At 36.2% G+C, this 211,088-nt stretch overlaps 7 protein-coding genes and 1 long non-coding RNA gene across 16 annotated transcripts; 4 read left to right on the plus strand and 4 right to left on the minus strand.

Annotated features, from left to right (window-relative positions):
- Window positions 1-603: 603 nt before the first annotated feature.
- Window positions 604-27,244, plus strand: LOC120625232. Of its 3 annotated transcripts, none has more exons than XM_039892232.1 (15): window positions 604-1,135; window positions 1,724-2,501; window positions 3,604-3,768; window positions 5,823-5,971; window positions 9,506-9,601; window positions 11,184-11,313; window positions 13,319-13,383; window positions 14,023-14,159; window positions 15,049-15,143; window positions 16,091-16,163; window positions 17,685-17,820; window positions 20,580-20,703; window positions 22,118-22,231; window positions 25,077-25,247; window positions 26,991-27,244. In XM_039892232.1, exons 1-15 carry the CDS (start codon window positions 689-691, stop codon window positions 27,158-27,160), a joined length of 2,850 nt encoding a protein of 949 aa, XP_039748166.1. In that variant the 5' UTR covers window positions 604-688; the 3' UTR covers window positions 27,161-27,244. The 3 variants fall into 3 exon arrangements, with proteins under 3 accessions (XP_039748166.1, XP_039748165.1, XP_039748167.1); XM_039892231.1 differs by having other exon boundaries at window positions 605-1,135; window positions 5,823-6,004; XM_039892233.1 differs by lacking the exon at window positions 22,118-22,231 and having other exon boundaries at window positions 605-1,135; window positions 5,823-6,004.
- A 3,821-nt stretch (window positions 27,245-31,065) lies between these two features.
- Window positions 31,066-130,234, minus strand: LOC120625135. The gene is made up of 70 exons (XM_039892080.1): window positions 130,178-130,234; window positions 83,994-84,087; window positions 83,097-83,187; window positions 82,335-82,464; window positions 82,079-82,221; window positions 81,600-81,727; window positions 81,349-81,528; window positions 81,011-81,177; window positions 80,473-80,763; window positions 80,127-80,379; window positions 79,847-80,029; window positions 79,439-79,671; window positions 78,948-79,158; window positions 78,661-78,837; window positions 78,154-78,386; window positions 77,775-77,920; window positions 77,370-77,500; window positions 76,866-77,054; window positions 75,935-76,146; window positions 75,581-75,813; window positions 73,994-74,124; window positions 73,464-73,652; window positions 72,292-73,016; window positions 71,368-71,617; window positions 70,615-70,797; window positions 69,692-69,948; window positions 69,261-69,429; window positions 68,764-68,930; window positions 68,432-68,684; window positions 68,047-68,184; window positions 67,340-67,551; window positions 65,282-65,415; window positions 64,451-64,581; window positions 63,975-64,193; window positions 63,011-63,215; window positions 62,478-62,618; window positions 61,302-61,441; window positions 60,665-60,892; window positions 59,588-59,723; window positions 57,821-57,932; window positions 57,155-57,367; window positions 56,942-57,062; window positions 56,364-56,554; window positions 55,553-55,691; window positions 54,704-54,905; window positions 54,226-54,424; window positions 53,608-53,805; window positions 52,733-52,894; window positions 52,053-52,164; window positions 51,488-51,750; window positions 50,878-51,020; window positions 50,010-50,172; window positions 49,365-49,508; window positions 49,092-49,191; window positions 48,284-48,435; window positions 47,574-47,777; window positions 45,304-45,484; window positions 43,763-43,875; window positions 43,270-43,417; window positions 41,052-41,159; window positions 39,196-39,347; window positions 38,397-38,536; window positions 37,880-38,031; window positions 37,427-37,568; window positions 36,847-36,944; window positions 36,510-36,658; window positions 34,970-35,152; window positions 33,751-33,899; window positions 32,399-32,511; window positions 31,066-31,607 (listed from the first exon to the last, which is right to left on the minus strand). The coding sequence occupies exons 2-70, from the start codon at window positions 84,057-84,059 to the stop codon at window positions 31,491-31,493; spliced, it is 12,168 nt and encodes a 4,055-aa protein (XP_039748014.1). The 5' UTR covers window positions 84,060-84,087; window positions 130,178-130,234; the 3' UTR covers window positions 31,066-31,490.
- LOC120625133 (protein ALP1-like) lies at window positions 100,776-104,085 on the plus strand. Of its 4 annotated transcripts, none has more exons than XM_039892076.1 (3): window positions 100,776-101,298; window positions 102,584-102,837; window positions 103,757-104,085. In XM_039892076.1, the coding sequence occupies exons 1-3, from the start codon at window positions 101,006-101,008 to the stop codon at window positions 103,801-103,803; spliced, it is 594 nt and encodes a 197-aa protein (XP_039748010.1). In that variant the 5' UTR covers window positions 100,776-101,005; the 3' UTR covers window positions 103,804-104,085. The 4 variants fall into 4 exon arrangements, with proteins under 4 accessions (XP_039748010.1, XP_039748009.1, XP_039748012.1 ...); XM_039892075.1 differs by lacking the exon at window positions 103,757-104,085 and adding an exon at window positions 102,925-103,596; XM_039892078.1 differs by lacking the exon at window positions 103,757-104,085 and adding an exon at window positions 103,154-103,596.
- On the minus strand, window positions 101,496-103,748 carry LOC120625134. The gene is made up of 2 exons (XM_039892079.1): window positions 103,595-103,748; window positions 101,496-102,452 (listed from the first exon to the last, which is right to left on the minus strand). The coding sequence occupies exons 1-2, from the start codon at window positions 103,725-103,727 to the stop codon at window positions 101,722-101,724; spliced, it is 864 nt and encodes a 287-aa protein (XP_039748013.1). The 5' UTR covers window positions 103,728-103,748; the 3' UTR covers window positions 101,496-101,721.
- A 1,183-nt stretch (window positions 130,235-131,417) lies between the features above and the next one.
- Window positions 131,418-147,613, plus strand: LOC120625333 (TNF receptor-associated factor 1). The gene is made up of 11 exons (XM_039892369.1): window positions 131,418-131,450; window positions 135,163-135,369; window positions 138,795-138,908; window positions 139,318-139,457; window positions 140,579-140,792; window positions 141,483-141,624; window positions 142,126-142,295; window positions 142,714-142,909; window positions 144,523-144,638; window positions 144,970-145,125; window positions 145,826-147,613. Exons 2-11 carry the CDS (start codon window positions 135,271-135,273, stop codon window positions 146,045-146,047), a joined length of 1,569 nt encoding a protein of 522 aa, XP_039748303.1. The 5' UTR covers window positions 131,418-131,450; window positions 135,163-135,270; the 3' UTR covers window positions 146,048-147,613.
- On the minus strand, window positions 132,093-134,647 carry LOC120625334. Of its 2 annotated transcripts, none has more exons than XR_005658796.1 (3): window positions 134,554-134,647; window positions 133,439-133,754; window positions 132,093-132,289 (listed from the first exon to the last, which is right to left on the minus strand). It is a non-coding gene; the product is annotated as an uncharacterized LOC120625334 (long non-coding RNA). The 2 variants fall into 2 exon arrangements; XR_005658795.1 differs by having other exon boundaries at window positions 133,435-133,754.
- Window positions 147,614-148,244: 631 nt separating the features above from the next.
- On the minus strand, window positions 148,245-164,221 carry LOC120624976 (NEDD8 ultimate buster 1-like). 2 transcript variants are annotated; one of them, XM_039891836.1, is made up of 13 exons: window positions 163,988-164,221; window positions 162,490-162,749; window positions 161,761-161,861; window positions 160,449-160,570; window positions 159,425-159,582; window positions 158,314-158,510; window positions 156,558-156,682; window positions 155,554-155,717; window positions 154,974-155,142; window positions 154,422-154,502; window positions 153,507-153,615; window positions 152,545-152,611; window positions 148,245-151,571 (listed from the first exon to the last, which is right to left on the minus strand). In XM_039891836.1, exons 1-13 carry the CDS (start codon window positions 164,111-164,113, stop codon window positions 151,445-151,447), a joined length of 1,806 nt encoding a protein of 601 aa, XP_039747770.1. In that variant the 5' UTR covers window positions 164,114-164,221; the 3' UTR covers window positions 148,245-151,444. The 2 variants fall into 2 exon arrangements, with proteins under 2 accessions (XP_039747770.1, XP_039747771.1); XM_039891837.1 differs by lacking the exon at window positions 163,988-164,221 and adding an exon at window positions 163,844-163,937.
- A 1,714-nt stretch (window positions 164,222-165,935) lies between these two features.
- Window positions 165,936-168,732, plus strand: LOC120624977. 2 transcript variants are annotated; one of them, XM_039891840.1, is made up of 3 exons: window positions 165,936-166,029; window positions 167,154-167,354; window positions 168,334-168,732. In XM_039891840.1, exons 1-3 carry the CDS (start codon window positions 166,005-166,007, stop codon window positions 168,384-168,386), a joined length of 279 nt encoding a protein of 92 aa, XP_039747774.1. In that variant the 5' UTR covers window positions 165,936-166,004; the 3' UTR covers window positions 168,387-168,732. The 2 variants fall into 2 exon arrangements, with proteins under 2 accessions (XP_039747774.1, XP_039747773.1); XM_039891839.1 differs by lacking the exon at window positions 168,334-168,732 and adding an exon at window positions 168,039-168,172.
- Window positions 168,733-211,088: the final 42,356 nt, after the last annotated feature.

Consider the following 211,088-nt stretch of genomic DNA (forward strand, 5'->3'; position numbering starts at 1 on the left):
AAGTTAAAGGAATACTTTGAACGAACGAACACTTTACAATACATAATAATATCAATCTAGTACTGATACAAACTTGAATTGATTTATCGTGAGTATCGAGTACAGTCTTATGGTTCCATAACTAGTTACGTCGCGATGACAAATGTCAAAACGGGCCTATTACATTTTTACGACTATAATATATGAACTTTCAAGATTTTTCCTCGTTTGGTCGTACTATATGTCGCTTTCACGGACCCGTAAATAGTTAAATACAAACAGGCCTTATGTAGTAGTTTAAAAATATACGTAAAAGCGCAGAAGGGCCTTCTTCTAAACTCATTTCTGATCTTATTGTAAATTAACAACTCTTCTTTTAAAATAACAACACAAGTTAGTACAAACACAAAATTATTAAATTCCTCTAGTATGTATTATATCACAATAATAATTATTTCAATCTATATTACTAATTATCAGTATTTCAATAAAGACTATCATAAAATAATTTGTTTAAGTTAACAAACAGTGATTCGTCGCAAAAACGGCGCGCTGGTTCTTCCCGCCTCGAGAAAAAACCAGATGGCGATCCTTTTCCCCGCTACCTCTAAACTTTGACGCGCCGTCATACGTAATCTGTAGTGTGTTTATTATTGATTTGTTGGTTGCGGAATAGTATAATTATTGTTATTGTAAATAAAGCTGAAAAATGTTGCTCAAAAGGAATTTGCTTGAAGCAGTAACGATAACATCATGCACCTGCACAATATTATGCATATTTTTGAACTACGTGACCAATATTTCGCCTATAACAGGAATATGGTTTCTAACTTATCTTTTACTATTGTTTATTACTTCGGTCGTCTGCAGTTTCAAACTTATGCAATGGTTACTGCATTTAAACAAGCCCATAAAGTATGATATAGAGAGAATTTTAAATGAGTATCCCTTCTTGGCCGGAGTTTTACCTCAATTCACTAAAAAGGTTGAAAAAGAACTAAACAAAGAATATGATACAAATGAGCTTAGTATAATTACTTCTGTGTTGGAAAAAAGGCTGGTGTCATCTTGGTATGTCTCTTACATATCGGAGGAGATTGGTTTTCCATTTGCATGCAAGCAAATGTTGGATCAAATGATCGCTAAAGCATTTCAAGTGAGTTTTCTTTTATCTTACATCATTTATTTCAAGTACTGTATTTAACAAAATCTGTGGTACCTCTAACACAAATTGGCTTAGTTGGCTTTGGAACTGCGGGATTTGATGGAGTGGAGACATGACGAAGGCAACTTGTGCCTTAAGCAGTTATGTTACTACAGTGTTACCATATAACTCCTGGACCAGATATGCTGGAGTAATATTATGACACCTCAATGGTCCCCAAAGGTTTCCCATAATCACCACAATGGGTAGAGGGGTTGTTAATTGCAGTAGATGGTAGGCTTAGCACAGAGGATGTTGCTACCAGATCTCAATTTTATTCACTTAGTTGCCTCGTACAGCACCTGTGGGAAGTGGAGGGATAGTGATAAATATCCTGACCATATGACACATGCATATATAAAAATAAGGTGCAAATACTGTCAGTTCAGATCTCATTATGCTTATCCTTTAGCCTATAACCATATTGTGCAGGAGCTGTGATGCTTTGATATTAAAATGATGGTAAAGCTCAAATTTGGTATACCTTATATTATTTTTAATAACAGTATGAACTAAATTTTAACTGTCTTTGTTTCATAGATATGTGACAAAATTGAAACTAAAGATGTATATGTTGATTTCTGTGCAATATTGATAAGCCATCTGAAAGAGTATAAGAAGGCAATAAAGAGGCAAGAAACAACCCCTGACTCAACCGTGCAATCACTTTACAAAAAGATTCATCCTATATCAGACGACTTTAAAAGCAACATATCTGCGGATCATTGTGTAAACTTACTCCATATTGTTTTAAAAGAGTTGGTACCGTGGGAGTTATGGGATACTCCATATTCAGAACTACTAGTTAGAATCCTAGCTAAAAAACTTAATATATTCATCGAGAATACAATATCCAACCCCATATGGCTTAATGATAAATTATTGACGATTTTAAACATACAAGAAGAAGTTGCTGATGAAAATAAAAAAGAAAAAAACAGTGTAAATGAGAAAGACACTGAGAAAAGGGGAAATGACAAAAGTTGCAAAACGGAACATGAAGACGGAAATCAGAAAGAAATTGGTAATACTTCATCTGAATTTGAAAAGGACATAGATAACACAAATAAAAAAGTTACAACACAGATAAACACTGAGCCAACAATAAAACCAGTAAAATTAACTACAAATGTGCAACATAAAGCTACAGAAAGTCCACTACACATGCAGAAAATTGTTGAAGAAAAAGAGGATAAAAAGCAGGATGATGATGATGCTCCACAAGGCACAGAGCCTATGGAAATAAAACCAGTGCTGAGGAAGAACCGGGGCCGCCAGGGTAGGAATGAGGTGAAGATTTATGATCGAATCATTGAAGGTACGGAATTGCATTTTATTAAAAAAAAATTATTTTGCATATTTCAATTACAAGTGCTCGTAAATAGACTCACCTTTTTGTTAATAAATTGAATTTAATTATTAATAAGACCATTTTCGAATCAGTAGTATAATTAATGGTAGTTTCTAGCAGTAGAAGAGCCTTTTTTAAAGCAGCTTGTCTGGAGAAGAACTACTGCTATGCTGCTAAAAATAGTGTGGTTGCTACTGTAATTACATACTTGTTGAACATAAGGTGGCTCATTGCAGGACATGTTCTGTGCATACCCTGCAAAGTGTCGCTCTGGTTAAAAGTGGTTTCCACTTACAATTTGTTTTTGGGCCATCTGATTCACAGTTCAAATTCAAATTTCAAATTCGAAAATTCTCTATTCCTGTAGGCCTATCACAGGCACTTATGAAGCGTTCCTAAATATATGTTTACATGATTGCAAGGGGATGGTGATAAATGCATTTGTTAACTTAAAACGTCTAAGAAGAGCCCACAACAAACTTAGCCAGGTTTTTTTTTGTTAACACCATCTCACAGTCGAGTTAATGTTAAGCTATGAAGTTAGAGCAATTCATACCCAAGCTTTTTATCATACATGTAATCCGTAATATTATAATAGGATATATCTATAAGCTTACGTTTTATATAAACTTTGAACTTATTGAGAGACATCTCAAGGATTTCATCTGGTAAATTGTTATAAAATTAAATGAGTAACTAATTTCATGCAGCCTAGAAAACTGCATATTGTTACAGTCCACTTTCTTTTTTTTAAATTTTGTTATATTTTTATGCACATAAATTAAATATGTGCTGACTATGCACCAGCATTATTTTAAGTCCTTTAAATTTATCCCTTAATTACTCTCTCGGGGCCTATTTTATATATTGCACGAAAATAGAATCTATATCAGCAGCATTACCCTATAATAAAATGCTGTGAAAATAACTAAAATACACAAGCCTAGCAGTTTCTATATTTGTAATATGCCGAATCTTTTTAACCGTGTATGGTGCAGAACTAAGCATGTTCGCTAAATTATGACTAGTAGTTATTAGTAGTTAAAATCTTAATAAATATTTCCAACAGGCAGCGTCAAAACGTGGGAGACTGACATAGACCTTCAGTGTATCAGCGTAGGTCAAGACTTACTGGCGAGCCTAGATGAAATGACCCTAAGTAGACTCTGGGGTCACGAAGAGGCGGAACACAGTCCCAGTTTGCGGGGGACATCTCCACAGCCTTTGTGGTTCGGTGAGACTTTAAAAATGAATAAATGAATGAATGAATATACCTTAATTGCACACCACAAAAAGTACAGACACAAAGAGTACAGTAGACCCAAAAGAAAAGTAAAACAAAACGACGTATACAATTTGGCGGCCTTATCGCTTCATAGCGATTTCTTCCAGGCAACCAATGGCGAAGATAAAAAACAGTTACAGAAAATAGTTAGGTGGTGCATATAGTTTCTAAAAACAAATAAATAAATAAGTAACTACAAATAATAAATGTAATACGAGTAATTTCCTTTTTTTTAAATTTTTAGTACTAAAACTCAGTACAATAATTCCTTAGGTATCCTGACCCCTAAACTAGGAAATCCCGTATCTTAGGGACCACTGCCTTCCCAAACATTGATTCAATCATTGAAATAATTTCTAATGCACAAAGGAAACTAGTAACGTTACATAACGTACAACGTATTACCATTTATTCTCATCGAGCCTTCTAGTTTATTACATCTTACATTATTATTTTGGCATTGAATCACAATATAGCTACAACAATTTAAAGGAAAGAAACTATTGTGGACCTTAATAAACTTATATAACAAACTTTTAACAATAAATAAGTTTTTCAATGTAATATCCACAAAGATACTATATTTTAGAATAAAGAATTCTTTACTTTCTAACAACTTGAGACAGGAAAAACAAGTCAACAAACAAGTCTATATTACTTTGTGATAGGTCAGTTCAGCAACAATGATTAAAATCGGTTCAGTACTTTCAGAGCCTAGCCTAAAGAACAATAGAAATACAAAGACAGAAGTAGAATACAAAAGGCGGCCTTATCGCTTAGTTGCGATCTCCGCCAGGCAACCTTTGGACTAGGACAAGATGAGCGAGAGCGGAAAGGTTAAGGAAATACATAAACAAAATTGCACAAAAAAGAAAAATATAATGAATAAATATAAAATAATAAACTAATATAATATACTCAATCATACATAAATACTAAGAAAATAAACAAGGTACTAAATGTCGTCATTAACGAGTATGATAATATGCTTTCACCGCGTTTTTGAATGTTGCAAGCGAATCGCCTATTGGATACGAAGAAACAAAAAAAATCTTTCCTCTTTATAATATTAGTATAGATTATATATTTCCTCAAAAAGTTGCTACGTTTATGCATCAGAGCGGGGCAGGAACTGAAAATTCTGCAGCGTGTCCACCGAACGGTCATTATAATCACTACAGGTTATCGACAACTCTCAGGCCTGCAGGTTTCCCCACGATGTTTTGCTTCACCGTTAAAGGAGTGCTTTTAAATTTTAAAACGCACATAACTTAGAAAATTAGAGGTTTCGAACCTCGGCCCCCGAAAGGGAAGCCGAAGTCCCGTTCACTAGGCTATCACCGATTTCTTTTTCAATATTATATGGTACCTTCATACCCCTATGCCGTAGTAATTCGTGGCCCTAATTGAACTGACCTATAAATGCAACTGATGCTATGGCTGTAATTAACTTTGTAGTGTTATTTCTCTAAAATTATTGATCTCAGTTAAAAGTTTACATTACCATGAATTTTTCGAATTAATACCACAGCAACATTAAAGGCCGATTTCGGCTTGTCCGGGGAAGTACTTAATACTTGCGTGCTTATTTTTGCAACCAAGCAGTTATCTGGCTGCTTTGTGTTTTTTTAATGTATTATGGACCCCCCTGCGTACCCTTCCTGCGTACATCCATGCTCGTATGTCCTCTCTGTCTATAGCCGGTCAGGTGGGCCATCTCCTCGGTCCGTCCATTTTTTAGACAGCCGGTTGGCGCAGTGAGAGCGACCCTGCTTTTTGCGTCCAAGTTGTGGGAATCGAGTCCACGGCACAACTGGAAAAATATTTGTGTGATGATCATAAACGTTTCAGTGTCGGTGTGTTTATCTGTATATTATAAGTATTTATGTGTATTATATTCATCAGCTATCTTAGTACCCATAACGGAGGCTACGCTTACTTTGGGGCTAGATGGCGATATAAAAAAAGGAGTTTCAAATAGCCTTGTATCTGTCGCTCCAAAGGTGAAGAAGACGCTATCGAGCTGGACACCGAAGTGCCCAGGGATGCGAAGAAGGAGCCCGGTAAGGAGCACAGCCCCAAGCCCGGGGAGCTGTTTAAGGAGCTTCAGACCACGGTGCACCACGCCAAGGCCAAGATTGGAGACCTGCAGGTGTTACACATAGATGTGCCGCGAGCAACCAGTGTATGTCTCTTGCACGGTCTATCCGCTTTGCATTGTCATTTCCTTTTTTCTAGCCGTCGATCAACCAATACTAGATACAACATCCCTTAATCCTAGTTTACATTAGTCTAGTAGGACCGAATAGAGATAAAAAGCAGGCGAACTCGAGCAATGTAAAATAAAGTAGACTGGGCCGACAACTAAGCGAGTCGAGTGGTCTTGCACGGAGTGCAGTTGTTACAGCAATTTGTTCCCCCTATTTTACTCGTAGGCTAGTACGCAGACCGAGTCTCGCCTGGGTGAACCCGTCAACTTTGATCGAAGGCAAGTTGAATGTAGCATTGTATTATTATGTGGAATGTTATTCTGTGATAGTCTGTGGTTATCATTGTGAGCCATCTGGGCTGGGCCAACTTTTGCCAGACGTTACTGAGTCCAATTACTTTAACCAATGTAAAGGGTGGAAGGCGAGTTTTCAGGCCGAGCTGCTGGCTTAATGTAAATCTAGTTTTATAACCCGAACTGGGTTGATTTAAACTCGCATACACAACGATATATAATAAATTAAATTGACATAACAATCACTACACGAAAACCAGCCTTATTGCGTGCCAAGTTAGTGCTCATTTTTCTAAGTTGGAAATATACGCAGAGCGGCAACTGACACTGCTTTGATTGCGGAATGCACCGTTGAATCTTTTTTCTTGCAATTTTTATGGTACCTAGGAGTTCTCGAGTTCAATGTAAATATTTCTTTTTATATTAAGGTATATTTACCTACACTTAGAGAAAATATAAGTATAAATTTATAATTAATAAAATTATAATAACCAAGTAACTATATATTAAAATGTTGATATACTCTTAAAATAAAGAATATTAATAAATAACTGAGAAAAACGTACCTACTTAAAAGGTAACTTATCGAATTAATGCGAAGAACTACATAGATTACCAATAATAGTATATTGTTAGCGTTACTCAGATTTATATAAATTAATAACAGCGTTACTACTGGCAACCTCATTTGCATTGCCAGCACTCGGCAGCACATAATTTCTTTTGCTGTTTTTGACGCGTGGATGTTGTATCTAACTATGAGTTGATAAATGTACAAGCTCCTTTTTAACTTGCTTATTACGTTTTTCCAGTTCAAAATTATGCTTTCACTTGTTGTCATCGAACTGCGCTGTCTATACATACTTATTTTTATTCTAAAGCTTATCTGGGGAGTACAGTCAAAATATCCATGTCACTATCCGCTCTGGAACTCATTTTATTTCATTATTTTAATATGTAATAACAGTTTTTTTTGTTAGTTTTCGCAACGCAGCGCGTTATGTTCGAAATTTAAAGTTTAAGGTCTAAGTATAACGAATTTTCTTTGTAATTTCCTCTCAGTTATGTTCACATCCAGTCCGTAATTATGTGATTTTTACGTATTAATTTCTCGAATAAAATTTAAAAAATTTCCGCGCAAGTTTGTGAAATACAAATTTTTATGTTTTCCTCTAGGGATGACAGTAAGCCATAAAGCAAGATTATGAAAAATAACAATTTATTCGGTACTAGCTTTTGCCTGCGGCTTTGCTCACGTTGAATCTCATTTTTGAAATATGAACGTAAAATACTTAAAAAATCAGAAACTTCCATATAAATTTTCATCCTTGATATTTTCATATTTGAGGCCTTTGGAGGTGGAATTTTTAAAATTTTTGAAACAGGTATTTCCTTGATTTTAATCCTAAACCTAAAATCAAAGTTTCATGGATGTAACTTGAAACATAAATTGATAAATGAAAGTAACTACTAAGTACTAAATACATCTACGTTACTCTGGCTACAGCATATTTTCTATCAAAGTCAAAGTAGTAGCAAGTTGTTGTAGATATACTCGTATATAGTATTGGAGCTTTGTGTCTGCAAACATATATTTACTTTTTAGTTATTATAACATTTATTTCGGATATCGATATTTTTAATTTCTTTACTATTATGTGAATAAGGATGAAAACTATAAAATAAAATTTAAAGCAATGCACACCAATTGTATATTATCAAAAATTGTAATACAATTTTACCAACGGCCGCAGTTTTTTAACCAGCTCAACAAGTTCTACCAGTGATCCCGATGTGTAAGTATCGTTATTGTGATGTGAAGTAATGTACATACTTTCGCTGCATGTGTGTATTGTAACAATAGGTCATGCTTAGTTGAGAACCGAACTGGTATAGCCAGTTCATTCGTTAGACGTGAACATGTTAAAATAAATTAATATTTATTTTCTGGAATGTTTCTTTAACTAATGACAATTAGTGGAAATCAATCTCTGGTCGATACGTAGTTCCAATTTTAGTTTAGTTTCGTAGAGCTTTTTGTGACAGAGCTCGTCCGGGGAAGTACCACTGAAGTTTGAAGAAGGGTTACCGGTGAGATTACAGGTACACCTACGCCCCAGATTGATGAGCGCATTGCAAGACGTGTTCCTCGCATACCTTGCGAAGTGTTGCTCTGATTTTAGGCGACGGGTTTCCAATAAAACCATCAGATGAAACTTGGTCTGTTATCTATTATTATTAAAAGAACGACTTTTCAAATGGGTCGATAAGGAGAGTTTCCGATTTTTTGCATTATTGAGGGGTTTTGGTATAATAATTCAAACAGAGAGTGTTACAAATATTACCTGGTCTAGTATTACCTTGTAAGCTTCTATAGTTCATACTTGAGTATAGAAAGGTATGACTTTAACTTCTTTTGGTACCTATCGGTCTTATTTACAAGAGTTGACCCGGACAAGGGATAAAATAACGTGTCCACTTACCGAAGTGCGTCAACACTTCATCAGAGGATCGATGAAATCAACACTTCAAAGAAAAACACGTAGGTTATTTTCACCCCTGCGTCAATGCTCCAATAGTCGATTGAGCTGTCTCCTGCCATTGCTGGCCATGCAGAACCAACAAGCTAGGAGAACCAGTCTTGAAGCCCTTTTTGATTGTTCAAACGCGGAAAAATTTAGTCTTATTTTAATGAAGCATTTTAAGACAGAAGGCACTCACGCACACACGCAGCGGGCGATGGAGAGAGTTTTGATTACTTATGTTATATTTGAATAAACAGAAGCTGTGATAGCGCAGTGGGTAGGAGCTCGACTTCACTTTCGGGGGGCCGAGTTCGAATCCAAGCACGCACCTCTAACATTTCTATGTTATGTGTTTTAAGTAATTTAAAATATCACTTGCTTCGACGTTGAAGGAAAAAATCGTCAGGAAACCTGCATGCCTGAGAGTTCTACATAATTTTCTCAACGGTATGCGGAGTCCACCAATCCACACTGGGCCAGCGTGGTGGACTAAGGCCTTAACCCCTTCTTACTGTGGGAGGAGACCCGTGTCCTGTAGTGGGCCGATAATGGGTCGATATGATGATGATACATACATATTATTATACACCATTAACTTAATAATTATGTGCATCACCATTAAGTTAATCGTTAATAAATGTTTGGCAACATGGCGCAGGACGAGGCAGCGGGCATGATGGAAGGCCTGCTTGACAAAGGCATCGCGGGGATCAAGAAGGGGCTGAGGTTCACTGGTCTCAGTGATGATTCGCAGGTAAGCTTTTATCGTTTCCTCATTCGTTCGATAATATACTAGATATGTTGTATGCGGAAATCCAGCCTTATATTATGAATATTAAGCTTAGTCTGCTATACTCCGCGATACTATATTTTTATTTATTTTCTTACAATCATAAGTAGATAGGTATACATAGGTGACTTGATGACCTTAACTCCATTGAGTTTGTATAGACATTGTACAATCCTCTAATGTTACACAAAATTTTAAAATTAAGCGGGTAGGTGAACAAATACGCCGCGAGCAGGTCGAGATACCGCATCATATAATGCAATCCCACCGCCAGCTGACAAGCCGTATACTCCGAACCAAACAGATCCTCGGCAATGTACCCTCTACGCACGTTTCGCTCCTTTTGTTTCGTTGACTTTACAATTAATACTTAATTGTTAACAATTATACGGATTGAAGAAATTATAGATTACACCAAACAGATTCCCTTGCTGTTCGCGGAGTACTTATAGCAAATTAAGCTTAATTTTAATAATATAAGGCTGGATTTCCGCAAAGTAACGCCTGCTTCTATCCAATATGCTGTCAGCCATCCGTGTAAAATAAGTTCTCACTTATTCTTGTTCTCAATATATAGATATATAAATTTTAATAATCTGAAATCCATACGAAAAATGAAAAATGTGATGATACAAACACAAAATACCACATCTTGTGGCAAGAATCATAAATGAGTTAGGTTATATGAGTCGCCTAGTGAAAATCGATTGGTGAAAGGTAAATGTATGCATAGGAATCTTCTTTGATTCGGCGTTACTTTGATCGCCTTGTTCGTCGTAAGTGAAAATGGTCATAAATATGTAGAGAGTTAACTATACCTAGGCTATTATATTATAATGCTATAGTATCTGTTTATTTGTTACCTACCTATGTTTCTATATCCGGCACAACATTGATAGCATCCGGTGACCGTTTCCGTGAGATTTGTGGGGTCCTGTGGGTAGCAAATATCTGAAAATTTTATTTGTGTATAGATAGATTGTATCCTAAAGACGATCATTCTGCGAGATTTTTAAGAAACCTAAACAAACGCCGGTGAAGTCGCGAACAGTCCATGACAGGAAGTCCATGATATTTAATGAAAACTAAGCTCAATTTTAGACTAATTTAAGGCTTCGGCTTTCCTTTCGTAGAGACTGAGTTTGAGCCCCGGTACGCAACAACTTTTCGGAGTTATGTGCGTTTTTAATTTAAGCAATTTAAATATCACTTGCTTTAAGCGGTGAAGGAAAACATCGCTGGAAAATCTATATGCAGATCTTTCAAAATTCACCCTCTTCGCACGTTTCGCTCCGATATCGAGCATCCCTAGATGATGAATTTACAAAGATAGACTCTATAATGATTTACATTATTGTGACCGTTGGGGCGACTCGTGCGCTTACATTTGTCTGTTATTCGCGGATTGTAGCAAAGCTCAGTGTTCATCGAACGCGGGACCTCGTAGTTTGTAGTTGAACATGCGACTACAACAAAGAGGTGTACATTTTGGTGTTATATAAACACTATATTTTTTAATACAACTGAGTGTATTATTTCGCATCAGGAAAAGTTCCCAGCCTTCAAAGAGAAAGGGGGAGAGAAGATATCGCCCTCCGAGTTGTACCGAAGCAAACCCAAGCCGGAAGTGGACATGGATGCGAGAGAAGCGTACATATCCACCAACTTTCAAAAAGGTGCATATTATCAACCTATTCTTAGTAGGTACCTACCCTTATCAAATTCATTATTTGAAAGAAAGTGGTACATTCATATAGATATAAAATTAAATTATAGCCAAATAAGAGGCGTGCAAAAAAAATATCTTCTCTAACATAATAATTTATTTGATAAAAACATATATGTATATAATATTATTAACTTTTAATAAAAATATGTGTGTAAATGATAACCGAAATAATACTTCAGAGGCTTTAGAGGAACATTATTTACTGTCTTTAAGTCTTTTCTGTAAAACCGAAACGCTTCTAGTTTTTGAGTAAACTATAGCCATAGTTTTTACTAAAAGCAATCACATACAGCCCTAACATGGGATGTTAGGGCTGTATCTGATTTCTTATCTATCTGCAAGATACTCTATCTGCAAAAGTAAAATCAAGTAACCCCTGTCACTTTATTAGGTACGCGTCGCGTAGCATAGGTACTATGCGCGTGTCGATATTTCATCTTCAATAGGGTTTTAAACACTAAGAAAGTTTTGAACTAGTTTGTGTGAAAAAATAAATATGCCTTTTTTTTATTTAACATTTTTACAGCGTGATTCCTTATGAAATATTCTTGAATAGTATTTTGAAATTCGGTTACACGTTGTATAGAGAAGGAGTGCAATATGCTTTTATTTATATGCTTAAAAATACATTAAATCAACGAAAATACATTGCACGCACTACCATGTACGCACGCAATAGTACTCTTTTTCAGCAGTTATTGGTTGTTGTTCTTATGTTTATGTTTTGTCATGATCTGTTTTTTGTGTTAAATAAATTTAAAAAAAAGTAGTGACATTAGGTATCGTTGGCAAAATCTGTGATTAATGACAACAGAACCAACAATAGTCAAACTTATAATTTAAATTAAATATGGTTGTATTTCGACCACTAGTAAATTTTAATATGCGGAGCGACTACTCGAATGCGAGCGGGCAAATTTTGCACTAACCCACCCACTTAAACCCACGTAGCTTTAGTTTCAATTTTACGAATGTTGTTATCACCACCTCACTACCGTGGACCCAAATTCAAATTCAAAAATGTTTTATTCATGTAGACCTTATTACAGGCACTTATGAAGCGTTCATACATTTAATGTTAGTGATGGTGATAACTGCATTCGTTAACTTAAAACTAAAGCTAGGAGGGTTCCAAACGCGCCCTGGTCTAAGAATAATATCCAATTTTTTTTTTTCTGTTTTCCCCATCTCATAGTCTAGTTAATGTTGAGCTATCAATTCATACCCAAGCTTTTTTATCATACATGTAATCCTTAATAATATAAATGATTTTTCTATAAGCTTAAGTTTTATATAAACTTTGAACTAATCATCTCAAGGATTTCATCTGGTAATTTGTTATAAAAATATATACAATTACCTTTTAATGAATTACTAATTTTATGTAGCCTTGTAAGATGCACTACAAGTTTATTTTTACTTCTAATAGTAACACAATTTATGTAATGATTGACGGCCGCGTGGCGCAGTGGGCAGCGACCCTGCTTTCTGAGTCCAAGGTCGTGGGTTCGATTCCCAGAACTGGAAAATGTTTGTGTGATGAACATGAATGTTTTTCAGTGTCTGGGTGCTTACCTGTATATTATAAGTATTTATGTGTATTTTATTCATAAATATATTCATAAAAAAATATTCATCAGCTATCTTAGTACCCATAACACAAGTATAGTAACTACGCTTACTTTGGGGCTAGATGGTGATGTGTGTATTGTCGTAGTATATTTATTTATTTATTTATAATGTACTCATCTATGTGCCTATTCGAACAAAGACTTTGTCTAGACTTGACTAGACTTGGCATTACCGGGCCAGTAAAGTGCATGGGTCTTCCTCGGAATGAGAAGGGTAGTCAACTCCGCTGCCCAAACGGGTCGGTAAGGGGTTGATGGTCATGATAATAATCAGTTAGAGATCTGAGACGTTAAAATATAATTAAAAGTTTTTTTTTTCAGAAGAAAATGGTAATTCGATCCACCAGCTAGTAAAACAACACAGGGTGACGTCACAGGATAGTATGGTTAGTAGATACTAAATATTATCACAATGTGCATGTTTCATTTAACCCCGACTTCGAGGTTCTATACTCAAGAGTATCGAAAGTACCTGTACTAATATAAGTCTAGAAACTGATGATTAGGTACGTTAAATTCCATTATATATTTGACGAACTCACTGGCGCAGCATCGAGCGCGATTTATGTCAGAGGTTACCGGTTCGATTCCTGGCACGGCAATTTGAAAATTAATAAATTTCTGTATCCTAGTCTGGTCTGGCGGGAAGCTTTCGCCGTGGCTAGTTACCACCCTACCGACAGAGAAGTGCCGGAAAGCGATTTAACGTTCCGGGACGATATCGCGTAAAAAACGATTAATATGGGTTTAATATTACTGCCATACCCTACCATACATCTTTCTGTCTTGTCTTGTCTAGCTCACGACTGGCTAGCGAAAGGCGTAAATCTTGCAATTTTTGTTTTCAAACGTAACTGCTGTATTTTTTTCGTATGCTAAAGTTTGCTGTCAAACGTCACTTTTCAAAAGATCGCGAGATTTACATAGTGAGACACACAGCCTGCCGCTCACAGCAAACAGGCGGACTTTAGTTTCAAAAGGGCCAGTACCTTGCTTAGAAATGCAGGATGTTATTTGTCGGACAGATCAAACCTCGCGTGGAATGGTCCCCGCCCGCGGAGGCCTTGCCCGAGTCCCCCGAGCCGCAGTACGAGGAGGCCGCCGACCTGTCCGCCAGCATCGCCAAGCTGCGCTCCCTGCTACAGCACGCGGAGAGGCCGCGGTGAGGCCCGCACCGCGACACCACGCTATGCTAGCTAGCTGTGTGCGTGCGCCATACGTTGGGAGCTCACATGGAGTCATCGTCGTCAAAGCTCGACAGCCCTGGGCGGGCCTTGGCTTGGGCAAGCAAAGTTCTCCATTAGAGGCGGTCAGAAGCTGCTTCTCACCAGCCCCGAACTCCCATATCCCTCTCAACTCCATCACACCACTGACCTCGGCCCCTACGCCCCTCCAATTTGCCCTCCATCGACCTCTTTGGGGCTCTCGTGCCTTCCAGTTTAAGGGTTTCGATGACATTCGGTTCTTTAAAAAGTTCGTACAATACGTTGTTGTACCGAATCCGCCAAAAACCATTATCCTCAACATCCTTCGTTCAAAAATGAGCCGACTGCTTCTTTCTTGCTTAAGACCCAACACTCAGCGCCCTATTGTATTCGCCGGAGCAAGGTGTGCCAGCACACATAGAGTACCTACGTATAAAATAATGTATATACCTAATACATTACAAAATCCTTTTGTTTCCTACAGTTGCAGTTTGGCGTGTTTAATAATAATTATGACTAGACGCGCGCTTTTCATAGACACATTTTTGAATTTCTTGACTTTTATATTTTTGACAAACTCACTGGCGCAGAGATGCGACGCGAGCGATTTTCCTTACTATAATATGCATGAACATACATTGAAATGTACCTCTGGAATCACTCAATCTATTGCTGATAACTGCATTAAAGTCCGTTGTTTGGTTAAAAAGATCGAAGCGTACAAACTGCAGGAGCGACTTTGGTTCATCCTATGTAAGGATGCGACGATGTCTCGATACAGAGGTTGTCACAAAACCGCAGTGTGCCATGTGGAACAGGTTGCACAGTAATTTTTCCTGCTTTCAGGACAGAGGAGGTATGGTGGGAGGGTGCTGAGGAAACTCGCGGCCGAGCGCAAAAAAGACCCTCTTCTAAGCCTGTAGATTCCGCTGCACTGGCTGGTAAAAGAGTTTTCTAAGATATTATGTAGATGAAAGACACCTGGTTTGAAATAATTTCGCCATATTGCAAAGACCTTTTGGTGCTTTATTTTAATATGCCTATCTACCTAGTAATGTGTACAGTATTGTGCGCTATACATGAAATGAATTGATTAAATATTTAACTTTCACTTTGAAAAATAATTTTCATTATAAACAATCAAACATGCAGGCCATGAACCGTTGCTGAGCTGAGGCTGTCAATACATATTGGATATCATCAAATGGTTTAAAAGCTGGGGAAATACTCTATGATACGATTGTCTATGTGAACAAAACCGTTATTTATCATTTTTTAACCCATGTTTAAAATACCCTTCGCGCCCATGTTTAAATATTAAACTAAGTAAAGTCAACACATCACGTAAAGTTAAGACATCAGATATGATGTCATACATAATTTTAATTAAACCGTGTCTCTTAAAAACCGAATGATTATATATATCTAATAATGAATATGTTAAAACAGCGAGGTCACTCTATAATTGATGAATTTCTTAATAACAAGGTTAAGGCATCCGGCTCCGCTTTCATCTCTCTTAAAAAGTAAAATGTAAATAGTTGATGTTGGAAAAGAGCAACTGCTGAGTTTCTTGCCGGCTTAGAACCGGTGGTAGAGTAATTACAAACAGACAGACTTGACGTTTCAAAAGTGCTTATATTAGACCTACTTGAAATAAATGAATTTTGAATTTTGTTCGATTGGGTAATCTCGTCCTTGTTTTTTAGAGGTAAACATAAAACTGTAATTTTGTTCAATAATGGCAAAAAGCTCTTGTTGTTTACGTTGTATATCTAAATGAGGTACGTCTATTATATTTTGGCGGTGTAAAGTTCGATATGCGAAAATTACTTCTCGTAACTCTCGTAATGAAATGGAATGTAAATCGAAGTTATATTGTTTCCAGATGAGTACGACATGAGTTCGGAGAGAAACGTTTCACCCGGACAGACTTCCAACAATATGCAGAGGCTCGACAAGTAAGTGTCCTTCGCTTTAACCATTTCTCCTTGACTGTGACACTTTCTGCGCAAGTCATGGCTTGCATTAACTATCATTCAAGCCCAAAGCATTTTGTAGCAGCAAGTAAGTTGGCGGATTCAGCAAGTGCGTTCACTCGGTGCTCCCTTAAAGTCATGGTCAAGTAACTCTAAATTAAAAATTTAAAGTTACCCTGATACCAAGTAATAAAATATATAATCCACCATTTTGTGACTGCGGCCATCTTCTGGACTTGTTAATCTGTTCGTAAAATTCTTATTCGTAATCGCGCACGCAAGCACGAATGCACTTACGCAAGCACGCACATCACATGACAGACACATCAAACTTATATGTAGTTTTTGCGTCTGGGGTTAAAAAAGGCACAAAAAACAAAAAGTTACCATAAAGTGGAGAAGACTGGCCTATCGTAGGCTTATTCTATTTACAGTTATAACCATTGCTTATAAACAGAGTAACGCTTCGCAGGGCATGCGAAGAACGCAGCCTGCATCGTTCCGCTCTGTGTCCATTAACCTGAGGCGTTAAGCGGCATGTGCCTATAATCAATCTGAACGCAGCATTACAACAATGATGTTTAGCGGCAAATTTAAACATGAAATATTCAGTCTCGATGCGTAGGATTACCATTTATCCGAAAAAAGTATTTGGCCAATTTTGACCCGGTTTATTATTTATTACATGTATGTTCTTAATGTGGTTAAGCAGGTTAATTATCAAAGTTTCAATGGCAGTTGTGTTTAAATGCGCGTATCCCTTATGCGCTTAAAAAAAACTTTGATTTTTATTGAATTTTGAAAGAAGTATTATATTTAAATCCGTTTGGATGATATAATGGATATTATGACATTGGTTGTTTTAATGCTGGCAATAGGCTAACTGTTCCAGAATCTTTTATAGATGTCTAGCGTACCCAGCCCACTTCACCGGGCTAGATTTTGCTTTATTTTATTTAAACAATAAACTTAAATCATTAAATTTTTAATTTAAGTCTCATAATACATTAAATTTTTAATTTAAGTCTCATAATATATTAAAGTGGCGAAGTATTGTCAAGCGAGCCACAACACCCAGATGACGACCACGACCAGTCTGTCAAGACTGAAACGACTAAGAAGAAGAATATATTAAATCATTTATTTCTCTCCGGATTCATTCTCTTCTCGAGCGGGTGAAGATTATCTACACCCATGTACACCCAACAATAGAATATCATCATAGTAAATAAAAGCTGTATTTGACAGTTCAAAAATAGGAGTGCTCCGATCGTCACCAAAGTTTACAGGATTACTCGCCAGGTCAATCCGGAGATTCCCTGAAAGTTTCATTGAAATCGGTCCAGCCGTTTCAGAGCCTATACGGAACATACCCACACACTTTCTCTTTTATATATATAGATTTAAAGCGTGGGAGTAGTTAAAAGATCTAAGCGTACAAACAGCGGGAGCGACTTCGTTTTATACTGTGTATATAGGATTATGGCATATGTGCGCACGCAGGTTGTTCACCCGCACGGTGACGGGCGTGTTCAACTCCATCCGCACGGCGGTGGGCGCGGAGGGACTGGAGGGCGAGCTCGCGGCGCCGCGCCAGCTGCACGACTGGACGTACGTGTGCACGGCGCCCGAACTCGGCGTGAGTGCTCGCCTCTACTGCTTACTGTAACGTTGATATTAGTGTTGCCCAAATTCAGTCTTGGTCTTGCAGTCTTGGTCTTGTTCTTGCGTTTTTGCAAGACCAAGACCAAGAACAAGACCGCGTATTTTTAGCAAGACCAAGACCAAGACTGACCGTGCAAGACTTGAGCAAGAACAAGACATAGCCTGCAAGACTCTTGCGTCTTGCAGCTAGGACTTAGCGCTATTTCACGGAGTAGTTAGGTGTAACAGTTCGGTGTATAGGTAGGTAGGTACGCTTAGGAATTCTATGAGACGCAAAAAACTATATCAAAGAATATGAAAAACTGGACCTATGCGCATTACGACTAATACCATAAACATAGCGAATAAAAAAATATCTATTCAAATCAAACTGAGTGCATGCATAGTTATGTTTTAACCATCGGCACTTTGATAATGCGGCATCAAAGGTTTTGTACTTACTTCTCAAAGAAATTTGCCGCTTTTCGGAAGTACATGGTTATGATACACGCGCCGGCGGCTTCTTTTGAAATCTAAAACAATCGTTGCCGCCGCGCCGAAATCATAACATTTGACACTATTCATGCAAAATAATTTCGAATTTTAAGAGTACCTACAGGTGTTCCAAAGAATAAATAAGTTTCAGATTGGTGATTTTAGATTGGTGGAGGACGCATGAGACAGAGTATCCGATTTTATCGAAAATGGCCCGTGATTTTCTCTCAATACCTGCAACTTCAGTACCTGCTGAGAGGTTATTTTCTAAAGCATCATTAGTAATTAGAAAACATAGAAATAGGTTAAGTGATGAGTCAGCCAGATGGTTACTTTGTATTAATTCTTGGTCAAAAGAATTGATATAAAGTATCATAACCTAATGATAAAGCTGTTGATTTGTGTTGTATTTTATTTTTTATTCAAATAAATGATAAATCGTAAAACTCTTTTATTAAATTTCTTATAAGTTGAGGGTTCAATCTCTTTCTAGACAGATAAGTATTGTTCTTTAAAATACAGTCAAGTTATTGTAATTAATTTGTTTTTTTACATGTTTTAGCAAATGTAAGCTTATAAATCATAAATGTTTATTAAGAAACAGTTACTTCCATGGAAAACGACATATAGGTCAGTTGATTTTTCGAATTTCTTATCAAATCTTCAGTTATTTATTAATCTGCTTGATCTTTACTATGGCTATGTTAATTCAAGCTCACAATGTTCCAATTCTAATACGTTTTTCTAAGATTTAAAGTAAACTTTAATAAATAGTAATAGACTAATAGGTAATTGCAAGACTTGCAAGACTCTTGCTGCAAGACCAAGACCAAGACCAAGACTGGGAGCGCAAGACCAAGACCAAGACCAAGACCAGGTGTATTGGCGCAAGACCAAGACCAAGACTGGCTAAGTCTCGTCTTGTTCTTGCATTTGGGCAACACTAGTTGATATGTGGCAAAGGAAGTCTTGGGTGAAAAATTTACAGAAATAGGTATACTTACGGTAGGCTCACAATATATTTCTAACAATGTAGTATTTGTAAGAGAAAACAATATTCTTTATAAACGAAAAGTGGATATAAACAATCGCCTTACTCGAAATGGGCATATGTTAGTGACATCTGCATATCGTTTGCGAAAAGTGCAGATGTTCACCCGGATGTCATTTGTGGGATTGAGTATATGCTTTTATAGTCTGATTCCCTAGGTAATTTTAGACCTGTCAATGCATAAGTTTAAGCAATGTTTTAAGGCACATTTAATAAATCGTGGTTACTATATGATTGATGAATTTCTTAGCGACAAAGCTGCTTGGAAGCAGGCTCCGCTCTCATCTCTCACTAGATATATATTTGTTTTCATTGTAAACTGTAAATTGATGTTGAAAAAGAGCAATCTGCTGAGTTTCTTGCCGGCTCTTCTCGGTGGAATTTGCCTTCCGAACCGGTGGTAGAGTCACTACAAACAGACTGACTTCACGTTTCAAGTGCTTATAAACTGGGCCTACTTAAAATAAATGCAGTTAGAATTTTGAATTTTTTGAATTTTTAGAGTGAATACATGCCGAATATGCCTCACTGCGATACTTCGCGGTCGCGGTTTAGCGCTACCTCAATGTCAGTTCCATTTAAAACAAATGGTAAACAGACAAGCATGAACATGTCGTAGGATACTTCGATGCGATAAATCGCGGGTCACTATTATAAAAATAAGCTCTCCGTAGAGGGTACATTGCCTTTTTGCTTTTAGTTAATTAATAGAAAATGAGGCGCTAATAGATTTTATTTAAAGATATTCCTGCCCTGTAGCATAAAACCCACCACAACAGATCCACGTGAGATTTGTGATTACACAACACGAGCAACTGAACCGAGCATTCAGGTGCGACTGAACCGACTTGTTCCCACCCACATCCACACTTCTATTCCCCTAGAAAATTTAAGGGTACTGTAATGTGAAATTAAGTTTGTTAGTTGTGATTGACGTGATGTTTTTGCACAGTGATAGTCACTACGTGTTTACACCTAAACACTCCTGTACCCTTAATACATTTGAGCTTATTATAACATAAGTGTGAAGTGGAAGGAGTATAGCAGTACATAAACCCATTCCCCCTTAATTGCGTCATCGTACCAGAACCCTTTAAATAAAACTTTGTCGATGAAATATTTAAATTGACAAAAAAATCAATAACATACTTTCGGAAGTCGCTCAAAATGGGGAATACATAATATGCTTGTAATTTTTCTTGAAACAGCTGGGCGCAGCGGTAGGCCGGTTGGTGGGCGCGCGGCACGCTTCGTGGCAAGTGGACACCGCACTGGATTCTCTAAGAGATTTGCCCGCGCCACCTCCACCTCCTTTGATGCCACTTGACTTAGGTTTGTATACTAAACATCCTATGCAACAAAGCTCAGCGGAAGTTAGGCGTCAGGATTCGTGTTTCTTTTTTACTTTATAGTTCAAGAGGTTTTTCTCCAAAATTTGCCAGAAGTGAAACTCAAAACAATGGCTGCCATGTAGTTTGGCGCTACACGTCACGAGCCAGACGAGGCCATAGGTAAATAATCGCTTGATGCGACTAAAGAAGTTTTCACTCTAAAAATTAGAGACCAGATGATGGCCGACTGGGCAGCGACCCTGCTTTCTGAGTCCAAGGCCGTGGGTTCGATTCCCACAACTGCAAGATGTTGTTTGTGTGATGAACATGATTTCTTTTCAGTGTCTGGGTATATGTATATTATGAGTATTTATGTATATTCATAAAAATATTCATCAGTCATCTTGGTACTCATATCACAAATTACTCTTACTTTAAGGCTAGATGGTGATATGGGTTAAAAATAGTATTCAAAGATGATATGCAACACAAAGAGCTCAGAACCATGCGTAAAATATGCATAGCAACAGCAATAATATGCAACATTAAGTAATAATAAAAAAGTTAGTCTTTTTTATTCAAGCAGCTTCCATTTAGGTTAACTATTGATTAAATAAACTGTGGATATCGAAGATAATATCAATTATTTTACATTTTGTTAGTCTCATAAACAAAACTAGCTTTATTACGGTTTACTGATGTACCCATATTCCTGCATTTATACATTTTCTTATTGCGTATACAACGTGTAAACGAAAACCGAAATAATACTTCATAGGCTTTAGAGGCACATTATTAACTGTCTCTGAAACTTAACTCTAAAGCCGAAACGCTAATAGTTTAAGTAAACCACTGCCATAGCTTTATCACATTCAAAATCAAAATCTATTTCAGCGTAGGTACTATGCGCGTGTCGGTCTTTTATGTTCAATAGGGTTGTGTATAAGGAAACAATTATATTGTTTTGAATTAGTTCGTATGGAGAAATAAATATGCTTCTTGTGATATAATATTTGTATAGGGTGATTCCTTATGAAATATACTTGTGCACCTTTCAACAGTATTTTGTAGTTCGGTTACACGTTGTATATCAACGCCACATGCCATGTCTTAGACAGCCGGTTGGCGCAGTGGGCAGCGACCCTACTTTCTGAGACCAAGGCCATGGGGTCGATTCCCACAACCGGATAATGTTTGTGTAATGAAAATGAATGTTTTTAAGTGTCTGGGTGTTATTCTGTTTTTAACAAGTATTTATGTGTATTATATAAATAAAAATATTCATCAGTCAACTTAGTGACCATTACACAAGCTACTGTCACTTTGGGGCTAGATGGCGATGTGTGTATTGTCGTATCTGTCACCGGCCATACGATGAGTGTACCGAAGCGTGATCCCACTTCTGCTGTGCACAGAGGAGTGGTGCGGCGGCGCGGGCGCGCGCTGGTGCGGCAGCGCGGAGGCGGCGTGCGCGGCCGGCCTGGCCGCCTCGCACCTCGCCTTCCGCCTCGCCACCGTGCTGTCGGCGGGTGAGCAGTCGCGGGACGGCCACTGGCGTCACACTTGTATTCCAACACAGCATATATTATTGATATTCATTCTATAGGTTTATTTATTCTTTTAAATAATTGTTTTGTAAATATAACCTAAAATAAACTATTTAAAACTAAATAAAATCTAAAACGTCTTCGAAACCACCGCAGCGAGGTACAGTTCCTAAGATGTTGGCCAAGGTAACTGCCCGCTCTAGGATCACCGGTGGACTCGATAACCCTTTTCGATAGTTCTTTGAAAAGAGCTCGTGCCTTCAAATTCAAATTCAAATTCAAAATCAAAATTTCTTTATTCATGTAGGCCTATCACAGGCACTTATGAAGCGTTCATACATAATTGTTTATATAATTGTAACGGAATGGTGATAACTTCGTTCGCCAACTTAAATCTAAAGCTACGAGGGTTCCAAACGCGCCCTGGTCTAAGAAGAGCCCACAACAAACTTAGCCGGGTAAATTTATTTTTTTGTTATCACCATCTTCCAGTAAATTTAAATTAAGCTATGAAGCTAGTTAGTTAGCTAGTTTTATCGTTTAAATAATCCTTAATGTTATAATAGGATTTTTCTGTAAGCTTACGTTTTATATAAACTTTGAACTTATTGAGAGACAACTCAAAGATTTCATTTGGTAATTTGTTATGAAATAATATACAATTGCCCTTGAATGAATTTGCAATTTTGTGTTGCCTAGTAAACTGCACAACGAGTTTATTTTTGCTTCTAATATTAATATTGTTACAGTGCATTTTCTTTTTAAATTTTGATATATTTTTATGGACATAAATTAAATTTTCATATATGTACTGACTATGCACCGTCATTATTTTATCTTCTTTAAATTTATCCCTTAATGACTCTCTTGGGAAACTTCGGACCCCGCGGTCCCAAAGTCTTTACTCCAAAAGGCACAAAAATGAAGCTGCTATCCAGGTTTTCATATTTACGCCTCTTGACCTGCTCGGCACTGGTAGCAGCCGCACCCACCATAGGTATAGGTATATATTAATTATCAGTATCTATATTTTATATCATATGCAAATATATATGTTTATTTATATGCACCACCTTCCCCTCTTCTTGAGCTGTGTTTTACGCCATTAATTGCCTGGAAGAGATCGCTGTGTTACGATAAGGCCGCCAAATTGTATACTTTTTGTTAAATTTTTATTCATAATTTTTCTTTATGTTTGTACATATAGAATTTGTACAATAAAAGTGTATTCATTCATCAACCCATAACCGACCCACTACGGGTCTCTTCCTCCAATGAGTAGGGGCTAAAGCCGTAGTCCACGCTGGCCCAGTGCGGATTGGTGGACTCTACACACCTTTGAGAAAATTATGTAGAATATCAGGTATGCAGATATGCAGGCTTCCTCAAGATGTTATCCTTCACCGTTGAAGCAAGTGATATTATAATAACTTATAACGCACATAACTTAGAAAAGTTAGAGGTGCGAGCTAGGATTCAAGCTCGGCCCGCCTAAACTGAACTTGAGATTTTGTTTTTTTTTTTGTTTCAAAGGTGAATTAGTCGCCCGTTTTCTCGGTAACTTCCTTGACTAGTATAAGCACTGGCAATGGGCAGGCCATGCTTGTCGTAGGCGCGATGGCCGTTGGATCAGAAAAGTGCAGACCACGAACAAGCAAGTGTAGTGTGGGACGCCCCTCCAGCACGATGGACCGACGAAATAAAGAGAGTGGTGGCTAGTACAATAATGTACACTTTATTGAAACGCGAGGGTTTTTAAATTTTTGATTTATATATTTTCTGAAACATGCTAGGAATTTGGGGCATTATTCGACGAACTTCTTCGAGATAAACCCAAATTGCTGTACGGACCAGATAAATGCCGGCAAAAACAAAAAAAATATCTATCGTGGTTTATTCAACCATATAGTTATATCAAACATATCTGCCGTGTTATTTAAAAAATGAAAGAATTAATATATGTTAAACGCTACTTGTTGTTATGTTGTTTGCTCTACCATAGATCATTCATATGTTTGTATATGCATCTGCATGCAGCATTCATAATGTTTCATTAAAAATACTCGGTGACAGCCAGCTGTGTAGTAGTACGCGACATCGTAGAAGACATCGCTAGGCGGCACGTCTTAAGTCAAGGCCGAAGCCACTCACCAGACAACATATTGGGCGATGTCCTTTCACACACAGTTAGAAATAAAAAGGACGAATAGAGAGAAACCTAAAGACTGGAGTAGAATAAAAAAGGCTTAGAAGCGATCTCTGCCAGGCAACTTTGGGATTAGGAAAACAAGAGCGAGAACAAATAGGTGGTGAAAAATTAGTATAAACCTACATTCAAATAACTACATACGAATACATAAACAACAATTACACAAATTAAAATGTTTATAAAATTTGTAGATCATATCAATGAAAAATTGCAATAATTTTAGACATTCATTAATTAATTTTTAAAGTATTTTTTTAAATCTTTAATCTGTTATTTTCATTTCGAGATTTTTTTGTGTTTTTACTTTTAATTAATTTAAATGTGACTTGTTATTTAGTGTGGCAAATTAATAAAATGATTAGCGACAAATTTTTGCACGCCAATCTTTGCAGGATACACCTATGTAAACATGTTGCATGTGCCATATTCAAGCAAAATAAAAATGGATTGACTGATTGATTGATTGATTGATTGATTGATTGATTGATTGATTGATTGATTGATTGATTGATTGATTGATTGATTGATTGATTGATTGATTGATTGATTGATTGATTGATTGATTGATTGATTGATTGATTGATTGATTGATTGATTGGTGTATTGGTTGATTGATAGACATAGCGGAATCCCTGATCTGCTGCTGGCTGGAGCAGCTGACGGCGTGGCTCAAGAAGCAAGTGTTCGCGTACTTCCAGCAACTGGCGCAGCCGGCGGCGGCCGACGACGGGGCGCCGCGCGAGTTCGACATCGACAGCACGTGCAGACTCGTTCTGGACAAGATACCAGGTACTGGCCAGAAATAGACTGCTTTTTATATCATCTCAAATTTAAGCTAACAATATGTTTATTTAGTCACAATTGGCATGATGGCTAGTATTGAAAATCTGTCCTATATAATACATTAATCATATAACATTAGATAAATACAATATTTTAGCGATTCTTTGTTTAATGTATATCATTAATTTTATAATAAGCTTTCTCTAGCAAGTATTTTTTTTTTAATTTTGCAAATATGTTTATATTTTCTTTTTCTTTTACTTGTATGGGATTTTATTGTATTTTTTGCGCACATTGGGTTTGGGCCGGTGCTGTGGATGTTTAATTTAGATGGCGGAGACCAAGTTGTGTTTGCGCATGCTACAAGCTCGCTCGCAATCATGGAGTCATTTTCGCATATCTAACTTTGTACCATCAAAGTGAAATGAGCCTGATGTCACTCGATATAGAATCGCAAATTCTGTATTTCTCCATTTTAAATGTACAAACGCTCTGACAAAAAGCTGGCTAGAAAAAAATTTTGGTTGCAAATTTGAGCTTTAAAACAATGTGAATAAGGTACATTTTACTCTGATGTTCGAGTGTTTTTTTTATTGGTCTTAGCGCGCCCCAACTTAGACCACATCATTGCTTTCCATCAGACATGATCGTCGTCGAGCGCAAGCCTGTATTGAATGATAAAAATAAAATTTCGTTACTCGAAATTGGCAGTCAGGAAATTCTTGACCTACCAATGCATACATTTAAAAAATGTGTAAAAACGCATCTAGTACAGCGAGGTTACTATACATTTGATGAATTCCAATGACAAGGTAGAATGAAAGCAGCCAGCCTCGCTCTCATCTCCCGCAAGATAGCAAAATGATTGTAAATGTTGATGTTGGAAAAGAGCAACTACTGAGTTTCTTGCCGGCTCTTCTCGGTAGAATCTGCTTTCCGAACCGGTGGTAGAGTCACACAAACATGCATACTTGACGTTTCAAAAGTGCTTATAAAGTAGGCCTACTTGAAATAAATGAATTTGAATTTGAATTTGTTAATATCATAATATGAACATAGGCTATCTTAATCCCCATTCCTTAAGTATTACCCGAGGGAAAATTGAAAATTGTTTACGAGCTAAGCCGCGGACAGACAGCTCTGCAATGGAAAAGGACATGTACTTTGTTACAGAGAGAGATTATAGTCTGGAATAGCACGTAGGCTACTTTTTATCCCGGGAAATGCAAGAGAGTTCCCGCGGGAATAAAAAACCTTAATCCACGCGAACGAAGTCGCGGATATCAGCTAGTCAAATATAAAAGTGCAATATATAGTCCTATTGGAATTAAGAAATATTTGTCTTTGTCTCTAACTTTGATGCATAATATGATTCCTAAGGTGATTTTGGACCTACCAATGCATAAGTTTAAAGCATATGTTAAAACACATTTAGTACAGAGAGGTTACTATACCGTTGATGATGATTTCTTAAGAAGACAAGATTGCTTGGAAGCATCCGGCTCCGCTTTTATCTCTCACAAGATAGAAATATGAATGTTAAAATGTAAAATGTAAATTGTTGATGTTGGAAAAGAGCAACTGCTGAGTTTCTTGCCGGCTTCTTCTCGGTAGAATCTGCCTTCCGAACCGGTGGTAGAGTCACTACAAATAGACAGACTTGACGTTTCAAAAGTGCTTATATGTATTATGAATTTTGATTTTTTTTGCACGTGAAATAAAAACTTAAATTATCTTGTTTCATTTCAGAAACGTATCTGTTCAGTGAGAACACGCTCTCAGCCGCTATCAGACTTGTGGTCTCCAGCTTCAGCCACGAGGACATTAACAAGGACGTGATATTCCGCGCTCTGGACATTTTCGTAGTCCATTTCAAGAAGTCCGCCGGCCTGCGGAACCCTTCCTTTGACAGTAACTAAAAAAAGTGCTCGAATTGAGTACCTTTCGTCTGGGGAGGCTTTGGCCGTGGCTAGTTACCACCCTTCCGACAAAGACGAGCCGCTAAGCGATTAAGTGTGATACCATACTCCCTAAGGCTGCCAGTCCACCGGAGCGGATCGAGGCAGCGGAGCCGAGAAACGGAGTAATGCGGAGCGCAGTTGCGTACTGTGTCTGGGTCACTTTTTAGAGCAGCTGAGATTTTGTGCAATCCAATGGTTAATATCTCTCCGTTTCTCGGCTCCGCTGCCTCGTTCCGCTCCGGTGGACTGGCAGCCCAACAGCAGAAACCTAATCGGCGTGGCGCCGATTAGGTTTCTACTCGATTCGAATATACGTACTATAGTTTTAAATAAATTTTAAATTTTTGATTTTTCGTATTCAATAAATATGCATATTTATGGTATAAATAGTCATTATTTTATGGGACAAATTTCTAATGCTTTATCTTTTCACTATGCCATATCTGATTCCTGTCGTGATCTGTTATTTTATACATATAACTATTATGCATATAAATTTAGATGTTTTCATCCGCCAGGCGTCTTGTTTGTTTGTTTGTTTGAACACTTTATGTGCAACACACATTTTACACAAAGTAAACACATATAATACAGAAGAAACAGAGTAGAAAATGGTGCGTGTAACAACACATTTTTTTTAGTCTGTTAGTTGTTTTTTAATTCGATCTCGAATAGCTTTAATTTTTTTTAATGTTATTTAGTTGAATGAATTCGTTGTATTTGTGTAAACTTTAGAGTTAAGCTGTGTTCACACAGGCGAATCCCGCGCACACGGAAGGTTAATGTTGTGTCAATTAAAGGCGCACCGGTGATCGCTGTGAATTTAAGCAGGAGGTCCCGGGTTCGATTCCCGACAGGGGCAATTTAGCAAAATATATTATTTCAAAATTTTCTCTGGTCTGGGCTGGTGGGAGGCTTTGGACGAGGCTAGTTACCACCCTACACACAAAGACGTGCCGCTAAGCGATTTAGCGTTCCGGTGCAGAAAACTAAAATGAACCTGCTCGGGGAGAAGTCGATTGGAAGTTGTGTTGAATGAGACTATTAAAAACTTAAGTGAATCCTGCATGGAACATGGAATGCGATATAAAGCAATTCGCTAGTTAGGTTACGTCCTGGCCATGGTAAATTAGAGTCAAACAAATGTATGGAACTAAAGTCAAAGTCAAAGTCAAAAATATCTTTATTCAAGTAGGCCCATAGGTGGCACTTTTGATGCGTACATAAGAATTACAGGGTAGTGAGATGATGGCGATAACCACATTCGTTAACTTAAAACTAAAGCTACGAGGGTTCCAAACGCGTCCTGGTCTAAGAAGAAGCCCACAACAAACTTAGCCGAGTGTTTTTTTTTTGTTATCACCATCTCACAATGTCATTTTAAATTATTAGAAGAGCAACCTGGTTAGAGCAATAATTTACACCCAAGCTTTTTTATCGTTTACGTAGTCCTTTATACTATAATAGGACTTTTCTATAAGCTTACGTTTAATACAAACTTTGAACTTTTTAAGAGACATCTCCAAGATGTTAATTGGTAGTTTATTGTAGAATTGTATGCAATTTACTTTAAACGAATTATGAATTTTATGTAACCTAGTATATTGCACTGTAAGTTTATTCTTACTTCTAATGTTTAAATTATTGCAGTCACATTTTTTCTTAAATAAAAAAAACTATACAAAGCTACCCATAATACACATATATACAATATAATACACATATTCACATACTCGAAAATTCACTTCGATTAGTCCCGTGGCCAGCATGTTAGTCTCACAAAATAACTTTCCGCTTATTCTTTATAATAGTTCATCATCAATAGTCTATAACAGTCCACTGTTATATTCCCATAGTCGCCTCGTCAAAATCGTGTGTCGCTTCCTGAACGGGATTCGCCTTAGTTTAGAACTTAAGGTTTATTGTTTAAGTCGATGTATACAGAATCGGAAATGTAAATAAAAACTCTATTCCTGTTGGTAAAAACCAAGTTTTATTACTTTATAGTTGATGTTATTATTAAAGGTATAATAGGTCTCTTTAGTAAGTAGCTTAGTTTAACATAGTTTTAATTTTAATCATTATTTACTTTTATAATCATAATTTAGTTTTTTCCGTTTGTTTCTGTTACGGCTTTGTTGTTGTTGTTTTTTTTTTTCTTTTTTTTGACTCACTTTGACTCACTTTTGGGCTCACTTTGTTCATAAGCGAAAAGCATGTAGGGTTTACCTTTAAATGGTTTTACATACCCTGTGTCATGTATATCTGATAAAGAATATTATTTTTATTTATGTAAATTCGCATATCTTTGTTTTCAATGGCTTCCAGACTAAGAGTAACGTTGCAAATGAGTAAGAAAAGGAGGTACTTACTACTTAGGACTCAGAGGTATTTATTCATGAGGTTGACAAGTGAATCACGCGCACAAGTTGTTCGTCAATAAGTTACCCCCCCGTTAGTATTCAGTGGAAATTGGAACATAGAAACAAAAAATAAAACATATTTTACCATAAACCATATTTTGTCGTTTTATTTATCATCAAAATAATTTTATATAAAACACACGTTAAATACATTTATATCACAGAGCTCTTATGTTAGAATTCATTTATAAAGGTACCTAAATTACAAAACATCTATCAACCTAAACTATAAAAACATATAACATTATTTGAGCTTCAGTTTAAGTACAAAAAATATATTAAACAAAAATCGTGTCATGACATTACTGAAAGAGATACCCCGTCGTCTATCCTCATTAACGGGGACAGAGGAATTTGGAAAAAACAAATTCAAAATTCACAATTCATTTATTTCAAGTAGACCTAGTTTTTAAGCACTTTTGAAACGTCAAGTCAGTCTGTTTTAAGAGTCTACCACCGGTTCAGAAGGCAGATTCTACCGAGAAGATAAAATAATAATAATAATAATAATAATAAAATAATATATTAAAATTCATTTGCCCAATGTAGCTGTGTTTCTTACTTGTCTTTCAATGTAAACAATCTTTTTGTTACTTTTGAAGTGAAACTTCTTTATCGGCGTTGGAAAAAAAATAACCGTCACATTTTTCGGTTACGCGTCACATTTTCCCGTTACGCGCATTCTTTTTACTAGTTTATTTTCAAATTGACTTACATTAAGAAAATCCAATTTTATCGCGCTTATTTTTCTTATTTTTTTTAAACACAATTTACACTAAAAAGTGAAAGATTGTTTACATTAAGTGACTAGAAATAATGTAGTGTAGACATCGCTGCGTTAAAATTCTTGTTCAATTGTTTATCGCTATCATGTTTACTACTTTGGTATAAAAAAACTGAAGTCAATTGAAAATATAGATTTAGGTACTTAACTAAATCAAAATCGATACCGGTTTTTCGAGGACAGCGTTCACACTATTACGTAGAAAGCACCTTTTATTTTAGTTAAACTAATATTGATTGAATATGTGAACTGATATTGAGGAAAGGTATACAGAACCGAATTCTAGTACAATTTATAGGTACTTAATAGACACCTAGTTGGCGATCATACTTAAAAGATTAATGCCCGTTTTCACTAACCCTAGGAAACTCTTAAATCGGATGCCTAATGATTTGGGTGATGCGTAGAGAAAAAAAAACTCTCACTCTCAACTCCTATATAATGAATAACGATGTTAGGCGCCATCTAAAGTTATGACACCGATTTGGCGGTGCGTAATATTTAAAGAACTCGTAAACTGACACTTGACAGAAGAAAAAAATAAACTGTTTTTTAATAACCTTAAATTCGTATGCAAAATGAATATAATAATATTAATATAATATATGATAATACAAACACAAAATACCACAACTTGTGGCAATAATCATAGACAAGTTAGGTTAGCCTTGTGATAATAAATAAATAAAGGAAAATATATGCCTAGGAATCTTCTTTGATTTAGGTTTTACTTATTTTGCCTTCCTTGCTTTGCATTGCTTTGTCGTTGTTTGTGAAAACGGGCTTATGTATGTTGTATTATATACCTAGGTATTTTTTCTAAGTTAGTTGGAAATACGTTACATCCATAGAAATCTTAACAATAATACAATATAAATGTTAAGTACGGGTTACCTTGTCGCGGCGAACGAGACTCGCAGCACTCGAAATTTAACAAAACATTTGAAACAGTTGTAATTCTTAAACTCTTAAGTGTTATTAAGATTTCTATGGTTACATCTTACGTTTTCATGAGAACATTCCTTTGGCTATATAACTTGTCGAGCTGTTGCATTCGCTTACACTAACAGTGATGAGGCTATCACAGTGAGGTGATGCTATCTAGCTCATCACTGGGTCGTCTCGTGAGACGGGGGGTCATTTGGAGGTCGTCTGTGGGGTCCAGGATGCTAGTCCTTTCCGTGAAGTTGAGGAACATCTGGGGGGAAAGAAGAGCTTGCTTTACTATAGAACTTATTCATTTGATTTTTAATGTAAGGATGTCATTGTTATTTTATAATAGTAGTACTTTTGCTTTTTTTGTTGTGTAATATATGCCTAAACTCGGTGAAACATTGTACCTACTACGTTTTAATAAATCAGTATATATCAACTATGCAACTGTAATGTTGTAAGTAAATAAATTGATTGTTATTCTGATTAAATGAATGAATTATTTATTTCTCCACATCACTAAGCATGTCTGTCAATGAGTATGTAAACACTACGTTATGTCTACTAAATATGTTTTCTTTGATAAATAAGTCAATCAATCTATGGTGCATGGCATTTGTCAGTGTGACATTATTAATTAAATGACATTGTGAACCAATCTTTAATCTATGGGAGACTGTATGTCCATCGTAGCCCGTGATCATTGTTTCCGAAATAAATGTTATTAACAGCTAAATTGCGATTTGTTTTTCCTTTATTTTATAACTGTTTAAGGTGTTGGAACTTCGTACCTTATCTACAAATTAAGCCAAATGTTGTTATTTTTATTTATTCCATTAAAAGTTAGCCCTTGACTGTAATCTCTCCTGCTGGTGATGATGCAGTCTAAGATGGTAACCTGTTTGGGGTATGGCGTATGTAGTTTCTTAACTAGCCACGGCCGAGGCCTCGCATCAGACTAGACCAGAAGAAATTCAGACATTATGAATTCCCAATTCGAAGAGAGGCTGCGCCAGGAAGGTCGTCCTGTGTAGTATTAGCGGTAACAAAACGAACCTGGTCGAGCGAGCTCTGGTTAACAGTATAGTCTTCGATGTCGCAGTTTATTTGCAGATCTGCCATCAGTCGGAAGATATCGCTCAGCTTTGTAACTGTGTTTTTACCATCCACTGTAAAACATTAAACACATTTCAAATGTCGTGGTAGGTTTTTTTTTGTAATAAAAATCGATCTTTGTCGTATAATAATCTATCGGTAATGTCATATAGCTTAACATAGTTTATTCGTGGTGTGCCACGGTAATTATTTAATTATTGAATTTTTTAATTGACTCTAGTTTCCCATTATCACAGACAACCTGATCACGTGGAAATATTCCTGTTGAACTGGTGTTGGAGTAGTGTTAGAGCGCCAATTTCTTAGTGGAATGTGTCAAAAATATTTCTGCACACGGCCATCTTCTCACAACTTGGTTTGGAACATAATATAATCCTAGCTTAAGTTTCGGAGGTGGGCGTGGCGGCTGGAACGCAGTTTTAAACTTTTCCTGACGCCATCGTCTCTGTTGTTATTGATCCAATGTAATCTGATCATATATAAATGACTTTGAATTTTTTTGAATTCTTTTCATTGAAAGTAGGCACTTTAGATGTGTATTGTAAAGAAGGCACTTTAGATGTGTACACATAAATGTTTCCATTGCTGTGAGGTAATTGTTGAAACTTTTACCATACAGATTACAGACCAGACAGTACATTGTGTCTAAAACTGCGAAAACGTCCCGTCTCACTTCACACCCGCGTAATCTTGCTAGCTCAGAAATTGAAATTCCCATTTTCCCCATTTCATGGTAAACGTTTAGAACATTAGAGGTTTTTACCTCTAATGTTCTAAAATGATTACTCTCTCTCTATGGTCGTTCCTTCATCACTGAAGATCGTGGTCCTGGTGAGATCTCAACTTCGCGTTGGTAAACTAATAATAACTGATGAAAATGATTACAACTAACTGCTAAATGGAGTGAAGTAACTAACGCCTTTTCGAGAAACACTAGTAAGCGGATTTTGTATAATCTTAATTTTATGCTTTTACCATAATATTTGATGGATGATACCGTTTTATTTATTATTTTATTTTATTTTATACCGTTTTATTAGACGGACCAAGCAGATGGTACCGAAGTGGAAAAACCAACGCATAGAAACAGAGAAACACTTCTCAGTCCATTAACCTGAGGTCTAGGTGTTAAGCTTCTTGTGCCATTGAACCGCCAACCACGCCCTTCAGACCGGAGCACAGCAATGCTGCTTTGCGGCAGAAATAAGTAGTAAGTTAGTACTTCTCCGGACAAGCTCTACCACTAATAGAGTTCCAACAGGCGCTGGTCTCTTGGAGTGCATGATATATACCGGTGGCGTGTGTGGGTATGAGGAAGTGCAGGGCTGCGTGGTGTAGGACCCGCAGCTCGGCGCGCGGCGTCAGGCGGTGGACGTGGCGCCACACCGGCCTGGCCGCGCCTCGGCGCACCCGCGCCGCCACCACGTAGCCGCCGCCGAAGCTGAGAACACATGGTAACTAATATTGGCATCAACAGCTAAATCAGTTTCTTTGTAACTAATGTACGCAATGCCCAACTGCTGTACCGAACGAGGCGATGTCCAGCACAAAGGTTGCTTGCTACCTAGAGTATTCATACATTCATAGGATTCTTTTTATTCCATAAAATGATAAGGTAGCATCGCATCATGAAGTATTGTACTAAATATTACATGAGTATGATACTTCGTAAGATCCAGCTCGAAGGACCGCAATTTGTGTGTATAGTTCCTGAGTTGAAGGAGTTGGAGTTGGTGGTCTCTATTCAGAATTGTTTATATTATAAATTTAGTACGAAGTATACTACTATTACGTCAGCGTTTTAACTTTATATTATAAATTACCTATAATATCTACTGGTAGATATATATAATCTTTTCATTCATATTTTTAGTGGAAGGTATGTTTAAGTGAATAATAAAATAATATTAATTTGCCAAATGTGGTACAATTGTGTATTTTTTTGTTTGTTTTCAAAATAGAAAAAAAACAAATGTGGTAAACTTTGAATTCTTTCTGAATTTATACTTTTCTTATAGATATTAAAAGTTATTTTGAGATTGATTAAGAATGACATGTGAGAAAAAAATGGAGTTAGGTAATCGCGGCTACTAGTTCAATGTCACTATGCAACCAGTAACCAAACTTATGGTGATTGGTACCATATACACCCGAATAGTAACAGCCTGCGCTGTACCCCCACTTATCGCTTCTCAGTGCGTCGAAAACCGCTCCAAACACGTTAAAGTATAAGTGTTTCCGAAATAATATTACGATCATACACAGATCGCCATCTAGCCCAAAAGTAATCATAGCTTTTGTTTTGGGTACTAAGATAACTGATGAATATTTTCACGAATAATATACATAAATACTTATAATGTACAGATGAACACCCAACACTGAAAAACGTTCATGTTCATCACACAAACATTTTACAGTTATGGGAATCAAACCCACAGCCTCTGGTTTAGAAAGCAGAGTCGCTGCCCACTACGCCAATCGGCCGCCTATGATGGATCTATTAGTTACCGTTTCAAGCACTCGTCCAAGGGAGCCAGCGCGCACAGGCGGCCGGCCTTCAGCAACGCCACGCGCGCGGCGAGGCGGCGCGCGTCGTCCAGCGCGTGCGTGGACAGCAGCACCCCGCGCCCCGCGCCACACGCGCCGCGCACGCCGCCGGACACGCACGCGCGCGACCTCGGGTCCATGCCGCTGCGACAGAACAACTCGTGTTTTACGATTCATTTTATATGGTTTACTAGCTGTTGCCCGCGACTTCGTCTGCGTTTGATTTTGTTTTAGTTAGTTGTAGTTCTAAAAAAAATTAAGAATACCGATTCTTATAAAAATAAACTGTAGTTTTTAAAAAGTAAGTACCTAATTTTTCAATTCACATAGTAACAATATCTTAAAACAACTGTCTGATCAGTCTTAGCTCCTTCTATCACTTTCAAAGAATAGTAATCGTTAAAGGAAGAATCGAAATCGCATTGTTAGTTGATTCATATGCTAAAGGTTAACGAACAACATTTTTAACATTTTTTATTTAGTCCTAGCAATGAAGTCCTGATAAATGTGGCAGCGATTATGTATTCAGTATCACTAAGCCTTAAATGAGGGGTTTGCTGCTGACCGGTGAGGAGTTCCGTCCTCTATCTATTAATGTCGGGTATCGGTAAAAAGTATCCTATATAACTTCTAATACTTCCAAGAATATGTGTACAAAGTTTCATGAGGATCAGTTAAGTAGTTTTTGCGTGAAAGCGTAACAAACAAACTTACATTGACATTTATAAAATCATTTATAAAATTAGTAAGAAATTAATAATAAGTATAGGGATTACCATATAAAATTAATAAAAAATATAATTTTTTTATATTTTTCCAAGCACGCCTTTTAAACTTGCGCCATGACACCCTTGCGCATGAATTATAACATATAATAGTTACAGTTATTAGTTACCCTAATTTAACCCACTGGTGTACGTAATAAAACTTCAGACGGTTCTACTGAGATAATGTGTTCTCGCCCATGAAGAAGCAAATTCCTCGGTTTTACCGTAAGCAAGGACGTTATCAAACCGCCTGCCGAAAAAGTCACAGCAATATGCAGCTATCCGAAACCTAACAGGATCGAAGATTTAAGGCGCTTTCTCGGAATGACAAATGTCTACTGAGAACACACTACGATGGCCGCTGAATTACAAGAGAGATAGGAGTAATTGTGGAGATAGGCATGAAGTAGAACTTCATGCCTATCTCCACAATTCTAAGAAAAAAGGCCGCTACAACAAAAAATGACAAATTTCTCTAGTAACGCACAGTAAACACCTTAAATGCTTGCCTATTAGCTTGATAGCTGTTATTTCGTCCATTATGGTTGGTCGTAACCTGTATTTATCCCATAAAAATAGGTAAAGAACCCGGTAGATATAATCGTTTCAGACATGCTATTAGCCGTAATTGTAAGTGTTTGTTTTTGGTGTATATCTCTAGAAAAAGTTTTAAGTATTTGTTACCTTATCAGCCGTTACCTTTTAACTAGTTAGCTGTTACCTGTGCTACGTACCTGGTGGGTTCGTCGAGCATGACCAGAGGTGCGCGGCCCATGAAGGCGATCGCGGCGCACAGTTTCCGCTTATTGCCCCCGCTCAGCGAACCGCTGCGCACCGAGCGGTACTTGCTCAACTCAAATAACTCCACTGTTTTACGTATGACCTTCGGTGGAAAAATTCCATGATAAACTTGTACCTATCATTTGACAGATGAAAAGGCCAATAAGCTTAATTTATTATAAACTTCATGTTAAATTATTCATTATGTTACCACCGATTATGTTTATAATATTATAAGTATTTTGGGCGTAGTGGGTTATCAGGATGGGTGACAAATTAATAAACACTCACTTCTTCTTGATTGGTGATTCCCCTCAAGCGGCAGTAGAACTTTAATGTCTCTTTCACGGTCAGATGGGGATCGATCGCGTCGCTCTGGGGACAGTAGCCTGTAAAGAAAATCGCCTCGTGTAAGTTACTTACACACGAAGGATTGCGTATTTACTAAGATCGAACAAAAAAGACACCATAAAAGCATACTTCTCGAGGTCCCCATTTTTTGTTTTTCACTTTTTTTATATTTACTATTTGTTGTTATTAGGTACTAAAATTATAAATATAGTAGCATCGGTAGCAAACCAAAGAAAACGAGGATGATTTCAGTCTATGATATGATAGGGAAATTCTCGTTGGTCTACTGGTGAGCATATTCGATAGCAGATCACGAGGTTTATAGTTAGTAGCCCGTAGTTTGGAAATTGGTGGTAATTCATCCCTTATCTGTTTCCGTTAATAGAGAATAAACCTGTGTTCGAGCACACGCTTTTGCACTATAAAATCTCCCGCGTAGTTGGAAAATCACTCTGATGATTGGACGGTCAGGGAAACTATTTTTTTATATATTATATTATATTTGAGAAAGACCACTTACTGATCAGTCCCTGGCAGAGTCCCCTGGGCGAGACCCTGCGCGTGCGCAGGTAGACCTGCCCGCTGGTGGGGCGCAGCTGGCCCGTCAACATCGAGAACGTCGTCGACTTGCCAGCGCCATTCTCTCCCAGCAACGCCGTGCACTGTAACATGTCAAGGGATGATTATTTGTTTGTTTTCTTGTTAACACTATATACTATCTTCGTTTTCTTGTAATGGCTCTTTGTTTTGTCGGTTTTTGGTTGATGTTGTATATGGATTAATCACTGCATCGCTGTTAATATAATTTGGCACATGTATAGCTTGCATCCTAGTGATGGACAAAGGTTTTATGCCGGGGTAGCATCTAAAACAATTCTTGTTGTTTACCTTATATATAGCTACTATTTAGATAGCATTTTCTTTTATATTTAGTCCGAACTCTAAATATTGCAAAAGCTGAGGATGATGTTACCTGTCCTGGCGGTATGCCGAGCGTCAGAGCATGCACTGCGCACCGCTCGCCGTAAGTCTTGCGCAGGCGCACGCACGCCGCGGTATCCTCTAACGCACTGACAGGTCGTTTTATTGATCCATTCTTGATAACGTACTCTGTGTCCACAAACCCTAAACGTAAAAATAAACAATATATTATAAGATGTTGTAACCTAATACAAGTTAGCGCTTGAATGGGAATTGATGTTAGATGCAATCTTCGATTGCAAACGGTATCTTGCATCTAATTAGAGTCTTATTTATCCATAAAAACATTCAACCTCACTCCCTAATTGGTTTCCACATGGCATGATTAAATTAGAGCAAACTCATAAATTATAAATTCTGGGAATAGAGCTTATTTTGGAAAATTATATCTTCCTCCTCCCACTAAGCTCTGTTCTAGAGAAAAATTTTCGCCTTAATTCGCATCGCTAATCACCATTTGCGAGGTTAATCAAAAAGCTGGTAGTAGAAGGCAAAATGTCCCCACTTACCAGCATTAATGTTTCCGATGGTGCGCAGGCGCAGTGGCTGCAGGCCGCCGCGCACGCGCGCCGCTTCCGCCACTATCTCGTCCACTTCCCCGCCCTCCGTATTTACAGTATCGGACGAGAACTTCTCCTTTGAACGCAACCTGGACAGACGGAAATAGGTACTGAAACTTTTGAGCTTGATTTCGATGCATAGGTTGCACTTCATTGCATATCTATTTTTAATTGTACGTCAATACAAGCAGAGTAACCCGCGATGAACTACACGCAATTTTTTCTGCAATTATGTGAACACATATATTCACCACAGTTACACCGCGCGACTAGTATAAATCTCATATTATAAATCTCACTCTATTGTTATAGCTCATCCCCATGAAATTCCATATTTAAAAAATCGCGCGGAAACCATTGATTTTACGGTAAAAAGCCGTAAGGGGTAAAAGCCGGTTTTTTTTTTGGCGAGATCCTCATGGATACCACACCACGGGAATAGCAGTAGTTATGCCGGACTGTTACCGACTAAAAACCCCCGGTGTTCCAGCTCGTCACCTGGTGACTGGGTCACGGAAACGCTATCGCACAAAACCGCAACACGGTACAAAGACTGTGTTAACCCCGGGATTATCGCAATCAAATTGGTTCAGCAGTTGCAGCAGTAAAGGAATAACAAACATACACACATAGTTAGTTTTGGGTGCGTGTATACGTATCTATTGAGTGCACTACATGGCGTTTTCTCTTTATGTTTTAGTACTTTAATAGTGAAAATCTGGATTGTTGTGTCGAGAAATTAACTCACCTCGCAAGTATCCAATCGAAACAATCGTATTCTATTGCGAGGTTGAAGAGAATGAGGACGGTGCCAACCAGTACAAGAGCTAGATAGTGGAAGCCCACGACGTTTGTGGTCAGCGGGTCTCGGTACGTGTCCATACCGAACTGACTCAGCACCTGCAAAACAAAGATTTTCAACTCTTAAGACATCTTTTGAGACACATGGGCGTACCCAGGCGTCTGGTTTAGGAGAGGGCAAGTGAGATTTTTGAAGTGAAACTTCTTTAGAATCGTTGTGATTTCAAACCGGATGCAACGGAAAAAACGACAGGTAAGAAACATGAATACAAAAATGTGTAGGACTCAGCCAGCGAGAGAATGAGATAGAACACATGTGTTTGCGCCTGCGTATTAGAAAGTTTTAGTATAAGTGTGTTGATTGTTGATGAATTTTTATTTGGGTCAATATTTTCATCTCCTTGGATAAAGTAATTTTAATATTATGCCAAAAACTAAAGTTAAAAAAAACCGCGCACGCACTGCACTATTGTATTGCTTTGTGTTATAATAATTATTAAAGGGAAATAAAACCGTTGTGATTTTAAACTCTATGCAACGCAATGCTTCACGATCAAGAAAGAGACTGATTTATAGACGACACATGTATGGGTGGGAATGAGAAAGAATACATTACACATTTTGTTTCGTATTTAAGTTACCAAGGAAACCGAATAATATCTAGATAAAGAAACAAACACATAAATGTATAGGACAGAGTGAGATAGAAAACATTATACATTTTTTAACTATTCTAGTTACCATGGAAACTAAATAATAAGCCTTACATTTATCCTAATAGTTCTGATACTCTACAACCACCTCAATCTCTCGTAGGCTACTTTTCAGAAGTTACACTTCGGCCGTGTGTATATAAATTGCACAGGATTTTTCTAGGTCCGATGGTTGTCATACACACTAAGATACCTACATGAATATATATATATATATATATATATATATATATAATATATATATAATAATATATATAATATATAATATATATAGAATATAAGATACCTAAATGAATGACAATAGGTATATGTAGTCGAATTCTGTACATTGAAGATTTGTGATGTCATTGTTTGAAAAAAATTTTAAAGGCCCCCTATAAGCGATACTGAAGCCAAAACTGTATTTTTTTTCATTTTGTTGATGGACACAGGGCGAAACGTTGTATGATGTGTTCCTTGCACGTCCTCTTTATACCTTGGCAATGGTCTACCCTTACCATCAGAACTTCATCTGGCCATCTACTTTTTTTTGTCTTTTGAATGAATGAATGAATATACTTTTATTGCAAACCACAAAAAGTTTATATAAGAAAAGCAAAGTACACGTAACAAAACAACGTATACAATTAGGCGGTCTTATCGTTTCATAGCGATTTCTTCCAGGCAACCGATGGCGATGAAAACAAATACAGAAAATAGGTAGGTGGTGCATATATACATATACCCATAAAAAATTATTTACCTACTTAAATAAATATATAAAATATGTATAAAACTATACTAGTAACGAAAAACAAAGAAATAAATAAATATGGATATAAATATCATACGTTGCTGCACAGGTTTTGTTCAGAGCGTCTGCCGTCTGATGTCCACGACCCCGAAAGGTATCGTCAGAGCCTCATTTGTTAATCAGCAGGGTGCAGCAAGGGCAGATGAAGTTGATTTTAGGCTGACAAGGTGTTAGCGCAGCCTGTTACACCCCAACACAAAAAATGGGCCAATTACTTGGTCCACCAAATTATCACAAAAAAAAATATATTTTTTTAATTATTGTTTTTTGCGCCGTTGATGTTTATTAAATACTTGCCTCTGCTTGTATAGTGTTTTTCGCAATTTCAAGTAAGCCGTCTCCCAGCGTGAACTGCGGACTCAGCAGAAGTATCTTGTGCAACACCCATCGAGCGTTGTCTGTGGCCTGCGAACGAATGTTGGTAACCTTACTATCTACCTTACTTAATATTATAAATGCGAAAGTGTTTTAAGTTAGTTGAAAGGACGGAGGGTAACAAGCAGTTCCCACAGGTTTTGTAAAAAAAGGTAATAAATAACAGCTGGTAAGCCAAAGTAAGGTACATTTATATAAGGCAAGACAGATTTATTAAAGTCAAAGTCAAATATTTCTTTATTCAAACAGGCACATAGATGGCACTTTTGATGCGTTGATTACATACAAAATGTGTACATAGCAGTGAGTAGTGATGGCGATAACTACAATCGTACACTTAAGACTAAAGCTACGAGGGTTCCAAACACGCCCTGGTCTAAGAAGAAGCCCACAACAAACTTAGCCGGGTGATCTTTTTGTTATCACCATCTCACATTGTCATTAGAAAATATTTAAGAAGCAACCTGGTTAGAGCAATTGTTCACACCCAACCTTTTTTATCATTTACGTAATTCTTTATACTATAATAGGACTTTTCTATAAGCTTTGGTCTAATACAAACTTTGAACTTTGAACTACTTTTTAGTGTCATCCCCAAGATATCAACCAGTAATTTATTGTAAAATCGTATACAATTTCCTTTAAATTAATTGCTTATTTTGTGTTTATATACTTTATATACTACGAAAACGCACACATCGCCATCTAGCCCCAAAGTAAGCGTAGCTTGTGTTATGGGTACTGAGATGACTGATGAATATTTTTATGAATAATAAACATAAATACTTATAATATACATATAAACACCCAGACACTGAAAAACATTCATACTCATCACACAAACATTTTCCAGTTGTGGAAATCGAACCACGGCCTTGGACTCAAAAAGCAGGGTCGCTTCAAACTGCGCCAATCGGCCGTCAAGTCTAGTGTACTGCACTGCAAGTTTATTTTTGCTTCCAACGTTCAAATTATTGCAGTCACATTTTTTTTTAATTTTGATATATTTTTGTAAACATACATTAAATTTTTAAATAAGTATTGGCTATAGACTGTCATAATTTACAATATATAGATAGATATCGCATTCGAACTTGTCTTATCTCTTTAACTGCTCAGTAGTCAATATCACACGACGCGGAAACGAGAGCATTGAAAAGTTGATAGTGGTTTTTTGGTGAATGTAGAAGGCAAACGTAATCGTGGGAGAACCCGGTTATCAGAAACCGTTGCCCGTACCTTCTACAAAGCAGAACAAATGGCCTTGGACAGGACCCCATGGAGAAACATTATATATCACAAGATTTCTCGCCATAGCGGCGATCACGATCCTCAGTCATGACGACTAAAGAGAGAGAGAGTCAAAGACTGCTGTTCATTACAGTTTGGTAGTTGCGAAGATATGTTACCCAAACATAAAGCAGAATATTTAAGTGCAAAACATCTTCATGAAACCTGGTGATGCTGTCTGGTGAATTAGTAAAGGCTGGTGAATTAGCCGGGAATGTTCTATATAAAGAAAGCTATAATAAAAAGTACTAATAATAAATATACTACGACAATACATACACAGCTATGTTTGAGTGGATGTAACAATGTAAAATGCCGTTAACAAAACATTTTCACAACTTCCTCAATATAGGTATCAAATAAAAGGCCTAGTAGAATGATATACACTTAATTTCAAATTCACGATGGCCGCCAACACGAAATGGCGAACTACATTTTTTTTCACGACGCCCTCAATGTGTATCAAATAAATATACTACCACAATACACACATCGTCACCAAAGTAAGCGTAGCTTGTGTTATGGGTAATTAGATAACTATAAATACTTATAATATACAGATAAACACCCAGACATTGAAAAACATTCATGTTCATCACACAAACATTTTTCCAGTTGTGGGAATCGAACGGCCTTAGATGCAGAAGGTCGCTGCCCACTGCGCCAACCGTCTTTCAAATGAAAGGACATGCCTAGTAGAATAATATACGCTAGGTCAAATCCAAGATGGCTACAACCATAAAATGGCGCATGACATTTCTTACCAAATGAAAGGGTTTGACTATTAGAATAATGTGCACGACATTGAAAGTCGTATATAAATTTCAAAAGTACTGTAAGTAGCACTCACGTCCGACTCCGAGATGATGTCGAGTATGAGGAGCAGCGTGATGCCGACGAGGCCGACGAACGCGTTGCCGCAGAACAGAAGCATGGTGGCCAGGCTCGCTTCCGAGAACAGCTTCTCCGCCACGTGCACCGCGCCTGCGCACGCGTACCTGGTGGCAAGCACGTCATTGAAGTACTATTGCCTTCATGGTCAGATGAAGGAGCTTCTATAGCTGTTTCATTGACCGCAGACTCAGATAAAGGAGCTTCTATAGCTGTTTCATTGTCCTCAGGCTCAGAAGAAAAAGCTACTAAAGCTAACTTTAGCAGTGGATTTGTAGGAGGGAACTCCTCAATCGTCAGGAAAAAAACAGCCATAAATGCAATGTTATGTTGTAATTTTTTTTTTTTCATTTTTTATTTCAATAGCGACCTAATATTACTAATTGTACCGTTTTCGAACTATTATGTGACCATCCCTAAGAATCACGGAAGCTTTGTTGCAAAAGACGTACCCATAAAGTAGAATCAGTATGCAAATGGCCGCCAGGTTGCTTCGCGCCACGAACACGGAGAAGTGGAACGCTTCCAACACGACGGCCGTTATCGCCATGTTCACTACTATTATCTGCAAATTAGATATAAATAAATTATTTACTTAGAAAACATTCATTTACGTGTTGTTATTTTTTTGATGTTTATGTGGGTATACAAAATACATTTTTTGCTAACGAGGGGAGATCTCAGATCAGAGGACATTATATTAAGGTACTTGCGGTAAACAACCACCACCACCTTAATTTAAAGCTCATAAAATGGTATAAATTAAAAAATAAAACTAAATTTGAAATCACAAGACAAATATTTAAAGATTCATTCATCTAAAACCGTACAAATATTAGTGTTTTATCACCCTTTCGATGAAAAACTTTTTTTTAAAACATTAGCTTTGGTCCTTATTGAACATAGGTAGTGTAATAAAGACGATTAATTATTACAGTATTTAAAATACTAACGTTAATTCTCATTGGGCATTCTAGCTTTTTATATCTTACACGTTGGTGGTCTCTTATCAGTCTCCGTACTTAAGCTTCAAGATTTTTTTTAGATCGAACTTAATAAATGTGTTCGTTCATTTAACTTTCAACAGTACCCAAGTTGCCATCGTCACGGAGCCGCATATAAGTAAGCGAGCTTTTTAAATATTTATGTATTTCTACTCTTTATTTGAAAATTACAAGTTAAACAAAACAGAACAAGAATAATCTTATCGCTTAGTCGCGATCTCTGCCAGGAAACCTTAGGATAAGTAAAACATGAGGATAACAGACTGCAGGTTGTGCATAGAAATAAAAAATAAAACGAATAACAAGATTACACAAATAAAATAATACACAACATAATAAATATAAAAAAAAACTAATATATACTTTAATATAGCATAAATACATAAATAACAGAATAAGTCATGAAGTCAACTATCACACAAATATGTTATGGGGGGCGCGCTCCCGTAAATAGATGATGATATTTATTCTTTGAGTTAAGGGCTTTATCAGGGATAACGGAACCTGGAAGAGTATTCTAACGCTGCAGAACCTTTCGGTGTATCTGCTTTGATGTTTAAAAGGTAAGGGCGAAACCAAACTAGACAATTTAGAAAGGTGGACCTTCTCAATTATACGGTTTGTTAATTTGAAGTATTTCACAGTATAGCGACATCGACGTCAGCAGTTAAGCCTTAGTATATTGACGTCCTATTGCGCTACACGACATTTGTCCCGCATTCACTGTTAGTACTAGTGCCCAATAAGTAGGTACATATTAATGTAACAGTGATATATATATATGTTACATTCGAGAATTATGTAAAATATAATGTTATAATCTCATGAATTCAATTATTGCATATATCCGGTGGAGAACACAGCGCAAATCGTAGGTGCTTATACGGTAGCATTATACGATACCTATACTCAACATCCCGCACGTGGTGACACCTACAACCACGTAAAATATATTTGTAATTTGAATAATGTATGGAGTTTTAACTCACAGCCATATCCCATAGCAGAGCTGAGCCCCAGTAAAGAGCGGGCGACACGCCGCACAGCATCTGAAGGTGCTTTTCCTGGCTGAGCCGCGACGTGACGAGGTACACCGCAGCGCCCGCGCTCACCAAGCTGTACGCGATCAGCAGCATTCCGGATATGCCGGCATCTGCTATGTGCTGGTAGCTGGAAAGTTAAGACGTGAACTTGAGGAGTCTGGATCATTTCACATCGCAATGTGCTGTTGGAACGGTAAAGAATATCGAGTGTGCGTGCATTTCAGTCTTTATTTTATTTATTAGGGACAGAAAACAAGTTATTACAATAGCTCTTAAATCTAAACAAAAAGTAATAATATACTTATAATAAATATGTAATTAAAAACACTATCCAAATAACATTGTAAGGAGCAGTTGGGCGATACATAATCTCAACTGTACTCAATAATTAAAATTATCTATAATAGCAAGTTAATGCAAAATCTCTTAGAAATAAAAAAGGAAAAAAGCAATAGAAAACTAATTAAGTGGTATAAAAGTTTACCCATTTAACTTAGGAGACTAAATTACTAATCAGAGAAAATAATAATAATAGTCTTAGTTTTACTCTTTCGTTTGTACTTCGTTTGAACGGCGTTAATCTGATGCAGCAGTAAGCGCTGTGGTCTTATAACAGCAGTTAGTGTCGTATGTTAGACTGAACTCACCTTTGAAAACGTATTAGAGAGCTCTCAGGTATTCCAGTACCCCACAGTTAGGGTTTTAAAAGGTAAGTGATGTTTTAAATTCCGAAAAACTAAAAGCGCGTGAGAGGACGAATCTCTAACCACTAGCCTATCACCGATGTCACTATTATTCTTTTTAGTCCAAAAAGCGATTAGAAGAAAGAAAGAAGACGTTTTTCTCGCACATCTGATGATTATGAAAATTTAGTTTAATTTGCTATACTCTGCGAAGCAGCGAGCAGGATAATCTGTATGGTGTAATTTATAATTACTTCAATCCGCATACTGCACACCAAACAGATCCTCGGCAATATTTCGCTCCGAAACCGTAAGTACTTAATTGTTATTTAACAATTATTCATTGTAAAGTCAACATCTCCTGATATTGTTACTTACGGATTTCATCATATGAGATCGCAAGCCAGGCTTAACATGGCTTTTAATAAAAACAGGAGCAATTATGTAGTAGTAGAGCGTTTGTGAGTGAAGGGCATAGAGGTTGGTACGATCACACGCACATAGGGTTTAACACCTACGCCTCACGTTGATGGGCACAGGGCGTTACAGGACGTGTTCCTTGCATGCCCTAGGAATTTTTGCTCTGGTATTCAACTTATCATCAGGTGGGCGGTCTGCTTCTCTGGTCAATTATAATGTACGGGAGCTATGCTGATACGCTCGACCGTAACAATAGGAAGATCTTCCTCCGAGCGGGTGATAGTCCTCGGGGACCGAGGTCCGAACATTAATTCTTAGTGAACACTTCGCTAGCGCAATGCAGGATTTTTGTGGCGTCTAGTTCTGTAATGTGGTGACCGCTAAAATAACATACTATTAAAACCCCCTCCCCTTCCCGCGGGTGTCGTACGAGGCGACTGAGGAAATTTAACGGAGAACGGGCAGGCTCCGCTGTACCACTACTAGCATTTACTGCTATCATCAACCCGTCTGCCCAGTGTGGTGATTATTGGCAAATCCTCCTGTGGCGGAACCCCGCGAGGTAGTTATTCGGGAGTGTTCGTGGTCTCTCGCGTTCGTTCGGTTTTCGGGATTCGCCAGTGTGTTCGGGACTCTGACGTAGGTGGTACGCTGGTACGCGGGCACGCTTCCGCGATAAATCGCGGTTAAAGTTTAGATAAACATAACATTAATAATTTGTGACTTTTACTCGACACGCTTTATGCATGTTCCTAAATTAAAAACTAGTTTAGTTTATTGGAAAAAAGCAGGCTTCCTTTGCGGAATTCCATGATATATTATGAAAATGAAGCTTAATTTGCTATACTCCGCGAAAATCAGAAGAATCTGTTTGGTGTAATTTATAATTTCTCCAAACTTCGTTCGAAAAAACGATCTTCGGCAATGTACCCTTTACGCACGTTTCACTCCGAAACCAGAGCATCCTCAGGCGATCCTCTATAAATGTTGTAATTTTTATGGAACAATAAAATTATTTTTATTTTTTTTTTTATGATTATTGAAAGAGACCTTTAATGCAGCAAAGGTCTGTTAAACTTTTTCCTCATAAAGCGTATCAATTAGAGAACTTACACGGTATCCTTGTTGAGTTGCTCCTTGGAGATTTTCATGGGGTGCGTGTACACGGTGATGCCCGCTCGCTCGCCGGACACCACCCTCAGCACGGCGGAGTTGACGGCGTTGATGGCGGCCGGCAGAGCATGGTGGCCCTTATTGTTGTACCACGCCACCAGCTGCGTCACGTTGTTCTTGATGGCGGAGGTGAAGCCGGCGTATCTATATGTAAAGAAAACATCTTTTCTCGAGTTCGTAGATCGTGACGTTTAAAAAAATATATAAAAGTTGGAATTATTTCATTTAAAGTCCTGGAGGCTTAAATTGTTGTTTGTTGTATTTTCACAGGTTAGTGAATATAATTTAGAAACTATACTATAATTATTGTAATTGATAGAATACTTTGTAAATAAATCTTGTATTTTCACAAAAAAATCGCAATTTCGTGTCTATTTCAACTAAAAAACTACACTTCTTTAATCTCAGAATTCACGAAAGCTACACTGTTAATTTGCCTGTTTTTTTTCCAAATAATTATAATCCAAAATTTAATAAGAATAATCGTGTACTTAGGGCAACGTGGGAAATTTCATATTCCTCCGTCCATGAAATCGTAAAAAGTACAAATTGTTCCTAAAAGAAATCACTAGAAGTCTTGTTCTGTTTCGTTCTTGTGTGCAATAAGGTATTTTTGATTTTATTTGAAGACGAAAACACGTAAGTTAAACCTTTTCTCAATGTAAGCTTGCTGCGAGTCAATGAGCCAGTTATTGAGGGTGTGCACGTCAGGCAACAACATCATGGCGGGGCGGGCCCACTGCCGGGGGCTCTCCACCTCGCACTGCTGACCCGAACCCACGCACTGGCATCTCGGCGAATCCTGGAAATATCCAAGAATTCTTAGCCTTTTTTTTTCACAATGTTTTACCCCATTTAGAGGCTCTATGTTTATTTATAAATAAATGAAAGAGCAAGCAGACGCTCACTAAAAAACCATTGCCTATAAATAAAAGCAACACTGGCATGCAAGACACGTCATTTAAAGTGTATTCCTGTGTCGACCAACTTACTCAGTTAGCCTGTTAACGTCCCACTGCTTTAGAGCAAAGATCCACCACTGTGCTGCAATGCGGGTTGGCGGATTTTAAAGATTATTTTCACATGTTAGGAAGGAGGCCAGCTTCACGTGCTCTCTGAGGCACTGGGATGGATACCGGCAATTACCCTACTCGGGGCTTATAAGTAGGTAGGTAATTCTTGATAATCAATACAAAATCTAATCAGTTCCGGAAATCTCCGGAAATCGAACCCAGAACCTTATGATCCTTAGTTAAGAATGCCACTAGCATACCACTATTAACATCTATACCACTAGACTAGGGAAGCTATCATGATGACAATGACAATTTCCAAACTGCAAGCTAGCGCTGAGAATTCCTTGTTAATATTATAAAGATTTTAAAAGGCGACCCTCTAGAACATAGATTAAAAGCATTATAAACATTATGTTTTCTAAGAGTAGGTACAAAATCTTACTTCATAAGTCCAATTTCGTGAATTTTCAAGTCTCAAATTATTCACCACGTTTTGGGCGAATGTTGGATCGATGTTTTTAGAATATATCGATGGCTCCGTTCTGTAACAAAATCATTATATCATAGCATAATGTAGGCAGATTTATTTGAAATTCAATTTTTTAAATCTAGAATGACATTGTATCTCTTTTATTCGGTAGATTATGTTACAAGTGAGCAAGTGTGATGATTTTTTTTTCTTCAATTACCGCGATTTATTTAGTGAAATACTCACATTAAAAATTGCGTAGAATCTTCGTACATATCGGTATACAGTTTCAGAGCCACTTCTGCGTCCGCGGGAGGACGGATGGTGGCGAAACCCATTGCCACCGTGATGAATACGGACGGTAGCACTATCAAAAGAAATAGCAGCCATCTACGGGGAAAAATATTTTTTAATGAGTGCCCAAACGAAACACGACTTATAACCACAGAATTAAGAACTTACAGAATCCATGTACACGTCTAATATGGAAGTATCATAAACCACTCCCCTTTAGAGATGTTTCTTGAACAAACTGTTAGTCACTTAATACCATTTAGCAGTTGAAAGTAATTATTTTACCCCTAATGTTCTAAACGTTTCAGATAAAACTGGGCGTTTTCAATGTTTTTGGACACAGTGCACTGCATACAATAATGGCTGAATGAGTATTCTGTATGTTTGTAATTCTGCGCTTTTATATTTCTACAACAGAATATATTTCTTCTCTTCTTAGGTTTGGTCGCGCTGAAGCCGTCGCTGTTACTCGAGAAGAAGAGAGTTTTCTAACGTCTTAATTTGTTCAGGCATTAAGCAACATGCATAAACAATAATAACCTTATTTACACTTAGCAGTCGTGTAAAAATGAAATTAGTGTACTGGATTGCACTAACCTGTTCCTTAAGTAGTGCAAGTACCGCGCATACATCAAAGCAACAAACTGTTGCCACGTGGAACCTTTCAGAGGACCATCTGGTGGTACCAGAGGAGTGTGGTCGTTTTTGATACTCGACGTAGAGGCACTTTTAGAGGAAGAATCAGGGACTGATGATATATCTGAAACGAAAAAACAATAGTTTTTTAAAGTAACTACATTATTCGAGGAACGCAGAAGGTAAACATAGACAGTTGTGTGATCACTTGAAGGTGGTATCAACAATATGCGTAATAAAATCTTGTTAAGAACAAATATAAATTTATAAGATCTGGCACCTGAAAACGCTGAGTTGGAAGACCCACATGGTGTACGGATGCTGTTAAAAGAGCCGCAAGGAAACACGCGATACAAATGATCAGCAGGAAACGTCTGACAGTTGAGTTGATAGCAATTTCAGATTCCCTAAATACTTGGCATTTCTTTTAAAACCATTTCTATTTGGACATCGTCATGAGATTTTTAAACTACATTGTGTAAAAGAGGATATGCGTATAAAAGAAGTGGATAGTGAGTTGACGGCTATTCAAAAGTGCGTGGAAGAAGAAGAAGAAGAAGAAGAAGTGCGTGCTCTGCTTATTTAAAATAACACGGGGAAAAAGGTAACATGATGATACACCAATCAATGTGTGCAAATAAATAAAATAATATGCTAAGCAAACGATTATTAACTTCAAAATATTTATGTTCATGACAATGAAATATCTCCTTATTTAAAGTATTTTCGAAAAACTTATTGGACTTTTAACTATTAGGTACAAGTAACTTAAATGAGAGAAGAGGTATTTCGCTAAAGAGATCGTCATCCATCGCGATGTAAATGTTACCGTATTCCAATCCGTTGTGAGAGACGTCAGCCTGTTGGCAGATGTTGAAGAACACCTGCTCCAGACTGCTGCAGTCCAGGCTATAGCTCTGGTATCTGAGTTCGCTCTCCCGCGTCTCCAATGCGTTGCACATTTCCAGGAAACTGCAAATGATTCAAACATATTTTAGATGCATACTAATGCAGGTAAGTATACCGTAGTAGTCAAAACTATATCATTCACAATCACTCATTAATTAATTCATACTTATTGTTTTTCCATATAAGGATCTTCCCTTTAAATGCTGTATATAATGGATAATCTTAAAATGGTCCAAATTGACGGTCAAGTACTAAATTGCACTAATAATCACGAGTCACACTGTTGTCGGTTAGAGAGTTGTGACCTTCATCTCTTTAGACCCTCATCAGATTAAGTTAATTGAAATAAGACTTGCTACTAAATAAAGTAAATCGAAGAGAGAAGAAAATTTAGATTTTCCGAAATATGCGTCGAATTGATATTCCTACTTTTTGGTTAAAGTTTTATTGTATTTTAAATAAATTATAAACTTTAAATTTATAGTATACCAAAATGTTTTTATATATGTTTATAGTATATCAAAACTCACTTATTACTAACTCCATCGGCATCATAGAAAGGCAGGTTGATTTCAACCTCCAATCCATTAATGTCAACTAGATTAGCATTCTTAACCACACTCCTGGTAACTGCTAGTAGATTCTTCGTCTTCTCTTCTATCATAACCACGTCGTTCTCAGCGTCATCTTCTAGAATTTGTATCTTCTTGTCAGGGTACATAACAGTCAATTTGTAGCCACTTCCCAAAGTTCGTTTGATTTCTATTGGTGAACCAGTAGTGTGTATTTGTCCCTAAAAAATAACATATTTCAATGTAAACTGGTGTACATTAATGAAATATTAGAACCAGGATTAATTTCACAGCATTTTTGATTCATGCACCTCCCAGCCTGCCTTAACCAATACAATTGGTTTTGGTCGATACTTATCTCTAGATCAAAACTCAACCACCCCAAACTAACTTCCTGTCTGGATTGTCCAATGATGGGTTGTGTTAACATAAACATTATACCTCTTAGAATAGGTTCTATGCATACTTAAAATGTGGAATTTTATCCGAAATAAACGTAATTATTAAAGGTATTGCTTCTTACTTTGTGCATGATAATGATTTGATCGCTCAGCAGTTCCGCTTCGTCAAGGTGATGAGTCGTGAGCAGGATCGTCCTGTTCTCTCGCAGCCTCATTATCATGGACCAGATGTCTCTGCAGAATTACAGAAAATAATGATTTTTTTTTCAATATATTGTTAAAGCTAGATTAGAGGCAATAGCCACCCGCCATCGACCTGGTGGTTTAATATAAAAGAGACCTCAAGCAAACCTAATTGCCAGAATCGACAACCCAATATGGTTTAACTTCGTGAAAAAAAGTGAGGAGAAGAAAAGACGTCGTTAAAGTTATTAGTAAAAGTCAGTGCCAAAATTGAACTGAAACCTGTTAAGAGTTATTGAATTGTCTTATCCGCAACTGATCAGCCCACCTACTTCCACCGGGTTCACACCTTGGTACCTTAGGTAAAATCAAGCAATTTGCTGAAAGATGACATATACGTAGTCGGATGTTGAGCTATGACCGCCAATTGGTTGAAATAGTAATGGTCAATAACTGAAAGTTAACGTTAGTAATTTTGTGCTAGCTTTGGAAAGAAATGAAATGTCTAAGCAACGAGCCCAATTTCACAGACTAGTCACTCTTATCAGGTAAGCCAACATAGTCAAGATTTAGGTCAATTGCCATTGCAATTATCATGAGTATCAACAAGATCATGTACCGTCTTGCTGCGGGATCCACACCAGCGGTAGGCTCGTCGAGCGACACCAGCGATGGTCGCGCGATGAATGCGAGCGCGACACATAAGCGACGCCGCGTGCCGCCCGACAGTTGCCCAACCGGCATGTCGCACACGTCGCCTAGACATAGGACGTGAAGCATGCTGCAAATAGTCACAAGTTAAATCTTAAAGTGTTAGTAAACCTTATCTAAAAAGAAAATAGTATTAATTTAAACACGATTAATCACGATATAAATACGCGATTTAGCGTTCCTGTACGATGTCGCGTAGAAACCGATTAGGGGTATGGGTATAACTGCCACGCTGTTCCTTAACAGGTTAGCCCGCTACCATCGTAGACTGCATCATAACTTACCACCAGGTGAGTCTAGAGCTGACTTGTAGTGGAAAAAAATAATAGTAAAAAGATTGCACAGTCAAACATGCTGCATTGTGTAAATCTATCATGAAGCGTTAAACTTTTGTGAAAACAAAGGATTCCCAGCTTACGCAAATAAATAAAAATGGGTTTAATGCAAGTCTATCTAAATAGATAGATAAATTGATTTCATTCGTCTATTGTCATGTCAGGAATCATTGTTGTGGGATTTATGCATAATTGCGTATTTATTGTCAATTAACATTTAAGACGAATATAGGATTTTTTTTTATAAAAGTTTTAGGTCCTTGTAGGCCTGATCCTCCAATCTTTTAGGCTTGAAACTAAAACTGAAAGAAATGGCATGAGTGTCATGACCTGCAAATTACAAGTAAAGAATATATACATTGTACAGAAATATTTCAGCAGATCTACAATACGCAATAACCTTTGCCAGCTAAACTTTTATAAGATACGCTAGATCTTTCTCTCTTACCTCTTAACCTCATCTTGCACTTCTTCCAGCGCCTGGTTGCTCTTCAACTGCGCATACAAAGCAACATGTTCTCTGGCGGTCATGTATTCAAACAGCACGTTCTTCTGCGGACATACACCTAAGCGAGCACCCCCCGGGTCGTCTGATCTGACTATCACATGGCCTTTCGTGACCTTCAGCATGCCGGTCAGGATGTTTCTGTGTTACGAAAGAAAAATACGAATATAATATCAGCTTTGTTTTGGTTTAAAAACTGTTATCAATATATATTATTCTATTTACAATTGTGGTTGTCCTAATGCAGAACTATAACTGTTACTTTTAATGTCACTGCTTGGAGTTCTTAGCCAAAGTTCTTAGCCAAAGTTCTTACCCATTACAGAAGACGGGTCTCCTGTCAGAATGAGGAGGGTTTAAGCCGTAGTCCATCATGGTCAAGTGCAGAAAAAGTGAATATCTATTTGAAGTAAGTATGTAAACTTCTAGCCATCTGGGCGACAGCAGATTGGTACTTAATTTCTGTTGCAGATCGTTATGAGCTTGCCGATTTGCTATGTTTTTACATATCTACAAATTATTATTTCCTCTAATAGAATATTATAACATTTCTGGACTTACATTAATGTAGTCTTTCCAGCTCCGTTATGTCCCAAAAGTGTTGTTATTTGCCCTTTATGTAGTTCCATAGACACATTGTCCAACGCTAGTTTCGCTCGTCGGGAACCTTCGCAGTATATCTTGGTAACATTCACAATACTGACGCCCGCCTTCTCACCATTCGCTTGGCAATTCGTAATATTGCTCTCAGCTTTAATTCCTAGAAAAAAAAACTCAGATTTACTTACCATTCCCAATATTTGTACAAAGTGAATTTTACGAAATAGATTTTCTATTTTCTTTAATGCAAAATGTGTAGATAAGTTATCGTGTTTTCTGTTTTTGGCGTTTGCTTAAAATTGAAACAGAAAACTGTCCTTAGATTCTGTCGAAAATTACCATGGTAAATACTACTTTTGCTGTTACAGCCATTTTTTGGAATGGTGGACAATAATCGCCATGTTATGCTTATATATCATAATCTTTCCTAGATATTCACCGTAGAATCTGTCCACCAGCAATCCTATGATCAGGTAGAGGATGCCGTCGACAATAACCATGACCGCTGCGATGGCAATGTTCATATCGCTGGTGTTGTCAGGTGAATCCCATATTTGCGGCCAACCAGCGCCAACGCCCATTGCTTCGAAGCGCGTGATAAAGAGGAACGCGTAGCATACCGACGAGGACATAGAAAGACTCTGGAAAAGGAACAAAGAAGTGTTGAGAGCGATTTCACGCAAGACAAGTGAGGACCAATTTATTTATAACAACTCACAATCCCTGCTGGGATCTCTTCTCGTTATAGCTCAAGTTCATATTCCATCCATTATTTAAAAAAAACCCAACGTCAAAAACTTACAACACTCCTAGATGTTATAAATTGACGGCCGACTGGCGCAGTGGGCAGTGACCCTGCTTTCTGAGTCGTAGGCCGTGGGTTCGATTCCCACAACTGGAAAATGTTTGTGTGATGAACATGATTGTTTTCCAATGTCTGGGTGTTTATCTGTATATTATAAGTATTTATGTGTATCATATTCATAAAAATATTCATCAGCTATCTTGGTAACCATAACACAAGCTACGCTTACTTTGGGCCATTAAAAAAAAAAAAAAAAATTTGACCATGACGGCGACTCAGATTTACAGTTCCTTTGTCGGTCTGTAATTCTGAGTAATCATAGAGTAAAAAACATTATAAAACAAGCAATCAGACAGACAGACACTTTCACATTAATAATATTTGTATGGATTAGGCGTTTTAAAAATATATATTCTATATACTTATTCAGATGTCAATAATGTTGATTTTGATGATGATGACGAATTTACACTCAATACTCACGACAAATAGCTTCAAGGAGCTCTTGAGCACGGCCTCCAATGACAGGATGAGCACAAACGGCATGAACGACAGCAAGTACGCGATGCCAGTGCACACCGCGGCAGAGCTGGCCGAGAGAAACAGCTTCGACATCATGTAGCTGGGGACCATAACCAATGTTAAAAGAGATATGGTATGTTATGTTTTGTTCTTATCGTGTTTTTCATATAACTACCTCCTTGGTCTAGTAATAAGAAAACACGGCTATGGTTCATCAGATCCTGGTTTAATTTTCGGGTAAGATTAAAAATTGCTAAGTATTATTTTATCTTGTAAAGTTTTCAATATACAAATCCAGCCCGGAGTTTGGAAATTCGCTAACATGCAAGTCATGGTTAAAGAATGACAGAGCTCCCAGGATGCAAGTTTCCCCACGATGTTTTCTTTCACCCTTAAAGTTAATGGTATTGAAAACGTACCTAACTCCGAAAAGTTGGATTGCGTGCCGGGGAAGGAACACGGTATCCCCGAAAGCGAAACAGAAGGTTTAGCCACTAGGTTATCACCGCTTATAAAGATGATGATGTTATGGAATGGAAAATCCAATTAGATTAAAGTTTTTGGATAATCCTATTAGAGTTTAGAAATAATGGTACCAATTCCGTAAATATTTGACAGATTTATGATACAGTGATGTCCTTTTTCACGGAAAGAATTATGACGTACTGCACTACATTTCTATCTGTCAGAATAGTTATGGTCAGAGATTTGTGTGCAGTAGAATTAGCACTAATGTCGACTCTATCTCTTTAAATTATTAAGTATCACTTACCAAAAACAAAGCACGGAGAATCCATAAACAAACATCAAAGCAAAAATCAAGCTGGGATCGGTTTTTGGCAGGATGCCGCCGAGGCTCAACACTGCAGTCATGCCTCCAACGGTCAACACCATTTCAACGAAAGAGCATATGAACCAGGAGAGCGTGTGATAGCTCAGGTTTACACCCATCACTGACATGAGCTGGAAAGAACCATTCTTTAAGACTCGGTTCTAATTATTGGTTGGCGTAATAGCCTTCTAGATTTCTGCAGAATACCGGTGCTTGCGTTTTAATTAAAAGTTCTTGCAGCAATATGCTGAGTAGGGAGTTTTATTCTGCAGGCTTAACTAGTTTAGTTCGCCCTGTATACAATGCCTCCTTTAACTCTATCTGATCTAGTTTTAAGTACTGATGTTGCAAATACGAATAAGTATTCAGTAGTAGTAAAATTAATTATGTATTCTCCGGAACCAGAACGGTGAAAAATAAATATTATAGTCTAGTTAGTGATGATTATATGTTTCAATTTTGGAAAACCTCATGCAATAATAATTCTTCTATAAAAAATAATTGTTTACTAAACTTACCATTGTGTTGCCAGTTTCTTTGTCGGACACTATGAATCGCACGGCAGACGATACCGTAAACAAAAGTGAAAAGTAGAATGCCACTATTAGTGACTGAGATTCGTACAGCGAAGTCTGGAAGCTGGGGAAAAAGTTGAATGAAGTTTATGTACTGCAGAACATATCTTTGGTTTATGATGTTACCAAGCACCCAAAAACTAAAAATACACTTACAAATCTTTTTTATAACAAGGATAAGGCATTTGTTGGGTGTATACAGCCCAATCATTGTTCTTTATCTCAGCAATATCTCTCTTCTTGACCTTCTTGGAGTTTTCCATTGAAATTTGTATGATCGCTTTATCAACGATGTCCTGGATTTCCACGAAACCACGGAAATATCTCATGTTTTCTATGAAACTGGATTCTGGGCCGGGAGTCCATAAACTGTAATATAAAAGAACACTTCATCATATAATCTCTGTGCTGGGAGCCTGAGAGACATGTCAGACATACCTTCTTTCTTAAAGAAGAGATGTTTTATGAGATGCGCGATTGGGAGCATTAAATCTTAAATACTGCTTAGAAGTAAACATAACCAAAGTCCGACAAAGTGCTAAGCATGCTAAGGTCATTTATTTATTTAATTGGAATACTGTAATATGTGTTTTTACTACAAGGGCTAATGAACAGCTCTAAAACTCTTTGCTCTTTTGCTACTGGCTCAGTTTCGTTCTCGTGAAAATTGCAGAAGTAAACCATTTCCTTTTTTTATGTCAACTAAAAACAAAAATACCTAAAGACTAGCATACCTATACAACTAGGTATAATAATCTGTTCTTTCACATCGCAATAAAAGAGGGTAAAGTTTCGCCCTATTTTCACTAACAAAGTACTCACTAGTTCCGAAGTCGCTGAGTTGTCGGAGCGTTTTCTATGTCCATTCGTATTTTGTATTCAATGTTTGCTGGAAGCTCAGACTGCGATTCGCTCATATTTAAGAAAACAAGACCTGTGTGAAAAAGTCTTATTATTTCATTATCAAGGATCTCTGGTAGATTTTCCGCTGCCAACCCTAACGCCTAAACCTAGAAACATATATGCTCAAGCAGATGCCAGTGATGACTTATGGCTTCGAAACGTCCTTCGAACTGTGACCTTCATAAGAGAACAGAGTCAGTCAATGCGCGACGGAGAGAGCAATGCGCTGAGTTTCATTAATACCAACATTATATCAACCTATTACCGGCTTACTACAGGGCACGGGTCTGCTCTCACAATGAGAGATTGTTGAGGCCGTATCCATCACACTGGCCCAGTAAAGATTGGTGGACTCCACACACCTTTGAGGACAATATAGAGAACTCTCAGGAACGCATTTTTCCTCACGATGTTTCCCTTCACCGTTGAAGCAAGTAATATTTTAATTTCTTAAAACACACATAACTTAGAGGTGCATGCTGGGTTTTCGAACTCGGCCCCTCGAAAGTGAAGTGGAAGTCCTAGCCACTGGGCTATTACCGCTTATTAAGTTTAGCACTACGTTTTCAAATAAGAAATGAAATACCATAGAACTATCATAGTTATAAGCATAGCCTAACGAGACGCTAAAAAGTCGTAAAGGGCGGTGCCGGAATGGCGACCTCGCACTGATAAACGCCCCCCACGTAGGTTTACATCAAACGAGTTGCAGGGAGCCTCCGCTGGACGCAACCGTCACAAGACCTGTTAATTCGGAACTCCCTATTGAAAACATATGTCAAGTCGTGGACGCCCGTCGATTGACTTGATATCAATTTCTACCAAAATTCAAAATTGAAATTCATAATTTTTTAATTCACGTAGACTTATCACAGGCACTTATGAAACGTTCATACATAAAATACATTATCATAAAACGTTCATACATATAATACATTCGTTAGCTTAACTCTAAAGCTAGGATGGTTCCAAACGCGCCCTGGTCTAAAGTGCCTGGTCTAAGAGTCCACAACAAACTTAGCCGGGGCAAAACCTTACCATGAGATGTGTAAGCTTTTCTAACTGTCGGCACACCAAGTGCAAACTTTTCAATAATAGAACGAAGCAAAGTTCGTCAGATTTATTCAGTAGATGAATATTTTAAATTATTATTTTTCGGGTTTATATTTTGGTTTACTTTATATTCTTTTGATTTGAATTATATTAAAATGGAAAAATATATTTGTTATTAAGGTGTTATTATAATTTGCACATGACAACTATGACATAGTTTGACGGCCGATTGGCGCAGTGGGCAGCGACCCTGCTTTCTGAGTCCAAGGCCGTGGGTTTGATTCCCAAAACTGAAAAATGTTTGTGTGAAGAACATGAATGTTTTTCAGTATCTGGGTGTTTATATGTATATTATAAGTATTTATGTATATTATTCATAAAAATATTCATCAGTTATCTTAGTACCCATAACACAAGCTACGCTTACTTTGGAACTAGATGGCGGTTAACTAACTAATTAACTAACATAACACACCGCCATCTAGTCCCAAAGTAATAGTAATAGTAATAGTAGTTGTCTTAGTATTTTATTTATTTATTTATAGTTCAAAGATTTTAGCACGAAACATGTTATTTTATGTAATAAGAACCTGCAATCACGCAAATAAATATAAAGAAAAAAAAAAGTATTACCAGCGGAAAACTCGTTTATCAAGGTCAATCGGGCAGCTTCTAGCGTGAGCTGGTGTTCATTAGGCATCGCTTTGAAGCGGTTTAAATTTATGCAGTACAGGAGGTCCGACGCCTTCTTTAACAATCTGCCAATTTCCTGTTGGTACAATACAATTTTTGTTAAAGTATCACAATTTAGAAAAATATACCCTACTTATTTACTAGTAGCCCTTGACTGCAATTCTAGGCGTCTAACCGAAACAATACATTTTACAGCCGATTGGCGCAGGGGGCAGCGACCCTGCTTTCTGAGTCCAAGGCCGTGGAAAATGTTTGTGTGATAAACATGAGTGCTTTTCAGTCTGGGTGTTTATATGTATATTATTCATAAAATAATTCTTTACTCATATTAGTACCCATAGGGCTAGATGGCGACGTGTGTATTGTCCTAGTTTATTTATTTTTATTTTCTAAGCTAACGTCTTTATAGGCAAAAAAGCAACTATAGCAAACCCAACTATCGGAAATATAAATTTCCAAATGGAGTCCGCCGGGGATCGGGCCGCGGACCTTAGACCACCGTTCGTCCATTATGGGCTAGTTCTGGTCACATACCTATTAATACTAACCAGATGGTCAACAGGACAACTAACTTTGCATCTGGATGAGAAGGACAAGGGCTTTTTGGGAACTCAAAGTTGATATCTGTTACTGACAACTATGCATGAGAAAAATGCACGTATCCACCTGCCAAAAAACGGCAACAGGTAATATGATAACTTTACCCCTGTTTTTTTGTTTGGAAATTACGTGTTATTTATTTGGAAATGACTGCCAGCCGTGCACCATTGTTCGGAGTGTCGATAAAACTGCTGGAGAAAATAAAATTTTGTCTCTTTCCCCAGGGGGAAAAATATCTTCTGGCCATGCTATGATTCATTTATTCACGGTTCAACTCATATATTCTTTTGCTTAATTCGCTTTTACAGTGGTATAAGTATTATTAATTGTGACTTATATTACTTTGGGGTTTCCATTAGATAAAATACATATCGAGTGTTATATTATTTCATTTAGGTATTCGCTGTTCAAACATACCTCAGTGTCTCCGAATTCTTCAAAAACTCCGTTTATATCGACATTCGGCACTTCAACGTCTCCTAACAAAGTTTTTCTTATCGCACTATACTGTGGTGCTGCGATAAGATTCTGTAGTGCGGTGAGACCTTCCCGATGCTCACTTAGTTTGTCCACAGATGAAAATGAATTGGCGAAAGAGTGGATAAGGTTTGTTAGTTTCACCATGGGCGAGAATGTTGAATTTGCCTAAAAAAAATTTCATTTAAAAACTACAAAAACTTTTTTCGCTTCCTGTGTTTTAATCAACAATTACAACTACTTGGTTTGGAACATAATATAATCGTGGCGGCTAGAACGCAGTTTTAAACTTTTCCTGACGCCATTGTCTCTATTTTTATTGATCCAATTTAATCTGATCATGAATAAATTAATTTTTTGAATCGGTGTAAAACTCCAATTCATTCAGAGATCTAGAAAATTTCATTACATTCATACTAAATGTGTAGGTTGGTTATACAAATTAATTTTAAAGACTGTGAGTAGCTACTCGATGAAGATGATAATTTACAATTTAGGGCGACTATCGCGTTAAAAAGAGCTTATAAATCTATTAAGGTGAATGTAAATGCTGGATTAAGAAGGAAAATCGCCTTACTTTTCCAATAATCCTTTGAACTGCGACATTTGGAGGCGTGTAAAGAATTTTGCCCACGATGAGCGGTTTCACAAAACTCCACACAATTTTTCCTCCTTCTATGCCGATGATGTCCTTGTAAAGCGATCGGCAGAACTCAGCTGTAAATGTAATGACAAAAAAAATGCTATATACACAGAATTCAGAACATGCAGAAACCGTGTAGGTACACGACTAATATGGAAGCATCAAAACCACTCCAGTATAGTAGTGTTTCTCGAACAGGCAGTTAGATATTTAACTCTATTTGGCAGCTGACAGTAATAATTATAACCTAATTGTTCTAAACGTTTAAATAGTAAGCCTTGAGATGAACCGTATGAAAGATGCTGGTACGAATTTATAAATGTGCAATTTTCACATCATCTTCCTATGAAATTGGATGCCTTATAGGAAAAGCATTTCAATCCACAATTAATACAATCCGGGATTTAAGATTGCTTAGGTTTTTTTTTTTTTATTAAAGCATCGGTTTGTTTAGTGACAGCTACAATGAGAAAATTACTTGAGGGCTTATGTTGGGAATAATACACGTCGTTTAAAAAAGTACATTATAGTTAATGACTGGACTGAGCTACGTTAGAACTTGCCAATATAAATGTTATTTTCACCTCCATGGAAGAAAGTAGTTCTCATGTAACTTATAGAAGCGGTGATAGCCTAGAAGAGGTAGCAGCCCAGTGGTTTGGGCTTCGGCTTCACTTTTGAGGGTTCTATGTGCATTTTAGCAATTGAATGTAAGTAACTGAAGTTTTGTGTACTTTTTACGGATAGAAGCACTGCCCATTACATGATTATTTTTGCATATTTAATTAAGTAAGTTTTTTCTTTCATTTATCAAGCACGCTCTGACTTGCAATTTTGGCGAATATTGTTTGTTGTTTTCATGTAAGTGAGTCTTATGAAAACAATAAATTTCTTAAACCGCAATGTCACTTGTTTTAATGTTTAAGGAAAACATTATGAGGTAACCTGCACGCCTTACAGTTCTCCATTATGCTCTCAAAGTGCACCAATCCGCGGACACGACTTGGACTACGGCCTAAACCCTTCTGAATCTGCCAGGAGACCCGAGCCCTGTAGTGTGTAGTGGGCCGAGGTTTGATGGGTTAATAATGGTGTTAAGTGATGACTTACTCGGTAAGGCATCTAATTGTGCTTGGTCAGGTCCTGCAGACAGATCCTGCTGTTGGACAACAGCTTTGTAGAGGCGATTCAAGTTAGTGTGGAACGGCTTGCCACACACCATGTTGCCAGCGTCCGCCATGAAGCTTGATGCTGCAAAAAGATTGTAGTTTCCATTCAAATCACACTTATAACGTGTATTAATGTCAATGTTTGTTGGTTTTTCCTTTTCACGCAGCAAGGAGACAATGGGTCAACGTATAGTTTTTAAAAATGATAAGAATCCTATTCGTTTTTTGCGCTACACACATGGGCGTATCCAGGCCGGGGCAGCCTCCCCCTGGAAATCTCGCAGAAAATATTATATTACTAGCCTAATTTGACAACCTCTAGGAAATTTGTCAAATATTAAAAGTAAATAATACACAAGTAATATGGGGATTAGCAAAACACTAACTCTAGGCAGTGTGAGAGTTGATTGTTATTGATGAAGTGGATAAAAAGGTTTAATATAGATCAGTATATATAAAAAATAAAATACTTACAAGTTAACATATCGCCGAACGAAGAACTTTTTCTCAAATTCATCAAAAGCGGCTCATTGGCTAAGCTCTCGGACACGTTGCCAAGCTTGTCTTGCAAGGATGGTAAAAGAGAAGCCATATGCCCAAATTCAGATAGGACGGTGTCTCCAGCTTCTTGTGTTAGGTTTGAAGCCGTGAAGAGCTTTGACAGAAGTATTGATTTTATCTGTAAGCGATATCTGTGTTATGAATTCAGTTGATACTGTTTATTTGTAATTGAAAAATAGGACGTAAATAACTAAACTTCCGTCGTGTACCTACTAGTGATAATTTGGAATACTAAGGGATAAATCATAACAGTGATATCCTAGTGGATAAGGCTTCGGCTGCACTTTCGTGGGCCGAGTTCGAATCCCAGCATCTAACTTTTCCAAGTTATATGCGTTTTAAGCAATAAAAATATCCCTTGCGTCTCGATATTTTTCTTCAACGTTAATACGAGGAAACCTGCATGCCAGACGTTAATCCGTTATGTTTTCAAAGGCGTGTGAAGTCCACCAATCCGCATTGGGCCAGCGTGGTGGACTACGGGGTAAACCCTTCTCATCGTCGGAGGGGACCCTTGGTCTGTACTGGGTCTGTGCTGGGCTATTAAGATAAGAAGATATATATCTAGTCCATGGCTCCGATAACCTTTATAACTTAATTATTATCTACTAATACATTAACGTAACCTTTGATGGTACACACAGCTCTTTATTATACCGAGAACTTTATTTCGAACAAAAAATAAAGAGGGACAATAATTGTTGGGTTTTTACATAGAAACTAAGGCATGACTATCAGTAAATGAATGGGGTCTTTAGTAGAAAACTTGAAATTAGCAGTTGATAGAAATTTAAGCATTTATTTTAGTTTATTGCATTTTAAGTGAAAAAGAGTTTACAAATCGTATAGGTTTTATTGCCTTGTAGCCATAACTTACTTTGACCAATATTAAATTGAAATTAATATTTTCTATGAGCACAGATATGACTTCCTTAGCCAAATCATCGTCCATACCGCAAAACTGGTCCACCACAGCACCGTAGATGTCATCAAGGGTTACGACATCTACGTTTTCGGGTATGAGGACTTTGGACAGGTTTTCGACTTGGCATACGAAGTTACCTATGTGGTAGGTACCTTGCTTTTGAGAGAGTAACTGAAACAAATTGTTACAATACATAATTATATATCATTAGATAAACACAATATTCATGCTAGTCTTTGTTATGAATGTAGCATGATGTAAGTTTATTGCATTAAAAAGCCTATAGCTAAAATCTTAAAGAATCAAACTACATGCAAATTAGCTAAATAGGTTTTAGATAATTTCCATCTATTAGCAGCATTTATCTAAAGATCATTCAATGGCTTGTATTAGACTACAATTATAATAGAAAGTTTATTATAAACTACCGGTTTTATAAGTATGTATCCAGCATGTATTCTGGGTGCTGCAATGGACCAAAAGTTAGTGTTGTTGATTCCCATACTGCTCAGAGACGATTCTATTCTCTCGGGTTTTAAGAATACCTCAGAAACGTTCACTGAAAATAAACATGTCTTTTTTTAAATTGAAAGTGCATATAAAAATAATTGATCCAAGTGTAGGTAAAGAACCTAATAAAAATTATAAAAAAAAGTATTGTAAATAAAAGTACGTGTCGCATTGAAATATGGACCTTTGAAAAAGTACATCGAAACTGCAATGATTCCTAGTAGATGACGCTACAGTCGCTATAAGACTGTTGTAAAAGGCATATACTAATTTCGGCATCGACGCTAGGAGACCGGTAGCTTAATTGGAAAAAGCGCTCAGGCCGCGATTTCAAGAGAATCGTAGGTTCAGATCCTCTTGGTTCCGAAAATGTTTATATGCGTTTTAAATTTATTAAATCCTCCAAGTGTAGGTAAATCATAAATAATTTTTTTTTCTTTATTACATTGCTTTTAATTATATTGTAAGTACATAACAGACGGCCGATTGGCGCAGTGGGCAGCGACCCTGCTTTCCGAGACCAAGGCCGTGGGTTCGATTCCCACAACTGGCAAGTGTTTCTGTGACGAACATGAATATTTTCAATATCTGGGTGTTTATATGCATATTATAAGTAGTTATGTATATATTATTCATGAAAATATTCATCAGTCATCTTTGTACCCCACAAGTATAACACAAGCTACGCTTACTTTAGGGCTAGATAGAGTCGTAGTATATTAATTTATTTATTAAAATAAATACAATACCTCGTATGTCTTCCTCAATGAGATAGTTTTTGAACTTATGCATTATTGCTAGTCCGTCTGCTACAGCATTGAGATCAAATTCCAAAGGAGTACCAAGCAACAGTGGCTGTATCTCTTCTAAAACTCCAAGAATACTGAAATCAAAACACTTCAAAAATTTCAGACATTCAACTGTAGAGACAGACCTGCCCACTGGCACTAAAGTTGGCCTATGTTAGTTAAGGTGTCTGGATGAGGCTGAATAAGGAAATCACAGACTCGTATCCAGCAGTCCAGCCGTGGAGCCTAATAGGCGTTGAACTGGTTTGATTCATTCAATCAACTGAAATTTGATAGATAAAATGTAAGTGTTGTTAAAATGACACTATAACCGTTTTATTATCCATGTTAACTTCAAAGTAAAAAATAAGATTTCAATTCTCGTTTATAGCTTTAGGCGTGCTTATTGGGCACAAGGTACTTCGCCAATGTCGTGTCGTGGAGAAGGCATGAAGGAGATTGATCGATGAAAATAATGAAAAGTTAATTTTGGGTATCTACCTAAAAAGAAATAGTTGAGATTAATATAATCGTTAGTTAGTTCTAAGATAGCACAGACATCACAAATATGAGAATTAAACCAATTGAAAGACAGAATATCCTATTTATGTAAATTTTACGTATATTATTTATTTAACACTTATAATATGGACTAAACACAAATATTAACAAACATTTAAAGGTTGGGAATGCCTTCTTAGAGAGTAAAGATGAGTTTGGGACAGTTCAGTGGCGTGCATTGAGGGTAAGCACAGGGTATGCAGATGGTATAAATGAAGAAAATCACCATTAAGAGTTATAAATAGTTAAGGGTAAGCTTTTTATAACTCTTGCAATGCCTATCCTTAAGTTTTTTATAACTAGTACTAAAGATTTTCTTCATTTTATATCAGCTGGATACCCTGTGCATACCCTCTATGCACGCCACTGGGACAGTTAAATGCTATGTGAGTTACAGTGCCCTCATCCACTCACAGATAGAGTGGTCCCTTATCCAGAGTTTGGCAAGATGAACAGGAGAAAAATAAGATAATACTATTTGTTCATGTCATGTAAATCGGCGAAGAGATTCAAGTCAGAATTTAACAGTTTAGAAAGAAATGGAAATAGTAAATCTTTTTTCGTAAAACTCAGAACAATAATTCTTTGAAATCCATAATATAACTACTATACTATAACTACTACTACTATACGATAACTACTGTACTATATTGACGGCCGAGTGACGCAGTGGGCAGCGACCCTGCTTTCTGAGTCCAAGGTCGTGGGTTCGATTCCCACAACTGAAAAATGTTTGTGTGATGAACATGAATGTTTTTCAGTGGATGTTTATCTGTATATTATAAGTATTTATGTGTATTATATTTATAAAAAAAAAAATATTCGTCAGCTAACTTAGTAGATACCTATAACACAAGCTACGCTTACTTTGGGGCTAGATGGCGATGTGTGTATTGTCGTAGTATATTTATTATTTATTTATTTATGATAACTTATGTTATGTGTGTTACATATAGAGATTTGATTCAAACCACTAAAGTGTACGTGTGGGTGATATGTACAGTGATATATTCAATGATAAATCCAAAATAATTTGTCTGTAACCAACGAGTTTGAAATTAACGATTGCCGGGACTTTTCCGTTATCGTTATTATTTCCCAAGTGTATCAAACCAACCAAAATCAGACATTACGCTATCACATCAATACTAATTAAAGTTGCAACTTCGTCTGCACCAAATCGGTTATTACCGGAAAACACGAATAAAATGACATTTTCTAAAAATGAATCCTAGCTGGATCGATTTATTGCCCCAAAAACCCCGTGATACTAAATTTCATGAAAATCGTTGGAGCCGATTTCGAGATTCCAATAATATATATATAGGTAGGTATTTTTGTAACAATTAAGTGTTTTTAAGGGATGATGGGGCTGGCATATCCGTGTTGGATAAAAGTCCCAAATGAATAAAGATTAAAAAAAAAAATTCTGATCCTCTTCAAAATGAATAGACATACCTGAACAATATGCTGTCTACTGTATCATCCATTAGCAGTTCCATTCCGGCATCGATCAACGATGTCAACTTGCCTTTCACCACACCATCAATATCTACCCTGCTAGCCACTCCAAGGATTCTCGATACATGCTCAACTAGGACTTCTATTTTATAGAGAATGTTAGACATGAAGCCGAAACGCCAAAACTCTTTGTCCTGTAGGTTTGGAAGCTGGAAATTTCAATAATGGTTCTAATAAAATATACGTAAATACATTTCCTGTTAAGAAATTTATTGAACGTGAACATGTTTTATGTTGTGATGTAAAGGCTAACAATTAAATAGTTCATATTAAAAAAAAACATGGTGACGGGTGTCAATCTAGGCTAGCTGAAGTCGATAGCTATAAATGTAAGATCAGAAGCTTTTTATATGGTAGCAATGGTTAGTGTATAATTGTTACTACTAAATTGATACATTTACTAAGTTTCTGCAACTTTGTTACCAAATTTGCTAAACGGTCGATCTGTCAGCCTTTTAACGCTGAAAAACTGCTGAAATTGAATGGCACATGCGTTTCAAACACATGCTACTTTAATAATGTATCCGACAGCGTTCTTATCATTTGGCTGTTAGTTTATTAAGCCTACTATGTTTGTTCCATTCACACATAACAATAAATCTCTCAACTTTTTCCTTAGCGTGAAATTAATGCGCTTAACTTACGTTAGCCTCAGCCATTGTCACATTTACATGTTTAGTGATGATAGAAATAATTTCACTGCAGTTGTATCTTTGGCAAATCTCATTCCAACTGTAATCCTTGATATGTAAGTATTTGTCGATAGTCTTGAGTTCCGTAATCTAGAAGAAAACTGGATTATTGTTATAATTTTTTGACCCATTATTTTAGCAAATGATTATTTACTTATTTACGTTTTATAAAATTTAAACTAGCTATAGAATTCATTTTCAGAACTGGTAGAAGAATTTTACCAACAGATGGCCGAGAACGATCGCCGATTGAATGATTTGATAGCTTTAATGGGCTAAAAAACAGTGTAATGAAGCATTTTACTTCTGGGGCGTATAAATAACTCTTGTAACTCACCAAAAGTATATCAATATCAGCCATTTCAATGTTTTGCACCAACCTTCCATCGTCAACAATTTTATTGAGACTTTGCGCTAACTTCTTGGGATTATTTAGATAAGTAGCAATATTATCTCTAACATTCAAATTGTGAGCGACATTACTATTCAATTGTTTAAAATATGGCCACTCAGTAATTCCATCAACCTCTTTCAGGTGAGGTAGTTCTGCTCGGATGAGCTTTATTGTTCTTGCGAGGACTTTTGCAAATCTTGAAAAATTTAAATCAATTTAGCATCGATCATATTGTTTGGAAATTAAAAAAAGAAAAAGAAAAGTAAAATACTCACAGGGTAGCATTTCCAACAGCGTTTAGAGTTACGTTGTTTGCGAGACATTCTGATAACTTGGTAGTTCTGGCATTTACATCCTCCAAAAGGTGAAGCTTGATTTGCTCCAATAGCTCGTTGAGCGATTTGTTCAGCTCGTACTTTGTGTAGTTACGGGTTGATATTAGCTAAAGAAGAAATAATAATAAGCAACAACCTTCGACGTAGAAAAATTATTTGAGACAGTTCTCTGTAAACGCTAAAAAGGCTTAAACGGTCCAGTGAACGAAGAAATGCATACGTTTGAAACTATTTCAACTAAGCCGACGGTTCGTGGTATAAGTTAAAGATAAAATAAGTAACGAAAACAAGATGGTCTGTGGACATAATTTAAGTTTTGCACAAATAATAAAGTTTTTTGACGAAAGGTACAAAAAAATCTACTTGTATTTATGAAAATACCGACATTCCTATTATTGATGTTGAAGAAAATTATAAGTAAAGATAAATTTATTTACTTCACTGATGGCCATGTCCCAGTGGAAGTCGTTCTTGAGTGTGTAATATGTTTCTTCTAATGACATGTGATCAATAGTGCACAAAAGATTGTCGTATTCTTGCTTTTTGTACAATTGAAGGTTAATCTGCTTGAACCAACTCGTAAATTGGGAACAGAGAACGCATTGGCTAAAAAAAAGTAATGTATTTGCACTATATAATAAAAAAAAATTTATGAACTAATGACTAAATTAAAAACAGGTTTTAATTTAAAAAAAATGTATAATTCGCAAGGAGTTTTGAAGTCTGTAACAATTTTTCTCAGCATTTAACAGCATGGTAGGTCATAGGAATAGGCCTAAAAGTCTTTGTTTAGTAGTTCACAAATCATGGCATACTGTAATATTAGAGATTACGAACATATTCAATATCAAACTAAGTGTCGTCTTACCTATTATTAAGGTACAAAGTTCCAGCATCCACAATATTGCTAAGGACTCCAAACGATATCTTTATCAAAGAGTCCTGTGACAATAAATCCAATGCCACTTCTCTAAAACGTTCAAGCCTTTTTTTAGTAACCCAAAGCGATTGTGGTGATTTTGGACCATTTTTAATAACTCCTAGTCCTGATTCTGTTTTAGCAAGATCACTATATAGAGCATCGTAGTCAACGTCTTTGGTCAGTTTTAATGCGTTATCGTACCCCTAAAAGAAAAGTTTAAACTGATTTTAACACTAAAAACTATAAAAAAATACTAATAATATATGACATACAACTTAATTTTCATAATAATTGTTGGATGTAAAAATTTAATTCCATTTTCGACTCGTAATTTGTTCCAGACTTTATTATTTTAGACTAGCTGACCCGCGCAACTTCGTTTGCACCAAATCCTTTATTAACGGTTATAATATCTTAAATTAGCCTAGAGCCTAATTGCATGCGGTTATTGCGACTTTAACATAACAGTTACCTTTCGACAGTTAGAGCCTTACGGACGTTTATGTAGATAATAATGATTACTGTAAACATTTAGCACATTATATTTATGTATCATCAATAATTTTCGCGGCGTACGCCAATAAACTTTCAAGTCGGTATGACATCTTTAACAAACTTCGTTATATTTCAGCCTTTACATAAAACTATAATAAAATATACACTAAAACCTTCCGCATGAGTCACTCTTTTCAGTAATGAAAACAGTATGAAAATACGTTCGATAGTTTTTCAGTTTTTCGCGCTAAGACAGACGGGCAGATGCGGCGGGGGACTTTGTTTTATAATATGTAGAGATACACGTGTTATACGTCTTTTGCTTTAAATTATCACTTTAATTGAACCATCTTCTTAAATGAGCCTCTATTTACCTGAGAAGCAAAAATCATCGGCGGTAGTTCTCCGTAAAGTACAGTAAAGTTGGTATCACACATCTGTCGTTGCATTGTTGTCAACAAACTGGTGCTGTCGGGCACGTAATCAGATATAGTGATGTTCGGCTGGCAGAATGTCTCCGTGCTGTTAGTGTTTATGTCACGGAGAAGCCTCACAAGCTAAAAACCAAATAAATCTATTTTATATTTAAAAAAGATGTGGTACAAAACTGTATCAATTTAACTTCCATTTGCTAGCTGGAATTTATAAATAAATGAGCTACCTTGATAATAGAATATAAACAAATGCAAAAAATATATATTTGAGTATAGGCATCTCGTTCAATACCGTGAGAAATTATAAGCGATGACCTCCCTGGTGCAACGGTGAGTGCTGTGAATTTAAGCAGGAGGTCCTGGGTTTGATGACCAGCAGGGGCAATTTGGTAATTTTTAATTTTTGAATGTTCTCTGGTCTGGTCTGGTGGGAAGCTTTGGCTTTGGTTAGTTACAATCCTACCGACAAAGACGTGCCGCTAAGCGATTTAGTGTTCCGGTGCAAAGTCGCGTAGAAACCGATTAGGGGTATGACTACCATACTCCCTAACAGGTTAGCCCGCTACCATCTTAGACTGCATCATCACTTACCACCAGGTGAGATTTCAGTAAACTTGTAGTGGAATAAAAAGCAAGCAAGCGTACACAAGAAAAATTACATTTGATGTCAATACTATACTCAAATTAACTTACATGTATTCTATCCAAATGTGTAATTATATCCTCTGCAATATCAAATCCTTTTTCAATGGTATTAAAGAAATTATTAGCATTGGGCCCATTATATAGTTCCCTTAATTCTTTCCACCAATCGCCATTTGAAAGGAAGCTTATCACTATATTGTAGTGTTTCAGATTGCTTTGCAAGTATTTCAGGTAAACTGGGATTCCTAGATCGTAAGCGTATTTGGTAGAAGTCATGAGGACTTTAACGAGTTGTTTTCTAAAAAAAATAATTAAGTATTATTGGATGAAACCTTAAAATCAAGTACTTTGTCGATGAGGTATTAGGTATTATTTCGTTATTATAATAGGGTAAAAACCGATCGGACCTTTCGTGGTACTGGGCTGAATCACTGCCACTATTATTCACACTCTACGGTTGTTTGGAGACCTTTCGGATAGATTCCGATAGATCAACTGATACGATACCATGAAACTGTGAAAACTATTTTTATATAAAAAGACTTTGATGCGAACCTACATTGTTTTTGAACGAATGAATGCATACACTTATATTGCACACCAAATATAAAATTACGGAAAAAATATACACAATATTTTAATGAAAAACTTGGTCCACGACTTTTTACTTAAATCAATACTTTTAGAAAAAAAATGCACCAAAATGTATACAAATATCTGCTGTGTATTCATTTAAGACCAAATGGCACGGATTACTATATCTACATCAAAAAGGTAATGAAGGTAAAAATACAATATTAATACAATTATTCACACCCGCGTTTATACGCACATATATATTATATACGTATGGTTACGATTTAAACTTTATTTTCAAAATTGAGTTTCGCTGATTCGAGTACGTTACACGTTTCATGTGTAGTATCCTATTTATTACTTCTACGTTTCATAATAACAAAAAATGCGACTTACCTTTTATTCAGAAAGTCAAAAATGTCGGTAGCATTCTCCGTTTTGTCCCCAATTGTGTTTACAATATTGACTAAGCTATTTCTCGCAGGTTTAAAATCATCATCTATAACGTTTTGTACAGCACCGTAAATAATTTCGTATTTCTTAGCACATATCTGAGCTTTAACTCTATCTAGTTCTACAAGAATATTCTTTGAGTTATCTTTACTAGTTAACCTATTACAAAAATCGTTTAAAGCATTGCTCATCTTGAAATCATTATTGTTAGTCCATAACACATCTGTTATGACATCAAAATGTAATGCAATAACTTCTGAAGGTCTTTTTTTAAATAATTTCTGTATTGTGCCCAGTTCTATATCCAAACTTTTCATTTCATCTTCTGAAGCATTATTAACAAAATCAGCCATTTTCAAATTATCAAGAGCTGTTGCTAGTTTATTGATTATTGCTACAACTCTAGTTAAATAAACGGAAACAACGACAGTTTTCTTATTAATATCATTAAAAACTTTATATGAGGGTTGTGTATCTTTAATTTCGTATGATAAGATAACGTCGACTGCACGTTCTAGCTTTTCTTTCATTGTATTCAGTTTCGTGTCGTTTTCTGTACTTTTATTAGATAAAGAGTGTAATAGAGTAGCTAGCTCATTTCCTGTAGAATAAAACTTTTCGTAGGTACTCGTTAAATTAGACACTTCCAAGGTAAAGAAGAAATATTGCTGCAAACAAATTAACGTATTAGTAAATATCGTGATAAATTTAGGTATATCACGGTAAATTTACACTTTAAATCCAAGAAATTCCAAAAACCCGTTACTCGATAAGTTAGAGCAAGGCCCAATTGCGGCTTCTAAGTTTCGAGCAAATCTTGTGATTGGTCGCTCACAGGGCGCAATGTGAACCCCGCTCAGGAATAGGCACGCAGTGGTACAACCATCGCTTTTGACCTTTTTGAATAACCTCATGACTATAACAATTTAACATATATACACTGGTAGAACAAAAATATGGAGTAACTGATTATTATGGGTTAAAATGATAAGAGGATGCTCTTTAAAAAAAAATAATTTTAAGTCTATAGTTTAAGCTATAAACGGTTTGGAGCTGTAAAACTCTAAAGTCTAAAGTATCAACATTTCAAAGCAATACCAAGCAATTAAACTTACCGGCTTAGTAAAAACGTCAATCAGCTTGTTATCTCCCCTTGGCATAGAAATCCAGTGCAAAAAGGAGGGGCAAACGAATGTCTGTACATGTGCGAGTACGGTCGCATCGATCGGACTATCAGGGCCAGGATTTAAAGCCTGAAATACCTCGTCACAGTCCCAGAAATGGGCTTGCGATGCTCGCCGGATCTGAAAAAAACATTCAAGATTTCAAAACCATGAAAAATAAAGCTCCTTAATAAAACAATCCAGAACTGTTTTATTTCGTGACTTGTGACCAAAATAAATCTAATTGCAAATTGATGACAAAAGGAAGTAACCTAAAGTGTGGATCACATCTAAAAACAAAACACTGTTTATTAATGTTTTTCGATGCGCAGCTTTTTTCATGGCAAGCAAAACATGCAAATATATAACTTCCGTCATTATTCGTATGCATAACAATTAGTTATGCATATGCAATAATTTTTAGCCAGAAGATATTTATCACAATAATAAAATATAGTTCAATAAATTTTAGAACTAAATACCTTATTCATGAATCCCAGATCCCAATAAGAGTTAACCAGAACAGCTATGAAGTCTGGCATTTTGTCATATAACATATACAGCCCGGTGTCTCTCGTAAAGCCTAGTGCTTCCAAAACTGTGGAATTTGGTTCTGAAAAAAATATATACTAATTTATATAATACTAGCTTTTGCCCGCGACTTTGTTCGCTTTTGTTTTGTTTTTAAAGCATATTATAAGTATAGCTTGTAAAAATTTTTTTTTCAATGAAGTGTAGTCCCTACATTTATTAAACTCTCGATAACTTTTACATTAGATGTCCGATTGTGGAATGAATTAAAAAGTTCTTTACTGCTATATAAAACCCCTTGATGATAAAACTATTTATTTGAATATGAATTAATTAATACTGCGATACTAATGTAACCAGCTTTACTTTCTACCCGCGATCCAACAAAATTTTAGAACACAGAATCTGCTATTGCGACTTAACTATGATATTTCGATATATTAACAAGATATCCTTCCTATATCCATAATTCATTACTTGGCGTACGCTGAGAAAACTATTGATGATACATAAAATATTATTACATGATTTAAACACTCACTACCTACAAAAAAGTCCGAATACATTGAACTATCATAGTTCAGTCGCAAAAACAGTTTTTGTGTTCTAAAATTGTATTCATTACTCCTTATTCAAAATAAATTATAAACTTATAAACAATAAACTAATTACTAAACTAGAAAGCAACACACATATTTGTCTCTTGGGAGGCTACAGCCTAGGCTAATAACTAATAACTATAAACCACCTTAACGACATAGACGCGAGTTCGCGTAGATACTAAAGATGCCCCTAGCATAGGTTTAATATAGCTGCAATATCCCTAACAGGTCACCTTGCCACAATTGTAAACTGCATTATCAGTTACCTTATCAGATGAAATCGCATTCACTGGCTATCTTGCAGTTAAATACAAAAAAATAAAAATCAATACTTTGTATCTGGATGTTGGATTCATAGAAATCCAGCATCCTGCGCTAGTAGTTAAAATATAATACAACTTTTATTCAATAATAAAGTTAATGTTGCTACATTTATGAATAACGGTAGATTGTACTATACTTGTTTTGATTTTATCGATATTTCGACCAAGTTTACAGTAACGTGGTTGGTGGTCACGACAAACCAATGTCCATTCCGCTCGGTCCGTGATCGTGTAAACACAATCCGAATTTTAATTTTCTCCCCCAACATTAATGCCATCAATGCTATAATCGCCTTTACTGGCTGCACCATTTGCTTTACTAATGGCAACCGCAAAATAGTATTGTAATAATTATTGTGTCCACTAACAAGTGAACCGCGAGGCACCGGAGAGATCCGCGGACGCGTACGAAGCGTTTTGCATCTTCGTATCTGATTCGCACCGCAAGGATCTAGAATGCCCTTCCAGCTTCCATTTTCCCCAGTACCTACGATATGAGTACCTTCAAATCAAGAGTGAATAGGCATGTTCTAGCCACCTCCACCTGCAGACTATAAACATAAAAAAAAGAAATCTCCGATCGCTACTTCAAACACAATCGATGAGTTCTCACCGTTGCTCTCTTTGAAGTAAGTATAAAGATCTTCAGTGATATTTCCAAAAGTGGTAGCAATAAACTTCAAGGTATGTTTCCATGTAGCCCTACTGAGAGTCCTGCAATGGTCATCGATGGATCCAGAAGTACAGATGATGTATTCCTGCCAGAGTATATTCAAAGCAACATTCTCTTTGATTGACGAAGTGTCGATCGCGTTGAGTACTGTATCCACTTTTCTCAAGAATTTTCTGAAAACAATAAAGTCATTATAATGTCCTAATTTAATATTAAGAGGCTTTAATTCAAGTGGTTTTTATTTCTTTGAATAAGAATAGTTTAAATGTTTTGCTGAATATTTATGGTACTCACTTTAAAATTTCTTCACCTTTAACACCGTCGAATTCTTCTACCGAATATTGTAAAGCTGATAAAAGTGTAACAGGTCCATCATTGCGTTCTTCAAAAATGCTATTAAAAATTTGTTTGATGGTATCCAAGTCCCTTACTAGAGAATCGAAGGTTGCTGAGAATTTAAGGATTATGTTGTCCGGGTAATCGGTAGTATTCCAGGGTCGACCTCTCTAAAATTCGAAAATTTTACTGTATTACATCTAAGAAAAATTGTCTTAATCTTCATATTATGCTATGCTTAAGGGAACTTGCGTTGGTCGATCTTTATAATTCCTACATATAGCACTGTATTTCAATCGCTTGCCGTTAATACAGCATGTATGATTTTAAGAAATCCGAAGAACGAAGAAGATGTATGTATTTATGATATGTTAAAGTATATATTATTTCAAGTAATAGTATATAGTTATTAGCATGTATTTCTTTTAATTATGCACGACCAGCAGTCTGTTTTCCTTTTGTTTTCCTTATCTTAAGATTGCCTGGCAGAGATCTCTACTAATCGATAAGGCCGCCTTTTGTATACTGCTTCGGTCTGTGTTTTTTTTATTCTTCTTCTGTATTTTTTATGTGCAAATAAAAAGGATAAAAAAAATAATAATAAATAAACCCATTTTCCTAAAAACTATCTAAATAAGTGCACTTCGTAAATGCATTACTTCCATTAACACATGGTATGACGGTAGAATATGCGGGAGCTTTTACTTCGAATGAAAATCGAATAGATATTGAAAATTTTCCTCACACATGTTTATCCCTCATACTGAAGTGGTCGTTGTCCAAATTTAAAACAGAAAAACCATCTATTTTTTCAATTTTTTTATACATAAATAAATAAATATAATCAGCAAGACAATAAGATAAATCATCAATTATTATTTATACTTACAAAAACCGTAGCATTTCTCATAGCTAAATAATCGGACCATTCATTAAGAAAATCTGCATTAAGACACATAATGGTCTCCAATGATTTAAGGGCCATCTGTGACTCGTTACTAAGCTCAAAATGCTGAGTAAGACTACCAGAGCAAGGCCATGGTGGAATAGTGTTCATCAACGAAACTATCGGGACAATCTGGAAACAGTGTAAGATGAAAGAGTACAAAAACTTATGTAATTGGGTAGAAACAGGCATTTATTTATGGAATTCCAAGTTATACGATGGAAATTAAATTTGGATAGAAGCAGGCGTTACTTAGCAAATATCCATAATATACAATATCAATAAATGAATATGTATAATGTAATATTATGTATACACCACACAGTACTTTAAATGATGATTTTAGCAATTTCGCATTGTGGATTCGCATCTCTGGAAAACACTCCAGCCTTGTGTAAGCTTTAAGAGAACAGAAGTTTTAACTTATCAAACTTTAAAAGTACTTACATCAGTGTTATCAGAAACTATAATGTCCACAGAGTCCTTTATTAAATACGGTACATTAGGAAGCATATTTATCAGAGCAGTTGCAGTGGTCGGAGGTACTGATGATGAGATTGTTTCATTTCTCGTAATACCTTAAAAGCAAATTTTTACATATAATGGTAAACTTATTTTACAAAATTACTAGTTAGCTCTTGACTCTGACTGCAATCTCACTTGATGGGTATTGCAGTTATATGAAACACCCTAAAGGGTTTCTACAAGACATCATATAAATTACCAAATTGCATTTGTACCCGGGCCCTGTAAAATAAATCTACAGCGCTCACCGCTGCGACAGGGAAATGTCCATCCAGGGTCGTCAAAAAGTTTAATTGTTTTGTATAATAAAATAATTGAAAAACTTACCACCAATTAGTTTGACCAAATCATCTACTACGGTTAGTGGTCCGTTAACCATGAAAATGCTGTATTTTAATCTAAACCATCCCTCACTATTTATGCCAAAGATACCGCGGTCTAGTATGTCCAAAAAGCGAAGACCAAATTTGATGCTAAAATAAAAAATATCTGACTTTTAAATTAGAATTCTCTCTGAAGAAAAGGGAGGGTTTCCTCTTTTTTGAAGATTTTTTGGAATTTTTTTAGTTTTGTTTATTTGACGTAAAAAGTAATAGAGATTAAATACGCTGGCTCTGCAACTTGTATTTTTGTTCTAAAATCTCTTAGGAGTTTGCTAACGTGTCAAATTATTGAGGTCAAAACGTAAATTAACCAAAATACAAACCTTAAATGCCACATTCTGTTTAAGTTTTTCATGTCCAACCAGAACTTTTTAACTTCCTTCATCATTTCAGCAACTTCTTTCTGTTGTTTTTCATTCATGTTAAAGGTTTTATACTCAAACAGATAAGTGTAGTCATTATAAAGTTTTTCGTAAAGGTTGTTTAGCCCAGTTATTAGGCCTGTCCAGTTAATTTCTTCTAAGATACTGTGTTTTGAGTCTTGTACCTTTCTTATCTAAAAAGTTATCGCAAATATTTATTTTCGTCAAAGGTTTTCAAAACCTTTAAAATTCGTTCATACTCCATACTATAAATGCGAAAATGTGTTTGTTTATTTCATAACTATGTTAAGCTCAACTACTGCACGACCCTCGTTAAATTTTGGTACTTATATAAGGATGCTTTTTATACAACAAAAAGCAAACAGTCCCCACGGGATGAAAAAAATGCGAACACAACATTTTAAATTTGACTATCTAAAAGTAGTAGGACACCTGATTTTTACTTACCGATTTACCAATGATCGATTCTTTTTCTAATCCTTGCTCTATAGCATTAGTGATATTACATAACGTTGTAAAAAGATCTTTATCGTCATCTTCTTGAGGAAAATTTAAATAAATGGATGCTGTATCTGGTCCATAACAAAATATATCTTGACACGGTGTTGATAGAGTTTTATACATCTAGAAGTATAAAGAAATAGTGGATTAGTGAGCTGTTTAAATAACATACTGTCAGTTATGTACGTTGTAGTTATAATAACTCGATTTGTTAATTATATTTACTAAATTACCTTTTCATCTAACGCTGTGGTTAAAATAATTTTGATAATGTCGGGGTAAAATTCTTTTGCTTTCTTTTGCAGGTCTCGAGGGGCAGCCTCAAGTTGTGCATTTATAGCGTCAACTATTATGAGTGTGTTTTTTAAGAAGGGTGATATTTTGAACTCTAGAAGTGGGTTTTGGCTGACTACTTCTTTGGCTAACGCACCGTGTACAGTTATCCTGTAAAAATATAATTTTAAATATACAAAACGTTGAATTACTCTATATTTTAGTAATCAAAAAAATTTCAAGGTTGTTTCTGTTATCAATACTAATTATAGGTGTCATGTCTACGTGTATTTTAATGTTGTGTTGGAACTGTACGATTCTCTTACGAGTCGAGTCTGTACGAGTCTTTTAAAGGTGGTCTGAATATGCAGTAATTCAACCAACAATGAAACATCTATTATTTCAGATAAAATAATTGTACTTGCTTAAAATTTAAGTGTTACAAACTCACAGTATATGTTTACCCAAATATGCTTTCTTTCTAAAAGCTTTCGAGACTTCTGAATCTTCAGAAACATTAAATACTTTAGTCCAATCCATTGCCTCCTGTTCTTGCGATACATATTTTTCTAAATCTTCCGTAAAATTTCTGAGAATATCAAAGTCCTTATCGATACTATAAAGGTCGTTACTAATGTCTTTGCCTAAAGTTTCTAACACAAATAGCGATGCCATGCTGTTTATCTGAAAGTGATTTTAAGTTTTAATACATCCTCGCTTAACTTAAAAAATTGTTTGTGGAAATAGTTAGTAGGTATTAAAACCGATATTAAAATAAAAAAACGCATAGTTCTGAGAAACCACTGCTAACACGTTTTCATCTTTTTAAGCTTTTTATTGTTATATTATCGTAACTTACATTATCTTTAACGTCATATACACCAAAATTTGATACCAAATCGTAAATGTATCGGTTCCACGCTTCTGTACAAAGTTGTGATTTTAGACTGGAAGCCTCTTCTTTGGATATTAAAAAGAAATTTTTTATGCGGTTTGTATCGCAGAACATTTTGCTCACATCATTTAATTTAGAAGTCATTATCTAAAAGAAAAACAAAAGTAATTAAGTTACATTATGTGATAACAATGTACAAAGTCTGCAGTACTTTTGTCTTATCGACCAGTAATTTATTAAATACCTGTATTCTTTCCGCATCTGCCAAGGCTTCTAATCCGTTGGTAATCACATTTGGTGGTAGTGCCATTAATACTTTAATACCCTCGGGGTTACGTTGAGATACATCATAGGCCAACTGCTCTATATGCATGTTTATGTTGATAACTTTTCGGCCGCCTTCGACCAGTTTTGCCAATAGAGTAGAATAGAATAGTGCTTCATGTTTTTGGTCCTTTGGCAAAAATTTCATTATGAAATTCGTAATCCCAGAGAATCTAGGAAATAAAAGATGATACAGAGTTCTAATAAGTTAAGAAGTATTTTGAAAACATTCAAAATTATTGTTTGTATACAAAAAAAAAACTTACGTGTTAAAGATACCTTCAGTTGTACTATTTGAACTCATTTCTGTAAATGAATCCGTCACTCTACTAAACAGTTTTGAGACTTTATGAAATCCTTCGCTTATTTTAAATTTACCACCGATACCTGATATTGCAAAATCAGCTACTTCTTGTACATTATCAACATCTTGTTTTGTTAAGAATTTCTGTAAGTACTCTACGCCGATAACTGCTGTATCTACAACCTCTTTAACAGTCTTAAATGATTCGGTGTCACCAAAAGTTGATTGGAACAAATTTACAACTTTTTTCACCCTACAACAGCAAATTATAGAGTTATTATTAGTTATTATAGTTTATTTACCTTGTTTTTTTAAAAAAGGTGTATGATTATGATTCAAATTCAGCTCCTACATTATAAAACTTATGATTAAAGCACTACGGTGATTTGTACAGTATACGACACTCTGCTCATTGTGAACTTTAGTTACTAGAACAAGAGTGTAAGCCATTAGTTGAGCTTTGATTTCATTTTATTTAAATGCGTGCCTTTTATACTCACATGGTTAAGTTAACATAACTAAAGTCGACTTCTCTATCTAGGATTATAGCAGTCAACTCAGGGGGCATGAAACTGTCCATCGACATCATTCTTAGCACTGCTACCATCATGTCACCAAGTCTTGTCAATATTACATCACCAGATAACTTGTAATACATATCGCCTATCTATGAAAAGCTTTACTATAGGTTTTATTTTTTATTGATTAGTAATTTACATTTTAATAACTATATTGTCAGCGGTTAATATTCCATCAAATAATTTAAGAATTCTTCTAAAAGAATCTTATGATATTATAAGTTTGTCAAAGTCATTATAATATTTGCAAATTTTCATACCATAGTAATATATTTTCCTAAGTTCGCTTCTGATACGAGACCCATAATTAGATTTTGAACGGTTTTCTTTGGAAGTATACACAGTTTTTGTACAAATGTCTTTAAATGTTCAACATTTTTCACTTTAATCGTTTTGCTTATAGAGTCTGCGTTACATCTGTCTAAATTTCCTTGCATAATCTGAAAAATATCATTGTTTTATATCGAACAAATTTTGGAGGCATATTTAAATTGCCTTTGGAAATACTTACACCTTCAAAACCAATTTCTGCATTTATTATACTATTCGCAATATCTTCAGTCAGCTCAAGTTCTTTTGCTAAATACCGTTTTGCCCTTCTTGGACTATTAAATATGTCACCAACGCGTAATCCATTTTCTGAAAACCAAAAATGGTTCTTAATTTATTTTTAAGTTTTTATCAAACCAAAATCTTGCTTTCGGATTCCTGAATCCCAGAGCGTGCGATGTCATCAAAAGAGAATATAGTTAATTTTTAATAATAATTATTCTTGACTTTGCTATTGTGCTTTGTAAAGTTAACATTACCTGAAGATGCTCCGATATCGAAACGAAATGAGAGTAGAGAGAGTAGGTATTGGAGAACTTGTGGTATTTTGTTTAATAAAAATAATAATCAACCGAAAGGGATTGGTCTGATTGATGCGAATGATAGCAAATTTAGCTTATATGCTTGCTTTAGTGTTAACCTTAAACCTTTAATACTCACTAGTGATATTCAAGAATAAAGCATTATCAGCGATATCTGACAAAGTAGCGAGAAGTTTGAGGGCATCGGGTACATTGGCTGCTGTGTCGATCACCGTCTCGTTGGTGATGATAGACGAGATGTGCCTCTGCAGTTCCGTGAACCTTTAGAAAAGATTTATTTTAGTGGTTTCCTGAAATTCTTCGCCTAAGGTGTAGGATTATAAACCATTATATGGACATTGAATTAAGGACTGAGGATCCACATGTTATCTTACTTTGATTTTTCAAATGAAGGTATCTCTTCAAATTGCTCCATAGACGAACATTCATTATTCACATTGCACACAAAAGATTGAAGAAAATTCAGCACTCCAGCACTAGGCAATGCCCGAGCTGCAAATTGACCTGCAAAAAAAAAACACTGTTATGAAATATTTATCGCCTTCAAGGTTCGAAACTTAAGGCGTTTAAGCAAGGTGAACTAAGTTGTGGTTAAAGACGTTTATTTTCTCAAAAGAAATGAGAATTTCACTCAATGAGAATATTTACAACTTATAAATATTAAAACAAAAAACAACAGCACGTGCAAAACAATCAGAAATGATATAAAAAAAACTTGAGGTTAAATTTATAAATACTTCATACTATCATAGCCAGGACCGCACTCATGTTTTGTCAATTACAATGGTTTTAAGTTTTTTTTTTAAATATTTAAATTATGTTTTATTTTAATGTAGTTACAGCGTCAGCATTTTGGGTACCATGCCCATAAGTGAACGGTTACACGGCTTATATTTATTGTAATTATTAATTTTAGTTTGCAGTTATTATTACTTAAAAATTAAAGTCTGATCTGTGACTATATTTATTTCAAATATCCAATATGTAGTTAGGTAATTTATTATACATTTATGCTCCATCACAACTTATGTTTTTCTTACAGTAATTTGTTTTAATTACACATCTAAAAGTTAACTAAATAACGCAAGTCCACAATTCTATACAGATGCAGTGGGACAGATGGCAAATTTACTTACAGGTAGGGTAATCCGTATTTTCTACATTTTTCCTAACTATGTATAGACTAAGTACGACCAGCGCAGCCCATAGCACGCCAAGCAACGTGATCTGCAACAAATATTTTACTTAATAAAATATAACTCACCATAACATCTTGTTAGAAATGAAATCTCGAAAACCTAGAAGTGTTAAAAAAATTACCTATAAATAACCTAGAACCAGGTTTATCGACATAGATCAGCAATGCGAAGCACGTAGACTAATCGAATTGGTGAATCCATTACACGACAACCATGGAATTATCAGCGCTTTTGAATTTGGAATTACCTTCAAAATACTTATTTCCTGCAGGGGTCGCTCATCTATGTTTTATGGTAATAACTAGCCTGCGTTCTACCTCGTTTATTATTGTTTCTTACAAATCCCTTGGGTTTATTTTCTGGGATAAAAAGTAGCCTAAGTTACTCTCTGTTCTTAATTGGTTTTAAGTACTATGCTAAAAATTAAGTCGAGTGGTTGCTTAGATGGGGCGTAATCAAACATAAACAAACAAACACTCTTTCGCATTTATAATATTAGTAAAGATGGCCCACTTTATTCCAAGTGGGAAACCATTACTTATAAACAGGGTATTACTAAGCAGGGCCAGTTACACGTCCTGCAATGTGTTGCTCCGTGTCCTTCAACTTGAGGCCTAGGTGTTAAGCCTCATGTGCCTGTCACTACACCGGCAACCACGCCCATCAGACCTGAACACAGCAATGCAACAATGCTGCTTTGCGGTAGAAATAAGCATGGCGGTTGAACTTCCACAGACGAGCTCTGTCACAAAAAGCACTTCTATTACTACTATTAAAAATATATGATGATGGTAGTACTATTTGGGATACCCTGGCTTATGTGGGTACTCTCACCGGCTTTCTCTTCCGTATCAGGTAGTCCTTCCACAGCAGCAGCCGCAACTGTCGGCCTGCCGCCATGCTGCCGTCCGCGTAGCAGCCGGCATCACTGCGGAACAGATCAAATGATAATTAAAGGTGCTGAAAACCACCTAATTTTTTTTTATTCATCTAAAAATTAGTCTTTGAGTGCAATCTCACCTAAGTCATTATGTAGTCTGTGGTAGCGGGCTTACCTGTTAGTATGGCAGTTATATTAAACCGGAATGGGTTATATATAACTGCCATTATATGTTATATAACTAACTAACAAGTAAGCCTAAATTGGTTTCTACGCGACATCACGTCGTCATGCACGTCTTTGGCGGTGGGGTGGTAACTCAACACTAAAATATCAGTAATTATACATTCCCAAATAGACCCTGCCGGGAACTCGCCGCCACTATGAGAGTTTAGTAGATCATACATTTCGTATACCGGTCGCAAGCGTCTTTTATGGAAATTTAGTACGTTTCGTATACAGGTTGCAAGTGTCGTTTATGCAAGTTTGGTACGTTTCGTATACCGATGGCAAGTGTCGCTTTTGCAAGTTTAGTACGTCTATTAAACAGGTCGCAAATGTCTTTAATGCAATTTTAATACGTCTATTATACAGGTCGAAAGTGTCTTTAAAGCAAGTTTAGTAGGTCTTGTATACAGGACGCAAGCGTCTTTTATGGAAATTTAGTAAGTTTCGTATACAGTTTGCAAGTGTCGTTTATGCAAGTTTGGTACGTTTCGTATACCGATGGCAAGTGTCGCTTTTGCAAGTTTAATACGTCTATTAAACAGATCGCAAGTGTCTTTAATGCAATTTTAGTACGTCTATTATATAGGTCGAAAGTGTCTTTAAAGCAAGTTTAGTACGTCTTGTATACAGGTCGCAAGCGTCTTTTATGGAAATTTAGTACGTTTCGTATACAGGTTGCAAGTGTCGTTTATGCAAGTTTGGTACGTTTCGTATACCGGTCGCAAGTATTTTTTATGAGAGTTTAGTACGTTTCGTATAGCGGTCGCAAGTATCTTTTATGCAAGTTTAGTACGTCTATTAAACAGGTCGAAAGTGTCTTTGAAGCAAGTTTAGCAGGTCTCGTATACAAGTCGCAAGTTTATTTTATGTAAGTTAAGTACGTCTTTTATACAGGTCGCAAGTGTCTTTTATGTTTGTTAAGTACGTGTCGTACAGTTCCTAAGGGTATTTTATGTAAGTTTACTACGTCTCGTATGTAGGAAGTAAGTATCGTATATGGAAGTTTAGGCCGTATAAAGTAACATGCCTGAATGCTTTAACCACTAAGCTAATCTCCTACTGCGAATACCGAAACTTATAGCTACTGTGGCGCCATCTAGTAGGAAACATTGCAGTTTCGATTTTCTTTTTTAAAGGTCCATATTACAATGAGACACTTTTGAAATAAGAAATGACACATTGCTTTTAATATTATTTTATAATTTTGATAAGTGCTTTTACCTTCACTTGGAGAAATTAGCAATTTTGAAAATTTAAAATGCATAAAAATTGGTTACACATATTAAGTTAACAAAGTTGGGATAAAAAACTAAAATGAAAGCCGATACAAAACAATATGTTCTTTAAATTTGAACCTACTTAATTGTTAATAATAGTACCAGGTAATTAATTAAGTAGCGGGACATATGTGTTCAGGTGATTCAATATTTAGTTGTTTTCTACGTACGCGTATGAGACGCTACCTGACTACTCACACGGCTACAAATTATTGTAAAAGAGCACCTGAGGTCATATTATTACTATCAAAATATGAGTTCAACGGTAAATAGCAGGTTACATATCTATCTATACTCCATTTTTTGCTATATTTGTCAAAAAAATATTACAATATAAACCAAGTTGGTATAAGAATTAGTATTATATACAATAATTATTGTAGTATTTAAATTTATCACCACGTAGCACCTACCTACCTATATTTCGAAATATTTGAGTTAAGGGCCTAAATTTTATTGCCGAACTAACCCGTTCGTTAAAATTTCCTCTCACCAAAGGTTATTTGGGAGAGATCGCTATAGGAATATGACCCCCTTTGCACGCCTTTGTATCTTGTTTATTTGGAGTGTAAAAAATATTTAATAACAAATAAACCTTTTATCACAATAGCTAAAGGCAGCACACGTCAATATTATTGTCAATATGTAAATTCTATGTGTCGGGCTACAAACCATAAGTTCTTATGAATAAGATTATTCAACAGAATAGTGACCAAGCGGTCCACTAAACGTGTTTTTTATACTAATTACACTTAATTCTTGTACGTTTAGCAAATAGTAAGGCCTCATCGTAAACCGTAATTGTATATCAGAAGATGATGGTGTGATGACTGACAAGATTTCTAAATAGGTAGACTAGGATGACACGACTCTAACTGGTGTATGTTTTTTGTTTAATTTGGTAACTCAATGGAAAATCTTTTTTTTTTAATAATATTTTTTCCGATGTCGTTTTTGTAAAATTATAAATTCGTCTGTGTGTTAAAAAAAACGCGGACGACGAAGCGCGATTTTTATTTAGCAAGTAAATACCAAGTTACACAAAAAATATATATAATATGCAAACCAATGCATTTCTACAATGTTCTGTAAAGTTGTTATCTAATATATTTAGAGGCGAATGAATATTTTGTTAAAGAATTGATATTATTGTAATTTTTAAATAAGATTAGGAACATTATGTCAGTCAATCTTTGATGTTAACAGAAAAACGCAATTACTTCTTTGTTTCATTATTCCTACGTGGACAGTTTTAGCAATCTTATACATATTAGAAGACAAATCAAACCTGAGACAGTAACAAAAGACCGCAGCGGCCCCTATTTCTCAGGCCTTTTTAAAAGCATATCTAAACACCCGAACCCCATCAGGTGATACTAAAGAAATCTTAATAAAGGACACTAAAAGACCTTTAGCAAACACATGTCGCCGAACGAGGGCTCCCAGCGGCCGCACCACTTAAAGTTCTGAGTGATTGAGTTGATTGAGAGCTTGAGGGTATTTATAAATGCAGTTTAAAAATTACAATAAAGCCGCTAACTGTTACAAATGTTTTTCTTGTATCAAATAAAAAATCGCGTGCTCTGAGTCTCAACATTTCTAGTTTCTTATTATTAGTAGATACTAGCCTCTGCCCGCGACTTCGTATGCCTGGACTTCTGGATTGGGTCTAAAGCTTCGCTCGTTAACAATTTTTAATTCTACCACGAGAACTATTTGAGAGATCGGTATAACAAGTACATGTCCTTTTCCATTGCATACGTGACAAGCATACCAAATTACAAAGCTCGCAGCTTAGCTCTTAAGCAATTTTTAATTTTCCCTCGGGAACATTTTAAGGAATCGGGATAAAAGGTGCTTATGTTCTTTTGTATGTCAAAGGCTACATGCATGCCAAATATTATCCAAATCCGTTCGGCCGTTTTTGCGTGATTGAGTAACAAACATCCCTTTCTACTTTCACATTTTTAGTAGGATAGTAGGATTAATGTCAGGGTGACACCTCCTTAATTTGAGGGTTATACCCATAAAGTTAACGCGAGACGAAACCCAACTGTAGGTAGGTATAACACCGATTTTAGATAGACGTTAGAACAAAAGTTGTAATATGTAATTTTGAATCTTTTAATGATGTCACGGCTGGTTACACGCGGCATTGTACTTAGCAAATCATAGCCCACGGTCACGCATTCGATTCCCGGAAATGACGAGAGGAGACTGCATAGGTAGTGCTTAAGGTCTGAAGGTAGCTATTTTCTGTTAATTACTAGATCGGCCTGCGGTTTTACTCGCTTGTACCTATTCCTCTTGTGAGCTGTCCATACTTCCCGAATATTAATATTCTCATCAGTATCAAAAACTTGAAACATTATTGGCGAATTCTCAGGCATGTAGGATTCTTTACGATGTTTTCCTTCGACGTTAAAATCAAATGATATTCAATTAATTACTTCGAAAATTTAGAGGTGCCGGGAATATAACTCTGTTATCCAAACCACGAGACTATCACCGCTTTTATACTATTATTATCAATGCGTGAAAATAAAGGCCATACCACCAACTAGGTCAATACATATATTTATTTTCATATATTATTAACTATGACGACTACTTAATTAATGACCCTTATGGCTTAACGTTCCCATGATGGGAACTACGTGGGACATAGAAGCTGCTTTGCCCCTTAAAACTCATATACCTAGGGGTTTTTATGAATTTTATGAAAATTAAGCTTATATATCACGGATTTCCGCAAAGTAACGCCTGCTTCTATCCAATTTTTTATTTTTTATTCCGCTACATGTTTTCTACATTCCGCTGCAGTCTAAGATGGTAGCGGGCTAACCTGTTAAGGAGTGTGGTAATCATACCCCTAATCAGTTTCTACGCGACTTCGCACTGAAACACAAAATCGCTTAGCGGCACGTCTTTGTCGGTAGGATAGTAACTAGCCACGGCCTAAGCCTTCAGCCAGACCAGACCGGTCCTGACTATATTCTAACTTGTCGCTGGTATTATGAGTATTCCACAACAGCGGTACCAGACTAGAGTCAAAGTTATAAAGGCCTCAACCTAGTAAAACATATCTTTATCCGCTTTTTTTAATTTTTTCACTTATAAGAAAAAAAATAACAGGCAATTGTTACAAGTTGTGTGTGTCTGTCCTTTTTTCACGAAACCTGCATATGTTTAATATTAGTAAGGACACGCGAATAGAATACGCCAAAGCCACGAGTTAAAGCTTTCCAACCAACATTGTGGCAACTTGGTTGCTAAAACCCTCTCTCCTATGAGATAATAGGCCGGTACCCAGCCATGGGCGTACCCAGGGGGGGCAGGGGAGGGCAGCTGGTCTTCTTGGTAAATGTATGAAATCTCTTAAAAAATGTATGGTGGCCAAGATACAGAGAGACAGAAAAAAATTTAAAAATAAGGTTTCGCTTGATTGTATTCACCTAAAAAAATCGCACCTCCCTAGACCAGAAACTATCGTAATGCAACGTGTCGTGAAGCAACAGTGGGCTATCGTAATGTTAAGGACTCGAGACACTTGGCATTGGTTAATCTGTGAGGATTCTTGTCAGTAAAAACGATATGGGATTATTTTGTATCCGATTGTGTTTAGAATACATATCAAATTACTAGCATCCGGCTTTACTAACAATGTGTTAAAAATAACTCCACATAATGCTCCATTTTGTCACTCATCACCACATATTACTCGCAAAAACATCACGTACTGCTCATGGATGTGTCACATACGGTCACGTAGAAATTACAGACTGTCGATTAATTAATTACCCAAGGTAGAAAATGTTTTATGAAGAAAAACCAACTTCTGAAATTCATTTTATACCAACTGATGAATAAATATTTTTTCAAGCTTCAACTATGTGCTAGAACTAACTCCCAGTCGCCAAAAAATATGTAAAATATGTAGGTGCAGCGGGCAGCGACCCTGTTTTCTGAGACCAAGGCAATTTGCAGGAAAATGTTTGTGTCACAAACATGTGTTTTTCAGTGTGTTTGTTTGTATATGTTATAAGTATTTATGTATATTATTCCCAAAAAAATCATTTTAGTAGCTTGGGTACCCAAGCTACGCTTAATATGGGGCTAGATGGCGATGTGTGTATTCTCCTAGTTTATTTATTCATTAAAAAATAAAACTACGTAACCCTTTGGAGTGTTTTATTTTGCTTGCATATTTAAGCGATTGGAGGAATTGTGGTTGATTTGCTGTCATTTTTTGATGAATCCTCTGTCTCCGAAACTCCTTATCAGATCTATATGGGATCAAAACGGGACCATTTCGGTATAAACTCCAATCGAACAAAAAAATAATTTCACAAGTTATGCCCGAACAAACATTAAAAAAGCGAATTGGTTCTCCTCCTTTCTGAAGAATTACAAAAAACAGGATTATTTAATGTGTGAAACGAATGTATTTTTTTATTTCTCACACGGAACTAATAACTCATCGTGATGATAGACAAACAGACAATTCTACAAACATATGTTTGGGTCACAGAAATAAGAACAAACAGAAACTTGTACTAAAATATTGAATTCAAATTCAAAATTCATTTATTTCAAGTTGGCCTAATATAAGCGCTTTTAAAAACGTCAAGTCTGTCTGTTTGTAGTGACTCTGCCACCGGTTCGGAAGGCAGATTCTACCGAGAAGAAGCCGGTATGAAACTCAGCAGTTGCTCTTTTTCAATATCAACTGTTTACATTTTACATTTTTCATTTTAACCATAAAATGAGAAAATGGTAAGAAATTGTGACTCAGCAACATTCCACTGTAAAGTGAGACGTGCGCGGGGCGTTTTCTCTGTTTTTGAGGATTGAGGATTCTGTATGTTTTTAGTTCTATGGTATGGTTTGGTTATGCAGTCGTTTATTTAATTGCCTTAACTATTATTATTTAAAGGCTGTTAATGTCCCGCTGCTGAAAAAGTTAAAATATAATCATCTTTAATGAGGCCCCGTGGATTGTTTTAAAGTATTGTAATGTCACATTATTATTGCTGATTGCCTCTAACTTCCTTATTACACGTATTTTGATGCGCAAGGGCACAAGTATTGTGCAGGGTTGTCGCTAATCGTATTTAATTTAATTAAATTCAATTCTTTTATTTGCATAAAACATTGTAGGTATGCATGTTTAGTCAAAATCTATGACATGCAAATCATAATTTACACAAATTCATTAATACAGCAACTAAAAAATCATTAAAATATGTCAGCTAAATAAATAAAAATAATGAACTTTTGTTACCAGTTACGAATGGAATGTTTTTCTTCCTTCACTTTGTTTCACTTCCTTCAATATAACGGAATAGTTATAATCATGGAAAGTCAATTGGGAATAACATATAAATTAAATTAGTACCTAAATAAATTATATTTTGTTTACCCAAGAACTCTCTTACCGAGTAATAGCATGCATCAACCAATCAGTAACGTAATTTTTTATATGACTTTTAAAATCTTCGATTCGATAATCAACGATTACAAGTTAGGCGAGGACAATTTCCAACTCCATCATCAAATAAGTTTCATGGCATCACATTGTCACCAGAATTACAGGAATAATCTGGTTAACCAAATTTAAGCTCGACCAAATGCCAGTAAGTTCTTCGAAAATGGATACCAAAGTTTGAACTGAGAAGACCAACATCACGATCAAATTATACAAAAATATTATAACGTTTATTTCTTGTCGTCAATGCAGCGAAATGGCTCTTTATGACAGGTTTTATTCTCATATTATCCCATAATTTGCTTAGAGATGGTCTGATGAGAAACTTTGGCCGTAATTCGTGCTGAGTGCTGTCCACATTTTTACTGTACGTATTTTTTTGCAAGCAATTATGTGGGCAAATAAACAATTTCTTTCTTAGTTTCTAATTAGTTACTCCCTTGTAGACGAAAGCATGTACTGTCCGTTGATTCAGCGAACCACTTTAGGCAACTAAGATTTCCACTATCAACCTTTTTAGCTTTATCATCAGACCCTGGTTACCAACTGCAACGAATTGAACCCATTAGTATAGCCCAAACTTACAGTTTTCCTCACCTTTCAGTTATATGTATGATTACTAGAAAACACTACGTTGTTATGTACCCTGTGTTATAAACTCTATGTTATACACACTATTATGTTAACCTATGTGAATAAAACATTACTGAAGTAGGCTTCATACGTGAAGGTCTGTTTTTTTTAGTATGGATCGTGACTCGTAAGCCAATTCGTATAATTAAACATAATTCTCATTTTGATTTTTCATTGCTGACAACCCTAATAGAAAATTGACTATAATAAGTATTGTTTGCTTGAAGTTGTATTCTTTTCGGAATTTCCTATTCACTTGGTTTTTTCTACTATTATGATGCTTCCGTTTGGAAATTTACATAATTATTACCACTTAATAGTATTGTATGTATTTTTACTTAATATTATATACTTTGAGAGATAATATAATGTGTTGTTAATTTATATAATTTTAGGTTTGCAGGTGCTATATTTTTAAATATTTTCATGTCATAGAACGATTGAAGTCTGTGTTATTTTAATTGAATTTTTAGCATAATTTTTAAAATTTCTTTCTACTTATCTGCGTGTATAAAATTGCTTATACTTTTATGCAGTGGCATGCATAGAGATACATACCGTACAGGGTATGTAAATTATATGAAATCATAAAAATCTCAGTGTGAGTTATAGTATTTAGTTTATTATTATTATTATTATATGTATGAACAATATGTATTATTAATAATAATTATATGTGGAGTATTAGAATTTATAACATGTAGTATAGTTTGCAATATTTTTATTCAGTTATACATTTTTATTGCCTCACCAATCCGTTCCTTATAACAACTACTTTCGCCAAATGTTGTCTGGGAGAGATCGCTTTAGCGATAAGACCGCCTTTGCACACCTAACTTCTTTTTCTTTATTTTTTTTATTTTCATCTCTTGTGTTTTTCTTTGTATTTTGTTTTTGTATGTGTAATAAAGATTTTAATAATAATAATAATAAAAACTTAAGGATAGCCTTATAAGAGTTATAAAAAGCCTGCCCTTACGTTTTTATAAATCGAACTGGATTAGAATATAATAGAATAAAAAAACTTTATTGCAACACAAAATAATAGGAAAAACACAAGGAAAACAGTAATAGTACTTAATGCTAGGGTGCAAAGGCGGCCTTGTCACTAAAAGTAATGGATTAATTTATTTTCTTTATTCTTTTACCTTTGACTGAAATTTTATTTTGTAAGTGATAATGCGGGCAAACTTCGAATTAATATAAAGTCCATACCCTTTAGCTGTTTGCAAGCGGTATCTTACCGGAACGTTTAATCGCTTACTGCTACACGTTTTTATCTGTAGGGTAGTTCATCGATAGCCTATCGATGAATACACTGCTAGACTAAAGGTCTCTCCCAACAAAACAATATTTATTAATATTTGATATCAAAAGAAGTCAAGTATATATTTTATTTTGAAACGTGAAGTAGTATATAGTAGTATGGTAACAATGGTGTGACGTCACAGCCTATCCGGACGCCGCCGATTATCCGAGGCTGTACAGAGCGGCGTTAATTGGGCGATTGTTGGAACTGCTGTTGATCAGCGATTATTTATCAGATGATTATTGGATAATTTGGCGCAGGTAGTTTTTCCACTAGTTACCTACATATTACCTATGCTCTTGACTGCAATCTCACCTGGCGGTTTGTGATGATGCAGTCAAAACTGGTAGCGGGTTTACTGGCTTAGAGTACCTATCTCAATTATTGTACGGTACGCTACTTATATGGGTAACATTAGTTTATTAACAATCTACAGCGGGAATTGCTATTGTATGACCACTACATGGCACGGGTCTCCTCCACAGTCCACCACGCTGGACCAGTGAGTGTTGGTGGACTTCACAGACCATTAAGAACGTTATTTAGATTATGTTGCATACAGGTCCACGATCTTTTCCTTCACCGTTGAACCAAAATATATTTTAATAACTTAAAACGCACATAACTTAGAAAAGTTAGAGTTGCATGTTGGGATTCGAACGCGGCTCGCGAAAGTGAAGTCAAGCTCCTGCACAATGCGCTATAACCGCTTCTCGACGTTTATATTATTAGTAGGATAATATTAGTAAGATTTTCTGTGAAAGTAATACGTGTAAAGCTCAATTTTAATAGCTTCATCGCAACACGTAGAAACTTGATCCGTACTAATAATAAAACTACAGAATTTGTTATTTTGTCCGAACACGCTAATTTCTGGAACTGCCAGTCGGATTTGAAAAATCTTTTGTGCCTTTTGACAGCCCTATCTTTTTTTAAATTCAATTAAACTTCACGATGAGACCCGTAAACCGATGCAGAATAAATACTAAGCGAAAACCAAGTAAAATAAGTCGACGGAGATGCGACGCGGTGTTGACTACGGGACGTCTGTTTGTAGTGACTCTATCACTCAATCAATCACATTTTACATGGATAATTATGGTACATATACAGATCTTAACAATGTCGATACATTTTTAAGATCTGTATATGTTAAATTTTTATTACCGACGTCCAATGATTTAATACTAGCTGGTACAGGCGACTTCGTCCGCATGGATTAAGGTTTTATTCCCGTGGGAACTCTCTTATTTCCCGGGATATTATTTCCTGGGGCTGTTTGTAAGAATGTAGGGTGTTGTTCCTCTTTCTTATTTCGACTAAGAGATGAACGAATATGTGATTTTCCATCGTCATTTTTTAGGCATAAATTATTAATCCATACAGGTCGACCGCTAGTTTATTTATTTATTAGTTTTTCAAGGGAAACAAACAGTACTATTACACATACGAGTAAAAGTAATATGGTATTTTTATATCACATAAACCAATGATGTTTCTACAACTGTATCACTATACATAAACGATAACATTAACCACAATTGCTTAGGTATTAAGTCTCTCTCTCTGGTCCTTCATCACTGAAGATCGTGGTCCTGGTGAGATCTCAACTTCGCGTTGGTAAACTGTCTCCATCGGCTTCTGTTGGAGACCATTTTTGCGATTTGATAGAAGCGGTCCGAATTTGTTTTTTTCAACTGGTCTGCCCATCTTGTTATGTAGGAATAAAGTACCAAGCGAAAATAATACAACAAAATTAAATTTAAACAAAAAAAATGTCCGACTCACAATATTTACTGTTGAAAGTATTGCAAGCACGAGATAAAAAGTTATTTGCCGAATACCTCGTCTTCCATCTAGCCCATGCAAAGGGAGGTTTACGTCTTGCATGTAACCTACGACATGCAAATTCGATATTACTTAGAAGAAGTGGGGAGGAGTAGTTAATTATATTCTGCAACCATAACATTTAATCGCTTGCGTGTCGCAATGGCCCTCGGAATAAGATGAATGCCTCTGAATTGGCACAATTTGATTACAGACGTCATTGACGATTAGCCGTCAAGGAAAAATTATATTTTCTTCGTAACCAGGGCGATGGGACCGGTTTAACCAGTCAGTTTATTAAGTTACTTAATTAATGAATATTGTTTTACTTGTAACTAAAACATTCACTAGCGGAAACCCGCGACTGCGGCCATGTAGAGATGTTTCTGTTTTGCTGAGTCTCTACGACTCGAGTCTTTTACCCTCATTTCGACTTTATAGGGGTACGTTTTAGAATAAAAAATAGCCTAATTTAACATTATGTATTTAACTGTTAAAATTCCACCAAGATCAGTCCAGGTGTTGACCGAAAAACAAATGTTTATTTTTATAAAAGTACCCATATTATGTGGTATACAAAGTACCTACTTTTATAAAAAAAATACAGTCCACTAATCTGCACAGGGTCCTTCTCACTCTGGGAAGAGGCCCGTGACCTGTAGTGGGCCGGTAATGTGTTGATGTGATTATGATGACCTTATATACTTTCAAGGGATAGGGTTGGGGTCTCATGGTGCTGGCTTGGCGACAACACACTGGAAAGCGCACTGTGGACCCCCTACGAGGTGGACAGACCAGACAAAGCGAGTCGTAGGGTCGCTGGATACAAGCGTCGCAAAACCCTAAGGAGTGGAAGTCCCCATGTCCAGCTGTGGACGTCGTCTGGTTGAGATAATAATGATAATAATATAGTTGAATATGCATGTAGTAAAGAGTTATTTTAACATTATACAAACAAACCTTTAAATTTTATTATTTGTATAGGATATTCATTCATCATGTACAATTATTCAACGCCATTAAAAATTACAAGAGATATTTATTTTATTTAAAGTCTTTATTTGTATACTTACTACACATATAGGAATATAAAAGTCGAATATATAGAAACACAAAAAGGCGGCTTTATCGCTTAGAAGCGATCTCTGCCAGGCAAACTTAGGATTAGAACTACACATTTATACATACATATTAATTTAATATTTTAATCTCACATCTTTTGATTTACAACTTGGATACAGCTTACAAACCTTATTTGTTTTGTATAAAAGAAACAACATTTAAATAATCTTGTCTTCTCAGAATGGGTATGCAGACATTCTCAGAAAACCTCCGCGGTATGAAGAGTATGTGATATATGATTATTGTGTTGTATAGTAATTAAGTAGTATAGGGAGGTAACTACCTCCGCCCATCCGCTGTTACCGTACCCTTTAGGTGTATAATACCTTAAACGTAGAATGGACGATGAATCGAGTTTGCAATACATACACGACAATCGGTTGCATATAGATAGCAGCGACCTCTTGGATCCATCGGTTCAAAACAACCATTTACAGTTTCCCTGATCATTTTTGACGATGTTCAATCTCCAGACAGTTTCTGAAACGCGGGAGATATTATAGCGCAAAAGTGTGTGGGCCAATACAGGTGTCTTTTGTTTGTTTGTTTTAATGCTTTATTGCACAGTTAAAAAGTAATATGTATATAGGCGAAACATAATGCCTGGAGGCATTCTCTACCCGTCTAACCTTTGGTAATGTCTCACTCTCTATTTCAGCACTCTTTCGCATGCAATGGCAGCTCCGACACGACCGGTAAGGGATCAGACGCACGACGGATAGCTTAACGTGCTCTCCGAAGCAGGGCGTGAATATCCACTAAAATCCAAATTTCGATCTGGTATGAAGAATGTCTTGATAGAAATCCCAATACTTATTCACTGAGCCAATCTGAATAGAACCCAGGACCTCGTAATCTGCTGTCGAACATGCTCACCACTAGGCCGACGAAGCAGATCGCTAAAAAAACACATCCACATACATTTCCTATGTATCTGTAGACCTCCTTGGCGCAACGGTGAGCGCTGTGAATTTAATTAGGAGGTCACGGGTTCGGTGCGATGTCGCGTAGAAATCGATTAGGAGTATGACTACCATACTCCCTAACAGGTTAGCCCGCTTCGTCTTAAAGTACGATATGTAAACAGTATAGCAAGAAAAACGTGCAAGCATATAAACAGCATATTTTTTAGCCCGGACTTTACCCAATGCTTGGGCGTAAGTTGTCTTTTTTTGGAAGTTATTTTTATCAGCTGTTTGACTGTTCCTTTTTTCAATAACTTTACCTCCCGCGAGGAGCTATTTGTAAAAAATGTATTGCCTTCCACGCACTTAAATGTATACAGAATACTTTTTTCCGAGCTTGAGATATTTATTTATTTATTCATAAGACACACCACCAATTAATTGTAACCAAATTCATAAAAAAATTAAATTATGTGTTACAATTACAAATTCTGTCCAGTGCCATTACAATAATTATAGATGTATACAGCATTATTTTTGTCATCTCCGGTCACAACGATAATGCTGTATACGAAAAATAAAAACTAAAATAAGTATTTAGTAAAAACTATTAAAAATAATAATGTAAATATGAATTAAGCTACGCAAAAGCAACCAAAGCAACTTACCGCTATGTGCTCGATAACTATGTAATTAGCAGCCGGCTATATAATTCCACCCGCGCTATGTGCGAGAAGCAAGGTCGAGTACATAATGATCGTATTGTACGTTTTTTTTTGCTCACGACTGACTGCTGAAGATGTATTATGTATATTAATCTTATATTTCGTAACGGACGCGGACAACAATATCTCAGCAATTGAACAAACTTATTTAAAATATTGGTATACATTTAAAATTTAAAAAAACTCCCGTCAGTGGTCAGTAGTCAAGCTGTTTAATTTGATATCCATTTTGAGGGAGTTGTCAAATATAATATATCATTTTATGGTGGCGGTCATCTTGCATTTCAAATTTTATTTGTAATTTATCATTGTTGTGTTGGAGGCTCTCTTTGATTTGACAATAAAATCTTTGTTGTCTTTGTAAAAATATGTTTACATATCTAATTAAAGGGCTTCTCATACTAGTCAGCCCTTTAATTAGATACCCATATTGGAGTAGTTGTGAAAAAATATGTAAATCAACATTTAGGCGGCCATCTTGGACTGATTTTCATGAAAGCTCAGAACACTAACTCTGTATAATATCTTATATACACTAACACTAATTCTCATTTGAAACAAATAAAACAAATAAAAACCGTTCGGAAAAAACGATGCCACACACACAGACACACACCCACGCTCATACACACACGTACGTCAAACTTATATAACACCCCGTCGTTTTTGCGTCGGGGGTTAAATAAGCATTATATGTGCACTTGTTATCTATGTACCTAGTAATAGAAAAAGGTGAATGATGGAATGAGGCTTTGGTACGATATCGCATAGAAGCCGATTAGATGAAGGTGTTTAATGTAACTGTCGTACCCCTAACAGGTTTTCCTCAAACCACCCTAAACTGCGTCATCATCTACCACCAGATGAGACTGCAGTCAAGCGTTTGTAGTGATTAAAAAAAAAGGTAAATAATATAGCAGTAAGAACATGGAAATTATAGACATTCCGATGAAGATATCTGATATAAGAGCATCCGCTGACGCAATGACACCGGCTGTGTTTTGCGGTCTCATAGAAATAACTGCTTACATAACACGTGACATGTGTTATGAAAATTAAGCTTAATTTGCTATACTCCGCGAACAGCAGGACATCTCCTGAGGATGCTGCGGTTTCGGTGCGAAACGTGCGTAGAGGGTACATTGCTGATAGATTGAAGAAATTATAAATTATACCATACAGATTCTCCTGCTTTCTGCAAAGTAAGCTAAATTTTCATAATATGTCATGGATTTCCGCAAAGTAACGCCTGCTTCTATCCAATACGTGGCATGTGGTCTTATAAGTGGCAGGACCCCGGTTCGTTTCCCAGTAGAGGGAATTGGGTTATTTATATACATTTCTACGAATACACTGATCCACAAATTGAAGGCACTCAAGAAAGAGAGATCTATGTTGGGAGTTTCCCTGAAGGATATAACTAGTAACGAAGAGATCCGCAGGAGAACCAAAGTCACTGACACAGCCAAAATTATCTGCAAGTTGAAATGACAATGGTGCGATCAATTCAAGGTGGGTAACAAATGAAAGGTAAGGTGTTTTTTAAAATTAAAATTTATCATTTTTATTATTCAAGATACTCGTACTAAGACCATAGTAAGACTAGGGCGTTCAACATAAATAATTCCGCTGCAACACAAATAATTTCCGAATGTTTTAAAAATATACTACGACAATACACATTTTTTGCCATCTAGTCCGAAAGTAAGCTTGTACACTACATAAATACTTTTAATATATTGATAAACACTTAGACACTGAAAAACATTCATGTTCATCACACAAACATTGTCCAGTTGCGGGAATCGAAACCACGGCCTTGGACTCAGAAACCAGGGTCGCTGCCCACTACGCCGATCGGCCGTCGGTGTTTTAATTTTCTTTTGAAAAATATATACTTTTTTAATGCCCACACCCCAAAATTATACACAGTAGGTAAATACCTATCCTATAATTATATATGATGCTGTCCGTGCGCCATAGACGTGAAAAACGGAGTTATTGTCTAAGAAATAGTTTATTTCTTAATTGGCTTATACGATTTTAACTTTACTGGCTAAAGTTTAAAAGCAAAGCAAATGGCTGTGGTGCTTACGCTATTTTTAAATTGACACTCGATACTTTTTTTATTGTAACCTTCTTTGGATGTTTAAATTGTATAATTTCCTTGTGTTTTTATAGCTAACATTAGCAAATAGGTATTTCGCTTGAAGATCATTATGATAATGTATTTTTTGTACATATTATACTTGCAACTAGAAGTTAACACGCGACTTTATCCGCGCCAACTCATTTCTCGCGGAGAGTAAATTTATCATGACGGACCGACAAACTACAGCCCAAAATCTGTAATTTAGAGAGTATATTCTTTGGGAACTCTACAAGCACTTCAAAAACTTTTTTAAAATCCTATCCTTGGGGTTGATTAAAAAGGATAAGAAAGTTTGTATGAAAATCCATAATTTACAAGTTATATCTGTGAAACTTGGTATTCGCTTTTGATTACACACTAAGAAACACATGTTCTGCACTTCGAACATAATTATCTCTAAAAAGTTTTATTGGTAAAGAAAGTTTTGTAGCAAATTATTTTATTTTCAAGCTTTATACATATAGGTAATTGCCTCACTTGCTTTCTGGTGACGGGTATTAGGCCCCGCGATTTTTTTTAATGGGACATCAGTAATTTATCATGTTAAAATGACATGAGGGTGAAATCGCAGGGCACCGTTAGCAATTAACGATATGCCTTATAACAGTTGGTATTTTTTAACATTTAACACATACAGACAATAAGACATTTTGTATGGTTATAACTTAAACATTGTACTTACGAGGTAAATAATAATACTTGTGAAAAAACATGACGTTGCCAAGGTATAAGACCTGCAGATTTGACGCACGAAGTAAAATATATACCTACCGATAGAAAAGGCTACCAAAACAGTTGTAGCTAAGAATGCTCGTAAACATGTACAAAACGAGGGGTTTTCTAAGTTGGATCTTGGTCCATCTGTCTGTCTGAGTCCTTATATTGTTCAAAGGTAACATATATTTACTACTGCTTCGCGTAAGGAATATGGATATCGCCATCATGTCACTACAGTGTCTTATGTAATGTACGCATCAAAAGTGCCACCTATACTACTACTACTACCTAAGTAGGCCCTACTTGAATAAATATATTTTTGACTTTGACTTTGACTTTGATTCCTAATTAAGGGCCGGCGCCCATTGTCGGCATCGGCAAGGAACAGGATCCTTCGGCATCCTACATGCAAGCGCACACTGATGGAAACTATGCTTTGGCATGCTGCAACGTTCTTAGGGATGACGAGGCGTCCTTTAGCATGCCGCACCGTCCTGTAGCTTGCCGAAGCGTCTCAATATCGTATTTCTCGTCAAAACAGTTTCAGAGTTGTTACAAGCTAGTTGTGTGAGTTGTATTTAATATGGTGGACTGGGATCTAGTGCTCATAGCAGCTCTTGCTGAAGAAGAAGAGAAATCTAATCAATCAAGAAGATTTTGGGTGAACAACCTTTGGAAGCAACGATATACGTCCGGTGAATTCAACAATTTATTCAATGATTTGCGTTATGACGTGCGAAAATTTTATGACTACTATAGAATGAGTTATGAAAATTTTGAAAGTCTGGTTCATTTGCTTCGACCTTTCATGGAGAAAAAACAATCAAATTTTCGCACACCTATATCTGTTGAAGAAAGATTGTCTGTGTGCTTGAGGTGAGTAATCATACTAATATTATAAATGCGAAAGTGTGTTTGTTGGTTTGTCCTTCAATCACGCTGCAAGAAAGCCACGGATTGACGTGATTTTTTGATTGGGTATAGTTGAGGACCTGGAGAGTGACATAAGCTACTTTTTATCCCGGAAAATTAAATAGTTCCCTTAGTTAGTTAATAATAAACAATACTTTAATGTGTTAATAATCATATTTATTATTTTTTAATTCACATATACTCGTACAGGTATGATTCGAATGGTGACTTCAGATCGCAGACTACATTACTATTTCGTCTGAATCTATATTTCATGCTGCGCCGGTCATAGAACTGTCGTCGTGGAGCGATTGTTGATGACATTGGAGTCATATCTTTATTTTTAATCACATTAGCTTTGCTGCAGGTAATAATATGTTAAAGAAATTACAAATTCTGGTAATCATTGGTTTCAATATTCTGGTAATCACTGATTTCAATGTTTTGGTCTTGGCATCTAGGTATGGGTGTCGGTGTATATTTCAATGTTGAATGTATGTTGTCCTCGTTATTTACGGATGTTGCTTGGGGTGTGTAATAAGAAAAATCGTCCATGGTGTAGTTTGATTGATTCACAGGAGGTTTTTGTTTCGATGTGGATGGTTCATTAATAGATCTTGTTGTTTCAATATGCTGTGGTGCTTCTAACATTTCTGAATATTCGATTTCTGCCTTATTAACAATAAGCAATACATCTCTTTTCACTTGAAGTTGCAACTTTTTCGGTAAAGATTTTACTGTAGCAGACATTGATTTAAAAAATATATCTATAGGATGTTCATCTTCGTTATTTTTAGAATCTATATAATTTTTTAATATCTCAGCTGTGGTTATGTTTTGTGATCGAGGACGCGAGTTTTGTGAATCTGAATGTGACATTTGTGATTGTGGCCGTGATTGAAGAGAATCCAAGAAAGAATCTTGTGTGTCCTCGGAAGACGAATCTAAATTAGATACCTGTGCTCTATTTTGTAAAAATGTAGTTAAGAATTGGAGTTCTCTTTCGTGTTTTATTGGCCTTTGTGGCTTTGCAGAATCACCACTTTTGCTTGTTCTATTTTTTATCGCTTTTCGATAGTTGTTTCTGATGTTCGTCCACATCTTGAGGCATTCTTGAGCTGAAAATAATATAATAAACATATAAATGAATGGTTTGTTAGTGAGGGGTTTTCACGCAGGTTTTCCAAGTGGCAATAGATTAATAGGTACCTACCTAAGCTATATTTAAAAATATAATGTTTCTTTTCAGGTTTTTAATCACAGGAGTCAGTTTCAAAACTTTAGCATTCAATTACCGAATGGGATTTAGTACAGTTCGTTGTATAGTCCATGAAACCTGCCGTGTAATCTGGAATATTCTTGGCCGTATCGTTCTGCCAAAACCAACAACAGCACAATGGAAGATAATTGCTAAAGACTTTGATGAAATATGGAATTTTCCAAATTGTATTGGTGCCATAGATGGCAAGCACTTCAAGATACGAGCTCCAAATAATAGTGGAAGTATGTATTTTAATTATAAAAAATTTTTTAGTATCGTTCTGTTGGCTGTAGCAGATGCTAAATACAGATTTGTCATTGTCGATGTAGGTGCTTATGGTAGAAATAGCGACGGTGGTATATTAGATCATTCAAAATTGGGTTTAAAATTGCAAAACGACACCTTAAATATTCCTCAAAATGTGAGCTTACGAGGAATAACTGAAGAATTACCCTATGTTTTTGTTGCTGATGAAGCATTTCCACTAACGAAAAATATAATGAGACCGTACCCTGCGAATCAATTGGCAAATATAGAGAAAAGAGTTTTTAATTACAGACTAAGTCGAGCAAGGCGTATTGTGGAGAGTGCTTTTGGCATTCTTCAATCAAGGTTTGAAATATTTCAGAGGAGAATGCAAGTACAAGCAAAATATATAGATAACATCATTTTAGCCTGCTGTTCTTTACATAATTACATCATTAACAATGCAACGACGGAACTTCCAAACCCACTACAGGAAAGTGACATTTTAGAAAGTTCCGTGGATAACAATGTAGTTGGCGATACCGATATTATCATGTGCGAGGGTATGGTCATTAGAGATCAATTTAAACAATATTTTAACTCTGAACATGGGTCAGTTAGTTGGCAGAATAATATTGTCAATAGATCATAAAATACCAACGATCTATAAGTCAATGTAATTAATTATATATTATATATACTTATACTTATTATAACTCAATAAAAAATACAATGTTTATGATGCTTACTTACGTGTTTTATTGAATTCTTTGGCGATTTGCTCCCACGCATTATTTTTCATGTGTTGGTCACTGTAGTGACGCGATTTTATATTGTATAAACACTCGTGTAGACGAACTAAATTAATTAGCTTTTCTTCCGCCATCGTTGTTACAAGAAAATTCGTTGTTACAGCAAACAACCGATACACGCAGTGGTTACCTCGATTGTGTTGTGTGTGAGTCAAATGATTCAAATGGCGGATGCCTCCCCTCGCCCCGCAGGGCAAGCTATCCCCGAGTGGTGCCTCGGCGCCGGCGGGTACCGAAGGATGCCGAAGGATGCCGAAGCATCCCGAAGCATTCTTAAGGCTGCCGATACAGCAGCCTCAAGCATACCGAAGCGGTATTTTTGTTATTACGACCATATATAATGGAAATTTCTACTTTATTGTCATTATGTTAATGTATATTGCTATTTGCCACCTAAAATCCTCAGTCGTGCCGATGCCGACAATGGGCGCCGGCCCTAAGTGTACAGATCCTTAGGTAGGTATGTAGATACCTAGTTGCTAAAGATAATTGAGTTCTTCCCTATAGATACACTTATTAACATTTTTTTGCTATCGATACTTATGATATTTACTACGTAACGAGGATGCGGACGAAGTCATACTAATAATAAAGCTGAGTTGTTTGTTTTAACACGCTAATCTCTGGAACTGCCAATCTAGAAACATCTTTTATTAATAGCTCAATTTGCGTGTATGGAAATGTAAATAAGCGTACCTATCTATGATTTAGAATATACTAAATTATAAAGTTTTTAATTTACGAGTTAAAATAGGGGATGAAAGTTTATATGACAAATAAAACAGTGAACTGCATGTTTCTGGATTTTCAGGAAAATTGTACTCCAAAGTAGTTAAAAAGGGGCTCTAAGTTTATTTTTTCAGAATGAGATAAAATATTTTTTGCATTTGGTACATAATCAAATTATTAGGGTGTAGGAAGGCACAAAACAAATTGTATCAGAAATATAAACTATCAGAAATTGTGTGCGGGCAAAACCACTAGGCACCGCTAGTGTTTTATATGACATAAACGAATGCATCCATTTTTAAATGCATAATTTGGTATATCAAGGTGTTTTTTTAATCGGTCACGGTGAGGCCCTGACCCGATTTTAATGAAACGTTAACGTAGCTTCAGCGCCGATCAGAACAGGTTTTGTACGAAAATATAACAGGCACCAGTAAGAAGTAAAGCCTTTATAGTGCAGCGGTGAGAAATAATAATAATAATAAATACAGGATGTTTGGTGCATCGTGTGCCAAATCGAATCTGATGATTGGAGGGGTCTTTGGCTATCTCTTCAGCCCTCGTAAAAAAATCTTGCTCAAACGGTTTTTTTTATACTGATTTTAAATTGTTTTTTTAAAAATTGTAAAAATTCTACATTTAAATTTTAATAAAAAATAAAGTTGTTAAGTATTAATTAATTTTCTTTTTAATCTTTAATTTGTAACGTTTTACGCTTCTTTTGAAACTAGAATTACACGCCAGCAACATCTAGTTTTTGTTTTACAGCCCCGCAAAGTTTTTTTTACGTAAAAAAATAAGCTTGAACGTCAACTTTCGGTTTTAATAAAAAAAAAACTAAAAGTGATCATGTTCTTCCAATTTTTTTAAAACATCTCTGGACTGTCCCCTTTCTAATGGTGTGCAATATGCCATGAAAAGTAATTAGTAACATCACTAATTTTCAAATTTTCTAAACTTGGTCGCAATTTTCTAATATTCAACAGGTGAAAGAAAAACAAGGGTTTGCGTAAATAACACTCACAATTCACAAGGCAGATGACATTTTCTGTCTCTTTCATAAAGTTATACGCCCGTTGTTCGTTTAAACAGGCAAAAATAGTTTTTTCACTCTAGTGAAGCGAAATCTATCTTCTATTCCTTTCTTGCATAGTGCAAACCTGTTTGAACCAATCGCGAACGGGCCCCGCGTCGCGTCGACACGGCGGCCATCTTATTTTTTAGTCGAGACATCACTGCCTCTGCTGCCTAACGTGTGTGCTAGCTTACTGTACTCCACGATTCTTTTATTTAGTTTTCGTTAAGTTTTGTTGTTTTTTGTTACGTTTTATTTACTTTTGGTGTTATTGTTAAACTTTGTTGACTTTTTTGTTGTTGCAATGACGACATACTCTAACGAGGAATATGCGGACATCATAATGGTTTATGGTGCAGCCCGTGGTGTCGCTCGTGCAGCGCAACGACTTTACCAGGAACGCTTTCCTGGTCGACGATTACCTGGCCGCAGAGTCTTCCAAGACACATACCGACGTTTACGCGAGACTGGGAGTGTCAATTTTCATGAACCAAGGGGACATGTTGTGCGACATAATGTTGAAGTGGACGAGAGAATACTGGCACTTTTTGAGGAAGACGACACAAGAAGCATTAGATATGTGGCGGCACAACTTGATATTTCAATATGGAAAGTGTGGAAAGTCCTTCGACAAAACGAAAAATATCCATTCCACGAGACTCCGGTTCAAGGTACGTAATTTAAAACCTTTGTTTGACGTTGCCTTTGTTTAGCAGGTATCCATAATCTTCTAGTGCAATTAATTACTGCTCAAGGGGAATTAAAAAGATTTTTGGTTGTTGCAGGTCTTGAGGGTGGCGACTTTGACAGACGAATGCACTTTTGTCGGTTTTTGTTACACACAGATGTGGATAATCCTGATTTTTTAAAAAGAATACTGTGGACTGACGAATCCAAATTTACCAGAGAAGGGATTCTTAACTTGCACAATTTACACCATTGGGCACCGAAACGGCAAAACCCACATGCCAAAAGACAGCAATCTTTTCAAAGACGGTTTAGTGTGAACGTTTGGGCAGGAGTGATTGGGAATCAGGTAATTGGACCGCACTACCTGCCTGATAACTTAAATGGCGATAATTATTTAGAGTTCCTGCAAAATGATCTGCCGGAATTATTGGCCGAGGTGCCCGTGTTTAATGAAGATGTGCCCATAGTATTTCAAAATGACGGCTGTCCCGCGCATTGGCGTTTAACTGTGAGGGAATACCTCGATAATGTGTTCCCCAATTCGTGGATTGGGCGCGATGGGCCTATTGCATGGCCTCCACGTTCCCCAGACTTAACTCCGTTAGATTTTTATGTCTGGGGACGTGCCAAAGAGCTAGTATACGCCACAGAAGTCCCAACGAGGGAGGTACTAATACAACGCATAGAAGCGGCCTTCGGTACAATTAAGAACGAAATACGGCTTCGGACTACAACTGTAACAATACGTCAAAGATGTCGGGCCTGCATTCGAAACAGGGGTGAACAATTTGAGCAGAATTTGTAAAAATTATGAAATAAATGTTTCAAATGCAATGTATTATTTTTATTTCAAGTAAAACCTACGAAATTTAAAAATTTTACCTGCTTGTGAGTTTTATTTACGCAAAAACTTGTTTTTCTTTCATCTGTTGAATATTAGAAAATTGTGACTAAGTTTAGAAAATTTGAAAATTAGTGATGTTACTAATTACTTTTCATGGCATATTGCACACCATTAGAAAGGGGACAGTCCAGAGATGTTTTAAAAAAATTGGAAGAACATGATCACTTTTAGTTTTTTTTTTATTAAAACCGAAAGTTGACGTTCAAGCTTATTTTTTTACGTAAAAAAAACTTTGCGGGGCTGTAAAACAAAAACTAGATGTTGCTGGCGTGTAATTCTAGTTTCAAAAGAAGCGTAAAACGTTACAAATTAAAGATTAAAAAGAAAATTAATTAATACTTAACAACTTTATTTTTTATTAAAATTTAAATGTAGAATTTTTACAATTTTTAAAAAAACAATTTAAAATCAGTATAAAAAAAACCGTTTGAGCAAGATTTTTTTACGAGGGCTGAAGAGATAGCCAAAGACCCCTCCAATCATCAGATTCGATTTGGCACACGATGCACCAAACATCCGGTATATTATGACAATACACACATCGCCATCTAGCCCCAAAGTAAGCGTAGCCTTTGTTATGGGTACTAAGATGACTGATGAATATATTTATAAATAATATACATAAATGCTTAGAATATACATATAAACACCCAGACACTGAAAAATATTCATCACACAAACATTTTCCAGTTGTGGGAATCGAACACGGTCTTGGACTCAGAAAGCAGGGTCGCTGCAAACTGCGCCAATCGGCCGTCAAAAGAAAAAGGTTTCGGATTGGCTAGCTAGGAACTTTATTACACGTATCGAGTAGCAGTCGTTTTTTGATTAGCAGTACTAGAAGCTTTTTGTGACAGAGTTCGTCCAGTGAAGTACTATCGCCATGCCTATTTCTGCCGCTAAGCAGCATTGTTGCAATGCTGTGTCGGTCTGAAGGGCGTGGTTGCCGGTATCATTTCAGGTACATGAGGCTTAGGTGTTAAGCCTCAAACGAAAGGACATGTTGCAGGACGTACTCCCTGCATGCCCTGTGAAGTATTGCTCTGTTTATAGGCGATGGTTTTCCACATACCATCAGCAGTGGCGTTCCTAGGGTCTTGAATAAGAGCAAGCCCAGTTACATGTAGGACTACTTCGACAAACCATATGGTCAATATAAGGCAGCTGTTGATGTGCCAAATAACAAACATCAAATAGTGTTTTTCAAATATTACATTTGAAAAACACTACGATTATGGTCCACACGCGAGTTATGATTAGAAATTTCGATTGATAATAAAAGCCTGGCTTTTCGGCTTCTATGGTAGTACCGCCACTGAGTCCATCAGGTTGGCCATCAGGTTGGCCATCAGCTTGGTCTGTCAATTATTACAAGACAAAAAAACGGATGCCAAAAAGAAGTGAATTATTTTCAGACTTCTTAGTCTACCATATTATCTCAATGCCTTAGATTATGTGTAAGGAACCGAAACCTACACATAGAACAAATGTGCTCAGTAGAGCTTTGAGGGAGAGAGCTCATCGGGGTACCCGCTTGGATTCAGTTACCAAAATGGTAAAAACTAACCCTTATCCACGACTTTGTGCATTTGCCACAACCATATATTGAGTTTACCCCTAACGCCATCGAAATATATAATTATTTTATTCAATATATATAAAGTAGGTCATGAAATTTTAAAATGGTGAGCGTGGTATTATAATATTGAGAAGCTTTAATGATGAATTAAATGAAATAGTTTTTAAATCATCGTGAAAAAAATACTAATCTACGTAGTTTGCAAAGCAATAAATCTGACATTAAATATATATGTTATGTTGTGTTCTAATTGCTATTGTTTGTAATGATTTATGTGTGACACATCTGTAATCTTACTAACAAGCGAAAATAGCAAACGTAAGTAAATTAAATTTAACAAATCAAATCCAGTTAAGTAATTTTTGCTAACTTTCTTGCCTTCATATCTAGGTGATTGTCATCATAATACATTGATTTACAAATCGTTGAACTACTTAATAGCTGATAATGTTGTTGCCTTACTTTGCAAATTATTTCGACTCGTCGGCAATTTAGTTCAGATTTATTTTATAGCATATTTGAACTAATTTCTATATTTTGTTTTCTTTTTACGCCTTTGGTTTATATAAAACGTTAACTAACAGAAAAATCTTATTATAATGTTAAGGATCACTCAAACGATAGAAAAGCTTAGGTGTGCATTGCTCTAACTTCATAGCTTCATATTAATTTACTGTGAAATGGTGATAACAAAAAAATAACCGGGCTTAGTTTGTTGTCGACTCTTCTTATACTAGGGCGCGTTTGGAACCCTTGTAGCTTCAGGTTTTATTTAGCGAACGAAGCTATTACCATTCCCTTACAATTATATAAACATATTTGTATGAACGCTTCATAAGTGCCTGTGTATAAAGATTTTTTTGAATTTGAATGTGAATGTGGTTGCCTGAAAGTAATTTATAAAGCCACCAAATTGTGCCTTCTTACTCTAGTATGTTTATATACCTATATCTTTAACTACTTTTTTCAGAGGTGTGCAATAAAAGTGTAAGTATACAGGCATTCATTTATTCACATAATTGTCTCCTCCATTTCTAATACCTCTTTTTTTATTCCACACATGTTAGACTTTAACTGCAATCTCACCTTGTTATGATGCTATATGATGTATAGAAACTACGAACAAACGTGTGATTTATTTTCCATACAAACGAATTTAAAACATTCTAAGCGTTTACTTATGAAAACCCTATTGAGGATAAAATATTGCCACGGGCATAGTACCTACGGTACGCGACGCGTTCCTTATAAAGTGGCAAGAGCCACATGATTTTAATTGTACACGGTACACCTGATGTTAGGTCTGCGTCTGATTTCTCTCAATAAAACTAGGGCAGTGGTTTACTCAAAAACTATTAGGTTTTCGGTTTCACAGATAAGTCTCAGTGGCAATACATAATGTACCTCTTAAGCCTGTGATGTATTATTTGGGTTTTCATTTACACGTTGTATATAACTTATTGTAAAGCTGACTAAAAACATCACGAGGAAACTAATCCTCCAACTTCTGAGAGGGAACCGTGCCTTGTAGTAAGCAGCTAACGGCTTCATAATGATGATGGCAAGATTAGAGAATAAGGGAATTATTACTTTTTAAACAATTTTTCAGACTATTTACTCTGTGTAGCATGTGAACATATACAGGGTTAAATAAAAATTTCCACAAAGCTCTCGGCTTTAGCGTTCCTAACATCAAAACTAACTTTTTTTTTCCACGACTTGAAAAAAATGAATACATGTTATTTCTGGAAAGTGACATTACACTGTGAAACCAAAAACATGTGACTCGACAACATCGCGTAGTCGGGTAAGAGACGGCACTATAGCGTCGTAGTTCGCGCTGTCGCCGAGTTTACCTTACAGAGTAGTGACAAGTAGAGTATCTATAAAAAATATTAAATATTTCGCAAACTATTCAGTTTTTAAAAAGTCTTGGAATAAATGTTGTTAGTTTTAATGCAAACAACTATAGGCCGAGGGCTTTTTGGTATTTTTATTGAACCCTGTATATCGATAGCTGGAGCATCTACTTAATGAGATACTGAGAATCTTGCATAATAATTGTAAACAGCGGTGAGAATCCTTGCAGATACAAAGATATATCTAGATCACCAAGCAACCGCTCACTCTGAGCACGGAGGCCTTGGACCCTTAAGATAAATGCCCGTTCTCACGGCTTAAAGATGACAACCCTTTCTAAAACCTTCCATTTACCATCCCTACTTTATTTACAGACTAGCAGACGCCCGCCACTTTGTCCGCGTATACCTTAAATTTGAAATACGTTTAAACTTTCCAACTTAACTACTGTAACTACTGTATTCTTTACACTTTAGGGTAGTTTTGATAAAAAAACGCAATTGAAAGTGTTTTTATAAAATAAATGAATGCCGTAACTTCTTCGACTGTAATACTGCAACTCTCATGTCACCCCCTTTTAAGGTAGAACACAGCCTTAGCCAACAGTCAGACAGACAAAAATTAAAAAAAAGTTCTTTGTTTTTTTTTTATTAGTAGCAAATAAGTACTATAAATTCAGTTACATGGGCCGAATACTAGTGTGAATACTTGTACTTATACAGGGCAGGGCGGTTTTTGTTTTGTGGAGGTATTAATTATTTTTAAATTTACCATAATGAAGGTATATATAACATAATTTATTCAAGCTCTAAATATCCGATTTAATTAAAAATGCTTCATCTACATACTGATAACTTGCAGTGAGTTACAAACTTGTGAGTGAGTTGCTTCGCTAACACAAGTGTTAGCGAAGCACAAATTATGTAATAAGATCCACGTTGCGAGCAAGTGTAGCGGGAGTAGGTAGTTACTTTTCTCAGAATCAATTCTGGCAGTCACACGAAGCGGCACACCCCGCGGACAGTGGCCAAATTTATCAACAATGGACGACGATATTATTATTGTACAGTTCCAAAATATACTCTAGAACGTTCCGTTCGTTGAACGAACGTTCATCGGTTGGGAATAGCGGATTACGGATGTGGGGTTCCCAAGGCGCTGGAATAGTAATCTGCAGAAAAAGTAATTCAATTAATTTTGAATTTCAGGTTTAGCTGCACTTTTGAAAAATCGAGTAATGTCAATATTAGACATGCTACGTCGTTATGTTTCCGTTCAACGTTTAAGTAAGTGAAAAATTATTATTAATTGCTCGAAACGCACATAACTCCAAAAAATTCGTCGGTGCGTGTCGGGATTGAAAGGTTGGTTATCGCCGCTTATAAATAAAATATATTTAACAATTATTTAAAAATATTTACAGAACTTTAAAACCTAAAATGCAATAGCATGCGGGACAGATGTTTCGCATTGTTGCCTAATGTATGCAGGTTCCTACATATGAGACCCGCATCTCTCTACATTCGCAGAATTCGAAATGGCTTATCAGTGAGTGAAGTACGAGTACGTGCAAGAACGATAGTAAAAGGAAGGAAGGGGTGATGAATAGCAATGGTGCTTAAGTCAACATCGGTAGCGTACTATAATATTACAGAAAAATAACAACTTCGGAAATAAATGTTATACTAGCTAAAAAGTAAATAATTTCTTGTATAAATCAGGTTGAATCCTCTATACTATGCAATATATACTATACTAGCGGACCCCAGCGCCATCTGTCGGGCTGATTTGTGAATCTAAACCATCCAGGGTGCCACCCAAACGCATACCGAAAAATTCATTCAAATCGGTCCAGCCGCTTAGGAGGAGTTCAGTGACATACACACGCACACAAGAAATATATATATAAAGATATTGTATATAGGTGTACAATATATGGTATATATTGCATGTGCCTATTAATTGCAGCGGCAACCACGCCTTTCTGACCGACACAGCATGGCAACAACGCCGTTTTGCAGCAGAAATAAGCGACTGACTATCGCCCGCGACTTTATTTGATCATATTTGATGCGACCGTCTTCAGAATGCAAACTATATCTAAGCAATATGTTGGCAATATGCTTTTACCTGCGAAGACATGCGTAGTTAAATAAAACTATATTTTTTAATCTCGCGGGACCGGGAAACGGTTGCTAATGTAAGCTACGAATGCTGCAAATTTCTTCAAAATCGATGCAGTGCTTGAGCATAGGTAACAAATAAACAAATTAACGAACAGATTCATAATTCAGCTTCGCGGGAATTTACATTTGCTTTGAAAGTTAGACGCATCTCTACCTGTATTCTTAGTGATTAAAGTTGTTACATCTTTTTCATTGTTTTAGTACAAGAGCAACCGGTTTTGTGCATTATTTTCTGTCGCCAATCATTTTTCGAGTCGGTTGTAATACCACCACCCGCCAGTCATGTGATGTATTTACGAGTATAATGGTTTAGTCATTATATTCAATTACTTGCAAAGAACATTATTATAGTCAATCGAACAACTCGTTATGTAAGATACACCAGAGAACTATCGGTGGTGTTAAGTAAGTAAATATAGACTAAGAGTTAGTAACTTCTTTGTACCACCTACAGCTGCACGACCAACGAGTACAGGTACCTAACCTACAGTATTTTTTCTTTTATTTTGTCCTTTGTCCTTTAACACCTTGTAGTTCATAGGGCCAACGCTACTTTTTAACCGAATCCAAAAGCGAGGAAGTTATATATTCGGATGTTTTTTTTATTTGCATAACTCCGTCAAATAAGCTAAGCAGCATTGTTGCAATGTTGTGTTCCGGTCAGAAGGGCGTGGTAGCCTGTGTAATGACAGGTACATGATCGGCTTATCACTTACGCCTGAAATTGATGGACACAGGACAGCATATTGTATAGGACATGCTCGTTGCATGCCCTATAGAGTTTTTTTTTTATATTAATAGCGGGCCAACGAGTACGTGGGTCACCTTCTCGTTGGCCCGCTATGAATAAGTGATCACCGCCGCCCATAAACATCTGCAGCACCAGAGGAGCCACCGATGCGTTACCGGCTTTTAAGGAATTTGTTTATCCGCCCCTTGAATAACCCTAGATTGTATTTTTGAGGAAACACATCAGATGGGAGGTTGTTCCATAATTTGCAAGTGCGCGGTTTACGGCAAGGTAAATATTTCTGGATTCGTCTTCATAACGTACGTACATAGCAATTAGTCTGCGACGGTGCCAACAACGAAAAGGAGTCCACGACAAACTCGGCGGGTGTTATTTTTGTTATCACCATCTTATTGTCATTTAAACCTATTAAAGGTTTCTGCGTCAATACTAAGCCCCCAGATCTTAGACTAGGTATTCGTATTTGCGATGGCAATTACACATTTCGTATGACTGTATGACATTACTTATATGAGTGTTAAAATATTGAATCGGGCGAATTGACGTCATCTGTGGACAATCTATGTATTTATCTAGCAACTTAAGCCGGGTCCAGATAGGTATAGTTTGCCCGATACGATCAATATCATTCGTCGTAGCGCTTTGTTGGTGCTTTTCGGTTTACTTCATATCATATACATAGTACATACAATAACAAATTGTCCAGTTAGGTATATGTAAGCTCTTCTTCGATAATCGAACAAAAACAATGCAAAAGTTGGGTATGAATCGCTCTAACATCATTCCTATGTGTTACATGGATATGAGATTATAACTAAAACCTTTCGGTAATGGGTCGTGGGCTTCCCCGTCCCGTTTGGAAATTGCATAGCTTCAGTATCACTTAACTATAAAAGAGAAACATCTGTGAAATACATATAACTTATAGGTATAGAGACCGCTTATCATGATGTACAACTTCACCCAGTCATGATACGCGTTGCACAACTGCCCCGTTTGTCTAGTGGTTAGCATGAATTCAAATTCAAAAATTCAAATTCAAAATTCAAAATTCAAAATTCATTTATTTCAAGTAGGCCTTATACAAGCACTTTTGAAACGTCAAGTCTGTCCGTGTGTAGTGACTCTACCACCGGTTCGGAAGGCAGATTCTACCGAGAAGAAGCCGGCAAGAAACTCAGCAGTTGCTCTTTTCCAACATCAAAAATTTACATTTTATATTTTAACATTCATTTTTCTATCTTGTGAGAGATGAAAGCGGAGCCGGATGCTTCCAAGCAACCTTGTCATTAAGAAACTCATCAATTGTATAATAACCTCGCTGTAATAAATGTGTTTTAACACATTCTTTAAGCTTATGGATTGGTAGGTCCAAAATTACCTTAGGAATCATATTATAAAAGCGTATACTCAATCCCACAAATGACTTCTGCACCTTTCGCAGACGATATGCAGATGTCACTAATTTATGACCATTTCTTGTAAGTCGACTGTTTATATCCACTTTTTGTTTATAAAGACTAATATGTTGTCTTACAAATACTATATTGTTATAAATGTATTGTGAGGCTACCGTAAGTATACCAATTTCTTTAAATTTTTCACGGAGGGATTCACGTGATTTAAGTTTATATATTGACCGTACAGCTCTTTTCTGCAATATGAATATAGTTTCAATATCAGCAGCTTTGCCCCATAATAAGATCCCGTAAGACATCACACTATGAAAGTACGCGAAGTAAACAAGTCTTGCTGTTTCTACGTCAGTAATCTGTCTAATTTTCCTGACGGCGTAGGCAGCCGAGCTTAGTTTACCTGCTAGTGTATCTATATGGGTACCCCACTGAAGCTTACAATCCAAGGTCATGCCCAGAAAAACTGTGGAATCTTCCATTTTTAGTGATTCTCCATTTATTATTATATTTTTATTAACTTTCTTTACATTTGGTAAAATAAAATAAATTCCACACACTTAGTTTTTGTGTTGTTCATGTTCGACGATGTTCTGAGATCCCCGGGTCGGGCCAGTGAATAGTATTAGGTTTTATACGCGTCGGGGATACGGGTACAGTCCGGATAGGGCAAATGATAGATATGTGGACCCGGCTTTCAACGTGCTTGTGCAACGAGGTCATAGGGCTCGGGTCTGTGGATTTGAGCTTTAGTAATTTGTGTCATCTCGCGGTTTTAATGGAATGCTAAAATATCTAAGTTTAATGGCCTCTATGGCACAATAGTGGAATTAATAATTTCGGAATTTTCTCTCGTCTGGTTTGGTGAGAGGTATCGGCCGTAGCTAGTTGCCATAGTAGTAGTAGTTGTTGTAGTTGTAATATATATATATATATATAAATATATATATTTTATTTATATATTTGTATAATTTAAAATCTTATTTATTGCACCACCTACCTCTTATCTATGTTTTTTTCCTTTTACGTCATTGGTTGCCGGGAAGAAATCGCTAAGTAGCGATAAGGCCACCAAATTGTACTCTCATGATATGTATTTATATCTCTGTAACTATTTTTTTCTTTGGTGTACAATAAAAGTGTATTCATTCATACATTCATTTATTCACCCCACCGACAAAGACATTCCGCCAAGAATCATTAAGCGTTCAGTTGCAATACCGCGTAGTATTAGGTATTAGTAGTATATTATATATAGGGCTATGGGTGTAAGATTACTGCCACAGCCCCAACATATTATCCAGCTACCATCTTCGACTGCATCGTCACTTACTGCCAGCAAATAAATAAATCTAAGTGAGCAAATAGGTACTTTCAAATCGATATAAAATACAGTAGGTATTTTTATGATTAAAGTCTCACGTTGGGAGAGGCCTTTAGTCCATCCGTGTACTAAAGGCCTTTAGGCTATAGGCTAATAAAGGCTGTATTCGATACAAAAAAGGCCAAGTTGGGAAGTCACCATCATCCTCCCGGCTTTAAGAATTTAAGTGGTTATTTTAAACTTTCCTTAGAATCATAATATTTTTTCCGATTTCTCAAAGAATTTTTGTTTCAAATTTCATTTCGACAGACAGACAGGCAGGCAGGCCTTTATGGTAATAGATTAGTCATAGATAGATCAAAATTGAAGAAAATTTTTTGGTCTTTTTTTCTATATTCGAAAAACAATACCTACTACTGCGACAATACACACATCGCCATCTAGCCCCAAAGTAAGCGTAGCTTGTGTTATGGGTATTAAGATGTCTTGTTAACCACTTGTGAAATGAGGAGTCAGCGATCCTCTAAAATTACAATTTGTGAGAGTTTGAGCGGAACCTATTTGCGGTTTGTGTCAAGTAACAAGTAAAAGTGTTTTCGATATTAAATAACGACGATTGTCTGGAAGCCTGTAATCTTGTTAGACATCTTGTAATACTTGATTATTTCTAAATCCATAGCTTACATTATAAGTGCGAAAGTTCTGTTTTGTTTGTTAGCTACTGATGTTCGGCACAACCACTTTCTAACCAACTAACTGTGTTTCCTGCTACATAAAACTTGAGTACCTTCAAGGCACGAGTGAATAGGCTTTTTCTAGGCAAGCGTGTTCCAACCTAGACCTCAACATTGCTTTCTATCTGGCATGATTGTCATCAAACGCTGGTGTATCGTTATTAAAAACAAACCAAACATCTATACAAACGTTTGTAGTTGGTACATACTGTGTAGTAGCTATATACAGTACAGTAGCTTGCAGGCTGTACATTTCTATCACAGGAAAGAATTCCGCAGGGCATAAGATATGAAATTAGTTATGCAGGATACTTTTTAGCCCTGGTAAATTAATGGAAAAAAGCTCGAGGTTTTTAAATATTGGATATTGAGGGTACATTGCCGAAGATCTGTATGGTGTGGAATATAAGGATTGAAGAAATTATAAATGACACCATACAGATTCCCCTGCTTGTCGCGGAGTAGGTATAGCAAATCACGTTGTTAAAAAATCACGGCGTATGTTGCCAAAATGTTTATTGGTGGCTTCGGCCATGGCTAGTTACCACCCTACTGACAAAGACGTGGGTTAGGGGCATGAGTATTATTTTACTGCCATATCCTTAGATTGCTACCTATCTTGCAAACAAACTGTAAATTACAGAAAAAGAAAAAAAACTAAGCTAAGGTTAAATTCAACCCTCCTTGGTTCAGTATTGAAAAGTGAAAATAAACCCTGCGTATGGCACTAGATAGACGAAGCAGTAACGGAACTCTGAAGAATCACCATTGATGGTAAGTGAGGATGCAATCTAAGATGGTAGCGAGCTAACCAGTTAGGGAGTATGCCAGTTATATTTAAACCGTACCCCTAATCGGTAAGTTCGCGTCATCGTACCGGAACGCTAAATCGCTTAGCGGCACGTCTTTGTCGGCGGGGTGGTAACTAGCCATGGCCGAAGCCACCAGATCAGACAAAGGAAAATTCTGAAATTATAAATTCCTAAAATCACACTACGGGGAATAAACCAACGAAAAAAACCGCTTCGCCAGTGAGTTTGTCAAAAACTGGTACTACATAAAAATCCATTCACTTGATATTCTATGCCGCTGACACTTTCTCGTGCCACTGAGATTTTTGTAATATTAGCTGCCGTGGCCTCGGTTTAGTGTGGTTCTCAATCCAGTACAGTTTTTAAGTATCTATGCAAAATTGCATCACATGGCATTTCTTAATTTTTACCCCTATATATAGCTAAGCCACTAAATAGCTTTGGTTCTTATGCTTATGTTGATACTTTAATTATGCTATAAAACATTATTGAATATCTATCGACGCTGATCTGGTACCACCTTGGTAGTTTTATTTATTAATTTAGCTCAACGCTGATAATGGTTGATAAATTTTTACAAAACATGTATAAATTTGATAACATATGCTGCCTGCAATTTGTGCCTGCGCATAGTTTTTTAATTGAATAATGCCTGTTATAACTAAATCGCCTTAATCGGATACCTAGTGATTTAGGTGATTCCCAGAGAAAAAAAAGGTTTCACGAATGTCTAACAACGTTAGGCGCCTAACGTAACGACTACGATTCGGCGGATCCTAAAGTTCATAAGACTCGTAAACTGATACTTAAACAGATAAAAAAAAATTGGGTTTTTTTAATAATCTTACATCCATACAAAAATATGATAATGCAAACACAAAATACCACACCCTGTGGCAAGAACCATAGACAAGTTAGGTTACATGACTTGCCTAGTGAAAATCGATTGGTGAAAGGTAAACAAATGCGTAGGAAATCTTCTTTGAATAGGCGGTAATTACTTAGGCATTAGGAAGCGATGATAGCGCTTTGGGCAGGAGGTCGACCTCACTTTCGGGGGGCCGAATTCGAATCCCAGCCCCTCTAACTTTTCTAAGTTCTTTGCGTTTTAAGTAATTCAAATTTACTTGCTTCAAAGGTAAAGAAAAACATCCTAAGGACGTGCATGCCTAAGAGTTCGACATAATGTTCTCAAAGGTGTGTGGAGTTCACCAATCCGCAATGGGCCAGCGTGGTGGACTACAGCCTTAACCCCTTCTCATTGTGGGAGAGGACCCGTGTAGTGGGCCGTTAATGGGTTGATGTGATGATGATGACTTAGCATTGCATTGAAAACGGTCATAAAGGCAGCTACTTACTGCTAGAAGTTCCTACTGATTTGGGTAGTTGTTAAGCTAGGATAAGTGAACAAGAAGTTCAGGTTGGCGTAATCATTTTGTTAAATTGATTTGAAAAACGATGTAATTAAATTTAAAGTTCTCCTAAACAGTGAAAAAATGTTAACCAACATTTTATAACTGCGCTTTAGCATTTTCCAGATCCTCGTTTCTAAATAACCGAGAATCTGGAGCCCTAGATTGACCTTCAAATACTTTCTCTGCTGATTGCTCAGGTAAGTCCCATCAAATCTCGTTATACTTGGTTAATCAGAAGACGCAAATATTGGTCTTAATGGCTATTTAAGTATGTCATGATATCACGACCTTGATTCGTACTAAAAGCCTCCTAATAGATTCTTGAGTACCTATATGCGCAACACTGAAGTGAAAAGGTCAACGTTGCCGATTCTGTTGAAAACGAATCTCTAATCTAAATTGACGAATCTAAGAAATAGTGCTGTCCTTTTCACATAGAAGCTCGTAGATAAGGACATTTTCTTTTAGTCAAGTCAAAAATATCTGTATTCAAGTAGGCAATAGATTGCACTTATAAAGAGTCTTAAGAGAGAGAAATATGTACACGGTAGTGAGATGATGGCGATAACCATATTCGTAAGCTTAAAACTAAAGCACCGAGGGTTCCAAACGCGCCCTGGTCTAAGCCAACAACAAACTTAGCTGGTTGGTCTAATTTGTTATCACCCTCTCACATTGTCATTAAAATTGTTAGAAGACCTGGTTAGAGCAATAATTCACACCCAAGCTTTTTTATCGATTACGAAGGCCTTTATACTAAATTAGGACTTTTCTATAACCTTACGTTTGTACGAGTACAAACTTTGAACTTTTTAAGAGATTACCAAGATGTCAATGGGTAGTTTATTGTTGTATTGTGTAAAATGCAATTTCCTTAATTTTTTGTAACTTAGTACATTGTACTGCCTAAACTATTGTTTTACTTCTAATGTACAAATTATTGCAGACAATTCTTTTTTCTTAAATCTAGAAATATTTTTATGAACATACATTATATTTTCGAATATGTATTATTGCAATATTAACTACACTATCATTACTTTAAGACGTTTCAATTTAGTTGATAACGGAAGCGGCTCCACCGTATAATTACAAAAATTTACGACGAAAACCCATGATGAACAAACACGCGAACCTCAAAACGGGCTTTTAAAGACATTCGTGACTAGCTATGCCTCGCCATTTCAACCCATCCCCCAACCGGTTTCTACGCAACAGCGTAGCGGAACGCTAAATCGCTTAGCGGCACGCCTTTGTCGGTAGGGTGGTAACTTACCACGGCCTCCCATCAGAGCAGACCAGAGAAAATTCAAATATTATAAATTCTAAATAGGGAATAAGTCCCGACTAATTTTTTCATTCCTTTTTATATTTAGGTAGAATATAATTTCCAATAGTAAACATTTAATAATAATTACAAACTAACAGTAATATTTACGAAAAATATAAGCCGTCTAACTGTTCACTTATGGGCATGGTACCCAAAATATTGCCCCTTTGAATTGCTAGACTTAGCCGTTGGGCTAAATAAGCGCCAGCTTGGGTCACTAGAAGCCAAGAGTATTTTTTGGGAAACGATGTTAAGAATTTTTTTTTTTGGCCGAAGACCAAGGCCCCATACTCTTAAACAAATAAGGGAGTATTTATGGCGCTTAAGCACTTGAGCAGATTCGGCAGCTGCTGACGTTTTTTAGGACGTACTCGGTAAGTGAGAAGCTGCCAACGTATCATCGTACGTACGTTAAACGTACATCAATTGGGAATTGAATCTGGGACCTACCACACTAACCACAGCGCCAGGAAGGTTATCAAAAGATTGATTTAGATCCGTCTACTTGTTGATACGTTATTATATGAAATGTCAAACAGGTTTAGCAGAAATTACATCAGATCAACGACCAGCGTGCTTGACCCACATACCCACAACACAGTGATCACGAGTGACAAACGAGTCGCAGCTCGTCTCACTAATGCTGGACTCGGAAACTGTTCACCCGTAAACTCCGTGTTTATTTACTTTAAATGTTAACTTAAGTAATCTTTTATTAAATTTAAGTGTAAAGTTTGTTTTAAAATTATATAAAAATACAAGTGTGATAAAAAACGAAATGAGATTTAATGTAGGTAATTTCGCCCTACAAAGACTATATTATTATAAATGTAATGATTTATATATATATTTATTATACTATATTACTTGTATATATTGAAAATTAATTTGAATAAATAAATAAAGTAGAGACACACACACACACACACACTCCCACTCCCAATCACACACGCACACTCCCACACACACATGTTAAATTGTTACCGGCCCACTACAGAGCACGGTCTGCTGGACCCAAGCGACACAAGACCGTAGTATTTGTGACTCCGTACAAAATGTCCAGCAGTGTACGTGCATTTGTTGACATGATGATGTTGAAGACAGAGCGCGGGTTTCCTCTCAGAATGAGAAGGACTTAGTCCGTAGTCTGACACGCGGACCAAATGCGGATTATTGAAATTCCTACCTTTTAAGCAAGTACCTTCAGAATTTCCAAAAAACAGAGGTATGCACCGATCGAACTGTCCCCCGAAAATGAGGCTGAAATTATACCAACTATGCTATCATCGCTTGTGACAACCGCACCTAACCACTCTCCTTTTTTTGGCCGATTGGCGTAGTGTGCAGTAACCCTGCTTTCTGAGTCCAAGTCCGTGGGTTTAATTCCCACAATTGAATAATGATTGTGTGATGAACATGCATGTTTTACAGTGTCTGGGTATTTTATCTGTATATAATAAGTATTTATGTATATTATTCGTAAAAGTATTCATCTGTTACCTTAGTACCCATAACAAAAGCTACGATTCTCTGGGGCCAGATGGCGATGTGTGTAATAGTATATTTATTAATTCATTTAAAAACAAACCGCGGGAATCGAACTCGGGATCCGTAGAACCATGTGCAATGCTAACCACTAGAATCACAAGGTTCCCAGAGTTAATTCGCATCTAATTAACACTTGGGATTCACGTACCTTCGATACGACATAACAAAAGAGAAGATATTATCAAAGCACTGAAATGAATCGACATTCGTCATCTTGTATAAGTGCAAATTATCGCTGGATATTGACGTCTAGAACGTTTCATAATTATACAGGAAAGCACGCAAGAACAAGTTGGTGAAGACTAGAAAAACACAAGGTCAAAGCTTTAGTTTTATTAAGAGGAATCGTTTGGTTGACTTTCGAAAACGAAATAAATAGTCATGTGTTATCGATACCAGTATGTATCTTCGTGTTTTGATAAAAATGGGGTCGATACAAACCGACTATACGTTTCAAAACTAGACCAGTAACCTGCAACGTAAAAATAAATAACAACTAAAAGATCGAGATGGTATTGGACGTTTTGGCACGCGAGATCACATCGTCGATGATTAAGATTTAATGTATTCTTGATTAGTTAAATAAATATACTACGGCACAACACACATCGCCATCTAGCCCCAAACTAAGCGTAGCTTGTGTTATAGATGACTCGTGATTTTTTTTATGAATAATAGGTATATATAAATACTTATATAATACAAATAAACACACTGAAAAATATTAACGTTCATCACACAAACATTTTTAAGTTGTGGGAATCGAACCAATCGGTCGTCAAGTTAGTTTGAAATACGCCAAAACCTACATTAGTTTAGAAATTTTAACTTCTGTCTTTACTTAGTATTCAAGTGGTTTAAATTGTCACATATCTTTTTACTTATTTCAACATACATTCCTGTAACTTGATCCAACGGGCCTTTTACACAGATATGCGAGATAATAAAGTTTTTTTATTACAAAGTATTATTAATCAGTAGTAAGGGGGACCGATGTCTATAAGACATAACTAATTACAAAGTTATGATCGCAATTTTTTTGGCGAAAAAGAACCAACTTCGTAATAGAACTAAAAAGCAAGTACTAAGGAAAGTATTTAGTAATTTAGATATACCCACCTACCATAAAAAACAAAAAAATAAAAACAAAAACGGTTGAAACCTTTTCCTTTTTAAAGTCGATTGCAAAACGCGCAGTCACAACCACAACATTAGTTGAATTGCCATATAATATATACTTTGACATAAATGGATACCCCTATCGAACTATCCTTGTATGTGTAATAATCTGATATAATATATTACAAGGAAAAATTAGAATAAATTATTAATAAATATATGGGCCTTGCAATATATTTATTAATAATTTATTCTAATTTTAATTTGTTATTAATTATTGTTGTTTTTTATTTATTTTATTTTTGCATCTGAGTTTCTTTTATATTCATTTTATTTAAGTCTCTAAATTTTGTATATGGGTCCCCAAGCTGAAATAAAATGATTTTATTTTTATTTTATTATTATTCCTTGTAAAACTGAAATCAATTACTAATTTGTCAACACTCATGCCATTATTAGATGGCGTTACGAACAAAAAGGTCAAAGTTCTTTTCAACCCAAGGCCTAAGTTAAACCAGCAGCTTATTGTGTTTGCAAGTAAACAATAAGCTAATGGTGGTTCGGAGTGAACAAATAATCCACCGGCTGGGAAGTGAGCCGCGTGGTGCAATCGTCTCGCCAGACACAATATCGTGATTGTTTTGTCGCGGATTTATTGCTCAACTTTTTTATATAATGTCTCGTATGATTGCTTATGAGATTCCATGATTACAGTATACACATATTGAATTTTATCTTCTATCAATACTGTACCTACTAGCAAAATCTTGCCAAAAGTGCCAAGTATTCGTTTTACGGGACCGTATTACTAAGACTTCGATAAGCGTCCGGGCAGGCAGATAAAGATCTCATGAACTGTGATATTTAGACAGTTTACACTTTTTTGCTGTTTCTATAGATCCATAGTACGGAACTCCGTGTCCGACTCGCACTTGGCCGGTTTTTTAGGAGATTTGTTTATTTTTCAGTTTTATTCTTCAGAAAACTTGGATATCTATCAATTAGAGACTCCTTTTTATTGACATATGTAGTGCTTACATATTATCAAAAGAGGGATACAATTGGCTTTGATCGGTTTTGCCGTCTATATTAAAAGTAATATCTAAACAATATCTTCTACTACCTGAGTCACCTAGCGTAAAAATTTGGTAGATAAATTAAAAAATAAGCATCAAACTGACCTCTGCCTTATTTTTTTTTTTTTTTTTTTTTTTTTTTTTTTATATACTACGACAATACACACATCGCCATCTAGCCCCAAAGTAAGCGTAGCTTGTGTTATGGGTACTGAGACAGCTGATGAATATTTTTTTTATGAATATAATACACATAAATACTTATAATATACAGATAAACACCCAGACACTGAAAAACATTCATGTTCATCACACAAACACTCTCCAGTTGTGGGAATCGAACCCACGGCCTAGGACTCAGAAAGCAGGGTCGCTGCCCACTGCGCCACTCGGCCGTCAATTTATAAGTCGGTTAATAATATAAGTACAATAACCTTGCAAGAAACAAATCACAAGGCTCCATAAAGATTTCTGAGCCGAGGTTTATGCGGTAAATACTTTATTAAAAGTAATAAAAATTAAAAATAGGTTAAAAATAAAAAAAAACACTGGTAAGTATGAACGTTTAATACCTACCTACACCTCAATATTTGTTGAGCGTAAGTGAAATGGTTAAATACTCAATAGGATTCTCATTTAACGTAAATAGTTATCTCTTAGCTTAGTGAGTGAAGTTTCGGCTCTACTCTCTTGGAGACAGAGTTCGCGCACGGCACGCATATGCACCACTGACTTTTGGGAGTTATGTGCGTTTTTAATTTATGCAATTTAAATTTCACATGCTTTAAACGGTGAAGGAAAACATCGTTAAGAAACCTGCATGCCTGACAGTTCTCCACATTGTACTCAACAGCGTGTGAAGTTTACCAATCCGCACTTGGCCAGCGTGGAGCGACAGAACGGTAACGGGTTGGTAAATAATTATCTTAAAGATTAAGTTCTTACACGTTTACGTTGTGCTTCGGGTTGCTATAAGAGTAGGTCAAATGTTGAAAAGATAAGTCTTAAGTATTATTACTCTTATTTTCTTTTTTATCTTGCCTCCATCGCGAGCTATTTGGAGTCTGCTCAACGTCATCAAACTTGAAGACAGACCTGTTGTTTTCATTTTGGCATGTTTTTATGGTCGACCGTCCGCCTGACGTCAACCATCTTCGTGAATTATTTTGTTGGTGGAATAACCGCCACTTTCGGTTCAAAGGGCAACCTCATGATTTCAATCCGAGTGCCAAGTGAGAGATTATCTACCTACGTTTTTTTATTTGATCGCGTAAAAGTTAACTAATCGATAGAGCGTCATCCTGGGACGAAATATCCCATTATTTCAACTAGGGTCAGCTTCTTTATAAAATTGAATTGTTATTTTAGGAATTCGTATTTATTTTATTGAATAGTTAAAAGAAATAATCATAATAATATTTGACTTACTGCGAGTGTTTATGTCACGTGATATCTATGTGTATTTTCGTAAATATGCGATTTGATACAACTTCAGTCTCTTTCCTAAGAGACTTGGCACCCAGCCGGCAGCCAATGTATAATCTCTCAGCGCACGCAACACGGAATCTCTCAAAAGGAAATATTTCGCGTTCTAGCTCCATTTTTCATGAAAGCTCCGCTCCTATTAGTCGTAGCGTGATGTTATATAGCCTAAAGGCTCTCTTGATTAACAGAAAAAGATATTTATCCAATTCGAACCAGTAGTTCTTACTTTTTACGCTTAGCGCGTTCTACCAAACACTCTTCAACTCTTTATAATATGAGTAAAGATGGTTTTAGAACAATATATATACTTATTCGATGCCTCTTGTGTGTGTTTCATATTACTGTAGATAATGGTCGGCATTCCCTATTTGTTAGCGTCTTATTGCAACCAAATCGCTCGATCTCTGTTCATCGATTACGTTCGCCAAAGGTTCAATTTTTAATAACAACTCGTTAACTCTAAAAAACCGTAAACTTAGGCAATGTTTACGGTTTTTTACCAAACCCATGGGATCCCAAAAACTGTTTGTTTTCTTGGATAAAGTAGCCTATAGCGGTCCTTTCAACTGACTCAAATATAAATAAAATGAAATTGATTGATTCCTTAGGTTGGTTGAAGAAAGACAAGTAATCGAGCAAACTTTCGCATTTATAATATTAGTAAGGATTCCAGTTTTAGGAATAATCTGTTCAACTCGTAAAATTGGTAAAAACTCCCAAAATTTTATGAGTAAGTTAAAACAGTACATGGATCTATCCACCCATCATTCGTTTCATCTAGAAAATTAGATTCACTACTAAGTAACGGATAATTTTCCTACGACCTTTGTATTGTGACTAAGCTGTTTATACCTGGCTCGTAATATATCTAATGAAGTCGGTAGTCGTTTGCAGAAATGTTATATAAATATTCTTAGGTAAGATTAATAAAGTTACGTTAATTATTTGTATTTTCATTAAATTTCAGTAATACTAAGTCATTAGTAGGTACCTAATTTTATAATTTTTTTTAATGTTATTACTTATTATCATCATCGGTCCATTGTGGATTGGTAGACCCCACATTCCTTTGGGAAAATTATGCAGAACTCTTAGGCTTGCAGGTTTCCTCACGATCTTTTCTTTCACCGTTGAAGCAAGTAATATTTTTATTACTTGAAACGCAAAAAACTTGGGATTCGAATTCGGCCCCCCGAAAGTGTAGTCGAGCTCCTAACCACTGCGCTATCACCGCTTCTACTTACACTTTATTTCTTCAGAGAAAATAAATATGCATAAAAAATTACGGAACCGACAGAATTTGATCCTGCTGACCTACTTTTCAAAAGACCATAATACAATTTATCTCACTTTAATATTAACCTATGAAAAGCATACTGTAACTACAATGTTTCCTACAGATGTTACTCAGTCTACAGTCGCTATTAAAAAGGTAGGATGTTTTTTTTATGCATTTTAAAATTTAACCTATATTGCTGTGATTTCTATTGTAGTATGTACTCCAATTTTTAAACTTCACTAAATAAGGCGGTCCACAAAGAACAAAAGTTGGTTTAAAGTTGGAGTTAGGTACCGGGTTCAGGGGAGATTTGGGTATTTATTATTACCGAATTTTCTCTGGTCTGGCTTAAGCGATGGCTAATTACAACCCTACCGACAAAGACGTGCCGCTAAGCAATGTAGCCTCCGGTATGATGTCGCGTAGATTCAAATTCAAATTCATTTATTTCAAGTAGGCCTACTTTATAAGCACTTTTGAAACGTCAAGCATGTATGTTTGTAGTGACTCTACCACCGGTTCGGAAAGCAGATTCTACCGAGAAGAGCCAGCAAGAAACTCAGTAGTTGCTCTTTTCCAACGTCAACATTTACAATCATTTTACTATCTTCCGGGAGATGAGAGAAAAAGTAGAACCCAATTAGGGGTATTGGTTAAATATAACTGCCATACTCCCCAACAGGCTAGCCCGCTACTTAGACTGCATCATCACTTATTATGAAAAATTGATGAATGCTACATTGCCGAAGATTTGTTTGGTGTGGAGTATAAGGATTGAAGAAATTATAAATTACGCCATACAGATTCTCCTGCGGACTATAGCAAATTAAGCTTTTCATAATATATCACGGATTTCCGCAAAGTAACGCCTGCTTCTATCCAATATCCAATGCATCATCACTTACAACCAGGTGAGATTGTCAAGAGCTAACGTGTAGCGTTATTAAAAAACTCACTAAACTCCATATTTAACTTGTGATAAACGACTGAGACACCGAGAGGTACCTTTGCATCGTTCGAGTCCATGTAGAACTGAGGTGCATCGATAATGCAGTCGTATTTATATCAAAATACCCACCAAGTCAATGTCATGAACATTGGTTGTTAATTAAATATAATTTTAATTGTTTTTGAAAAATATCTATTAACTATTTAAAAAATATCTGGCAAAAATTTTTGTTTATTTAAACACTTTATAAATTTACTGTAACATGTGATGATTATGTGTCTTATAGTGTAAAAATATTTTCATAACCTTTTAGTGTGAAATAAGTATGTTCGCCCTTTCAATGAGCTCTGTGCCAAAAATCAAATTGATTATTCGCTTAGTTATAGCGTGCAGAAAGGATAAACAAACATACAAACTTTTAAATGGTACCATTACATACATTTATTACAAACACACCAATATAATTTGTGAGGCACGCATCTGTTTGTATAAATATTATAATAACTACTTTACATTTTAAAAACTGTATGTACCTACATTCTTGTGAATAAATTATTATTATTATTATTAAATTTATAACATTAGTTAGGATTATAGAAAAAAATACAAACCAAAATAACATACATAAGACGATTTAATAGCAGAAGCATAAAAAAATACCTTACGTAGGTATTTTTTATAATGTAAAGGATAAATAAACAGGTATTGATACTTGAAAGTAAAGGATAACAAGTACAGCTTTGGTGGTCAAGTTTGCAGTAAATTTTCAAGTTTCTTTCTTAACCTTCGATAAATTCAATACAAGTGTTAACAACGTCCATTTTATGAAAAAAATAATCAAAAAATTGTTAAACTTGAATCATAAACTACTTTTTTATAGATGATACTGCTACAATAGTGGGCTTATAAACAATGATTAAATGTTCCTGAAGTGCTCTCTGGGGCACGGGGGTGGATACAGTCAATTTATTTTATTTCTTTGTGGGTTAGGACTTCTGCCTCAATTCCCACTACTGGAAAATGTTTGTGGGATGAGCATGAATGCTTTTACAGTGTCTGGGTGTTCATATGTATATTCTAAAATATTCATAAAAATATTCATCAGTCATTTCAGTATTCATAAGACAAGCTACGCTTACTTTGGGGCTGGATGGCGATGTGTGTATTATCGTAGTATATTTATGTTTATTATAATTTACAGGGCCGAGTTAGAGTCCCAGCAACTTTTCTAGCTGTAATATGCAACTAATCTTATTAAGTGTTCTAGGTATAAACGAAGAGGAACTGCTCATCTTTATTTCTGTGCTCTGGCAGTTGGGAGAAATTTTATTCCTTTTTAGTGAATACCAGTGCAGTATGTTTAATAAAGGTTTAGTAAAGGGTAAGAAAAGTTCAGAATTTAATCAATTAATTAGTCAGCAATTATGTCAATTAATTCATTGCAACAGTGAAAAAAAAAATCATGAATTCCGTCATAATATCTTCTCAAGTCATATTTCTCTATTATGCAAGGTCAATAGATATAAATACGGGCACTTTTATTCTTAAAATTCTTATTGCATGGCTATATATAACTTTATATAATAAACTGCCAGACTCCAATAAAAAATGGCCAATATAAATTTTCAATATTTTCAAAATACTTAACGATAAAACTTACTACAGTGTTAACGAATCTTTAAATGATCATTTGATCTAAAATTTTGGCTTGAAATCTTTAACTATAATTATTATTTCCTTAATTAAATTCATTTTTTTTTTCTTTTTTCGAATGAGTTTAAATCTTTTTAAACTCATTCGATTATGTAGGAATGTATTTTAATTATTGTAAAACAACTTATTGTGACCTGCAATTCTAGCAAATAAATTATCATTATTGTAATAAAAGTCCGCCTGATCTACATTTCGAATGATGATACTATAATATATGTAATAGTCTATAAATGATCATTTTAATAAAATACATGCCTAGAACCTGAGTTTTAGCTTACCTACCTACATAAAAATAATAAGCTAAACAAAAATAATTACCTACCTTCATATTACGCTATATACGATCCTAATAAAATGGAATTAATCAAAACCTAAAGTTAAAATTGCTGTTTATTAATAAAATGTTGTTTGCTAAAGGCGGTGAGAATTAATCAAAAGTTTTATTGGTTAAAATGCTTCCATAATATTACGGAACAGATAGATTAAAGGCTCAAAGACATTGCTTATTTTAATAAATTAAAAGTAGAAGTAATATTTATACAAAATTAACTCACATCAACAAGATTCCAGGTAAAGATCTTCTTTTGTTTTATAAACAAAAACACTTCACAACACTTTATTAAATAATTAAATTTAGAATAACCGAAGTGAGAATATTTTTAATTAATTATAAGTAATAAGTTAGCTGAGTAAATGAAACTCGCGAACTATTCGATTCTAATGAGCAGCAGCAAGCAACACCTCTCCCTGCGAACGTTGACGAAACACTGATGACTGAATCAACAAAGGCTTCGACGGAGCATTACACAATGTCACAACTTCACGAAGCATCATGTTAGGGTAGCTTCACGCGGCGCAGTTTTCTGCAAAGTGACGGATCAAATATTATGATAGGTACTGGTTTTTGATTCAATGCGCTTTTTACCAGATTACGGGAGGTAAATGTGTTATACCATGTATTGATGTATGTACCTATACGATTGATGAATTACTTAACGACAAAGCTGCTCGCAAGCTGGCTCCGCTCTCATTTCTCACAAGATAGAAAATTCATCATTTATATATTTTTTCATTGTAAACTGTAAAATGATGTTGAAAAAGAGCAAGTTTCTTGCGGGCTCTTCTCGGTAAAATCTGCCTGCCGAACCGGTGGTAGAGACACAGACTGACTTGACGTTTAACTATTGGTTTTGTGGAGCCCCTATTTTCGTATGTAAGGTATTATCATTTCTAGCCTTAGTTACGTTATTGTAACAGATAACGTAAGACATAAAATTTCTGTAATGGAGGTAACACGAAACAAGAATAAATTTGCTTTCTTTTGTCTGGACTAGATGGAAACGAACGAAACATAAAAATGTATGTTGTGTTGTTGTAATGTGTGAATTCTTCTAGTAAGCGTAATATATTAGTATTTTTAAGGATATTATGGGGTTATTTTTTTTAATCAGTCTAAAATTCTACTATATAATTATCGATTGAATGAATTGTCATGACTTAAATCAAGCTTTGAGTGATAAAGCTAATGGTGTGGCAGCTATCACGCCACGTGTAAAACCACCATTATAAAAAAAATCCGTCAGGGATGCGCTTGCGCAGATTCCTAAATTCAAATTGATAAAATCAATTGTACACGGTAACAGTAAGTATATTTTCCACGCACTTCATTATCAAGGTTTATGATGATTTGGGACAAGAGCCTGAAGGTTAATATTATAATTAACATTACTTCCTTGCCGGTAGTTAGATTTCTTATCTGTACTTATATTTTAAAGTTGGTGGTGTTGGATATTTATTTCACGCAGCAAAAGAGAATTTTGGCTCAGAGTTAGTATTTTATCTAGTTAAGGCATACTTGTAAGCTAGTTAAGGTATATCTATGTAGGTACATGTAGTAACACCACTTAAGGGATGTCAATTTTTTTTTAAATGTCTACGAAATTAAAATCTGCTAAGTTGCAATAATTTACATTTATTATTTTATTTGTTATTTGGACTCTGGGGTAAAAAATATCTATTTCACAGTTTTTAATAATTCCAAAGATTAATGAATAAAAAATTCTTGCCAGACATAACACACTGTGGTTAATTGCCATATCTGGTGACAAAACCCATCGGCTCATTTTTTTTGCGCGCGAAGAATCAACCTGGCTGTTCAGCGTGGTAATGCAATCAGAATTCTTTGCAGTTTGCACTATAAATAAATTAATATACTACGACACTACACACATCGCCATCTAGCCCCAAAGTAAGCGCAGCTTGTGTTATGGCTAAAAAACATTCATGTTCATCACACAAATATTGTCCAGTTGTGGGAACCGAACTCAGAAAGCAGGGTCGCTGCCCACTGCGCCAATCGGCCACTATTCCACACGGGTATGACCTTTCCAGTAATTAGTTTAGTTATAAATATTGTTGTAACATTATTAAGTACATAAATGAAATTATATTAATAAAAAATGTTTAGGTACGAATTAAATTTAGCGAAATTGCTACAAATTAAGAATCGTTGTACCCACCAGTTTGTTTTTATAGGCAATAGTTAGTTAGTCTGGTTATAATTTTTTAACTTTATCACGTTCTGGTTTATAAAACGTAAACCAGTTTATATGTTTCGCCATTATCCATCGTGGACGCCGCGTTTTGCGACAGTCACTGACCTCAAGCTGAAATACGATAAAAAATGTATACAAGACCTATAGATACTTAGTTGCAAAACTGTACCGAATCATCCATAAACATATTATACTAATTACGAGCGGTTATTTTATTATCTTTATCCATTTCTATACAATATATATAATTATATAGAAATGGGCACGCCAAACCCACTATATAATATATAACAATATAATATAGAACATACATAATCTCACTAATATTATAAATGTGAAAGTGTGGATGTTTGTTACTCAATCACGCAAAAACGGCTGAACGGATTTGGATGAAATTTGTCATGCATGTAGCCATAGACATGGAAAAGAACATATGCTACCTTTTATCACGGTAAATAAGAGAGTTTCTGTGGGAGTAAAAAAACTTGATCCACGCGAACAAAGCCGCGGGTATCAGCTAGTCCTACTAATATTATAAATGTGAAAGTGTGGATGTTTGTTACACAATCACGCAAAAACGGCCGAACGGATTTGGATGAAATTTAGCATGCATGTAGCCTTTGACATGGAAAAGAACAAGGGCTACCTTTTATCCCGGTAAGTAAGAGAGTTCTCGTGGGAATAAACAACCTTCACGTCCACGCGAACAAAGTCGCGTGTATGAGCTAGTTCTTTATAAGATTCTGGTACTCGCGAACTTCATCCACGTGTTTTTACAAACCCTATTTGTTGGCAACCGTTGGTTTTATTTCTTAAGGATAAATAACAACCAAACACTCTTAAAATATATAAGATTAGTTTTGTTTTTTTCTTTATTTATAGAGCTTAGTCACATAATGTGACTATGTCGCTCTGCTAGTTATATACAGATATTTATTCTCTCAATGTGTATATAGATATAACTAATTTATATAAGTATCAGTTTTGATTCTGATCTAAGAGGAAACACTAAAAAGCTAATTACATCTACTATACTTAAATTAACTTAAATAAACTAAGTATCTAGTAAACTAATTCTAAGTTGTTCATTCCGCAAACATTCCAACGACCAACACAACATGATAAATATCCTCAATTACCCCACATGTGGAGCAATTAGGACTTATATTTTTGTTGTTGGAATATGTCCGAAACAAAGTCTTAACGCTGTAATTGTATCAGAGCGATTGAGATAACAATTATCAAACCAACAGTACCTACATGGCTGCATCGTCTTGTACTAAATACCTTTCTCTCTCGATCGCTCATCAAATATTCGGTCCAGTGAGAAAGGCTTCGCTTTGACTTGCCAAGTAATATCTGAAACATAGGGGTCTAGCAAAACTTCCTTATTATTCAATTTTTTTTTGCGTATTCATCAATTTCCCTGGAGCTACTATGAATGTTATGGTTTTATAATAATTTTGGTAAGTTTATAACTTCTCAATTTTCTCTGGTCTAGTCTTCCGGAATGCTTCTGATCACTTGCCATCAAGTGAACTATCTGGTTGATTCTTGACATCCGTTTCTTTTAAATCTGCAAAATAATCGGGAACGTTTACATAGGTACCTTCTTAACCACCATCTCGTCAGTTTGTAAACAAATATGACGTTAATATCCATGATTCAGTGATAAATGTCTTATAATCTTGAAACTGTCCATTATTCTGGGGTATACCCAAATGATTGTTAACGTCTTTATAATAGCTGTTTAAACGCTAATAAATATAGGTCTATTGCAAAACTAAAAGGCTATCAACTTAATATCCAAGTCAATATTATAGTTAAATGTATATAATTATGTTTTAAATACATATTATATTGTTGTATTTTAATTTTTGGTTGTATCGTATGTTATTTGTATACTTTTAATCATATGTCTATATCTATATATGTACATATAATATGTTGTACCGCCTACCATGCATCTAAAGCATTCTCTTATACGCCTTAGGGTGCCATAAAGAGATGGCTGTATAGCGCTAATTCCGCAAAATAGAACTTTCTACCTTATTTTTGTGAATCTTCTCTTTGGTGTTTATAAGTTTGGTACTTATTTATTAACTAATTCATTTAATAACCTCACCTATATCTTACTCCGTTTCTACGCGGCATGGTTCCGTAACGCGAAATACCTTGGCGACACGCCTTTGTCGAGTGATAACTAGCCACGGTCGAAGTGAATAGACCAAACCAGAGAAAACCCAAAAATTATGAATTATCGAATTGCCCCTACTCTTTTTACTACTGTGCCAAATAGGTCGACGAAAGTTTGATTCCCACAATACCTACCTACCTTTCTCAAACAAACAAAAGTGAAATAGGAGGAGTATTACCTCAAAGATCTTGATACCACCATTTTCAAAATGCCACCTTAACCCAATAAACACAACAATAGACAAAACCAGCACTACTAACTCGCGTTATCACCGTTATCACTGTTATCATATCAGGTGTCATGGCGGATGATAGCTGTAGGTACTGAATCACTAGTGGGTCGTGATGGGCGTCGATGCGTTGAGGCCACATTGCCTGCTAAATTGTGCACAGACCTCGTGTTTTACATGCGAAACTCAATAAATATATGCACAATAAAATTAATATGATGTTAACAATAGTGTGAGTGTGAACTGGACTTTTAGTGATGTGCCGCAGTGGTAAACGCCCATATCTACAGTTTTTTCTTAATAAATGGACTTTTTAAGGTACCTACAATCCTTTATTATAGGACTTAAAATTTTTGACGAGCAATTTACCTACACGATTAAAATTGCAAAGTTCGGAAAGTTGTTAGAAAAGTGTGAAGGAGTTTTCACGGTTTCTATAACAAAGGAGAATTCTGTGATATTTCGCGACCGACTAAAAGAAAGAGGACTTCAATAACCTCTGTAACTAAATGAATCCCTAAAATACATTTTGTGTATTTTTGTTTTGTTTTTGTTTAGTACAATTATAGTGGTAGGAAGTACTAGGTGCTGACTGAAGTGTTAAGTTAAGCAGTTTTCAAAATTGATCCAAATGCCTGGTGTTGCCTTTTGAGAATTGGTGCGAAAATGAGCATCAAGAGAGTGGAAGCTGACGCCGAAGAAGTGAGACCTAAGGAGAGACCCTGCTACTTCTGCAACGATGCCTTTGAGATGGGGAAGTTACAGGTCAGTGCGTAGGAGTAAGAATATTTAGAAAACCCCATCAGAAACGGTTCAGCCGTCCTAAATAGGTTTTAAAACGTGGGTTGCACAATGCGAAGGATTTTAGGCCGTAGTCCACCACACTGGCCCAGTGCCGATTGGTGGTTCATTTTCGGGGCGGGCGAGTTTGAATCTCAGCACGCCTCTAACTTTTATAAGTTATGTGCATTTTTTCAAATACTAATCTATCACTTGCTTCGACGGTGAAGGAAAACATCGTGGGGAAACCTACAAGCGAGAGATTTCTCCATAATGTCCTCAATGGTGTGTGAAGTCTACCAATTCGCACTTGGCCAGCGCGGCGGACTAAGGCCTTCTCACACTGAGAGAAGACACATCATACCTGAACTTCGAAAATATCGTATCGAACGTGGCTGGATTGGATACATAATTAAACCTTTTAATTACTTGATTACCTTACTTCATTAATTCAGAGCAATAAAGTTCCAGAAGACCTTAAAAAAATTGGTAACCTTTAAATTCTCACAAAAAGAGTATTGCGTATGTATTTAAATTATTATTTTATATAGTATCTTTATTAAAAACGTCATTATTTTCGGTAATTATACGTTATCAAAATTGTCAAAAAAGCTGGTCAGAAATCTTTATATTACGAGTGTTTATGCGTGTATCTGCTTCTATTTTACAAGTTTGTATAAAGGGTTGATTTTTTATTTTTTTTATTTTATCTTTTTTATCATAAAAGATAAAATTCATTAAATTCAAGTAGGCCTACTTTATAAGCACTTTTGAAACGTCAAGCATGTATGTTTGTAGTGACTGTACCACCGGTTCGGAAAGCAGATTCTACCGAGAAGAGTCGGCAAGAAACTCAGTAGTCAGGCAATATGGGAATAATAATTCATGATGATTAATTTTCTCTGATGATCTGGTGGGTTAGAGGCTCTAGTCGTGTCTATTTATCACCCTACTGAAAACGATGTGCCGCCAAGCCTATATATATTTCACATTGTATATACTATATATAAAATACAAGGTATAAATGAAAACCGAAATAATACTTCAGAGGCTTTATTTACTATCTCTCAAAATTATTGGTGAAACCGAAACGCTAATAGTTTTTGGGTAAACCATTACCATCGTTTTTATAGAAAGATATCAGATACAGTCGTAACTTCAGATACAAAAGTAAAATCAAGCGAGTACTGTCACTTTATTACGTACGCGACGCGTACTATGCACGTGTCGGTCTTTTATTTTCAGTAGGGTTGTCTAAAGGTTCAAGTACTTAGAATGCTTTGAATTAGTTTGTATGGAAAAACAAAAAATATGGCTCTTTTAATTTGATATTCTTACAGGGACATTCCTTATAAAATATACTTATGCACCCATCAAGAGTATTTCGTAATTCCGTTACACGTTGTATATTGTATATATTGTAGACTTAAAAAAAGATTTGCCAAACTAAAATGGGCCTAAAAGCAGTTAATTTAGAGTCTCAAATCCTGTACGATTTTCATATTCTGAATAATTGTAGGAAAATTTGAGCTATGATGCAATCTGACTTAAATCCAATTTACTCTGAAGTTATTATTAGTATTTCGAAATCGACTCCTAGTTTGCGAGCGAGCAAATTTTCAAATCAAAGCACTGGTGAGATTGATGTAAGAGGCTGACTTTTAGTGGAATAAAAAACAGTGTCACTCTCTGCAATAACATCAATTTGTATACATGAATGCTAATATTAATAAAATACACGACAAGGGAAACAAATAATAAAGCAGAGTTTGTTTTTTGTATATTTGTTTGTTTGAAAGCGCAAATCTCTGAAAATACCAGTCGGATTTCTGCAGTTCTTGAGGGAGATTATTTAACACCCATAGGAGACGAGCTTCGTGGGAGCGACGCTGTAAGTCGTAGAATGAAAGTCGTACAATGGTACAAAATTAGCAGAAGTTATACGCGAAGCAAATATTACAATGCCGATCCCATTCACGTAAAAGATAAACTCTGAAACTACTGAACTGATTTTAATCATTCTACCACTATTAGAAGGTCTAATTTATCCCGAAATATAGATATTAGCCCGAAATAAAAGTATTTTAAACTAAGCCAGAAAAAAATGCGTAGAAATCAGTAAATGATACGTGATACTATTTAATATTATAAATGCGAAAATGTATATTTGTTTATCCTTATTTTACGCCCTAACTAAGCCATTAATTGACTTGAATTTGGGCACAAAGTTTATTGAAAGAAGACAGTACCTAACATAGACTACATTTTAACCCACAAAAATAAACTTAATATGAATGCGAAAGTTTGTTTGTTTGTACTTACTTTACGCTCTAACTCAGCAACCTATTAACTTTCTATCACAGGAAAATTAACGGTTTCCAGAGGATTCATGAATAAATCATAATAAACGCGGGCAACAACTAATACCTTCTTTATATTCTAGGATTCGGTCTTTAAGGCAATCTAAAAAACTGACCAAGAGCGAGTCGGACAAGACCACGAAGGGTTACGTACTATTATTTTTATAAACGGCAAAAAAAATATGTCTGCTGTATGCGAGTTTTATGTATATAGCGGCAACAGATTTTCATCTGGGAAAATTTCAACTGTCTTAATATCACGGTTCATGAGATACGGGGTCTATGTACCAAGGTCTGAGCTCTTAAGCTCGATACCTTTGGGAGAGGGGATGATAGTGTTTGACGATTTTAAACCATAACTCCGATAAATTATAACCGATTTAAATAATTATTTTAAATTATAAATAATTATTTAATTTTTTTTCAGAATTACAATAAAATTATTTATAAAATGCAAAAACCCCTAAAATGACTTCTGCACCTTTCGCAATTTGGAGCAAGGCAGTTGTTTATATCCACTTTTCGTTTATAACTAGTAATGTTTGGTCTTACAAATACTATAAGTATTGTTACTTATAAATATATTGTGAAGCTACCGTTAGTACATTTATTTTATTTATTTAAACACCTTTATTTTATAATAAAGGAAACACACAGAAACACTAATTACTTTAACATAAATTATGTGCAAAAGGCAGCCTCATCACTAAAAGTAATCGCTTCCAGGCTACCTTAACTAATGGAATAAGGCAATGAGAGACGGGAAATCGCAATTCTATACGTATAATAACATAGATTTACTTACTAAAAAATACAAAAATAATTAAATAAATGTAATAATATATATAAGTATATATATAAAAATACACATACATACACATATATAGTACTCCTATTTCTTGAATTTTTACGAAGGGAAACACGTGATTTAAGTTTATATATTGACCGTACAGCTGTTTCCTGCAATTTGAATATCGTTTTAATATCAGCAAGCAGGTTGTGGTACGGCACCCCATAAAATCATGCTTTAAAGTTTCTACAATTGAACAGAACCATCTGAAACAATGCGGCAGTATACTGGAGCAGTGCCCGCTGCGCTGCGGCGCCTGGATACAGAGGAAGCACCGAGACACGCATGTCAAGGAGTGTCCGCAGATGGAAAAGGTACCTGGCTATTTAATATCCCTACAAAACAACAAATAAAACAAGTAGACACGGCAGTAGCAACAGCTTTTTGTGACACATCCTGGTCATGGAAAGTACTACCACCATGTTTATTTCTGACGCAAAGCAGCATTGCTTTGTTACGGTCTGATGGGCGTGATACAATGGGGCCAATTCTGTTGCACAAAGGTAAATTGATAGGTATAAATGCAGTTCTGTCTTCACGATAAGTAGGTATAAAAAGAAGCACATTTATTTTTCCATACAAAGTAATTTAAAAACATTTTAAGTGTTAACTTATGAAAATGAAGATAAAAGACCTGCTGATTTTGTTATAGAGATTTGTGTACAACAGAATTAACACCGCTGTAGTATTCATTACTTATTGTTAATTTACTAAACCTTCTAGAGCAGAGACGTGGCGTCGCCGAGCCATGCAAGGCTCTCCGATCCCGCCCCACCAGCCATCACAAACCACACGTGGAACCCCGCGTCCGTTCCCCTCGAAGACTGCGTCAGCTACCTTGAGAAAGAAGTCACATCCATAAAGTTAGTAGATACGGCTAGGTTTTTGCATACGAGACCTCGGCTTTATCATCTGGTGTTTGCAAGGAACTATAACTAAGTATTAAGTATATCATCCTATTACTTGCCCACTACAGGGCATAGGTCTCCTTCCACAATGAGAAGGAGTTAAGGCCATAGGCCACCACGCCACCACGCCACGAACCCAGTTCGGATCGGTGGACTCCACACACCTTTGAGAAAATTATGGTAAAATCTTAAGCATGCAGTTTTCCTCACGATGTTTTCCTTCATCGTTAAAGCAAGTTATATTTTAATTGCTTAAAACGCACATAACTTAAAGGTATAAGAAAAGTTAGAAGTGCGTGCTACATTCGAAGTCGGCAAAGAAAGTGAAGTCTAAGCCCTACCCACTGGGCTACCATCGCTTCTGTATCTATCTATCAAGTTTACATTTAATTAGATTATTATTTTAGAGTTCCTTTATTTTGCTTAGGAATAAGAACCACTTATTTAAAAGGTAATATAAAAAGTAAAGGTTTCTGGAATATATTCTTTGAATTTAAAGCTTTCCTTCTTAAAGCTTGACCAGGAAAATAAACAAAATAAAAATACAATCACAACACATATGCATGGCAATACATTAGACAGAAGAAGAAACACTTTATTGCACGTATAACATACAGGAAAGAAAAAGTAAGGAGTATACATTACACAATGTAGACATGCAAAGGCGGCCTTATTGCTGCAAGCAATCTATTACATGCAACCTTTGTAGATAGGACTTACAGCAAGAGAACGGGATAGTGCCAAGAGTGTATATAGATACATAAATGTAAAGATACATAAACATATATAATTTAAATAAATATACGTAATATTTAAATATAAAATATACATAATATATATAAATATATACAGATTAAGTAAGTAAGTAAATATAGACAGAATAAGTGTATAGAAAAAATTATTCCATTTTAATTCCCAATATGGTGAGGATTTTTATTTTCCTGGAAAAGTTTAACGTGAGATTTCTAAACACTTTCCCCCAACTTCCATTAAATCACATTTTTCGAAGGCGCCTTCAACAGATATTTAATTCGTTTACGTCTAAATAAGAAATACCTTACATATATTGCTTAAAGGTTAAACCTCGCCGAAGAATCCAGTCACCGTGATCTCCAGTCTACAGAGCTTGAGAACCTCCGTTCTAAGCTGGTGCTAGTTGAGCAACGAGCTCAGCACTTCCTCTCGACGCTGGTGTCTATCCGAGCAACAGTGGACGACGAAGCAGAACGCGCTGCTAATTGGGCTGCGCAGTTCAAGCATGACTTGTCTAACGTGCAACTAGCTTTACAGGTAAGGACAGCAGGCAAACTGATCGCCCCTCCAACGACGTCTCTGGTCCGTGTCTCCTAATATATAAGATGGTGATACAGGTTTCGTGCTATAGCCTCCTAGCACAGGTTGAGATTCGCAAGCAACCTGTACTTCCTAGGTATTGTTCTCTAAGTACTTTATCACTATTATTCGAGTAGAACTGACATTTTTATCATAGCTTTTGGACTAGTTTGCAGTTGCTGTCAGAGATGCTTTGGCTGTAGAACGCAGGGGTGTTGTTGTAAATTCCGGTATTACTTGCTTTGTCGACATCCACGGACGTCTGGTTTGCGGTTGGACCTGCTGTGACAGGCTCCGCCAGTGTTAGGCTAGTCCTGCAAAAGTGCTAATCATCCCAGCGTGTGAGTGTGGAAGAATTTTTTCACCTTGGGCGTCATTTCTGACATACCTCGATACTTCTAAAATTACAATGCACAGGCATTTGTTGTGCTGATCCTGTAGTCCTATTTCAAGTGGGTTAGAAAAGTCGAATATCTTTGGAGTAGCAACAGCAGTCCCGACTTTAGACAACAGCCTGGGATTATGTACATGTGTGTTTTCACCGTCGGCTCTAACATATCCGTCGAATCTCTCGAATCTGGCTCGTTAACGATCTTCCTCATTTTTTAAGCATAATAACATGTCCCGCTGGCATGTCTCCTATTGCAGGAGTTGCAAAGCCAGCAACTGTCGACAGTGATGAGGTTGGAGAGCGCAGTCAGCAGCCTGGTTCACGAGCAGCACGAAAGGGAACTTCTGGAGCAAGCACTGACGCAACATGACAATAGAATACGTACTATTAAGAGTCTTGGTAAGTGAGACAGTCAGCTATACGATGCTCGTTGATAATGATTCTTCCAAACGATCTTAAATCGTCTAAATAGGGCTCTGAAAATATGTACTTGAAACAAGCTTTGATTCTTCCCAATTCGACATTTGATATGATTTCGAAGAAACCTGATAAAGTATATTAGTTATAAATTTAGGTATTGCTTACTTGTTTGTGAATAGGATGACAGCAGAATGTAGACTATTAATGTTCTTGGTAATCAAAATGTCTGCTCTGGCGCTTGAAGCCAGGATAACGCCCATTTACGAAGTACGGCCTGGTACTGAGAATTGTTAATAAAACACAATAGCTCATAAATGAGGCGGGAATAGAACCCAGGCACTCGTTTTCTGTACTCTACAGGCTAACTACTAGACAAACGATGCAGTCGTACGAGTCAGTGTTGCTTTTAATGAATTTAATTAAAAGCAACACTGACTCAGTAGCTTTATTATGATATTAAGGTAACTCAGCATTTTGCAGAGGAAGTGATCGAGTACATCAAGCAAACAGTAGAGGAAGAGAGAGAAAGAAATTCGGAGAGTCGCGCGATGCTGGAAACTGAACTGCTGGAATCCCGCAGGTCCTCGGAACAGCTAGCCCAGTTGTCAGTGCTGAGGATGCAGATACAAAATACAACTGCTGAAAGACCTGTAAGTTTACCATTAACATTGACTAACGTGCGACAAACGTGCGACGTAACGTGGTTGACTATATCAACCATGACATGAGTGTAGCAATATAACTATATGCTTATAACGGAAGGGAATGGGCAAGAATTTTGAGATTCGAAAGTTTCTCCAGGCACAAAACGCCATTGTTTCTTTTAATTATCACAAATCTATACTATAAAATAATACTTATATTTTCTATATTATACGTGTCTCGCAAAAAAAATTGGAATAATGATTGCCTCATTATTAAACAATTGCTTAAACAAAATTATGAAAAACCCAAAGGAACCGAAAAGCCGCAATATTGTTTAGGTGGTGCGAGGTTTATCAGGTCACCTTATTGGGATGTTCCCAGCTGTGAGATATAAACAGGGCTGCTCTTGATGATAAATTCTAGGCTATAGACCGTCTAGCAGTCCTGGAGGTGGCCACAGCTGATGCTCGCGCCGAAACGGCGGAACAATCGATGAGGATGGACAAAGTGTCCCGGGACCTGAGGGCTCTGACCAAATCCTACCACAAGATGCGCAGTGAACTCGCCGACTTTCAGAGCAGAGTCAGTTTGGACAACCCTGACCTTGGTGGAGATAATGGTAAGACAAAATATGCGTCGCACTTTGCTTTAACATACTTTAGTGTTTAAATCTTGTTGGCGATTTTTGCTTTTGATACTTCGCATTAATATTTAATATTTATTACATCTACATTTATTACTCTAGTATTTGTGACTGGAAATAAAATTAATGAATAATTTTATTTCCAGTCACAAATACTAGAGTAAAATAACGTAGTAGAACAGTTTGTTAACGGGATCAGCTGTCTTATAATATAACGTACTAATAAATTATTATAAATTAAAACTATTTCGACTTATAAGTAGGAAGGAAGTAGATAAAGACAAATCAAAGTTGTTAATTTATTACCTAGCATTTACAGGTCCCGCACAAAAACATCCCTAAGCTTCTTTTTTAGGACCCTTTTTTAAAGAGTCCCTGTCTGTGTTAATGACACAAATGCAGACACATGTGTTCCTAAACTCATCAAGTAGGTCATTAAACAGGCTGGGAACAAGAAACTTTGTTGTCCTACCACAATACTAAATACCTAGTGCCTTGTCATTGTGGTATTAACTATTTTTATTAATTTGTTAATAACTAAACCATAATAGTTTTATTTTCACTTTAATGTAAAGACCACACGACAAGTTCCACGCCAAGTTTTAAGCCGGTACCATTGTTCTCTATCCACCACAGACTACTAACATCTTAATCACAATGAGTTTACTAGGAGTAGGTATACAAACATAAATGTTGCTACTGACATGCCTCTGTGCTTCTAAAGAACCTGTACCCAGGAGCGAAACCTAATAAACTTTTACAACATATAATGGGTACACAATAGTAAACTATATTGGGAGCAAAGTTACTGAAGTAATAGTGGGCGAGAACCGAAATGCGCTATAGAAATCTAAGTACATAAGTACCAGCTTTTGTATGCAAATAGGTCCCATTCATCACAAAAGAATAATCAAAACAATTACTCCATCCGGTTATTTACCATAGAACATGGGTTACTTTTGTACGTATAGTTTGTATTTTTTATTGACCTCCTATCGACGTATTTTAGCGCAGTGGTGGGCGTTGTGGTCTTTTCTCACATTTTTTTTGGCATAATATAAAACGTTATGTATGTAGACAAATTTTATATAAAGTATACCTACATTTATCTTACGCGCATATTTTACAAATCAGGTATGAATAATTATTGTGATACGATATTTAGTATCTTATCCTCAAAATAACTATAAAGTAGTGCTGAAGCTATTGGATTTTCAATTCTTTTACTTATCTAAAATACAATGTTTTTTTTTTATTTATTTATTGTTTAGATCAGCAGATGTTTATAACACTAGTCTAACTAACCTGTTACGGATATGACAGTTATATTAAATCCATAACCCAATTGGTAACCTGGCATCATTACGTCCTCTAGGGTGGGAACAAGCCAAAGTTCAGAGAAAATTAAGAAACTTTAAATTCTTAAAATCACTCCAGCCGAGAATCGAATCCGGGACCCTCAACTGAAAACCTGGTGCACCAGGGAGGTCGTCGCAGGATACCCGTAATGTGGTTGTCAGATACTGTCTATCCGAAACAATAAACACCTTTCATTATTGATTATTGTTACGTACCTACTAACTCCACAGGTCACCTCTTATGGAGAATAGACAACTTCACCGCTCGAATGAAAGATGCCAAAGACAATGATGCTGTATTAACTAGCCCGCTGTTCCGCACCAGTAAATACGGCTACACGTTGAAGGTGAGTAGGTCCCTCGCTATATAACTAAGATAAGATGAGTAGGTAAGTGATCTACCTTTAAAAAACTAGAGAAAAGAAAATTTAAAACAGCTACATACAACGTAGCGAGCGGGGATGTCTACCAATCCCGTGGGAACCAATTTATTTAGTGGGATAAAAAGTTGCCTTACTCTCCATCCTTCTAATACTAAGGTAAAGTATTATTATTAATTATTCTACATCAAAAATGAAGTTAATTGGTTGCTTAGTTAAGGCGAAAAGTAAGGACCGCCAAACAAACACATTTTTGCGTTTACAATATATGTTTACAATATTAGTATGGGTTTTGCAGGCCGAAGTTCAGCTGAACGGCATAGGCAAGTGGAAGGGGCGCCACATCACCAGCACTGTGCGGCTGGTGACGGGCCCCTACGACCCGCTGCTGGAGTGGCCCTGCGACCTCAGCGTCAGCATCGTACTGAGAGACCAGCCTGCTAATAAGAACCAGGTGAGCTTTAGACGCTCTCTGAGTGAAATGTGCTGGTAAATACTCGAGGACCAGCCTTTTTTTTAATTAGGAGGGGAAACTCCTCACGGACATCCCTCTGGATAGTGTCGGACTTCTACAAACTAAAAACCACTCCTGCCTTCTAAACGTTAGTGTACCTGCCTTTCGGGCGGCAGAGTTCGAATCCCAGCGCGCACCTCTAACTTTTGATACCTCTAAGTTATGTGCGTTTTAAGTAATCAAAATATTACTTGCTTCAACGGTGAAGGAAAACATCTTAAGGAAATCTGCATGCCTGAGAGATCTACATAATGTTCTCAAAGGTGTGTGGAATTCACCAATCCGGACTGGGCGTATTGGACTACGGCCTTAACCCCTTCTCATTGTGGGAGGAGACCCGTGCTCTGTAATAGTTGCCGGCTCTTCTCTCTCTAGTTTCAAAAGTGCTTATAAAGTAGGCCTACTTGAAAAAATGAATTATGAATTTTAGAGTACTTATTTGAATTCTGAATTTTGCGTACTGGGATTCGATTCGGTTCCCCGAAAGTGAAATCGAGCTCCTTCCCATTGCCCTATCACCGCTTCTCACGTTACGGACTACGGTATTACCCTAAACAAATCCCTAAACGTAAAATTTCCGTCTCATTTTTTGTTCCCAGTCTTGTATTTGTATACGAAAAATAATATCGACCCTCCACAGGCAATGGATATAGTAAAGTCGCTCGACCTCCGTCGAAAGTCCTCGTCGAAAAGGCACGACTACGACGAAGCGGGCGACGAGAAGACGAAGTCCACCGAAACCGTCGACATGAGCATCCTACAGATGAAGAGGCAGTACATCTTCATACCGCACACGAGTCTGGACAAGTTCGAATATATCAAAAATGACATCCTGTTTTTAGAGTTCCTCGTGAATCAGTAATTAACTTATCTTTAAGGCTGCCTACATACAGGCAAAAACTCTTTCTTGCCAATACTCCAACTCTTCAATACACAAAGGCAATATTCTCGATAATATTGACGTGTGCGCGGGCAGCCTTAGATGTTGCGTTCAACCCCGTATTGTGGGAATAGCAACATAACAAGTAGTCTTATATTTTCCAAAGGTTTTATTTAAAATGCTTATTTATATATATTGCAATAATAAATGACAATATGATTAAGTTATAATATCACTAACTGGTTCCGCGTTCTTTCGTTCTAATTCGATTTCCTGAATAAAACTTGCCTATGTTTTTCAACTAACTCTAAGCCAAAAATCAAGATGATTTGTTGCTTAGTAAGAGCGTGAAGGAAGGACAAACAAACAAACACTCTATACAATATTATATACATACAAAATTAAAAGTTATGGAAACAAGTACCTAAGTAATCAAAAAAACACCCTCATTTTCATTATGGCAACATACGCCATATGTAACCATATTGAATCACTAAATAAGTTCAGGCATTTAGAAGTATGTAATGAAGAAACTGACATACCTACACGACTGTAATCGGAAAACATTACACTCCTTTTTTGAGCAGCCTGGGTAAAACGGGTACACTCATTTTTGTGTAGCTCCCTGGCATCCGCCATTTTGATTTCTAGGAAAACCTATAGCCGTAAATCGTATGCAAGAATTTGCGCAGAATTAAGGAGCACGTAATAAAAAAACGGTGTTCAAATCGGTGCACACGTACAAAATTATATAAAATATTAACACCTCCTTGCATTAGGAGTTAAAATATTACTCTGAAAACAATTTGAGATGTTATAGGATCCATTCAAACTAAACGTTGAAAAAGAGAGAAAATCTTAAAGACGGCTGCGGTGTTGGCCACTTATGCGCCACGCCCTTTAAATATGACATTATATTATTATAACCCTCTCTCTGTTATAGTAGATGCCATGGGAAACGAGCGCTAATGGGAATGGTGATTTAAGCTATTGATAATAATAAAAACATTCGGATGAGCCACTTAATAACTTTTAAGTTTATTAAGAATTATTCTCTATTTTATACACGACCGCAGAACTAATTTTGGGAAAAACTATAGGCACAATGACCTAGGTTCTTGGAGTACACTCGTACTCCCACACACATGCGAAAATCAATTTTTTCCTTGATTAGTTATTTTAAAGTATGAGGATCAGGAGGCTTATATCTCTCCTATACAGGGCTCGACTTGTAGATTCTTAAATAGTTTTTCATTTCATATCAAGTCTTTATAGTTATCAATAACAATGTAAAAACAAAATATTCTCTCCGCATGGGTTAAAATAGGGTGTCCTAAACAAAAAGGCAATCTTTAAAGTAATAATCAAACACACTTGTAATAATACTTGTATATAACTAAGTTAGACGAGCTCGTTCGAATGTGATTGTAAAAATTACCCGTCGCTCTTTTGACGTGGCACGAAGTAACTAGTAGTAAGTTATTAATGTAATAGACTAAGAATTATTGTTTTAAATAAAACGAACTGTTAATCGTATACACACTTTTATTCGTTCATACATTAGATATACTTGACATAAATAATTGTTATTTTTTATCTTCTCGCACGTTCGAGAAGGGTCTATTGTGATTTGATCACGTAGTGATTCTCCGAGCACAGCTCTCTCCATTGCCCGCTGTTTGACTTAGCTTTTTTTGAAACTTATAGTTACAGACCTTGTATCAGGGCCAATAATATAATAAATAATTCTAGAAATATGCAATAGGTACCTAAAGACTAGTTTTCCGGGATTGAGGTATTTTGGACGAACCTAATTCGCGAATCCGAGTTGGATTGGATGGTTTACCTCTTCCTTATATATTCTTATGTGGACTAAATAGTACAAAATATACCTAAATATTAGTTAATTTATTTCTAAACACACATTTAGATCATTAATAATTATTTTCATATTAAAGTGTATTTACCAACACTGGTAGGAAACATCAAATATAAATTTGAATTGCACAGATTACACATCATATATAAAAAGTAGTCATAAAACTCATATGCTCATATTATGAGCTACCAAAATGGTAATATAAATAAATTTCATTTTATGTATTTCTACACACACGTTTATATAAAATAGTCGTAGTAATATTAAACATTATTCTATAATTTTATTATGTGTATTTATTTACCTCACTTGGATGAAACCACAAATTTAAATTTTAAATGCATATATTTGATTACACATCGTATATAATAAAGTAGTTTAAAACGCACATTCTAATGTGAGTTACATAGTATATCATATAAATATATGTAAATTCATTTTATTTATTTCTAGACACGATTTCACATCAAGTAATAACATTAAAGATTATTTTATATTTTTATTAAAGTGTATTTATATACACTTGGAGGTAACTGAGACCTTAATTTGAAATGCATTTATTGTATTACACATCATATTACCTATACAGATAAGTATTCGTAAAATACACACTTATATATTAAATCTTACTGTATATGTTCGCGTCCAAGCCCTTCGCGTTTTCATGGATGAATTCGCCACCGCTGGCGGGCTTTGTCATCATCGTACCCACTGGTGCTTCTCGCGTTTGTAACATAGCTACATAGCCGAGCGCGTTGTCAAGCTTGCGAGGGTTTTTGTAGTAGTACTCTAACCTCACGTACTCTTTTTATAACAAATCTTCGATGCCATGCAAGGAACACGACCTATAAAGTTCCGTCCTGTGTCCATCAAGCGAAGGTGTAATTACACCGGCAACCACGCACTTCAGACCAAACTCACAGCAATTCTGCTTTGCGGCAGAAATATGCATGGCAGTAGAACTTCCCCGGACGAGCTGTCACAAAAAGCACTACTTGTACTACTTGTGACTTTTGTAGCTCCAGAAGCCCGGGCGCCGTCTGGTTGGGGCGATCGAAGGTCTCGTGGATAAGCAATTTGGTATCTGCCCAGGTAGTAGATTGTGCTCTGCCACGCAACGTCCTGCCTAATTGGCTATTCTAAATTGGCGTGTTGGCTACCAAACACAGAACAGGATGGCGTCTCTTGCCCACGGTCACCGGTCCAACAGCCATTGCGAAAGTAGATTCTAGAAGCGACGATGTAGTTATATGAAGACTAGACGTAGAACCACGACTTCTGGCTTAGAGGTATGGGGCAGCGGGGAGCGGTGGCCATACGTCCTAGTAGCGTTTAACGATCCCAAAGCATCTGCTTTGCTTAGAAACGGTTCGTAAACTAAACTTACTAAGTAGATGCCGACTGAGTTGCCGTACGCCAAACAGGTCAGCTCATAAAATATTTTGTTGTGGCATTGCATTCGAAATGATTTAGGCGATTTCTTTAGAAAACTTTTCACGCAGTCTGAGGTGATAACTATTGGTCAAAGGTTGATGTATGCCTAGGAATATCCCTACATTAGACGTTGCTTATTTAAGCATTGCCTTGTTCGTATTTAGTGAAAACGGACACGAGTCTTTTTATCAGCTATAGCGCCGTCCAGTGTTGCGATGGCGAAACTGTTCATAACGCTGTTGTATGTTGGCAGAAGCCTTCGCAACCATAAAAGCTCGATAAGGTGTATTCGTTTGACGATCGAGCCGAAGCTCCTTGGGAGATAGCCATTTATTCCTGGTTTTTGAATGGTGATGACTTTTTATCTGCTTCTGGCAAGTGATGCGATCCTTCTAGTGGGTATGCTCACGTAGCCTGGAGCATTCCTTGGTATATTGAGGGCATTTCCTATGCTCTGACGAGGACACAGTATCATGGGGTCGGAGCGGTGTGTCGAGGGCCTAAAGAAAGTTCCGCGGTCGGCGACGCTATAGTGTAGTTGCGATATCCCGCAAGCATGTGCAATAAATGTACATTGTACATGTATGTAATTTTTTTAGTTATGTAAATAGGGAATATGCATGTCCAAAATTTCGATGTTAAACTTCTCTAGAATCGTTGTGATTTGGAACTCGATGAAACGAAAATGCGTAATAACAAACACATAGCATAAGCTTACAATACTTTTTTGTTTCAGTTACAGTGGAAACTGAATAATAAGTACTTAATATAATATTTTACGTTTAATTTTAAGCTTGGTAAAAAATAATAAACCTTATATTTAACCTAATACTCCCGGATAGTCTATATCCATCTCAGTCTCTCGTAGGCTTACATTTCAGAAGTTTTACTTCTAACTTATGTGAATTGCATAGGATTTGTTTTATACACGCAGTTTCGTCATTATCAACTCATTACCAGTCTAGGCCGTAAGGGTTAAGGCCGTAGGCAAGTGCAGATTGGTAGACTTCTCACACCTTTAAGAACATTATGTCTTACTTAGGTTTACAGGTTTCCTCACAACGTTTTCCTTCACCGATAAAGCAAGTGATATGTAATTGCATAAATGGAAATACACATAAATCTGGAAGTTCCGGATTGCCCTAACTAGGTTATCACACTTTAAAATTCTAATACAAAAACCCTATTTGAAAAGCGACCCCATTTGTCAGGGCATATATCAATGTCATTGCGGGCGTGGTTAACAAGTGTCAAACACTCCAGTCATTTGGTTGATATAATAGAAAATATAGAAAATCAACCAGAAGCATGCCAAACGGTTGGTGTTTACAATGGCCGTGTCGGTTGACTTTTTTTAATCATTATTTTCAAATAGATTCAGTTGGCTTTTAGCGTTTATATTTTTTACTATTTTATTGCGGTGTATGTACTCACGTTCCCTCTCGAGCCAAAAAACCGTAATGCCTGTATCCTTTGTGTCATCGATCAAACACCTGGCATTTGAGGAATTTGTTCTTATTGTAAGTTTATAACCTACCTACCTACAGTTACTATCACCTGTTACATGGACGATAGTTACCTGTAGCCTTTGTACACGATTTGATCGCTCGCAATTGAAACTCTGCATCGTCATAGTAAAATGAACCTAATAACACTTGTTTCAGAGACGCAAATCCTATACTTTTGAATTTTGTTTTTACAAAAGGTCTGTCAAAAGCCCATACAAAGGAGAAAATCGTCCCTCGTCTAACCGTCCTAGTGAGAAAAAAAAACAGTGTCTGTTGAGCGTTAATGCTGATTTAACTCTGAACTATTTCCATATTAGAATAAGACCCCTCAGTTGCGAGCGAGCAAATCTTGTATTAACATCACATTACCTGAACGAGGACATCAAAGATGTGCAAATCGTAAGGTATTCGTTTACTATGTCTATGGTTAAAACGTCGCGATACGCGTTTACAATATCTATGCGCATATAGTCGAGATACTCGTTTACAATGTCTATGGGCAAATGGTCGAGATGCATGTGTCAACGTGCGCTAGGGGATACCGTTTCAAACGGCAACTTACAGAAGCGACTTGTACTGCGCCAGGAACTGTTCCTCCTCGGTGAGAGGGGTGCTCAGATAGTCATCTTCTTCGGGCCGAATGGCTGTCCTGAGGCGATTCAACGCCAGCTCCCGCTTCCTCAGCCTAAACAATGCACGGTTTATATTAGCATTACCTACTGTCCGCCGTTTTCATTCTTTCCAAAATATCAAATTAAAAAAAATATAAAATTTAAATTTAAAAAAAACAGCCGACAACTTACTTCCGTGTAGCAGGGGCAATTTGAGAATTTATAATTTCTGCAACTCGATTTAGCGTTACGGTACGATGTCGCGTAACCGACTAGGGGTATGGGTTTTATTTAACTGCCATACTCCCTAGCGGGTTAGCCCGCTACCATTTCATACTGCATCGTCACTTACCACCAGGTGAGATTGCAGTCAAGGGCTAACTTTCAGTGGAATAATAAAAATAGTAAAAACACATAAGTCCTAGGTACCAGTTATAATTCCGACTTCCTAATCAATCTAGGGTATTGATAACAAACAAGGGAATAATTTTAAAGTTATTAGTTTTCATTTCGTCAGTTTTTTATTCCGTTTCAATATAATTATAATGTACATTACTGTTTGCCCTTTCATTTGATATCCATATTGAGGGAGTTGGGAAAAATATGTAAACCGCCATCTTGTGGCGGCGGCCATCTTGAATCGATCTCATCAAACAGAAAACCTCCGTCTAATTCGTCTTTCAAAATAGTGACCTCCCACAAAACTGGACTCAAAGTTTACTTATATAAGAAATGATTATTTTGCCTTAAAACCTCGTACACACAGAAGTATGATATACCGAGTAAAGGCTGATCTAAATTCAAATGGAAAATCTTTTCCACATACAACCTCGATGGCGCCATAAGTACAATTTTGACAGCTTATATTTCGGAAACCCGTCCAAATACATTGTGTCTTTAGAAGGTTATGTGTGGGATTATATTTATTTTTGTAGTAACCAACTATTTTACTAACAAATTTCATACGAGGGTTAGCATATTTGACATCGCAAATAGACCACCAAACGACGCTAATAATGTTATATTGAATGATAAAATCATTTTTACCTTTTCAACACTGCATCCTTCTTTTTTGTAGCTGGATCCGCGCTCGTTGAAGGATTTGAATAATAAACTGTAATAACAGTACATATATTACCAACGGGATTATCTGTATATACGTGTTACAGAATTACGAAATAATATTGAAGGATGTATATTTAATATGGACCACCCTGTAAAAATATTAAATCAAAAGAAGCAAATTTATTTTTCCATAAAAACGAATTCAAAACATTCTTAGTATTTACTTATGACAACCCTATTGAAGATAAAAGACCGACAGGCGCATAGTACTTACGCTTCGCGACGCGTGCCTAATAAAGTCACACGAGTCTCATGATTTTAATCTTTGCGTATAAACGATGGCAGTGATTTACACAAACATTATTCGGTTTTTTGGGGCTCACAGATCAGAGACCTCTTAAGACTGTGAAGAATTATTTCTGTTTTAAAAGTCAAAGTCAAAGTCAAATATTTCTTTATTAAAATAGGCAACTAAGTGCCCAATTAATAGTCGCCGGGGGTAACTTAACGCTAACGTGCTTAAAGTTAATATTTTTAATGGTTTTATTTACTATAGTAAACTTGTAGTGGGAAAAAACCATAATGAGAAGGGTTTAGGCCGTAGTCTACAACTTTGGCCAAGTGCGAATTGTTAGACTTCAGACGCTGTTGAGAACATTAAAAAGAGTTCTCAGGCATGCAGGTTTCTTCACGATGTTCTCCTTCACCGTTAAAGCAAGTGATAGAGAAATTAAGTGAAGTTATCGCCATCATCTCACTACCGTGTACTTCTCATGTAACGTAAGCATCTAAAGTGCCACCTGGGCCTACTTATATAAGGATATTTTTGACTTTGACTGTGAACTCCCAATCTTGCATTTTATGTCCTTGCAAAACCATTAAATAATCTAGATTTTGCTCTGCTAAGCACATAACAATTCCTAGGAGTGAAAGCGGAAACTCACAGGCTTGGCTGGCTGCGATGGCCAACAGATCCACGGCCCCGCTGATTTGGTTGCCCGCCAGGCGCAGCGCATTCCGCGCCGGCTCCGGCGGGTAGCCCATCGCAACCAGCTGCGGCGGGCACACAAGGTTCGAGTCAAATAACGCTACATATTGAATATGTGTCAAAGGACGTACGCATACAAACATATCCATCCCAATAACTATGTAAAATACTACTAATGAGTCTACTTTCTACGTTTCAGTCTGAAGGGTGTGCATTCCGGTGTACAGGCTCAAGAGGCTTAACATCGTCATGTTGACGGACACGGGCGCCATTTTGTATCACGTGTTACTCGCACGCCCTGCGAAGTGTTGCTATGTTAACTGGCAACGGTTTTTCACTTACCATATTGCTCGGTCCGTCAATTAAAACTGTGAAAAATGTAGTTAATCCTTAAGCAACATTAATTAAGTTCTCCTAGACTAGACCTAGACCTAAAACTTGAATTCTCACGCCGTTACATTTTCGCGCGCAACTATTATTGCGTTCGGGGAAAAATGTATTAACAAAAATCCGGCAAAAGATAAGATGTTTGTTACTAAGTCCATTACTTGATTTATTTATTGCGTAAAACTCTCGTTGATAATGTTTCATAGAGTTTTTTGGTTATATCCCTCAGCACCTGAAGACAGGTCGAACAGTAAGTGTTGCCAGCGATGACTTATCGCTAGGGGAGTCATAAGAAGCTCAGAGTAGCTCAGCGAGTGATGGAATGAGCCAACGAGGAGGACAGATGATATCGGCAGACTCGCTGGGAGCCGACTTTGGAACTCCTCACAAAAGACAATGGACGTCAATCGGTTAATATTAAGATCGTTGGGGCACAGAGTTCAAGCAACGGGAGATGTACATAAATAGAATGATCTGATTTTACCTCGTTTAGCAGGTTGTTGTCGGGCTCCACCAGCGAATCTTCCGAGCTCAGCGTAGATATGTTCATGTATCTTCCCATGAACTGTAATACATTCAATGAGAAATTATATCGTAGGGGATGGAACCAGGAATTTTGTATTGTGATTCGCTTGGGATGTGAATGTCTCGTTGCTTGTAACTCTTGTATGTATTTAAATACAATGTGCGTCTCATCCAAGTGACTTTGTTTGATTTAAAAAAAAAGTTGATCCCTACTAAAAACTAGAATATCGGTAGTGTAATTAATATTATGGTTCTCATAACTATTATAAAAATTACAGAGTATAAATACAGAACAAGTAAATATGCGGGGACCCAGTGGAGGCATGACGGAATAAGAGAACATCATGCCATCACTTCCATTTATTTCCAAGGTACATAAGGCCTAGTACACAAGGCACATATTCCACCAAGGAAACGAAAATGCGACAGGGAGAAAATGAAAACAAATCTACGGTCGTAGGTCTCAGACGCCTGACGTTAAGGGTGCAAATGTACGGGCGCACTCGCTCACCTGCTCGGGGTGCTCCTGGATGAGGCGCACGGCCTCGGCCACGCTGTTGTTGGCGCTGCGCAGCGCCGCCACGGCCAGGCGCTTGGCGTAGCCCATGCCCTGCAGCGCCGCCACCAGCTGCGGCTGCACCGCCGAGCCGTCCGCGCACGCGCCCAGCAGCCGCCGCTCCCTGCGCACACCTGCCGTCAGCGCCGAGCTCCGACTGCACGCCCAGCGCCCAGCAGCGGCCTTCCCACCGGCTGCTGCGGCCGCCAACCCGCCTGCCCCGCGCGCTCATTGTGGCCACAACCTTCCTAAGCTATTCCGCGAATCCAAGAGTACCACCCACACAAGCAACATCCCTTCCGCAAGTGGGTTATAATAACACTGACACTTCGCCAAAAAACAGTTGCAGTTGCAAGTTCAAAAATGGGAAAGTGTGAAAAATATAGTTCGTAAAATAGCGAGTAAAACTTTGTACGGAAACAATTAGCTTGTCAAAAATTGCCCACGGTTTAAGTTTCGAGGAACCGTTAGTACACGCGGTTCTGCGTATGTGAACAACAATTGTCGCGAAACGTATAAGGCAGCCGGGACTTACCTCTCTTGCTTGTGCTTTTCGCGGGCCTCCTCGCGCTCCTTCCGGCGCTCCTCCAGGAAGTGGTGCGCGCGGTCCAGGTCCCCGGCGGTGGCGCGCAGCCCCGTCGTGGCTTGCCCCGGGGTCCAGCCCAGCTCCATGAGCGCTTGCACTGAATTTTCATCCACCTGTTAGAATATACAGAATCATCACCATCGTCACATCAACCCATTACCGGCCCACTACACAGCACGAGTCTCCTCCCACGATGAGGAGGGGTTAACTCCACACAGCCTTGAGAATATTATGAAGAACTCTCTGGCATGCAAGTGTCCGCACGATGTTTTCCTTTCACAGTGAAAAGCAAGTGATATTTTAATTACTTAAACAGCACATAACTAGAAAAGTGAGAGGTGCGAGCTGGGATTCGAACTCAGCCCTCCGAAAGTGAAGTCGAGCTCCTCCCAAATGCGCTATCATCGCTTCGAATAGAATATAATGAATATATTTTAATTGTTTTAACTGTTTACATTTTTTTTGATGCTGTACATGGAATACTTAGTGCCAACAGTTTGCCACTTTCTGGTGTGCAATTTACTTATAAACTAGCATCTGCCTTGAAATTCTAAACACTTAAAAACTGTCAGAAACGTATTCGTCGATATATTAATATGCCGTACTCATTTACCAAATTCATAACTTATTTTTAAATATATATTTTAATGAATTTGAGCTAAAGCTTAGCCGAACGAATGTTCATTGCTAGAACAAAAGAACGCTTTGAAGAGACAGCTCCGGGGAGTGAGCACACAAGATCAAGCAAGAACGGCTCTAGCCAACTGTTCGCAAGCTCTATTGACGTTTACACCAAGCAAGCGAACATTCTTAGAATATTCCATAGAATCTTCCGAACGCAGACAGAACAAACACAAAATGGTTCAACGTTTGTTTTTACTAAAATAATTTAATAGAGTGGGATAGAATGAGCATTCGCTCGTTTGATGTAAATCGGCATTTACTGCACAAACCTTAAGGTACTTTAACTCTGCCTCGGCCTTCTCAAGCAGCGTGCGCGCCTCGGCCCGCTTGTTGCGGTGGAACGCCACGATGCCTTGCAGCAGGTAAAGCCGCATGAACAGCACGCGCTCGTTCGCTGCGCAAGCATGCAAGAGCTTGACGTTCTCTCTTTTGTTTTTGGTTATAATTGGCTGACCAAGCACATGACCCTTACGATCAGGTGTAAGTGGGAAACCATAGCCTATAAACAGAACAACAGTAATGCCCGTTTTCACTAACGATGAACAATGCCTAAGTAAGTAAAGCCTTATAAACAAGATTTCGTACAGAAGAGAACGTACATTTACATTCCACCTAACCTAAATTTACTTGTCTATGGTTCTTCTATTCTTGACAAGTAGTGGTGTTTTGTGTTTGTATTATCATATTTTTTTTATTTTTTTCATGTGTCAAATGTCAGTTTACGAGTCCCAACTTTACGAGCCGAATCGGTGTCGTAACTTCATACGGCAACCGTCGTTAGACATCGCATAAGAGTTCGTGAAGCGTTTATTTCTTAGACTCCTATGTTTAGTGAAAACGGGCACAACCATCACTAACTACAAAAGAACTCTGCAAAAAGCCGCCCTGTGTCCATCTACCTAAGGCGTAGATGCTAAGCCTCATTTTCCTGTAATTTCACTGGCAATGATACATTTTAGACCGGAATAAGTATTGCAACAATGCTGCTTAGCGGCAGAAATAGGCATAGCGGTAGTACTTATCCGGACGAGCTCTGTTAAAAAAAGCTCTACTGTGTGAAAGAACTAAGTTTTCAGCGCCACTTGTGCAGTTAATATATTATGATCAGTGGTGAAATTATTTGTATACTCATTGAGAGTACCGGCGCGCAAGCAAAGCAGTAACAGAAGTAAATATACCACTTAACAGCTCAACGTTTTTGACAGCTTAACGTGCTCGGGGGTGAATCACTGCTAATATCCAAGTACCGAGCTGGTACTAAGAATTTTTTGATGGAAATACTCAATACCATTCATTGGTCTTCGTGTCCTGCGTGCCTAGTGTAATGCCTAGATTCTCTACCTACGTTTCCTTATGCGATCGCGTGAAAGTTAACTACGATTTGCACGGTATCGAAAGAGCGCCATCTTGTGACAGTACGGTGTCCCAGTATTTTCAATAGATGGCGCACGCGATCGAATAAAACTTAGGTATAAAACCACACACTTGGCATTCTGCGGTCAAACATGCTCCGCGCTAGAGCACTGCTCGGTGCCGGTGGCTAATAACTCGGACGTGAATCGGTGTTAATCTCACCGTTTTTACTACCCTAAACGCGCTTTTTACATTAGTAAAGAAAAGCTTGGTCAAGGCCGCTGTATTGCATTGCATTGCTATCTAGTGTTCCAATTTCCCATCATATTTTGTCTCATTGTCCGTTTAATCTTATACCATCATTTTTAAAGCTGGAGATTTTGTTTGTTTACTTGAACGCGATGATCTCAGGAACTTCTGGTCCGATTCAAAAAATTCTTTCGGTGCACATCACGCTTAGACCTAAGGAGCATACCACGAATGAAGAATGTTTTAAAATATGAGTTTTGTAAACGGTTAAAGTTTCGATAAAATCATGTAAAACAAAGTTGTTCGTCTTTCAAAGTTCTTCAAAAAAGTCTACAACAGCAAATTTATGTCTCGTAACGCATCAGGCGTAGTCCGGAGCAGTTTTCTTCTTTCGCACTCGGGTCCTTCGTTGCCGGCACTCACCGTTGGTTCCCTTGAGCGCAATGAGCCGGTGGTGGTCCGCGCCGTAGGTGGCCACGAAGGCGGCCTCCGCGCGCGCCAGGCGCGCCGCCGCGTCGCCGGCCGCCGCCAGGCTGCGCAGGCACAGGTAGCACCACGCGATGTCCAGCTGCAGCACCGCCACGTTGTCCACCGACGCCAGGATGCCGGACCTGCACTCACTGCGCGCGCCGTCACCGCTGCGGCCGGCCAGCTGCACCATGAGCCACCTCCTCGGTGCCTACGCAGTTCGCTTTACCGCTATCCTATCGCCTACCGTCGTCCCACCTCCCCTCATTACTCTCGCATACGCATACATTCAGTGCATTTTTGACATCGCTACGCATCGCACTGTTATCGGGGGTCACACAATTTGGGAATTAAAAAAAAAGATTTATTACTTGCTATGGAAAACTTTAATAAAAGAATATAGAGAAATGAAACATTTATTAATGAAAATTCTAGTATTTCCCTTGAATGCTTGTGGAAGACTGTGCCTTTCAATTATAGTTCGATCGAAAACTTTAGACGTTGTGAGGTTCATACTAATCGCAGCAGTGTGTGTGTGTGTGTGTGTGTGTGTGTGTGTGTGTGTGTGTGTGCGTGTGGGTGTGTGTATGTGTGTGTGTGTGTGTGTTTGTGTGTGTGTTTGTGTGTGTGTGTTTGTTTGTGTGTGTGTGTGTTTGTGTGTGTGTGTGCGGGCGTGTTTACATATTATGAAAAGCGTCTATATCCATTATATATTAAAAAGAAATCAATTGAAGAAGCGACTCAGCTTCTTCATGGGTTTCTACCTGAAAACTATCTTTATTATAAATGAAGAATCTAACTGACGGCCGATTGGCGCAGTTTGCAGCGACCCTGCTCTCTGAGTCCAAGGTCGTGGGTTCGATTCCCACAACTGGAAAATGTTTGTGTGATGAACATGAATGTTTTTCAGTGTCTGGGTGTTTATATGTATATTATAAGTATTTATGTATTATATTCATAAAAATATTCAACAGCTATCTTAGTACCCATAACACAAGCTACGCTTACTTTGGGGCTAGGTGGCGATGTGTGTATTGTCCTAGTATATTTATTATTATTAACTTACTTCAACTGTCGATCCGACTCCAGAAGTAGTACAAGAGCTAGCGAATAGTCCTTCTTTATGGCCGCTGCTCTGCCACGCTCGTGTAATGCCAGCCCCACGAGTAGAGCCCTTCTCTCCGCTGGCGGTAGATTCACTGCCTTACCCGATTGGTCTTCCAGCTGAAATAACAATAGTTAATTATCAACAGTGCGGACTTTTTAAGATGAGGTCATTAATAGTCCAAGAAAAATACGAAATGTACGAACATTCAGACGCATGTTAGCGTATAGTTCGACTAACAAAGTATCCAATGTGGAAGTCCTCAAGTCACCATCAAGGTCAAGAAAGTGCTAAGGCACGAGAGATATGAGCTCCTGCAACCTACGTGGGGCGAGTGGGAAGACGAGGTCCGGGCTACGTAACACGTGGACAGGAAACGCGAGTGCGAGTTCAGCAGAACTATTTCGTCCCGCGAAAAATAGATAGGATATTACGAACCTGACTGCCAGCGTTCGCTAGCCGGAGAGGCAATTCGAGAAAAAAAAGATCCAAAAAAATACAGAAAAGAATAAATAGTGCCTATTGATAGTTTATTTTTATCTGTACATACAATAAAATTGGAGTGTATTTTTGTAATATTGAAATAACCGTATTTAACTACATGCATATGAAAATAAATACGGCACTGCACATACACCAAAATATCATTTTTTACAATTTTTGCCTGGCTAATCTCTGAAATGGCTGGACTTCTATTGGCAGGTAGCTGATTTAATAAGGAGTAGCTCAGGGTACGTTTATTTAAAAAAAAAATCTTTTATACCATCGTGCGGTTTAAAAAAATTAAGGACACCTAAACAAAACTTAATTGAAAAAGTTCTATTTAAAAACTACACGATTTTTTTTAACAAGAATACACGACTTAAAAACCTGATTTGAAAACAAAAACAAACGCGGACAAACTCGAGGGCAACAGATAGTTAGATAATATTTTTGTAATAGTTAATGTTTTATTAGCAATCTAAAAAATCTAAGATTAACATACCTTCATATATTCATCATCATCACCAATATCATCGACGTATTCAGACAGAAGAGTGGCATCGTCTAATGTACTCTTCATTTCCATGTAAATTTTATCTTCCTTGACCACTTTCTCTGGAGCTTCTGTTAGGGTACAATGACAATAATTAAAACTACTCAACTATGAAGTTTCCTTCGCCAACCCACATAGAAGCAGGCTGATGGGTAAAACCCTCTGTCCTAATTAAAGAAGGAAGAAATCACTCATAACTTTCAGACCATTCTGTTCAAGTCCAAAGCAACAAATGGTGGAGGTTTCTGAAAATACATTTGAAGAAACCCAAGCATACTGTGAATTGAATTCATGTTTACTGATACTTCTGGCTCAGGCTTCTAGGCTTCTAGAAAACTAAAATACAGCTAGCGTGGCACTTCAAACTAGAACTCTCTATTGGAAAGCTATAATCAAGCTACAGTTGGTAATGAAGCTATAAAAAATTAAAGAGAGTATAATAAAAACGATCAGTGATAGCCTACTGGTTTATACCTCAGCTTCCCGTTTGGGGAATGTACCTGGAATACAATTCCTACTTTTTGTAGTTATGTGCATTTTAAGCAATTATATATCACTTGCTTTAACAGTGAACCATAACATTGTTAGGAAACCCAATGTCTGAGACTTCTTCATAATGTTCTCAAAGCCATGTAAAGTTTAACCATCCGCAAAATTTCTCATTCTGAGAGGAACCCCATACTTTATAGTTACAACAAGGGGGTGTATGAAAAACAAATCCACCTGAACATACATAATAAATATAATAATAAATCTGGATATGAGGAATAAAACTGGATTGAGAAACTCATAACAATGCATTAAAGAAACATCCTTTTCTGTAATTAGGTCTTTTACACCATTGCTTGTCTGGTAGAGATCACTGTGTAGCGATAAGGCAGCAAATTGATTATGCAGTGTTGTGATTGTCTTTATGCTTTGTGTTATGAGTGTATAATAAAATTGTATTTTTAGTTAATCTTTTCGTTATAAGTGGCTCTATGCAGAGCATGCATGGAGGCAGATGGAATGTGCATTAGCTGCTGAGTGCGGTGGTTTAGCAGAACAATGCGAAATCTACCTGAGTTCCAGCCTTAAGTTGGGTGGCAGATTCTGGAGTGAACTTGGATGACTGGAGTAACAATTTAATCGAAGAGAGGTTCCTCTACATATAACAGATAAAGGAGATTTCTAAGTGGGAACGTACCCAGTAGAAGAAAGGCCAGTATGACAATGTTTAACAGAGATCAATGTGCATTCCTACCATGTGATAGATCCTTACCTGCCATAACTAGAGCCATAACTTGAGCCCCATTCTTGATGCCTTGCTCCTGTAAGCTTTGTGTATGCTTGATTAGTTTTCCATGATATATTAGCTTTAATCTGGAAAAAAACCGACTTTCCATTTAATTGTAGTTATAAATAGCTAATATAATAGCTTCAACGGTGAAGGAAAATGTCATAAAAAAACCTGCATGCCTGGGAGTTCTCCATAATGTTATCAAGCATGTGGGGTCCACCAATCCAGACTGGGCCAGGGTGGTGGAATGTGTTCCTTTCTCACTGTGGTCACTACATAGCACGGGTCCCCTACCCGTGCCCGTAGTGGGCTAGTTATGGGTTGATATGATCATGATGACTATGAATAGGTTGTATTTTAAATTTCCACCCATTGAAATATTGTATGTGGAAATCCTCAGTTACTCCTGCCTTTTAATCCACATATTAGTACAACATTGCCTGGCTTAAAATTAAACCTCTAATCATTCATTTTAAATCAGCATGGTTATTGTAGTTGAGTTATAGCAGTGGAGAAGCAACACATTGTGCATAAAATGTGTGTTTATGTAATATGCAATCATCATTGTTTAAAATAAATAGTTTTAACCCACTATTGTGTTTAAATTATTAATTACTTTACAATTTTAATGAGTGAGTATACTATAGCTGTTAAAGTGGGTGAGTGTATGCACTATTACTCTCTCTCACATAGATAAGACAGCTTTAGTACCTGTTTTTAGCAACACCTAACAATTCAGCAACTGACTCAATCAGGTCCTCCCCACTAATGGACAGCTGCTTTGTTATCTTCACAACGCGAGCCTTCTCTCCTGACAGTGTTGCCCTAACTTGGATTGTGGCACACCCTGTCTCCTTGTACTCTTCATTAGCTTTAAACTTCTCTATTGAGTGTAATTGTAGTTCATGAAGACCTTCAGTGACTAAATCTTCATCTATGTTTAGCGAAGCAGCATATTTAGTTGCCAACTCCTGAAAATCACAAAGAGTGATTATAAGGAAAATAGAATATTATTTTGCACTTTTATAAAACCTAATGTTTTATTATAAATTTTGTATGAACATAGTTTCTTTATTTGTCACTAATACACATTTTAATCAGCAAAGATCACTTGCACTCTAGATGGCATGTATACTTTTGATTTCTAATTATTTTAAAACACATATTAACAAACAGGTTATAAGGGGTTTATTATTACATTCGCAGCTAAACTCGCCTTAGTAAAGTATTTTTTTAAATAGAAAAAAACATTAGTGTTAAAATAAGTAAAAACAATGAAATAAAAAGAATATTGCTATATAGTGCCACCAATTTATCTGCAGACCAAAAGTTAACAACCAAATGACAAGCTGTTTGCTTGTATAGAGGTAAACAGCATTTTAAACAAAATTACAATACACTTTAATTTTAGCTTTTTGTAAAAATTTGAATAAAAGCTTTATTACCCCAAAATGTTAAAAGAAACATTTTTTTTATTGCATTTGGTCTGGATTCATTGCCCACACTTTACATCGCAAAGCCTCAACTTTCATGACCAGGCAATAGAAACTAGATTTATAATTACTTGTGATCCTTACTAATATTATAGTCCATACTAAATTTCTGCCCAATCAACATGATTTTTTGTCATACAGTTAGTTGAAAGGACAGAGAGTAACATAGACTACTTTATATCCAAAAGAAAGCGAACCGTTTCCACAGGATTTGAAAAAAAACTGTAATAAACACTGACAAAGAACGCTGGCAATATACTATGACTAATTTAAAATATAATTAAATTAACCACAAGCTTTTTTTCTTGCTACATTGGTACACAATAAATATGAATAAATTGTCTTTATGTACATTATCGAGCATTTTTTTAGTTTATAACATAGTTTAGACCAAAAAGTAACAAATAAAGTGTTTATGACAAGTTAGAACATGGACCATTGTTTCATTTTAAACCGTAAGAATTGTGTAAACGCTTAAAACACTATATTTTATTGGAATTCAAGGCTTCATATCTATTAATTCTATGGGACCTTGAAAATAAGTGCGGAATGTTACTCTGGATATTACGCACACTGGGTTGGATATCGAACATACGCCATTGTTACGCAGGCATAGCCGTAGGGTATCTCCGTACCTACGACGATACCTGCATAACAAGGACTAAAACCCAACTTACATTTGTTTACCAATAAAAACTGTAAATAAACAAACAAACCTTTACACTTTGTGATATCCCACCACCGTCACTGATAAAAGGAGCTTCCCACAGTTTTACCTTCTCTTCGTTGAGTTTCGCTCTTAATTTTATTAACAGGTCTTCATGCTCCAGGCTCGCCTCCATGGTGCTTAAACAATGAAAACACAATGAAAATTGAAATGATTTGCAGATTTATAATTTATTTCCAGTTCGAATCACGGCTCACGCCTTCCAGTTAAAATTAGCAAAATCAATCCAAAAGTCAATTGTGTATATTTTTTTATCCTCTTTACTAATAATTGTTACCATTTGCCAATTTCCATGAAATTTTTACCCCTAGTTTAAAAAAAAAATGAGCTGTCAAGAAACCCAAGTAAGAAGTTCTTTACTCTAAGACTAAGGAAAAACTAACATAATATACCTATATGTAAATGATACCCGAGCTATTGACGCTGGACGTAAGCGAACAACACCTATGTTGGGGGCTTAGGGCTTAACAATTTCTGTAATATACCTTTATCTAAGTAAGTGTGGGATAATTCATAAATTCAAACTTCATGTATTGTCGATTAAGGCAATTTTTAAAAATATTTTATAATATTAAGAGCATTAAATAAAATTAAGAATTTATTTTTGTAATGACGTAACAAAAAAAATATTTCACGTATAACACATACATGTACATAATTAAAAAAGACTAATACGATTAAGTTACGTATTTGACATTACACTTCGGCCCTTGAAAGAATACGTTCCTGACAAGTCAAAGTGTAACTAAGAAGTAATCCATTTTGTGCTCAGCCCAGCGAATATTATAAAATAAAAAATTTCACTGTTATGGAATCAACTGTTTTGAATTACAAACTGACAGACGAACGAAATGCATTCTTTCATTGCACAGTGGCCACTTTGTAAATAGTTAGGAAAGGAATAGTCAAGAAATCCGTAGGAAAATCCACATTCACAATGATGAGATAGGTTCCAGACAGAGATGCACAAATGATGATTTAAAAAAAATAAACCTCTTCTCTCTTAAAATGTAGTGCCTAAAAATTTCAACCGAATTTTATTATACCCCTTCAATTTAGGGAGAACATCATTATGTTAGCAACCCTATGAAGATGACGAAGGACTATAAACACTGCTCTCTAATAAAGTAACTAAAAAGCGAGCTGGTTGTATAGGGTTGTACCGGGTTGTACCCACTGATTTATTATTCTACTCTGGTTGTACCATCTATATATCATATAATCATAATAATCTTTGGATCTTGATTTGGATCTTGACAAGAAGTAAAATCCGGATGAGTTTCTATATTTTTCGGTTATGAGCGGCCTTTAGTGGTTTATGCTGGAAGAATTTCAATGAATGAAATAGATAGTACCTACCTGTGTACGTGTGACCTCTGTCATTATATAAAAATCGAGTAATATAAAGTCAGCAAACAAGAAATAGTTCTTTGCCGAGAAGGATAACTTCACTTGTTGGTCTTCAGAATTGTTCCTCTAGCTGAGCTTTATAGTCTTTAGCACACTGGCTAATAATAGATGTCAGAGCTTATGCACCTCTGGCACTTCAGAATGAACTCTTGCATTAACAGCTGACAGTCATAGTCAAATTTGGCTGTACAGTGATATACCTTTGCCTTTTAGAAAAAAAGCCATTGTCGAATAAATGACAATGACGGACGTAATTTTTTAATGTTTTCGGTAGGCAAAGGCTCGCAGGTTCGGACACAAGAAAGTAACAAACCGTCCTTCATTATTGTAATTACTAATACTCCCTGGGTAAAATATTGCGGTATTTAACGATGACGTTTTTAAGCTACCTATTACCTACCTAGTAATAGGTAGCTTATTTAATTAATTAGGTAAGCAGGTAACCAATAATCATTTTACACTCAATAAAACTCAATAATTGTCAATTAAGGCATAATGTTCTAATATATTTACCTAACTTTCTCCCCCCTCTCTCTTCTGGGTTCCGATAACCAATTTTACTCAATTGAACATTTTCATAGAACTAACACTTAAGAATGAGGGTTTTTATCTACTGGCTAGGTAAGTGCTAGATTGCTTGTACTATTTAAATGGTTGGTTTAGTAATTATCGACTACGTGACAAGGAGCGCTATATGTTTTATGTAAGCCCTCATTTCAGGTTAGGCTGAAGATATTTTACATATGTGCCTTACTAAAGGCGTTTTCTGTAGGGTTTTTTTTTTACACCACTACATAGTTAAGAAAATAAAGAACGAATAGAGAGAAACACAAAGACTGGAGTAGAATACAAAAGGCGGCCTTAAGTAAAGGATCGCTTAAAAGCGATCTCTGCCAAGCAACCTTAGGATTAGGACAACAAGAACGAGAAGAAATAGGTGGTGTAAAATTATTATAAACCTAAATTTCTACATACTACATACGAATACATTAACAAATATATAAATATATTTATGAAATAAATATAAAAATAATAACCTAATTTATATTATGATAAGCTATATTAATAAATAGATGAAAAGAAAAACCAGTCATCTTATTGCAGAAGATAATCTCAGTTCCAGCTTTTAAATTGTATACTAATATGTAATATCCACCCACAAGTTCGTTAAGCCGTCGGTCTTTCGTCGCGCCGATATATTTTTGTAGTAGTAGCTAAGCCCATCGTCATTTTTTTTTTGTAGAAGTAGATAGATAATATGTAGAGTTTTAGCGTTTGAGTGAGTGACAGAGCTCGTCCGGGAAGTACTATTTCCATGGTTATTTCTACCAATATATATACCCAAAATAAAAACCACCACGACATGTGTCTCTTGTTAGACCCCCGGAAAACCCGTTGTATACTTCCCGGATGCTGGGGCTTCTGCGCTAACGAAGAGGGGATAAGGACAGCTTGAAGCCCCCCTCAGACACTAGAGAGGCTTGTATAGTGTCGGGTAGCTAGCTCAATAGCTATCCCAAAATACGCCTGTATTTGGGGCCCAATTGCTAACGGAGAAGGAAAACACGTTCGGGTAACCTGCATGCCTGAAAGCACTCTATAATGCTCTCAAAAGGCGTGTGAATCTTCCAATCCGCATTTGGTCAGGATGGTGGACAGCCTAAAGCCTTTCACATTCTGGGAGGAGACCTGACCGCTGTAGATATTATATGGTAAATGATGTTGAATCAATTTTAATTTCCAAGCGATGCTCTTAATCCTTCACACCTGTAACTCCTACATCCTGCTATCCGCCAACATGGAAGACGTCCGCGCACTGGCCCAACAGCTGGCCGCCTCTCCCGTGGTGGACCAGGTCAAGAAAATATGGCGCCGCGCCTCCACGCAGTTCAAGAGGGAACTGAACCGAAACTCCCGCAGGCGAGGCATGGAAACAGCTGGGGAAGGTAGGCAATGCGAAATAGGTTTGGCCGGAAATTAAAATCTAACATATTATAAAACTTGTCAACTGTCTGAAATGGCACTAATAATTGGAAAATTACCGAACGGATTTTCATACGGGTTTCACTAATGAACAGAGTGTGACAGAATTTTATTGTGGTTTTCTGTAATTTGGCTGAAATATGACGAAGTTTGTTAAAGATGTCATACCGACTTGGAGCTTTACAGGCGTACGCTGCAAAAATGATAGATGATATATAAAAATAATATGTAATGTTTAAAGTGATCATTATTATCTGTTAAATAACCGCTTTTTGTTATAATTTGTCAATCAAAACACGGGTAAATCGAAAGATGGTGACATTCCTAAGATCATATTAATGCTCATCCATATAAGTAATTTTATAACTAAGAATAACCTATCGTTTAGAAGTTACAAAGGTTATAGAAATGCTAAAAGCTAGAGAATGCCGCAAGGCGCTCGGCCGCGTATACAGCGTATACAGCTTAGAAGTAAAACTGGACCGTTAGGTCGCGCTGCAATCAGGTTCTAGGTATTTTTAAGATATTAACTATTAGTTTTAACTGAACTGTTTATTAATTATAACAGAACTTTTCTTATCGGCAAGAAAAGAAAAGTCCCACCTTTGTTTGTTGTTCGTAAGTTCTTGTTTGTTGCTTTTTCTCAGATGAAGGGGAAATCGACACGGAAAGTCGTACTAGGAGGGTCATCAGAGACCTGGTAGCACTTGGGAAGGAATCTGGCTACCTTAAACCAATCAAGCAGATTCTAGAAAAAATTTAATAAATAAATTTTAATGAACTTATTACCTATATACCTACTAATTACTACCTTCCCAGCGTTTGATGACTTGTTCATCTATAAGAAAAGGTCCTTACACTATAGTTAACAGAAAATACCAACAAGTATCGATAATATATTATTACCCAAAAATACTAGTAATACTCCTAAATGCCCTACAGGTAAGGATGTATCGGGTATTTGCTCCTACATCAACGGGAATGGCATGGCTTAATATTAAAAAAAAACACATGTGGCACTCGGGGACTGCCGCGGTGAAGCTAGCATTTTTTATCAACTTATGCAATTATAATTATTTTTTTATTTTAATAATTAAAGATTTTTCTTTGATATTATTATCTTCAATAGAAGTCGTTTTAAATGTGGTACTAAGTTCATAAGGTACTAAGAAGATAAAACTTAAAAATAAAACTAAAGTTTCAAAGTACATAACGATAAAGTTACTTGCAATAATGGTAAGTATACCTAATAAACCGTATCTATGTAGAATTTGTTTGTAAATATTCAATCTAACAAAATTAATCTCTAAATGTATCGCATTATGATTTATAATAAAAAAAATCTTTGAATTATAACACTAACCAAAGACCACACTACATTACGAACGCCTTATTTTGGAATACTAAGATTTATAAAAAGTATAGTGCTATAGTTATATAATGTTTACCGTTTGACAATCACATACAAAATCAATACAACGTGCCGATTTTGACCACCTAAAAGCCAAAAAAGCAAAAAAAGAAGAAGAAGAAAACCGTACCATACTTGGCATGTTATCAATTTCTAAACGATCGTGATTTAGTTAATAATTAAATTAATTAAATTAAAATTAACACTACTAAATCACTAGATATTATTAAATTAAAATTTAAAATAAATATCAAATAATTTTTTTTTTGTCCACGCTACGTCATAATGCATATTTTGGATTGCGCGGGTCAGTGATGCACCGTACGACGCAAGCGTCCAGTGGCTCGCTGCGGACATCGCGCAAAATGGCGCGAATAAATTTAGTCAAAACAAATTACATTTAGGTACCTTGTTTTAATTTAGTAAAGTAGTGAACTTTGTATCAAGTGATGAGTGGTATAGTTCTTCTAATTATTGTGAATAAAACAAACTTGTTTTATCGTGTTTTTGAATGTGTAACGTGACAACTGACAATAATGATGGCGTACCTACTAGGTAGAATAAACAATAGGTATGGAATTAAATCTCTTCCTTAAGTCAAAGTCAAAGTCAAAAATATCTTTATTCAAGTAGGCCCATAGGTGGCACTTTTGATGCGTACATAAGAATTACACACACAAGGTAGTGAGATTATGGCGATAACCACATTCGTAAACTTGAAACTAAAGCTACGAGGGTTCCAAACGCGTCCCGGTCTAAGAAGAAGCCCACAACAAACTTAGCCGGGTAAAGCATATTCAATATATTTCATATTTAACCAGATATATTTTTAACAAGATTCTACCAGATCATTTTAGCTTGCTGGCACGCGTGACCCTTACACTAAAGTAAGAGTAAGTAAAGAAAAAAAATATTATTGTTTCTTTATTTTTTCGATGAGGTTTGACATCTAAGATACAAGTGTATCTCTTATGAAGGAGCTACTTGGTATTTTAATCCTAGAATAGTCCTTTGTCTGAGGAGCATAATATAAATCAACCTAAAATCATTGAAGTTTGACTTCATCCTCATGAAATCATGCAAGATTTTAAATCAAAAATATGATTGTGTGATTTTCATTCTTACCCAAGCTTCGCAAGAAAGTCCTTTGCACTAGGAAAATTAAAAACTATAGTGAATTCAGTGACTAGTTATAGTGAATTTGATATAATTAAATAAAATAATTGTATTAATTTTTTGTGTAATAAATTGTCTGTATAACAGCTATCTCATTCGCACAATATTTCCCAGCCTATAGGTATATTGTTCGAGTGAGATATCACGACAAGCGCCGCCTTTTATCTATATATATATAGGTATATATGTCTATACTTATATCTAATAATACTGTAATTGGAGTTTCTGTTTGTATATTTTTTTTTAAGTTTTAATTGGACTTAGCTGTGATATAGATAGAACACAAGACAATATCTTTTTTAATTTTTGTCTGTCTGTCTATCTGTCCGTTCGCGCATCATTTAAAAACCGATGAACAGATTTGAATGGAATTTGGTGTACTTATAGCTGATATAAGGAATGAGGCTGAGTTAGGCTTTAGGTATTTTTTTATCCCCTAAAACTATAGGGTTCCCTAGGGATAGATCATGAAAACTTTTGTTGATTTTACTCCCTAACTTCTGCAAATCTGAACGCATTTTTACATTTATTGTCCACGAATTACTAAACTTATATTAAATAAATAATAGTTTAAAAAAAAACTAAAAAACTCGCATTTTAGAGAAAACCGAACTAAGAAATAGAAAATAAATTTTAATAAATTTAAATTAAGAATAGTTTTTTTTTTATTCACACTATTATTAATTTATATTATTTATTGAAATTTCTAAAACTATTCTTAATTTAAATTTATTAAAATTTATTTTCTATTTTTTAGTTCGCTTTTCTATAAAAAGCGTGTTTTTATTAGTTTTTTTTTAAACTATTATTTATTTTCTACTTTTTAGTTTGGTTTATTTTAAACTGTTATTAGATCTAATCTACTATCAATTCCATGATAACTCTAAGTAACTGTAATTATTTTCCAAATTATTAATTTGTACGGTAAGAGCCCCATTACCCGCTCAGGAATCTATATTAAGACGTAACTAACATAACAGTCCCTACGCGGGTATTATTTAAAACAGGCCATTAAAAAGTAACAGCTAACGCCCTCTACCATCTAGTAGCTTAATGTTTTCTGTGGAATTTGTTAGGTACGCGAACGCCATCTACGCTATAACGCCATTGGTTTTTTACATTGTTGGTAACGCCATAGGTTTTTTACATTAGGTCTAGATGGCGCTGTAGTAATTAGTAAAAATCTTATTTTTTATAATGAAAATTAAAATAATCTTCTCAGATTAGTGTATTGTCATCGGTCCTCGATATGTCTACAAAGTTTGAAAGAAATCTGACCGTTCAAAGTAGGACAAAATCGAGCTCAAAGGAGTCGGTTACACACATACATACAGGTGAAGCTAATAAAAGCGTGATAAAATAGGGCTACATACAAATTTTAAAAGAGATTTAAGTTATTACAAAAATAATAAACAAAGGAAAGCTTATCTCTATAAGAGATCTCTTCCGGATACCCCAGGATCTGAGTAAGATGATTTTACTATGGTATAGGTGAGAAAGGTACAATATACTGAATGATAACTACTAAATATGCAACATATATAAATATGAATGCAGAATAAAATTATAAGATAGAATACAAATATAAATAAAATGACATAGATATTATATTGTATACAAAATACGTAATAATACATAATAATATAATAAATACGTGCTTACATTCTTGGCGGCAAAAATAAGCATGGCGTTAGTATTTCCCCGGACGAGTTCTGTCACAAAATGCTCTACTAATCAAAATAAAAACAGAAGTGAATACTTGGCTAAAATTGACTTTCTGCTACAAAAATTGCTTTTCCCTAGAGCACCCAAGAGATGTTAGCTCCCTTTACCTTTGTGTGTTCTATCGACTTTATAATGGAGAGTTTTCTGAAGAGTTTGCCATCCTTGTTCTCTAACTTCACCTCACGCCGAAATAGATTGTATCCTCACTAATATCAATAGAATTATTTTACTTAATTACTTACAATTATCACCATAACACTGAAAGTATTTTTTACTTTAACGAAAAGTTGAAATTGCATTGATCATCTCCATTAAGTACCTAACCTAAAATAAAATGGCAGTGAGGATAGGCTGCGCACTGGAAAAATATGAGGAAAAATTATGGTACAGTGACAGATCTCAATAATATATTGAGTTACATACAGTTATATTTCGTCATGCAGCCTCTTTCGATGTCTCGCAGTTCGATAGTAGCAAGAAGTTGTCCACCAATCCGCACTAGGCCTGCGTGGTGGACTACAGCCTTCTCATTATGTCATTATGGGTCATTATGAGACCCGTGTCCTGTAGTGGGCCGGTAATGGTTTGATATGCTGAAGAAGAGGGTGGAACTAAATCTAAACGTTTTTGAGCACACTCTACGAAATATATCTTGTAGAATATCGATAGACGCCGGTATTAAGACCATTGTTCCAAAGTTATGAACCCAGTATTTGCACTGTAAATTTGATTATATAATTGAATATTATATATATTGAGATATTATATTAAGTTATAATTTCTAATATCAATTTCGAGAATGTCTTCTAGAAGATATCTCTGAATAGGTAATGTTATGTAAGTCCAAGGTTTTTCATAATATAGACAAGTTTATCGCCCCGTTAGGCTAGACCGAGGCAAGTGAGCATGTTGTGCCAAAAATAGATGTTGGGTTTGCTAATAAGAAATTCTCCCACCGAACCAGACGAAAGAATTCCGTCGTCTCGTCTGTACTATACTTATCGCACTATTATATTTACTCACTCGGGCGTGGCACTGCTTTTCGTGGGTCAGCTATAAAGTAAAAAACATTAAAAACCTATAACAAAACAAACCAAATTATGAAATACTGCTGAAGGCTCCCTTCAGGCGGTAAGGATATGACATGAGGAATCACCCTGTAACACTATTAAATTACAAGAAGTATATTTATTTTTCCATACAAACTAACTTAAAACATTCTAAGGGTTTAATTATAAAAACTCTATTGAAGATAGAAGACTCATAGTACCTACGCTGCACTAACCGTACGTACGTAATGAAGAGACAGGAGTTACTTGATTTTAAGGTGATGTTAGGGCTATATCTGTTTTTTTTCAATAAAAACCATGGCAGTGGTTTGCCCCAACACTATAAGCGTTTCGGTTTCAAAGATCTCAGAGACAGTAAAGAATGTACCTCTAAAGCCCGTGAAGTAATATATCGGTTTTTATTTACACGTATATCTTGATATGATGATTTTTACCGAACTTCCTGGCACAGTGGCCAACGCTATGGTCTAATCGAGTAAGTGGGGGGTTTTAAGGTTTGATCCCTATCGGGGTCCATTATCCATTCCAGGCAGTAGGGATTTGAAAAATGCTTTACATTTTTCATATTAGTCTGTTTCTATCTTCGACTGCATTGTCACTTCCCATCGGGCGAGATCTCGGACTAGCGCTTATTGGTGGGTACTATAGTAGGTAAGCAAAGCAACTATATGGGTACTAAGCAACCACAGCGCGTGTAAGCGAGCTAAACCCTTACTTACGTTAAACAATAACTTACCCCTGCTGTACAATTATTGCCGGAGCACTGGAAACATAACATTAAAACTTCCTATTTTTTCTAATATATAAAGCTAAAGAAATTGTTTGGGTGAACGCGCTAATCTCAGGAACTACAAGTTGAAGTAATCACGATGACTAATTTTGAATTTCAAGAAGCTAACCCAGTTTCCCCAATCCTATTTTTGCTGAAATTAAAGGATTTTTGATATAACTTGCAAATTAAAAAAATATTTTCCGCGAAAACGCTCGCCGGAAGTTACGGCCACACTTGAGAGGTCTTAGGGAGATTAGAGTAAGTCCTTGTCTGATCTAGAGGTTATTAATTTTGGTAACTATTTGCTACTACAAACTGATAGTTTGTAATAATAAAATAGTTACTTGATATAAGCAGAGATTTTCGAAGTTCAAGCGGTATCTACATAATTATGTTTATGTAGACGACGACGATGTTTTGTAGTTTTATTTATAGATAATATAAATGCCAATCTCACTTCGAATATAGAAAAAATACGTTTTTTTTTATCATATATCATCATCATTAGGAACATATAATATTTTAGATCTTTGTTACTTTCATCACTATTGGAATAATCTTTTTATTTTGGTAAGTCGTTAGTATTTATCGTATTACGAACTAAGATTAACAGTAGTGGAACAACATTGAAAAATGTTGCAAAATCGGCAAAGTTTATTCCAATTCTCAATTGGAATAAACTTTGCCGTTTTCGGTAACTATCCGGGGCACCCGAAAACGGTTAAAGTTACGCAAAAACAAAGTAATACGGTATTGTTCCTCTTTAAAAGTCCTAATATAAGAAACCGACCAAATGTGAGACGAAATCGCGCGTGTTAGGAAATAGGGAATTACAGCACTTTATCTATGATAAACCCGATGATTATATACAATATATCAACAAATCATAGTTTGTATACTCATTGATAATGTATTGAAAATAGAATAATGGACTTTAGTAGACTGTCAAAGAAAAGTATATGATCTATGGCGGGAGACGCGAGTTTGACAGGATCGATTGGCGGGAAAGAAAAGTTAGCACGGATTTAAATGAATTAATTGAGAAAAGGAGATTAAGTAAAGTATTGTGGACAGAACGTTACAAATTGGGTTGAGATGATTTATAATGGAAACGATATACTTAACGAAATATTGTTGTGGCGAAAGAAGTCATATGTACTGTGGAGTTGTTAAAAGTTGTTGCTACTATGGTTGTACCTGATGTTGCATCAGATAAGTATATATCTCATCCTTTGGGTTATTTAGGTATAATATATGGAGCCCTAGCATAATTTCATACCGACAGTTTATGTAGCAGAGGTTGCTCTATAGAAACAACTTGTTCCAAAAGTCCTGATGTTATAAGTGATAATAGTAGTTATGTTTGACCTGTCTTAAAATATTTCTTGTATCAAAGGGCGCTAGTATTACATATGACAATGTTATAATTGTGTATATAAATTGTTTTAATTGATTGAATAAAAGAGCAACGGTAGAGTTTCTTGCCACTGGTCTTCTCTGCCGAAGACAGCATTCCGAACTTGTAGTAGAGTCATTTGAAGGTAAGAAGTAATATGAATTATAGAGAAGCTTAATATACAGTTATATTAGAGTCAGTCCAGTTGTTTTATTTCACTCCTTGGGAAGTCAGGTTTATAGAGCACAGACCCACAACACTGCTCTAAAGCAAGTTGGTGGGCTTTAATGATTTCTTTTATAAAATGAATACTTTACTAGAAAGGAAGAATAATAGTCATGAGAATAAATGATTACTGCTAAGAAACTAGGTATTTAGCTTCAATAGTACTGTTAATTAGTGAAAGATCTAAGTGCCGTCCTGAACATTGTTAGTATTGAAGTGAATATCTGAATACCTGGCCCACCATATCTATCCTCTGTTTTTTTTAGCACGCGCGTATGTTCCCTACCACTATCTATAAAAAAAACTGTTGTATTACCTGTTGTGTTTATGTTGTGTTATTAAATTCTTTATTGCACACACACACACACACAAAATACAAAAAGGAACACGGTAGATAAAATAACAAAATAATAAAAAACTAGTTTAGGTGTTCAAAGGCGGTTATATCGCTTAAGCGATCTCTCCCAGACAACCTATGGCGAAAGTAAAAAATCATACCTAAATAAAAATATTGCAAACTAAACTACATGTTATAAATTCTAATACTACAAATATAATTATTATGTATAATACATATTGCTCATACATATAATAATAATAAATAACATTCTACAACGTTACATACATAACAAAATGTTTTTCAAACGACTTTTAAAAAGAGGCAAGGATTTGCCTGACATATGTCAGCAGGTAGCACATTCCAGAGTCTGACACAATTATTTATTATCAGTTTTAGTATGAGTTGCTATTGCGGCAACAGAAATAAATCATCTGTTTCAACTGTCCAACGTGGTTCATGAGACACAGTCAGGTGACAGACAAACGCACGGACAGCAGTCTTGGCAACAAAAACGAAAAAAGCCGCGAGTACCCCCTAGTTATTCTTGAACCAATTACTTTCTTAGTCCTTACAGAGCTACAATCATCCAATTCAATTAAGCAATGTTTGAGGCAATAACAAATATTTCCGCAATAAAAAAGTGCAATTTCTACTTTAACTTCGAACATAATCGGCCATTTTAACTTTATTGTGACTTTTAGTATTAAGGTGGAATTGGTGCCCGGATCACGATCAGGCTTCACAGGGGTATCGTACCCTTTGTGCGTATATTTTAGTGAGTTTAAATAACTTTAAGCTGACACAGACTCGGTCCCAAATGTTAAGCTGGCCACACATTAATCAGAGACACGAACATAAAAGTCTCTCTCCACCCTACGAAAATACGTAGTAATTCTAATACAATTTCATTATTCAGGAGGAGGGTCCGCAGAAAGAAGCGTATCTAATGACACTTGCGCGGAATCAAAATGAATCAGTCTTTTTTATAAGCCTTATTGAGCCTGATTAAGTTGTTTTTATATTGATCTATTAAATTCAGATGGTGTTAGATGTTTATGTGTTAATATTTACTATTTATGTGTTCTTGTATGAGCCTTTTAGCTGCCTGAAATTTTATCTTTATCTTTAAATAAGTTAATTTTTAACGGACTAATTTTAATCATTTTTTTCCAATAGAACGCATAATTAAATAAATTAGAGATCCTTTAAAGAATTGCAATAATGTAACCTATATATACTACAGTAAGTTGTAAAATTTTGCCTATGAGATTCGTTATTTGGCGTGCGCTTATAAAACTATTGATGATGAATAAAAGTTGCGTACTACATGATAAAAGTACTCATTACTACACAAAAACTGACGGTTCACGCGGAATTCGTGAAGTACCGGAATTAAAGCGAAGTTGCTGGAAACAGCTAGTAATAAATAAAATATGAATAAATTAGCCTATGAGTTTTCGTTTTTGAATTATTTAAACTTTGTCTAAACTAAGGACGCAAGTGTTTAAATATTTTTTAATGATTTCTGATTTTAATATTTTTTCAAGTACAATCATAAATCTAAGTGTTGATAGATCTGCAATCAGCACCGTGAAGCAATTCGCTATTTGGTTCTATTTCCAATGGAATAAAATAAATTAGGCGTCTCGGCTCTGTTAACATTTACAGGACGGGATTTATTTTAGTCAAAGCTAGGCTTTGTTTCTTCTCGTATACCAACTTACCTTTATTTATTATTTGTGGGGTTTAGTATAAGTATGCTTTAATGACATGATCCCTGAGACAGCTTTGCATCTACCAATTTTTTTAAAAATCGTATCCCCTATATAGAATGCAAGGAACACGTCCTGCAACTTTCGCCCAGAGACCATAAACCTGAGGCGTAAGTCTTAAGCCTCATGTACAATTAATTCCACCGGCCATCACACCCTTCAGACCAGAACTCAGCATTGCAACAATGCAGCTTGGCGACGGAATATGGATGCGAGAAGTAGAGTAGTATAGTATAAACAATATGTCAACAAATTGTTTCAACTTATGCAAAATTCGACTATTTGGTACATTAATTATGTTACATATTCTATTTTCGTCGGGTTTTGCTACGTAGAGTCATGCATAGAGCACTTGTTTGAATAACTCTATATTCAACTTCTCGCGTTTCAAACTAAATTTCGCTGCAAAGTAAAGGCGCCGCATAATCTAAATGCGTCATTATTGGTCGATTTTATAAGTTAATGTTTTTACGTAACGTATCGTTATAAACAATTGCTTGACTAATTGCTGATTAATGATTGAATAATTTATCTTATGCTGTTTTTTTAATAGCTCTGTGTGTCTTTTTGAACATGCTTATTTCTCGAACTAACAGTCTGATTGGATAATTCTTTTAGATAAGCATTTGAAAGCCCATTTTTTAGAAAGGCTGTTAAATTTCACATTTTGGCTCTTAGGATTGAAGAAAACAAAGATATTGCATGAGCGAGCTACTTAACAGGTTGCGTTGAAGTATAAAATCAAAGCCAATTATTTCTTTATTTAAATAGTCCCATAGATGGCACTTTCGATACACATATTGTGTGGATCAATGTTTGCATGGAAAGAATTGACTTCTTCTTTCTTTTTTTTCTTTATTGCCCTTTGTACTGCAGCTTGGGCCACAGTTTATTCCGTCCATATCATCATATTGGTAAAGACAGAAGCATTAGCACATTGCTGATGGTTTTGGTTGAGTTTTGTTTCTATTAATATAGTAAAAACATTTCTTATTTTATAGGATGGGGCATCCACGATATTGATAACATATCTCAAGAACTGGAACACGACGACCTCCCTGGTGCAGCGGTGAGTGTTGCGAAGTGAATTGGGACGTCCCGCGTTTGATCTCTCGCAGGGAATTTTCTCTGATCTGGTCTGGAGGCTTCTGCCGTATCTACTAACCACCCTACCGAGGTAAGAGATCAATATAAGTGCTGTACCCTAAACAGGTTAGCCTGTTACCATCTGAGACTGCATCATCACTTATCAGTAGGTGAGATAGCCGTCAAGGGTTAACTCGTAGTGGGATAAAATAATAATAAAACTTTTATGAACGCTCACCATACCGAATTTAAACAAGGTTGTGGGCCTAATAGGCTGATAATATTGATGATGATGTCCAATCATCGATATCACTTCCATGTCTGTCTATCAGTGAGCACGTCTGTTACATCCTGACCAATATTGTAATATATAGCGTAAATAGATGTTTCAATAAAGATGTGTTTGGATTAAATATTTAAAAAAAAGATGAATACTATCATCACCATCATCGCATCAACCCATTACCGGCCCACTACAGGACACAGGTCTCCTCCCACAATGAGTAGGGGTTAAGGCCGTAGTTCACCAAGCAAACCCAGTGCGGATTGGTGGACTCCAAACCTTCGAGAACACTATGGAACTTTCAGGCATGCCGGTTTCCTCACAATTTTTTCCTAGTGATATTTTAATTGCTTCAAACGCACATAACTTAGAATAGTTAGAAGTGCCGACCAGGATTCGAACTCGCCCCCTCGAAAGTGAAGACGAATTCCTACCCACAGTGCTATCACCGCTTTTATGTATACTATAAACTATAAAAAAACAATTGGTATAACTAGTAGGTACTTTGCACAAAGAAATGTAGGACACAGTATAACATATAAGCATGTATTTATGTTATACTGTTCGAGTATTAAATTCCCCGAGCCGATTTCCCAGATCCGATTTAGGCTTGATATTGGATTGCAGATGAATTTGTATTGTGCCCATGTCCTTTGAAATAGGCCCTTATACCCCTCGTAATAAGGAGTGTTGCGGCTGATTTATACCTAGCCATAGTAATAGATGCATGGCACCAAATTATCTGCCAATTTATAAGTAGGTAACTATCTCTACCGGAGAAATCATAAATAACACCATACAGATTCCAATAACAATTTGTGATTTTATATGTGATAATTTAAATTTGAGGTAGATCGAAAAAAAAAAATTGATATAGTTACTTTTTCATAAGTTCACAGAAGCCCGTTACATCTAATTTAGATTTTACGTATTTTCTGTTGAGGTCATCGTTGAAGACTTGCAGTCAACTCTAATGCTTTATTGCCTACTTTACATCTTGTTTTGGAATACGACAAAGTTAATGACTCGCAGTCAATCCCAGTGCGTTCGCAACCTTTTACTTACTTTATTTTCACTAAAAGGATAATAAAACAAAGAAAGCAATACTAACCTTCTTAATCCGATGATGAATCAATCGGAGAAATAATTCTTCTCTTTCTTTCCTTTTCTTCAATTTTTCTGTTTCCACGGGATTTGTAAAAAACCAGACGAACCTCGCCCGCAAGCTAGTCTAATTATTAATACACAATATTTACCTGCAAATGTAAAAAAGTACAATAACGTACGGTTTCATTATTATTAACGGCGCTTAATCTAAAGTGATAGACAATTTCACAGTTTCAACATAATGCAGTTTTGTATGGTGGTGACTTTTGATTAAATAAATTAATTGAAAATTTATAGTCACATTAATGTTAAGCGTTCTTTAACCATCTCGGTTTAATGTAATTGCGACAACTCTACCACGTTAGCCCGTTACCATCTTAGACTGTATCATCACATATCACCACGTGAGATTAGTAACTAGTTAACTAAAATCCAAATCTCATAATCTCATTTTTCATTTAAAAAAAGTACCTTATACTTTGACCTCAGGGCGCTCCAAGTCCAGATGATTTCTTTTTTTATTTCATTTTTTGTATTATTATTATCATTTACTATTACTACCGTTGGACAATGACGTAAATAGAAAAAAAAAAAACACTTTCAAGATTTCGCGCCATTCTCGACTTAAAACAACACAATAGCTCGCAAGCATATGATGCATGAACGAACCCAATTGTCATAATAGAGAGAGACAAAAAAGACTAATCATTTTTTTTTTTAGTTTTGTATTAATAGGAATTAAACGACAACATGTTACTCAGAGATTTTCAATAGCAAACAGCACGCTGAGATGAGCACGCTATAAAAAAAAAATACTTCGATAACTTTTACGGTCGTGAGAGTGCCAGATCCATACGGACGTCCTCGAATATTTATGTAATTTAATTTTTTTTTAACTTTTAACACACAATAATTGTTTTTTTACGCTTTTACAACATGATTCCTAAGGAAATTCTTGACCTACCTATGCATACATTTAAAAAATGTGTAAAAACGCATCTAGTACAGCGAGGTTACTATACATTTGATGAATTCCTCAATGACAAGGTAGAATGGAAGCAGCCAGCCTCGCTCTCATCTCCCGCAAGATAGCAAAATGATTGTAAATGTTGATGTTGGAAAAGAGCAACTACTGAGTTTCTTGCCGGCTCTTCTCGGTAGAATCTGCTTTCCGAACCGGTGGTAGAGTCCTACAAACATGCATACTTGACGTTTCAAAAGTGCTTATAAAGTAGGCCTACTTGAAATAAATGAATTTGAATTTGAATTTGAATTTGAATTTTTTAAAATATCAAATTCATGTAAACAATTTTTTTTCCTTGATATATATATGATAATATGATCCTATAAGTGCAATGCGAGATAAATATTGTAATTTTTAGTTTCGAAAAGTCCTTGACTTTCATTATTTTTATTAGATCAAATTAGATCTTTTATGTTTTCTCTCTATTCTTCTTACATGATTTCTAATAATAATGTTGTAATAGGATAACATAGGAGCTCTAAGCTATTGTTAGACGATCGAATAAAAACTCAAGCCCGTTGAAACAGAAACTAAATTAAATTTCAGATAAACTAAATTAGATTTAATAAGCTTTTATTTCATTTACCGTCATAGTGCCATTAATCAATATTCTCTTTGTATTGTAGACTAGGCAGGAGACAATAATTATATACCCCGATTATACAAGGGATTCAATTAACCTGTCCACCTGCTAAAGCACGGCAACCGGGAAATTAACACCCGTTTATAATTGCACGTACCTATATTATTTCCATCCGTACGCCAATGCTTGGAAAGTTAATAAAGCTGTGGGAGAAGATAAAATGTTGCCATTACCTCGGGGAGAAAAATGTCTCCCATGCGCAGGAGACATTTTTATCCGTGCTGCAGAGCTACGGTGTGTATTAAGGCCTTATACAACGTGGAAATGAAAACCGAAATAATACTTTACACGCTGTAGTGCTACATTATGTACTGTATCCGAGACTTATCCGTGAAACCGAAACGCTAATAGATTTAAGTAAACTACTGCCATAGTTTACTGAAAGGAATCAGATACAGCCCTCACATCACAAGATTACTTACAATCAAGTGACTCTTGTCACTTTATTAGGTAGGTGTACGCGTAGAGTAGGTACTGTGCGGTGTCGGTATTCTATCTTAATAGGGTTGCTGTAAGTAAACACATAGAAAGTTTTGAATTAGTTTGTATGAAAAAATAAATATGCTTCTTTTAATTTAATATTTTTACAGCGTGATTCCTTATGAAATATACTTATGCACTCTTCAACAGTATTTCGGAATTCTGTTACACGTTGTATATAATGTGGAACGACTATGGGTTTTAAAGGGTCCCGCAGGAATAGTTTATCTTCCCAGGCTTAAAATTACGCAATGTCTATCTTTGGCAAGCTAAATCTATGTTAAATAATTTAACCCCTTATAGATTAAGATAGGCTACATTTTTAGGTTCACAGGAATAGGAATAGGGATCGTTGAGCTACAGTTTTATTATAAGTATAGATAGATAGAATAGTGCGACCGTTTGTTTCTGACTTATATAAAACTTACTATATCATAAGCACAGTAACATAAGTTATAAAATCATGGTAAAAACTAAGCGTAAACACCTACTGTGGTTTGCCACAGAAGGATTTACATTTAGTTTGTTACACGTTGTAAAATAACATTTAAAACACTACATACTAAATTATACTAGTTGTCTACATTATCTGAAAATCTGACTCAAAATATGTATAAAAAAAATAGCTCTTAGAAAAAAATCGCTCTTTAAATGAATATTTAGTATGATTGGGTTTTTTTGATTGATTATGTAATTGATTTCTATAACATATTTATTGCGACTTATTTTGTGATTTAAGTTTTAATTATAATTCGTTTCCATAAAATTTGTGATTTGCACACTATTACTCGAATATATATTCTTGTCTTATCTATTAATGTAAATTTATCAAAAATTGTGATAACCCGTTTGTACAAAAATTTCAGCAAATTGTTGAACATATATTATTTATTTATACTTTTTTAAGCCTCAATAACTTGAGTCCACTGCTGCTTAGCTATATATGCAACTTTTGATTCGGTAAATTATTATTTTTTCCAATTGGAATACATGCATTTCATCTCTATTATATGCCCATAATGGCTACAGCATCATTAGCATCATTGGCATCATTAGCCCTTTTCACTTTGCTCTTAACAGGTATAGTTTAAATTTAAGAACTACCAAAATTTAAGTATCAGAACTTACCGTTCTTCCATTAAAATAGAAATAAACATAAACATTTACATATGTTATGAACGAAGATACGTTTTTCTAGGCTACCAAGGGATATTGCAGGGAATTGTTTTAATTTTATTTCTTGATCCTTACCTATATCATCATAGGTTATAGGCACTCTGGGAAGACTCAGCTTGTGAGATCATAATGAAAAACAAAATTGCCTCAAGTAAATTATGTTGCCATATTGTCAGACAATATCGTATTTATACTATTCTTTACGATATTATTTTCCTAACATCACCAATTTCCTGAAATACTGCACTGCTGGAAAATGGAAGGGTTTGCCCATAATCACCATGCTACGCGACGGGTTGGTGGCAGACTAGATGGTAGAAGTAGCACAAAGGACGCTGCCCACTCGCTGTTATATGCTCTTAGTCATCTCGCAGTACACCCGCGGGAAGAGGATCTGTGGTAGCTACTTTATTCTGAATATCTGCCGTAACCACACGTAGTATGAATGAATATACGTGAGAGTGCGAATCCGATACCTATGCCCGCAAATCCTCATACAAATAGCGTGGTGCGTCTAAGCTATATATTCCTTCCTAATTTACAACAGGGTTCTATAGTTTATGGGCCTCATAAGAAGGCTCAGAGTTGCTCAGAGGGCGATGGAGAGAGCTATGCTACGAGTATGTCTACGTGATAAAATCATAAATGAGGAGATCCGTAGGAGAACTAGAGTTACCGACATAGCTCAAGCTGATGTGGCAATGGGCAGGGCACATTGCTCGGAGAACCGATGGACGTTGGGGTCTTAAGGAGCTGGAATGGCGGCCTCGCACCGGTAAACACAGTGTGGGTCGGCCCCCTACGCGATGGATAGATGACATCAGGCTAGTCGCTGGGAGCCGCTGGGGGCAAGCGGCCCAGGACCGTGGATTGTGGAACTCCTTACAAAATACCTATGTCCAGCACCGGATATCCATTGGTTGAAACGATGATGATGATTACAACAGCACAGCAGATGGTAAAAGCCAGTGGATTATTTCTCTTGTTTATTAATCCTTATTTTTCTCAAATGCAAAATAAGTATTAACTTTTTAACTCTGTCGCGAAAAATAAAGGAAACTTTATAATCAACGCGCCATTTTCTTGCGCAAAGCTTTCTCAAACTTTGTTTAAATTGGTTTGTTGTTGCAAATAGGCCAGCAACGTTGCTTAGCATTAGCCTTGTGACCTGCAATAAGCAATTAGGGAGCCTTTTTGGCTTATTGGTTACACCTACCTGTACAACACAGGTCGAAGGTAAGTCCAACTTTCTCATCATCGTCATTATCATCCGTAACCTATTAAAGTCTCACTGCTGTGCACAGGCCTCGTCTCTCATAGGAGAGACGGTTTTAGAGCATAGACCCACCACGTTGCTCCAATGCGGGTTAGTGGGCTTTAACGACTATTATCCGACTCTACATGTTTACCTCCGTAAGAGCACGTAGGCTACGTGCTCTTACGGAGGTAAACAACGCCAACTTTCTAATTCCAGGCTCGTACCGAAATTTCTTTACCAGAAAATAGACAATACCTTAAATAATTTGACCCGACCCGGGGTTCGAGCCCGTCCTGGGCTGGGCATGTGATCCGTAGTTGAAAAGGCTAACCACTAGAAAAACGAGGCATTCAACTTTCTAAACACATCCTAATTAAATTGACACGGAATCTTGAATATTGAAAATATTTTATTGCTATCAATGAACACAGTCAGTGGCGTGCATAGAGAGTATGCATAGAGAGAACTTAAGGATAGGCATTGTAAGAGTTATAAAAAGCCTACCCTTAAGTATTTTTATTTTATACTGGAGATTTTCTTCATTTTATATCATCGGGATACCTTGTGTGTTGTGCATATACCTCTATGCACGCCACTGGCCTGTAATTACACCGGCAACCACGTCCTTCAGACCGTAACACAGCATTGCATTACATTACATCGCAGCCGGACGAGCTCAGTCACAAAAAGCTCTTCTACTACTAAGAGTTCTACTACTACTATTGTTATTTAAATTTCTATAATTTATTGGTAAATTATTTTTTTTAAATTTATTATCAATATTAAATGATATAAATAAATACAACGCTGTTAAAAAATTGTAACAAAAAAACTACGCGGAGAAATATCTGGCAAGTATGAATTTATAGTAATCAAAAGTATAATTATTTACCCATTTTATAAATTTACTGTTAACACTTATGTACGTTTGGACTGTTTCGACTATTTTAACGAAAATAACTTGCTTAGGTACTTAGGTACTAATTAGTATACCTAAGGTATAAAATGTTGAAATATGAAGGTAGACTGTCGTAAAAGATTAAATAAAAAAGGTTAACGAGCTTAATTTCCTTTTGGCATCAGTTTTATTTGCGATAGCAGCCGGGTTTGTGATGATTTGGGTTTTATCACACTCTCCCAAACTCATTATTCTTGATTGCACTGTTTCACTTTACGTGATCGCTTAAACGATTTAAAAAAAATATTCTAGATGTAATTTCTTTGAAATGTTTCTTATTTGTGAATATATTTCGGCTGTAATATTTAATTTATGTATTTTTTATTTTATGGTTTGAGCTTAAATTATTTATATACTTCCTATTGATATTATTAATTGGTAAATAATAATTCTGTTTGTCTCTTACTTTTGCACGCCTAAGCCAATGACAGACAGATTTCCATAAAGGGCTAGGTGATACAGACGTACTACCATACTTTTTAATTTAAGTTCAAATTTGCCTAGCATTCTTAAGCCTGGGCTTTTCAAAAAAATCGGAAGTGCAGGATTTGTGACTCTAAAACGAGAGAGATCAGGTCCCTTTTACTGTGACAAAACAGAGTTTTACACTCGAAAACGACACCTAGTTGCGAGCGAGCAAATCTTTTACTAAGGCTACTGAACAGGTTCTCATTATTTAAGTGTTTAGCTTCTGGTTGGTGCTATACAAATGCTGATAACTTGATGAAGGTTAAACTTTGAAACAGACAGCAGCATTAGTATTGAGCGTTATTGAGAATTTGTCATTTATTAAGTGAGTGAGAGCATCTGTGCTCAAAATTAAAGATTTTTCGATATTATTAAACACTGATGCACTTGTTCTTGCAGAAAAAAAAGTGACAGTTCTGTTTCACACACTCATCTCAAACTGCCAGTTGTGGTTAGTTCTATCTAATAACGAGTAGCAGTGGGTACTAGTTTTGTAAATTTATAAAAGTTTTCAGTAGCCAACTTAATTTCTGACTAGATTTTCCTTTTAGTGAAATTGAATGAAAAATCTTCAAATGTCTGATTAGTTTGTAAAGTTATTTAATACAACGTAAATAGTCGATTAAGTTCAAGAGCTCTCGTTCAAACGGAGTATGATAATTCAATAATAAAAATTCCGTTGTACATAAATGAAAACTATTAGGAAAAAGCGTAATGAGTAGAGGCCGTTGATTTATAACGCTTGTTGTCATTAGCAGCACAATACAGGCCACAGGTGCCACTCAAAATGAGAGTGGTTTAGGCCCGAGTCGACCACGCTAACCAATTGTGGATTGGTGGACTTGGCACCCCTTTTAGAACATTATGGAAAACTCTCAGGTATGCTAGTTTCCTAACTAAGTTATTCTTCACTGTTAAACAATTGATATTTTAATTTGCTTAAATTAAAAATGGACATTACTCCAAAAGTTAAAAGAGCGTGCTGGGAATTGAACTCGATCCCCCCAAAAGATAGGCCGAATACACTAGACAGTTTGATAAAGCTTGTAAAGACTTGAATACACTTGCTGGTATGCTTTGTGTAGCACAGGGATTGGCTTGCAGTAGCACAGAGGTTTGCCAGACTGCGAACAATCAAATGAGAGTGTAAACACTTTCGGTCACTGAGCTAGCGAAGTAACTGGATGTTAGTTGAGTTGGGAGGTCGGTAGATGAGTTTGAGCAGTCCAAATTAAGGTTGAATTGAAAAACATCCACGACAAAATTGTATCATAGGAATAAAATATGCTATTCTAACCAAATGGTTTAACTACCTATTTGTAGCTTTGAATACCATTTTCCTGTGCTTTCGACACATTATTTATGAGAATGACATAAAAAACATGGTTTGTATTTCATAGAGGTAGACTAGTTTTGACAGAATTGATCTACTTTCAGTAGATCAATTCTGCATTACTGTTGAAACATTATGTAAGAGAATGACATAAAGAACATGATTTTCCAAGATAGATTATATTATCGATTCTGAATCTTCTCCGAAAAACATGCCAAATTTCGTAAACTATACCACTCTACTCTGCTACTGTAACCTATAACCTGTAATCTATATACTCTGTATTAAAGTGGGTATATAATAGCAATTGTCACTTAAACCCTTTTTAGATAAAGCAATAAAGTAAAGAAAACATCTTGAGATAACCTGCATTATGGGGAGTTCTTTATAATGAGCTCTTTTTTTTTCAATTCAAAATTCAAAAAAAAAATCAAAATTCATTTATTTCAAATAGGCCTTATGTAAGCACTTTTGTAACGTCAAGTCTGTTTGTGTGTAGTGGCTCTACCACCGGTTCGGAAAGCAGATTCTACCTAGAAGAAGCCGGCAGAAACTCAGCAGTTGCTCTTTTCCAACATTAACAATTTACATTTTACATTTTTTACATTTTTCTATCTTGTGTGAGATGAAAACGGAGCCGGATGCTTCCAAGCAACCTTGTCATTAAGAAATTCATCAATTGTATAATAACCTGGCTGTAATAAATGTGTTTTAACACATTCTTTAAACTTATGCATTGGTAGGTCCAAAATTACCTTAGGAATCATATTATAAAAGCGTATACTCAGTCCCACAAATGACTGACGATATGCAGATGTCACTAATTTACGACCATTTCTTGCAAGTCGACTGTTTATATCCACTTTTTGTTTATAAAGACTAATATGTTGTCTTACAAATACTATATTGTTATAAATATATTGTGAGGCTACCGTAAGGATACTTATTTCTTTACTTCTTTTTCACGGAGGCATTTATTAACGATAGTCCAGCACTTGACTACAATGATGCCCGTTAGCAAAAAATGATGAGATCTAAGTCGGACTTCGGAGCACGCTTGCCTAGAAAAAGCCTATTTACTCTTGCCTTGAAGGTACTCAAATTTTACGTCGCAGGAAACACAGTTGCCGGGAGGGTGCTCCACATCCTAGTGGTACGTATCAGAAACGTGGATAAAAAACATTTCGTGCGTATTGATGGAATATCAACCACATAAAGATACCACCGCTCACGGTGTCTTGCTGTTCTGTGGTAGAGCGGGGAAGTAGGAAGATTGTGAAGTTCCTGAACATACTCACCCAAGTATATGTCAAAGGCAATGTGAAGTCGACTAATCAATACTTGGAATGCGTGGTTGAATACTGTCTGAACTTTTCATTATGAGAGATCTCTGCACTGTAGTGGGCAGATAGGTAATGGATCGATATCTTAGATGATGATAATGACTTAATTAGTAAATGTAAACCGAAATAATTCTTCAGAGGCTTTAGAGGTTTATTACTATCTCTGGCACTTATCTGTGAAACCGAAACGCTTAAGTTTTTGAGTAAAACACTGCCATAGTTTTTACTGAAAGAAATCAGATACAGCCCTTACATCACATGCAAAATTTAAATCAGGTGACTACTGTCACTTAATTAGGTACGCGTCGCGTAGCGTAAGTCCTGTGCCCTTGTCGGACTTTTATCTTCAATAGACTTTGATTGTCATAATTAAACACTTAAAATGTTTTGAATCAGTTTGAATAGAAAATAAATATGCTTCTTTTGATTTAATAATTTTACAGGGTAATCACCCTTATGAAATATATTTATGCACCGTTCAACAGTATTTCGTCATTCCGTAACACGTGGTATAAACAAAGGCAAAAAAATAAAAAGAAGAAAAGCGTTGTTTAACGCAGTTATAAGTTTTCAATTGCGAGTAATTTCATTATTCGTGCGCAACACGGAGACTGGAGTTTCTAACTTCGTCACTCGCTTCGTAATAATATGTTCGCCTATCTGTACATACAATTCATAGTTATATTATAACTGGCTTGTTGGTATAGTGACTAGCATGATCGACTGCACATAACGAGGTCTCGGATTCGATTAAAGGTCGGGCCAATGAATAGTACCTATTGGATTTTGTTATCAAGTAATTCTTAGCCCGGAGTTTGGAATTTGGCGATGAATCACCCCCGTGCCTCGGAGAGCACGTGAAGCCGTCGGTTCTGCGCCTTATCTCTTTGCGGTCGTGTTGGAACTGCCGTCCTATCGAACTATGGGAGTGATAGAATTCAGGATGCGAATGAATTATTGCGCACACACGTGTGTAATAATATCTCCCGCGTAGTTGGAAAATCTCTGGAGTTTAACCACTGTAGCCGAGATCGGTCAGGGGATATGTTTTGTTTATAAGTTTTATAGCGGTCATGGCCTAGTGGTTCAGACTTCAGCTTCACATTCGGTGGGAGTGAGTTCGATCCCCACAACACACACCTCTCTCTATCTTTTCGGAGCTACTCGTATGTTTCTTTTAAGCAATTAAGTATCACTTGCTTCAAAGGTCTATCTCTATACTAATATTATAAAGAGGAAAGATTTTTGTTTGTTGGTTTGCTTGTTGGTAACGAATAGGCTAATAATCTTATCGTTAAAAGAAAGCTTATTTGTCACGAAGTAACATAGGCTTTAATTTATTAAAAAAAATTAAGATCCTTAAGAAAATTGCAGTAATGTTACCCAAAGTAGTGAATTTGGTTTATAAATAACATTACATGGTGTGCGCTGAGAAAATTATTGATGAAACGTAAAAAAATCTGTACTACTTATTCTTACCTACAAAAAAGTCCGCGAGGGACTATATGTGACTGTCATAGTTAAGCCGCGATAGCAGCTTTTGTGTTCATCATTTTTATTAGACCGCCGCGCGCCGGTAGCAACAACATTAGTACCGCAGCATTAATTTTTATTTAAATAAATAGTTTTATCATCAAAGGTATTTAGAGTAATCAAATTATTTTATTTCATTCCAATCGGACATTTAATTTAGAAGTTATCGCGAATTTATGCAGTGTACTCCACACTAAAACAAAAAAGTTATTTTTTAAAATACACCCGATTATTTATAACAAGAATACACAACTTAAAATATGCTTTTAAAACAAAGCAGCTAGTTTATTAGGTATCAGGTATTACATCTACAGCTTATGATACAAGGTGGGCAAAATTTATTTATTTAATGATTATTCCCCATCTTACAATAACATCAAGTGCAGTGGTAAAAGAAACAAACAATTAACAGACACACTTTCTCATTTGTAATCATCATAATTTCTTTATTATTAACCCATAACCGGCTCACTACAGGGCACGGGTCTCCATTCAGTTTGAGAAGGGTTGAGGCCGTAGTTTACTGGCCAAGTGCGGATTGCATACCTTTGAACATATTATGCAGAACTCAGGTATAAAGGTTTCCTCATGATGTTTTCCTAAAAGTGATATTTAATTATTTATTGTAATTTACGAGTAATTTTACTTCGCACGGGTGCAATGTTTGAAGTGTGTATGTAATTTGAATTTGTTTTTCGGGAGTTTGTATGTCGCGCGCTACCCGCCCTAATATACTCCAAGATGTACTTAGGTACATTTTAATGATATGCTGTAAAAGACAATTTTGGTCCACATGAAATGCACAACATATAAATATCACTGACGGCCGACTGGCGCAGTGGGCAGCGACCCTGCTTTCTGAGTCCAAGGCCGTGGGTTCGATTCAGACAACTGGAAAATGTTTGTGTGATGAACATAAGTGTTTTCGATTGTCTGTGTGTTTATCTGTATATTATAAGTATTCATTCATAAAAATATTCATCAGTCATTTTTAGTACACATAACACAAGCTACGCTTACTTTGGGGCTAGGTGGCGATGTGTGTATTGCATAGTATATTTATTTATAAAATAAATAATATAAATAAATATACTACGACAAAACACACAACGCCATCTAGCCCCAAAGTAAACACAGCTCATGTTTATTTATTTATTTCATTAGATATACCAACGATACACTGTATTATCATTTATCATTTTACATTATAGTTTAATGTCCGAGTACAGTTATCACTTACAGGTATACACAACATTAAAGTAAGTCCGGTTAAAAATAATTAAATTAAGTCAAAAACAAAAATAGTAAGATTAAACAAATGAAAATAATGATTAAAATAAAAATAAAAATAAAAAAATTTAAAACAATTAAGAAAAAGAATTTGAAAAATATTACTCTAAGTACAATTTCGCCTTAAAGCTAAATAAAGTGTCGTGAAAAATGTCAATGTCAGGGTTTTTTAAGTTGTTAAAAAGATTAGTCATTCGGTTAATAGGTGAGGATTGTCCTAGGTTAGTGTTGGAAAATTTAGGAGCGAAGGTTTTTGACTCTGGGTATCTCGGAATACGACGGGGAACATTGATACTTATCTGATAAAGCAGGTCAGGGGCATCCAAAGTATTACGAACAATTTTATAGAGAGTCAAGAGGTCAGTCACTTGCCTACGTTTTTCCAGGGAATGGATTTTAAAGTGAGTTAGGCGAGCGTCGTAATCAGCTCTGTAGGGACAGGATTTGTCTTTAAAGGCCAGGTACCTCGTAAAGGAACGTTGAACGCGCTCTATTCTTTCAACATATGTTTTGTAGTGCGGGTTCCATGCCGGGGCCGCATATTCGAGAATGCTACGTACTAGCACACTGTAAATTCCGGAGATACACTCAGTTCTTTTAAAGTCGGCGGTATTGCGCTTGATAAAACCTAGCAGTTTCCAAGCTTTACAGACAATGTAATCTATATGATTTTTAAAAGTGAGCTTACTGTCCATTATAATACCAAGATCTTTAATAACTGAGACATCTTCAAGCTCTTGGTTTTTATTTTTAGTACACCATTCGTAAATGGAATTAAGGTCTTCTTGGAGTAAACGACTATCTTCAATATTCTTAATCACACGGAATATCTTAAGATCATCGGCAAAAATAGAACACTCGCTATGCTGAACACTAAGTGTGATATCGTTAATAAAGAGCAAGAACAGGATAGGCCCAAGATGGGAACCTTGGGGAACTCCTGAGGTGGCGGTGTAGGGATCGGAAGTGTAGCCTTTCAGAGTTACTCTTAGAGATCTGTTTATGAGGTAAGATTTTAGCCACGACAGCAATGGATCGTGAATTCCATAAGCCCCTAGCCTTAAAATTAAGATATGATGGTCGACCTTGTCGAAAGCGCTACTGAAGTCAGTGTATATTGAATCGACTTGTTGCTTGTTGTCAATGCTCTTACATAAATCAGAAACATAGCTCACTAGGTTAGAGACTGTGGAACGGTTGCGACAGAATCCGTGCTGCGACACTGATAAGATATTGTTTGAGTGACGGGACAGAATGGGACATATAAGTTTTTCAAAGACTTTCGAAAATACGTTTAACACCGATATAGGTCGGTAATTGCGAACGTTGTTTTTAGCTCCTTTCTTAAAGATGGGCAAGATATTTGCAGCCTTCCACGTATCAGGGAAAGTTGATGTTTCCAAAGATTTATTTAAAATGAATTTGAGTGGTAAGCTTAGATATTTCCGGCATTTTTTAATGAAAATTGGGGGTATACCGTCTGGTCCGGCACCTTTGCTGGGATCTAGTGACTTAAGCACTTTGCATATATCATGTTCACTTATAAAGATCCAAGAAAGTGATTTTTGTGTAAAGGAGTCCACATAGTTATGGTTGGGTATCCGATTGTAAGTTGGAGCATCAGTAAACAAGGACGAGAATTGTTCAGCAAAAAGGTTGCTAATTTCATTGCCAGAATTTGCTGTTATATTGCCAAGTGACATTTGGGAAGGGATTTGGGTAGTTGCATCCTTTCGCTGTTTTACGTAAGACCAAAATTTTCTAGGTGCTTTTGAGATAGCCTGTTCTGTACCCATGATATAGTGAGAGTAGCATTTTTTCATTAATGAATCGACCCGGTTCTTAGCTAATGTAAGTTCGAGTTCATCTCTTGGATTACTGTAAATTTTAAGTTTTCGTCTTATTTTTTCTTTCTCAGATATGAGCTTTAACAAATTAGGTGTGAACCAAACAGGATGTATACGGTTTTTCGGTCTTGATTTGGGGATAGTTGAATTAATTATTTTATTCAGGATGAGATAAAATTTTTGAACCATGACGTTGACATCTTCACAGTTTACAAGTTCATAATCCCAATCTACTCGTCTCAGTTCTGAAAGAACAGTGCTATAGTTCGCTTTTTGAAAACAATACCTAATGACTGGTTTACTTATTAAGACCGTGTTATCAATTTCTGTAATTTCTATGTCTAACACCGGATGGTGCGGGTCCAATTTACTTAATGGGTCAAGGGAATTAGTTACTTTAATGTTTTCGAAGTTAGCTAACACCAAGTCTAAGACACGTCCATTGTGATTTTCTATGCTGTTGCATTGAACGAGATTATTCAACGAGAGAAAGTCAACCAAGGAGAAGCCTAATTCATTACTATAGTTCGAAGGCAAACAACGCGTAGTGCTATTATCGTTTCTTGTCCAGTTGATGGAGCCCAAGTTAAAGTCACCCAGAATTAAAACATCTCCCCGGTATGACTGCATAATGGAGCTGATATTGTCCAGAACCGCATTCAAGGTGTTAACGGATACCGGTGGCGGTAAGTACAGGACGCAGACCAATAAATTTTTTGATACCCCGTTGTTGACGTACTTTATATTAATCCAGAGGTCTTCGTAGATACTTTCATAGTGCTCTATTCGGCGTGACTCGAATCTATCAGATACAGCAACCAAAACACCTCCACCTGATTTATGTGATAGCGAGGTTGAATGACGGTCTCTTCTGTGAATGTTGTAACGGTTGGAAAATAACTCGCCGTCAACGACGGATTGGTCTAACCAAGTTTCTGTCGCCACTATCATGTCGTAGTTTGATTGTAGTGACGCCAAGCGTATGTCGTTCAGTTTTGTGTTCATTCCACGGAAGTTTTGATAATAAATATCAAACATCTTGGTACTTAGTTTCAATATTACAGGTCTCGTGTGACAATAGTGTAAAATAGTTAAAGATTTTTAAGGGTTTCATAACACTTTATTTGTTTAGCTGGCGACTGGTCATTTTTCCTGATGAATATACGCCCGTTCCTTATCCACACGTACCGAATAACCCTTTCCTTTGCTACGGTTCTGGTACAAGCATGCAGGGCTTTGTAGTATGGAGAAAGGTGTTCCGAAACATAGATGTTATGGGTACTAGCTAGCAAGATAGCTGATGAATAATAATTAACTGAATATTATCTAATGTATTTAATTGGATAAGGAATAATATAGTATTCAAAATAGTTTTGTAAATAAGCCCCATTTTTTTTAAATGTAAAAGATAAAAATCGTTACTTTGGGTTATCCTTTGGAGATAAACAAGTACTACAAGAAAATCTGCAATATTGTAATAACAGATTTTCTTATAGATCTTTTTAAGGTTTATAATACTGTAGTACATTATTTTGGTCCATCTCCTAAGGTTCAGCTAACATTTGCAATGTAAGCGCAATATTTGTTTCTAAAATTATAAGTGTCTCTTTACTATATTATGCAAATAAACTTTCCTCTTGAATCACTCTATCTATTAAAAAAAACCGCGTCAAAATCCATGGTGTAGTTTTCAAGATCCAAGGATACATAGGGATAGATAGAAGCGACTTTGTTTCGTACTATGTAGTGATATATTATTATTGTAACATATAAATAGCATATATTAGATACCACAGTTTAAAGGAAAGCAGGTTTCCCAGTTTTTAATTGCGTGTAATTCAATTAGTTCACACAGGGAGCAGAGTTTCAAACTTTGCTACACGTGCCCTTTGTAGAGCACCAGTACGGATATTTCTCTCTTCTAATCGTTTAACTCATACCTTTTTGTACGACAGGTGGGCTGTGACTTCATTCGGTAAGTGAAGATGGAATCGTTTTATACTGGATTGAGTATGACAGTAGGTACACTAACTGTTAACACTAAAGTTACACCTACTGGCCTCAAAATTATCATTGTACCGTACGCTTATCGGTTGGTGGTGTTTCTTTTGGGTTTCACAAACTATACAATTAAGTTGACTTTATAAAAAGCAAATGCAATAATTGTGAGCTATGTTAACAGTATCCTCGGTCCAGTGGAAGTAGGAAGTGTTAGGTATTCGATTGATCGGTTAAAAAATCCTTGTTTGGATTTACAGAATTGGCGCTGTTTGTCGAACCCTGTGCCTCGAGAAGCACGTTAAACCGTCTGCCCTGGTTGTTATCACTGATGTGCGATTATAATAGTTAAAGGCCGCCAACCCGCGTTGTTCTCTTCCATGAAAGAGGTGGCCAGTGACCAGCAGTGGAATATAAATATGTTGCGATGAACCATTATCTTATTACGTCGGGCATGTGAGAGTATCTTAGTCGATTCAAATTTTTATTCTCAAATATTCTTACCCTTTTTATGGTCATAATTGACGGACCAAGCAGTGGCCTCATAAATAAGGCAATACGCCTAGTATTATATTGCATGCAAGGAACATGTCCTGCAAAGTGTTGCCGTGCTTCATGTGCTTGCAATTACGCCGGAAACCAAGCCCTTCATGTCGAACCACAACATTAAAATAATGCTGCTTTGCTACAGAACTAAGCATTTCGGTAGTCCTTCCCCGGACGAGCTCTGTACCACAAAAAACCTCTACTACATTTAAACTACTTCAATATTAAAGCATCCATTCGAGAAAGAACTGTCGGAAACGCGTTGTTTTAACGAGCGAATTTTGGTATGATACGCATCTTCAACGAAACCTAAAATTAGTTTTCTACTCATAAATTACATTTTCATGGCATGCATAATGCCATTACCTATTTGTAGGACCGTTTTAAATAAGCACGATACTGTTCTGCACGGAGAGTTTTATGCAGTCCTGTTTTGAATTTGTCTTGTGATTTTTTTGATGAAGTAAGTTATCGCCATCAACTCACTTCTTTGTACATAATTTACATGTAATGTACGCATCATTTGAATAAAGAAATATTTGACTTTGACTTTAGAAGGTAGGCAAGACAACTTATGGAAAAAGGAATATAGTAGGACTGAAAAGGGCATAATTATCATTGAAAAATTACTTATCTTAAAAAATTTAACATGCTCGCGCATTTATAGTTCACACACAATCCATTGTTGTACACTAATCCATTAATCCGCACTTGGCCAGTGTGGTGGACTACGGCCTAAACCTTTCTTATTGTGGATGGAGACCCGTACCCTTTAGTGGGTCGGCAATGGGTTGATATGATGATGATGACGTATACACGCACTTCCCACATTAAAACTTATATCCACACGATGGGTTAGATTAATCCATCGTCCATAGGAGAGGGAGGCTTTACCCCATTCGTGGGACATTTAAGGGATTACAATGATGACGCTATATAGAACTCTGACTCTTTTAATTAACTGACCACAGCCGACAGAGGGGACGTTTTACTAATGTACCTATTTGATATTTCTATGTGATAACTGATTGATATTAGTTTGTATATACCGTATGACTAAAATTACTTTAAAGTTACAACTTTTGGGATAAAACCCTTTTTGGGATAGCCTTCGGGCAAAATCTCGAGTTTTACAAAGGATTTTAAAAGCTCGACGAACTTAAAAGCTTTCCTCTTCGTAGTGAGTATTTTTTCGGAAAAAGGTTTTATAAAAATGTCATTTTTATCAATAATAATAATAAGAGGTTAAAAAAATCAATTGTTATAAAAAAATTAAATGAGAAGCAGTGATTGCTTTTGGGTAGGAGCTCGAGTTCACTTTCGAGGGGGCCGAGTTCGAATCCCAGCCCGGACCTCCAACTTTTCTAAGTTATGTGCGTTTTAAGTAATTAAAATATCACTTGCTTCAAGAGTTCTTCATAATGTTCTCAAAAGTGTATGAAGTCCTACAATAAGCACTTGGCCAGCGTGGTGGACTAAGGCCTTAACCCCTTCTCATTGTGGGATGACACCCGTGCTCTGTAGTGGGCCCGTAATGGGTTGATGTGATGATGAATAAAATCCTTAGTTGCTTGTGTGAAAAGCGACATCCCTACTGAAATGAATGATTCTTTATTAAATTTTATCTATGAGTATTATCACGTCATATACGTTTAGACATATGTATTTTTCGCATTTCTGTGTGGTGATTGTGATAAACACGTGTATATCTTATACTGATACCAAACAATATAAATACTTTAAATACAAAAGTGTGTAGCAACTATACCGATTTTGATGAAATTTGGCATAGGTAGACATAAATGTCCTAACAAATATATTTGCATCCCCTATTTATTTGAAGGTTAAATATGGATAGAACCATGGAAATTATGAAAACTTGAATAACAATTTTCCTTGCCTGGATAAAAATGTATATAAGTATATCATCTCCAGTGTTACAGAATTGAGAAAAAAAAATCTATGCCCCGGCCTTTACATTTACATTCAAGATTTCAAGCGCTACTGAGGCAATTTAAACGCCGGTACAAAATAACAAATTTAATTAGATGCAGCCTCCAACTTTGAATTTGCAACTTTTAACAACTTCCCAACTTCGCAATACCTATTGGAACTAGCTGGCTTCTAAAGTCCGCTTACAAACAAACTGCCGGACCATTCAGAGGGCTTTGGAAAGTTTGTTTTCAATTTGTCCGGCGGATTACTGATATGGTTTTTCTACATTTGTATTATTTTCCGTGTATGTTTTGCGAGATCTCAGCCAATTACCGATTTACCGATTTAAATCATTATTTTTTTAACTGTCAACGTATAAGTATCAACGTGGCCCCACAAGCATTTTTTGCAAGAAATAAATAGGTACCCAATGATGGAAAAGAAAATGGCAAGCCTGAATTTTGGCAAAACTTACTTACTGGTATTTTTGAAATAGGATTTTTTTGTGGGGGATTCTTGAGACATTATTATTCGTAGTGTTTAAATGTCGTCTATTGTCTAATTATTACCTTACTCAGTTCTTAATTTATTTTGATTAACTCCAAAGATGACTCCAAACTACAAAAGATATTTATCTTTACGTGTTTTTTTAAGAACGAAGTTTGGTGAAAGTAACGAAATGCTATTTGCATATGAAATATATAAAAAATTCACGCGCGTTTCGAAGAGCTGCAGTCAAGAGCTAACTTTAGTGAAATAAAAAACGTTTCCGTTACCATCAGTGCTGTGTTGTAATCTATCCTAATGGATTATGTCTGCAGGGTTATTAGTTTCTTCACGATATTTCCTCAATAAATCTATATCGTGAAAGAGTTATGAGGACCTTACCTTTGGACGTGAATATTTGCGAACCTTTTTAACGGCTGACCATCAATCATGAAATCTTATTACTCGACCTGAGGCAACGTGCCGCTACGCAAACTACGAGTATATAAAGTTATCGAAAAGAAAGAAAACGTACAAATAATGTGATTCAAACGTTTCCATTTCTCTCACCAAACTAAAGTACGTTTGGAACAAAGTAGTTTCCAAGAGCTAGGGATGTCACAATCGTTTCACTCAAGATTAAATTCGAAATTTAAATTTAAAAATTATTTTTTCCTGTAGGCCTATCACGGGCACTTATAAATAAATAATAAATAAATATACTACGACAATACACACATCGCCACCTAGCCCCAAAGTAAGCGTAGCTTGTGTTATGGGTACTAAGATGACTGATGAATATTTTTATGAATTATATATACATAAATACTTATAAAATACATATAAACACCCAAACACTGAAAAACACTTAATGCTCATCACACAAACATTTTTCAGTTGTGGGAATCGAACCCACGGCCTTGGTCTCAGAAAGCAGGGTCGCTGCCCACTGCGCCAGTCGGCCGTCAAAATGAAAACTTAAAATAAACACTTAGAAATTATATATATATATATAGATACAATTTATAATCCCTAAAGTTATGTGGAATAGTGCTTAATATTTTGATTTTTCAAGATATTTAACATTTTATTAAAAATGACAATATTACGATAACTTGATACTAAATCATTACAAAGATCCGTAAATTATTACTAATATAAAAAATAGAGGTGTTGAAGAGAAAGAAGTTAAAGACGTGTTGTGCCGACTTACATTTAGCGCGGGACAAGGGCATAGACGATGAGATATTATTAATATAATGTTTTACCAAAACATGTAAGTTTTCATTATTAATATTCTGAGTTAGTACGTTAGGCAGTAAGTAGGTCAAAGGGCGGCACTTAATCAACATCATGTACCGTTGTCGTCTTTAATTATCACCCACTAGCGTCTACATCAGCAGCCCTGGCAAAGGAACATAAACGTATTCCCGACCCTAATTAAAACTTGTTTAATAATGTTATAATAGAAAAATAATACGAAGCGAAGACTATTTGCAATTTCGTAGGTACCCGTGTTCATATATTATTCGTGAAAGTTACCGACGTACAATTTTTCTCCAAGAAAGGCTTGTTCTTCAGTTTCTCTGTAAAACCGCCCGTAGAGACGTTAGTTTGCTTTGTGTGTTACATCCCAAGTAACATCATAAATCAGGAAATTTGCTATTAAAAAGTTTCGTCCATTTCCTATATTTTCGGCCGTATATTTTGATACCTTCATAACCGTAGTTCAGGTTGAATCGGGAACTAAGAAAAGCAAGTAATTTGGATGGTACTTTTCACTTTTCAATTTTTAATTTTGTTCGTTGGATCATTGTAGTGAACTCATTCATATCTTTAAATGAAATGAAATTAATAATGAGATTGGATCAATTTTTATAATAAGTTAGAGCAAAAGTTAATTTAATTTGGTAGACCTATTTAGTTATTTATTTTTTGTACCAATATAAGTTTGTCTGAACTATTTACCCTGCAGGAATAAGATTATTTTTTAGCAAACATGTTGTTCATACAAAGTAATATGAATTCCCCTAAGGTACAATCTAATCTGATATTATTTGGATAACATTTGTGTTTTCTGATTGCTCGAAATTGAGTTTCAATAATATGATTTTCATATAAACTCTTTTCCAGAGATGGTTTATGTACAAAAGTTTCTTGGGTTCGGCCCGGCATAACGGACTTCAAACTAGAATTAATTTCAATTTTTTTGTGTTTGACGACTACGATAATATATTTCTTTTAAAGAATACACAATTTTCGTCATCATATCAACCCATTCGCCACTAAATTCAAAGTCAAAGTCAAAAATATTTTTATTCAAGTAGGCAGTAGTCAGGCCCATAGATGGCACTTTCGATGCTCACATTACATGAAAAATGTGTACACGATAGTGATATGATGGCGATAATCATATTCGTAAACCTAAAAGTAAAACTAAAGCTTAGAGGATACCAACTCGTCCTAGTCTAAGAAGAATCCCACAACAAACTTGGCCGGGTGTATTTTTTGTTATTACTATCTCACATTGTTATTTAAAATTATTAGAAGAGCAACCTGGTTAAAGCAATTATTCACACCTAAGCTTTTTTATCGAGTCCTTTATACTCTAAGGACCTTTCTATAAGCTTAAGTTTAATACAAAATTTAACTTTAAGAGACATCTCCAAGATGTCAATGGGAAGTTGGTTGTTAAAATGTAAGTAATATCCTTTGAACGAATTATGAATTTTATGTAACCAAATATATTGCACTGCAAGTTTATTCTTACTTTTAATGTTCATATTATTGCAGTCACATTCCTTCTTAATTTTCGAAATGTTTGTGTGAACATACATTAATTTTTTTTTTAATTTAATTAAATTAAATATTTTGAAATTTTTAATTTTATTTCATAATGAGCCTCTCATCTGGCCTCACTACACTGGCCCACAACAGAGCACGGGTCACCTCCTAAAATGAGAAGGTGTTAAGGCCGTAGTCCACAACGCTGGCCCAGTGCGAATTCGTGGACTCCACACACCTTCGAAAACATTATGGAGAACTCTCAAGCATGCAGGTTTCCTTCCGATGTTTTCCTTCAACGTTGAAGGTGATATTTTAATTGCTTTAAACGCTCGTTACTTAAAAAAGATAGGGATGCGTGCATGGATAAAAAAGTTCGCGATGGAATATACCTAACTATCATAGTTTATTAGATCGCCTAAGAAACAAAAGTTACAAAAGTCAATGAATATTGACTTATGTAACTTCTGTTGAATGAATAATGATATTCATCAATAACCTATATATAGCAGTTATGCTGGACTTAAGGCTGTTCCTACGGGAGAGTTTGCTCATTATCACCACGCTGGGCAGAAAGGCTGGTGATCGCAGTAGAAGGTAGTAGTAGTACAGAGGACGCTGCTGCCCGTTCTCCATTATATTTCCTTAGTCGCCTCGTACGACACCCGCGGGAAGTTGCAGGATGCTGACAACTGTATTCTAATCTGCCGTCACCAGTGGCGTGCATAGAGGGTATGCACAGGGTATGCAGATAATGAAGAAAATTTCCAGAACGAGTTTATACCTTTTACTATGTCTATCCTTAGGTTTTTATCTTTATTTTATATTTTATATCATCGACTCGTTTAGTGCACAACCTGTGCATACCCACTATGCACGCCACTGGCCGTCACCACGCGGCATTATAGTAGAATACTTTTGAATTAATTAAATTTTTACAAAAATTTTCAATTCATTCAATTTTTACAGTCAAAACTAAATAAATAGTTTCGATCTAAAAAACATATAAAGTCCAACTTGGAAAAAAGTAAAACTTGAAAAAACGTAAGAGCAAAAAGATGAACCGGTGTACGTTTTAAGTTACTTTTTACAGTCATGATATATGGAATATTTGTTACTAGAATAATTATTATTTTCTGAAGCCCACCTTTATCCGTATTCAACGTCCCTACTTAGCTGTACATAGGTCATTAGGCATCGTTGGAACATACGGTTTCCTGGGCGAGTCTTGTCCACTTTTGGCGGTTGGTAGCATGTCGGAAGCATTCCACCACAATTTCAATGTCAATGATTTCATACCGCATCCGCACTTTTGACACTAGGTCTCTTTAAATAAATAAATAAACATACTACGACATCGCCATCTAGCCCCAAAGTAAGCGTAGCTTGTGTTATGGGTACTAAGATAGCTGATGAATATTTTTTTTTATGAATATAATACACATAATTACTTAAAATATTCAGATAAACACCCAGACTCTGAAAAACATTCATGTTCATCACACAAACATTTTCCAGTTGTGGGAATCGAACCCACGACCTTGGACTCAGAAAGCAGGGTCGCTGCCCAATGCGCCACTCGGCCGTCAAAGTCAAATGTCTGTCGAGCGGTTGATTTTCCAACGCTTCGGTATGCGCCGCTCTGACAGCATTGAACTCTAAAGTCCATCGATGCTCCAAGTTGGCTTCTCTTTTACTTAATCAAATATATCTGTGCAAACAAATCAATTCGAATGAACGTAGCAAAAAATTTACCATCTAAAATAAATTCAGCGATATTAAACCTAATTTATCAATGCCAACCGAACGGTCAGGTTTCAAATGAAATACATTATGATCCTTCAAATTGGTAGAGGACCTTTTTATGATCTAATTTAATAAATAAATGTATTTTCGAATATTATTTGTCTTGTATAACTAGCGGTTGCCCACATTCGTCCGCGTTTGTTTTAGTAAATAAAATCCCGGAAAGTTTTTCAGGGTGCCAGAAATAATATCTGTGTAATTTTTTTTTAGTAGCAATTGGTACCAAAACTAAATATTCGTTTACTTGTCTATTTACATTGTTACCAATTATCTAATGAAATGCTAAACCGTTTTTTACAAAGTCAATTTATGTCAGGGATTTAAGAGGTTGCATAAAACATAAGAAATAGCAAGACAAGTTTTCGCAGGACTCGCGAGTTTGTCTCTGGCAACCGCTGAAACTATGTAAGCAATTTTGTGTAGTTCTATGCCGCACGTATCAAAAAGTTTACTTACATGGTTTTACTTTGTAAGCCGAGTGGAGCTGGCGTTTTGTGTCTTACTTAATTTAGGTAATCTTAGAACACTTTTTGCTCTACAAAACCCACACTGTAGGTTCCAAGATGTAATGAATCTACTTCCGAGAACATACTTCACAGAGCATCATCTCTGAGAGCTCTGTCATTAAATTAAGTAAGATGCAGTCATTTGAAGTGTGACAAAACACTGCTGAACTGCTCCGACGTTACCTCTTTGTTCTTGCGTTTTCCCATGTTTTGCGGGGTCTGGCATATTTTTTCAGAATCTACCGCCTGCCTGACGCTTACCCCCGTAGTTGGTGAAATAATAGCTCCCATTCGATTCAAAGGGTTAGGTTGTAATTGCGTTTTAATCGCAGTCAGTCAGCCTACTTGAGCATCCGCACCATACCACTCCGTACTCTATTCATCTGTAATGTCTTTAACCATAAAGTTGAAACTTATAATTGAATAGGCACTAAAGTTTCTAATTAAACGTAATGAAAATTTACAGCCCCAAAAAGAGTGGTTTTATGTTAAAAGTTCCCTCAATGATTGCACTAAAAAACCAAAGCGTACTTAACCGAAACCTACAAGCAGCTAAAGATTGAACCCTGATATTCATTATTTACCCCCCGAAACGATCCGAACCGAAACTAAACTTTACATCTAGGGTAGGGTGGGGTAAGATAGGAACTAGATCTAGGTATTATTTAAAAGATTATTTTGTATATAATGGAATATAGAAAGAATTTAATTTTTATTCATTGTCAATCTGCACAAGTTTTCTCTTTTAGTATAATAAGTACATTATTACGTACTTCCAAGATTATAGAAGAAAATCTGACAGAGTTTGAGGCTTTACAGGGTGTGTTTACAGAAAAAAATAGCGTCTAATTAGTCTATCTTTTGGAAACCAGTATTAATATTTTACCAACAAACTTACTTATGCTACTGCAAAAACTAACTTTTTTTTATGTTATGGTCGTTAAGTTGGCTCTTTTTCGTTTAAACTCCAAAATGTCTTTGGTTTGACTATTAGGTTTGGGGACGAGAGGCACGAGTTTGTCGTCTTCCGGTATAAAGCGAGGTTGGTTCGGGAGCAGGCCGGGATGGGATTAACTCGCAGTAAAACACGGTCGAGTTGTTTTATAGATGAGAATCCCATGCCCCGAGCTAGTTACAACCCTAAAATTTAAATTTATTATTTTTATTTATATTTTTATATATCCTATATTTATTAATATATTCATATCGAGTCGGATATAAAATAAAAAAGGACAGACAAACTAAAGTGTCGTATAAACCACACGGCGGTTTTTGTAATTTTGAGGGTTATAATAAACGCTGCGGCCGGTTTTTAATTAATTATTGTAGCGCTGTGAAGCTATCTACTCCGGTCAAGACCAAAAAATGAGAGTGAAGGTACATAAAATCCCTAAAAGCTGAAAATCAGGTAAATTGTTCAAAACATAATTATAAATAATAATTAAAAGTTCCCCATCATTCCCGTGTATGGATTTTTTTTATTCAAGGCCAAAGGTCAATAAAATTAGTTTTTCGCTTTTTTCAGCAAAGCGGTAAGTTTTATCATAAACATACCTTAGACAAAAATTGTTGATCATAAAATTATCTATAACAAAATGTACCAATACTTTTTTTGAGCCTCCGTTTCTGAGATATAACGATTCAAAAAGTTTTTAAAGTTGTTTATTGTTCGATTCGGTTCGGTTCAATTAACTTTATTGTTCGTTGTTCTTAGACGTTATTATACTGTTCATTGTTCTTATACTTACTCCATTATACCGTTCATTCTACACACTCATGACTTTAGAACAGATTGTTTGGTTCACTGTCAATCAACCAAAATGAACGTAGACATTTAAGCGGTTGGAAAAAAATATTTCAGTATTTTCTCTGGTGTTTTGACCTGGTCAAGCCAAGCTCCGTCACCAAGGTATTTTAGGTTCCGGTACGATATACTACTTAGGAGTACTTTTGTATGTCATATCAATAACAGATAAGCCCGCAACAGTATTTAAGTAGTAGGAGAGATCTCGTCAAGGGAAGTACTGCCACCATGATTATTTCTGCAGCATTGTCGCAATGCTATTTTCCGTTCCAGAAGGTTCGAATCTACGCCTTAGGTAGATGGACACAGGGCAACATTTTGCAGAATTTGTTTTTACATGCCCTGTGAAACGTTGCTCTGTTTATTGGCAATGGTTTTTCACTCATCAAGGCTATCTGCTTCGTCAATCAATTATTTATTATAATACTAGCTATTGCCCGCGATTTCGTCTGCGTTTGATTTTGTTTTTTGATGTGGCAATCAATTTAGTTGTAGTTCTAAAAAAAAATTAAAGTATTCAGTATCGCTAAGCCTTAAATGAGGGGTTTGCTGCTGTCCGCTGAGGAGTTCTGTCCTCTATCTCCAACCACAGTTTGGGCAAAATTAAACACATATTATAACCTCTATAGTACAAAAATAATTATTTAAATCGGTTATAATTTGTCGGAGTTATGGTGTAAAATCGTCAAATACTTTCATCCCCTCTCCCAAAGGAACCGAGCTTAATGTAGGGATAAAAAGTATTCTACAATACTTCTAACACTTCCAAGAATATGTGTTCAAATTTTCATGAGGATCGGTTAAGTAGTTTTTGCGTGAAAGCGTAACAAACAAACTTACATTGACATTTATAATATTAGTATAGGGATAGGAATAGGGATAGGGAAGTAGGAATTCATATTTAAAAACACAACTATCTAAGAGTGTAGTGTGTAACACTTAAATACAGTTGAAATAACAGTCCAGGGCTAACTTGTAGCAGAATTAAAAATAAAGTTGCTTTCCTAAACTGTAAAGTGTATCTCCTCCACTGTTCGCAAGTTTATTATGTCTTCACGAGTACCTACTTGTCAAAAGATGGCAGCCATCTAGTTTTAATAACGTTCGAGACGTTTAACTTCCGCCACTGACAATGCACAAAGGGAGAAAGGTAGTTGAAGTTAAGGATTGAGAACTTCGGGCTTTAACACAAACTTGGCTTTTGTGTTTAAGTCAAACAGCTAAGTGTTTAGAGTATGGTGTTGTCTTCATTTCACATTGCGGAAATATGTCGCTAAATTCTGTGGGATCAGTCGATCAGTGGCGTGCATAGAAGCTATGCACAGGGTATTCAGATAGTATAAAATGAAGAAAATCCTTAGTACCAGTTATTATAAACTTATGGGTGGGCATTTTATAATTTTCACAATGCCAATCCTTAAGTTTTTTCATAACTAGATAGGTTCTAGTTTCGAGATTGTTTCCTTTTATATCATATGCTCGCTTTGAGCACACACTATCGGTTCTTACGTGTACAACTTCTGATAAGTAAATTTTTTCGCACAAAAACTTTCATCCGCTATTCTACAACCGACCGCGTCGCTTAGCTCGAACGTGATATTTCGATCTTCGTTCGTAGTGTTAAATAATTAATTCTTTTATCGCTAACATAAATAATTAAGTACTCTCATAGTCTGATGGGACGGCGGCACCCATACGACCGGAAAGAGATCAGGCGCAGGACCGACAGCTTAACGTGCTCTCCGAGGCGAATGACCGCTAATTTCCAAACTCAGAGTTGATACTAATATTTTTTTTAATGGAAAAACAGAATTCAATAATCGATGACCCAGTGTGAAGGACTTCGACTTTCCTTTGGGGGGGTGAGTTCGAATCCCAGCATCCCAGCACCTCTAATTTCTTAAGTTATGTTCGTTTAATCAATTAAAATATCACCTGCTTCAGCGGTAAAGGAAAACATGGCGAGAAAATCTCCGTACCTGAGAGTTCTCCATAATGTTCTCAAAGGTGTGTGGACTCCACCAATCCGCACAGGGCCAGCGTTGTGGACTACGGCCTTAACCCCTTCTCATTGTTGGAGTAGACCCGTGCCCCGAAGTAGGTATGCCAGTAATGGGTTTATATGACGATGGTGATGATGATGATGATATATTCGATGGGGGATCGAACCCACGACCTCGTGACAGCTCGCAGTGAAACTAATCACTAGATCAACAAGGCAGTTAAAGATTTCAACAATAAGTATGACAGCTGATCTCGCATAATTTAATTGAATTCCCGCTGTCGATCGCCATGTTTGAATCGCGTCAGTACCAGATGCTGCTAGCGTAGGCGGACTTGATTCTCTAAGATCGCCGTTTCAAATGAAGGTTTTTTCTGATCTGTAAAAACTAATGAATATGGTTTTATTCTGCATCACTAAAACACCAGAAAATAGAAAAAAAAATCACAGCACAGAGAGGTTCCCTGTACGTGTTTCCAAGGTAAATCCTTGATGGCAAAATAATAGGAAAAGAGAACCTGGCAGACAGAGGAAGAAGTGGTTCGACAACATAAGAGAGTGGGCCGGACATACTTATTCGGAACTGAAGAAGATGGCACATAATCGTACGATTTACGTCATCTCCGAACTTCAATTACAAGATCAAGGCACCTAATGATTAAGATGAATCACAGCACAGTTATACAATGTTATAAAACCGACCTTCCAATGACAGAAGAGGCCTAACGATGATGATGATTGTTCCAGTAAGAGTTATGGAACCTTACAACAACTTTAAATGGACTAAGTTTGCTTCATCAATATAGCTTCATCTCTTCTTTTGACGGTAAGACAGCCACCTCGACATGATAAATACCTTTTTCCGAGTCCTTCGAGACATGTACCTTTAGTACGAAATGTTACACGAAAGTCTTCATGGTTTTCGATTATCGACACCAAAGAAAGAATTAGTAATATATTTTTTGTCCTTACTTCACGCCCTACCGAATCAATGTTAATGATTATTATCCCAGGAAAACAAGCAGTTTCCGATGTTAATGAACGCGGGCGAAGAACGAGAACACCAGCCAGAAAAGTATAAAAAATTACCAAAAAACAGAAATGTAAAATATATATAACATCATTATTTTTGAAAAGTCTTATGTACAATACCGATATCAAATACCGATGTGCTATACCTGCGTCACTGCGAACTGGAAAATATCGTACTAAGGGAACTCAAACTTTGAGATAGTGAATATTTTACACTGAGTTGTTGTATACCTATTTGTCGAAACATATTTTGTCATAATCTCCGCTTTGACACGACTTCGGGAATGACGAGTCGTTCTAACTTTGTCTCTTGAGGACAGTACCGGCACAAAGGCTTTATCTCGTCGCGACTACAAGAAGCACTTATTTGGTTGAATTCTTAGCTTTGAACCCCATACAAAAAAGAGCACGGTACGTCGAACTTCAAACTTTTTCTATCCAAATAGTAAAATAACATAAAATATGTACTACACAATATATCTAAAGCGTATATCGCTGAAATGTTTTGATTTTCATCTACTTATTTTCCTTTCTGTAATACACTTGTACCTACACATAAAACAACAAAATTATAACAACGATAAAACAAATAACATGCAACTACAAATGTCTGCAATCTCACCTGCTGCTAAGTGATTTTGCAGAGGTATGACACTTATATTGAAGCCATCCCTAATCGGTTTGTACGCGACATAGTTGTGTTTCCTCTGTTCTTGGCCCGTCTCCGTACTTGGTCGATCTGAAGCGTCCGTTGGACATAACTAAGATCGCGAGAGAGTATCATAGCTAAGTCGCAATAGCAGCTTTTCTGTGCTTAACTTTATTAGATCGTCGGTAGAAACAAAAGTGGGTAGTTAACATTATTATCGCAGTATTAATTCTTATTAGCCATAGGTCATCACTGGCAACACGCACTGTTCGAAGACTTTCGTTTTCAGGCACTGAGGGATTTTTGACGAAAAGCCAGTGATGACCTATGGCTCTGAAACATGGTCGTTAACTATGGGCCTCATAAGAAGGCTTAGAGTCACTCAGCGGGCGATGGAAAGAGCTATGCTCGGAGTATCTCTACGCGATCGAATCAGAAATGTGGAGATTCGTAGAAGAACCAAAGTTACCGACATAGCTCAACGAGTCGCGAAGCTTAAGTGGCAATGGGCCGGGCACATAGTTCGGAGAAAGGATGGACGTTGGGGTCTCAAGGTGCTGGAATGGCAGCCCCGTACTGGTAAGCGCAGCGTTGGTCGACCCCCAACGAGGTGGATAGACGACATTAAGCGCGTAGCAGGTAGCCGTTGGATCCAAGCGGCTCAAAATCGTGGAACTTGGAACTCCCTACAAAAGACCGATAGATGTCCAGCAGTGGACGTCTATCGGTTGATGTGATGATGATGATGATGAATTCTTATTAAAATAAAAAGTCTTATCATCAAGGGTATTTATATAGCAGTAAAATATATTTTGTAATTAATTCCAATGGGCATTTATTTAATATTACATAACACTATAACTAAAAAAATTACTGTAGAACTACACCTAAATAGAATGCCACACAACTCCTGTTTATTAACTGTTTCTACGGGATACTTTAAAATCTTAAACAAAACCGGACGAAGTGGTGGGCAACAGCTTGTATAGAAATAGGGTAAAAACTCAGAAACCCACCGGACTGTAATAGGCTTATTTGAATAAAAAGTTATGAATTTAACATATTTTTCCTTTGTTTTGAGATGAAGGTGATAGTAAGATTCGTTAAGAGAAAGAAAGAAAAATCCTCTGTATTCAGTCCAATTTACATATTATAATAACCAATTATTAGATAAAATTACGACGGTGGACAAATATAGCGTTTGCTAAACCAGCATACCTCTGGAACGTGTTTGTGTACGAAAATTGCTTTTTGATCAAAATCGCCATTTCGTTCAAGTCGTAGCTCCTTTTTTTAAATATATCTCGTGTTAGACAGACATTCTGTTTCTATAATTATATGTGACTAGCTGACCCGCGCAACTTCGTCTGCATCAAACGGTTTATCGGTTTTAATACCTTAAAAACCAAGAACCTAATTGCAAACTATATAATATTCTATACCTAACGTAACTTCTAAACGATTTGTCCAATTTGAATAATTTAAAGAAGAATTTAGCCAAATCGGTTCAATCGTCGTGGCGTGAAAGCGTAACAAACATCCATCCATCCATCCATATATTAAATGTACAGAAATCTTCCAGTTACAGTTTTATTATTAGTATAGATGTACTCTTTTTACACTTTTTCTTTCTTACCAGACTTCATTCCAGAGGTTTCAGTGATAGAAATATATTGTATTTTCAATAACTGATCGAATAATGCTTTATAGGATAATAAATATTGCACATTATTAATTAAAAGGCATCTTAGTTTTGGAATACTACACTACTTTTTATTTCGGAAAACCTATGATTACAAATCTGAAAACTGTAGATGTCGAATTTTATTTGTTCCGGTATCCATTTTGTAAGCAGAAGATTTCATGTTTGTAACTAGTAGTGACAGAGTAGGACTGTGTAGTAGTAGGACAGTATAATCGAAAAGGCAAAGTCGAAGGTATATCTAGTATAATAATATTAATCTAAAACTTTAATTTCACTTAGAGCTGTGGGAGGAAAATGTGAATAAAATGAACTATGCAAGCAATTTTATATTTCTTCAATATTATTTTTAATTTGTTAAAGTGTTTACCTGAGCAGAAAAATTTTTTTCGATGTACATTTTTAACGCTTTTTGCTCCTTGATTTAGTTAATTCTATCGTATAAATATCACGAGGCCCAGGGTTCGATTCGGAATATCATTAAGAACCTGGCTTCTTTAGTTAAAGTCTCTTTAGGTCAGCAGGTTCTGTATTCATCAAATAACGAAGGATTCAGAATGCAAAATATGGATCTATCAAGCTATTTGGTGGTAGCTTTTCACAATGACTAGCTAAATTTAGTGTCAACTGAGTTACAGAATAGCTCTGCAGTAAGTAAGTAAATGCGTGCCACGATTTATTCTCGTATTTACCCAATTTCTCATCTCTTAAAATTTTTGGAGCCCTAGTAA

This window comes from Pararge aegeria, chromosome 7, assembly GCF_905163445.1.
Source record: "Pararge aegeria chromosome 7, ilParAegt1.1, whole genome shotgun sequence".
In the NCBI taxonomy this organism is placed as follows: Eukaryota; Metazoa; Arthropoda; class Insecta; order Lepidoptera; family Nymphalidae; genus Pararge; species Pararge aegeria.

Coding starts and splice junctions, on each gene's coding strand:
- LOC120625135 (XM_039892080.1), bottom strand. CDS start 84,059: ATGGCGGCAGGCCGACAGTTGCGGCTGCTGCTGTGGAAGGACTACCTG. Junction 80,380..80,472: donor ACTGAAGGTATCTTTAACAC/GTAAGTTTTTTT, acceptor TTTATTTCCTAG/ATTCTCTGGGATTACGAATT. Junction 69,949..70,614: donor CGATGATTTTTGCTTCTCAG/GTAAATAGAGGC, acceptor CTTTTCTTTTAG/GGGTACGATAACGCATTAAA.
- LOC120625232 (XM_039892231.1), top strand. CDS start 689: ATGTTGCTCAAAAGGAATTTGCTTGAAGCAGTAACGATAACATCATGC. Junction 9,602..11,183: donor GTCTCAGTGATGATTCGCAG/GTAAGCTTTTAT, acceptor ATTTCGCATCAG/GAAAAGTTCCCAGCCTTCAA. Junction 25,248..26,990: donor CGTTCTGGACAAGATACCAG/GTACTGGCCAGA, acceptor GTTTCATTTCAG/AAACGTATCTGTTCAGTGAG.
- LOC120624977 (XM_039891839.1), top strand. CDS start 166,005: ATGAGGGTTTTTATCTACTGGCTAG. Junction 166,030..167,153: donor GGTTTTTATCTACTGGCTAG/GTAAGTGCTAGA, acceptor TTAATTTCCAAG/CGATGCTCTTAATCCTTCAC. Junction 167,355..168,038: donor CATGGAAACAGCTGGGGAAG/GTAGGCAATGCG, acceptor GCTTTTTCTCAG/ATGAAGGGGAAATCGACACG.
- LOC120624976 (XM_039891836.1), bottom strand. CDS start 164,113: ATGGAGGCGAGCCTGGAGCATGAAGACCTGTTAATAAAATTAAGAGCG. Junction 162,750..163,987: donor GGATATCACAAAGTGTAAAG/GTTTGTTTGTTT, acceptor TGTGATTTTCAG/GAGTTGGCAACTAAATATGC. Junction 158,511..159,424: donor GAGTCGGATCGACAGTTGAA/GTAAGTTAATAA, acceptor CGGCGCGCGCAG/TGAGTGCAGGTCCGGCATCC.
- LOC120625133 (XM_039892074.1), top strand. CDS start 101,006: ATGGTGGACTGGGATCTAGTGCTCATAGCAGCTCTTGCTGAAGAAGAA. Junction 101,299..102,583: donor AGATTGTCTGTGTGCTTGAG/GTGAGTAATCAT, acceptor GTTTCTTTTCAG/GTTTTTAATCACAGGAGTCA.
- LOC120625134 (XM_039892079.1), bottom strand. CDS start 103,727: ATGGCGGAAGAAAAGCTAATTAATTTAGTTCGTCTACACGAGTGTTTA. Junction 102,453..103,594: donor CAAAGAATTCAATAAAACAC/GTAAGTAAGCAT, acceptor TATTATTTTCAG/CTCAAGAATGCCTCAAGATG.
- LOC120625333 (XM_039892369.1), top strand. CDS start 135,271: ATGAGCATCAAGAGAGTGGAAGCTGACGCCGAAGAAGTGAGACCTAAG. Junction 138,909..139,317: donor AGTGTCCGCAGATGGAAAAG/GTACCTGGCTAT, acceptor TAAACCTTCTAG/AGCAGAGACGTGGCGTCGCC. Junction 144,639..144,969: donor AATACGGCTACACGTTGAAG/GTGAGTAGGTCC, acceptor TGGGTTTTGCAG/GCCGAAGTTCAGCTGAACGG.